The sequence below is a fragment of the Salvelinus namaycush genome, chromosome 20 (assembly GCF_016432855.1).
Source record: "Salvelinus namaycush isolate Seneca chromosome 20, SaNama_1.0, whole genome shotgun sequence".
Taxonomy (NCBI): Eukaryota; Metazoa; Chordata; class Actinopteri; order Salmoniformes; family Salmonidae; genus Salvelinus; species Salvelinus namaycush.
In genome coordinates this window covers 18,899,145-19,140,915 of record NC_052326.1, presented here as the reverse complement: position 1 = coordinate 19,140,915, position 241,771 = coordinate 18,899,145, and the positions used below count along the sequence as shown (strand labels likewise).

The window sequence follows — 241,771 nt, the reverse complement described above, 5'->3', positions numbered from 1 at the left end:
TGCAGAAAATGGAGAGTCATCTCAGAACAAGACAACTCTCATACCAGGACATCCTCACTTTGGAGGTAAGGGGATCTCTAATAAATAACAACCAATTAACAATACATTCTCTCTCTGCAGACTCCCCTGCCCTCCCTAATTGTCAATGGGAGCCAGTAGTGGTGTGTGGGTAAAATCCCTGGGGAAGCCAAGCCAGGAAAAAAAGCCATATTGTGATAATTGCTTTGTTTGGTCTATAACCTGTTAGTTCATATGCCTTGACACCGTTATATATAGGTAGAATGCCGAGACAATAAGAAGACACAGCAGCAGAATAAATTAAACCACACCATTGTTTCATCACAAAACCGGAGAGCAACAGCTGTCCGGTGAAGTCCACAAAGCATTTTGCATGTAACAAACAGTTACATGACCTACAGCATGGTCAAGCGTGACGTATGTTTGCTGTTGTTGAACGCTGTCGAACAACGAAACCTGAACTGAAGACCTAATTTTAAAAGCTAACAGTGTTTTTATATACTTTTATTTTTTGTTTTGAATCCTGCGGCTCTGTTGGGCTAAATTGCTATGAGCGCTGCTATCTGGCCCGGAATCCTGCCAGATTCCGTATAGAGGGAGAGACGCTAGCCTAGCTGGCTAGCTGGCTTGGCGGCCTCAAATGGAAGCCGCTATTGAACGTTTTCAGTGTTGCAGGAGCTGTGTTTACTTTGCTTTGTTCCAGGACAATGTGGACCGTGCTACCCAGGAGCATGAGTACAGGACATAACAAGGCTGCTTCCGACTGTTCTACTACAGATGCCGGGAGCTGACACTGTCGTAGTCCATGTGGGGCCATCAGGAGGGCTAGCTCGGAACATTTGAAAATGGATTTTAAAGAACTGATTTTAGCATTAAGACTTCAAAAAACGGCCAATAATTTCAGGGCCAGTACCATCGTTGGGCCGCGAGTGTGAAAAATTCAGCAGACTGCTGGCATTACACATCTGGCTAAAAGACTACTGTAGCTCTGCTGGAGTCACTTTTATTGATAACTTTGACACCTTCTGGAAACAGAAGATACTCTACAGGAATGACGGAGTCCATCCAAACATCTTGGCTCCTGGACTCTGTCCACACATTTCAAGGCTGCATTGAAACAATGACTGGTAAATGATCCAAGACCAGCTCAGTTAATCCCTACCATTGTGACAATGAGTCGTCATAATGCTGTATCAAATGTACATTATCTTAGGGGCATTGGCAAACACAATGTAAGTAATTTAATGTATGTACCCCTAATTGCACTGAATACATTTGTTTATCCTACAGCTATTGTAAGCAGTAATCATGAGCCTATAAACCAGAGTTACACTGTTAGCACTGAGGCGGTGTGCAATAGTAGGAAGACCACTTTATGCAGCTCACCCTGCACTATCAGCTCCAATATAAATAACATGAGTAAGTCTACCTCTGATAAGCTTCCCAGTAAAGCATTAAAAACAATCAAACAACTAAGAAAAGTGCTAAAAAATAGCCCATATTAACATATGTAGCCTAAGAAACAAGGTCCATTATGTCAATAATTTGCTTGTAACAGATGACATTCATATTCTGGCTATCTCGGAAACTCACTTCGATATTACCTTTGATGATACAGTGGTAGTATCCAAATCCATAGGATGTAGTGATCACAATATAATAGCCATATCTAGGAAAGCCAAAGTTCCAAAGGCTGGGCCTAATATAGTGTATAAGAGGTCATACAATATGTTTTGTAGTGATTCATATGTTGATGATGTAAATAATATTTGCTGATCTGTGGTGTGTAATGAGGAGCAACCAGACGCTGCACTTGATGCATTTATGAAACTACTTATTCCAGTTACTAATAAGCACGCACCCGTTAAGAAAATGACTGTAAAAACTGTTAAATCCCCTTGGATTGATTGAAATTGTATGGTTGAGCGGGATGAGGCAAAAGGTATGGCAATTAAGTCTGGCAGCCCAACTGATTGGCAAATGTACTGCAAATTAAGAAACCATGTGACTAAACTAAATATAAATTTAAATAAACTACACTATGAAACAAAGATAAATTATATAAAGAATTATAATAAAAAGCTTTGGGGCAGCTTAAATGACATTTTTGCAAAAATGACGTGCCAGCAACAAACGCTGACACTGCACATTTAAGTATATCTGACCAAATTATGAAAGACAAGTATTGTACTTTACTAATTCTGTAAAGTCAGTGTGGAAGAGGTGAATTTTTTTTTTTGTCTATCCACAATGACAACTATCTAGATGGAAAATTACTGAGGATAATAGCAGACGATATTGCCACTCCTATTTGCCACATCTTCAATTTAAGCCTACTAGAATGTGTGTGCCCTCAAGCCTGGAGGGAAGCTAAAGTCAATCCGCTACCCAAGAATAGTAAAGCCCCCTTTACTGGCTCAAATAGCCGACCAATCACCAACCCTTAGTAAACTTCTGGAAATAATTGTGTTTGACCAGATACAATGCTATTTCACAGTAATCAAATTGACAACAGAATTTCAGCATGCTAATAGGGAAGGACACTCAACAAGCACAGCATTTACACAAATGACTGATGATTGGCTGAGAGAAATTGATGATAAAATGATTGTGGGGGTTGTCTTGTTAGACTTCAGTGCAGCTTTTGACATTATCGATCACAGTCTGCTGCTGGAAAAAAGTATGTGTTATGGCTTTACACCCCCTGCTTTAATATGGATAAAGAGTTACTTGTCTAACAGAACACAGAGGGTGTTCTTTAATGGAAGCTTCTCAAATATAATCCAGTTAGAATCAGGAATTCCCCAGGGTAGCTGTTGAGGCCCCTTGCTTTTTAAATTTTTTATTAACGACATGTATTGTATTTGGAACAAAACACTCACTAACCCCTAAACCTCAACTAAATCTTGTAATAAATAATGTGGAAATTGAGCAAGTTGAGATGACTAAACTGCTTGGAGTAACCCTAGATTGGAAACTGTCATGGTCAAAACATATTGATGCAGTAGTAGCTAAGATGGAGAGAAGTCTGTCTATAATTAAGTGATGCTCTGCTTTCTTAACAACACTATCAACAAGGCAGGTCCTACAGGCCCTAGTTTTGTCGCACCTTGACTATGGTTCAGTCGTGTGGTCAGGTGCCACAAAAAAGGACTTAGGAAAAATTGCAATTGGCTCAGAACAGGGCAGCACAGCTAGCCCTTGGATGTACACAGAGAGCTAATATTAATAATATGCATGTCAATCTCTCCCGGCGGAAAATGGAGGAGAGATTGACTTCATCACTACTTTTATTTATGAGAGGTATTGACATGTTGAATGCACCGAGCTGTCTGTCTAAACTACTGGCACACAGCTTGGACACCCATGTATACCCCACAAGACATTCCACAAGAGGTCTCTTCACAGTCCCCAAATCCAGAACAGACAATGGGAGGCACACAGTACTACATAGAGCCATGACTACATGGAACTCTATTCCACATCAAGTAACTGATGCAAGCAGTAAAATTAGATTTAAAAAACAGCTAAAAAACACCTTATGGAACAGCAGGGACTGTGAAGCAACACAAACATTGGCACAGATACATGCATACACACACACACACACACGATAACATTTGCAATATACATATACGTACATGGATATGTGTTAGTGGTGGAGTAGGGGCCTGAGGGCACAAAGTGTGATGTGAAATCTGTGAATGTATGTAATGTTTTTAAAATTGTATAAATTGCCTTAATTTTGCTTTGGCAGCAGCTAATGGGGATCCCTAATAAATACAAATACAAATGTTTCGTACTACCAAATAGTCACATGAGTTGACGCTTCAGAGACGAAGCAGGTACGGGGAGTCAAACATTTAATATAGAACGGACATGGAACGAGACAGGAACAGCGTCAGCATACAAGAAAACAAAGACAAAAAACAATCAATGCAGCAGTGGGGAACAGAGCAAGGGAACTGACAAATATAGGGGAGGAAATAAACAGATGATGAGTGAGTCCAGGTGAGTCCAATATCGCTGATGCGCGTGACGAGGGAAGGCAGGTATGCGTAATGGATGGAAGGAGTGCATGATGCAGGGCAACCTGGCGCCCTCAAGCGCCAGTGGGGGAGAGCGGGAGCAGATGTGACAGTACCCCCCCCCCCCCACCTGGCGTCCCACCTGGGCGAACCGGCCAAGACATGGGTGCTGGGCAAGCCGGTTGCGGCATAGAAGCCCAACGAACCGGCAGGAGCGTGAAAGCCTGGTGAGCCGACTGAGGCATGGAAGCCAGTCAATCCAGCTGAGGCAAGACACCTGTCAATCCCGCTGCAGTGAGGGAGGCGTGATGCAGGGCAACCTAACACTATCGAGCGCCAGGGGGGGGAGAGCGGGAGCAGACGTGACAGTAAACCCCCCTCTTGGGGCACCACCCGGCGTCCCACCTGGGTGAACCGGCCGAGACATGGGCGCTGGGCAAGCCGGTGGGGCGTGGAAGCCCGACGAACCGACAAGAGTGTGGGAGCCTGGCGAGCCGGCTGAGGCATGGGAGCCTAACATCCGGCTGAGGCAAGACGCCTGTCGATCCCGATGCAGAGAGGGAGCCCAACAATCCAGCGGAGCGTGACGTGGGATGGAAACCTGCCGAGCCAACCGAGGCAACGAAACCTCTCAAGCCAGCCAGGGCGTGGACACCCGACGGGCTGGCCTAGGCACCCCCGGTTCCATCGGCGGCGACCCAGAGCCGATGTCACCATACCAACCGGAACGCCAGTACTCCCCGATGCTTCGTATGATGGCTGCTGCATTCTGTCACATGGGATGACGCTGGCGAGACTAAGCAGGTACGGGGAGTCAAACATTTAATATAGAACGGACATGGAACGAGACAGGAACAGCGTCAGCAAACAAAAATACAAAGACAAAAAACAATCAATGCAGCAGTGGGGAACAGAGCAAGGGAACTGACAAATATAGGGGAGGAAATAAACAGATGATGAGTGAGTCCAGGCGCCCTCAAGCGCCCGGGGGGGGGGGGGGGGGGGGGGGAGCGGGGGAAGACGTGACACTAAACAACCATTGATTTAGAACCACGGAGTTAACGCAAGTCAAAAAGAAAACAGGAGCTGCCTCCACTATTCCAGCACCATTTCAACTTCAACATTTCAACATCATCAAATCACCTATGCTTAGTTAAACCTCTTGGAAATAGGGGGTGCCCTTTTCACTTCTGGATAAAATTGTGCCCAATTTAAACGGCCTCGTACTCTGTCCTAGATCATATGATATGCATATTATTATTACTATTGGATAGAAAACACTCTGAAGTTTCTAAAACTGTTTGAATTATATCTGTAAGTAAAACAGAACTCATTTGTCAGGCAAACTTCCAAACAGGAAGTGAAAATTCTGAAATGGGTCTCTGTGAAAGGCATCGCCTATTCAATTGTCTTGAATTTATGGATCTGTATGCACTTCATATGCCTTCCACTAGATGTCAACAGGCAGTAGAACGTGGAATGAAGTGTCTAGCCTTCTGTGGGACCGGATGAGAGTCGTTGGATTGAGAGGTCAGCCATATTGGCAGTATTTGGCTACGCACTTTGGTTTGTCATATCTTTGTCTGCAATGCGTTAGGTAGACACGAAGAAATGCTCCGTCTGGGACGTTATTGGATATATATGAGAAAAACATCCTAAAGATGGATTCTCAACTGAGTTTGACCAGTTTATTCGACTTTTCTTATCACTTTTTTTATTTTTTGTTCATGCGTAAAAATCTTCATGGACACGTGAGCTACACATGCTAGCCAAAGTTGCTAATTCGACAGAAGAAATGGACATTCTAAAACAAAACAACGATTTATTGTGGAACTAGGATTCCTGGCACTGCATTCTGATGAAAGTTCATCAAAGGTAAGGGAATATTTATGATGTTATTTCGTATTTTTGTTGACTCTTTTGACTCCAACATGGCGGAGAATGGCTGAGCGCTGTCTCAGATTATTGCATGCTGTGCTTTTTACTAAAGTTATTTTTTTAAATCTAACACAGCGGTTGCATTAAGAACCAGTGTATCTTTAATTTTATGTACAACATGTATTTTTCAGCAAAGTTTATGATGAGTTTTTCTGTTAGATTACGTGGCTGTCTAAAATTTCTCCGGACATTTTGGTGCCATTTGTGACCATGGCGGCAATGTAAAACCACGATTTGTAGCTATAAATATGCACATTTTCGAACAAAACATAAATGTATTGTATAACATGATGTCATAAGACTGTCATCTGATGAAGTTGTTCAAAGGTTAGTGATTAATTTTATCTCTATTTGTGGGTTTTGTGAAAGCTATCGTTTCTGTGAAAAAATGGCGGTGTGTTTTTGGATATTGTGGTGAGCTAACATAAATATATGTTGTGTTTTCGCTGTAAAACATTTTAAAAATCGGACATGTTGGCTGGATTCACAAGATGTTTATCTTTCATTTGCTGTATTGAACTTGTGATTTCATGAAATTATATTATATGATATCCCTGTGGCGCTAGATATATTATATGATATCCCTGTGGCACTAGACTAGGCTATGCTAGTCAGCGTTTCTGATGAGAATGATCCCGGATCCGGGATGGGTGGTCCGTAGAATTAAGTACTGTGACAACTAAAAGATTCCAAAAACAATTTAGTCCAATCAACATCAGCTAAATATGATTTGGCTGTCCATGGTACTGATAGAGAGAGTGTGTGTGTGTGTGTGTGTGTGTGTGTGTGTGTGTGTGTGTGTGTGTGTGTGTGTGTGTGTGTGTGTGTGTGTGTGTGTGTGTGTGTGTGTGAGCGTGTGTGAGCGTGTGCGAGCGTGAGCATGCAAAAATAAAAAACTTGTTGACTCACCCTACTTGTTGCCGAAACGGTCAATGACTCTATGATACAGTAAACGCATTTAGTTTTTGTTCTTCTAGGCTACCTGGCTAAAATGCTTGCTAGCCTAACTTCCTTTCATGAGCAACATTGAGTCAGCTAGTTGACATTAGCCTTCTACATCTAGCTACATATTGAACTTCCATCCTCTCAGGCCAAGGACACAATGTATTAATTTATGGTTGGATCAGAATCGCCGTTATAATCATTGGCCAGTATTGAGAATTAATTAAAACCACAAGTCCAAATCCCTATCTCCATCTATGGCTAATTTAGGAAAGGGTTGATTTTAGCTAGCTAGCTAGCCACCAGAGTACAACAACACAAGAAGATGCAACAATTCAAGTTTTTTCTGTCAATGACGTTATGCTTTTGATGTGATGTGATTGGTGTGAAACCAAATCCAAACTGGCTTCCCTTGACACTTTCTTTTGGTGCGCAAGGACCATTCATGGTTGAACTTACTCAGTTTAGTTCAACGCTGATTGGCTATTATTTTATATATTGTTTTATCAAGGGAGGCCAAATGCTCGCTGGCTTCCCTTGCCTTCAATGCTAAGGGCAGAAACAATGGTACACTTTTTGGGACCAGACAGCATCAGATAGATGGGCTACACATACAGAGACGGAGGGGCGCTGTTTCGCTCACTCGGATGCTTTCTCAGGTGCAATTTCTGCCTCTTGCAAATTGAAGGAAAATGATGACTTACATAGAGACGAAAGATACATTATTTTTTTCATTTTTTCTTGGTACATTTTTTGGGAAGCCTGGCTTCCTTTGGCATCCATGAGTACACGCCACTGATGGGAGCTATTTTGAGTTGAGTTGTGAAGCATTCCTGACCCTACTGTACCCTGATAATCAAGTACAGTCAGGTGGTCACAGATTGTTGGTGACCCAGGCCGCTGTACTGTTATCTTGTTCCAGACTTGTTACTAGGCGTCAGTTGATGAGAAGATTCCAGAATGGGAGCGCTTCCCCCTGGGTAAAGGCCTACATCCTAGCAGTGACCCTAGCAGAACACCTAAACAAGGGAAACAAAAACCACACCCAGAGACCATGCCCCCACACAAGATAGAGCTCTGCCTACTCGTCCTGTACGGAAACATGTCAAATGACCCGAAGTGGATCATGTAGAACATTGCTTTGGCTTTTATCTTCATCTTATGTGATCAACAAGGAGCAAAGGAGAAACTAAAATCATTTGACAGTGACACTGTAGATTATAAGGTTATTGTGAGTGCCTGAGGTAAATGTTCTTTTGACATGTAGTGTCATATGGGATGTTTTCCTATTAGAATAACCATATTTTTAGCATTGACAGTGTTGCGTAGGCATCATGTTGTTTTCCATATGTTTACACTACGGCAACTTTTTATGCTCAGCCATTTTTACGGCTCAGGGTGAAGCTCAGATTTTGGACAACATCCAGGAGTTTTATTCTTTCCTATGACCTCTGTCTACATAAATACTGCTCTATATTGCAATGTTTACAAGTAATGCTCGCACGTTTAGTGTGATGATATTGTATGTAGCGCTTTATGGTAATCTCATTTCATCAGCATTTTATGACTTCCGGCACCAACAGAGATGGCCACCTCGCTTCGCGTTCCTAGGAAACTTTGCAGGATTTTGTTTTTTTATGTGTTATTTCTTACAATGTTACCCTAGAAAATCTTAGGTTTTATTACATACAGTCGGGAGGAACTATTGCATATAAGAGCAACGTCAACTCACCAACATTACGACCAGCAATACGACTTTCCCGAAGCGGATCCTCTGTTTGGCCTACCACCCAGGACAATGGATCGGATCCCAGCCGGCGACCCAAAACAACGGCGCCGCAGACGGAGCGGTCTTCTGGTCAGGCTCCGTAGACGGGCACATCGCGCAACGCTCCCGAGCATACTACTCGCCAATGTCCAGTCTCTTGACAACAAGGTAAACGAAATCCGAGCAAGGGTAGCATTCCAGAGAGACATCAGAGACTGTAACATTCTTTGTTTCACGGAAACATGGCTCACTCGAGACACGCTATCTGAGTCGGTACAGCCACCTGGTTTCTTCACGCATCGCGCCGACAAAAACAAGCATCTCTCTGGTAAGAAGAAGGGCGGGGGTGTATGCCTTATGATTAACGAGACGTGGTGTGATCATAACAACATACAGGAACTCAAGTCCTTTTGTTTACCTGACTTAGAATTCCTCACAATCAAATGCCGACCTCATTATCTACCAAGATAATTCTCTTCGATCATAATCACAGTCGTGTATATTCCCCCCCAAGCAGACACATCGACGTCCCTGAAAGAACGTAATTCGACTCTATGTAAACTGGAAACCACATATCCTGAGGGTGCATTTATTGTAGCTGGGGATTTTAACAGGGCTAATCTGAAAACAAGGCTCCCCAAATTCTATCAGCATATCGATTGTGCTACCAGGGCTGGCAAAATCCTAGATCAATTGTTATTCTAACTTCTGCGACTCCTCCCCCGCCCTCCTTTCAGAAAAGCTGACCACGACTCCATTTTGTTGCTCCCAGCCTATAGACAGAAACTAAAACAGGAAGCACCCGCGCTCAGGTCTGTTCAACGCTGGTCCGACCAATCGGATTCCACGCTTCAAGATTGCTTCGATCACATGAACTGGGATATGTTACGCATTGCGGCGAACAACAACATTGACGAATACGCTGATTCGGTGAGCGAGTTTATTAGCAAGTGCATCGGTGATGTTGTACCCACAGCGTCTATTAAAACATTCCCCAACCAGAAACCGTGGATTGATGGCAGCATTCGCACAAAACTGAAAGTGCGAACCACTGCTTTTAATCAGGGCAAGGTGACCGGAAACATGACCAAATACAAACAGTGTATCTATTCCCTCCGCAAGGCAATCAAACAAGCTAAGCGTCAGTATAGAGACAAAGTGGAGTCGCAATTCAATGGCTCAGACACGGTATGTGTTAGGGTCTACAGTCAATCACAGACTACAAAAGAAAAACCAGCCCCGTCGCGGACCACGATGCCTTGCTCCCAGACAGACTAAATAACTTTTTTGCTCGCTTTGAGGACAATACAGTGCCACTGACACGGCCGCTACCAAAACCTGCGGGCTCTCCTTCACTGTAGCCAACGTGAGTAAAACATTTAAACGTGTTAACCCTTGCAAGGCTGCAGGCCCAGACGGCATCCCCGGCCGCGTCCTCAGAGCAGACATATTCAATCAATCCTTATCCCAGTCTGCTGTTCCCACATGCTTCAAGAGGGCCACCATTGTTCCTGTTCCCAAGAAAGCTAAGGTTACTGAGCTAAATGACTACCACCCTGTAGCACTCACTTCCGTCATCATGAAGTGCTTTGAGAGACTAGTCAAGGACCATATCACCTCCACCCTACCTGACACCCTAGACCAACTCCAATTTGCTTACCGCCTCAATAGGTCCACAGACGACGCAATCGCCATCACACTGCACACTGCCCTAACCAATCTGGACAAGAGAATGTAAGAATGCTGTTCATCGATTACAGCTCAGCATTTAACACCATAGTACCCTCCAAACTCATCATTAAGCTCGAGACCCTGGGTCTCGACCCCGCCCTGTGCAACTGGGTCCTGGACTTCCTGGCGGGCCGCCCCCCAGGTGGTGAGGGTAGGTAACAACATCTCCACCCCACTGATCCTCAACACTGGGTCCCCACAAATCAAATCAAATCAAGTTTATTTTATATAGCCCTTCGTACATCAGCTAATATCTCGAAGTGCTGTACAGAAACCCAGCCTAAAACCCCAAACAGCAAGCAATGCAGGTGTAGAAGCACGGTGGCTAGGAAAAACTCCCTAGAAAGGCCAAAACCTAGGAAGAAACCTAGAGAGGAACCAGGCTATGAGGGATGGCCAGTCCTCTTCTGGCTGTGCCGGGTGGAGATTATAACAGAACATGGCCAAGATGTTCAAAATGTTCATAAGTGACAAGCATGGTCAAATAATAATCAGGAATAAATGTCAGTTGGCTTTTCATAGCCGATCATTAAGAGTTGAAACAGCAGGTCTGGGACAGGTAGGGGTTCCATAACCGCAGGCAGAACAGTTGAAACTGGAATAGCAGCAAGGCCAGGTGGACTGGGGACAGCAAGGAGTCATCATGCCCGGTAGTCCTGACGTATGGTCCTAGGGCTCAGGTCCTCTGAGAGAGAGAAAGAAAGAGAGAAGGAGTGAATTAGAGAGAGCCAAGATTTTCAAAATGTTCATAAATGACAAGCATGGTCAAATAATAATCAGGAATAAATGTCAGTTGGCTTTTCATAGCCGATCATTAAGAGTTGAAAGCAGCAGGTCTGGGACAGGTAGGGGTTCCATAACCGCAGGCAGAACAGTTGAAACTGGAACAGCAGCAAGGCCAGGTGGACTGGGGACAGCAAGGAGTCATCATGCCCGGTAGTCCTGACGTATGGTCCTAGGGCTCAGGTTCTCCGAGAGAGAGAAAGAAAGAGAGAAGGAGAGAATTAGAGAGAGCATACTTAAATTCACACAGGACACTGGATAAGACAGGAGAAGTACTCCAGATATAACCAACTGACCCTAGCCCCCCGACACATAAACTACTGCAGCATAAATACTGGAGGCTGAGACAGGAGGGGTCAGGAGACACTGTGGCCCCATCCGATGATACCCCCGGACAGGGCCAAACAGGAAGGATATAACCCCACCCACTTTGCCAAAGCACAGCCCCCGCACCACTAGAGGGATATCTTCAACCACCAACTTACAATCCTGAGACAAGGCCGAGTATAGCCCACAAAGATCTCCACCACAGCACAAACCAAGGGGGGGCGCCAACCCAGACAGGAAGATCACGTCAGTAACTCAACCCACTCAAGTGACGCACCCCTCCTAGGGACGGCATGAAAGAGCACCAGTAAGCCAGTGACTCAGCCCCTGTAATAGGGTTAGAGGCAGAGAATCCCAGTGGAGAGAGGGGAACCGGCCAGGCAGAGACAGCAAGGGCGGTTCGTTGCTCCAGAGCCTTTCCGTTCACCTTCACACTCCTGGGCCAGACTACACTCAATCATATGACCTACTGAAGAGATAAGTCTTCAGTAAAGACTTAAAGGTTGAGACCGAGTCTGCGTCTCTCACATGGGTAGGCAGACCATTCCATAAAAATGGAGATCTATAGGAGAAAGCCCTGCCTCCAGCTGTTTGCTTAGAAATTCTAGGGACAATTAGGAGGCCTGCGTCTTGTGACCGTAGCGTATGTGTAGGTATGTACGGCAGGACCAACTCGGAAAGATAGTTAGGAGCAAGCCCATGTAACACTTTATAGGTTAACAGTAAAACCTTGAAATCAGCCCTTGCCTTAACAGGAAGCCAGTGTAGGGAAGCTAGCACTGGAGTAATATGATCAAATTTCTTGGTTCTAGTCAGGATTCTAGCAGCCGTATTTAGCACTAACTGAAGTTTATTTAGTGCTTTATCCGGGTAGCCGGAAAGTAGAGCATTGCAGTAGTCTAACCTAGAAGTAACAAATGCATGGATAAATTATTCTGCATCATTTTTGGACAGAAAATTTCTGATTTTTGCAATGTTACGTAGATGGAAAAAAGCTGTCCTTGAAACAGTCTTGATATGTTCGTCAAAAGAGAGATCAGGGTCAAGAGTAACGCCGAGGTCCTTCACAGTTTTATTTGAGACGACTTTACAACCATCAAGATTAATTGTCAGATTTAACAGAAGATCTCTTTGTTTCTTGGGACCTAGAACAAGCATCTCTGTTTTGTCCGAGTTTAAAAGTAGAAAGTTTTCAGCCATCCACTTCCTTATGTCTGAAACACAGGCTTCTAGCGAGGGCAATTTTGGGGCTTCACCATGTTTCATTGAAATGTACAGCTGTGTGTCATCCGCATAGCAGTGAAAGTTAACATTATGTTTTCGAATAACATCCCCAAGAGGTAAAATATATAGTGAAAACAATAGTGGTCCTAAAACGGAATCTTGAGGAACACCGAAATGTACAGTTGATTTGTCAGAGGACAAACCATTCACAGAGACAAACTGATATCTTTCCGACAGATAAGATCTAAACCAGGCCAGAACTTGTCCGTGTAGACCAATTTGGGTTTCCAGTCTCTCCAAAAGAATGTGGTGATCGATGGTGTCAAAGGCAGCACTAAGGTCTAGTAGCACGAGGACAGATGCAGAGCCTCGGTCTGACGCCATTAAAAGGTAATTTACCACCTTCACAAGTGCAGTCTCAGTGCTATGATGGGGTCTAAAACCAGACTGAAGCATTTCGTATACATTGTTTGTCTTCAGGAAGGCAGTGAGTTGCTGCGCAACAGCTTTTTCAAAAAAATTTGAGAGGAATGGAAGATTCGATATAGGCCGATAGTTTTTTATATTTTCCGGGTCAAGGTTTGTTTTTTTCAAGAGAGGCTTTATTACTGCCACTTTTAGTGAGTTTGGTACACATCCGGTGGATAGAGAGCCGTTTATTATGTTCAACATAGGAGGGCCAAGCACATGAAGCAGCTCTTTCAGTAGTTTAGTTGGAATAGGATCCAGTATGCAGCTTGAAGGTTTAGAGGCCATGATTATTTTCATCATTGTGTGAAGAGATATAGTACTAAAACACTTAAGTGTCTCTCCCGATCCCAGGCCCTGGCAGAGCTGTGCAGATCCAGGACAGCTAAGCCCTGGAGGAATACGCAGATTTAAAGAGGAGTCCGTAATTTGCTTTCTAATGATCATGATCTTTTCCTCAAAGAAGTTCATGAATTTATTACTGCTGAAGTGAAAGCCATCCTCTCTTGGGGAATGCTGCTTTTTAGTTAGCTTTGCAACAGTATCAAAAAGAAATTTTGGATTGTTCTTATTTTCCTCAATTAAGTTGAGCAGTGCCCTTGGCAGTGAGGGCTCTTCGATACTGCACGGTACTGTCTTTCCAAGCTAGTCGGAAGACTTCCAGTTTGGTGTGGCGCCATTTCCGTTCCAATTTTCTGGAAGCTTGCTTCAGAGCTCGGGTATTTTCTGTATACCAGGGAGCTAGTTTCTTATGACAAATGTTTTTCGTTTTTAGGGGTGCAACTGCATCTAGGGTATTGCGCAAGGTTAAATTGAGTTCCTCAGTTAGGTGGTTAACTGATTTTTGTCCTCTGACGTCCTTGGGTAGGCAGAAGGAGTCTGGAAGGGCATCAAGGAATTTTTGTGTTGTCTGAGAATTTATAGCACGACTTTTGATGCTCCTTGGTTGGGGTCTGAGCAGATTATTTGTTGCGATTGCAAACTTAATAAAATGGTGGTCCGATAGTCCAGGATTATGAGGAAAAACATTAAGATCTACAACATTTATTCCATGGGACAAAACTAGGTCCAGAGTATGACTGTGGCAGTGAGTAGGTCCAGAGACATGTTGGACAAAACCCACTGAGTCGATGATGGCTCCGAAAGCCTTTTGGAGTGGGTCTGTGGACTTCTCCATATGAATATTAAAATCACCAAAAATTAGAATATGATCTGCTATGACTACAAGGTCCGATAGGAATTCAGGGAACTCAGAGAGGAACGCTGTATATGGCCCAGGAGGCCTGTAAACAGTAGCTATAAAAAGTGATTGAGTAGGCTGCATAGATTTCATGACTAGAAGCTCAAAAGACGAAAACGTCATTTTTTTTTTTGTAAATTGAAATTTGCTATCGTAAATGTTAGCAACACCTCCGCCTTTGCGGGATGCACGGGGGATGTGGTCACTAGTGTAACCAGGAGGTGAGGCCTCATTTAACACAGTAAATTCATCAGGCTTAAGCCATGTTTCAGTCAGGCCAATCACATCAAGATTATGATCAGTGATTAGTTCATTGACTATAACTGCCTTTGAAGTGAGGGATCTAACATTAAGTAACCCTATTTTGAGATGTGAGGTATCACGATCTCTTTCAATAATGGCAGGAATGGAGGAGGTCTTTATCCTAATGAGATTGCTAAGGCGAACACCGCCATGTTTAGTTTTGCCCAACCTAGGTCGAGGCACAGACACAGTCTCAATGGGGATGGCTGAGCTGACTACACTGACTATGCTAGTGGCAGACTCCACTAAGCTGGCAGGTTGGCTAACAGCCTGCTGCCTGGCCTGCACCCTATTTCATTGTGGAGCTAGAGGAGTTAGAGCCCTGTCTATGTTGGTAGATAAGATGAGAGCACCCCTCCAGCTAGGATGGAGTCCGTCACTCCTCAGCAGGTCAGGCTTGGTCCTGTTTGTGGGTGAGTCCCAGAAAGAGGGCCAATTATCTACAAATTCTATCTTTTGGGAGGGGCAGAAAACAGTTTTCAACCAGCGATTGAGTTGTGAGACTCTGCTGTAGAGCTCGTCACTCCCCCTAACTGGGAGGGGGCCAGAGACAATTACTCGATGCCGACACATCTTTCTAGCTGATTTACACGCTGAAGCTATGTTGCGCTTGGTGACCTCTGACTGTTTCATCCTAACATCGTTGGTGCCGACGTGGATAACAATATCTCTATACTCTCTACACTCGCCAGTTTTAGCTTTAGCCAGCACCATCTTCAGATTAGCCTTAACGTCGGTAGCCCTGCCCACTGGTAAACAGTGTATGATCGCTGGGTGATTCGTTTTAAGTCTAATACTGCGGGTAATGGAGTCGCCAATGACTAGGGTTTTCAATTTGTCAGAGCTAATGGTGGGAGCCTTCGGCGTCTCAGACCCCGTAACGGGAGGAGTAGAGACAAGAGAAGACTCGGCCTCAGACTCCGACTCGCTACTTAATGGGGAAAACCGGTTGAAAGTTTCTGTCGGCTGAATGAGCGACACCAGTTGAGCATTCCTACAGCATTTCCCTCCAGAAGCCATGAGAAAGTTGTCCGGCTGCGGGAACTGTGCGGGGGGATTTATACTAACGTTACTATCTGTACTTACTGGTGGCACAGACGCTGTTTCATCCTTTCCTACACTGAAATTACCCTTGCCTAACGATTGCGTCTGAAGCTGGGCTTGCAGCACAGCTATCCTCGCCATAAGGCGATCGTTCTCCTGTATATTATGAGTACAGCGACTGCAATTAGAAGACATCATGTTAATGTTACTACTTAGCTTCGGCTGTTGAAAGTGCTGACGAACCATGTCCAGATAAAGCGTCCGGAGTGAAAAAGTTGAATGAGGGAAAAAAGTTGTGATGGAAAAACTAAAAATATAAACGGTAATTAAAAAGAAAAAAAAAGAAAAACGTAAAGTTGTCAGCTAGCAAAGTAAGGTTGGCAACAAAACGCACAGCAACAAAACGCACAGCAACAAAACGCACAGCAACAAAACGCACAGCAACACGTCTGCAAATTCAAGAGGAAGTGACGACAAGGGTGCGTTCTCAGCCCTCTCCTGTTCTCCCTGTTCACCCATGACTGCGTGGCCATGCACGCCTCCAACTCAATCATCAAGTTTGCAGACGACACTACAGTGATAGGCTTGATTACCAACAACGATGAGACGGCCTACAGGGAGGAGGTGAGGGCCCTCGGAGTGTGGTGTCAGGAAAATAACCTCACACTCAATGTCAACAAAACAAAGGAGATGATCGTGGACTTCAGGAAACAGCAGAGGGAGCAGCCCCCTATCTACATTGACGGGACAGTAGTGGAGAGGGTGGAAAGTTTTAAGTTCCTCGGCGTACACATCACGGACAAACTGAAATGGTCCACCCACACAGACAGCGTGGTGAAGAAGGCGCAGCAGCGCCTCTTCAACCTCAGGAGGCTGAAGAAATTTGGCTTGTCACCAAAAACACTCACAAACTTTTACAGATGCACAATCGAGAGCATCCTGTCAGCTGCTCCACCCATAACCGTAAGGCTCGCCAGAGGGTAGTGAGGTCTGCACAACGCATCACCGGGTGCAAACTACCTGCCCTCCAGGACACCTACACCACCCGATGTCACAGGAAGGCCAAAAAGATAATCAAGGACAACAACCACCCGAGCCACTGCCTGTTCACCCCGCTATCATCCAGAAGGCGAGGTCAGTACTGGTGCATCAAAGCAGGGACCGAGAGACTGAAAAACAGCTTCTATCTCAAGGCCATCAGACTGTTAAACAGCCATCACTAACATTGAGTGGCTGCTGCCAACATACTGACTCAACTCTAGCCACTTTAATAATGGAAAAATGGATGTAATCAATTTATCACTAGCCACTTTATATAATGCTTACATACCCTACATTACTCATCTCATATGTATATACTGTACGCTATACCATCTACTGCATCTTGCCATCTTGATGTAATTAAATGTATCACTAGCCACTTTAAACAATGCCACTTTATATAATGTTTTCATACCCTACATTACTCATCTCATATGTATATACTGTACGCTATACCATCTACTGCATCTTGCCATCTTGATGTAATGTATCACTAGCCACTTTAAACAATGCCACTTTATATAATGTTTTCATACCCTACATTACTCATCTCATATGTATATACTGTATATACCATCTACTGCATCTTGATGTAATGTATCACTAGCCACTTTAAACAATGCCACTTAATATAATGTTTTCATACCCTACATTACTCATCTCATATGTCTATACTGTACTCTATACCATCTACTGCATCTTGCCTATGCCGTTCGGGCATCACTCATTCATATGTTTTTATGTACATATTTGTATTCATTCCTTTACACTTTTGTGTATAAGGTAGTTGTTGTGAAATTGTTAGATTACTTGTTAGATATTACTGCATGGTCGGAACTAGAAGCACAAGCATTTCGCTACACTCGCATTAACATCTGCTAACCATGTGTATGTGACAAATAAATTTGATTAGATTTGATTTGATCTGAAACAAAGAATGTGGTGTTTTTAATTCATGGCTCATATCTGTCCACTAGGGGGAGGTAGAACCATAGATTTGGATAACAAAGGCAAACTCTCCTTCAGTTAGTTAACCTCGGGTCATTCATCATCTGTCACAAAATAACTCAAATGTATTTTCATGTCTTACCCATGTTCTTTTCTAATGTATATAGTAATGCACAATTAAAAATAAAATAAAAAAATATTTATTATTACAATCAATACTAATATGAATATTATGGTAAACCCCAAATCATTCATACTTTAATTACTGTTCCCCTTCTTGTTTAAGTTCAAGCAATGTGCATATATATACCCAAAAAACAGTTTTTATTATTCACCTGATTCTTCATCTATGTATGCCATTCACTGCAAAGTAAAAAATGTACTAAGAAATCATTCTTTCATTTTACTCATTTTACTTTAGTTTATTAGTCCAGTAAAAATCAGGAGCTGACACACACCCCAAAATGTTTGTAGAGGTGCAGACTAAGAATCAACTGCACAAAAGCAAAAAAGAAAGTTGCACAATATGCTCCCAATGATGTAATATGTTTATCCATTAAATTGTTGGGAGCTTATCGAGTTTAGCTTATTAGCTCCTAATCATTATTTTTAGCACTTCATCACACAGTATATGCTGTGTATTAGGGGGTTAAATATATTCGCCTGAGCCATTGAGCTAGGTTCTCTGGAATGTCTAAATCATTATATAGTAATTGAAGAGTCCTCTTTACATCTGAGCTACAATGGGATTGTGCCGTCTTTATTACACAAAGCCTCCAGAAGGACCTTCTGTGTCTGCAATAATTGCTTTTTTATTGTCCCTTTATTCAAGGCTAGTCTGAGGTCAGCCAGTTACCATATGTTCATAATACTCCATAGAAATGTATGTAAAATGACCCTTTCATATCTGCAGGGCCATTAGGCTTGTGTAAACTCTGATGTGGGGGGGGGGGGGGGGGGGGCTCTGTTTGCTAGGTAATTAGTATAATTTTGATAAGAAAGCTTTATTGCTAGTACAGTTGGAATATTTGTGATTTATTTTGTTATTTTACTATTATACAGTAGCCCATATTCAGTGTAACAAATGGTCCCGTTTTTGGGGTTACAAATTGGTCATAACATGTTTCTGATTTTTTTCTCCCACCAATGTAATTGAGGCTTCTGTTGAGAGATTTGCAGCTAAGACACGGGCCGACGTGACAGTGCTAAAGAGCTGCCGTGTGGATAAGGAGAAGGTACACGGGACATAATGTGAGCTCTGATGAAGGCTGAAGTCTCGCCGTTAAACATGGACGCAAAGACGCAGTGAGCCTTTCCACCTGCTTTCTGACTTTCAAAGCAGCACACACCACCCCTCTGCTCTCCCTCCTCCATCTCCCTTCATTCGGCTTTCTCTCCCTCTTCCCCTTTCTGTGGCAGAGATGGCATCCCTGATCCAGCCTAATTGCGATGATCAAACCTACGCTGCGTTGACACAGAGTGGCGGCTTGACAAGCGTAATCATCCGGGAGGCCGTGGTTGAAGTGGCCATGGTTGGCAGCTGCCCTGCCTCCTCAGCTGGGACTTGCTCCTGCCCCCGAGGTCAGGCAGGCACCAGTCGCCATGGACGGGGGCTGATGGGGGGTGGTGGTGGTGATCGTGTACGTTGGAGGGGTGGGTGTGGGTGAAGGTTTGGGGGGGGCAGCGAGAGTGGGGGGGAACAGGCAGAGAATTATCTAAAAGTGTTTTGAAGAGCACGATCTGGAGCCCTTCCAATTGACTAGCTTTGCATTATGTATTCTAATGGTTAAGGCCCTGAGGTGGATTAGCTACGGACACCAAACTCCTGTCACGCCCCCGGTTGGGGAACCAAGCCTCTGTTGCCAGGCCCTGCCAACCCCAGTCCTGACAACCCTCCCTGGGTCCCCCGACCCCTATTACCCCACAGACACCTGGGTTAAAGCCAGCCTCTCCTCTCAAGTTCAGCAGCAGGATTAGCAGCTGACAGAGGAGGAGGTGACCCCCTCCATCTCTTAGCATATGCATTTGAAACCGTATGATTACATGATTTGGGGCGTCTATTGAGAGCATGCTGAGAGGCTCCTGAGTAAATTAAAAGCAGAAAAGCATAATAGCTGGGTAGCTGTCGACTTCAATTGATTGGATAATGGATAATTGTATGTTGTATTTTATTGAATAATGTGCTGCAAGTATAGTGAGTGCCGCACTAAAAACTAAGATTTTGGCATCATTTTGTTTTTCTATTGTTGTTTTTCTGTCCTTTTAGAACAGTTAATTCTAATGTGATTAATGTGACTATTACACTTAGTTTTTGGGACAGTTTTTGAAAACAAACCAATGTTAAAATGCTGTTTCTTGACATAACAGGGGGCTCCATACTGTACAATGTACTCCAATATTATTCCTTATCACTCCTTTGATCATGTCATGTCAACTCTGGTTAAGTGCATGCCCTGCCAGGCCTGTGCCTACTGTATCGGCTAAGAGAGGAGTTGACTGTGTTGTTCATGTTGTGGTGGATTAAAGACAAGTCTACATGTGGCCCACTAAAAGGAAGTAACACTGGCCTTAAGGGAGCCCCACAGTGTTCAGTATTGACTGGCCAAGCGTAAGTATAGTGTTTCCTCCTAAATGGACCTGAGTTCTTTTTTTGTGTCAACATAATCATATACCTCGCTGTACTTCACTGGCTCTCTGTACTCCTTACAAATATAGCTTTAGACACATACTTTTGCAATTGTAGAGCACTTAAACACAATTAGCTTTCGTTTACGGGAGCTTGCCTGGAAATGTTTTCCAAGCTTGACGCTATTATTCTGAGACACTCCTGCAGTGTTTTTGTCCTTTTCAAAGTATACTTAATTTAGTAAAATATTGATTGTGCTTCATTTGTTTCCATCTCTTTTTCCACAAGCCTACAGATGTGGTAAGTGAAGTTATAACATATAGTTTTATTTGGGTGTGTACGACTGCAAGGATATGTTTATGTTAGTGTGTGAGAGTGAATTTTGTTGCCATGTTGTTTTTGCCTTTTCAACATTGATACTACAGAGGAAAGAAGACATTCAATGTAAGTCCTGAACTACAGATTACTGTTTAATGGACATACAGGATTTTTTTTTAATCACATATGTATTTTTAACGGTTCTACCTATGAAAAAATTATTGCTTAGATCAATCTCCATTGTGTTATCGAAGTCACAAAAGAAAGTTAACTTGTTTATCGGTGTTCAGTCCTTCCGTCCTACCAACTGGTGAGAATGCTCATCTTAATGTGACACAACTTGTAGTATCTTATTATAAGGGACCTTATTTGTGGGAACGGCTGCTGTGCATAGATCTGGAGAAGTACATCATTAGCACTCGTGGGTAAGCACAGCAGTAGTGGACATTTCCCAGCAAGGCCAACCCAGGTCAAAGAGATTAGCACCGGACATCCCAGAATTAGTGATCCTAACCAACAATGAGAGCTCCTGATTTAATTCCACAAGAATAGAGCTCAGTCTCAGCAGGGTGCGATGGAAAACACTACTCATTTATTATTCATATATTTATGTATTTATAGCAATGGGTTAATATTCAGTTGTATGTTTGCCTATTAATTTGGTATTGTTTATCTATTTAAATATTTTTGACAGTGACCAACATTAGTATTCACTTATGACTCCTCATGGAAACGAATCTCATTGCTGTCAGTGCACGTCAGAGCGGTGAGAGGCTGAGGCTGGAAATGTGGAGCGGATTGTTTGGGGGTCAGGATTCTCTCCTTTCCTCCAAGAGATGGAGGTGAAGGGAGTGGGCAAGGGGACAGAGAGTCCCCTTCAGCTCCTTGGCCCTGGGCTCTGAGGGAGGGCGGGCGGGTGGACTGGTCCTGGGTGGAGGTCACTCTCTGGAGACTGACAGACAGTGATGTGATTCCAGCGGGGCAGAGCCCACACTTGGCTCCCACGAGCCCAGCACCCACAGACCTCTAAGCTACAAAGCACCTTCTCCCACTCATGCCCTTGATGAGGGGGGGGGGGGGGGGGGGGGGGGGTTGTGTGTGTGTGTGTGTGTGTGTGTGTGTGTGTGTGTGTGTGTGTGTGTGTGTGTGTGTGTGTGTGTGTGTGTGTGTGTGTGTGTGTGTGTGCGTGCGTGCATGTTCGTGTGTCGGTCATGTCCGTATTGATATCACATCATTGAGTAACATGTGTATAGAAGGATTTTAATTAGATTTAGTGGGGAAAATGCATGTTGACTAGTTTTGGTTTAGTTTTAATTCATGTATAACATGATTGCAGTGTATGCATGTACACTCCAATTTGCTGGTGTAATAGGCTAGGCTGCTGCACAAAAATAAAACAGTTGAAACCATATTTCGCTTATAACTTTATTTATTTGTTTTTTACAATAGCAACTCCTATAATATATTCAATTACTTTCTTGGTGTCATATGTAAGCTTATGTTACAATCCTATCATTTTTCAGTCGAGTAACGACTAGAACAACATTATTGCTGACTGCCCTTTTGAACATTATTTAGAAGTGTCCAGAACATCATGTAGTTGGCTGGCCGAGTCCATCTTTCCAATACCATTCTCCAGGAATAGATCCAAGGACTTTGTCTGATGCTCATTAACTTCCCCCTTGGCATTTTAGAATGCGTCTTGTGAGCTCTTTGTGACAAGAGCCAATGCTTCATATAACGAGGGGCGCAACCAGCCCGCACGCTCCTTCAGCAGCGAAATAAATTGCTTTCCAAAATGATGGCAAGGGACGGTTTAATTAGAATTTCATTTGGGTTAAATGGGGAAAACTGGTGTAGTTAACATTTGGTGGACTTAATTGGTCCTTTTCTCTCCTCTTAGTCCTTAAAAAACGCTGGAGCTACTTCCGTTAATCTTCAATTTACAATCAATTGAATTGGCCAAACAAAAGTCTGGCTCTTCTTTTCTTCCTGTCTCAGGCGAGCCTTTTGTGGCTTGTAAATGCCTCAATTTTGGGTGATCCTGGTCGTGTAGATGTACTCGATTGTTGACAGTTGATTAATGCGCTCTTGTGTCGGTAATCTCTCGTGCTGCGTTACATGTGCACACGGTAATGAGCTCCGTTGTCAATTAACATGTTTCTAGAACCGAAGCTGGTTGCTCAGATGTTTGAGAGGAAAGTGCAGAGAAAAGGGCAACCCGGCTGCCTTTAGGTTGTTTACTCTCCAGCACTCTTTTCTCCGGCTTTGGACAAGACCGACACTCTTGCGCATAGCCCTGACGCTTTTCTCGACACAAACATTTCTTTTCAGAAACTCGCCCATGCATATTTTCCCAGCTATAGACTATTCCTAACAAAGATGGATGAATGGAGACTGAAATTCAATGTGGCTGAGTTGTAAAAATATATATAAAAAAATTGCCTACAAAACACAAATCAAAGATGGTTTTCTCAGTGGCTTGTAAAAACAAGTTTAATTGGCAACACTTGACATACTGTGTTAACTGTTGATTATTCGGCCTGTCAAACTGGACCCAATAAGGTTGTAGGTGTGGAGTGTGTGGACATGTTCCAGAATGTCCGTGCAGGAGGGGGATGACAACTTGATAGCGTTGCCTAATTATTGTTTAATTGCGCATAACTGACCTCGTGATATCCTAGCTGGTAAGTTTGTGTTGGAATTTGATTAAGAACTTTTTCTGAAAAGGCCAACCACCTATCCGCAACTTATTGACTGTAGTCAAATAAAGTTTATTAATTGAGAGTGCTCTGGAATGTTTGTAGAAAAATGGCCTAGGCATACGTACAAATAAAAAAATGAGGGAAAATAACTAAAGTTGTTAGGCCTATACATTTGAGAAAGTTGTTATTCTTTTCATAGCACAATTAAAGCCTTTTAAAAACATTTATGATGCAATATGACGTGGCTTTCTTGAATTTACATTGAAAACTCCATAGCCTAACCTGGAATTACGCACAATGTCTGGAAATTACGCAGGCGTGTTCAAATTATGATCAACGCCAACAAATAAGGGTGTGAAATATCAAACAGATATGCCAATCAATCAATTAAATGTATTAATAAAGACCTTTTTACATCAGCAGATATCACAACGTGACTATACAGAAACACAGCCTAAAACCCCAAATGAGCAAGCTATGCAGATGTAGAAGCACGGTGGCTAGGGAAAACTCCCTGGAAAGGCAGGAATTTAGGAAGAAACCTATCGAGGAACCAGGCTCTGAGGGGTATCCAGTCCTCTTCTGGCTGTGCTAGGTGGAGATTATAAGAGTGAGTACATGACCATTAAGGCCAGACCGTTCTTCAAGATTTTCAAACGTTTGTAGATGACTAGCAGGGTCAAATAATAGTATAGGTGGTTATAGAGGGTGCAACAGGTCAGCACCTCAGGAGTACAATGTCAGTTGGCTTTTCATAGCTGAGCATTCACAGGTAGAGACAGTAGAGGGGGGGGGGGCTCGAAACAGCAGGTCCGGGACAAGGTCAGGGTTCCATAGCCGCAGTCAGAACATATAGAGCCTACATATTGAACAATAATGTGAACCTTTAGGCTATATAAAAGTCTTGGTCGATGAGATGTGACAAAACATGTGCATTTACAGTCCATTTAACTTAAAATATCGGGTTGACAATATAAAAATAAGGGTTTTGGAAAAAACACACTAGTTGTTATATTCTGGTCTTTGGAGCAGCTTGCGTGTGAATTACTGGGAACAGAAGGGACCAGAGGTGAACAAGCCATTCAACTGGTAATATTAGCCTTCTAACCGGTCCCTGGGCATGGCGCGTAATTACTAAACGTTCTAATTGGGAGCCCGAGATTTGGGAGCACGCGCCCATCTCTCATCAGAATTTATGTTAGCGCGCAAGGGTAATATTGTTCCAATAGCCGTGTGCAGAATACGTAATCCTTTATTAATGTTGGGCAGATGAGGACAGGGGTGGGTGATGTGGCCAAGTGCTTTATTATTCATATTCTGATGAACACGTCTTGCTCCGAAGCCTCCCCCCGAGGGCGTTTAGATGATTAATGTAATTCGCTTTCAAGAGTCCATGTTATATCTAATAATTTGTGCCATTACACGGAAGTCAAGTGTAGCACCACCAGAGTCTTGCCTCTTGTCTGACAAAAAATGTTTACACTGAACTCATTCAAGTAACAGAATCAATGTATTCTTACCAGTAGGCTAAGACTAGTCTACTTAATGGTGCTAGTAAAACAGTTGCGTGCAAAGCTTTTCTGTGTAGAAAGCAAACATCTTGATATTTGATGAAATGGCCTATATCAGATGTATCACTGTCTTCGCAATTTATTGGTTGGCAATGCAGCTTGATATGGAAGACGTCTGAAATGTTGGCCTATTGCAATATAATAGGAGGCAAGGGTTATCAAATGTCAATACAATGCATATATGTTATAGCCCTTTCCAAATAATTGGGGCATAGGGGCCGAAGCCTAACTCATATATACATTTAGAATATTTTTCCGCAAACGTTCTCCAAAACATTTGATTTCGGGATACAATTCTATTTCCTACTAATAAATGGCAACATTTGAGATGGTTAAAAATCCCATGTTACATTTACATTGCAATTTATACAAATGCGCCCACGGAAAACACTTTTAAATATTTTATTTTCCTTTTATTTACAATTCGATTTTCACACATTATGCAATGGGGAAATAAAAACGATATACTCCTGGGTTGAGCAAATAGTCATGATTTCAATTATACATGTTTAGAACATGAATCCATTCAGGGTCAGATTTACTGCAGTGCAACAGTACAACATTCACATCCTTATTATTATACTTTTTTTAATCGAATAATAAAAAACCTCAAACACAAAATGGTCTTTAATCAGTCTATCAACAGTCCCAATGTTTTTTATGCTTTATAGTTTTCCGTCTTTTAAAACATTTTGATAAATGAAAACTGTAGAGAGAAAAAATCATAGAAATGTGTACTGGTGCAGTCATAATAAACTGTCAATTTAAGTGTTGAAGGAGACTTTACAAATCCAATGGAAAATCTCAGCTTTCGGGTCCCCTGGAAGAATCGGTCGCTGCAGATATAGGCCTACATGAATTATTGTCATGTAACTTCCGTATGTGTTTTTTCAGGTCAAAGTTTCTGCAGAAGCCTTTCCCGCAGGTTCCGCACGTGAAGGGCTTTTTGTCGTTGTGCGTGTGCATGTGGAAGGTTAGGTTGTAGACCTGATGGAAGGCCTTGTTGCAGATGGAACACTTGTACTGTTTCTCTCCGCTGTGCGTCAGCTTGTGGTTCTTGTAATTTCCTGAAATTGAAAAATTCAATGACTAAAAATGAACATCGCGAATAAAATGAACAGCATACACGAAAGGGAACACATTGAGTTCCTTTTTTTCTCCTCGAGGTCAATAGTTCATCATTAAGTTACTCTCCACAAAGACGCTCCATTCTACAGCCTTCATTAATCAGCGCTTTGCATGTCGAAGTCAAGAAGTTGTCAAACTTTGTCAAAATCAAACGCAACAACAACTGGAACCTGTCGGATTATAAACCTGGGAAAGGTCTGTCTCTTGACCCATGGCAAATGTAAACGCATTGTAGGGAGAGTTAGTTAGTGTAAAGTGACATGTCCTATTTAGATTGATGCTTCAAGATCATCAGAGGGCTGCAATGGGAATCCATTTTTACCAACAGGTTTCTAAATAATAATTGTGTACCTTTGCTGTTACTTTTGGACCTAATCTTATATCATTTGGTTACAACTGCGATATAAAATCACAACCATCATCGCTATTGTCATACAATTACTTACTGTATGCTATTTAATGAATATGTGTCTGGGATATTAAGTTCATTCATAATACAGTCTGAAAATCATATGATCTGGAAAATGTTACTGTGATGTTCTGGTGTTATCTTAATCTCAAAACATAGCCATGTCAACACCCCCCCCCCCCCCCCCCCCCCATTATGCGTGTTTGTGTAAATATATGCGTAAGAGGACATATGATTTATATTTTGAAAAGGGTTTTAATAGTGAATAATTACCTTTCTGATGAAATCCTTTCCCACAGAATTCGCAGACGAATGGTTTGTACCCGGCATGGATCCGTATGTGAGTGTTCAGCGTCGAACTCCTGTTGAACGCCTTCCCACACTGGTTGCATTTATGAGGCTTTTCCTGGAAAATAATTAAGACAAATTCTTATTAGACTACTTTTTGTAAGCAATCATGATGTAGTTTATAATACAGTCATATATAATTAATAGAGTTATAAACGAGTGAAATATGATATGTCTCACCTGTGTGTGAATGATTTTGTGTCTGCACAATGTACTGGCCTGACGGAATCCTTTCCCGCAAACTTTACACACGAACGGCCTAGCGCCTGTGTGCACTGGCATGTGTCGTGTCAAATTATAATGAGCATTGAACACCTGCAGAAGAAAATAAACAATCTCGTTTTTACTTTTCTTGTTTTCATTTGTGAGGTGTTTTGATTATGTGAAATTAACAATTCAGCTTCAATTTAATGTCAAAATAAATAGGGAACGTCTATTCTTGCACACTTCTAAAAGAAGTTAAATAATGAGTAATTGTCTAGGCCTATATGTTTTTGTTTAGAGGAAATGTAAGTGATTTGCAAATCAAATAATAAACAAACTAAACGAAAAATAATAATTGCATCATTATTTTTTTACCATTCGTTTTACTGAATGAAATAATTTACCTTTCCACACACTTCGCAGGTGAAGTTTTTGGGTTTTCCGTCCATGGAGCTGTTGTTGAGCTTGCTGTGCGCTTTCACTCCATTTTTCTCCGAGCTCTGGTTATGGTTCTCCTTCACTATCTGGTCGAGCTGGCCAGGAAGATGCTCCTTGTGTGGGTACTGAGGTGTCGGAAACTTCTCGGCGGAAGCGCTGGCGAGTTTGGCGTTCTCCAGCAATAGCAGTTTCTGGTGCGCACTGAGAGAAGCCTGGGCTTGAGAGTTGGCCAGGGCCGAGGAGAACAAGTGTCCGGTTAGCAGCTCAGACTGGTGATAAGCAGAGTCCAGGTAGTTGAAATAGTAAAAAGAGCCGTTGGTGGGCATCGCCACCGTCTGATGGATGACCTGGGGTTTAATCACCCTGCTCCCCGGTAATAAAGACTGCTTCAACCCCGAGTCCGTTTTGCAACACATCCCGCAGTTGGCTTTGCACATCGCTGCAGAAGTGCATAGTGTTCCTCTGAAATTAGCTTTCCAAAATTCGGAGTAGTTCATCAGCGCCTTGGCTTGTAAGTCGTAGCTAAAAGGTTGCAGGGGGATCATGCACGGTATAGGTGAGCAGAGCCCGAGCATCTTCTTTCCCCCTGAAGACTCCACTCGCCGCTCATCCAAATTGCCTTTCGGTTCCGAGGTCTTGGACATGATCCGGTCAATCGAGAAGGCCAGCGGCTTTGGGGTGGCAGACGCTCCACTTCTACCGCTTTCGTGTCGTGGGCAAGACATCACCGTTCCAAAGGGGAGAGAACTTGCCATGTTGTGTACCGAACTTGTTGTGAGGAGCAGCCGACCAGCCGCCCTGTCCTCGCCTCCTGAATTCCAGAAAAGACAGGACACACATCAGTTTAATAAGCACCTTGGTATTACAATGTCACTCATTTGCATTCAAATGGCCATCCCTGGAACAATAGCGTCCAGGGGTACCAGATTAATGCTCATTAACTAGTACACACAAAATTAACAGGACATTACAGAGCTCGTTAGGGAAAAGAAAAAGACAAAAAACAGTGCGTTCATACCTATTCAGCACCTCTGAGAATCTGATAGTCAATGTTGAAGTTTACCTTTTAGTAAAGCGACAGCAGATGTAGCCTATTCGGAGATAGCAGCGTGACTGCTCTGCCACATCTTGGAAGCGGACTTCCTCATCAGCGCGAGATCACTGTCTTTTGCATTTAGCTGACGTCACATGAACTAGCTCGTATTAGGGTGACAAGGAAACGCCATCACCAGGCCTGTCCCTTCTCCCGCGGCCCACTTATATACTGCCATGGGTGGTATGCATGACAGTTATTACAGATTATTATTTATGTCTCCATCCTCAAATCCTCCACCTCTTACCACCAGCCATTCTCTAATCGAATAACTATGATGTATTCCTTTCTCGAAAATAAGAAAAAGATGAGCTCCATTTGATAATAATAATTTTAACAATGTGTTTGTTATTATTAGTTGGCTACATATTATTATTATTATTATTGATGGTATTATTATTATTTGTTTGTAGTTCTTGTTGTTGTTGTTCTTGCGTAACAACACTCAATTAGGCCTACTGTTTTTAGGAAATAGGCTGCTATTCCAATTTTATTCGATTTATTTCAGGCTACCATGTTTTGAATGGGAATATCTGCAACTATTAGGCTACACATTGAATTAGACCATACAACTCATTTCCAGATGTTATGCTTCTGAGTATGCTAAAATTCACAATTTAAGAGGACTGTTATTCAGACTCAGAGGTTGTTTAACTTGATTAACAATTTGGGTCCTCCGGTTTGACCAGTCTCAATTTTCATTGCGAGTTGCTAATCCTTGGAGATGGAATAGCTTTTTCATGCTGGTTTATAGGCTACTTACTATTTGTATAATTGAGAAGGTCCAATTTTCACCTGTTTAAGGAGCAGATTGCAAGAGCAGAACCTCCCTCCGATCCTATTAAACGTTTTTCCTCCTTCACTTATTCAGAAGAACCAATTTTCCAGAGCGATTCAGAGCTCAGCTCCGAAAAAAACTGCTCTTTCACTTTTAGCTACTAAAGCACTGCGTGGAACCTGGTTTTGTGTTTTTCTGAAATAAAGGGAAGGATTAAAGGGGGAAGAAAGGATTTAGCCTGGCCAGAGGTAGACCGAAAAATGAAAAGAGCTCTTTTTAAACCAGCACAAAAAGTTTGCTGGAATCCGGAGTTTTATGTGCTTGCTACAATGACCAGTCACCCTCGAGTCATTGTTCATAAGGACCAGCTTGAATTCATTTGTTTGCAGACGATTTCACCTGAGACTCACAACAAATTATTACAAAAAGAGATTCCAAAAGAACTTTGCAAGTTCACACACACAATAACTGCGTTTCTTTATTATTGGTTTGTAAACGCTTTATTGATGTTGCTTATTCAACCATTTCGACCATGCCATTCTCAAGTTCTCTCTTACCCTTTGGAATGTAATAATTCGAGTGTGGATAAGTTCATGTGGATGTCCTTGAGATAATAAGACTCAAGGAGATGTTAGTCTTTCTTGGGTGAATTAATGGAAAATGTGAACTGAGATCTACTGCTTTTATGTCGACTTTATTTCACAGTTTAAATTGAGGGACAAAAACGTGTTTAAATTAGGATACTGACCCGTTCATTTCTCTGCTCTTTTTGTTTGTGATTGTCATAACGAAAATTCACTAGGATAATAAGTGGGCCTGACATTACACATGTACAGTATATCGACAAAATATACCATAGGCCTACATTTTCACAACAGTCTGTTTTTACTGATGGCCAAAATATGTGTAGGCCTGCGTAGCCAAGACCTGAACATGTAGCCTAATTCAATATTAAATTCAGTTACACACCTGCAACTTTAGCGCGGAAAGGTTTAAATGAGTGCCAGTAGACCTAATTCCACTTATATGTAAATGGTGCAACTCTAATTTCAGTTTATTCAGCCACAATTACCGGCTCCTCCACACAATAAACATTGATCCTATTGCTGTAACCTCGACCCACTATTTCGGATTAACACGTTCAGCAATTAGCTCAGGCATCGATTTAAAGTCAAATCTAGCCTGCTATAATTCAATGTATGTAATGTATTTTTTATTCAATAACTGTAACGTTTATCAAGGATATACTCATATTCAAATTAGACAGACTATTAGTTCACAATTATAAGCATAATATTGAAAAGATAAGGTAGGCCAAATTATGAATATCTTTCAAACCTATTGGTTTCTTTTATAGTGTCTGCAGTTTAAACACACACAACCTTACTGACATTCTCTCTTCTTGGTATTAGCTTCAGTGACTGACAGTGGAGGGAAAGAGATGAGAACACCTTGGTCCTGCTGACTCTGCATGAAGAGAAGTTTCCGAGGTGACCTGTCACTGAGAGTTGGCCCTGATGCCACAAGTGTCCAGAGAGACCATGTCAGCATGGTTCAGTGTTGCATCACAGAATGTGTTATGTATGTTTGTGTGTGTGTGCGAGCATGTGTGTGTGTGTGTGTGTGAGCATGTGTGTGCATGCTCATGTGTATGTGTGTGTGTGTGCATGTGTGTGTGTGCATGTGTGTGTGTGCAATGTTTTACCAATTTAGGGTTAGGGTTGGGGTTGGATTGGTATTCCAATGTCCCTACAGCTGTAATACTAACCACATACTTAAAAATAACCATAGCCCTAACACTAACCTTAACCCTAATCTTATGGTGGACATCAGACATTATACAGACACCCACACGCACCCACCTACCCACGCAGGCACACAATTTATCAAACACACCTTTCCCAAGCATTTACCTAACCCAACCTTAACCTGGACATCAGATTTAGGAAGTTTTAAGAACTCAGACTGGTCTTAGCCAGCATCCTCGTACCATTAGGCCTATGCTAACCGATAAAATAAAAAGAATCATACAACTATAGGCAGTGTTAATGCAACACCACAACAAATTGAGTCTGTCATTGGCTCAACGTTTTAAGTCTCCCGGTACCCACCTGCTGACCGGCAGTGGTGACCACACTCTCCATTAGTGGTGACACAGAGGATGAAAACTTCCACCACGGTCTTAGTGTAAGGAAAGGGAACCACAGGGAAGTACCCATGAGCAGAACTTGTCAGTGAGCTTGTGCACCTTGCTTCATTAGGGCTATGTTTGGCGATGTGTTACATCAGAGAATCACATGACCAGCATGTCACCTAACAGCATGTACTGTGGTCACATGCGGTAATGACATGTTTAATCTCAAAGGACTATTTATATTTTCAGAATGAGACAGGGCCACGTCAAAGGGTCATAGACTGGGATGGGAAACATTCTTTTGAACCCCTGTCCAAGCTCATGCAAAGGGAAATGTAATCAGTATACCAGCCATCATTGTCTTGAGATGTCTTAGGTTAAGACACATAGTTGAGACGTCTACAGACATTTTAAGACACAGAGACTTGTTGAAGACATCTTAAATCATCAGGAGATATGTTTTCCCAGACTTAAGATGTCTCAAGATGTCTTCACAAATATGTCTTAAGACGTGCCAAACCATGGTGATGGCATGGTTTATATCTGCTTTGTTCTTTTATATAAAAGTGCTCAGAGGAAAACCAAGTGTCTTGGGAAAAGTTTGCAGAGGAAATGCCAACGAAGAGGAAAACATTGTCTGTCAAAGCGATGCAGCGTTCCTGTGCTATGGACTGGCTTTTTTAATGTATTCCTGAGTGAGTCTTTTTGTCAGTCAGTGTTTGTGTCCTGAAGGCCTCCTGAGTTCCTCTAGCCTGTCAGACCTCCTGCCCCTCACCTGCTCCTCAACACGACCACCATGTGGCCTGTCTGTTTGCCTCTCTTCATCTACAGAACACTCCAACATGCACGCGCACACACACACACACGCACAAACATTCTCTATTTGTCACACACATTCAGCGTGCCCTATTCAAAATACGTAAGGCAGCCTTTTAGCCCACATTTCTCTCCCCCCACCTTCGTTACTTCTTTTGTCACATTTGTCATTGGTGCCACTTTTACTCTGTGCCTTTTAAAGTCCCCCATCTCCCTCCCCCCATCCTTCTATTTTTCTGACCCCTTATCCAAGTGCAGGAGGTTCTCCATACTGTTAGTTCTGAATAGCCCATAGCTTTTCAAAGCACGGGGCAGCCTTGCCTTTGATGCTTAGAGCAGGGGAGTGAATGGCAGAGCAGGACAATGGTGAGGAGGCCTGAGAGAACAGAGCATGTATGGCCACCTGAGAGGCCGTGGTTTGCCCTGCTGGCTGCCGCCCACTCTGCACAGACCCCATGTGTCTGCCAAAATTAAAGTGATCGACAGCAGGTTGAAGGGAGCGTCCCCTCTGGGCCAGCTCTGAGTCCAGTAGAGCCATGCAAGGTCCAGGTCTACCCAAGCCTGACTCAGGCCAGCCGACACCTACCCAGGCCCATCACCAGCACTGAAGAGGACATCGGAGCAGCATTGCATGTTTGCTTATATGCATTAGCATTTTTGACTATAGGCTAGAGGACAGGTGCATTGGAATATTTTTTTATTTTTTTTATTTCACCTTTATTTAACCAGGTAGGCTAGTTGAGAACAAGTTCTCATTTGCAACTGCGACCTGGCCAAGATAAAGTAAAGCAGTTCGACACATACAACAACACAGAGTTACACATGGAATAAACAAACATACAATCAATAATACAGTAGGAAAATCTATATACAGCATGTGCAAAGGAGGTAGGATAAGAGAGGTAAGGCAATAAATAGGCCATGGTGTCAAAGAAATTACAATGTAGCAATTTAAACACTAGGATGGTAGGATGTGTAGAGGATGAATGTGCAAGTTGAGATTCTCGGGTGCAAAGGAGCAAGATAAATAAATAAATACAGTATGGGATGAGGTAGATTGGATGGGCTATTTACAGATGAGCTATGTACAGGTGCTCTGATAGCTGGTGCTTAAAGCTAGTGAGGGAGGTAAAAGCCTCCAGCTTCAGAGATTTTTGCCGTTCGTTCCAGTCATTGGCAGCAGAGAACTGGAAGGAAAGGCGGCCAAAGGAAGAATTGGCTTTGGGGGTGACCAGTGAGATATACCTGCTGGAGCGCGTGCTACGGGTGGGTGCTGCTATGGTGACTAGTGAGCTGAGATAAGGCAGGGCTTTACCTAGCAGAGACTTGTAGATGACCTGGAGCCAGTGGGTTTGGCGACGAGTATGTAGTGAGGGCCAGCCCACGAGAGCATACAGGTCGCAGTGGTGGGTAGTATATGGGGCTTTGGTGACAAAACGGATTTCACTGTGATAGACTGCATCCAATTAGTTGAGTAGAGTGTTGGAGGCTATTTTGTAAATGACATCGCCGAAGTCGAGGATCGGTAGGATGGTCAGTTTTACGAGGGTATGTTTGGCAGCATGAGTGAAGGATGCTTTGTTGCGAAATAGGAAGCCAATTCTAGATTTAATTTTGGATTGGAGATGTTTAATGTGAGTCTGGAAGGAGAGTTTACAGTCTAACCAGACACTTAGGTATTTGTAGTTGTTCACATATTCTAAGTCAGAACCGTCCAGAGTAGTGATGCTGGACGGGCGGGCATGTGCGGGCAGCGATCAGTTAAAGAGCATTCATTTAGTTTTACTTGCATTTAAGAGCAGTTGGAGGCCACGGAAGGAGAGTTGTATGGCATTGAAGCTCATCAGGAGGTTAGTTAACACAGTGTCCAACGAAGGGCCAGAGGTATACAGAATGGTATCGTCTGCGTAGAGGTGGATCAAAGAATCACCAGCAGCGAGAGCGACATCATTGATGTATACAGAGAAGAAAGTCGGCCCGAGAATTGAACCCTGTGGCACCCCCATAGAGACTGCCAGAGGTCCGGACAACAGGCCCTCCGATTTGACATACGGAACTCTATCGGAGATGTAGTTGGTGAACCAAGCGAGGCAATCATTTGAGAAACCAAGGCTGTTGAGTCTGCCAATAAGAATGTTGTGATTGACAGAGTCGAAAGCCTTAGCCAGGTCGATGAATACGGCTGCACAGTAATGTCTCTTATCGATGGCGGTTACGATTTCGTTTAGGATCTTGAGCGTGGCTGAGGTGCACCCATGACCAGCTCTGAAACCAGATTGCATAGAAGGTGCGGTGAGATTCGAAATGGTCGGTAATCTGTTTGTTAACTTGGCTTTCAAAGACCAAGAAAGGCAGGATAGAATGGATATAGGTCTGTAGGTCTGTAGCAGTTTGGGTCTAGAGTGTCTCCCCCTTTGAAGAGGGGGATGACCGTGGCAGCTTTCCAATCTATGGGAATCTCAGACGATACGAAAGAGAGGTTGAACAGGCTAGTAATAGGGGTTGCAACATTTTCGGCAGATAATTTTAGAAAGAGATGGTCCAGATTGTCTAGCCTGGCTGATTTGTAGGGGTCCAGATTTTGCAGCTCTTTCAGAATATCAGCTATCTGGATTTGGGTGAAGGAGAAGTGGGGAAGGTTTGGGCGCGTTGCTGTGGGGAGTGCAGGGCTGTTGACTGGGGTAGGGGTAGCCAGGTGGAAAGCATGGCCAGTCGTAGAAAAATGCTTATTGAAATTCTCAATTATTGTGGATTTATCGGTAGTGACAGTGTTTCCTAGCCTCAGTGCAGTGGGCAGCTGGGAGGAGGTGCTCTTATTCTCCATGGACTTTACAGTGTCACAGAACTTTTTTGAGTTTGTACTACAGGATGCAAATTTCTGTTTGAAAAAGCTAGCCTTAGCTTTCCTAACTGCCTGTGTATATTGGTTCCTAACTTCCCTGAAAAGTTGCATATCACGGGGGCTATTCGATGCTAATGCAGAATGCCACAGGATGTTTTTGTGCTGGTCAAGGGCAGATTGAACCAAGGGCTATATCTATTCCTTGTTCTACATTTTTGAATGGAGCATGCTTACTTAAGATGGTGAGGAAGGCACTTTTAAAGAATAACCAGGCATCCTCTACTGACGGAATGAGGTCAATATCCTTCCAGGATACCCCGGCCAGGTCGATTAAAAAGGCCTGTTCGCTGAAGTGTTTTAGGGATCGTTTAACCGCAAACCCATTACGGATGCAGGCAATGAGGCAGTGATCGCTGAGATCTTGGTTGAAAACAGCGGAGGTGTATTTGGAGGGCGAGTTAGTTAGGATGATATCTATGAGGGTGCCTGTGTTTACAGATTTGGGGTTGTACCTGGTAGGTTCATAGATAATTTGTGTGAGATTGAGGGCATCAAGCTTAGATTGTAGGATGGCCGAGGTGTTAAGCATGTCCCAGTTTAGGTCACCTAGCAGCACGGGCTCAGAAGATAGATGGGGGGCAATCAATTCACATATGGTGTCCAGGGCACAGCTGGGGGTAGAGGGTGGTCTATAGCAAGCGGCAACGGTGAGAGACTTGTTTCTGGAAAGGTGCATTTTTAGAAGTAGAAGCTCAAATTGTTTTGGTACAGACCTGGATAGTAAGATAGAACTCTGCAGGCTGTCTCTGCAGTAGATTGCAACACCGCCCCCTTGGCAGTTCTATCTTGGCGGAAAATGTTATAGTTAGGGATGGACATTTTTGGGTTTTTGGTGGTTTTCCTAAGCCAGGATTCAGACACGGCTAAAACATCCGGGTTGGCAGAATGTGTTAAAGCAGTGAATAAAGCAAACTTAGGGAGTAGGCTTCTAGTGTTAACATGCATGAAACCAAGGCTTTTACGGTTACAGAAGTCAACAAATGAGAGCACCTGGGGAGTAGGAGTGGAGCTAGGCACTGCAGGTCCTAGATTAACCTCTACATCACCAGAGGAACAGAGGAGAAGTAGGATAAGGGCACGGCTAAAGGCTATAAGAACTGGCCGTCTAGCACGTTCGGAACAGAGAGTAAAAGGAGCAGGTTTCTGGGCACGATAGCATAGATTCAAGGTATAGTTTTTCTAAACCATTTCTGACCATTGTAAGAACTTGGTGAAATGCTATGATATGTACAACATATTTGCTAAAATGACCTATGGAGGGCATCCGGAGTGGCGCAGTGGTCTAAGGCCCTGCATCGCAGTGCTAAACTGTGCCACTAGAGATCCTGGTTTGAGTCCAGGCTCTGTCGGAGCCGGCCGCTACTGGGAGACCCATGGGGCGGCGCACAACCAGCCCAGCGTCGTCCGGGTTAGGGAAGGGTTTGGCCGGCAGGGTTTTTCTTGTCCACTAGCGACTCCTGTGGTGGGTCGGGCACACTGACACGTTTGCCAGGTGCAAGGATTTTCCTCTGACACATGGGTGCAGCTGGCTTCTGGGTTAAGTAGGCATTGTGTCAAGAAGCAGTGCGGCTTGGTTGGGTTGTGTTTCGGAGGATGCACGGCTCTCAACCTTAGCCTCTCCCGAGTCCGTGCGGGAGTTGCGGTGATGGGACAAGACTGTAACTACCAATTGGATACCACGAAATTGGGGAGAAAAATATATAAAAAATTAAATGAGCTATGAAATATAAATGTGTCTATCAGGTGATTAAATTTTAACAACAGTGGGATTGGCAGCCCCAGTTCCTCACTGTGATCCTGTTGATCCCCATATGGGCTTACTGTATGATCAGACAGGAAGAACATCTCTCTGTAATACGCTGCGCTGATGTCTTGACTGAACATTGTGTTAGATTGCTTTAAACTGTAAGCTACTCTTTTCATGGAAAAAATATACAAAATTAATCAGTGGGGTTGTTTTCCCTTCTTAAGGCTCAGATAAGAAGGTTATGGAGAGGTAGTAAAACATAAGAGGCTTTGCTACAGCCTTTATTAAACGGATATGACATCTACCTGCTCTGTTAAATAACAGGCAATTTCAACACTTCTGGCACGCAAATTAACAAAAATACCTCCCCCAAAAAACAGAAGCTGTTCTGAACAAACGTTTGAATGCAGCAGCCCATTTTTTTTGTGTGGGTATATATAACAAATTGCTTGCTTAAAATAAAGTGCGAAGATCAATGGATTTGGTAGCCCAATTGTTTATATTATGGTCGTTAACTTTTTCCTCTTACAATGTTCTTGTTGTTGTTATTATCCTGCGATGTCATGTCTGAGGGAACCTGCTGGGTCGTATATGGGGGCCTCAACTGTCAGGACACCCCACTGCTTGTGCTCCAACCTGGTCTCAGAGCATTTCATATTATTTCGAACATAAATCTGAGACACTCTATTTAGTATGATATGTTACACTTCGTATGGTATGTATTAATTTGTCAATGTCCATCATCCATTTCGTATGATATGTTAGTAATTGCAATTTGTACAATATGTTACAAATTCAAATTTGTTATGGCTAACATTATCTAGGTGGCTAATGTGAACGTTAGCTAGCTGGCTAGTGTTAGCTAGGCTAGGAGTTAGGGTTAGGGGATAGGGTTAAACTTAAGGTTAGGAGTTAAGTTAAAGAGTTAAGGTTAGGGTTAGGGGAAGGTAGTAAGTAGTTGCAAAGTTGTTAATTAGCTCAAATGCTAAAGTTGTCTATGATGAGATTCATGGTTCGGGCTAGGTCCCTTAGTTCAAGTAAAAGGAAATCTTAACGCTACAGCATACAATGACATTGTACACAATTCCAACTTTGTGGCAACAGTGCTCTTGTGGCTGAATGGAAGCAAGTACCCGCAGCAATGTTCTAACATCTAGTGGAAAGCCTTCCCAGATGAGTGGAGGCTGTTATAGCAGCAAAGGGGGAACCAACTACATATTAATGTCCATGATTTTGAAATTAGATGTTCGATGAGCAGGTGTCCACATACTTTTGGTCATGTATTGTATTTAAACGCCAGCCCTTATAACCCCTCATCTCCCCCTCCTCCTGTCACAGTGGTGTCCTAAGAAAAGAGTCTGAGATTAGTGTGTTGGATTAAAGTTTTACTCATCTTGAGAGTTTATAATACAGTCCAGAAGGAGATTGGAAGAATGGCCAAAGATGATATACACTTTGGCAGATCTCTTCCACCAGATTAAAAAAAAAGAAAAATCAGGGACAAGATGACAGATATCAGGGGGATTAAATATAATAAAGTCACGAATTAAAAGAAGACCGCATATTTTTAATTATGTCATAGAAGAAGGGCAAACAACAAATCATTCTTAGAAGAATTGAGAAAAACAAGATTTATCCCCAGTATTGTGGGAATGGGGTGATCCAAAACAACAACAGAAACAATCTTGTGTCTCATTCGAGAACAAGGCTATGATTTGGTTGAAGGGTGACAACATAGTTTGTCATTTTGGAGAACTGACAGTAGGAATTCATTGTACTGTACATTCAATACTTACATTATAACAAGTATGAATAGCTGCTATAGGTATCACTTTTTGCTCATCCTTATTCTCTAATAGGCATGTGTAAGTTTTCAGTTCAGCCTTCCACATTCTGACATACACATTCTGGGATTCATCCAGAATGTGGATTAGAAATGATAAAGTCCTGGTGAATTTGGAATTTATGATAAGCAGGGGTGTTTTATGGCATTTTGCATTCTCCTAGTGCAATGATTGTCGTCTCTGATTACTTTTCATATCAAGTGCTAGGGGGAAATGTGAGGAATGAAGAGCTGTGCCATTGAGCAAATGAGACTTCTCATCCCTGCAGACATTGTGGTTAAACTCAAGACACTATTTCACCAGCTCATACTTGTGGTGGGCGTAGGGCACAGTCAGTCAAACGAGAGAGGCTCTAAGCGGTAATGTTCTCCCTGGGACTTAATTTCTGACCTAATTGTGGCTACGTTTCTATGGACGCCCATCTCGTTGCTACCTGATATAGGAATAATCGACAGCAAAGGCCAAAATGCTCTAGCTCAACATCCAATCGAGCATATGAGGGTCCTCTGGATATTATACATTTAATCAGCACATAAATCCAGGCGCGATGCAACAATTTTGTGAGGGAGAGGACAGCGAGATGGATTAATAGGCCTGGAGATTTACGCAGGCACGATCTGTGCTGCTTTGGTTTTTAAGCTTCAATCAGCTTTTAAAATGAGAATGATAATGGTATTCAAATAAAATTCTCAATTGACCATCACAGCAAGAACTGGCCCAAGTCTCAACACTGGAGCACGCAGCCTGGTCTCATAGACTAAACGTAACATAGTAAAGTAAATTCGGGACACTCAAATTAGTATTATATTTTACGTTTGGTATTGCTACATAAGACAGAAGGTTATTTAAGGCAAAAACGAAAGTTGGGTGGTTGATGGAGTGTGCGTATTACGCAAATGTTTAGTTTATTTATTAAATTCACTCCCTGTACTTGCTTCCCGTTTATTAGCTGTTAATTAACTGCCAATGTTTGTCTATGGAGATTGCATGGCGGTGTGCTCAATTTATACATCTGTCAGCAACGAATGTGGCTGAAATAGCCAAATCCACTAATTTAAAGGGGTGTCCACATACCTTTGTATATATAGTGTATGTATTGTGCTTTCAGCTTCAATTTGAGTTTGTTTTTCTTAAAAATGTATCACAACATAACACTAACTCTTTACACTAATTTCTATGGGCAGATTACTTCTAGGAAATGTAACTAAAATGAATATGACTTCCAGGGGGGTATACTACAAAGCAGGATCAAGGAGTTGGCTAACTAACTTTCCTAAATATTCAGAAATATTTTTTTTTCTTCCTGAAAGCTTGAAATGGGCATTGTCTAAATGACTCCCCAACCAAAAACACATACTGTATCTACGTTTAGATTTCTTAATTAAGCAACACATCTATAGTTATTTCTGGTAGTTTATCAATGTTAGCTGGCTAACTAATTGAACCTACTTTCTAGTATACCCTTCAGGACTGTACAACACAACAACAATAACAATTACATGAATAAAAAAGCAGTATGTTTGTACAGATACTTTTATTTTCACTTTGTGGGCCCCAGATCTATAAGCTCCCATAAGGCAGAAGCAAAATGACTCCACCAGTAACTTTACACTGAGAACAAACACACTTTTGGAGAGAAGAGGATAACTGGGACATGCAGTAACTGCACACAGGGCAATGTACAGTATGTGTATATACAAAACAACATCAGCGGCAGAGAAAATACTGGCAGACACAATAAAGATATAAAAGTGTGGAAACACGTAATCACCTGGAATGGCGGAAGTATAGGGGACACAGAAGAAAGTATCTTTTCCCTTTGTGATTGAATATTTTTGTGCTAATTGCTATTATAACTAAAATATAACATATTTTTAAAAAACATTATGTTTTAAAAAACATAAATTATCAATAAATACATCAACAAGATATAACAATGAAACAATTCAAATATTGCATTTCTAAAACAACTCATAATTAAAAAAAAAATGTGGCTAAATGTTTTGCCAGTGAGGGAAAATGTTGTAGTATTGAGTATTGAATTGAGTCAACAAAGTAAATTCTACATTGATGTTAAGAGAGGAGAGAGAATGGATAGCTACTTTTTATAATGTATTGTAATCTAGCTACAAACAGGTTGCCTGGCTGTCTGTAGTTTGGTTCCCTTTAGGCTGTAGACATACGCTCTGAGATGAATGAGAACAATAGGTGATCTTACTCTCCTCCTCACAATGATGTACCATTACTGTATTCACAGTACGTTAACAAAGCGCCTCAACAGGTTTGCATTCAACAGGTACACACCAAGCATTATCCCTAATCATGGTACTCAACATCGCATACATGGTTCTCCATATTGCTTAGGAACATTCAAGAGTGAATGCTAGGCAAATGCTAACTTTTTTTGTAAAACACCTATACTTTTTAGTTCAACACATAAATATATATATTTTATAATTATAATGACTAATATAATTATAATTTATGTATTCAGTTACTAATTTGTATTGTTGTTCCTTTGTGGGTATTTCTATCTATCTGACAGTGAAAAATAATAACCCTATAAGATTGGTCCAGTGGTTAACAAAGTTGATACATGCATTGATTTGCAGGCTCCCTCCGGTGATGTTGATCTAGTCATCATCGTCGTCTTCATCACTGTCCTTCATAGATATGCCCGACATCCCTCCTTCCCTCACCGACGCCGTGGCCTCCTCCAGGGTCAGTCTGTTCCGCACCGTGTCATACATCTTACTGTTTAGTGTGGAGTCCAGGACGCCCTGCAGCCGGAAGTCACGGTACTTTTTCTGGAACAAGAGAGTAGAGAGGGTCAAGGTTGGGACTAGCACACAGACAAAACATTCTCAGTCAGTTGCTAAGGCAAGAGATGACATGAAGCCAGGAATGCACTGCAATGTTTGGGTGAATCTCGACTGTTTAGAGTGGCCTCCTCTCCTTGTCTCCTTTCCTCTATCTTAATCATTAAATCATTTAATTAGTGACAACAATTTCCCAGGCATCACAATGCTTTCACCTAGCAAGTGTTTTTTAGATCAGGAAAAATGTAGGAGTGGACAAGAGGACACTTAAGAGGACACTTAATGGTTCACAATATTTGACACATTTAGCAAATTATCCACGTGTAGCATTTTCCTCAAAGAGACATCCCCACAAACAGGGGTTGTCTTAAGGACATTCAGCAACGTTCCCATTAGGTCCCTTAAAGGGGTTTTGGAGAGACGTTATCCACGGGACATTCAATGACGACAAGGAGACATTTCATGATGGTGAAGGGGAAGTCCCATGATGCTCCCAGGGGAACGTTCTCTGGGGGACCTTTGTGTAGTACCCTTTAAGTTCCCAGGACTTCAATGAGGACCATGTCAAGACCTATTTAGGCCATTCTCAGGACTTTCATTTGATGTAGATGGTCCAAAGGGAACGTTCTCTGAGGGACCTTTGTGTAGTTCCCTGTAAATTCCTAGGATGTCACTGAGAACCATGTCACAACCTTTTAAGGACAATCTCAGGACTATAATTTTACTAGTCCTTAGGACGTCGCATGACAGTCCCAAGGAAACGTTCTCTGAAGTACCTTTGTCTAGTTCCCTGGACGTCACTGAGGACCATGTCAGGACCATGTTAGAACCATTTTAGGACATTCTTGGGACGTTGTGTTTTTTTGTCACATGATGGTCCCAGGTCTCCGAAACCATTATAAGTAAAGTAATTAAATGGTATGGGGGTTTTAAGGTAAGTGGTACGCTGTTCAGCTAAAATAGTGTAAAAATCTTTAATTAACAACAATATGATTACATTTGACATGATCACTTATTCCTGACAAAATGACCCCACCTGGGATTTGAACTCAGAACCTCTAGATTTGGGGTATGCTGATAGTAACGTCAAATTATTATAATTATTAAACGTAACGACTGGGTCAAAACATGAGAAAATAACTAACGACCAGCCGCTTGGGTAGCAACTTCATAATGCAAAAACAAATTTACTTGTTTTTTACTTAACCTTTAATTAATTAGGCAAGTCAGTTAAGATCAATTTCTTATTTACAATGACGGCCTTCCCTGGCCAAACCCTAACGACGCTGGGCCAATTGTGCACCGCCCTATGGGACTCCTAATCACGGCCGGTTGTGATACAGCCTGGAATTGAACCAGGGTCAGTAGTGGATCCTCTAACACTGAGATGCAGTGCCTTAGACTGATGCGCCACTCGGTAGCTCCAGTAGCCATGACTCATTAAAATAATATTTAATATGCAGAAATGTCATTAATATTTTTATAAATATGTTGGCAACCGTTTTATTCGCCTTGGGCCTCAGAACAGCCCTTTGAGGGAGTTGTCACATGATAATTCCTGGGTAATCAGGCATTATTGCTTAAATAATGCACGCTCTAGAATGCCCTTCAAGCCAATCAGAAACGAGTATTCAACAATGCCATGGTATAATTACCTATAATATACAGTGGCAAGAAAAAGTATGTGAATCCTTTGGAATTACCTGGATTTCTGCATAAATTAGTCATACAATTTGATCTAAACTTCATCTTAGTCACAACAGTAGACAAACACAGTGTGATTAAACTAATAACACACAAATCATTTTATTTTTCTTGTCTATATTGTATACATCATTTAAACATTCACAGTGTAGGTTGGAAAAAGTATGTGAACCTCTAGGCTAATGACTTCTCCAAAAGCGAATTGGACTCAGGAGTCAGCTAACCTGGAATCCAAACCAATGAGATGAGATTGTAGATGTTGGTTAAAGCTGCCCTGTCCTATAAAAAACACTGTACGTTTTGTATTCACAAGAAGTATTGCCTGATGTGAACCATGCCTCGAACAAATGAGATCTCAGAAGACCTAAGATTAAGAATTGTTGACTTGCAAAAAGCTGGAAAGGGTTACAAAAGTATCTCTAAAAGCCGTGATGTTCATCAGTCCACAGTAGGACAAATTGTCTATAAATGGAGAAAGTTCAGCACTGTTGCTACTCTCCATAGGAGTGGCCGTCCTGCAAAGATGACTGCAAGAGCACAGCGCAGAATGCTCAATGAGGTTAATTAAGAAGAATCCTAGAGTGTCAGCTAAAGACTTACAGAAATCTCTGGAACATGCTAAAATCTCTGTCTATGATACGTAAAACACTAAACAAGAACGGTGTTCATGGGAGGACACCACGGAAGAAGCCACTGCTGTCCAAAAAAAACCTTGCTGCACGTCTGAAGTTCGCAAAAGACCACCTGGATTTTCCACAGCACTTCTGGCAAAATATTCCATGGACAGATTAAACTAAAGTTGAGTTGTTTGGAAGGAACACACAACACTATGTGTGGAGAAAAAAAAGGCACAGCACACCAACATCAAAACCTCATCCTAACTGTAAAGTATGGTGGAGGGAGCATCATGGTTTGGGGCTGCTTTGCTGCCTCAGGCAGTGTTGCCAACTCATTTTCAGAGGAAGTTGCTAGCGGCAGGTCGATTTGTTGCTAAAAGTTGCTAAATGAGGTTGTGATGTCATTGCGTGATGACGTCATTACGTAATAATGTAAAACTGCGTCATTACGTAGAATACACAATGACGTTACTCAAATTGACTGGCCATCTTGGCGAAAAATATGATTTGACATTTGTTAGTTTAGATTTGTTTGTTTATTATCACATATTTTTATTTGTAAAAGTAACTTAAATACAACACATTTTATATGATCAGATATTTTTATTTTTAAACACAACACATAGAATTTTTGAACAATTACACACTACACATTATTGAACAATTACATTTGATTTATTTTATTTTCAACTAGTAAACCTACACATTTTGAACAATTATAGTTTTAAGCAGTGTATTGGTAGTTAACATGCTACCTAACTGATCAACAATTATAGGTACAAGCTAATAACAAGGTATACAGTTGAAGTCGAAAGTTTACATACACTTAGGTTGGAGTCATTAAAACTCATTTTTCAACCACTCCACAAATTTCTTGTTAACAGACTATAGTTTTGGCAAGTCGGTTAGGACATCTACTTTGTGCATGACACAAGTAATTTTTCCAACCATTGTTTACAGACAGATTATTTCACTGTATCACAATTTCAGTGGGTCAGAAGTCTACATACACTAAGTTGACTGTGCCTGTAAACAGCTTGGAAAATTCCCGAAAATTATGTCATGGCTTTAGAAGCTTCTGAAAGGCTAATTGACATAATTTGAGTCAATTGGAGGTGTACCTGTGGATGTATTTCAAGGCCTACCTTCAAACTCAGTGCCTCTTTGCTTGACATCATGGGAAAATCAAAAGAAATCAGCCAAGACCTCAGAAAAAATTGTACACCTCCACAAGTCTGGTTCATCCTTGGGAGCAATTTCCAAATGCAATTTCCAAATGCCCACCTTCATCTGTACAAACAATAGTATGCAAGTATAAACACCATAGGACCACGCAGCCGTCATACCTCTCAGGAAGGAGACGCGTTCTGTCTCCTAGAGATGAACGTACTTTGGTGCGAAAAGTGCAAATCAATCCCAGAACAACAGCAAACAAAGGACCTTGTGAAGATGCTGGAGGAAACAGGTACAAAAGTATCTATATCCACAGTAAAATGAGTCCTATATCGGTATAATCTGAAAGGCTGCTCAGCAAGGAAGAAGCCACTGCCCCAAAACCGCCATAAAAAAGCCAGACTACAGTTTGTAACTGCAAATGGGGACAAAGATCGTACTTTTTGGAGAAATGTCCTCTGGTCTGATGAAACAAAAATAGAACTGTTTGGCCATAATGACCATCGTTACGTTTAGAGGAAAAAGGGGGACGCTTGCAAGCCAAAGAACACCATCCCAACCGTGAAGCACGGTGGTGGCAGCATCACATTGTGGGGGTGCTTTGCTGCAGGAGGGGCTGGTGCACTTCACAAAATAGATGGCATCATGAGGAATTGAAACTGTGTCTCCGCCAGTTCCAGAAAGTCCACTCCTTGCAAACGTACTGTAAATATGATGAATCATAGATTGGCAAGGAAATCCACTTCATCTTCACTGTCCAACTTCATTGTCACGGAGCTGGAACCAGCAGAAGAGGATGGAGTGGCCTTAAAGCTGTATGCCGCTATGGTGCCAAACTGCTGCAGAACTTCACCTGGGAGTTTATGCTGGTAACAGGTATCACCAGCCAGCTTCAGTCCATACAGCACCAGGAGTATGGAGCTGAGAGTGTGCAGTGACATTATATTTCTTAACTTTGACATGACCACACTCATTTGGCTGAATAGCCGTTCAACCTCCGCATTTGAGTGTGGCAAAGAGAGGGCAGCGAGTGCAGCTTTGCACAGTTCTTCAAATGGATTTGACCCGGAAGAGTACGTGTAATTATTCACTTCACTCCAAAATTCAAAAGTATTTTCAGTTGAGTCCCACCTAAACAGATGGATGTTTCTCCAATTTTATCAATTGTTTGGGGCTGGTATCCCAGTAGCTCAGCTCCTTTAATCATTTCAGTGGTGCCTTTATTGTGCTTTAGCGTTTCCTTAAAACTGAACAAGGCCATGTTTCGCAAGGCTTCTAGGTTGTCTGGGAGCCTTGCTTGCAGCTCCTTGCTTAAAGCAACAATATAGTTGATGCACCGTCTCCGAATTTCCTTTTTGTCCTCTTGCGCAAGACTGAGTTGGTACACCATGCTCTCAAAATGGTACCCAAGGAATAGTGATGGACTGAGATGTCCATCAATGGCATCCTTCAGGACATACATTTTTGCCATAGGGTTGACTACTCTGCTGCAAATTGATGTTAAGAGGTGTACCAGATTGTCCAAAAGCTTGATAGGATCTGTTTGCTCCTCCCTCAAATGACTTCACTGCAACTTGTACGTCGGACAGGATTAATTACAAGATTGTCAGGTCTTGTCCATGTACATGGCGTGGAGCACATCCACCATGTAGCAACGCTCACTGGCCTTGGTCAACTCAAAGTGGAGTTTCATTTCTTTCCACTGGCTCAATATACGAGTTACCGCAGGCTCAATTGATAACCAACGTGTGGCACACACTTTGGTGATCTGCAGGGGTTTCTGGCCACAATTAATGGTGGCACACACTGCTTTGTACGCCTCGCACCGTTTTGGGGAAATCGAAAACCAGTTATAGGTTTCCCTGATTAAGTACTCAACACTTCTAGGGATGGTTTCTTTGGATGCTGCACTGACAGCCAATTGCAAAGAATAGCACACACAGGGGATGAGTAGCAAATTGGGCAATGCACATTCTTCCTTTAAAATCTTGTGCACCCTGTTGTGCACCCCAGTCATCACGGACGCCAGTGCCAATCAGTGCCAATACCCTTAAGTTACACTTGTCAAGAAACTCAACTACCGCCTTTGCTATTGATCTGGCATCGCCCCTCCAATTCAACCAGCCCGAGAAATGTGGACATAACGGTTCTTTTTTTAGCACTGAAATACCGAATCACCACACCCAGGTATTTCGAGACACTGACATCAGTGGACGTCCAAAAGGAGACTGAACTTCTCATCCCCCACATCTGATGTTACCCTTTTGAGAAAATAAGGAGCCAGTACTCCCCTAATCATTTCTGTGCACTTGGTGCATTTGGAAGTTTGTTGCTGCCACAGAATCTGAAAAGGCAGCTTTGCAAGCCATACCTAAATGGTCGCATGCTAGCAGCAAACAATGCACCGCAAATGCCATAGTAGCTTCTGCGCTTTTGCAGTTATCCACTTTCTTAACCAACTGTGGTAATGTAGACTGCGTTGTGGGGTTGTACGGTTTTGATTTATTTATATGCTTTGCTGTAGCACAATGTTTTTGATGTCATACATTTTTGCAAGCATATCTGATTTGCAGTACGTACTGTATGCCCGACAATCATCCCCAATTACTGGCTTCAGCCACCCTTTAAATTCAGGTACAGACTCCCACTCTTTTCTGTACTTCTGGCTGTAAAATTTTGAATGAAACATGTTGAGTGATGTTGTAAGTTCTGTTCAAGATCAAACATTCGTGAGCAACTATATTCATTGGGTTTGGCTCGTCGAACCCGTACTACTGCTGCTGCAGTCAGCCAACAATGATTTGCAATTTGCTGAAATTGCAGCTGGCCTTCTGCTGCCTGTGCACGAGCTGAGCGCCTGCTGCTGACGTCACTCACAATGCACTTTTGCAGCCAGGCACGTGTGTTGTGACTGAGTGTGTGACAGAGAAAATCGTTTTCATTTAGAGGGGAAATGCGTGCATTTTAGCGTTTGAGTCACTTTTAAAAGTTGCTAAAAGTTCCAAATACATTTTTTAAAGTAGCTAAAGTTGTTGCTAGGTGCTGTTTGAAAAACAGTTGCCAGGGTAGTCTGAAAAGTTGCTAAATCTAGCAACAAAATTGCTATGTTGGCATCACTGTCCTCAGGGCCTGGACAGCTTGTGTTGCGTTATTGTATTAGGAGGTAGGTGAAGGAGTCAAGCGCAGGAGAGCAGAGATGTCCAAGATGCGTCTTTTAATAGGCAAGTCCACAACAAAATAGGGTCAGGTACAATACCAATAAAACGCCCATGACAAAAGAGAACACAGTTACTCACGGAAGGAGGAAAAAACAACGCTCCTTAAACCTATACACAATCGGTATATACGTGAAAATAACTCAGGCACAACCTCAACGAGCAACATGAAACGAATAATCCCGCACAAACCTAAGCAGGCAACAGGGGTAATTATACACAGAAATTAAAGCAAATGAAACCAGGTGTGAAAGAACCAAAGACAAAACAAACGGAAAAGGAAAAATGGATCGGTGATGGCTAGTAGGCCGGCGACGCCGACCGCCAAGCACCGCCCGAACAGGGAGAGGAAACACCTTCGGTGGAAGTTGTGACAGCTTGCTATCATCGACGGAAAAATGTATTCCCAAGTTTATCAAGACATTTTGCAGGAGAATATAAAGCTATCTGTCCGCCAATTGAAGCTCAACAGAAGTTGGTAGATGCAACAGGACAACGACCCAAAACACCAGAAGTAAATCAACAATAGAATGGCTTCAACAGAAGAAAATACGCCTTCTGGAGTGGCCCAGTCAGAGTCCTGACCTCAACCCGATTTAAAATGCTGTGGTATGACCTCGAGAGCGGTTCACACGAGACATTCTAAGAATATTGCTGAACTGAAACAGTTTTGTAAAGATGAATGGTCCAAAATTCCTCATGACCGTTGTGCAGGTCTGATCCGCAACTACAGAAAACATTTGGCTGAGTATTGCTGCCAAAGGAGGGTCAACCAGTTATTAAATCCAAGGGTTCACATACTTTTCCAACCCTGTACTGTGAATATTTACACGGTGTGTTCAATACAGACATGAAAACGTATAATTGTTTGTGTGTTATTAGCTTAAGCAGACTGTGTTTGTCTATTGTTGTGACTTAGATGAAGATCAGATAACATTTTATGACTAATTTATTCCAAAGGGTTCACATACTTTTTCTTGCCACTGTATATATGGACTTAGAAAATGAGTTCCATCTGCACTGTTATTTTAGTTATTAGTTAATCTGACTATTCTCACATCATTGATTTAATTAACTTATTTTAGCTATTTGAGTTAGTTTTTTCCCATATTGTTGTTTAATGTTAGTGGGGCATATTTTAATGTTACTCCGGAATCACTATAATAAATATAATAGTTGTTTTGTGTATTTTTAACAGAGCTGAGATTTACTTTGAAGTGAAAAGTGTAGGAATACAGTGTAGGAATACTGTAAAGTGTAGGAATAACTTGGTGTCGTAGCAGGAAGATCGGAATGCAATGTAATCATGTATGCCGAAGTGTATCCAATATGTACGTTGAAAACACTATGTTAAAAGTGTTTCTTTGCGCCCATCAGGAACACGCCGTGTACTAGACAAAAACCTCATGGGGACCATTACACAACGTCCTGACGACTTTAGGCTACAATTTCCTGACGTTCCGGGGACATCCTATTGACCCATTTTTGTACTAAATCATCTGGCACTGACACTATATGTCACATGTGAGGACAGATCCCTTGCATATACAGGCCTCATCAGTCACTACTGCATGTATAGGGAGACAGTCTCTCTGAGAGAACAGAAATAAATGTGTGACATGACGTTATGCTGGTAAGACTTGTTACTGTTCACACTGCACCAACATCACGCTGAAATATTAACACAGGACAGAGAAACAATGGTTGTCAGTACTAGGCTTCCTATCAAGCCATGAGAAGGTACAGTAGGTCACAACTCATTCAATATGGGTCACAGATTAAGAGAATATAAACATTTTATTTTTTAAATGAAATTATGTAATTCTACACTATTTGATTGTGAACCTTGATATATTACTTTGAATGAATGACCAATTGGTTTGGGATGCCCTGGAAGAGGCCTGTTGACTGAGCTTGACTTACCTTGACTACTCTGATGAGGATCTTGAGTTGGTAGACATGGAGCTGTAGGTCCATTCGGTCAGTCAGCCACATACCCAGGAGGTTCATGGTGCTGGTGTACCATTGCTGCAACACACAAACACAACGGTCTCCAGCAAAACAGACACACAAACACACACGTACACACACAGACAACCAGAATACAGAAAACACAGAGCAGAACCAGCATTTCATAGGAATTTACAATCTCACTCCTTCATGCCCTCTCTTTCTCCTGTCTTCATCCCCCTCTCATTCCCTCTCTGTATTTCTCTCCATCTCAACAACTCCCTCTCTCAGTCTCTTTCACTCACTCATTACCCTCTGACTAACTGACTCCCTCTTGCTGTCTCTCTCTCTCTCAGCTGAGGGGTGAGTGAACTGGAAGCACCTCTTCTATAACCGGAGTAGCTAGCTGAGAGACTCCAGATGTTTATCTGTGTGCTGAGTCCTGTTTGAAGTCTAATTGATTGGTAATGATCAGGGCAGGCTGATGCTAATCAGAGTGGACTAGCGCTCAACCGTCAGGCAGAGACAAGAAAGGAGGGGAACATATCTGGGATGACTCTTGAGTTTGTGTTGCTGGAACTTTCACACTGTCAATGAGAGGCCTTCTGCTGTGTCCTTTTTTTACACTCATGTGCAAAAAAGACTGTCATGAGATATGAGAACAATTTTTTCAGGCCACAAGGCTCCTTCTCTACCAGGGGGCTAGATAAAAAGTAGCTATCAGTATACAGTACTTCATGTTTCAAGTGAACATACCCCAGTAGTGACAACAGTACATACATCATCAGTTCCTTCTCTAGATGACAGTGTAGGGCAGGGATCATCAACTAGATTCAGCCGCGGGTCCATTTATTCTTGAGTGGATGGTCAGGGGGCCGGAACATAATTACAAATCATTTGTAGACTACAAACATTTGACTGAAACATTAACATTTTAAACCTTGCTTACATTTGTATACGATCACATACCTTGCTACTTTGTGTGGAATTTTTTTTATACAGATTTCCAAAATGAAAATCACTTGGAGCTGATTCCCTGACTTGGGGGGCCAAATACAATCCCCATCGGGCCAAAGTTGGCCTGTGGGCCGCCAGGTGGGGAACCCTGGTGTATAGCTTCTCCCTGGAGTTGTGCTGGGGTAAGTAAGGGTACAACGTAAAGGCCTTCTCTGCGGGATGAATCACTGTGGGAACCTGCTGCATGTGTACCACTGTGGCAGCTTCCTCTCTGCCGCTCTGTGCCTGTGAAGGAATCGCCATGGCAGCAGGGCTGTGATCTCGCCCCTAGCACGACCCCACGCCGAGAGGCCAGGCCTGGTGTGACTGCTCTCACTCTCCTCTTTTCACTCTGCCCTCCATCCATCTCTCCCTGTCAGCCTCTCTTTCTCTCACCTTCATAACCTCTAAATAGGATTATTGTTTCTTTTATTTTTTTTACTTTAATTCAAGTAAATGGCAAAAAGCACAGGCATACCCTTTGTTAGTTTAAGATTTTGAAGAAAATAAAGCGAATGCGATCATATAAAGTGATCTATAACAGCACTTTGGGCCGCAATGCTTTATGCTAGAAACAAGCTGTAAAATATCTGGGAAGAAGCGACACCGATGCATATGAGGATGTCATTGTTTAGTTTCTTTTACATTCAGAGGCTGAGCTACAACCTTCTATAGACAAGGAGACAAAAATTGCACTTTGCTTGGGAAGTAATCTAATTCTGTCACTATCAATTGATTAAACTATTCACTTTCTGTCCAATAGAAGATGTTTAAACCCAGACAGCTTTTAGGGAAGCACTTGTTACCTACACTTGTTGGGTTAAGCCACGGAAGAAGAGTAGCCAGCAGTTAAAGCTTACATTTTTCTGCGTCGGTCGGCCTACTCTGTCTGGGGTGGAAAGGTAGGCCTACTCTGTCTGGGGTGGAAAGGTAGGCATAACTTTTGAAAGTAACCTATCATGCTAAGATTCCTAATGATGTCTCAGATTGTATTATTTGCAAACAGGGACAGTTTCGTTGCAAACAATCACTGATTTGGCATTGGAGAAATATGATAAGATGAACACATAGGCCTATCTCTCAGTCTATTCTTAGCATGTAATTTCAGTATTTTGTGTGGTATTAAAAAAGATTCTGCTAATATGTAAAATAACGTAGAATTGCAAGACATTTTTATTAAATGCAATTTTTTCTCGGACCTTCAAATATGATGATAGATTCATGCAATGCTTTTAATATGAAGGAGATCTTTCCACCCCTATTCTTGTCCACGGTGGTCTGTGAACCCACAACCTTCTGGCCCGCAGCCTGTGCGCTATCAAAATTCCTGCGTTGCCATGTAATGCTTAAAGGACAATGAACAGTTTCTAAAACTGCATATCTAAGGCTGTGGTCTGTCCAAGAAGTGCGGGTAAATGGTATCATGTTCTCTACTATCACCTTTATATTCTAATTATTATTTTGGGTATACGGGAGGGTCATTTGTTTTTTTCAAACGTTCAGGGAGGGTTTAGGTCAAATATATTTAGCTGAAGGGAGGGCAATCCATTTTTGATTTCAGGTCCAATCTTTTGTTTTTTTGTGTGTGTGTGAGGTGTGGTGCTCAAGGGAATCTCAGAGAGAGACAGACTCTGATGCCAGGCTTGTGAAATGAACAGTGATGGCACTCTTGCTTTGTTCCACTCTGAACAGACTAACAAACCCTAACAAATCTCTTAGAACAGATGAACACACCCAGGCACTCACTCTTTTTAGGCTCGATTGGGATCAGCAGGAGGCTAGCAATAGCTGACAGCCAAAACACGTGTAATATGGCTCTGAATATATAATGTCATAACCCAACAGGGATCAAATCTGTGACACTGTGACATTCTATCAAGTTCCATCTGATATTAGGGATTGGATAATGAAGGTGGTTTTGGATGGTTGTGTGTCTTTGTGTGTGTGTGTGTGTGTGTGTGTGTGTGTGTGTGTGTGTGTGTGTGTGCGCCTATGGATAGGGGTTCCACTGCTTCATCACACACAAACAAACATCTGCAGGTCCCGAAGAGGGGTGAAGAGCTGGGAGGCAGTGCAACCTCCTGCCCCCTGCAACACCAACCCCCCCACGCCCCTCCACCACCACACACAACACCCCGCCTTGAACCTGGTGTTCACACTCATATATGACATGTTACAGGAAGCCATAACGCCTGGCAGGGGGGCAACCAACAGAATTCAGTGCAAATCTGCATACCCCTCCCCTCGTATCCCAATGCATACACACATAAACACATACACCAGTCCCACTACGCCTTTGCGAGACTAGGACAGAGGACTGGTAAGGGGTCGGCTTAGGCCTTTGTCCTGGACCCCCAAAAAACACAAAAAGCAGGAATGCTGGAGCAGAGGCGGGGGCCCTTCCATGGGGGGTATAGGGGGATTACAAGCAACCTGTGACTCTGCCTCTTTCCGCCCTTGCTGGTGGTGATGTGTGTGTGTGCCTTTGTGTGCGAAGGTCTGTGTGTGTGCATGTGATTGTGTATGTGTCAGTGCTACAGACCAGATTGGATCTGGCCTGATTGAGCTTGGATCTTGTAGTAGGTGTGGTGTGTGTGTGTGTGTGTTAGTGCTCCACAGATTGGCCCTGGTTGGTGCAAGGCTGGGGTGTGTAGTAGGTGTCCTGCTGGGACCCAGCTGTGTCTGCAATTAGCGGGAGGCATGGAATGATGATTGTTGCCGCGACGATGCTAATGCAAAGTGACAGGCTTACATTTAAAGGAGAGGGGAGGCCGCTGTGTATCACAGAGACATTACGCACCAATACTTTTCCTTTTTAACTCTCTCACACACACACGCACGCACGCACACACACACACACACACGCAAGCGTGTGCATTCACTCAAGAACACACACGGCCTCTGCTCTACAAGCTCCTTAAAATAAAAACAAAACAATCCTCAAAAATCCATTAAAGAGTGGTAGGGCCGATCAAAGGCACAACCTTTCTCCAACACTCCTGGCCAGGGTGTCTACAGGGCTTTGTTAGTGGTTAAAAAGAGCTGTCCACACTGGTCTCCTGGCCCAGAGAGAGCTGGCAGCCAGGGCAGCTAAATTAGGCCCCCCAGCGGGCGGCTGAGGGGAGGACCCGGGGGTTGAGAAGTCTTTAAATCTGACTACAAGACATTATGCACTTACGACAAAGGGGCAGAGTAATCCTACCTGCTTGCTTTTCAACGCTGCTGCTTGCCTGTTATTGTCTGCTTTATAGCTCCTGAGAGGAGGACCATTGATGACGGAACTCAATTACCATAGTAACTCACACCGGTGACCCCCAGGTCTCCCCCCACCCCCCAAAAGAGCTGATCCCATAGGTAGTCAGTCCTTTCACAGGAAGCTGACGGCCCTATACCGTGTCCCTCCACGCTGGCTGAGCACCACTGCTGCTGTGGCCCTCAGATCCTGCCAGCACCCTGCGCTCCGCTCACACCGCTCTCCTTTCTACTTCTCTAAACATAGGGGAGTGCAGCACTCTGAAAGGCGAAATTGAAATAAAGTTTCAGGCTCAGCAAGTTTATGGGCTTCAAACTGTTCTGATTGTGCCGCATCTACAAAGGAGAGGCCGGCCAACGATTCACACGCTTCAGCGCAACCTTAAGTGGAACAAAATTCCTCTGTGTGTGCCCAACCATTACTAAATCGCTAAGATAGTCAGCCTTTCCTTTTAAAGAAATGTGAAATAAGTAAGGCTAACAATAAATGTTCTGTGCATATGTAACACAAGACTGACATAAATGTCACCAGTCACCAGTCACATTACACTAGTTAGTGTCAGTTGAACAGATTACAGTGTCAAAATAAGAGTACTTTACAAAAACATGGTTAAAAAAAGAGAGAAAGAGCATGTTCTGAGGAACTAAACGGTTGGAATTGTGGACTACACCGCGCCATTGAGTAAACACACAATAAAGGACAGAAAAGCTCAGTGAATAAAACCGAGCAAAGGCCTGAGCAAAGTGAGCCATACTCCTTTCAAAAGGCTGCTTAGAGGTGGATTGAGGGGCTCAGAATGATGGGTAAAACACTTGTGGACTTCAGACTATTGGTGGGAACGAAATGGAATAAGCCAGCAAGCACTTGAGGATCCCGCCGAGCACCTGAATGGGAAGGAGGGACGGGGGGAAGAGAGGGGGTGCAGAAAGTGAATGGCCTGCCTTTTGGGACCAATTTGTTTCTTTTCACCCTTTCCCCCTGCCTCTCCGCTGACAGATGTACAAAGAGGGACCCGCGCTGAGCCTCTCATCCACATGCACCGGCAAGCAGCTGTCACTTTTGTCAGACAAGTTAATCAAACAAATGCCACCATACCTCCCTTTCGATAGAGAGCGAGAGACAGAGGAAAACAGAGAAAGAGAGAGAGAGGAGAGAGAAACAGAGAAAATGGTGTGTGTGTGTATATGTGTGATCAACCGATCCTATCACCCCCCTTCCCCCAACAGGAGGACTTGTCCCACTCAACATAAAAGACGGCTCCATTTAACTTCCATTTCCCTCGTCTTATGTTATTCATCCATTCCTTTCCTCATTCGGTGTTGACCACTGACATGGACCTCTGGGGTGGGTCAGGAGGGATTTATGCCAGAGTCCAAGATCACAGTGAGGGTAGATGGATGGATGGATGGATGGGGGGAAACAAAATGCTCCCTCAGTAATTATAAAGAGTCTAAGCTGCTTACAGACTTCATTAAAAGGAAGCGAAACCTTTTGACATGTTTTCAACAGTTGCAGTGAGTCTATATACTACCTGTTTGTTATCCTTAGTCTTATTTTATTCTGGCCTTCTATCATCCAGATTCTTCATTATCCATTCCAAAGCCTCTTTTCACCATTGGTTTATATCAACTTAAAGAGATTATTAACTTGGCATGAAAAACAATAAGCATTGCGTTCATAATGAGATGTATCATGGCTTTACATGGGAAAAACACATCTTACTCTTGCTATTGGATTCATACACAATATATCTAAGACTGGCATGCATTGTGTTAACACGTCCTCATCCTCCTAAAAACATTTCTTCAACCATATTTGTGACTATGTAGATTTTCCCAGATTCAATGACGCTTTTGTTTTAATAGTAAATATGTTTGCTTCTCTTTTTGTAGATGTAATTTGATATGAAGTTAATCCAATTGATAAAGGAAGATCAACAACACAAACCCCCCCTCATGAATATAGTATAGTCTTCAATAGGGCAAATACACTATTTCCTTCTACATTATGTCTTTTTTCACAGTAAAAGTGAAAAACTAAATCCCCAAAATGAAACCCTGACTGGTAAACAACAGAAACAACAACCAAAACATGTGCTTTCTTTTCACACCCTAGTTGAAATAGAAACACACACATGTCTGTCCCAAGAAATTATACTATATATTCATTGTATTATAAAAAAAGTGAAACAAATATATAGATTACAAAAACTAAAATAAGACAATGTATAGCTAACGTTAAAAGTTTATATTTGTATTTATTATGGATCCCCATTAGCTGCCAAAGCAGCAGCTGCTCTTCCACGTGATCCAGCAAAATGAAGGCAGTTTATACAATTTTAAAAACATTACAATAGATTCACAGATTTCACTACACACTGTGTGCCCTCAGGCCCCTACTCCACCACTACCACATATTTACAGTACTAAATCCATGTGTATGTATAGTGCGTATGTTATTGTGTGTGTGTGCCAATGTTTGTGTTGCTTCACAGTCCCCGCTGTTCCATAAGATATATTTTTTAATCTGTTTGTTAAATCTAATTTTACTGCTTGCGTCAGTTCAGTTACTTGATATGGAATAGAGTTCCATGTAGTCATGGCTCTATGTAGTACTGTGTGCCTCCCATAGTCTGATCTGGACTTGGGGACTGTGAAGAGACCTCTTGTGGCATGTCTTGTGGGGTGTCCGAGCTGTGTGCCAGTAGTTTAGACAGACAGCTCGGTGCATTCAACATGTTAATACCTCTCATAAATAAAAGTAGTGATGAAGTTAATCTCTCCTCCACTTTCAGCCAGGAGAGATTGACATGCATATTATTAATATTAGCTCTCTGTGTACATCCAAGGGCCAGCCATGCTGCCCTGTTCTAAGCCATTTTCGCAAGTCCTTTTTTGTGGCACCTGACCACACGACTGAACAGTAGTCAAGGTGCGACAAAACTAGGGCCTGTAGGACTTGCCTTGTTGATAGTGTTGTTAAGAACGCAGAGCATCGCTTTATTATAGACAGACTTCTCTCCATCTTAGCTACTACTGCATCAATATGTTTTGACCATGACAGTTTACAATCTAGGGCTACTCCAAGCAGTTTAGTCATCTCAACTTGCTCAATTTCCACATTATTTATTACAAGAATTAGTTGAGGTTTTGGGTTTAGTGAGTATTTTGTTCCAAATACTATGCTTTCAGTTTTAGAAGTATTTAGGGCTAACTTATTCCTTGCCACCCACTCTGAAACTAACTGCAGCTCTTTGTTGAGTGTTGCAGTCATTTCAGTCGCTGTAGTAGCTGACGTGTATAGTGTTGAGTCATCTACATACATAGACACCCTGGCTTTACTCAAAGTCAGTGGCATGTCGTTAGTAAAAATTGAAAAAAGCAAGGGGCCTAAACAGCTACCATGGGGAATTCCTGATTCTAACTGGATTATATTTGAGAGGCTTCCATTAAAGAACACCCTCTGTGTTCTGTTAGACAAGTAACTATTTTTCCATATTATAGCAGCTGGTGTAAAGCCATAACACACAAGTTTTTCGAGCAGCAGACTATGATCAATAATGTCAAAAGCTGCACTGAAGTCTAACAAGACAGCCCTCACAATCATTTTATCAACACATTTCTCTCAGCCCATCATCAGTCATTTGTGTAAGTGCTGTGCTTGTTGAGTGTCCTTCCCTATAAGCATGCTGACATTCTGCTGTCAATTTGTTTACTGCCTTTTATCTGGTGAAACACAATTTTCCCCAGATGTTTACTAAGGGTTGGTAACAGTCTGATTGGTCGGCTATTTGAGCCAGTAAAGGGGGCTTTACTATTCTTGGGTAGCGGATTGACTTTAGCTTCCCTCCAGGCTTGAGGGCACACGCTCTCTAGTAGGCTTAAATTGAAGATGTGGCAAATAGGAGTGGCAATATCGTCTGCTATTATCCTCAGTAATTTTACATCCAGGTTGTCAGACCCCGGTGGCTTGTTGTTGTTGATAGACAACAATATTTTTTTCACCTCTTCCACACTGACTTTACGGAATTCAAAAGTACAATTCTTGTTTTCATAATCTGGTCTGATATACTTGGATGTGTAGTGTCAGCGTTTGTTGCTGGCATGTCATCCCTAAGTTTGCTTATCTTGCCAATGAAAAAGTAATTAAAGTAGTTTGCAATATTAGAGGGCTTTGTGATGAATGAGCCATCTGATTCAATGAATGAAGGAGCCGAGTTGGCTTTTTAAACCCAAAATTTCATTTGAGGTGCATCAAAGCTTTTTACTGTCATTCTTTATATCATTTATCTTTGTTTCATAGTGTAGTTTATTTAAATGTTTATTTAGTTTAGTCACATGATTTCTTAATTTGCAGTATGTTTGCCAATCAGTTGGGCTGCCAGACTTAATTGCCATACCTTTTGCCTCATCCCTCTCAACCATACAATTTTTCAATTCCTCATCAATCCAAGGGGATTTAACAGTTTTTACAGTCATTTTCTTAATGGGTGCGTGCTTATTAGTAACTGGAATAAGTAGTTTCATAAATGTGTCAAGTGCAGCGTCTGGTTGCTCCTCATTACACACCACAGACCAGCAAATATTCTTTACATCATCAACAGATGAATCACTACAAAATGTATTGTATGACCTCTTATACACTATATTAGGCCCAGCCTTTGGAACTTTGGTTTTCCTAGATATGGCTATTATATTGTGATCACTACATCCTATGGATTTGGATACCGCTTTAAATCAAATATCTTCAGCATTAGTAAAGATGTGATCAATACATGTTGATGATTTAATTCCTGTGCTCTTTGTAACTACCCTGGTAGGTTGACTGTAATCTCCTCAACAAAGAAACAAAGCAGGGTCATCACTCTTGGTCTAACTAGAGCCTTCTTTCCTTCATTCTCTCGTTTCTGTCCTTTAGCTTGTTTATCTGGCTCTCCTCTCTGTCTGCCTGACCCACCCTGGCTCTCCTCTCTGTCTGCCTGACCCACCCTGGCTCTCCTCTACGTCTGCCTGACCCACCCTGGCTCTCCTCTACGTCTGCCTGACCCACCCTGGCTCTCCTCTACGTCTGCCTGACCCACCCTGGCTCTCCTCTCCGTCTGCCTGACCCACCCTGGCTCTCCTCTACGTCTGCCTGACCCACCCTGGCTCTCCTCTACATCTGCCTGACCCACCCTGGCTCTCCTCTCCATCTGCCTGACCCACCCTGGCTCTCCTCTACGTCTGCCTGACCCACCCTGGCTCTCCTCTACGTCTGCCTGACCCACCCTGGCTCTCCTCTCTGTCTGCCTGACCCACCCTGGCTCTCCTCTACGTCTGCCTGACCCACCCTGGCTCTCCTCTCCGTCTGCCTGACCCACCCTGGCTCTCCTCTCTCTCTGCCTGACCCACCCTGGCTCTCCTCTCTGTCTGCCTGACCCACCCTGGCTCTCCTCTCCGTCTGCCTGACCCACCCTGGCTCTCCTCTACGTCTGCCTGACCCACCCTGGCTCTCCTCTCTGTCTGCCTGACCCACCCTGGCTCTCCTCTCTGTCTGCCTGACCCACCCTGGCTCTCCTCTCCGTCTGCCTGACCCACCGTGGCTCTCCTCTAAGTCTGCCTGACCCACCCTGGCTCTCCTCTCTGTCTGCCTGACCCACCCTGGCTCTCCTCTACATCTGCCTGACCCACCCTGGCTCTCCTCTCTGTCTGCCTGACCCACCCTGGCTCTCCTCTCCGTCTGCCTGACCCACCCTGGCTCTCCTCTCTGTCTGCCTGACCCACCCTGGCTCTCCTCTCCGTCTGCCTGACCCACCCTGGCTCTCCTCTACGTCTGCCTGACCCACCCTGGCTCTCCTCTCTGTCTGCCTGACCCACCCTGGCTCTCCTCTCCGTCTGCCTGACCCGCCCTGGCACAGTTAATTTTGCGTGCTGCACAAGAAGCTCAAAATGATTAAACTGTTCACTTGGCTCTGCGCTTGGCGACAGGATCCTGAAAAAGTGGTAAAGTGTCTGGGACAGTGAAGTGGTATTGCAGTAGGTCTGTCAGTTATCCTCCTCCTCATCATCATCCCCACCACCACAAGCACAAGCCAGCAGCAACATCAACAGTAGCAGCAGCAGCGCAATCTCAATCGAACCTAACCCCTCCTGCTCTCCCCTCCATTGCCCTTGGCAGTCGTGAACCAGTTCCCTGCATGGCGATTAAAGCGTTTTAACTTCGTCATAAAGTGCAATCTTGCAGATCTGATAACTACCAAGGTCAACGGAAATACTTCAAATCAATCAATGAGCTGGGCCCTAATCCCCAGGAGGCAGATTAAGTCTATAATTGACCCGTGTAATCTGTGTATCTGTGGTTGGCCAGGGAACAACTGGACCCAGTGCCGGCCGGGCACCATGCCTCCCAAAATCTCTGTTCCCTGGCACTGGAGGCTGGAGGCCCACACCAGGCAGCTAGCATATCAGTGCAGTGCTGGATTTGGCCTTGGCTAAAGAGATGGCTGTTTTAATCAATGATCTCTGGGCCAGCCGCATTAAGTCGATGAGCCCTTACGTTAAGCACAGCTGTTTTAATCCTCTTCTCTTCAGCTGTTCTTTCAAGAAGGAGGAGGGGATATGGGGGGAAGAAAACAAATTATTTGTTCCTCTCCCCCACACACTCCCTCACTCCATCCAGCTCCCTCCCTTTCCCTGCCCCTGAACTTAACAAACTTAGCCATCTGACTGCGAGTTTCATCTCTTTAGCACTGTATACAATTTGGTGCCGCTTAGGCAGCTTGGAAAAAGAGAAATTGCTCCTCTGTAAAACCTATAGCACATCACGAAAGCCATCTGTACTTTGAGAACAGTCCTGTAAGATTAATCATTACTGTTGAATAATACCCGCATCACTCTCCCCAAACACAAAAACACACACATACAGACATACACACACACATACATAGACGCACAATCACACACATCCAGTACACCTGTCCGAGCCTCAATTTTCACAAACAAAAATGTATTATTAAAGAGATCATAGAATGATTGGATTCATGGTGAGGATCGTGGCATGTAACAATGGCCTGAATCAAATAGTACTTTTCTTCTCACTGATTGCAATAACAATTCAGAAAAAAATTGTTGTTTTACCCTCTTGACATTGGCATAGAGCTATAGAGCTGTTGTTACTGAGAGAGAAGAGGTGAAATAAATACTAAAATAATGTTATTGTTTACCAGCCCCCCCTGCCATCCAATCTGTCACAACATAGGCCTTATTCACTTTCTAATATGTCTCCAATCATAATGAATTTCTTGGGGCGTTGTTGTTTTCTTAACATATTAACTTATGCCCATATGGTCAGTCTGATGTCAAACGGCATCCCAGGCTAAAGTCAATCCTTCTGACATGTATTTAAATGAAGTGAACCATATCCTTATTGTGTCTGATATGACATCTACTGACGTCTTGAAGAAATCCATGTCTCCACCCTAATTAACCCTGAGGGGACATAAGGTATGCCTCCAGATCAACTGGCTCCAAAACACACACACACACGCACAATTACATTTAAACCCTTGACCAAATGTCATCAGGACCCAAGGGATTAGGGTAGGGGAAACAATTTAATACAGAAATTTTCCTTAGAGGAACGTCTTATGTTGTTACTCCTCAGAGCCATTGCTCAGGTCTACGGCTGAGGGTGGGTATTAGAATGGATTCTTAGGAAGGGCCCTAGCCACACCCATACCACTAAATCTGCCCTTAACCTTTATAGGTCTAAGACATTCCCTCCACGCATCTGATTGGTCTTTTGGCTCCTTCTAAATCATCTATTCTAACGGGCACCAATTGTACCAACTCAACGTGGGACGTAAATCATTGCAGGTCAAAAGGAGATCAAAAGACAGAAAAGAGAATTTTGAACTTTGGTTTTTGTCTAGATGTGTAAAATGTACATGAGGGATATTAATTTATAGAGGCATTGTGTGATTTGAAAAGTAATCCCCTCATGATCAGCAGTACAGAGAATAATAATGTTATTTTCAAGGTCAGCATCTCAATCTATTAATTTGTTTTATATTATGATAAAATAGAACAGGATTTAAATCTTGTCTTCTGATAATCTATTATGGGATGACATCAAAACACCTGAAATGCAAATCAATTTGTTTAAGTGGATATCATGGATGGGTAGCATTTTTGTTTTATTTCTTGAAAAGAAAAATATCCCAGTAAAAAAGTATTTATCCAAGATAAATATATTTTGATTACACTTAACTTTACTATTGGCTGTTCACCTGTTGTTTTGTCTTAGAAATAAAATGAAATGGTAATAACTTCATGAATACCTAATAATTATGTTATAATTTATCCCCCCAAAAAACACATGAAATCTTAAAGGTCCAGTTTAGTCAATATTCAGTGTTATTTGCTGATAGTTGCTGGTTGAAAATGCAATCTACACAGGACCTTCTAATCAGCAGGTTTGCACGGGAGGAAGATTACGCTTTCCATGGTGTAAATTGGTTAATAGACAAATAACAAATATTTTTCAGTTTTCCCCTCCCAGACAGTCTGGGCAAAATTCTTGCCTGAGAATTCGTTTTTTTGCAAATTTTTTTGCCCATTTTAACATAAATCTATTAGAGTAAAATACTTAATTGTTACCCAGAAATATCAAATTTATATTGATATTAAAACGGCTGTATTGGGCCTTTGATGTAAATAGCAGCTGAAGCCAGACTTTAATTTCAACCGTTACCAATGGTTATGTCTGACAGGATGCATATTTCGTTTACAGACAACAGCACGTGCTACTTTATAATTAGTTATAGAATAAATGATTATCCCTGGAAATAAAAGAACAAAACAAACAATCCCTATCCATATTTTTACAGAACAGATGCCCCCTCCCCCTCTCTGTTTAAAACTGGTATGATCCCCATGTTCTTTAGTCCTTTCTATAAAGTGTTATCGGGGGTGTCGGTGAAGGCAGACATTTATGTCTAAGAAGCAGTAAGGCTGAAGTTATCTGATCCTAGAATATCTCGTTTGGGGGAGCATCAACATTTAGGCACAATTTTGACAGCTTAACAATGTGGAGATGTTGCAAAAACCGACTAATACTCAAAGTATTAAACTATTTTAAGAGCTATGTAGAGTAATTCAAACGATAGTGTCTGTTTGGCAACATCCCTGCACTCTTGTGCTGTCAAAATGTGTCCCTGAGTGGCGCAGCGGTCAAAAGCACTACATCGCAGTGCTGAGGCGTCCCTACAGACTGGGGTTCGATCCCAGGCTGTGTCACAGCCGGCTGTGACCGGCAGCCCCATATGATGGTGTACAATGGGCCCAGTGCCTTCCGGGATAGGGGAGTGTTTAGCCAGGGGGCTTTCCATGGCTCACCACACTCTAGCGACTCCTTGTGGCAGGGCCGGTCGCATGCAAGCTGACTTGTTCGTCAGTCGAACTGTGTTTCCTCTGACACATTGGTGTGGCTGACTTCCGGGTTAAGTGAGCAGTGTAATAAGAAGTAGCACGGCCAGGCGGGTCATGTTTCGGAGGACGCATGACTCGACCTTTGCCTCTCTCGAGCCCATTTGGGAGTTGCAGTGATGAGCCAAGGAAATAATTTGGGGATAAAATGGGCAAAAGAAAATAGGCTTGTGACCAGACCACCCTGAACATGCCTGATCTTGTCTGATCTTGGTAGCTAAGCAGGGTCAGGCCTGGTTAGTACTTGGACGGGAGACCGCCTGGGAATACCAGGTGCTGTAAGCTAAAAAAATAACTAACAAAAATGTGTTCCTCAGTGTTGTACGAATGCCAAGGAGGTTGTTAAGGGAGGGATGCTGAGTGCATGTATGTATGTATGGGGTGAATCTCCAGGGAGATGGGCCTTGCTAGTAGATGTACACAGAAAGATTATTTGACTCTGAATCATGCCACTGGACATAATGTGTTAAAACAATCTGACATGAGAGATAAGTTCCATTTCAAAATATATAGCTAGGTGGGAAAGTGTTTGCAAAGTAAAGCTGAAAGAAATGTTGAAAGGCATTGTGGTTCAAGTGAGAAAAAGAAAGAGATGGAAGGAAAGGGAACGTACATAGAAAACCAAGGGCGTTGTTATGCTTTTTGATCCCTGAGCATGAACGCATAGAAACAACAGCATCACGCCTTGGTCATATTGAGCAGAGCGACAAGAAAAGGACAACATAGAGGAGTCCTACAGCGCAGCAAGACACCTTCATACGCCACAGTACTGCCAGAGGGAGAACAGATAGAGAGTGACATATATATAGAGAGAGAGGCCTCTGCTATAATCAGAAAAGAAATGCTCTTCTGAGAGAAGACGATACAAGCCAAACAGCAGGTCAAAGCAGCAAGAGAAACAAACATGGAGAAGAGACACTTTCACTCAGGGAAGACTGATTAGATAGAAGGCAAGTCATGCCAGCAGGCCTTAGGGGAAGCCACACACACACGCATATAACACACACCCACACACGCGCACAGGTGCAATCTGAGGTTCTCACCCCAAAAAGAGTAGTGGACAAATTGGTCAACATGCATCACAGAGGATTATTTAGATAACCAGGTTTCAGGCTATTCATTAAGACAGTGTTCTCTTTTCTCATTTCTCCCCCCACTTTATTCACTCTCAAATACAAACTCATTATATTTCTCTTTTTCCCTTTCTTCCGTTATTTCTTTCTTTCTCTCCATCCTTCTTAAGCCCTTATTACAATAAGCCCTGGGTCAGAGGCCCTCCTTTCTGTTTGTCGTTCCTAAGAGGAAGATTTCGTTGGAGGAAGCCCTCATTGTCAAAATGGGACAGTTCCAAGTGTCTTGTATATAGTCCAATGTGGGGAACGGGTCAGCAGTGTGGGGGAAACTGGTCAGCATAAGCCGACCTACTAACCCTAACCTTTTGATTTGATTATTAATTTTGCTACAGATCAATTAGTGGAAGAACACAATGTATTGTAATGGCTGAAGACAGAATTTAGACTGGGGAATTGTAAAGACGGTATTAAGTCATCTTATAGGAGGGCATTCTATTGTGTGGCCTTCAATTGATGAACCCCTGCTTGCTGACTCGCAGAGAGAGAACACTGCTTAAGATAATCCTCCTCAAGATTTTGCACTTCTCAAACAGAAATAAACAGAAGATGCAGAACACTTCAGTAGAGAAGACACAGGCTAGAGCATAGTGTATTCAGTATGGAGGGAAGAGTTAGAAGTAAAGCAAGGGAAAGAGAGAGACAGAGAGAAGGAGAGAGAGAGCTACTTGTACAGCTGCGAAAGAAAAGCCATAGAGCTGTTCAAAATGAGACTTATCCCTCTGAACCGACTGTTTTATCACATCTTGGAGAGCCTCCCCCTGTGAGGAGACGGCATTGGTTACTTACGGCAAATAACCTTTCTATGTACACCTCCTCATTGACCTTATCCCGCAGCATGTCCTGAGAATGGCGCACAAAGGTCACGTAACCGTCTGCAATGTCCATCCCAGGCTTCTGCAGAACACGAGAGAGAGAGAGAGAGAGAGAGAGAGAGAGAGAGAGAGAGAGAGAGAGAGAGAGAGAGATGAGAACAAGAGGGAAAGAGTAATTAGCCCCCAAAAAACAAATTCATTGTCTCACAAAGGCACCGAAACCTGTTTACCTCATAATAAACATGATGGAGACCAGCAAAGTGACATAAGTTATTATCAACTGTTATGTCATGTCAAGCTCTAAGACATGCATATGAAAAACTGACAGGTATTAAAATAAACATTCAACCCAAAGTGTTATCAAATTGTCATTTTCAACTCAGAAAAAAAAGTATTAAAATGTACAGTTGACATCTCTGGAGAGGTGTTTCATTTGCAGTGCATATAGACCCTGGGCTATGGCTGTCTTTTTCACTGAACTTCCTATTAGAGATCTGTACTTGGCCCAGAATCATCTGTCACAGTCTGGGCATGTGCAAAGTGAACAGAAGAACTAGGAACACGTGATCAGGCTGCTGAACAGACTGTTAGGAGGGCTGCCATTTCTCATGCCATCTCAAATATTCAAACAGGACAATGCGTTTGCAAATAAGACACTCAATTTGTGTGTGTGTGTGTGTGTGTGTGTGTGTGTGTGTGTGTGTGTGTGTGTGTGTGTGTGTGTGTGTGTGTATTTCCCCCTCGCGCCTCTTCTCCGGTATATGAAACACATCTTTTGTGCCAGCGGACGAGGTCATATGAATTTGTATTACCCGCTGTAAACTGAACTTAGTTAACACATCCCTGAGTGGTTCCAAAGGGTGCAAATTAGTATGTTTCTCCAGTGTAATTTTATTTTGTGCATTAAGCAAACAATTACCATGCAGAAACTAGGGCTCTGGCCCTGCGGACATAAGAGGCCCAATCACAGATCCACTGACAAGGCATACATTTAAAAAGTGCCGTGTTGAGCTTTTGTGGGGTTTTGTTACACAACACAACAGAGACACTCACAATGACATGTCTAGCTGGCTGTTTTTGCCCAGATCCATATCAGGGAAGATGGAATGACACACACAAACATGTACACACGCACACTTGGACTGGGACAAGAAAAACACAAGTACTGATAATAAAGCTATTCTCCCACTTACAGGTACATCCACATACTTTGATGCAGCTTTCACCTTGAAATGAAACAGAGAGTTTAGGTGAAAAGGAAAGATTTGAGATTCCAACTGTGCAACTTCTTTTCATTGTAAAAACTGTATACTGTGAGTGTAGCTTCAGTGTGTGACTGCAATATGCTTAAGTGAGTCATGCCAGGAAATGTAATAACACAGTTCACTCAAAGTGTTATCATGAGCAAATTGAGGGAGAGAGCTGTACATTCTCTGAACATATGTTTGCTAAAGGTACAATATTTGAACAAGACTAATCCTACCCTATGATGATTAAAATCATATCAAGATCAGGGTCCAGTTCTGTATGCAGTGTACGATGAGAAAGAGGGGAACGAGAGAAGCAGTGTGCTCTTACTGTGAAAGAGAGGAAGGAGGAGAAGAGAGTGCCCTCGTCGTATCTGGACAGTTTGGCTAGGACACTCTCTAGAATGACCACAAACTGACAGACAGGGAGTTATGTTACTGGCTAGTCTAACACATTAATAACAACATTCATGTAATATCACTTTCAGATGTGAGTAAGACAGCAACAGCACCTTTGCTACCAGTAAGGTGATCATCTCCTTCACAGTCTCCTCTATGAGAGCGTCAATTTGGGAATGGTACTGTCTCTGTGAGGAGAGAGACATGTTAGTCACAACGTCCAAATCCAGCGTCCCTCCCTTCCCTTATGTTTGTTGCTACCAGGTCTCACAGTAGGCCAATATGCTAATCAGTAGTATGACAGCATTCTTTTGTCTTCAAGTGAGCCATGTAAAAGACCTCAGACTAATTAATTCTGCGCTGATAATTGGTATCGGTCTCTAGATTGTGCAGAGATGAGAACTGTCAAATCTACCCCATGTATATTCAGTACCATCTACACACATGCTAATGAAATCAAAACATTTAAAGTGTTGGAAGACTGGGGAAAACTGCATTGATGGCTAATTATACATTTGGGAACTGGGAGTGAGATTTCAATTGAATTGTTAGCCACACTTACCCAATCTCTAACAAACTTTCACAAGATAGAGAAAAGAAATGAAAAGATGATAGTGAAAAAGGAAACGACTACAGCAAAAGCACATATTCAAGCAAAAGCTAAATCAGGAGACACAGCAATCACAGTAAGTGCCATTGAAACTAATTGTCAGTGAAAACCTTGACAGAAATACATATACAGAATGTACTACTATACAACATGTATTGTATAAGGATAGCATTACATAATATGAGCAAATAGAAAGAAATGTGTCAGGTTTTGGCCAGGACTGTTCAGGTTTTGGTCACTAGATGTCCCCATTGCACCTTTTTTGTACCTTTTGTTTTTCCTTGCTCTAATTATTGTTTGCACCTGTGTGTCGTTCCCTTGTTAGTATTTAAACCCTGTGTGTTCCTCAGTTCCTTGCACAGTGTTTGTATGTTAGCACCCAGCCCCAGCCCAAGCCCAAGCCTTGTTCTGAACATATGATTCTCTTATTGGATTTTCCAGAGGTTCTCTGGTTTAGTTCTTGTGTATTTTTGAGTAGTCTTTTGAGGTTTGTTTTTCCCTGCTGTTTTTACCACTTTGTGGAGTTTCTTTGTATTTTTGAGGATATCCATTTTGTGCTTCTTGGCTTTATGTTTGGACATTGTGGATTTAGATTCTTTGCCTGAAGATTTTGTTCTTTAATTAAACCACCATCTCTAGTACTGCTGTGTCTGCCTCATCTTCTGGGTTCTGACGATTATTAGTGACTGTTTCTCGCACCGGGTCCTGACAGAATCTGAACCAGAGAACCTCTGGAAAATCCAATTTTGACAGAACTAAACCAGAGAACCTCTGGAAAATCCAATAAGAGAATCATATGTTCAGAACAAGGCTTGGGCTGGGGCTGGGGCTGGGTGCTAACATACAAACACTGAGCAAGGAACTGAGGAACACACAGGGTTTAAATACTAACAAGGGAACGACACACAGGTGCAAACAATAATTAGAGCAAGGAAAAACAAAAGGTACAAAAAAGGTGCAATGGGGACATCTAGTGACCAAAACCTGAACAGTCCTGGCCAAAACCTGACAAAATGAAGCATAGAAATGCTGATTCTAATTGACCTAGAGCTCCTGAATCCATGCAATTTTAAGAGAATACACATCTAACACACAGCTGGTGAGCACAAAATGATTTCCCCAAAGTGCATTGGTACTGCTCCAGGGTGGATACTGGTCTGTATATCCAGTGCAGCATGCTCAGTGATATATCATATAAATCAGAGTGAAAGAGAAATCACTGAAATCACTATTAGACATCAATAGAATGATTTACGTTTTATTACATCTAGAATATAATAGGTGGAAACTGTGTTGGACTGAGGCTGTGCAGATGGAGGTGGACTGGTATCTGATGTCTGATCTAAGACTGGTATCTGATGTCTGATCTAAGACTGGTATCTGATGTCTGATCTAAGACTGGTATCTGATGTCTGATCTAAGACTGGTATCTGATGTCTGATCTAAGACTGGTATCTGATGTCTGATCTAAGACTGGTATCTGATGTCTGATCTAAGACTGGTATCTGATGTCTGATCAAAGACTGGTTAAAGACTATAAGGAGGAAGGAATCCTCTACCTCCTGTCCCAGCTCCATGGCACACAGCTTGGCTGACTGGGCCTTGGCATCCACCATCACGTTGAACATGGTGCAGATGCACTGAGGCACGCGGAGGTCTGTGGTCCGACTGCTCTTCTGGAGCTTGGCCTCAAAGGCCACCCTCGTTCTGGAGACAGGGACAGAGAAAGGAGAGAGGTTGTGGAGCACTATACACGGACCTACAATGTCTGTGTGTGTGGATGTATTAATGTATACTTGCTATTTCTAGGGGGTTTAAGGTTAGAATTAGGGTTAGAATTAGGTTTAGTGTTAGGGTTAGGAGCTAGGGTTAGGTTTAGGATTAAGGTTAGGTTTTTGGGTTAAGGTTAAGGGTTAGGGTTAAGGTTTGGGTAAGGGTTAGGGAAAATAGGATTTTGAATGGGATTGAATTGGGTGACCCCACAAGGTTAGTTGTACAAGACTGTGTATGTGTGTAATTGTGTGTAAGCAAGTGCAAGGGTCCCATTCAGGAGCGTTCTCTCACCGTTTGACGCAGGACTCAATCATGTCGCTGGACATGAGTTTGAGCCTGCTCTCCAGGTGTTTGCCAAACTCCTCCTCAGGCCAGTGCAGGTCTCTGATGAAGGTCTGCAGCGCATCCAGCTTCCAGAACAGGTCCTCGGATGTCCCCGAGCCATTACTGGGCAGGAAGAACGGGGCACAGGTCAGGGGTCACAGCTAAGAGGTTAAAGGTTAGAGCACTGTTACACAACAGGAGAACACATGGGGGGTAGAGGACTACATCAAGGATCAGAGAGGATGGGCAAATCTAGGTCTCAGGATTCCATTTGTTTGGGTTATTTTGACCATTTACCGATTGGTTCTAAAATATTTTGAATGGAAGATACTATATCTTTGATCTATTCCTGGCCAATGAGGTTCTATGAATTGTGTTCATCAAGGTCCCAATCAGTGTATGGTAAAAATAAACAGACATGAGTATGTCTTTGACCAATTAATAACCTCAGAGTTGAGTAGATATCAAAACCAGGGAAAAAGTAGGGGTCCATGCACACTGCAGGTTGGTCAGTTAGTTAGTGCACTCTGGGAAAACACACAAGGAAGGGTGGGGTTGCTTTCTGATGCGGTGGTGGAGACTGTATCCCACTCCCATTCCCTGTCCCCTTCCCCCAAACCCTGCAGAAAGAGAGAGCAGATCTCTCCAGCCACACAGGTCTCTCCAGACACACAGGGGCCTCCTCACAACTAGCGCCCACAGGTAAGAGCTCCAACACAGAGTAAACAGGGACTTATCCTCCCTAGCACATTGTGGCAGACTGGAGATCAGATACATGTGATGGAAAGACACAAATTCAATACTTTTAAACACTAGCTTGGGTAGGGCCTCATTTAATAATGATGTGTAATTTAGCATTTCCCATTCTTGCTGTTTTCCAATCAGCTTAAAAAGTAATTTGTGTCTTTCCACCTTTCAGTTCAAACACATGCAGTAGGAGGAAAATGAAAAGCCATTGATGGTTCCTCATTTTGAAACACTGCCTACTCTAACCCCACTCCCCATGCTAGGGCCTTGGCATGAACATGGCATCAGGTAGAACAATAAGAACACTGGGACAACTTGGATCCTGGAAAAAGAACATCAGATCACAGGCAGTGTTTTACTACATATTTTAGAATAGGCTGAGCCTGTTTTTTCCTAATTATCAACATTGTGGTTGTGTCAAGGCTGTGTTTGAGTTTTATTTTGTGGGGTGAGATTGGCTTAGTCTTTATGGCTTATTTACAAGATACCAAACCTGCTTTTAGTTCAGGCCTATCTTTGACAGAACAGTGCCTTTACATTTTGGCAGCGAATGTATTCATTTAATCTCGCTCTCTCCTTTCACACATTTTTAGTAGCTGGTGCTGAAGATGTTTCACTTTGGTAATGTGTCAGGTGTACCTCAAGGTGCAGAAGAAGTGCTTTTGATCAACATATCTAAACATAGCTTTGCAATTATCTTCACGCTGTGTCTCTCCTTGGTCCCCCGGGAGGGCTGCTAAGAGCTAACAGGTAGACATGGAGTTTTACAACTGGCAGAATCACTAATGAAATGGGACTTCATTTCATATTCCGTCAATATAAAAGTGGGATCATTATCATGGTGTGAAGAGTGAACATGATCTGTTTTAAAGTAGGCGTATCTGAGAGGCTCATGCCTCAGTAAAGACAAGCACCAGGAGCCCTAGGGCTGATCAAAGCTCTCCTACTTCTGCACGTTAGGCATGGTTGGTTTTACAAATGCACTACAGGCCCTACTACGGTATGAGTAAAATGTGTCAATATTTTATTGTAGCCTATTGTTGAGTAGCTGCCTTTAGCTAACTAAGTCAAATCAACAAGGTCAAACCTGACCCCATCTAAATTAGGATTGGTGGATATTGCCTGTACATCTCCAGAAATTGAGCCAGTACTTCAGAGGACATGTGACATGTTCATGCCAAAAACACACATGCATTTGTCATGTTTCAGGCTCCAGCAGAGACTCAATACACACTCCGAGTCACATGTAGCTGCCATCCAGTTGGGTGTAGAAAAGCTAGGCATTGTTAGAAGGCTAACTGGTGGTAGATTTGGTACTTTGGGCATTTGGAGCTTGACATTTGGTAGACTCAAATCAGGAAGATTACTTGTTAGGCTCCTGTGTAGAGGAAACAGACATCAAATCAAATCAAAATAAGATGTGCTATAACAGTGGTAATATGGATGTGTTTTAAAAGGGAAAGTGAAGCAATGCCCAGAAAAAGAAAAACAACTGGTGAGGCAGAGCAAATTTACAAGAAAAATAGTAGTCATTAAGTTGAAATAAGTAAGGGTATAGTTGCAGTGAATAGAAGAGACAAATCTAATGTTGAAAAATGATGTGTAAAGAGTGTCTTATCAACATTGAAGCGAACAATGACTAAATATAGTTAACAATTGATAACTCAACATATGGTGACAGCAAATAGCTTTGACATTAATACAAGGGATACCATATGAACACTAGGGAATACCAAACAGAGGAAAAATGTTTCCGACAGCATTTTCAGACATATGGTCTTAGCTGCAATAGGGAACATTTGAATTAAATAGATAGTAAATCATCTTGCTAGTACAAATTAATATATTTGGTAACGATTTACTTTGACTACATATCCACAACACATTTATTACACATATTTATGTATTTCATGAACGCTTTATAACAGGTCTCAACCACATTATTAAAGGTTAATGAAATATATTCATAGCATATCTATAGTTCATTCATGTCATGCTATGCAAGAGCTCATATTTAGGTATCTTAATAGATTCATCATTACAATGACAGCTTAATAGGTGCATCATTACAATGACAGCTTAGTGTCATCATTATGGCTGTTCTCAAAAGTATGCTTCTGCCATACCTGTGTTAGTGAATATGCCAAAAGGCCAAACCCCGTTTAGAAAACGATGCTGATATATAGCCTGTACCAGCCCCATTTCCCCCATCGGCCGGTATAGGCCCATGACTTACCTTCTTCTTCTTCTCACTGAGGTCAATGGTGCATAAAGATCCCCACGGGGTTGAATCCTCTGGGTACATTTTACGGATAACATTTTGTAGTTGATACTATAACTCTTCCGTAACTCATTAACAGCCCTTCTCCACATCACAATTAAGTTAGTCATACTAGTCTATTATGCACACCTGAAGGGTATGAATTCTATGCAGTCACATTAAAGTCAAATCTATTTTCCCATAAAGCATTTATAGCACTTCATGGTAATTACCTGTTCAGTTTGCCACTCTGATCTATAGCACCAACATTAAAGATCTATGTATGAATTTTATGCAGTTAATGTACTGTCATTTCTATTTTCTCATTCATAAAGCATTTATAAGGCATTTATAAACATGCCTCACTTATCAAAAAGAATACGAACACAACACAGAATGGTATTTTATTTCAATTTTCCATATGTAACTTTAGCTAGCTAGCACAGAAAACAATTGCCAAAGAATCCTACTATTGACATTGTTCACTTAGTTTTTCTTGAATAGATTTAACAAAGATTCATATTCAAAGCATTCAAATTCAGCTAGCAATAACTATTTTAGTGAGTAAAACGTAATAACACAAGGTGGTAAAGCTAGCTAGTGTTTCCCCCTTATTCAACATTTTGTTAACAATGTTAGCTATTTCACTGTTTACATTGTACTTTTGCACATTACAGACCTTTTAAAACAGGACAAATTAAGAGAGAACATGGAGATATATAAAGAACTCATCTTTGTATTTGTGCCATTCTAGCGTATGTGACAGCATAGGCAGTGACATGGAGGCTATCTCCATTTAGAAGTAGTCAATGTTCTTCTTCACAATTGACTGATCCCGCCTGATGACCCGGTTGGACATGACTCCAACAAGGTCATCAGGAGGGATCAGCCAACGAAGTTGGAAGTCCCACCCAGTTGACTACAATAAAATGGTGGAAGCCCTCAATGGCACTGCCCATGCTAATATGGCGCTGCTCATGCTAATACGGCCTTTTGGCAACTAGAAGCCTCTATCATTCTCTATGTTTTGACTGCAGATGAGAGGTAAGTCATGGTGGCATCGCTTCCGGGTGACAGCCTAGCATTCGTCTGGCTTTTAATAGCTATTTTTGTTATTTTAAATGTACAAATGTATACTTTCATTCATGAAAAAGGTTAACAAAATGTTTAATACATTTTTTAAATGATTTTTGTAGAAGCGAAAGTTCACCAGGAAGTGTCATTTCAATGACCACTCAACTCTCACACGCTTCTCCTGTGATAGTGCATCCAAAATGGAAAGAATGTGATGATGTTTGTCTCTTAATTCAAATAAAAGAAGAAAAAAATGGTCATATGCTTTGTAAAGAACAGGTGTAGACAAACAGTAAAATATTTACTCACGAGCCCTTCCCAACAATCAAAAAAAAATAATAATAACACGAGGAATAAATACACAATGAGTAACGATAACTTGGCTATATACACGGGGTACCAGTACCGAGTCAATGTGCAGGGGTACGAGGTATTTGAGGTAGATACAGTTGAAGTCGGAAGTTTACATACACTTAGGTTGGAGTCATTAAAACTCGTTTTTCAACCACTCCACACATTTCTTGTTAACAAACTATAGTTTTGGCAAGTCAGTTAGGACATCTACTTTGTGCATGACACAAGTAATTTTTCCAACAATTGTTTACAGACAGATTTTTTCACTTATAATTCAATGTATCACAATTCCAGTGGGTCAGAAGTTTACATACACTAAGTTGACTGTGCCTTTAAACAGCTTGGAAAATTCCCGAAAATTATGTCATGGCTTTAGAAGCTTCTGATAGGCTCATTGACATAATTTGAGTCAATTGGAGGTGTACCTGTGGATGTATTTCAAGGCCTACCTTCAAACTCAGTTCCTCTTCGCTTGACATCATGGGAAAATTAAAAGAAATCAGCCAAGATTTGAAAAAATCTACACAGAAAAAATATTGTAGATCTCCACAAGTCTGGTTCATCATTGGGAGCAATTTCCAAACGCCTGAAGGTACCACGGTCATCTGTACAAACAATAGTATGCAAGTATAAACACCATGGGACCACGCAGCCGCCATTTCTCAGGAAGAAGACGTGTTCTGTCTCATAGAGATGAACGTACTTTGGTGTGAAAAGTGCAAATCAATCCCAGAACAACAGCAAAGGACCTTGTGAAGATGCTGGAGGAAACAGGTACAAAAGTATCTATATCCACAGTAAAACGAGTCCTATATCGACATAACCTGAAAGGCCCCTCAGTAAGGAAGAAGCCACTGCTCCAAAACCGCCATAAAAAGTCAGACTACGGGTTGCAACTGCACATGGGGACAAAGATTGTACTTTTTGGAGAAATGTCCTATGGTCTGATGAAACAAAATTAGAACTGTTTGGTCATAATGACCATTGTTATGTTTGGAGGAAAAAGTGGGAGGCTTGCAAGCCGAAGAACACCATCCCAACCGTGAAGTACAGGGGTGGCAGCATCATGTTGTGGGGGTACTTTGCTGCAGGAGGGACTGGTGCACTTCACAAAATAGATGGCATCATGACGAAGGAAAATTAGGTGGATATATTGCAACATCTCAAGACATCAGTCAGGAAGGTAAAGCTTGGTCGCAAATGGGTCTTCCAAATGGACAATGACCCCAAGCATACTTCCAAAGTTGTGGCAAAATGGCTTAATGACAACAAAGTCAAGGTATTGCAGTGGCCATCACAAAGCCCTGACCTCAATCTTATAGCGTGTGCGAGCAAGGAGGCCTACAAACCTGACTCAGTTACACCAGCTCTGTCAGGAGGAATGGGCAAAAATTCACCCAACTTATTGTGGGAAGCTTGTGGAAGACTACCCGATACATTTGACCCAAGTTAAACAATTTAAAGGCAATGCTACCAAATACTAATTGAGTGTATGTAAACTTCTGACCCACTGGGAGTGTGATGAAATAAATAAAAGCTGAAATAAATCATTCTCTACTATTATTCTGACATTTCACATTCTTAAAATAAAGTGGTGATCCTAACTGACCTAAGACAGGGACTTTTTACTATAAATGTCAGGAATTGTGAAAAACTGAGTTTAAATGTATTTGGCTAAGGTGTATGTAAACTTCCGACTTCAACTGTATGTACATATACTAGGTAGGAATAAAGTGACTAGTGCCATGACTTGCTCTCCTGAATGGAGATCAAAGGTGCAGACGAATCAAAGGTTTCAAGACTCTCCTGGGGGAGATGGCCAGTTTTATGACGGTTGTAAATACCTTGCAGGAACTTTCTCTCCCTTGCCATGCAGTATTGAGGGGAAAGAACCATTTTGTTAACAAGAGATTCTTCCCGCCAAAACTCCCAACATCCAAAAGTGGATAATGAAACAATATTTCTAACACAAAGAATGTGGGAAATGGTCGGGAGGGACTTAAAGAACTATCATGTCAGATAATTAATTGTTTTGGGATATCATTTAAGACGTTATAACGGAAACATTGTAACTTTAAGGGATTCCACAATGTATATGTCAGAGTTACATCTACATGTTGTATAACTTATATGATTAAATATGAAACATGCTGACGTTATGGGAGAGGTGGTGTTGTTGAGTCGTGCGCGACCATGCAGTCATGGGTGAACAGGGAGTACAGGAGGAGACTAAGCACACAGCCCTGAGTGGCTCTCGTGTTGAGGGTCACCGTGGCGGATACATTGTTTCCTACCCTCATCACCTGGGGCCGTCCAGGATCCAGTTACAGAGGAAGGTGTTTAAACACAGGGTCGTTAACTTAGTGATGAGTTTGGAGGTGTTGAACACTGAGTTGTAGTCAATGAACAGCATTCTCACATAGGTTTTCCTTTTGTCCATGTGGGAAAGGGTAGAGTGGAGTGCAATAGAGATCGAGTCATCTGTGGATCTGTTGTGGCGGTATGTAAATTGGAGTGGGTCCAGGGTGTCTGGGATGATGATGTTGATGTGAGCCATGACCATCCTTTCAAAGCATTTCATGGTTGCATATGTGAGTGCTAAGGGGTGATAGTCACTTAGACAGGTTACCTTGGCATTCTTGGGCACAGGGACTATGGTGGTCTGCTTAAAACATGTAAGTATTACAGACTGTGTCAGGGAGAGTTTGAAAATGTCAGTGAAGACAGCTGCCAGCTGGTCAGCGCATGTTCTGAGTATGTGTCCTGGTAATCCTTCTTGCCCTGTGGCCTTGTGAACGTTAACCTGTTTAAAGTTCTTACTCACATCGGCTACGGAGAGCGTGATCACACAGTCATCCAGCACAGCTGGTGCTCTCATGCATGGTTCAGTGTTGCTAGCCTTGAAGCGAGCATAGAAGGAATATATCTCGTCTGGTAGGCTCGCGTCACTGGACAGCTCGAGACGGAGTTTTCCTTTGTAATTCATGATAGTTTTCAAGCCCTGCCACATCTGACGAGCATCAGAGCTGGTGTAATAGGATTCCATCTTGGTCTTGTATGAACGCTTTGCCTGTTTGATGGTTCGTCGGAGGGCACAGCGGGATTTCTTATAAGTGTCTGGATTAGTATCCCACTCATTGAAAGTGGCAGCTCTAGCCTTTAGCTCAATGTGGATGTTGGCTGTAATCCATGGCTTCTGGTTGGGATATGTACGTACGGCCACTGTGGGGATGACATCGTCAATGCACTTATTAATGAAGCTGTTGACTGATGTGGTAAACTCTTCAATGCCATCAGATGAATCGCGGAACATATTCAAGTTTGTGCTAGCGAAACTGCATCCACTTCATCGGACCACTTCCAAATTCAGTGCGTCACTGATACTTCCTGTTCGAGTTTTTTCTTGTAAGCAGGAATCAGGAGGATAGACTTATGGTCAGATTTGCCAAATGGAGTGTGAGGAAAAGCTTTGTATGTGTCACTGTGTGTGGAGTAAAGATGACATAGATATTTTTCACCTCATAATGTCCAAAAGTACAATGTATGTCTTAAAATATACAGATAGCTACCATTGTTAACTAAATGTCATGAGTTTTAAGATGAGTTTAACTTTTATTGACAAAGTTGGAAAATATGTTGACATTGCCAGGAGCTAAGCTAGCTAGCTAGCTACATTAGTTTTACATACTAAAATAGTTATTGCTAGCTATGAGTCTGAAATGAGGAATTGAATATGAATACAATAAATATCCATCTTTGTTAAATCTATTAAAGAAAAGTTGAACTGAAAAATGTGAATATTAAGATACTTCGGCAATGTCCTCAGCAATTGATTTATGTGCTAAATCTAGAAAATGTAAATAAAAAATGTCATATTTCCTTTCTGTGTTGTGTCTGTGTTCTTTTTGATAATTGTGGCACGTTTATAAATGCTTTATGAATGGGAAAATATAAATTATATTACATTGACTGCATAGAATTCATACATAGAACGTTAATGTCGGTGTTATAGATCAGTGGCAAACTGTACAGGTAATTACCATGAAGTGCATAGCTATAAATGCTTTATGAATGTGAAAACAGATTTGACTTTAATTTGACTGCATAGAATACATACATAGACCTTTCATGTGTGGGTTATAGACCAGTATGACCTACTTAATTGTGATGTGAACGAGAGTTGCTAATGAGATATGAAAGAGTTATGATATGACCCTCAACTACACAATTTGATCTGTAAAATGTACCCAGAGGATTCAACCCCGTGGGGATCTTTATGCACCATTGACCTCAGTGAGAAGAAGACGGTAAGTCATGGGCCTATACCGGCCGGTGGGGGAAATGGGGCTGGTACAGGCTATATATCAGCATCGTTTTCTAAACGTGGTTTGGCCTTTTGGCATATTCACTAACACAGGTATGGCAGAAGCATACTTTTGACAACAGCCATAATGATGACACTAAGCTGTCATTGTAATGATGCACCTATTAAGATACCTAAATATGTACTCTTGCATAGCATGACATGAATATGCTATAGATATGCTATGGATATATTTAGTGAACCTTTAATAATGCGGTTGAGACCTGTTATAACATGTTCATGAAATGCTTATGAGTAATAAATGTGTTATGGATATGTAGTCAAAGTAAATAGTTACCATATATTTTTACACAATTGCCCACAAATATATACTGAACAAAAATATAATTTACAGTTCATATAAGGAAATCAGTCAATTGAAATAAATAAATTAGGCCCTGATCTATGGATTTCACATGACTGGACAGGGGCACAACCATGGGTGGGCCTGGGAGGGCATAGTCACACCCACTTGGGAGCCAGGCCCAACCAATCAGAATTAGTTTTTAAGTCAAAATAGGGCTTTATTACAGACAGAAACACTCCTCAGTTTCATCAGCTGTCTGGATGGCTGGTCTCAGATGATCCCAAAGGTGAAGAAGCTCGGATGTGGAGGTCCTGGGCTTGCATGGCTACACGTGGTCTGAGGTTGTGAGGCCGGTTGGAAGTACTGCCAAATTCTCTAAAACGACGTTGGAGGTGGCTTATGCTAGAGAAATGGACATTACATTCTCTGGCAACAGCTCTGGTGGACATTCCTGCAGTCAGCATGGCAATTGCACGCTCCCTCAAAACTTGAGACATCGTTGGCATTGTGTGTGTGACATAACTGCACATTTTAGAGTGGCTTTTTAATGTCCCCAGCACAAGCTGCAGCTGTGTAATGATCATGCTGTTTAATCAGCTTCTTGATATGCCATAACTGTCAGGTGGATGGATTATCTTGGCAAAGGAAAAATGCTCAATAACAGGGATGTAAACAAATTTGTGCACAAAATTTGAGAGAAATAAGCTTTTTGTGAGTATGGAACATTTCTGGGATCTTTTATTGTTGCTCATGATACATGGGACCTACACTTTACATGTTGTGTTTATATTTTGTTCAGTATACATCATTTATGTGGATATCAACCTATTTAATGTACAAATACATGGTACAAATGATCACCCCAAAAATATCTGAATATTTATTTTAACATGAACAGGAAAGCCTAAAATCATTGACAGTAATTCATGTTTGAAAAGATATTAACATCTACCTATATTGTATGTTGGGTAGTACCCAACATCCTTTATTGATTAATTGGCCTACATGAAGAAAGGTATGCTTAGGCTACTGCAGTATGACTATTCTGGGTGCCAGTCAGTTTCTGCTATAGCCAACTTGAATGCAGAAACTGTGTAGCACCCAGGATATCGAATCATTACAATAGGGTGTTGATTCTAGATGATGAGGTGCCCTTACTTGACAGGCTCCCAGGACTCTCTCTCGAAGCCCCTGTGGATGGACTGGGCGATAGATGACTCCATGAGGTCCACATATCGCACCACAAGGGGGGCGTACAGGTCCTGCAGGTGTCTGTGGAACTGCCCGTTGCACAGGTTATCTGAGACAGGAAAGAGCATATATTAAGTAATTCATTAAATTGTAACACCAAAGGAACAATCATCAATATAACAGCCAAGGGAGAATGACTTCTCCTTCCTGTCTTCCTTGAAGTGATCGCTGTCTTGAAAGGACTGGTCTTATGAAAGCTATGCTGTGGAACCCTTGCTTTAAGCTTTTGAGTCTATCAGAAGGAAGCTAATAGTAGTCTCGCTCCTCGCTATCAGCTACCGTACTAGACTATTCTCTGTGTTGGATATCTGTTGCTATTAGTATTTTCAGACAAGGCATGATTCCTCTACATTCAACTGGTAAAAAGGCAACGCTAACACAGACCACGGGAGATAAAATGGAGGCCAGTGTGTGCTAATGCGATGGCTCACGGCTCCACACAGTGGGTCCGTATTTTATCCCTTTGAGCGCTCGCTCTCCCTCTCTCTGTGTGTGTGTGTGTGATTGTGTGTGTAGGCTATATGTGTGTGCTGCGTGTATAGAAGTCAAGGTCGATGATACACAGTAGGTGTGATGTTTATTTTGTTCCTTGATTGCCGCTCTCCAATTAGCCACTTGAGTGGCTGCTGTACACTTTGATGTATTTGTCCAGAAGTGATGATGCAGGGCTCGCCCCTCTCCCAGCCACTTCTGTTTTAGACCTCATTAACTGCTTCAATGGCGTCTGACTTTTGGCGCCTGTCTGGTGCTAGGGCTATTTCCTGCCATATAAGCTAGCTGCTGTGGGGAGACAAAACAAATGACCTTCTGTGTAAAATGCCCCTGTGATATGGAATGGTAGTTATGGGGATGTTGCACTGTGTGTGTAGTGTAGATTTTGACATTGTATACTCTGTCAGTGTGCTCCTGTAAACCACTGGAGGACCCTGAGGGACACGGATAGATGGATGCTATTTTGGTGACCATATCACTCATCACCGTGTGAGGTTTGCATGTTGAGTTATGCTGTCAAAGTCATGGGAATTACAATTACTAGTATTACATGGAATTAGTCCATGTGTGCTACATCAATTATACTGTATGTAAAGAGTGCACTATGAAATCCAACACATCATGTGTTGACATGCAGTGATCACTGGAGCCTTTTGGTATTATAAAAGTCAATTGGGGAAGAATACCATTAATTTCGCCCTTCTGTTTGGCTTGTATCCAGATGGTCTAGTAACTATGATCATTGCAATGTGAATAACCAATCGGCTATTTAAAAAAAAAATGCCACTGTGAATGTGGCCAATTGTGCAGCAGTAGCAAGTGAGCATAACAAGCTGTTCCAGTCTAAGTCCATTAAGCCACTGCAGGTGAACAACAGACTGCATTACATCCTTCCAGACTTCTGGCTGACAAGCTAAAAGGAGACATTCCCCAGGGACAATTAGCCCAGTGTAGGTTCACTTCACAAAGGCAGTGGTAAGTGTTTCTTTCTGGCTCACGCTTTCAGCACCCTGGACAGTGCTCCTACGGCAACTGCAGTTCATTAGGGAGATGACAGGGCCCACAGCAACCATTTCACTGTTAGTCTCTCAGCTCTTAGTGCGAGGCTCCCATAGCGCCCTATTGTCCTCTCAGTTACCTTCATCCCTTTCATTATACTGAAGTCAAATGCAGAAACGATCATGCTGTGGGAAAGTAACATTAGATCTCTAGGTTTTAGTTTCTCCAGTTTGCCAAGACCAACCACAATGAATATTCAATAAAAACCCAGTCCTATGTGACATGAATGTTCCACTCATGTTAAGTGTGTGCTGTATGGTTCTGGAGTGCTAAACGCTCTGCGTGTCTGTTCATAATGTAGCCCTGGTTCAGGGCCTGGATCGGGGTTGGAGGCACTCACAGTCGGTCCTCAGGAAGTCGTTGAGGAGCTGGAAGAGAGGGAAGCTGTCCCAGCTGTCAGGGGGCTGCACCTCTAGAGCAGCGTCCATGTCCACCGCATACAGAGACAGGAAGGTCTCCGCGTGCTCCACCATCAGGTCAGACCACCACGCAAACGCCTAGAGACAGAGAGAGACAGAGCGAGAGAGAGAGTGTGAGTGATTGAGTGAGTGAGTGAGTGAGTGAGAGGGAGAAAGAGAGAGAGAGAGAGAGAGAGAGAGAGAGAGAGAGAGAGAGAGAGAGAGAGAGAGAGAGAGAGAGAGAGAGAGAGAGAGAGAGGAAAGAGAGATAGATTGAGTGAAGAATGAAAGAAAGAGGAGAGAGGAATACATAGACAAAGAGAACGGGATAGAAGGGGGAATGAACGAAAGAGGTAGAGGATAGAGAGAAGAAGAGGAATGGGAAGATAAAGGAAGTTTGAGAAAAACAAATAGAGGGTGAAAGAGGGGAAAAGGGAGGCAGGTAGAGAAATATACAAAGAGAGAGAGACAGAAACACAAATTGAGGATAAGATTATGCAAATATAATACAAGCACATCTCTAACTACAAGCCTCACAGCACTGTCATTCTCTAGAGGAAAAGGGAGAGAATGCTACTCCACCGATCTATATAAGGGCTCTTTTCTTCTCTCGTTTTCACAATAAGAGTCAAGTTGTCACCTCTGAGGCATCACACAGAGATCTCTGGGGTACACTTCACAGCTTTGAGCGCAGTGTTTCAGTTCTGCGCTTGAGCACGGCTAAACGTGCGCTGTTCTGTTGGACCACAGAGAGAGACACAGAGAACTGCGTAGACACGGCTCCTTGACTAAGTCATTCACACAGAGCTGCTCTGAGCCTCCCCATAGGATAGATAGAATCAGTGGAGTGACAGAGTCTGGAACAGGCTGGTCTCATGCAGGTCAACACTCAGCTTCCCATGCTCCCCCTATCTCTTCCCATTGGAGGCCTTGGCCATCAGCCATTCACATCGTCACACCTCTGTGATGTGAATGTTCCGATGCACTCTGGCATGGGACGGTTGGCATGACAGCGCCAGCAGCAACCAGCAACAGGATCTCTGGGTCAAAATGGTGAGGCTCATAACCATAAATAAAAAATTCATTACAGGCCTCGAGGAGGATTCATCTACTAATGCTCCACATTGGATGCTGAATTGAGTAACAGTTAGGGTCAGTTTAATTTCTATTCTATTCAATTAATGGTCTTTATTGGACATGGCATACACTATACACAAACATTGTATTAGATTCGCCAATTGAGTTGAATAAAAATGGAATTGACTCAAACTGAATGAATGAGGTGACTGAGGGTCCTGAGTTGGGGAGTGGAAGATGTGTCTATTGCTGCTTCTGCTGGTCTACTGACAGTGTTAGTGTACATTTCTAATGGGGAAATTCACACAACAATGCACTTGAGAAATGCAAGAGGGGATAGAGTGGGTCACGTTGACCCTGACAAATGGCATGCTTTTTCCATTGAGAGTACTCAAGTCTACAATGGAGGAGGACCAGCTTGTTGGGTGGAGGTGACTGGATCACCTCTCTTACCTGTCACACAGCTTTCCTCAAACACACAGCACTAGAGAGCAGGTCTTTCCCTGACAGGATGGGACCAGAGTTGGCTGTGGCAGTTGGGTTGGACAGAGAAAACTGCACCAGACCAGACGGTGAGGGGGCGATGTGGTGGTGGGGGAGGCTACTATTTCAGTAGGAGGGGTCTAAGTATGATAGACAGGGACACTGCCACAGTGCTTGTTGGGGTATGCCTTATCACCAAATGCAACCCTTTGGGTTGCACAAGCACTTGCACAACTCTCTGGGACGGGCTGACAGCAACTATAAGGGAAGAAGTTGGGGTACAAGGCTATTACTAGACAAGGAAGATGGGAACAGTTAAGATCATCCCTGGGTATTGGGCATCTTCAGGACATGCACATAATATGGGAGGTGGGTGTGGCAGGGGTTAGGGGTCATGTTATCAGGATCTATCACATACCTCTTTGCCCTGTTCGGACATTCCCCGCAAACAAAACAAACAATGAGAGAACAGGAAGGGGTTAAGTCAGGTACACTTCTTCAAAGTTGGAGTCCCCGTGTTGACTTTTTCCTTCTAATGGTTATTTGGCAGAAAATGTGCGATGATGACAGTGAAAGAAAGAAATGATTCAAAACAACAGAGACATTTTTTGTTGTTGTTTCAAAACATACTCAAGAGGTCAAGGTCTGTTAAAAAATATGCCAACATTCTATTTTGTGAATAAACATGATATACACGAGGAAAACCATGCACTTGGACTAGCCACATAATCAATAGACACATTTGGTGTTTAAAAATGGGTCACTGAGGTCTGTAAATTCTCTTCACGTTTCTGGAAAGAGTACAAATACAGTCATGTGCCACTAAAAAGTATGTGATACAACAACAGGATGATCGTGTCTGTGAATCATCATCCCACCCAACCTCCACTACACTACACACTGTACTACACTGCTCTACCAGACCCATGCAACTTCTGTGGGGGACACACTTGTTCACAGGAAAAGCAACTGTGACATCACAGGGAAAAACTTCCTAGCTAGCGCCTAGGGTAGAATATGAGGTAATAGGGTTAATTAAAGCCCCGCTGGCTTTCACCTCCAGGTGGGCATGTATAGCAAACAAAGTAACCCAATCAGAAGTCCCCCAGTCAAAGAAAACAGAGATAGGAATACTGTACCGACTGATTTCCAGTACTTGTGACTGTAGCCTGTTAAACACAGAGTCAGACACAGAATAAATGCCCCGTGGTTCTCTGTAGTTATTAATTCTCTGCTCTGGTAATAACTGACTTTGGATTTTCCCTGGTCACGTTGCACAGTGTTTGATAGGAATATATTAGACATAATGTGTGTGTGTGTGTGTGTGTGTGTGTGTGTGTGTGTGTGTGTGTGTGTGTGTGTGTGTGTGTGTGTGTGTGTGTGTGTGTGTGTGTGTGGGGGAGAGAGCGAGAGAGAGTGACAGACAGACAGACAGACAGACAGACAGACAGACAGACAGACAGACAGACAGACAGACAGACAGACAGAGACAGACAGATAGACAGAGATAGAGGAGAGAGTGTGTGTAATGTACTCACCTCTGCATGGTGCTCCTCATTCTGTTGGAGGACCTCGATGACCAATTCGGCCAGGCGGATGGTGTCCTCCAGCTTTTTGGCTGGGGTGACTAAGCGCCCTACATTCTCTGAAGCACAAAGGTCACAGGTCAATATGGAGGGAGATACATGGCTGTAAAACCTCCCCACAACGTCTGATCAACGTTATGGTAATGGTGTGCTATTGTGTAAGCCTCAGAGGGCAACACTGTAATAACACCATCAAGAACAACGCAGGTACAATGAGTCAAATGAAAACAGGGAAAACAACATATGTTCCACAGTTACCATGCAGAACGTCGTGCAGCACTCATGTTCTTTTCTTCATGTTTAACATGTGACATGCAAAACTACTCTCACTGTAGTCTGGTACTTTCCCCAGCTGAGTAGGATTGCTGTGACAACCAGGATAAATATAACCACTAAGAAGTGTAGAGTGCAAGTATTTGCATTATTACAATAATTGTTTTCACATCAAATCCATCTTGAAGAACAAAAAAACACAATTAAAGTCTGGTGTTCACATACTACTACTACTAATGGATACCAACTCCGTCTACAGCAATCATGTAACAAAACACAACCAACGGACGAAACCCAACCAGCTCAACTGACCAATGAGGTTGTGATGATACTACACATAAATGTCAGGCTTTTGAAATAAATAAAAGAATAAGTAATATGGTGAGGAGAAGGTATATGTGTGAGAGAGAGTCAGCAGAGGTAACTGGAAGACTGGGTAGTAGCCTATACAGTACCATACATATTTGGTTCCTCGTTCAGACTTCAGGGCATCTCAGGCAGGGTCAAAGATATTTCGATATGGCTGACTTACCCATTTCTTAACGAATCAGTCAGACAGACTCTCAAAACAACACCGACTTACTTGACTCATTTCCCATTTCTCAGTCTGTTTACAGTCCCAGTAAAATGGAGAGATTAATGTGACAATGTGGACTTTTACACTGGCAGAAGTCCTCTCCTCACTGCTTCTGCTCTTTGTCCGGCATACACATCTGTCATTGTGCTAGTCAGTATTCTGTAGTAGCAGGGGTTTAATTAGCAGTGTACAGAGGTACAGTTCTGTGACGCACACACACTGGCATAGCACTTTAAGCCCAGTGGTGTCCGTGGACTGAACTGTGGACAGAGGATTGCCTCTTTGACTGAGTTTTGAAATGACGGCCTAGTCACCAGTATGGATGGAGGGTTTAAAAGAATGCCCTCAAACAAAAAGGCAACTTCTTCCCTTAGTCAATGAAGGGGCAGGGGGGCTGGAGTGATACAGGTGAGGTGAGGGACAAGGGCACAAATCTAGATCTTCTATAACAGAAACTCAGTATTGCCACATTCTACAGTATAAGGGATGTCTGCTGTTTTAGACCTGGGAAACCAGGTGTGAGCTCTGTCTATTCAGTGGAATTGAAACAATGTGTCACCCAGAGTGAGACCACACTCTTAGAAAAAAGGGTTCTAAAAGGGTTATTCCGCTGTCTCCATAGGAGAACAGTTTTTGGTTCCAGGAAGAACCCTCTGTGGAAAGGATTTTACATGGAACCCAAAAAGGTTCTACCAGGAACCAAAAAGGGATCTTCAAAGGCTTCATCTATGGGGACAGCCGAAGAACCCTTTAAGGTTCTAGATAGCACCTTTTCTTCTAAGAGTGCAGCAGGATCGCAACCCTGAAACAGTCTGAAGTGACATTAATACTTATGATGACTACAGTATGTGCTATTATCATCTATGATCTCATCTTAGTTCACGTATTTATTTCCAATGTATCAACATTTCCATTGATATAAAAACATGGTCATCAATGAACAATAGCAGTCAGAATATCCAAACCGTCTCATCACTTATGGGCAAATTTTGCAACCATCAATACCAAACCATGACAGGTTTGTATTCAAAACTATTGCATTTTAGTACATTGGAGATATTTATAGTTCATGCACTTTCTGCAGAGGAAGTAATACTTCAATTGTACAACAGCATACATTCCAAAGCATGTAATAACTGCTTTAACTTACATGTACTTGCAATAAAGCAGTGCTAACTCTGCAGGTTTCAATCACACAAGTGTGATACTCAATGGCAATGGTCTGAATGGTCTTAAAATTGCTCCCTCCATTTTCCCTCTTCCTCCCTTCCTCACTTCTTTTTCTTCCTGGAAGTAATCTAGTGCAGTAAGGCCACATTATAGGAAAGAGGAAGAATTTTAAAAGAATTCAGAGGATGTCCATTGGTGGAGCCACCACAGATGAGCGGTCTTAACAGGAGGGTTAGAGAGAGGACTTGACAGTTAAGGTTACCACAATCACCCACTGGGGAGGGCTGCATCTCCATCACTGGAATGCAGTGCAGGTACAGGGGAAACTACAGGGCAGGGGTGTGGTGACATAACGCTGTCACAACGTTCCTGTAACATTCCCAGGCCGTGCCTCAGGAAGGCTGTGAGATGTTATGTTGCTATGGCTCTAGCCGGGTTAGGATATGCTCATATATATGATGTCACCTGGATCCTGATCCTGATGATCTTTCTTATCTTTCTGAGTTTTCTCCGCTAAGTGAGAGTAGGAGTGAGGGGGAGCAGAGAATGAAAGAGAAGGAGAGACAAAGGACGGTGGGAGGGAGAGAAAGAGAGAGAGAAAGAAGAGAGGATAGTCAGTACTGAAAGCATAAGAGCAGGATAGAGTGGAAGTCTGGAAAACAGGTGGTTGAGCAACATCTTTCACCCACCCTGAGTAACCAGTACTCAGACATGGACACACACATATCTTTATACAGTAAAACATATACAGACGGAGGTCCAAACAAAACCCAAACCCCCAAAAAGAAAACACACCCTTCAGGACATACAGTAAAAAGCTGTAATAATAAAGAAAACACACCCTTCAGGACATACAGTAAAAAGCTGTAATAATAAAGAAAACACACCCTTCAGGACATACAGTAAAAAGCTGTAATAATAAAGAAAACACACCCTTCAGGACATACAGCAAAAAACTGTAATAATAAAGAAAACACACCCTTCAGGACATACAGTAAAAAGCTGTAATAATAAAGAAAACACACCCTTCAGGACATACAGTAAAAAGCTGTAATAATAAAGAAAACACACCCTTCAGGACATACAGCAAAAAACTGTAATAATAAAGAAAACACGCCCTTCAGTACATACAGTAAAAAGCTGTAATAATAAAGAAAAGACATGGCAATATATAAATGTTTCTAATGGAAAACGTGTAGAGATGTGTCGACATATGTCCTCCTTACGTTGCCACTTCCTGTTCCTGTTGTCTTACCCCTCTGGTCCCAAGTGTGAACTGATACAAAGGGAAAGTCATGATAATGTTCTCTATGGTACTGTAGCTGTATGGTGTTCAACAGGACTGAGGGGGTTTACACAGAAGCAAAGTAAAAATGCATTCAAGTCACAGACAGGCATGGGAACAGAAAGAGGAGCTGCCAGATACAGTAGATAAGATATCTCATGGTCTTCACAGATAGATGGAGCCTTGGTCCTGCTCTGCTAGGAACTAACAGACAGATAGGCTGACAGACAGAGACCCTGGGTCTGGATCCCTCACAGGTAGCTTTCACAGACAGAAGCAACAGATCAAAAAGCCAAAGGACTTGAGAGAAGCAAGAGAGAGAGAAAGAGTGAGAGAGAGAGAGAAAGAGAGAGATTGGTTCAGGGGCGGCAGGGAATGGTAGTAGTGGAGGGGTGGGTGACGTGCAAAAGAGGAGATGTTGAAAACTGAAAAACATGGTAGAGGAGAGGGGAGGAGAAGTAAGGGGTGGAGGAGGGTGTGGCAGGATGAGGAAGGTACTCACGAATGGTTAAATCCATCACTTGAGACGCCAAGCAGAAGACAGGATGCTCATACATTTCTCTCTTTTTCCCTACAAGAGAGGATCGGGGCATGCAAAAGGCTGGGGTCAAAGAAGGAGAGGTCAGAGTTCAGAGGGTAGCTGCATGTGGAGGTTAGGGGTCCCCACAGCGTCCTCTGTGGATGTGGTGGTGGTGGTGGTTGAGGAGGCTTGTGATGGGCCCGTGGAGACAGAAAGAGAGGCATCGATTTGACAGAAGTGTCGAATGTGGAGGAGACTGGGTGTGTGGACAAAAGGAGTGGGGGCTGGGGGTCGCCTTTGTACACACTTTTATTTAACCATTCTTCATGCCAAATGGTATTAAGGAGTGAGACTTTTCTATCAAGTTGGAGATCTTCCCAGTCAAGGCAACGAACAAGCAAATGTTTATGAGGAGCAGAATTAAGGATTTTTGTGCAGTTTTTCCACTCCAAGATACTGAGGGTATCTTCGTCACCCTCAGCTTTTTTTAATAGTCACTAGGTCTGTTACGGTGACCGTATTACCGCCACAATGGCAGTCAGGAGTCATGACCGCAGTCATGTCGTTTAGTCGCAGTAACTAGGCTTCTCCAAGCTCTGACGCTGCTGATGGTCATTAGAAGCCTACCAAACTTGCTAACTGCCTGGTACTCAGCACTCTATTGTCCCTGTAATCACTCTGACATCTGACATTCAAAAATCAAATAAAGAAACTTAATGAGAGCCCATGAGCTCATGTTGCGCAACATTTTTTGATGGCCTCTTAAAAAGAGGAGGATCCCATCAGCTTTCTATAGCCTACTATATTTACTTCTCAACTTTTCTAATATTAAGCACATTGCTTCACTTTTCAACAGGAGAATAGCCTACCTGGCTGGCATGAAAATGAACCACGGGAAAAGCGTCCTCCATTAGCTATTTAAGCGCATAGATGACATGTATTTTTTCCCCTGCCCCTGACAATGGTCCATTCTAAACCAAAACTAATTTCACACATATATTATGTAGTATATGTAAAGACAAGATTAAAGACAAGATTAAATAAAAAAATTGTCTGATGGGAGACAATATTAGCCTTTCACTTGTGAATTATATATTATCACTTGTGAATGATGCCCCCGTGTGCAATAAGGCAAGAAACAGCGCATGCCTTTTATTTTCGACTTTTTCAAATCATAGTCTCATGTAGCCTAGCTCACACGTCTATATGTTGATAAGGTTTATATCACAACTAAAGTGGCCAAGTAACTTCTTAAAATTAAGCACATTAATCAGCTTTACAGCCGGTGTAGAGCCTAACTGGCATACATAAGCAGCGAGTGAGTTTCTAGTTTGGGGAAGATCATTTTCACCATAAAAATACACCTTTATAATAAAGCATTACAAGCATAATTGCCTTTGTGGTCACTTTTGATAATGACCTTTTCCCGCTAATTGATAGCATTTTGTAACATTCGCGCATATAGCCTACTGCCTTGTGCACTTTGCTGCGTTTATAATGTGAAGAAATAGCCTAATAGTATATCTACATCTTAAGCTAAATGTTGTATCTGTTGTATCAGCCTCATTGCTTTTAAACTTTTTTTTGATACGAGTTGTTGTATTAATTTGGGATCTATCTTGTCCCAGAGTATATTTGGAATATTTATTTCTCGCACAGAAGGACAAGTTGACCAATAGAATAGGTCGACTTTTGTACTACGGGGATAGTAGATTGACATAGGCTAGTGCTTTTGCTGTTCGTTAGGCCTACTCATCTTGTTGGCTGACGAAAAGTAAATCTAACATCTTTAATGTACACTTTGGAATTCGATAAGAAGGATGCACTCATTTGCGTCCTAGATGTGTCTGTCTTCACTTGTAGCCTACTTCGAAGCTGAGATGCCTGTGAGAAGGACCCGATCACATGACAGGCATTGGCTGATAATAATTTAGATATCTGAGAGAGCTATGTGAGTGAGAGGTGCTTCGGAGCACGGCGATTGGCAGACGGGAAAAGGAAATATAAAATTATCATAGGCATGGATTTTGTTAGGTGGCATTACAGTCACACAAGGGGGATGCCGTCGGGAAATTTGTGTCCTGGTGAGATTATTATCAGGTGCTTGTCAAATTGTGAACCAGAGACTGATGAAGTGAGTGCAGCCTGCTTAAGAAACAAAGCAGAGCGACTGTTTTCAAATCAACATTGGAGTTGCATCATGCAGCCTTAGAATGTTTTAAAAATCAAAACATATAGTCCAACGTTTGTATCACAACTAAAGTTGCATAAATAATTCTAAATTAGTCATATAGGAGGATCTATTTCTTTATCAACACAGAATAGCTAGCTGCATGTGTGGACTCCTTCAGAAATCATTTGGATAAAATATCCTTTCTATTTTATTCAGCTATGTTCAATTGTATTCTTCATACTATAAAATAATATAAAATAATGCTACAAAATTCTAAGTAAATCCTGTCTGCTAAATGGACTATGTAGCCCACAGCCATATGGAATAGCCAGATCAGGACCTACATGTAACATAAGGACAACTCAGAGGATGCCATTTTGTTCTTCTGAAATAGACTACATTTTCTTCATCTCATGTTTCTTTAGACCTGTCTAAAATAAATAATGAATTTATTGTGATGTGTAGGCTATATTAAATGGATTTATTAGACTTTTTAAAATGCAGATGTTCCAAAGGTCTGCATCAGTGGCTTGTAGGTGTGTTTATGCTAATTAACGGTCAATTACCATGAGACCGGCAGTTGTTTGCTTGACAATCACCGGCTGACAAAATGTCATGACAGCCACAGCCCTAATAGTCACTGACTGGAATAGAGAATAGCTTAATTTGAGAATGGAGGATTCGATAGTAAAACAGTATAGTTGAGTGTAGTCCAAGCTACACATACCTATACACAGATTTGTTTTGTAAACGTGTCCGTGGAACATGTTGCCAGTTCTGGATGCCTAGTAAAGAAAACTTGGGACATGCAACAGACAGATACTGGGTAGCTGCAGAGGGCAATCCCAGCATGCCTTGTGCATTAGCCTTCCTGACTTGTGTTCATACTACAAGGAGCTTGGAGAGAAGCAGCAAAGCCAATAAACAAGGAGGAGGAAAGCAGAGAGGGGGAGGAGGCGGTGAATAGAAGATGATGATTATTTCAAAACAAAGGAGAGGATAGGAAAGGGGTAGGAGAGAAAACAAGGACAATTGTTGCTTCAGAGCATCACCCCACCTTGAAGCCACGGCGGTGTGAGAAAGGAGAGGGACAGTGGGTTGACTGGGCCAGAGAGAAGCTGAGGCACACAGGAGTCAGAATAAAGATGGCAGATTCACAGGGAGTTGAATGCATTTTTACTTACTGTACACATCTCTAACATGCACATTTATTTAGGGATCTACATCAATATAAAGGACACCTGTAAATGAAAAGAGGGTTTCAACTTTATTAGCACATCTTAATGTAACAGCAGCCACAGGACCGGAAGCCGAGGTATTTTCACTGCAGCTGGGGACAGAACAGTTATATTAATACCATATGAAGACAAAATCTTTGCTTTGAGTCCACTTATTTCCATTCATTGATTGTATTTGAATGTTTGACTTTGTTTTCTTCTTAAATGCTGCTGTTATCTCCATATCAAATCCTTTCTGGGTAACAATTAAGTTCCTTACTGACATAGTTTTCCATTAAAATTGTTAAAAAGAAACACAAATAGCTTTTTCAGCAAAAAAACAATTTCTCAAGGATGAATTTTGCTATCACTGTCTAGGAGTGGTCTGAGTGGGGAGGGGGAAACTGAAAACTAGCTGTTATTGGCAGAGAGGTTTGGAACTCTGTTATTGGTACAGTATATTAATTAATTTACTGCCTGGCCGAAACTCTACCACGCAAAACCTGCTGATTAGAAGGTCCCGTGTAGATTGTATTTTCAACCAGCAACTATCAGGAAATAACACTGATCACATTTATGTCACACTTTTACAGTGTTAGTTTCATCAGCTAACCCCACAACTGTAGTTTGTTAGCACCCATTGACCTGCAGGGGGCAATGTGGTAAAGCACCAGAGGGCATGATGTCTGTAGCATGTATATCACTGTGTAACAATAATGTGTGATAATCCCTGTAGATAGCAATACTATTGTGCTAGAGGGGAGACATAAATGACGACAGAACATTGTACAGTACAGTAAAGTACTGTGTGTGAAATAATACTCTATGGGTATAGCTAGTATGCTGTGTGATGCTGCATTGTGTAATTGAACTGTGTGTGTGTGTGTGCGTTTGTGTGCGCATCTGTCAGTGTTTATTTGAGGTGGTCATCTACCTTCTACTTTGGCGTATTCTGAGAGGCGCTGGTAGTTGATCAAGGCTGCCTGCTCCAGACATTTACGGATGACTGTCTTCACCTCCTCCTGGGGCACAGGAGTCACAATATCCTTCATCAGCACCTGGAACAGAACAGGAGTGTCACGACTCCCACCGAAGGTGGCTCCCCTGCCTGTTCGGGGGGTGCTCGGCGGTCGTCGTCGCCGGTCTACTAGCCGCCACCGATCCCTTTTTCCTTTTCTGTTAGTTTAGTCTTATTAGTTGCACCTGTTCCTTTTTGTTTCTAGATTTTTTGGTCTATTTAAGCCTGTTAGGCCCGCTTAGGTTTGTGCGGGATTATTTGTGTTCTCTGTCGGTTGTGGATGTGTTTTTTCATTGTTCTCCGGATCGTTTGCCCTGTGTTTGGGCTGGTCAGTGTTTATGCGCCCTGTATTTGGCGTGACCATTTTGTGCCGGAGAAATAAATCTACAAATCACTGAACCCTCTGCTCTCTGTGCCTGACTCCTACCCACCACTCCTAGTATCCGTGACAGAATCCCGCACCTTTTTTATGGAGTCAGCAGGAGCAGCCGCACCTCCTCTCCCATCGATGGAGGAGAGGGTCCTTCATCATACAACCATTCTCCACCGGATTGGGTCGGCTATGGACCAGATGATGGAGAGGATGGACCGATGGGAGAGGAGTGGCCTCCCTACCTCACCTCCAGCGCCTCTTCCACCAGCACCACCTACCCCTCCTTCAGCGTCCGGATCCGGTGCCCTGCGTCTGGCGCTCCCCAGGGAGTACGATGGGACGACGGCTGGGTGCCAGGGGTTCCTACTACAGCTGGAGCTGTACCTGGCTACCGTTCGTCCGACTCCCTCGGGGGAGGAGAGCGTGAGCGTCCTCGTCTCCTGTCTGACGGGTCGAGCCCTGGAGTGGGCCAACGCAGTGTGGAATGGCCCAGACTCGGCGAGGGATCACAACCCCGAGTTCAGCCGGGTGAACGGCTGTTCCACCTGCGACAGGAGACGAGGAGCGCGCAGGACTTTGCACTGGAGTTCCGGACCTTGGCCGCAGGGGCGGGGTGGAACGACAGGGCCTTGATGGACCACTATCATTGTAGCCTTCGGGAGGACGTCCGCAGGGAGCTAGCGTGTCGGGACACCACCCTCTCCCTCGACGAACTGATCGACATGTCCATTCGACTGGACAACCTGCTGGCTGCCCGCGGGCGTCCAGAACGGGCCCTGTCGATTCCACCTCCAGGCCCTCCTGCTCCAATCCCCATGAAGTTAGGGGGGGCCGCATCGAGGGGGACCGGGGGAGGAGGCTCCTCCTGCACCGGGTGTGGTCGGAGAGGACACACTGCCGATCGGTGCTGGAGTAGCTCGTCTGGGAGTCGGGATGGCAGGCAGAGCACTCCTCGTTCACCCCAGGTGAGTCAGCACCAGACTCACCCAGAGCTTCCTGTCGGCCATATGTTTTTGCACATTTTTGGGGGGGGGTTTCTCCCTCTCTACAGCATAAGGCGCTAGTCGATTCAGGCGCAGCTGGGAACTTTATGGATCGTGGGATCGCGTTAAGGCAAGGGATTCCCCTGGTGTCGTTAGACCAACCTTTCCCCGTGCATGCCTTAGATAGCCGACCATTAGGGTCAGGTCTGGTCAGGGAGGCCACGGTTCCACTGGACATGGTAACGCAGGGGAATCATAAGGAGCGGATTAGTCTCTTCCTTATTGATTCACCTGCGTTTCCAGTGGTGCTGGGAATTCCCTGGCTGGCTCATCACAATCCGGTAATTTCATGGAGACAGGGGGCTCTTCGAGGGTGGTCAGAGGAGTGTTCAGGCAGGTGCATAGGAGTTTCCATCGGTGCGACAACGGTGGAGAGTCCAGACCAGGTTTCCACTGTGCGCATTCCCTCTGAATATGCCGATTTGGCTATCGCCTTCTGTAAGAAGAAGGCGACCCAATTACCACCCCATCGACGAGGGGACTGCGCGATAAACCTCCTGGAGAACGCTGCACTTCCAAGGAGTCACGTGTACCCGTTGTCCCAGGAGGAGACAGTGGCTATGGAGACATACGTCACTGAATCTCTGGGACAGGGTTACATTCGGCCCTCCACGTCACCCGTCTCCTCAAGCTTCTTTTTTGTGAAGAAGAAGGAGGGAGGTCTGCGTCCGTGCATTGATTATAGAGATCTAAATTCCATTACAGTGGGGTTTAGTTACCCACTACCTCTCATCGCCACGGCGGTGGAATCATTTCACGGGCCATTATGAGTACCTCGTCATGCAGTATGGGTTGAAGAATGCTCCAGCCGTTTTCCAATCTTTCGTAGACGAGATTCTCAGAGACCTGCACGGGCAGGGGGTGGTAGTGTACATCGATGACATACTGATCTATTCTGCCACACGCGCCGCGCACGTGTCTCTGGTGCGTAAGGTACTTGGGCGACTGCTGGAGTATGACCTGTACGTCAAGGCTGAGAAATGTGTGTTCTCCAAAGAAGCCGTTTCCTTCCCGGGTTATCGCATTTCCACCTCTGGGGTGGTGATGGAGTGTGACCGCGTTACAGCCGTGCGTAATTGGCCGACTCCGACCATGGTAAAGGAGGTGCAGCAGTTTTTAGGGTTTGCCAATTACTACCGGAGGTTTATCCGGGGTTTTGGTCAGGTGGCTGCTCCCATTACCTCACTGCTGAAGGGACTTGCGCTGGTCAGCAGAGGCGGGCAGAGCCTTCAGTCGTCTGAAGGAGCTGTTCACCGACGCACCCGTGCTGGCGCATCCAGACCCCTCTTTGGCGTTCATAGTGGAGGTGGACGCGTCCGAGGCTGGGGTGGGAGCCGTGCTATCACAGCGCTCGGGCACGCCACCAAAGCTCCGCCCCTGCGCTTTTTTTCCCGAAGAAGCTCGGTCCGGCGGAGCGGAACTATGACGTGGGGGACCGGGAGTTGTTAGCTGTAGTCAAGGCTCTGAAGTTGTGGAGACATTGGCTTGAGTGTGCTAAGCACCCTTTCCTCATCTGGACTGACCATCGTAATCTCGAGTATATCCGGGCAGCGAGGAGATTGAATCCGCGTCAGGCTAGGTGGGCCATGTTCTTTACCCGTTTCCATTTCACGATTTCATATCGGCCAGGCTCCCAAAATACGAAAGCCGACGCACTGTCCCGCCTCTATGATATCGAGGAGCGGTCCATCGAGCCGACTCCCATCCTCCCAGCTTCATGTCTGATGGCACCTGTGGTATGGGAGGTGGACGCGGAGATCGAGCGGGCGTCACGGTTGGAACCTGCAGCCCCTCAGTGTCCAGCAGGGGTTCAGTACGTGCCGCTTGGTGTCCGTGATAAGTTGATTCGATGGGCCCATACACTACCCTCCTCGGGTCATCCTGGCATCGAGAGGACAGTGCAGAGTCTTAGGGGGAGGTACTGGTGGCCCACGTTGGCTAAGGACGTGAGGTTTTATGTCTCCTCCTGCTCGGTGTGCGCTCAGAGCAAGGCTCCTCGACACCTGCCTAGAGGGAAGTTACAGCTCCTCCCCGTTCCACAACGGCCGTGGTCGCACTTGTCAGTGGACTTTCTCACCGACCTTCCCCCGTCTCAGGGAAGTACCACGATCCTGGTCGTTGTGGATCGGTTTTCTAAGTCCTGCCGTCTCATCCCGTTGCCCGGTCTCCCTACGGCCCTGCAGACTGCTGAGGCTCTGTTTACCCATGTCTTCCGGCACTACGGGGTGCCTGAGGACATCGTTTCTGATCGGGGTCCCTAGTTCACGTCCAGAGTTTGGAGGGTGTACATGGAACGGCTGGGGGTCTCGGTCAGCCTGACCTCGGGTTTCCACCACGAGAGTAATGGGCAGGTGGAGAGAGTAAACCAGGACTCCTAGTATCCGTGACAAGGAGACATTAGAGAAAAAATACTATCCTTTTTGGGGCGGTACCACAAAAAAGAAAAGCATGGGAGTGTGCATGTTGACCCTTCACTTGTAGAGAACAGGAGACAAACATCTGTTTACCACACTCAGGTAGCCTATATTATATACAACATATAGAAACCAAATACACATCGATCCATAAGACCTGGTCAATTAAAATGTGGATGGAACATTTAAAATATTTTGTATATTTAGTTTAGGAAGGTGTGTGTCCATAGTTAATCGAACATAAGGTAAGGTTAGAAGAGGATGCATAATAACCTACCCTCTCAAGCAGGGACAGAGTGGCTTTCAGGGCCCCCTCCGGTCGACCAAATGGAAAACAGTACCTGTGAAAGAAATCCAGTTTCATTTCTGTAGGGTTTATTATGAATGTTTTCCTTCATCATAAGACCATTCTTCATCCTCAAGGATTTCTACAATTTATAAATGACTACCCACTGTGCACAGACGTCTATTCAAGGTCTATTCCGCGTTGGTTTAACGCAATTTAATTGAAATGACGTGGAAATAATGTTGATTCAACCAGTTTGTGCCCAGCGGGCAGCTAGTTCTTGAGATCAGAATGTAAGTACAATTTTGCAGAGCACAGTGATTGATACATGATTGACATCTGTCACAATCTATAATCTGTGGTCTGATAAGTCCCATAGCCGTGTCTGTGCCAGGGTCAGTTATAGATTTAGATATAGTATTACAGTACACACCTGAAGTGTGTGATCTGGTTCTCCAGCAGAACACGCAGCCTCTCTTTGATATCCTCAAAGCGCTCCTTCTCCTCCACAGTGACTGTTCCTATCCCGTCAGGCCTGAGGGATATACAGTACCATAGAGTTTATATGGTTGGAGCATGGGGCAGGAAACACCAAGGTTGTGGGTTTCATTCCCACATGGTCCACATAAAGTACAATGAATATACAGTATGTGTTAACTGGGATATCTCTTAGGACATATTATATTAGTATCATCGTAATATCCCAATTCAGAGTAGACAGTATGGCCACCACTGGCACAGTGATCACAGGGGTCACACAAGGGTCAACATGGTCACTGGAGTTATAACTGCGAATTTCAGCTAACATAGTACACGTGTAGTGGCTAGCTATATGTCCACAGCAGAGCCTACAGTACGAAGAGTTTCTGTGGTGTATTCCACAGGTAAGAGCCAGCCATCTGTCTGGAACAGTGGGGCCACCAATATCTGAGGATGGTTACAGACGGGGGGTTATAACTGCACCCCCCCCCCCCCCCCAAGCTGTTGCCATCTTGTCTGACAGGAGTATCCCTCACCCCCCCCCCCCCAAGCTGTTGTCATCTTGTCTGACAGGAGTATCCCTCACCCCCCCCCCCCCCCCCCAAGCTGTTGCCATCTTGTCTGACAGGAGTATCCCTCACCCCCCCCCCCCCAAGCTGTTGCCATCTTGTCTGACAGGAGTATCCCTCACCCCCCCCCCCCCCCAAGCTGTTGCCATCTTGTCTGACAGGAGTATCCCTCACCCCCCCCCCCCCCCCCCCCCCAAGCTGTTGCCATCTTGTCTGACAGGAGTATCCCTCACCCCCCCCCCCCCCCCAAGCTGTTGCCATCTTGTCTGACAGGAGTATCCCTCACCCCCCCCCCCCCCAAGCTGTTGCCATCTTGTCTGACAGGAGTATCCCCCCCCCCCCCCAAGCTGTTGCCATCTTGTCTGACAGGAGTATCCCTCACCCCCCCCCCAAGCTGTTGCCATCTTGTCTGACAGGAGTATCCCTCACCCCCCCCCCCCCCCAAGCTGTTGCCATCTTGTCTGACAGGAGTATCCCTCACCCCCCCCCCCCCCAAGCTGTTGACATCTTGTCTGACAGGAGTATCCCTCACCCCTCCCCCCAAGCTGTTGCCATCTTGTCTGACAGGAGTATCCCTCACCCACCCCCCCCCCCCCCCCCCAAGCTGTTGCCATCTTGTCTGACAGGAGTATCCCTCACCCCTCCCCTCCTTTCTCAGTGTCCTTCACTGAGATGACATCCTGGGCCTGGTGACGTGGAGCATGTCACGTCTCCTGCTCCTCAAGCCGCTGTCACGGCGACCAGCGCCTCCTCTGTCACATGCACTCTGCTCAATTTCCCCCGTCCTCAGCCACGTCACTAACTATAAGGAGCCAGGCCCCTCAACCACACTCTCTTCCCTCTGTGTGTGTGTGTGTGTGTGTGTGTGTGTGTGTGTGTGTGTGTGTGTGTGTGTGTGTGTGTGTGTGTGTGTGTGTGTGTGTGTGTGTGTGTGTGTGTGTGTGTGTGTGTGTGTGTGCGCGCGCGTGTGTGTGTATGTTTCAGGCTATGATTGTCAGTGTTTGTGTTTTTGTGTTCATCTGAGGCATGTCGATAAAAAGCCTTTAATAAGATGTGGTGTGTGTATAATCTCTGCATCTGACGGTCCGTCAAACAGAAATCAACTATTTGATCATTTCACACTAATTATGCCTAGCCTCATTTTCTGCTCCTCCACAGCTTTCATAATGTTTTCATAACCTCACGCCCCTGTCCTCTATTATAATGGCTACATGGAAATGAGAAGTCATTTGTAACGATCAGCGATCAGAGAAACTAATAACAGAACACCGGAAGCATGCCATATCAGAGGTCTGTGCTTCCTCTAGTTCAAGAAGCTACAGTACGTGACTGGAGTTGAATTACAGCCAATTCACAAATTGACTAGTACATCACATTTTAAAAGACAAATACCATATTTAACCTGTATTTAACATTCAAACACCACATTTCCAAATCATTACCTAAACTTACTGGAGGTGGAATGAAATCCACTCCAACCTTTAAACAGACAATTTATTCTCAATTTACTCTCAGGCTACTGTACTCTCTATAATAATCAGTTCATGCCCTGTGGCCATCAGGCTATTACGTTGTGGGTGGATGAGGGGAGTGAGGTTTTTTTTGGCCAAAGATGGGTTTCTCTCATGGGCTGTCATGGTCATGGGGACTGTAGGCGGGCTGGCTGTAGCTGTGGCCTGAGCTCGGACAGTGGCAGGAGACACTCGCCCGTCACCCATGACAACCTGTCATCCTGTCATTCCTGACCTCCAGGCACACCGGCCGGCTGGAGAGCCCACTACAGTACACTACACCTCCCTCCCTCCCTTTATTTTCTGTCTCCATATTTCTCTCTCTCTCCCTCTATTCCTGACCCTCTCTCTTTACGTCCTCTCCCCCACTCTCTTTTTCTCCCATTTTCCTTTTTTCTCTCTCCACCCCCCACTCCTTTCCTCCCGTCTTCCTGTCCAGCCTGATCATAACAGGACTCAAACAGACAGCCCACCTCAGCTTCATCACTGTCTGTCATAGGATGAGGGTAGAGGGAGGGGTGGAAATCAAATCAAGTCAAATCAAGCATTATTTATGCAGCAAATATCCGACATAGAATGCAAGTGCTTCACAGGAAAAAAAACGAATAAAAAAGCGGAACTATTTACTACACAACAAACATCAAATTAAAAACGAAAGAATGCCAAAAACTGAACGACTATAAAGTACCCCAAGGAAAAGCAAAGCTAAAAAGATGCGGAGGGGTAGATGGGGTAGGAGGATTGTCAGACTGGGGGAGACTGGCAGACAGCCGCCGTGACCTTTGCCCCTCACACTGTAGTGACACTCGCTTGTTTATATTGACTAGAGATCCAGCCATGATTACGACAGATTCGGTCTCCATACAGAAGTGTGAGCACATGTACACAAACACCCTATGTACACAAACACCCTTTGTACATAGGTACAAACGTACGTACGTATGCACGTACAGTACACACAAACACACATTTTATTATGCAAAAAAAATACATGTAAATACCCAATAAGTATTTCAATATTTCAACTCCAGTATTCATAGGTACAAACGTACGTACATATGCACGTACAGTACACACAAACACACATTTTATTATGCAAAAAAAATACATGTAAATACCCAATAAGTATTTCAATATTTCAACTCCAGTATTCACTCTTGTTAAAATCAAAAAGTCAAGTGACTGAGGTCGGGTGGGAGGGAGAGAGTCACAGTGGATCTATCAGGGAGGAAGCACCACAGACTCTTACCTTCTGGGCCAAGAGACAGCCTGGGACTTGGAGTCCTTTTTTTTCCTAAACTCCTTGATTTTGAGTTCCCTCTTAGAGGGTGTGGGGGGCTCTGGGGTGGGGGGGTAAAGGTAACTCTGAAGCTCTGCCTCGGTTACAGGCCAGTTTAGCAACTCAGACAGTCTCTGACTACAGGTTGCATGAGAAAGAGGCAGGGGTGATGTTAAGAGATCAAGCATCAGAAAAAAAGAAAGAAGAACATTAATAAAGCAAACCTAAATCATAACAGACTATGAAAATCAATGAATTGAGAACAGACAACAAAGAAAGAAGAAAAATAAAATAATAAACACAAATCCCAACTGGACATGAGAAACTTAAAAGCATAAGTGACTGAAACAAGTGATTGGAAAAATAATATTAGAGAAAGCTTTGACTGAGGCAAAAAAACAACAAGCACAGTATGAGGTGGCTTGGTGAAGTATACCAGTACAGACAATTGTATGCAGATCTAGGGTGGAATATACATTCTGTTACTGTCTTCTCCGAATGAGATTGATTTGATGAAGAAGGTTGGTGGTGGAGTGGGTTCTCTGAGTGGGGAGGATTGGGTTTACTTTCATATGCATAACAGAGAGAGTGAGAGAGACAGAGACAGACAGACAGACACAGAGAGAGACAGAGAGACAGAAAGAGAGAGAGAGAGAGAGATGGGGGGTGGCGTAGAAGGGGGGCTGTAAGTCAGTACTCTGTACCTGTTGCCATGGACGTGTGAGGCACAGAAGGCAAAGCTGTAGTGCAGCAGGGTGGGGTCGATCATAGCCCCGTTCTCTGCCCTCTCCAGCAGGTCACCCAGGTAACACAGGTGTCTGTGACACCCCCGCACACCATTACGAGCACAGTACTCATCCATGACAAACACCTGGCCTGGACTGAACCAACCCTACAAAATAGACATACGAGGGAAGTTAGAATAGATCAAAATTGATAGAATGTAGGATCACAATGTAAAAGAATGAGGGAACCACTGGACTGGTAACCCTTTTCTCACCAAACAGGAGTAGGAGTCATTGAGTCTGTGGTCCAGGGTGAGGCGCTGCACCATCTCAAACAGAGAGGAGTGGTCAAAGCTGCAGGGGTTGGCTGAGATGAACTCATCCATGCCATGTTTCTGTGCCCGGTCCGCGTCTGTGTCCGTCCACCCCGGAGAGAGAAAGAGAGCCAGCACACACGAAGGGAGAGACAGGATCCACAGGAGTTAGACACAGCAGAGGATGGGAATGGCTATCGGAGTGAGAGGGTAAGAGAGCGTCACTCGCACAGTGTGAGGGCCCTATTCTATCAAAACTGCTAAGAAGGTTTACGGGTATACATTTTTCTTGCACTGGAAGATTGTGGGTTGGGGCTCATCTAATGAGTAATCAATGGCGTATGGGTGAAACTATACGGACACCCTCTCACCGGGCAGGAACATTTTTCAATTTGTTCTGAGCCTGCACACCAGGTTAACGGTTTACATTGAATAGGGCTCTCGTACAGTATGCTTCATCTGGGGGTGGGTGGTCTGGTCAATGGAGAGGATCAGTGTGGGGTTCATAGTCAACTAGCAGGTGGAAAGGGCTCTGGGCCAGAGGGAGGGTCAGGAGGATTGGATGTGAGTTGCAGCATAACCAATGCAGAAGGGTCATTCCTGTGGTCATGCATGACTGATTCTGTTCTGTCTGTCTGTCTCATTATTACAATGTTGGTCCAGTTCTCTCTTGATACGTATCAAAGTTACTTTATGTGGGGTCTTTCTCCCTACACAACAGTGTATGACTGTTGAAATCCCAGGTCCCCCCACATGTGATCCATCGGCCTGAGCATATACACCGAACAAAAATATAAACTCAACATGCAGTTGGGCCCATGTTTCATTAGCTGAAATCAAAAGTTCCCTGAAATTTTACATATGCACAAAAAGCTTATTTCTCGAAAATGTTGGGCACAAATTTGTTTACATCCCTGTTAGTGAGCATTTATACTTTGCCAAGTAATCCATCCGCCTGACAGGTGTGGCATATGAAGAAGCTGATTAAACAGCATGAACATTACACAGGTACACCTTGTGCTGGAGACAATAAAAGGCCACTCTAAAATGTGCAGTTTTGTCACACAACACAATCCCACAGATGTCTCAAGTTTTGAGGGAGTGTGCAATTGGCATGCTGACTGCAGGAATGTCCACCAGAGCTGTTGCCAGAGAATTTAATGTTAATTTATCTACCATAAGCCACCTCCAATGTATTTTTAGAAAATTTGGCAGTACTTCCAACCGGCCTCACAACCGCAGACCACATGTATGGTGTTGTGTGGGCGAGCAGTTTGCTGATGACAACGATGTGAACAGAGTGCCCCATGATGGCGGTGGAGTTATGGTATGGGCAGGCATAAGCTACGGACAACGAACAAAATTGCATTTTATCACGTGGTCCCGTGTGGCTCAGTTGGTAGAGCATGGCGCTTGCAACGCCAGGGTTGTGGGTTCAATTCCCACGGGGGGACCAGGGTTCAATTCCCACGGGGGGACCAGGATGAATATGTATGAACTTTCCAATTTGTAAGTCGCTCTGGATAAGAGCGTCTGCTAAATGACTTAAATGTAAATCAATGGCAATTTTAATACTCAGTGATACCGTGACGAGATCCTCAGGCCCATTGACGTGCCATTCATCCACCATCACCACAGCATGATAATGCACGGCCCCATGTCACAGTTCTTCCATGGCCTGCATACTCACCCGACATGTCTCCCATTGAGCATGTTTGGGATGCTCTGGATTGACATGCACAACAGCATGTTCCAGTTCCCGCCAATATCCAGCAACTTCCCACAGCCATTGAAGAGGCGTGGGACAACATTCAACAGCCTGATCAACTCTATGCGAAGGAGATGTGTTGCGCTGCATGAGGCAAATAGTGGTCACACCAGATACTGACTGGTTTTCTGATCCACACCCCCACCTTTTTTTTAAGGTATCTGTGACCAACATATGGTATCTGTATTCCCAGCCATGTTAAATCCATAGATTAGGGCCTAATGGATTTATTTCAATTGAATGATTTCCTTATATGAACTGTAACTCAGTAAAATCTTTTAAATGTACATTTTTGATCAGTATATATAGTCTAAAGTCTCTGATAGCAGCCTTTCTGATTGCATCCTCACATGATCGAATGCAACCTCTGAGGTGCACTAGCTAGACCCATCTTCTTTCCCCTCCCACCCTTCCCCTTTACTTCCACTCCCTCCCCTCCACTGCTCAGCCCGTCAGCACATCCCCCCTAGGGTCACCCTAATTAACCCCCCCCCCCTTTTGTCCAGAGAGGGGGCTAAATAAATTTGACAACACATTTTCACTTTCCTTCCCAGTGAGTGGGCTTAGGCATTACATCAGGGTCTGTCTGGAATGGGAAGGCTGACCGATAATCCATGCGCTGTCCATCTCCCTCTAGTTGTATTCTAATGGACTGCTTTAGCCAGGGCTCAGGGACTGCTCTGAATGCCTCAGATCCGCAGGTCACAGCTATTCTAAGCAGCGGTCTGGATAAATAGCTTATGCAGCTGCCCCTCCCGAGACGAGGCTTTACATGTAAATAAAGAGACAACACCACTTATGGAGCATTAACAACAGTTGCGATATAGATACAAATGAGTTTTCGCTGCAATGTGGATATACACACACAATGTCATAGTAAAATGTGTCCAGACACACCGATATAAAAAAGTGTCAAATGTTTTGGATTTTTTTCATAAATTCCAAATCACACAAAAGCTGAAAGTGACACACAAATATAAAATCATGAACAATAAATGACTTTGACTATAGAATAAAAATAAATAAATACCAAACTACCATCAAAGCTGAGAGAATATAATAATAAAAAATCACTTTTATTTTCTCCCATTGACCTCGACTTCACTGTTGAGTGAAACCCAATGTGGCGCCAAGCCAGCTGTCAACCACCCAGGGAACAAAGCCTGTGCTGCTATGATGCTTATGATCCCCAACTCCCAAATCCAAAAAGGTGACTATGTGTCCCTCTCCTCTGTGACTGGTGGCCTGTCATGTCTATTTGACATTCCAGCGGTGGAGTGGACATGGGGGCTCTGGACAGTAACAGACAATGACACTAGTCACCCCCGTCTGTCTAGGCAGGGGAAGGACTGACATCACAATGATTGATGGATGCTACTCATTTATAGATCCCTACACTAAACATTTGGGCTATTTAGCGCATAGTAAAAAAAGAAAAGAATTGACCACCAGCACCACCTCCCTGCTCATTCCCTCTCTCCCCAGAACACCCACAGCCCAGACTCTCTGACGGCAGAGTGAGGGGTACATGATGATAGCTGGGTCTGATTTAGTGGTAACGTGGAGCTAAAGACATGAGCTGACACTGTGGTTCTCACCTTCTCGATCAGTCTCTCTATCCTAAACATTTGAATTCATTGAACAGCAATTGTGGAAGATCTTATTATGCTCATTTAGATTTTGTATACAGGTTCATGTTTTTAACACATTTGTACATTTGCAAGTTGACAATACTTTATATCCCCGTGCACTGTATGATTCATAGAGCACTGAGAGCATACCAATATTAGTGTGTTAAAGGAGAGGATAAATGAATTCCTGAGGCAAATCTCTATATACCCAACAATACCAGGATCTGTCTCAGTCTTTCAACAAGAGGGAACAGAAAACAGACTCAGTTTTAAGCATAAATGGTGAGAACATCACCCTGGTAAATGTTCTTGTCAGGCATCCAAAGAAAGAAAAGGTAAACGGATATGTACATTGTAAAAGTGGCAGAAGTGTTAATTTCAGGTCCGTCTCTAAGGAGTGGAGAAGACTGCAGCAGCATATGGTAAAAGGAATGGCATGACATTATCACTTGCTACATGTTAGCATTCAGAATACTCCAGGTACATATTTGCCAGCTCTCATTTAGCAGCAAGAAGAATAAAGAGGAAAAGGCAGGAATTGAGCAATCTTCAGTAAAACATGGATATTCCACTGGAAATAACAATTGATTAAATATATAATAAATATATACAGTGCCTTCAGAAAGTATTCATACTCTTAAATATTTTTTACAAATCTCACCAATCCACACACAATACCCCATAATGAAAAAGTGACAACATATTTGTAGAAATGTGGGCAATTGTTTTGAAAATGTAATATTGCATTTATTTAAGTATTCACACCCCTGAGTCAATATTTTGTAGAAGCACCTTTGGCAGTGATTACAGCTGTGAGTCTTTCTGGGTAAGTCTCTAAAAGCTTTCCACACCTGGATTGGGCAACATTTGCCCATTATTCTTCACAAAATTCTTCAAGCTCTGTCAAATTTGTTGTTGATCATTGCTAGACACCTATTTTCAGGTCTTGCCATATATTTTTAAGTAGTGTTAAGTCAAAACTGTAACTCGGCCACTCAGGAACACTCACTGTCTTCTTGGTAAGCAACTTTCCTTTAGGATTTTGCCTGTGCTTTGCTACATTCCATTTTTTTTTATCCTGAAAAACTCCCCAGTCGTTAATACCCATAACATGATGCAGCCACCACTATGCTTGAAAATATGGAGAGTGGTACTCAGTAATGTGTTGTATTGGATTTGCCCAAAAATTACACTTTGTATTCAGGACAAAAAGTTTATTGCTTTGACACATTCTTTTAAGTATTACTTTAGTACCTTGTTGCAAACAGGATGCATGTTTTGGAATTTTTTATTTTTACTCTGTCAATTAGGTTAGTATTGTGGAATAAATACAATGTAGTTAATCCATCCTCAGTTTTCTCCTATCACTGCCATTAAACTCTGTAACTGTTTTAAAGTTACCATTGGCCACAAGGTGAAATCTCTGAGCGGTTTCTTTGCTCTTCGGCAACTGAGTTAGGAAGGACACCTGTATCTTTGTAGTGACTGGGTGTATTGATACACCATCCAAAGTGTAATTAATAACAATTGAATGTCTGCTATTTGTTTTACCCATCTACCAATAGGTGCCCTTCTTTGTGAGGCATTGGACAACCTCTCTGGTCTTTGTTGTTGAATCTGTGTTTGAATTTCACTGCTCGACTGAGGGACCTTACAGATAATTGTATGTGTGGAGTACAGAGGCAATGATAAAAAAAACATGTTAAAACCCTATTATTGCACACAGAGTGAGTGCATGCACCTTTTTATGTGACTTGTTAAGCACATTTTTTTTTACCCCTGAATTTACTTAGGTTTGCCATAACAAAGGGGTTGAACACTTATTGACTAATGGCATTTTCGATTTTCAATTTAATTTATTTGTAAAAAGTTTGAAAAACTTAAATCTCAATTTAACCAATTTAAAATGTAGGCTAACAGAACAACATTTGGAAAAAGGGGTGTGAATACTTTCTGAAGGCACTGTATATAAATATCATCTAGCAGACATTTAGTAGACTTACATGCATGCATACATTGGATTTGGACTTTTCCGCAATTTGGAAGAAGCACATCAAACTATATAATGTGTATGAAGTGTGTAGCCAAATTGCATTGGTCTGGAATAAAAAGACACGATTATTTATCTACCTATAATATTTTTTTATGATCTTATTTTAAACCCCCAAAACATATAGTAAGTGTTTTTTTTACATTGTTTTTCTCCAAAGTGAAGACATTTGTAAAGTTGCAAGTGTGAACTAGCACGTAGTTATTTAGCAACATTTCCCTGATTGCTTCCTGGAATAATTGTGCAGAGACCACACTGTTTAATTCATGTCATGGCACTTTTAACATGGTAGTAATCAGCTGCTGAGAGACAAAGGCCTCCAGTAGTTGTCAAAAACAACCATTTCACCGAATTAACATACGCCCTCAGTTCTACTGCAATGTATGGAACATGACAATCAACAAATCATTGTAGTTTTATGTTGTGGGTTTTAGCCCTGTCTCCGCCTTAACCCTTTATTACTATTATGGTAATTAAAACTGTTTCTGCCTTTTTTAAATCAATTATTTTTAAGAGATACCATATTGGTATATTATAAGTCCTGGTGTTTAGAAATAGGTCTGTTTTGCTAAGAAGGGATTTCATGTTCAATTATGTTGCTGAGAGCGAGAGAAGGCAAATATGCAGTTTAACCAAAGCAAAGCAAACAAAATCAGAGTGACATGCATCTTAGTCTTGGAGGATGGAAGTGAGTATATAAGTTTTCTAAAGTGGTCTAAGACAGAGATAATATAAAGATTTGAATAGAGGGAGAGAATGAACAACAGAAGAGGAAGAGGGAGGAGAGCACATTGCTTTGGTCAGATAATCAGTGTGGATTATCTGAGCTGTGCCAGCAACAGGGAAGCACTTACCCTTAAATCCAGCTACGAGATAGATAGCGGGGTAAGAAGGAACAAACCAGAGACACATAAAGACAGAGAGCAGACACAGAGACCTGACCTACAGCAGCTGGGATAGACCAGGGACACACACAAAGCATGAGTGTGAGAGTGAGAGTGAGAGAAAGTGGGGAAAAGAGCTCATAAACTGTTAAACAACTGGTATAATAGGACACAGGGGAAGAGCTAAACTAAAGAGATGAATATTGACATAAGGTGAAATGAATAGATACAGGTAGAGAGTGAGAGATAATGTGATATGGAATAGGAGAGAGAGACACAGCGTTGATGAAAAAAATGACATATTTAGTGATGATAGTAGAGAGATTAATGAAACAGATTGAAAGGAGAGGTGAGGAGAGGCGTTCTTTCTTCTCCAGATGGATGTAGACACTTCGCTGTAGTTGCTTGGGGTTACATAATATACACTGTTACACACACATTCCTATAGAATAAATATATACCATAACAGTGCGTATTGCCCATTTTAAAATACACACTTGTGTGGAGAGAAATAAATACAACAAAAGAGGTTACCTCAAAAAGGAGTCCAATAAAATCCGTATCTTGATAGATATTGAATTTGATTAGACATAACAGCATTGAACATTGGGCGGTCGTTTCCTGGGTACTGTAGCTGAAACAGTGAGAGCTACTCTGAGTGTTGTGGGCCTCGTGGGCACAACATGGGTGGCACTTACAGAACTGGGAGATGGGTGCGTCTAGCTGAGGTGCAGAGCCTGCTCTGTTGTTGAGTTTCTGGACCTGGGTGGGGGGGATGGGCTTGTGGGACTGGCCCGTGGCCCGGTACATAGCCTGGACCCACAGGATGCGGTCCTGCTCGTCATCACTGGCAAAGATCACAGTGTCACCTTCCTTTACTGCGTTGAAGAAGGTCCTCCCACCGTCAAGACCTAAGGAATTATTACGGTTAGCAGTGTTTGTAGGGCTAGTGCTACAGGTAGATACCAGCACATATATACAAAAGTATGTGGACACCCCGTAAAATTAGTGGATCCGGCTATTTCAGCCACACCCGTTGCTGACAGGTGTATAGATCGAGCACACAGCCATGCAATCTCCATAGACAAACAATGGCCTTACTGAAGAGCTCAGTGACTTTCAACGTGGCACCGTTGTCAGTTCAAGTCAGTTCGTAAAATGTTTGCCCTGCTAGAGCTGCCCCGGTCAACTGTAAGTGCTGATTTTGTGAAGTGGAAACATCTAGGAGCAACAACGCCTCAGCCATGAAGTGGTAAGCCACACAAGCTTGCAACACTCACTACCGAGTTCCAAACTGCCTCTGGAAGCAACGTCAACACAATAACTGTTAGTCGGGAACTTCAGGAAATGGGTTTCCATAGCCAAGTAGCTGCACACAAGCCTAAGATTACCATGCGCAATGCGAAGGTGGAAACGCATTCCCTGGAGTGATGAATTACGCTTCACCATCTGGCAGTACGATGGACGAATCTCGGTTTGGCAGATGCTAGGAGAACGCCACCTTCCCCAACGCATAATGGCAACTGTGAAGTTTGGTGGAGGAATAATGGTCTATGGCTGTTTTTCCTGCTTCGGGCTAGGCCCCTTAGTTCCAGTGAAGGGACATTTTTACGCGATAGCATTCCATGACATTCTAGAGACGATCCTGTGCTTCTAACTTTGTGGCAACAGTTTGGGGAAGGCCCTTTCCTGTTTCAGCATGACAATGCCTCCGTTCACAAAGCAAGATCCATTCAGAAATGGTTTGTTGAGATCGGTGTGGAAGAACTTGACTGGCCTGCACAGAGCCCTGACCTCCACCCCATCAAATACCTTTGGGATGAATTGGAAAGCCGACAGCGAGCAAGGCCTAATCACCCAACATCAGTGCCCGACCTCACTAATGCTTGTGGCTGAATGGAAGCAAGTCCCCGCAGCAATGTTCCAACATCTAGTGGAAAGCCTTCCCAGAAGAGTGGCGGCTGTTAGAGCAGCAAAGGGAGGAAAAACTCCATATTAATGCCCATGATTTTGGAATGAGATGTTCGACAAGCAGTTGTCCACATACTTTTGGTCATGTAGTGTATTTAGGCCCTGGTACTAATGCAACTAGTTGAGAGTCGTGGAAATTATCTCAAGGAAAGGAATTGGATAGCCATTTGCACAGGCTAAATTGCCAAGAGAACAAATTACCCGTCTTGGTTATTAATGTACAATGGCAGAGCCATGACTGGTGTGTGGTGTATTACTGTACCTGGCTGAGGGTCGGTGTGTGTGTGTGTGGTGTATTACTGTACCTGGCTGAGGGTCAGTGCGTGTGTGTGGTGTATTACTGTACCTGCCTGAGGGTTGGTGTGCGTGTGTGGTGTGTTAGGCTGGGTTTCTGTACAGCACTTTGAGATATCAGCTGATGTAAGAAGGGCTATATAAATAAATTTGATTTGATGTTACTGCACCTGGCGGAGGGTCGGTGTACGTGTGTGGTGTATTACTGTACCTGGCTGAGGGCTGGTGTGTGTGTGTGGTGTGTTACTGTACCTGGCGGAGGGTTGGTGTACGTGTGTGGTGTATTACTGTACCTGGCTGAGGGTTGGTGTGCGTGTGTGGTGTGTTACTGTACCTGTCTGAGGGTGTGTGTGTGTGTGTGTTTGGTGTGTTACTGTACCTGGCTGAGGGCCGGTGTGTGTGTGTGTGTGTGTGTGTGTGGTGTGATACTGTACCTGGCTGAGCGTCGGTGTGTGTGTGTGTGTGTGTGTGTGGTGTATTACTGTACATGGCTGAGGGTCAGTGTGTGTGTGTGTGTGGTGTGTTACTGTACCTGGCTGAGGGTCGGTGTGTGGTGTGTTACTGTACCTGGCTGCGGGTCGGTGTGTGTGTGTGTGTGTGTGATGTGTTACAGTACCTGGCTGAGGGTGTGTGTGTATGTGTGTGTGGTGTATTACTGTACCTGGCTGAGGGTCGGTGTGTGTGTGGTGTGTTACTGTACCTGGCTGAGGGACGGTGTGTGTGTGTGGTGCGTTACTGTACCTGGCTGATGGTCGGTGTGTGTGTGTGGTGTAATACTGTACCTGGCTGAGGGTCGGTGTGTGTGTGTGTGGTGTATTACTGTACCTGGCTGAGGGTCAGTGTGTTTGTGTGGTGTATTACTGTACCTGACTGAGGGTCAATATGTGTGTGTGACCGTACCTGGCTGAAGGTCGGTGTGTGTACGTGGTGTGTGTACGTACACAAGGTCGGTGTGTGTACGTGGTGTATTACTGTACCTGGCTGAGGGTCGGTGTGTGTGTGTGGTGTGTGTTACTGTACTAGGATGAGGGTCGGTGTGTGTGTGGTGTATTACAGTACCTGGCTGAGGGTCGGTGTGTGTGTGGTGTATTACTGTACCTGGCTGAAGGTCGGTGTGTGTGCGTGTGTGTGTGTGAGTGTGTGTGGTCTTTTACTATACCTGGCTGAGGGTCGATGTGTGTGTGTGTGGTGTGTTACTGTACCAGGGTGAGGGTCGGTGTGTGTGGTGTGTTACTGTACCTGGCTGAGGGCCGGTGTGTGTGTGGTGTGTGTTACTGTACCTGGCTGAGGGTCGGTGTGTGTGTGTAGTGTATTACTGTACCTGACTGAGGGTCGGTGTGTGTGTGTAGTGTATTACTGTACCTGGCTGAGGGTCGCTGTGTGTGTGTGGTGTACTAGTGTACCTGGCTGAGGGTCGGTGTGTGTGGTGTGTTACTGTACCTGGCTGAGGGTTGGTGTGTGTGTGTGTGTGTGGTGTATTACTGTATCTGGTTGAGGGTGTGTGTGTGTGTGTGTGTGTGTGTGTGTGTGTGTGTGTGTGTGTGTGTGGTGTGTACCTGTACCTGGCTGAGGGTCGGTGTATGTGTGGTGTATTACTGTACCAGGATGAGGGTCTGTGTGTGTGTGGTGTATTACTGTATCTGGCTGAGGATCGGTGTGTGTGTGTGTGTGTGTTGTGTGATACTGTACCTGGCTGAAGGTTGGTGTGTGTGTGGTGTGTTACTGTACCTGGCTGAGGGTCGGTGTGTGTGTGTGCTGTGTTACTGTACCTGGCTGGGGGTCGGTGTGTGTGTGTGTGTGTGTGTGTGGTGTGTTACTGTACCTGGCTGAGGGTTGGTGTGTGTGTGTGGTGTGTTACTGTACCTGGTTGAGGGTTGCTGTGTGTGTGTGGTGTATCAGTGTACCTGGCTGAGGGTCGGTGTGTGTGTGTGTGGTGTGTTACTGTACCTGGCTGAGGGTCGGTGTGTGTGTGTGGTGTGTTACTGTACCTGGCTGAGTGTCAGTGTGTGTGTGTGGTTTATTACTGTACCTTGCTGAGGGTTGGTGTTTGTGTGTGGTGTATTACTGTACCTGGCTGAGGGTCAGTGTGTGTGTGGTGTATTGCTGTACCTGGCTGAGGGTCGGTGTGTGTGTGTTGTGTGTTACTGTACATGGCTGAGGGCCGGTGTGTGTTTGTGGTGTGTTACTGTACCTGGCTGAGGGTCGGTGTGTGTGTGTGTGGTGTATTACTGTACCTGGCTGAGGGTCAGTGCGTGTGTGTGGTGTATTACTGTACCTGACTGAGGGTTGGTGTGCGTGTGTGGTGTGTTAGGCTGGGTTTCTGTACAGCACTTTGAGATATCAGCTGATGTAAGAAGGGCTATATAAATAAATTTGATTTGATGTTACTGCACCTGGCGGAGGGTCGGTGTACGTGTGTGGTGTATTACTGTACCTGGCTGAGGGTTGGTGTGTGTGTGTGGTGTGTTACTGTACCTGGCGGAGGGTTGGTGTACGTGTGTGGTGTATTACTGTACCTGGCTGAGGGTTGGTGTGCGTGTGTGGTGTGTTACTGTACCTGTCTGAGGGTGTGTGTGTGTGTGTGTTTGGTGTGTTACTGTACCTGGCTGAGGGTCGGTGTGTGTGTGTGTGTGTGTGTGTGTGTGTGTGTGGTGTGATACTGTACCTGGCTGAGCGTCGGTGTGTGTGTGTGTGTGTGTGGTGTATTACTGTACATGGCTGAGGGTCAGTGTGTGTGTGTGTGTGGTGTGTTACTGTACCTGGCTGAGGGTCGGTGTGTGGTGTGTTACTGTACCTGGCTGCGGGTCGGTGTGTGTGTGTGTGTGTGATGTGTTACAGTACCTGGCTGAGGGTGTGTGTGTATGTGTGTGTGGTGTATTACTGTACCTGGCTGAGGGTCGGTGTGTGTGTGGTGTGTTACTGTACCTGGCTGAGGGCCGGTGTGTGTGTGTGGTGCTTTACTGTACCTGGCTGATGGTCGGTGTGTGTGTGTGGTGTAATACTGTACCTGGCTGAGGGTCGGTGTGTGTGTGTGTGGTGTATTACTGTACCTGGCTGAGGGTCAGTGTGTTTGTGTGGTGTATTACTGTACCTGACTGAGGGTCAATATGTGTGTGTGACCGTACCTGGCTGAAGGTCGGTGTGTGTACGTGGTGTGTGTACGTACACAAGGTCGGTGTGTGTGTGTGGTGTGTGTTACTGTACTAGGATGAGGGTCGGTGTGTGTGTGGTGTATTACAGTACCTGGCTGAGGGTCGGTGTGTGTGTGGTGTATTACTGTACCTGGCTGAAGGTCGGTGTGTGTGCGTGTGTGTGTGTGAGAGTGTGTGTGGTCTTTTACTATACCTGGCTGAGGGTCGATGTGTGTGTGTGTGGTGTGTTACTGTACATGGCTGAGGGTCGGTGTGTGCGTGTGGGGTGTGTTACTGTACCTGGCTTAGGGTCAGTGTGTGTGTGTGTGTGGTGTGTTACTGTACCAGGGTGAGGGTCGGTGTGTGTGGTGTGTTACTGTACCTGGCTGAGGGCCGGTGTGTGTGTGGTGTGTGTTACTGTACCTGGCTGAGGGTCGGTGTGTGTGTGTAGTGTATTACTGTACCTGACTGAGGGTCGGTGTGTGTGTGTGTAGTGTATTACTGTACCTGGCTAAGGGTCGGTGTGTGTGTGGTGTATAACTGTACCTGGCTGAGGGTCGCTGTGCGTGTGTGGTGTACTAGTGTACCTGGCTGAGGGTCGGTGTGTGTGGTGTGTTACTGTACCTGGCTGAGGGTTGGTGTGTGTGTGTGTGTGGTGTATTACTGTATCTGGTTGAGGGTCGGTGTGTGTGTGTGTGTGTGTGTGTGTGTGTGTGTGTGTGTGTGTGTGTGTGTGTGTGTGTGTGTGTGTGTGTGTGTGTGTGTGTGTGTGTGTGGTGTGTACCTGTACCTGGCTGAGGGTCGGTGTGTGTGTGGTGTATTACTGTACCAGGATGAGGGTCTGTGTGTGTGTGGTGTATTACTGTATCTGGCTGAGGATCGGTGTGTGTGTGTGTGTGTGTGTTGTGTGATACTGTACCTGGCTGAAGGTTGGTGTGTGTGTGGTGTGTTACTGTACCTGGCTGAGGGTCGGTGTGTGTGTGTGCTGTATTACTGTACCTGGCTGGGGGTCGGTGTGTGTGTGTGTGTGTGTGTGTGTGGTGTGTTACTGTACCTGGCTGAGGGTTGGTGTGTGTGTGTGGTGTGTTACTGTACCTGGTTGAGGGTTGCTGTGTGTGTGTGGTGTATCAGTGTACCTGGCTGAGGGTCGGTGTGTGTGTGTGTGTGGTGTGTTACTGTACCTGGCTGAGGGTCGGTGTGTGTGTGTGGTGTGTTACTGTACCTGGCTGAGTGTCAGTGTGTGTGTGTGGTTTATTACTGTACCTTGCTGAGGGTTGGTGTTTGTGTGTGGTGTATTACTGTACCTGGCTGAGGGTCAGTGTGTGTGTGGTGTATTGCTGTACCTGGCTGAGGGTCGGTGTGTGTGTGTTGTGTGTTACTGTACATGGCTGAGGGCCGGTGTGTGTTTGTGGTGTGTTACTGTACCTGGCTGAGGGTCAGTGTGTGTGTGGTGTATTACTGTACCTGGCTGAGGGTCGGTGTGTGTGTGTGTGGTGTGATACTGTACCTGGCTGAGGGTCGGTGTGTGTGTGGTGTGTTACTGTACCTAGCTGAGGGTCAGTGTGTGTGTGGTGTGTTACTGTACCTGGCTGAGGGTCGGTGTGTGTGTGTGGTGTGTTACTGTACCTGGCTGAGGGTCGGTGTGTGTGTGTGGTGTGTTACTGTTCCTGGCTGAGGGTCGGTCTGTGTGTGTGTGTGTGGTGTGATACTGTACCTAGCTGAGGGTCGGTGTGCGTGTGTGGTGTATTACTGTACCTGGCTGAGGGTCGGTGTGTGTGTGGTGTATTACTGTACCTGGCTGAGGGTCGGTGTGTGTGTGAGTGTGTGTGGTGTGATACTGTACCTGGCTGAGCGTCGGTGTGTGTGTATCTGTGTGTGGTGTATTACTGTAGCTGGCTGAGGGTCGGTGTGTGTGTGGTGTGTTACTGTACCTGGCTGAGGGCCGGTGTGTGTGTGTGGTGCGTTACTGTACCTGGCTGATGGTCGGTGTGTGTGTGGTGTAATACTGTACCTGGCTGAGGGTCGGTGTGTGTGTGAGTGTGGTGTATTACTGTACCTGGCTGAGGGTCAGTGTGTTTGTGTGGTGTATTACTGTACCTGACTGAGGGTCAATATGTGTGTGTGACCGTACCTGGCTGAAGGTCGGTGTGTGTACGTGGTGTATTACTGTACCTGGCTGAGGGTCGGTGTGTGTGTGTGGTGTGTGTTACTGTACTAGGATGAGGGTGGGTGTGTGTGTGGTGTATTACAGTACCTGGCTGAGGGTCGGTGTGTGTGTGGTGTATTACTGTACCTGGCTGAAGGTCGGTGTGTGTGCGTGTGTGTGTGTGAGTGTGTGTGGTCTTTTACTATACCTGGCTGAGGGTCGATGTGTGTGTGTGTGGTGTGTTACTGTACATGGCTGAGGGTTGGTGTGTGCGTGTGGGGTGTGTTACTGTACCTGGCTTAGGGTAAGTGTGTGTGTGTGTGTGGTGTGTTACTGTACCAGGGTGAGGGTCGGTGTGTGTGGTGTGTTACTGTACCTGGCTGAGGGCCGGTGTGTGTGTGGTGTGTGTTACTGTACCTGGCTGAGGGTCGGTGTGTGTGTGCAGTGTATTACTGTACCTGGCTGAGGGTCGGTGTGTGTGTGTAGTGTATTAATGTACCTGGCTGAGGGTCGGTGTGTGTGGTGTGTTACTGTACCTGGCTGAGGGTTGGTGTGTGTGTGTGTGGTGTATTACTGTATCTGGTTGAGGGTCGGTGTGTGTGTGTGTGTGTGTGTGTGTGTGTGTGTGTGTGTGTGTGTGTGTGTGTGTGTGTGTGTGTGTGTTTGTGTCTGTGTGTGTGTGTGTGGTGTGATACTGTACCTAGCTGAGGGTCGGTGTGCGTGTGTGGTGTATTACTGTACCTGGCTGAGGGTCGGTGTGTGTGTGGTGTATTACTGTACCTGGCTGAGGGTTGGTGTGTGTGTGAGTGTGTGTGGTTTGATACTGTACCTGGCTGAGCGTCGGTGTGTGTGTGTGTGTGTGTGGTGTATTACTGTACATGGCTGAGGGTCAGTGTGTGTGTGTGGTGTGTTACTGTACCTGGCTGCGGGTCGGTGTGTGTGTGTGCTACAGTACCTGGCTGAGGGTGTGTGTGTATCTGTGTGTGGTGTATTACTGTACCTGGCTGAGGGTCGGTGTGTGTGTGGTGTGTTACTGTACCTGGCTGAGGGCCGGTGTGTGTGTGTGGTGCGTTACTGTACCTGGCTGATGGTCGGTGTGTGTGTGGTGTAATACTGTACCTGGCTGAGGGTCGGTGTGTGTGTGTGTGTGGTGTATTACTGTATCTGGCTGAGGGTCAGTGTGTTTGTGTGTTGTATTACTGTACCTGACTGAGGGTCAATATGTGTGTGTGACCGTACCTGGCTGAAGGTCGGTGTGTGTACGTGGTGTATTACTGTACCTGGCTGAGGGTCGGTGTGTGTGTGTGGTGTGTGTTACTGTACTAGGATGAGGGTCGGTGTGTGTGTGGTGTATTACAGTACCTGGCTGAGGGTCGGTGTGTGTGTGGTGTATTACTGTACCTGGCTGAAGGTCGGTGTGTGTGCGTGTGTGTGTGTGAGTGTGTGTGGTCTTTTACTATACCTGGCTGAGGGTCGATGTGTGTGTGTGTGGTGTGTTACTGTACATGGCTGAGGGTTGGTGTGTGCGTGTGGGGTGTGTTACTGTACCTGGCTTAGGGTCAGTGTGTGTGTGTGTGTGTGGTGTGTTACTGTACCAGGGTGAGGGTCGGTGTCTGTGGTGTGTTACTGTACCTGGCTGAGGGCCGGTGTGTGTGTGGTGTGTGTTACTGTACCTGGCTGAGGGTCGGTGTGTGTGTGTAGTGTATTACTGTACCTGGCTGAGGGTCGGTGTGTGTGTGTAGTGTATTACTGTACCTGGCTGAGGGTCGGTGTGTGTGGTGTGTTACTGTACCTGGCTGAGGGTTGGTGTGTGTGTGTGTGGTGTATTACTGTATCTGGTTGAGGGTCGGTATGTGTGTGTGTGTGTGTGTGTGTGTGTGTGTGTGTGTGTGTGTGTGTGTGTGTGTGTGTGTGTGTGTGTGTGTGTGTGTGTGTGTGTGTGTGTGTGTGTGTGTGTGTGTGTACCTGTACCTGGCTGAGGGTCGGTGTGTGTGTGTGTGTGTGTGTGTGTGTGTGTGTGTGTGTGTGTTGTGTGTTACTGTACCTGGCTGAGGGTCGGTGTGTGTGTGGTGTGTGTTACTGTACCTGGCTGAGGGTCGGTGTGTGTGTGGTGTATTACAGTACCTGGCTGAGGGTCGGTGTGTGTGTGTGTGTGTGTGTGGTGTGATACTGTACCAGGATGAGGGTCTGTGTGTGTGTGGTGTATTACTGTACCTGGCTGAGGATCGGTGTGTGTGTGTGTGTGTGTGTGTGTGTGTTGTGTGTTACTGTACCTGGCTGAGGGTCGGTGTGTGTGTGTGCTGTGTTACTGTACCTGGCTGGGGGTCGGTGTGTGTATGTGTGTGTGTGTGTGTGGTGTGTTACTGTACCTGGCTGAGGGTTGGTGTGTGTGTGTGTGGTGTGTTACTGTACCTGGTTGAGGGTTGCTGTGTGTGTGTGTGGTGTATCAGTGTACCTGGCTGAGGGTCGGTGTGTGTGTGTGTGGTGTGTTAGTGTACCTGGCTGAGGGTCGGTGTGTGTGTGTGGTGTGTTACTGTACCTGGCTGAGGGTCAGTGTGTGTGTGGTGTGTTACTGTACCTGGCTGAGGGTCGGTGTGTGTGTGTTGTGTGTTACTGTACATGGCTGAGGGCCGGTGTGTGTTTGTGGTGTGTTACTGTACCTGGCTGAGGGTCGGTGTGTGTGTGGTGTATTACTGTACCTGGCTGAGGGTCGGTGTGTGTGTGTGTGGTGTGATACTGTACCTGGCGGAGGGTCAGTCTGTGTGTGATGTATTACTGTACCTGGCTGAGGGTTAGTGTGTGTGTGGTGTGTTACTGTACCTGGCTGAGTGTCGGTGTGTGTGTGTGGTGTGTTACTGTACCTGGCTGAGGGTCGGTGTGTGTGTGGTGTGTTACTGTACCTGGCTGAGGGTCAGTGTGTGTGTGGTGTGTTACTGTACCTGGCTGAGGGTCGGTGTGTGTGTGTGTGGTGTGTTACTGTACCTGGCTGAGGGTTGGTGTGTGTGTGTGGTGTGTTACTGTTCCTGGCTGAGGGTCGGTCTGTGTGTGTGTGTGTGGTGTGATACTGTACCTAGCTGAGGGTCGGTGTGCGTGTGTGGTGTATTACTGTACCTGGCTGAGGGTCGGTGTGTGTGTGGTGTATTACTGTACCTGGCTGAGGGTCGGTGTGTGTGTGAGTGTGGTGTGATACTGTACCTGGCTGAGGGTCAGTGTGTGTGTGGTGTATTACTGTACCTGGCTGAGGGTTGGTGTGTATGTGTGGTGTGTTACTGTACCTGGCTGAGTGTCGGTGTGTGTGTGTGGTGTGTTACTGTACCTGGCTGAGGGTCGGTGTGTGTGTGGTGTGTTACTGTACCTGGCTGAGGGTCGGTGAGTGTCTGTGTATGGTGTGTTACTGTACCTGGCTGAGGGTCGGTGTGTGTGTGGTATGTTACTGTACCTGGCTGAGGGTCGGTGTGTGTGACTGTGTGGTGTATTACTGTACCTGGCTGAGGGTCGGTTTGTGTGTGGTATGTTACTGTATCTGGCTGAGGGTCGGTGTGTGTGTGGTGTATTACTGTACCTGGCTGAGGGTCGGTGTTTCTGTGTGGTGTGTTACTGTTCCTGGCTGAGGGTCGGTCTGTGTGTGTGTGTGTGGTGTGATACTGTACCTAGCTGAGGGTCGGTGTGCGTGTGTGGTGTATTACTGTACCTGGCTGAGGGTCGGTGTGTGTGTGGTGTATTACTGTACCTGGCTGAGGGTCGGTGTGTGTGTGAGTGTGGTGTGATACTGTACCTGGCGGAGGGTCAGTGTGTGTGTGGTGTATTACTGTACCTGGCTGAGGGTTAGTGTGTGTGTGTGGTGTGTTACTGTACCTGGCTGAGTGTCGGTGTGTGTGTGTGGTGTGTTACTGTACCTGGCTGAGGGTCGGTGTGTGTGTGGTGTGTTACTGTACCTGGCTGAGGGTCGGTGAGTGTCTGTGTATGGTGTGTTACTGTACCTGGCTGAGGGTTGGTGTGTGTGTGGTGTGTTACTGTACCTGGCTGAGGGTCGGTGTGTGTGACTGTGTGGTGTATTACTGTACCTGGCTGAGGGTCGGTGTGTGTGTGGTATGTTACTGTATCTGGCTGAGGGTCGGTGTGTGTGTTGTGTATTACTGTACCTGGCTGAGGGTGAGTGTGTGTGTGGTGTGTTACTGTACCTGGCTGAGGGTCGGTGTGTGTGTGATATGTTACTGTATCTGGCTGAGGGTCGGTGTGTGTGTGGTGTATTACTGTACCTGGCTGAGGGTTGGTGTGTGTGTGGTGTGTTACTGTACCTGGCTGAGGGTCGGTGTGTGTATGTGTGTGCTGTGTTACTGTACCTGGCTGGGGGTCGGTGTGTGTGTGTGTGTGTGTGTGGTGTGTTACTGTACCTGGCTGAGGGTTGGTGTGTGTGTGTGGTGTATTACTGTACGTTGATGAGGGTCGGTGTGTGTGTGTGGTGTATTACTGTACCTGGCTGAGGGTCGGTGTGTGTGTGTGGTGTGTTACTGTACCTGGCTGAGGGTCGGTGTGTGTGTGTGGTGTGTTACTGTACCTTGCTGAGGGTTGGTGTTTGTGTGTGGTGTATTACTGTACCTGGCTGAGGGTCAGTGTGTGTGTGGTGTATTACTGTACCTGGCTTAGGGTCGGTGTCTGTGTGTTGTGTGTTACTGTACATGGCTGAGGGTCGGTGTGTGTGTGGTGTGTGTTACTGTACCTGGCTGAGGGTCGGTGTGTGTGTGGTGTATTACAGTACCTGGCTGAGGGTCGGTGTGTGTGTGTGTGTGTGGTGTGATACTGTACCTGGCTGAGGGTCGGTGTGTGTGTGGTGTGTTACTGTACCTGGCTGAGGGTCAGTGTGTGTGTGGTGTGTTACTGTTCCTGGCTGAGGGTCGGTGTGTGTGTGTGTGTGTGTGTGTGTGTGTGTGTGTGTGTGTGTGTGTGTGTGTGTGTGTGTGTGTGTGTGTGTGTGTGTGTGGTGTGATACTGTACCTAGCTGAGGGTCGGTGTGTGTGTGGTGTATTACTGTACCTAGCTGAGGGTCGGTGTGTGTGTGTGTGTGTGTGTGGTGTGATACTGTACCTGGCTGAGGGTCAGTGTGTGTGTGGTGTATTACTGTACCTGGCTGAGGGTTGGTGTGTGTGTGTGGTGTGTTACTGTACCTGGCTGAATTTCGGTGTGTGTGTGTGGTGTGTTACTGTACCTGGCTGAGGGTCGGTGTGTGTGTGGTGTGTTACTGTACCTGGCTGAGGGTCGGTGTGTGTGTGTGGTGTGTTACTGTACCTGGCTGAGGGTCGGTGTGTGTGACTGTGTGGTGTATTACTGTACCTGGCTGAGGGTCGGTGTGTGTGTGGTATGTTACTGTATCTGGCTGAGGGTCGGTGTGTGTGTGGTGTATTACTGTACCTGGCTGAGGGTCGGTGTGTGTGTGGTGTGTTACTGTACCTGGCTGAGGGTCGGTGTGTGTGTGGTATGTTACTGTATCTGGCTGAGGGTCGGTGTGTGTGTGGTGTGTTACTGTACCTTGCTGAGGGTCGGTGTGTGTGTGGTGTATTACTGTACCTGGCTGAGGGTCGGTGTGTGTGTGGTATGTTACTGTATCTGGCTGAGGGTCGGTGTGTGTGTGGTGTATTACTGTACCTGGCTGAGGGTCGGTGTGTGTGTGGTGTATTACTGTACCTGGCTGAGGGTCGGTGTAGTCTACAGTGTAGCCGTCCAGTTGGAGCAGCTCCACAGGCTCTGCTTTCTTCTCTCTGTAGCTGCACATGGCAAAGGTGTACTGGCTCACCTGCATCACAGGGGAAGGAACAGAGGGCTACTAATTATATACTGTTATCTCATGGTGCTATTCCAGCTGCTATTTACCTGGTATTTCTCAAGGTAACGCATATTAATACGGGTACTAGGACTTACAGACCAAAATGACATAACATTGTTAAAGTGCCTAGTAATTACTATGTAACTACCATTTTAGTATACCAGGTAAATAACAGACTGAAAGAAAGCTCTTTTACCACTGTAAAGCTCTTTTACCATCAGTTCTACTTACCACTGTAACCTTGATCTCAAATATAACGTCATGTTCCCTAACCCAGGCCTTGGACACCTTGTTTGTGATAACCAACCGGGAGAGATGGTCACACAAGGGTTAATGAGCCAATCACCAGGCATAAATGGTGACCAGATGCTGGCATATGGGAAAACAATCTGTGTGTGTGTGTGTGTGTGTGTGTGTGTGTGTGTGTGTGTGTGTGTGTGTGTGTGTGTGTGTGTGTGTGTGTGCAATAGTGAGAGAATGGAAATGACAGCTGTGTTGCCCACTCTTGAACATCTAGTCAGTAATGTGTGTGTGAGTGTGTGTGAGTATACTGGGATAATCACATTATAATTAGATGAATGAAGTGGCCGATCCAGGGGAGAGGGGGAGCTGGTAAAAGTAACTTATGTTGATGAGAGAGAGTATGTGTGTGCTTGAGTGTGAGTGTGTATCTATCCAGCACTGATACAGTGATAAGCAGGCTTATTCTGCTACTGACAAGGACAGACACACAGAGAGAGAGATTGAGAGAGATAGAGAGAGAGAGAGAGGTGGGAGAGAATCAGAGAGCGAGGGTGGGCAGGCAGGGTGCTGTTGCCGGCGCCGTTGCCAGGGCGGGGTTGTGGCCCTGACTCTGTCACTCAGTGAGGACAGACGAGTGTGGTAGTGACACCCTGTCACAAGAGATAGGAGCCCGACTGCTAGGTGCCAGTCATGTCAAGGCAACCCAAGGATCTCAGCCAGTACCACGCTATTGTCACCTCTGCTGCAAGTGGCAGCTCTCACTGGCTGCAGCCTGCCTCTGTGTGACAACAGAGATTCACTGTCAGGGCTCTGATGAGGCCCCGGGTGGAACTTGCTGGGCCGCCGGTGCCACTACCCAGCTCCACGGTGCCCCCTTGCCTTCGGGACGTCCCTGGGGCACATCAGAACTCCCCATCTCCTTCCCACTCCCTCGCCTGCCTCTCTCTCAACCCACTTCAGCCTCACATTCCTCTGCCTGCTAAAGTTTGGACCTGTCAGGGCCAGGCGAGACAAACACACAGACAGAGACAGAGCAAGACTCTATGGGCCTTAAGGCTGGCTGACCTGCTGTCAAACTGATGGTTAAAGGATTCTAAATGACTTCGCTCCCTGATTACCCTACATGCTTTGCTCTTTTAAATAACCTTGTTATTGTTGAGAGCAGTGGTGTAAAGTACTTAAGTAAAAATACATTCAAGTACTACTTGAGTCGTTTTTTGGGGTATCTGTACATTACTTTACTATTTATATTTTTGACAACTTTTACTTCAGTACATTCCTAAAGAAAATGATGTACTTTTTACTCCATACATTTTCCCTGGCAACCAAAAGCACATTTTGAATGCTTAGCAGGACAGGAATATGGTCTAATTCACACCCTTATCAAGATAACATCCCTGGTTATCCCTACTGCCTCTGATCTGGCGGACTCACTAAACACATGCTTTGTTTGTAAATTATGCCTGAGTGTTGGAGCGTGTCCCTGGTTATCCGTAAAAAAACTAAACATGGTTGGCTTAATAATGAATTTGAAATTATTTATACTTTCACTTTTGCTACTTAAGTATATTTTAGCAATTACATTTACTTTTGATAATGATGTATATTTATAACCAAATACTTTTAGACTTTTACTCAAGTAGGATTTTACTGAGTGACGTTCACTTTTACTGATTTATTTTCTATTAATTAAGGTATCTTTATTTTTACTCAAGTATGACAATTGGGTACTTTTTACACCACTGGTTGAGTCTATAAATTGGATTGTGTGATGGGGGTGGGGTGGGGCTGGAGAACAGGCCAGCGATCAATGTGGTTGTTTGCCAGTATGTCACTGAGGAAACTCTTGAACATGATAGCCCCCCCAGTTGTCATACGGAAATGCTTAACACTTCACTCCAAAGCCAGCACATATCATCAGAGAGAGAGAGAACAAAGTGAGTGAGTGAACAGAGAAGAAAATAGAAAGGAGTGAGTGAGAGAAGGGGGAGAGAAAAAGAAGGATAGTGTGGTAGGGTGCAGAATGAGAGAGTGGCTGCTTCTGTCTGTCTTCGAGGACAGCCTCCAGACTGCTGAATAATTACACTTCACTTTGCATCATAAACATGTGGTTTATGGCTCCAATCTGTTCTGTTGAGCAGTGACCTGTCAGGGCATTCAACTAGCCAGATACCACTACAGGCAGGATGAACTCTATCTGAGCGGGGTGGGGGTAGGAGGGGTCTGGCGAGAGCTTGGTTTGGGGAGCAAGCCGCTTAATTGTGATCCCTCGACTCAATTAAGACAAAACACAGTTTCACAGGTTTAGAGTGGCATTTTCGCCTCTCGTGATGGGACTCGCTCGGTTCAGCTGAGGTTGATGCCTTTGATACTGACGCTTTCCACTTTCACTGGGTATGAACAGAGAAAGGGGACTTACTTTATCACACAGGAATAGTGAGAGGGTTACATGGCATGAGCCGTCACGATAGCCATCTCATGGGATGTTCAACCCCTGACTCGTTCTTTTTTTCTCTGGCACACGTAACGTGTTTACAGGGTGTGTAATGACAGCTTTACACCTGTAGAATTCTGTTTACGTGTACCTGACGTGTTGTTGGTGTGTCGCTGCCATGGGTGGTGCCAGCGTCCATCACCTAGCACTGTAAATGATCTACTCACTCCATGTAATTAACAACTCATGAATAATTCAACAGGAAACGAATCTTCTGACACTGAAATAAATACCCCCCAGTGTAAACTGTGCTATTTATGAGTATCATGACAAATGTCAGTCAAATTAAATTCAGAAAGTTTGTGTGTGTGTGTGTGTGTGTGTGTGTGTGTGTGTGTGTGTGTGTGTGTGTGTGTGTGTGTGTGTGTGTGTGTGTGTGTGTGTGTGTGTGTGTGTGTGTGTGTGTGTGTGTGTGTGTGCCACATTCGGCAGACAGCGCATGTGAGTTTGCGTTTTGTTATTTCAGAGAAGGAGGGTTGAACATCACAGAGTGCTGTTGGTGAATCACATCCACAGTAGTTAACACAGCTAACTCACAACAAACTCAGAAATAAATTCTAACATTTCTATTGGACATATCTCCTCAACCAGCTGAAGTTGCACACTGTTGTCTTTTCATAGACTATGAATCAACACGTACAGTTTTGTACTACTTCACTGCTGAATTTTGTATTTTCAGGCAACACCAAGAAACAAAGGGGACATACTATATTGATGGTAAAGCGAACTAAACGTATTTGCCCTTCACTTTGAAAATATAATAATTTTGCCAATTCTGAAGAACAATACATTTGAGTCCATCATAACACCAATAGAGTATTGAATGTCTTGAATACTTACACGCGACTTAACATAACCAAAACAGAAGAGACAAGAAAAAGTAAAAGATTTACAAATGAAATTATACACAAACATAAAAGCTATCGGTCTCTCTGAGAAACAGACTTGCACATGACACACACACACACACACACACACACACACACACACACACACACACACACACACACACACACACACACACACACACACACACACACACACACACACACACACACACACTGTATGTACAGCTGGGAGCGAGCGAGACGAGCATTCCGTGGGTCTTGTAGCTGCGAGTGCTAGGCCAGCCAGCGTACACTCTGGTTTGTCAATCGCCTGTCAACTCCTCGCTCTGAGACATATCCTCCCAAACACAGAGGAGAAAGTGTGCTTCTCCAAATGAGGCCAGACAGAAAATGGCTGCTACAGCTACAAAAGCTCCTGACAAGAACTGGCTTAAACCTTCAGCACCCCAGTCAACTAGAGGAAGGCACGTACCAAAGCATGACAGATCAAAAACATAACATCTTACTTATTGGATTAGTGCTGACCATGGTTTCTTTCGTGGTCTTTTGTTCTTACCTGCACCAAGACAAAGAATCTCTTCTTCCATCTCTTCCACACATTTTTACCAATAGCCCATAGGTACCTAAGTAAACAAAGCAATGGTTTAGTAACAAGTTGTGTAGTCTATGGTGGATGGCCTTTCTACAGAGGCTGCTTTACAATATTAAACCTTGCGTTGCATCATTATTTCATAGAGAGGTGGCATGCTGAAAAAGCATATACATTTTTCCTTTTACATTATAATGAGCAATATATACAACACCTTGAGTGAATGGCAATTGGCGAACAATAGCAGAGATATATGTGTTACAGTACAAGGTCTCTGCTGACCTCTTATGGTAAAAAGTTGTTACTGCTACCTTTTACTGTGAAAAGGGTTTAGAGCTAGAATGACCAATTTTCTGTTTGTGAAAGGTTAGGTTTGTGAAAGTGGAAAATTAACTGTTTTCTGATTTTAACTTAATTCAGTGCAGAACATGGTTCAGGGATGGGAGTGACATCCAGAACTCCAGCTCCAGTATGAGCCAGTGGACGTCCCTACATGTGGGTATGATGACTGTACTCTGGTTTGTTGAGTGCTATCATTAGATTTACATTGTAGTCATTTAGCAGGCATTCTTATCCAGAGTGACTTACAGAAAGTAGTATGTGCATACATTTGAGTTTTTTAAAACTTCTATCAGTCTTGAGTCTGTGGGAGTGCAGAATGAGTGTTGTGTTGCTGTGTATCTTGTTGTGTTGTGAAGAGATCAGAGCATGAAGAAGAAATGAACATCTGAGGGTGAGGACCCCAGCTCTGACTGCCTCTGTCCGCTCCTCCCCCTGGCTGGGCTAGGGGTACCCTGGCTTGCCTGCCTCTGTCGGTGTATCCCCCTGGCCGGGCGAGGGGTACCCTGGCTTGCCTGCCTCTGTCTGTGTATCCCCCTGGTTAGTTTAGGGACATCAGGGCTTCTCTCTCTGAATAAACTAGTGCCAAAGGAGCAGCGGGAAAGGGGGCTGAGGCTGGTACAGGCAGAGGCAGGTACAGGAAGCATAAGACCCAAACACAGGCTACTGCAGGGCCACCCCAGCATCACATCAGACCTCACAGGCCCTGTACAGGAAGCATATGGAGGAGAGTGAACGAGGGGGACAGGCGGCGCTCCTTAAAGCCCAGACACTGGGCTTCCCCCATAGAGCAGGACACACACACACAGTGGAGGAGATCGGAGGAGGGAGGAAGTTTGACGTTAACGTTTCCTTATGTCTCTGAGTTGGTGCTGTCACATCACTTACATCAATAGCCATTATTAAAAAATATATATTTAACTAGGCAAGTCAGTTAAGAACAAATTCTTATTTACAATGACGGCCTAGGAACAGTGGGTTAACTGCCTTGTTCAGGAGCAGAACGACAGATTTTTACCTTGTCTGCTCGAGGATTTGATCCAGCAACCTTTCAGTTACTGGCCCCACACTCTAACCACTAGGCTACCTGTCACCCCACTGGCTTAATCACAATCATTATTTGCTATTTGATCTGGGGTGAGGAGAATGTCAATACCTTTTACTTGATATCCATTCATGACAGTCAGAATTCTTACTCTTATTCAATGTGCTCTTTAACATGGTCATGTCTTACATATTAGTGTGAGGCTATGTGCACTTTGTTAATGACTGATCCCAGGCAATGGCACCAACAAAGCGGTGAAATACTCAAGAAGAAGACTTCCTTTTGTTATTTAGCAAACATTATGTAAGCTTGATAAATGCAGTACAACAATATTTGAGAACATTTAAAAATGTCAGATGTCACAGTGCCAATTACATAGTAATGTTCAATGTATGTTGAAGATAATAGATTTAATGTTTAAGGTTAAAGATAAAGATAAAGGTTGCCTGCTTTGGTAACAGTCGATCGGCCGTCTGGAAGTGTGTGTTATGCACTAATGGTCGGCCCACTAGATGGCAGCATATCACTGCATCTGAGAAAGATATGATTTGATCTAGAGTTTCAGCGCAATGTAGCTTACCCACAGTGCTTCATGTTTTGTGGCTTGTCCATGCGGATGGCCAGTTTGATCTTCAGGTCACTGTCAGGGCAGCCTTTGGACACGGACATCTTGTGTAGTTCTGACTGTTTGGGACTGTTAGGGGTCGGATGGAGTACCACCTGGAAGCACAAAGACACATATCTATTATAGTCAAGTCATACATAAAACACACAGCCACGTAAGGTTGTATCAATGTATATGTATTTGTATAATGTATGTAATAGATCGTAACAATGTATACTCCCTATTCACATCAATGGCAACCATTTTGAAATCTGAAAAGCAAGTTCGTTGCTAACTGTGTCTATGTCTGGCTCCAGTTCTGTAGGCTCTTACCCTGCCAAGCTCTTTGTCCTCCAGGGCCAGGACTCCTGTGCTCTCAGTGAACAACTTCACCTTGACAGCAGGCAGGGGGTGTGTGGTGGTGAAGTCCCCCTGGGTCCCCCAGCTGAAACACACAGAAGACCATAGGGTGAGACGGGTTAAAGAGTGACATGACATTGTTTCACATCAAATGTGACCCATTTTAGGAAACTAGGCGCATGTCGAAGGTCACTACTTCACAAGAGAGCTGTTTGAATGTAAACTTTAAAAAAAAATCAAAATGCGTTTTTTGGCATGAAATGCCTTCTCGAACATGTGAACTTTCATGTGCCTTAATAACAAACTTGTATGCCATCTGTAAATACTAATAAAATTGCTAAAATACGAACCTAGTTGATTTAGATACAGAAAAAGTGAGCAACCTTCCTGTTAGCCATGATTGGCTGAGATAATGAGTGGGCTGGACATGCCGAAAGATGAGTTTGGATTGGTCTGCCATATAGTACGCTTCTGTCTATTTGAGCTGGTCAGTATGTGTAGGTAATCCTGTCTAACGCGGCTTTAAAAAAAATATGTATTGCGTTGTAAAACTACAAGTGTTGCTCTCCACTTTCTGGAGGACCGAGTTTTGAAATCAGTGGAATACATGTATATATCTAAGGAGATGGAGAAAACACATCTCTGGATTACATCTTCAAACTAAGGGCAACCATGGCATTCATGACAGGAGAAGCGTCCATCCATGATAGTCTAGCTACAGAAAGTGGTTTCATTTCAAGTTAAAGTGTACTGTTAGCTAGCTAACGTTAGCTGGCTGGCTCACTAGCTAACGTTACGTGTATGATCTTTTTATTCGTATCTCAGAGCCATTTGCTTGGCTAGATATAGCTTAATGTTAGCTAGCTAACATTGGACTTGGTTGGTTAGCTACCTGCAGATTCATGCAGGGTTGTAACATCATGAGTTGGGATTATGGTCCATTGTTTAGCTAGTTACCTAGCGAACATTCAAAGGCCATTTTCTCAAAAGTGAGGTAACAAGTTTATCAACTTTCAAAGCAGAATTACTTTCCAATTGTTCCTCAAATGCAGTGTATGATATGGCATTTTGTAGCTCTGTTTCTCTGCTTTTATCCAATGTAAAAAACACTATTTCAAATTTTGCTACATAAGACCGAATCAAGGCGGTCGGTCACAAATATTATTGGTTGTGTACACATATATTTTGCATTTGTTATTGTGGGTGTAGGAAAATGCTTATGATAGTGTGTATAGACTAAATATGAATAGAAAAGTTGTACAGCAGTAGTTATATAGGATGAGCCTTGACTAGAATACAGTATATACATATAAAGTGGGTAAAACAGTATGTAAACATTATTAAAGTGACCAGTGTTCAATTACTTTCTACAGTACATCTCTAAGGTGCAGGGTCGACTAACCAGGTGGTAGCCGGCTAGAAACAGTGACTAAAGTTCAGGGCAGGGTACTGGGCGGAGCAAGGCTGTAGGTGACTATTTAACAGTCTGATGGCCTGGAGATAAAAACTGTTTTTCAGTCTCTCGGTCCCAGCTTTGATGCACCTGTACTGGCTCCGCCTTCTAGTGGGGTGAACAGGTCGTGGCTTGGGTGGCGGAGGTCCTTGCTGATCTTCTTGGTCGTCTTGTGACACTGGGTGCTGTAGATATCCTGGAGGGCAGGCAGTATGCCCCCATTGATGCGTTGGGCTGACTGCACCACCCTCTGGAGATTCCTGTAGTTGCGGACGGTGCAGGAATCACTGCTGTACCAGGCGGTGATACAGCCCATCAGGATGCTCTCAATTGTGCATCTGTAGAAGTTTGTGAGGGTCTTATGTGCACACTGCCCCCAGAATGAGGTGGAAACTGAGCTGCACTTCCTAACCTCCTGCCAAATGTATGACCATTTGGAGACATATATTTCCCTTAGATTACACAGACCCCAAAATAATTTGAAAACAAATCCAATTTTGATAAACTTCCATATCTATTGGGTGACATACCACAGTGTGCAATCATAGCAGCAAGATGTGTGACCTGTTGCCACAAGAAAATGGCAGCCAATTAAGAACAAACACCATTGTAAATACAGCCTATATTTACGTTTATTTATTTTCCCTTTTGTACTTTAACTATTTGCACATCATTACAACACTGTATATATACACAATATGACATTTGATATGTCTTTATTATTTTGTGTCACGTTCGTCGTATGAATCGGACCAAGACGCAGCGTTGTATGCGTACATTCTATATTTATTAAAGAATGAAAAGATAGAAAAAAAAATAATAATAAAAGATTATTTTATTAAAGAATGAACACTGAACAAACTAACAAAACAACAAAACGAACCGTGAAGCTAATATGAATAATGCAGACAGGCAACTAAACATAGAACAAGAACCCACGAACACAAAAGGGAAAATGGCTACCTAAATATGATCCCCAATCAGAGACAACGATAAACAGCTGCCTCTGATTGGGAACCATATCAGGCCACCATAGACATACAAATACCTAGACCTACAAAACCCCTAGACATACAAAAACCCTAGACAATACAAAAACTAGCATACCCACCCTCGTCACACCCTGACCTAACCAAAATATAAAGAAAACAGAGATATCTAAGGTCAGAGCGTGACATTTTGGAACTTTGTGAGTGTAATATTGGTGCGTGTGTGTGTGTGTGTGTGCATGTATGACAAACCCAGTGTATTCAGAATACATTCACTCTGTGATGGAGAGATAGCACAGGGGAAACCATGACATCTTGACACCACAACCGCAATTTCATCATTCCAATATCATTCAGTATGCTTTTGGGATGCACCACAACCTACTGTGGACTATCTCTGAGCTGTTAGGTGTTTCCCCTGTGTGTGTCACTTCTCACTGATGTGCTGCATCACATTTCTATGTGGTCTCTTATCTGTGAAAAATATTATAAGTTTTGCACTTAAGTATTGTACACTGTCGTGGAATTATTGCAATCAAAAGGAGATACTTTTACATTTCTTCAAAACAATCCAACTTTATTATTTAATTACTGCAGTAATGGAGCTTGTCAATGAACCCCCCCCCCCTAGTTGATTCGTTGAGAGCTCAACGACAAAATATACCATGGCCTTTAATAGCAAAGATACACCCCCTTCAGTCTTCATGACAAACAACAGATGTATGGAATGGGTCACAAGGTTAAGATTTGTATGAAAGGTACTTATAATTCACAGCAAACAGTATCTGCTGTAAAAACTGTTCTCATTGTGTAGAGACCAGGGTCTGGTCCCAGAGTCATCTCTCCCTGGTACCTTATAGAACGGAAACATTAACTCATGCTATGGAATGCGGTCTCTTTAGGTTTATCACCCAAAGACATCGTAAATCTTCTGTCAGTGTTAAATCTCCCAGAGGCCCATCCTCAGTAGAACACACACAGATGAGTGTTCTAACAACCCTTATTCTGTTGCATAAAACAACAATTTGATGCAAATACAGTATAACATAATCTTGCAATTTTGCTCTCACAACACACAGCGGCTACCATCCATGAAGCATTTCCCAGATGTGACAGCTCCACAGAGTGAGTATTCATTTGTAAGGTTTAACTACTATACAATAATATATATACACTACAGTTCTCTCTGCCTGCGGTGGGGGAGCACTGATACGGCAGAATGAAGACTAGTCTGTCCATCTCACTCTTTCACCCTCTCCATCGACCTCTCTCCGCACTTAAACTGTACGTATTTCAATCATTTTGCATGGTATAAAATGACCTGCTCTAAATGAAACACAGTATCCATGACAGATCCCACCAACGCCCTGAAAGCAGCCCCATTATGACCCATTAACAACAACCTATCAGGCTTGATGTCCAGCATCTGTTGAATTGCTGCTTTCCATCAACATGACCCACATCCCTCCAGCCCAGTAGCCACTGCCTTGGCAGGGAACACTTTGTCACACAGTGTTACAATGCTTCTGAATCATGAGCCCTGTGAGTCATGTGTAATAATACATTGGGCTCTGCCACTATAGAGTAGTGTGTGGAGTAGTGTGTAAGGGCTCACCAGTTGACTCACCACAGAACGGCCTGTCACACATGCACACGTTCCAAGTCAACAACAACAACACTCTAGTGGTACTAGCCTATGTATGAGTCATGGAGAAAATACTGCAATCTATTTCCCTGGGGTTTTTCCTCTGTTTGTCTTGTCAGAGCAGATTGCACTGGCAGAGTGCCGACTCTGCAATATTGACACCAATTGAGAGGGAAAAGATAATTTAATATAATAAATTACAGAGAAGCGTAATATTGCATGGATTTAAACAGAACAAATTGAATATTCTCCAGATGGTTTTAATTGTGTAGTATTTAACAGCATACATTTACATACAATTAAATGTCTGTAAATATGTGTTTTAAGCAAAGTAGCTGTCCAAAGCCTGGTAATTCTGTTTTTACATACCACCTGTAGATGGCAGTCTAAGAGCTTGCAGAAATATGTAGGTACTTTCACTCAAACCATGAAAAGGAAAAACCAAGGAGGCCAACATCATTTCATCCATGCTCGAAAGAATAAGAAAAGATGTTAGTGCAAAGTGATAAAAAAGTGATAAACAAATGCCTTCATCAATGCTGTACAAATTCATTAGGAGAAGACACACCTGTTGTTCGTAAGAGGTGCAAGCAACTGGTTAAATAGATACCGGCGAATAGGGAAACAAAGGTCTCTTCTCAATGATATCTGTCCATTTGTTTTTATTCTTCTACATATTTCCTGTATACAGTATATGCCCTGGGCCCAGTTTTTCAAAAGTTGTCTTATTGGATTTCGGCAATCGGATAGGATTAAATGATAGCACTGGGTTTTTCAAAACTGAAAACAGATTCTGATCCTCCGAATAGGGATAAGGATTTAGTAATCCAATCAGACCTTTAATCAGGATTGTATTGAGCTTTTTCTTGATGCCAGTGGAAGGGTGGATTCAGGGTGGATTTAGAAAGGTGAAAGGCATTACAACCACAACATTTAAATGTAACTAAGGTGAGAAAGTAAAAAAAAACTTTGTTAGATCTGAAAATCAAAGGTTAAATATGTTAAATTGACTGCAGTAGGTATGTGGTAAGTTGTTCTATTGAGAAGTGTCAAACAAATGCATCTACTTAATGCTTGTAACGTCTGCTTCCAACTCACACTCTCAAACACGTAGATCCCCTGAACGCAGCTCACTTTCCAGCCCACTTTCCAGCCCACACTCTCAAACACATAGATCCCCTGAACGCAGCTCACTCTCCAGATCCCAATCACCTGAACTCTGATCACCTGTTCAGACACATGTATGTCATTATCACACACTATTTAGTTTAGTTCTTTGCACCCCATCATTGTGAGGTATTGTTTGTTTTGTGACACACTTCTATTCAGAGTGCTGTTTTTCTGGTAATTTAATCCTCCCGTGTATGATAGTGAGGCAGGCAAAAACTAATGCCTTTTGCCTATTCCCTGCTCCCTGCCTGTACTTTAGCCTATCGGATTTCCTGTTATCAACCTATTGCCTGATCTCCCGAATGACTTTACTAGCCTTTTCCCTGCCTGTACTGTTGTCATTTTGAATCCCCTGTGTATGACCTTCTGGCTGCCCCTGGACCCAGCTACCTGCCTCCTCCTGTGGTCTTTTAATAATAAACACCTGCTGCGTCCTGCGCTTGAAACCAGCTCTATGTCTCCCATCGTGTTCATTACAATTCTAAGTGATATGCAAGCTATATTATTTTTTATCAAGTTACCTTTATTCAAGTAGTTTACTTTATGTGTTTGCCTATGAGTGTGTAGAAGTAGTACCACAATCTGTCTAGTAGATGGCAAGGTGTAGGCCTGTTCAAAGCAAAAAATCCAGATTCTGTGATCTTGATATTGTGGTATCTGGATCAGAATGATCCTATCTGATTATTTTCTGAAAAACCATCTCAAAAATAGCCAGATTGATTTGATCCTGGTTAGCAACAAAGAGGATTACAGAATCCGGATCATTCTGATCCAGATACAAATGTGAACATTTTGGCTGTCATTTTGGCTAAACAAAATGCTAACATAACTCACCAAGTACAGTGGATGGCAATATAGATACTTATCCAAACCACTGAAAATCTGGATTCAGTGATCTTGATATTGTGGTATCTGGATCAGAATGATCCTATCTGATTATTTTGGAAAAAACCGTCTCAAAAACAGCCAGATCTATCTGATCCTGGATAACAAAAATTGTAGAATTAGAGAATCATTCTGATCCACCCCCCCCTCCCCCTCAAAAAAGTTTAGAAAAACCGGCACCTGATGATTCCCAATTCGGCAGTAACTAACTAACCCGTTCAGTACAAAAAAACGGTGTGCAATGTTCAATTAAACAGAAACAATGCTGTTTTGAATGACCTTTTCAAAAACTGGGAGGGGTTTAGTTGTGGGTTGAGGAACGCTTCAGCGTAGCCGTTGCCCTTTAGAGCGCAACTGAAGGCAATAGAGTACCACAGTATGAGTCGTAATACCCATAAAACCTAGAGGTCAAACAGGGAAAGGGTTCCAATCATTTTTCCCATTGGGGATTTTAGAAACACTTAATAAGGTATGTGTTTCATGTAGGCTTACCCTGGCGTAACGTTTGATAACCATGTAAATCTCTCTTGTTATGACTGGTTATTCATTAAAAGTGCTTTCCTCACCATCTTAAATAGGCTTGCCCCATTCAAAAAATGTAGAACCAGGAAGAGATAAGCACTTGGTTCACTCCAGACCTGACTGCCCTTGACCAGTACAAACACATCCTGTGGCGTACTGCTTTAGCATCGAATAGCCCCCGCGATATGCAACTTTTCAGGGAAGTTAGGAACCAATATACACATGCAGTTAGGAAAGCAAAGGCTAGCTTTTTCAAACAGAAATTTGTATCCTGAAGCACAAACTCCAAAAAGTTCTGGGACACTGTAAAGTCCATGGAGAATAAGAGCACCTCCTCCCAGCTGCCCACTTCACTGAGGCTAGGAAACACTGTCACCACCGATAAATCAACGATAATTGACAATTTCAATAAGCATTGCTCTATGGCTGGACATGCTTTCCACCTGGCTACCCCTACCCCGGTCAACAGCCCTGCACCCCCCACAGCAACTTATCCAAGCATCCCACATTTCTCCTTCACCCAAATCCAGATAGCTGATGTTCTGAAAGAGCTTCAAAATCTGGACCCATACAAATCAGCCGGGCTAGACAATCTGGACCATCTCTTTCTAACATTATCCGCCGAAATTGTTGCAACCCCTATCACTAGCCTCTTCTCTTTCGTATCGTCTGAGAACCCCAAAGATTGCAAAGCTGCCACGGTCATCCCCCTCTTCAAAGGGGGAGACACTCTAGACCCAAACTGCTACAGACCTATATCTATCTTACCCTCCCTTTCTAAGGTCTTCGAAAGCCAAGTTAACAAACAGATCACCGACCATTTCGAATCCCACCGTACCTTCTCCGCTATGCAATCTGGTTTCAGAGCTGGTCATGGGTGTACCTCAGGCACGCTCAAGGTCCTAAATGATATCATAACCGCCATCGATAAGAGACAATACTGTGCAGCTGTATTCATCGACCTGGCCAAGGCTTCGACTCTGTCAATCACCACATTTTTATCGGCAGACTCAACAGCCTTGGTTTGTCAAATGACAGCCTCGCCTGGTTCAACAACTACTTCTCAGACAGAGTTCAGTGTGTCAAATCAGAGGGCCTGATGTCCGCACCTCTGGCAGTCTCTATGGGGGTGCCACAGGGTTCAATTCTGAGGCCGACTCTCTTCTCTGTATATATCAATGATGTCGCTCTTGCTGCTGGTGATTCTCTGATCCACCTCTACGCAGACGACACCATTCTGTATACTTCTGGCCCTTCTATGGACACTGTGTTAACTAACCTCCAGACGAGCTTCAATACCATACAACTCTACTTCCGTGGCCTCCAACTGCTCTTAAATGCAAGTAAAACTAAATGCATGCTCTTCAACCGATCGCTGCCCGCACCTGCCCGCCCGTCCAGCATCACTACTCTGGACGGTTCTGACTTAGAATATGTTGACAACTACAAATACCTAGGTGTCTGGTTAGACTGTAAACTCTCCTTCCAGACTCACATTAAGCATCTCCAATCCAAAATTAAATCTAGAAACGGCTCCGTATTTCACAACAAAGCATCCTTCACTCATGCTGCCAAACATACCCTCGTAAAACAGACTATCCTACCGATCCTTGACTTCGGCGATGTCATTTACAAAATAGCCTCCAACACTCTACTCAGCAAATCGGATGCAGTCTATCACAGTGCCATCCGTTTTGTCACCAAAGCCCCATACACTACCCACCACTGCGACCTGTATGCTCTCGTTGGCTGGCCCTCGCTTCAAATTCGTCACCAAACCCACTGGCTCCAGGTCACCTATAAGTCTTTGCTAGGTAAAGCCCCGCCTTATCTCAGCTCACTGGTCACCATAGCAGCACCCACCCGTAGCACACGCTCCAGCAGGTATATTTCACTGGTCACCCCCAAAGCCAATTCCTCCTTTGGCCGCCTTTCCTTCCAGTTCTCTGCTGCCAATGACTGGAATGAATTGCAAAAATCACTGAAGCCGGAGACTCATATCTTCCTCACTAACTTTAAGCACCAGCTGTCAGAGCAGCTCACTGCACCTGTACATAGCCCATCCAACTATTTCATCCCCATACTGTTATTTATTTATTTTGCTCCTTTGTACCCCAGTAACCCTCTACTTGCACATTCATCTTCTGCACATCTATCACTCCAGTTTTTAATTGCAATATTGTAATTATTTCGCCACTATGGCCTATTTATTGCCTTACTTCCTTATCCTACTTCATTTGCACACACTGTATATAGACTTTTTCTATTGTATTATTGACTATGTTTGTTTATTCACATGTGTAACTCTGTGTTGTTGTTTGTGTCTCACTGCTTTGCTTTATCTTGGTCAGGGCACAGTTGTAAATGAGAACTTGTTCTCAATTAGCCCACCTGGTTAAATAAAGGTGAAATTAAATAAAAATAAAATAAAAGTATGGTCACTGTGGGGACGTCGTTGTCGATGCACTTATTGATGAAACCGGTGACGGAGGTGCTATTCTCCTCAATGCCAATTGCATGAATAAAACAGTTGAGTTATCTTAAGTTAAGTTATCTTAGATTATTGTAGATTCATTATGACTATTTTGAAGAAGTGATTACTGGCTTAGTTCCTATGGTGTCTCATGGGCGACAAACATCTAACTGCCACATCAAACCACACCAGTGGAGGCTCCTCAGAAGCGGAAGGGGAGGAACTTCCTCCTCAGTGAATTTCACAAAAATGTAATTTGTGAAAAACATTTTAAAAAGTGATCCTTTTTAGATTTATTTAGTATAGTTTTATTCACGTCACCAAATAATTAATTAAAACACACTGTTTTGCAATGAAGATCTACAGTAGCCTCAACAGCACTCTGTAGGGTAGCAACATGGTGTAGCCAGAGGACAGCTAGTGTAACGGTTTTCTTCCAGGGGTGAAGGAGAGGACCAAAGTGCAGCGCGGCTAGTGTTAAACATGTTTAATAAAGAACAAGTAAAACACTACAAACAACAATACAAAATAACAAATGTGCAAAAACCGACACAGACCTATCTGGTGCAGACAATCACAGAGACAGGAAACAAACACCCACAAAATCCCAACACAAAACAAGCCTCCTATATATGATTCTCAATCAGGGACAACGATTACCATCTGCCTCTGATTGAGAACCATATTAGGCTGGACATAGAAACAGACAAACTAGACACACAACATAGAATTCCCACCCAGCTCACGTCCTGACCAACTAAACACATACAAAACAACAGAAAACAGGTCAGGAACGTGACAGCTAGCTTCCGTCCTCCTCTTGATACATTGACTTCAATACAAAACCTAGGAGGCTCATGGTTCTCACCCCCTTCCATAGACTTACACAGTAATTATGACAACTTCCGGAGGACATCCTCCAACCTATCAGAGCTCTTGCAGCATGAACTGACATGTTGTCCACCCAATCAAAGGATCAGAGAATGAATTTAGTACTGAACACATAAGCTACAGCTAGCTTGCACTGCTGATCATAAAATGTGGTGAGTAGTTGACTCAAAGAAAGAGAAAGACAATAGTTGAACAGTTTTCAACAAATGAATTTCATTAAAAAATAAAAGGAGAAGCAAGAGACAGAGTTTTTATTTTTTCAATTTCAGTTTCACTTACTTAGCTAGCAAATGCAGCTGGCTAGTTTAGCCTACTAAAACACCCGGCTCAAACAGAGGGATGCTATGTTAGCTAGTTGGCAATGACTATCCAATACAACACTGGAACTCATCCAAGTCAAGGCTAAACTGCTTACTGACTATACACTAACTTTACTGCATGATTGTAGCAGGTTTACTAATGTATTAGTTCTATTAGCTATGTTGACTAGGACGTTACTTTAGCTAATATGGGGACAATGATGTAGGCTGTGTGTAGCGGTTATGACATGGTTTAGCTTGTGCATTGAAGCCCACAAACAAAGGGAAAAGGTGAGGAGGAGGAGACTGCATAGAGGCGAGAAGGAATACAATGTGGTTGCTATGAAAGTGAACCGTGTTTACGCGTGATCAGGGGTGTATTCATTCCACCGATTCTGTTGAAAAGCGTTTAAACGGAAGCAAATGAAACAAGGATAAAAATACCTGAATTTGTCCTATGGAAACTCTTGTTTGCAACTGTTGAACTAATGATTACTCCGTAGATAAGCTAGATGCAGGCAAGATTGTGCAAGGAGGATGTGAATGTGTCACTGTCTGCCCATGTGTCACTGTCTGTCACCTCATATTTTTCTCTCGACCTGTGTGTATCTAAATTGTAAACTTTCATTCATAGGCTAGGTTGTAGCAACCTATTGATTCAAGTATCAAGCCGGAAATCCCATTTTTATTAATAAGCAGAGAAACACATGCGGAATCTATGCATTCAGTCACTCACATCACCCATTGCTTCATGCCAGACCCCGCCACACAAACCAAACGGAGCAAACTTTCAAGAACGGTTTGGGGAAACGTGTCATTCAATACAACCGCCACGCAACATAGCAAACGTTTAATCGAACTGAACACATCCCAGGTGTGTCGCAGCCTAGCAGGCGGAGTAGTGGTGTCGATGTACCCTTGAGCAAGGCACTTAACCCTAATTTGCTCCAGGGGCACTGTATTACCATGGCTAACCCTGTAAAACAACACATTTCACTGCACCTAGGGAAAGGGTATACCTAGTCAGTTGCACATCTGAATGCGTTCAACCGAAACGTGTCTTCTACCCCAACCCCTCTGAATCAAGAGGTGCGGGTGGCTGCTTTAATTGACGTCATTGGCCCCCGGGGAGCAGTTGTTGTTGGGGGTTAACTGCCTTGCTCTATGCCGCCCCCTATCCCGTGTATGTGACAATAAAACATCTTTAAGTATGTGTCTCCTAATTAATTTGTACAGCACTGATGAAGGCATATAAGCCGAAACGTATAATGTGGTAATTGCTGTTTCATTGTAACCTTGAGAGTGGACCAATTATTTATTTATACACTAGATGACTAACGGGGTACTGTTTTGAAGCCACCGCACCTCCATCTTGGCACTTCCCCACCATAGTAAAAAATATTTTGGAAGCTATGGAAATGCATTTGTTATTGTCTACATTTGTTTTTGCACGATTATTCTATTACAGACACCTTAAAGGGATACCTCGGGATTTTGGCCATGAGGCCCTTTATCTAGTTCCCCAGAGTCAGATGAACTCGTGGATTCCATTTGCATGTCTCTGTGTCCAGTATGAAGGAAGTTAGAGGTAGTTTCATGAGCCAATGCTAACTAGCGTTAGCACAATGACTGGAAGTCTATAGTATCTGCTGCTAGCAGATACCATAGATGTCCAGTCATTGCGTTAACTCTAGTTAGCAATTTCTCTAGTGTTAGTTTGGTACCGCTTGCCATGCTTACTTACAAGCCCTTAAACAACAATGCAGTTAAGAAAAAAAAGTGTTAAGTATTTACTAAAATAAACTGAAGAAATAAGTAAATAAATATATATTTTTTTAATTAAAAATTAAAATTAGAAAAATAACAAATAATTAAGGAGCAACAATAAAATAACAGTAGCGAGGCTATATACTGTCCTCACATCAACAAAATACTGAAATACAGGTAATTTTGACCTTGAAACATTTAATTGAAATACTGTAGAATTCCATTTATTCCTATGGAGTGCCAAAATAGTTGGCTTCAAAGCCTTTCATTGGTCATTACATAGCATCAGCAATACAGGGTTAATATACATCATTGGCACAGACCCTCACACTGGCTTTCTAGCTTGCATCACTAAAGTCTGGATTACATATCATAAAATAACATTACATAATGTATGTTGCTTTCAGAAAATGACAGATATAAATTGATGTCAGGATCACAGTATGTATTCCTCATTATAATGTGCCTGAGATGAGCACACTAACAGCAGCGTATGTGACGAGTCAAAAAAGTTAGTGCAAAAAGGATCAATGCAGATACACTGAACAAAAATATCAACACAACATGTAATGAGCTGAAAAAGATCACAGAAATGTCCCATATGTACAAAAATATTATTTCTCTAAAATGTTGTGCACACATTTGTTTACATCCCTGATAGTGAGCATTTCTCCTTTGCAAAGATAATCCATCCAACCGACAGGTGTGGCTGATTAAACATCATGATCATTACACAAGTGCACCTTGTGCTGGGGACGATAGCAAACTGTGCAGTTTTGTCACACAACACAATGCCACAGATGTCTCATGTTTTGAAGGAGCGTGCAGTTGGCATGCTGACTGCAGGAATGTCTACCAGAGCGGTTGCCAGAGAAATGGATGTTAAGTTCTCTACCATAAGCCACCTCCAACATCATTTTAGAGAATTTGGCAGTACATCCAACCGGCCTCACAACCCCAGACCACGTGTTTGGTGTTTTCTGGGTGAGCAGTTTTTTCTGATGTCAACGTTGTTAACCGAGTGCCCCATGGTGGTGTTGGTGTTACGGTATGGGCAGGCATAAGCTACGGACAATGAAAACCATTGCATTTTATCAATGGCAATTTTAATGCACAGAGATACCGTGACAAGATCCTGAGGCCCATTGTCGTGCCATTTATCCACCGCTATCACCTCATGTTTCAACATGATAATGCACGGCCCCATGTCGCAAGGATCTGTTCACAGTTCCTGGAAGCTGAAAATGTCCCAGTTCTTCCATGGCCTGCATACTCACCAGACATGTCACCCATTGAGCATGTTTGGGATGCTCTGGATCGACATGTACGACAGAGTGTTCCAGTTCCCGCCAACATTCCACAGGCCACAATCAACAGCCTGAGCAACTCTATGCGAAGGAGATTTGTCGTGCTGCATGAGGCAAATGGTGGTCACACCAGATACTGACTGGTTTTCTGATCCACGCCCTACCTTTCTTTCAAGGTATCTGTGACCAACAGATGCATATCTGTATTCCAAGGCATGTGAATTCCATAGATTAGGGCCTAATGTATTTATTGCAAGTGATTGATTTCCTTATATGAACTGTAACTCAGTAAAATCTTTGACTTTGTTGCATATTGCGTTTTATATTTTTGTTCAGTATAGTTAAATAGTTAACCAAATAGCTACCTAGACTTCTTATTTAGCAGTCTTATGGCTTGGGGGTACAGTAGAAGCTGTTCAGGGTCCTGTTGCTTCCAGACTTGGTGCATTGGTACTGCTTGCCATGCGGTAGCAGAGAGAACAGTCTATGACTTGGGTGGCTGGAGTCTTTGAAAATGTTTAGGGCTTTCCTCTGACACCGCCTGGTATATCTAGGGATGAGTGTATGTCTAAGCCTGGCTCGTGGCTCAGATGTGAGGCCTGGTGTTGGTTTGAGTCATGTTTGAGCCTCAGTAGCCATGAGCACAGGCCTGGGGCATTCCTATGGGACTTAGTAGTGATGTAAATCTCAGCTCAGCCACACGTGCGGAGCAGCACAACATAGTACAGCACAGAGCTGGAGCCACAAACATACACACCTACTAATGATGTGCGGGTTGACTCATAACCCAAAGATTTTTCTTTCATTATTTTAGGCTATCTGGTATTAGTGCATAAGCCTAAGCTTTGGGGCTTAACTGTACATGCACCAAATAGACTACACAGCCAATTGCCAAACAATGCTTTTGGGAATGGGCAGAAAAAGTTCATGTCAATCCACAGAGGAAAAAAGGCCATTGTCAAAGTTCAATTCAGTAAGACAAAAGCTGCGATATGAGATTTGAAAATAAAGAGAAGGGAGAAAGAAAAGCAATATTTGGAAAATATGCTATAAAAGGATGATAGCAGTGCCGGCTATGTTATGTGTGATGATTGTGAGGCGCTATACAAATTCGACAGTCACAAGACAGGACTTCAAATAGGCCGATGGCATGTCAAGGGAACTGTAGTTTAGATGGGTTAAACAGAAACTTAAATCTGGAAACTGACTCTAGGTCTATAACTCACATTGCATGAATAAGAACTCCTGCAGAATTAACATTTCTTGCAGATATCTCATCAGAAACACGTTGGGTCACTTTCACAGCTTTCTTTTTCCTTACAACCGGTCAAACTCATGTAATTTTGACATTTTGCACAGAAAATCTTTCCTGTTTTTTTTTGTTGCTTTATAGTATTTTTTCCCCAGTCCCGAAACGTCTTTGCTCAGCTAATGATGACAATGAAAACTTTACCAATGCCAACTAGATTGATGCATTCACTCTATCAATCTATTGCATTATTCTGTTGAGAAAGGGTTTATTTAGTCTTCTAGGGCCGACTCTCTTCTTTGTATATATCAATGAAGTTGCTCTTGCTGTTGGGGATTCTCCGATCCACCTCTACGCAGACTACACCATTCTGTATACATCTGGCATTTCTTTGGACACCGTGTTAAACCTCCAAACGAGCTTCAATGCCATACAACACTCCTTCCGTGGCCTCCAACTGCTATTAAATGCTAGTAAAACTAAATGCATGCTCTTCAACCTGTTGTTGCCCGCACCCACCTGCCTGACTAGCATCACTACTCTGGACGGTTCTGACTTAGAATATGTGGACAACTACAAATGCCTAGGTGTCTGGTTAGACTGTAAACTCTCCTTCCAGACTCACATTAAGCATCTCCAATCTAAAATTAAATCTAGAAACGGCTTCCTATTTCGCAATAAAGCCTCCTTCACTCATGCTGCCAAACATACCCTCGTAAAACAGACTATCCTACCGATCCTTGACTTCGGCGATGTCATTTACTGTAACGGCTGTCTAATGCCTCCTCCTCGGATGAGGAGGAGGAGTAAGGGTCGGACCAAAACGCAGCGTTGTAGGCAGACATAATGGATATTTATTAAAGACAAGACGAACCACGAAAACTCTTACACAAACTACAAAACAATAAACGACGTAGACAGACCTGAACTTGAGAACTTACATATACACGAAGAACGCACGAACAGGTACAGACTACACAAACGAACGAAAACACGAAACAGTCCCGTGTGGTGCATACAGACACAGACACAGGAACAATCACCCACAAACAAACAGTGAGAACAGCCTACCTTAATATGGTTCTCAATCAGAGGGAACGTCAAACACCGGCCTCTAATTGAGAACCATATCAGGCAACACATGTAACCCAACATAGAAACACATAACATAGAATGCCCACCCCAACTCACGCCCTGACCAACTAAACACATACAAAAACAAGGAAAACAGGTCAGGAACGTGACATTTACAAAATAGCCTCCAACACTCTACTCAGCAAACTGGATGTAGTCTATCACAGTGCCGTCTATCACAAAGCCCTATATACTACCCACCACTGCGACCTGTATGCTCTCGTTGGCTGACCCTCACTACATATTAGTCGCCAAACTCACTGGCTCCAGGTCATCTATAAGTCTTTGCTCGGTAAAGCCCCGCCTTATCTCAGCTCACTGGTCACCATAGCAACACCCACCCGTAGCACGCGCTCCAGCAAGTATATTTCACTGGTCATCCCCAAAGCCAACACTTCCTTTGGCCACCTTTCCTTCCAGGTCTCTGCTGCCAATGATTGGAACAAATTGCAAAAATCCCTGAAGCTGGAGTCTTATATCTCCCTCACTAACTTTAAGCATCAGCTGTCAGAGCAGCTTACCGATTACTGTACCTGTACACAGCCAATCTGTAAATAGCACACCCAACTACCTCAACCCCATATTGTTATTTATCCTCTTGCTCTTTTGCACCCCAGTATCTCTACTTGAACATCATCATCTGCACATCTATCACTCCAGTGTTAATGTTAAATTGTAATTATTTCGCCTCTATGGCCTATTTATTTTTCTTACCTCCCTACATTTACACACACTGTACATAGATTTTTCTATTGTATTATTGACTGTACGTTTGTTTATGTGTAACTCTGTTTTTGTCGCACTGCTTTGCTTTATCTTGGCCAGGCCGCAGTTGTAAATGAGAACTTGTTCTCAACTGGCCTACCTGGTTAAACAAATGTGAAATAAATAAAAAAGAGAAAGAGAAGCTACATTGTCACGCCCTAATCTTAGAGAACCTTTTTATGTCTCTATTTTGGTTTGGTCAGGGCGTGAGTTGGGGTGGGTATTCTATGTTCTATGTTGTGTATTTCTTTGTGTTTGGCCGGGTGTGGTTCTCAATCAGAGGCAGCTGTCTATCGTTGTCACTGATTGAGAACCATACTTAGGTAGCCCTTTTTTCCACCTGTCTTTGTGGGAAGTTGACTTTGTTTAGGGCACATAGCCTTCAGCTTCACGGTTTGTTTTTGTAGTATTATTTTTTTTTTTTGGCGTAATTTTTATAAATAAAGGAAAATGTACGCTTACGACGCTGCACCTTGGTCCTCTTCTGTTAACGGCCGTGACATACATGTATCTAATTATCGACAAGTTGACTAACAAATAGCCTACCAAAATGTTGGAAATTATAAGCAGAAACATATCTAAATCAGACAAAAAAAATCCTGCACCCCCTGTCAAAAAGGCATAATGGGACCCATGTCATCCAAAAAGTGGCCTCAAGTTTGCCAAAAAGAACCTGGAAGCACCTGGATGATCATCAAGACTCTTGGAAGAATGTTCTATGGACAGATGATTAAAAAGTATAACTTTTTGGACGACATTATGCCTGGCGAAAACCAAACACTGCATTCCACAGTAAGAACCTCATACCAACGGTCAAGCATGGTGGTGGTAGTGTGGTAGTTTGGGGATGCTTTGCTGCCTCAGGATCTGGATGACTTTCCTTATTAGAAGGAACAATGAATTCTGCTCTATATCAGATAATTCTACAGGAGAATGTCAGGCCATCTGTCTGAGCTGAAGCTGAAGCACAGCTGGGTCTTGCAGCAAGATCCAAAACGCACAATCAAGTCTACATGAAAATGGCTAAAAAGCAACAAATTTGAAGTTTGGGAATGGCATAGTCAAAGTCCAGACATAATCCCAATTGAGTTGTGGCAGGACTTGAAACAAGCAGTTCATGCTTGAAAACCCACAAATGTTGTTGAATTACAGCAGTTAAGCATGGAAGAGTGGGCCAAAATTCCTCCACAGCAATGTGAGAGACTGATCAACAACTACAGAACGTGTTTGGTTGGAGTCATTGCAGTTAAAGGTGGCACAACCAGTTCATTGCCGATTTCTGAGGGGGCGGCAGGAAGCCTAGTAGCCTAGTGGTTGGGCCAGTAACCGATAGGTCGAATCCCAGAGCTGACAAGGTAAAAATCTGTTGTTCTGCCCCTGAAGAAGGCAGTTAACCCACTGTTCCCCGGTAGGCCGTCATTGAAATAAGAATTTGTTCTTAACTGACTTGCCTAGTTAAATGAAGGTTACATTTAAAAAATGTACTTATCTTCTGCAACAGGGGTAACTCTGGGTCTTTCGTTCCTGTGGTGGTCCTCATGAGAGCCAATTTCATCATAGCACTTGATGGTTTTTGCGACTGCACTTGAAGAAACTTTCAAAGTTCTAGAAATTGACTGACCTTCATGTCTTAAAGTAATGACGGACTGTCATTTCTCTTCGCTTATTTGAGCTGTTGTCTTTTACCAAATAGGGGTATCTTCTGTATACCACCCCTACCTTGTCACAACACAAATGATTGGCTCAAACACATCAAGAAGGATAGAAATTCAACAAATTAACTTTTAACAAGGCACACCTGTTGATTGAAATCCATTCCAGGTGACTGCCTCACGAAGCTGGTTGAGAGAATGCCAAGAGTGTGCAAAGCTGTCACCAAGGCTACTTTGAAGAATCTCAAATATAAAATATATTTTGATAAATACTTTTTTGGTTACTACATGATTCTATAAGTGTTACTTCATAGTTTTGATGTCTTCACTGTTATTCTACAATGTAGAACAGTAAAAACAAAAAGAAAAACACTTGAATGAGTAGGTGTCCAAAGTTTGACTGGCACTGTGTATATATACACACTACCGTTCAAAAATTTGGGGTCACTTAGACATTTCCTTGTTTTTGAAAGAAAAGCACATTTTTGGTCCATTAAAATAACATCAAATTAATGAGAAATACAGTGTAGACATTGTTAATGTTGTAAATGACTATTGTAGCTGGAAACAGCTGATTTTAATGGGATATCTACATAGGTGTACAGAGGCCCATTATCAGCAACCATCACTCCTGTGTTCCAATGGCACGTTGTGTTAGCTAATCCAAGTTTATAATTTTAAAAGGCTAATTGATCATTAGAAAACCCTTTTGCAATTATGTTAGCACAGCTGAAAACTGTTGTGCTGATAAAGAAGCAATAAAACTGTCTTTCTTTAGACTAGTTGAGTAGCTGGAGCATCAGCATTTGTGGGTTTGATTATAGGCTCAAGATGGCCGGAAACAAATAACTTTCTTCTGAAACTTGTCAGTCTATTCCTGTTCTGAGAAATGAAGGCTATTCCATGTGAGAAATTGCCAAGAAACTGAAGATCTCGTACAACGCTGTGTACTACTCCCTTCACAGTACAGCGCAAACTGACTCTAACCAGAATAGAAAGAGGAGTGGGAGGCCCCGGTGCAGAACTGAGCAAGAGGACAAGTACATTAGAGTATCTAGTTTGAGAAACAGACGCCTCAAAAGTCCTCAACTGGCAGCTTCATTAAATAGTACCTGCAAAACACCAGTCTCAAAGTCAACAGTGAAGAGGCGACTCCGGGATGCTGGCCTTCTAGGCAGAGTTACAAAGAAAAAGCCATATCTCAGACTTGCCAATTAAAAGAAAAGATTAAGATGGGCAAAAGAGCACAGACACTGGACAGAGGAACTCTGCCTAGAAGGCCAGCATCCCGGAGTCGCCTCTTCACTGTTGACGTATGTCGGCTTTGATGGCAGGTTTGAAACCTGTGATCAAAATGGAAATTGCGGGAGTATTGGACCAGCATTCTCACTGGGATGAAATAGTACAAGCAGCATGGAGAGAGGAAGCTAATTCCGTTTACTCCGCAGATGTACGAGTGGTTAATGCAGCCACAGTGAACGTCATTAACAGTGGTTTCAATGGCCCAAGTAAGACAAGGGAAAAGGGAGGAAAGAGAAAATCAACCTATGTCCTCTTTTAGGTGTGGGGCTGTTGGTCATTGAAATAGGGAGTGTAAGGTGGGAATGGAGTCCGCTGCATTCGGGAGGGATGCTGCGATGCAAGCATTTGCATTTTTTTCAAAAGGGTTGCAAAAAATCCTCTTGAAAGCAGCGGGAGAGGAAAATGTTAGATAGCAGTGTATGGCCTCGGTTCGATCGATAGTAGTTCATACAGATCACGTTTTTCATGTGGAGGGAGATGTAGGAGACCACATCTCAAACAACGTTTTCATAGATGTCAGGGATCAAATATTGTGTATTCCTTATGATGAGAAATTGGCAAAATTTGTCAAAGTAAAAAGTATTTTGGGTTGAAAAATCTAGGCAAAATGCCAAGGGGATGGATTCTGAAGAGGTAACACATTAAAATTATCTGGCCAAACACTCCTTGCAAACTCAGAAAACCTTAGAGGGATTTTTTTATCTCGTGAGACATTTTATGTAGTTTCATTATAAAATAGATTTACATTTTATGTCGTCTTATTCTGGAATAGATTTTTAGAATGGACGAAAGGGAGGAGTCATGAGAAATTAGCAGTGGGGTTACCAAACCTAAAATGAACTTTTAAAATGTTTTGTTTTAGTTCATGAACATTGTGGTGCGGTGGTTATGGAGAATCATGGCGAAAAGACACCAGTGAATCGTTAGACTCAGTGGCGAGATAATGTCGCCATGTCTAAGGGTAGTACATGCTAAATAAAGGATACATAAACGATGGGGTGGATTAAAACAAATGTTTAATCATGGGAGTATGGACAGTGGATTTACCATTATCATGTTTGGTTTATAATTAATACTTTTGAATTGCTGATTAAGATGTAACATAGTGAATGCTAACAACAACGTACACTTTCTTTTCCAGAAGAGGGGGTTTCATTATTTCTCGTTGGAATGTTCCCTGAGATTGTGGTCTTGGGGAGAGCAGTTAGTGATATTCGGCAGTTTTAAGTATAAAAGTATCTGGATTAGGCCATGAACGGAGTTCCCAGATAAGTAAGGCCTGTTCACGTGTGTGTTTTTGACCTACGGTTTACCAGACACACCAGCGGGCACATACAACTTACCGGATACCATTGGAATTATTAGGTGGGGTCTTTTCAATTTGGTTTTAAATTGGCTATGCAGAAGGATGGACATGTTTGACATTTTTTAAATGGTTTCTGAAGGACAGAGAAAGGAAAAGGTAAAGTAAATATTTAATGGTATCGAATGCCCTGTATCCTGATCAATCTCACTAGAAATGATCGAAACAGGTGGGATTTAATTATAAAATGAATGAAAAACACCAGTCTCTAGTCTATTTCACCATTACTTTATGGGATACCATTATTTCCTTATGGATATAATTATTTCCTTATGGAGATCAAGAGTTGTAATTCTAAGTTGATTGGTCATTCAAATTTGTTTATTTTTTTTCAAATTTGCGAAAAATATATGTTAATAAGGGTTGACAGTTACTCCAAATGGATTGTGATATGTGTATTGCTGATTTCATTTTTGTCTTTCTTTCGATACAAATTTCACCAGATTGGGTCTGCTGGATTGTTGGGATTCCCCATGGGTTAGGGTGCTAACTCCCTGATCTGGTAACTATTCCGAGAGGTCGCCAGTAAAATAAGGGAGTAACTAATTTTGAAAATGGTTTCAACAGTAACAGTATGTTGTTATGCTCTTTGACATTTGTCTTAGATATAAAGGTATTAAGAATATTGGAAATGTAATAATTTGTCATATAGTCAATGCTTGTAACTAAACTGATGTTCTGATCTGTCTTCTCTTGAGGTTATCATGGAAGTTGACGTCAGATGGGGTCTTAATGCATGGTTGGAATAATTTGACCATGAACAGTGTATGTGAACCTCAAAACCCTCCCTAACCGGCTGAAGAAAGAGCGACAAAGACGTTCAATGCGACAGTGACTTTTAACACTCCGGTCTGCGTCCGAGCCATTAACCTGGTTACGGGCGGCAGGAGCGCGCCATGAGTCCTGAGATCGCGCATGTGGAGTGAGCTTGGCGAGAGATCACATTCAAACTTCTCTCATGCTCCTGGTGTACTGGTGGGAGAAATGGACCAGACATAATGGTGGTAGAGGCTCAGGTGAGAGACTTGTGTACGTAGAAAAAATGGATTACTCTATATTGAAATCGGACATTATCAAGGGCCATCAAATGTGAAAGGCTAGACTTACATATGTGCCGTTGGGAAGATGAACTGTAACGCTATAAAGAAGTGCCGGGAAAAGGGGGGGGGGGGGGGGTGATATTGAGGAAGGTCTACACACTGCAAACAATTTGGACTAAGAATGCATTGAGATACCGATCTTTCATTACCATGCCACTCGAGACAGGAGAACAGGGACAAATGGGGGTGGTAATGAGAAGAGTTATTACCGGTAATATCTGGTCCCGTTTATAAATGTACATTCTAACCGTGATGATGTGTGCCAGGTTGAGAAACTTGAAGTTGAGTGATAGACTCAAAGTAAAGCACTAAGGACTGTCATTCTAAATGTGGGTTGGATAGTTTATCAAATGTTTTAATTATGATTCGGATAAAGCGAGAGAGAGCTCTACTCTCAAACTGTGAGGTGTGGGTGCACTGCTAGAATTTATTGGGCCTAGGGAGGGTTTTTCCACTGAAACCATATCTTTAAGTGTCTTCCGAGAGGGAGGTTGTTAGAGAACTCACTGGATGATAGCTTGGGTCAACCATGAAGGTTTATTTGTTTTACCATGTCATCAGAATTGTAATGTTAAATTGCATCAATACATATAGATTGCTGGATGATACGGTACAATTAATTGCATACAAGGCTCATAGCCTGTGTCTTGCAATAACACCCAAGGATGAAAATGAAGGAGACGGCATGGAGACCAGCATCACATGGGGATAGAACGGAGCGGATGGACGGTTCTTTCCCCAGTCTGTCACATCAAGGGTGGTGTGAATTATTAAACATGTACCTTTTCTCTTTCCCTTTCAAGTCAATATGTTTTTATGTGTTGTGGAACATAAGAGTGATCATTGTTCTAGAGGAGGGATTGGTGAATATTGACTAATTGATTTGAGAATGTTTTATTATGTTTATAACTTTAGAAGTGCATTAGGAGTAGTGACTATTGTGTTATGGGTTAGATGGAATGATATATGTGAAAATGTATCTGTAGCAGGAGGCGAGGTACACATGAGGTCTGTGCTTGAGACAATGTTTACATAAGGCTGTTAAGTGGGATGGAATGTGACTGGGATGGAGATCTGTGGGGGCTCATAAATTGAGGTCGGGGTGATAGTCTCTGGGGATGATACCACTCTATGTATATTGCTACAGGAGATAGCTCGTAGGAGAGGGAGGACAGCTAACTGTGCACAATATAGGGACTATTGCACATACCCAGATCATGGTGAAAGTAGCAGAGATAGTGTTGGCATTTCAGACACTATTGTAAACTTTCAGGAAACCTATGACTCAGAGTTTTGTTAGGATGGATATTCTTCCAACATCATTAATCTCTTCCGCATTTATAACAACCAGCAAACACTTGACAGATTCCATGCAGTGATTATTCTCACGGCAGTCGCTGTAGGGACAGTAACTGAAGGTGGCTATATAGTAGCAGCATGGAATTGGACTACGGCGCAAATGAGGGATTTGGAGGTATGCGTCATGGGCAGTGTCAGTAGTAGCAGGGGTTACTCTAGTAGCTTTGTTGGGAGAGTCTATGTTGTCCTGTTGTCAGGAAATGACCCATGCGTTGCAGTGTGTATATTCCCAGGTGAAAGCGGCACATGAGGAGCAGGAGATAACCGGGAGCACTGACTGAATTCTGGAGATTGAGTGTACATAAAGATACACCAGGCGGGGGTGTTGGGACAGCATTGGTCTGGTCCACACACAGTATTCCTTGCAGCACCTGCAGCGGTAAAGATCGTCATGTCACAACATTCTGAAGACATTGATTAGGGATACGCACTTGCCTATCAGGTGACGTGCCGATCAGGTGGCAATGGAGGAAGAAGGAGAACAAAGTGAAAATGACATGGCTTGGGAACACCTTTTGGAGCCTGTGGCCGGAAAGGGGAAGACTGGGTGAAAGCATGAGGAAGTTCTCTAGGGCCTTCATTTTTGTGGAATCCAGTATCCTGGAGGCATAGAGTATCCTGGAGGCATAGAGACAGGTGAAGAGAGAGTGGGAATTGTCATGTTATCAGACTTTGGGTTTAATATAATATATAATTATGCATAGCTTACCACCTTATTAATGCTGATATGTCTTGTGTTACATTTTTTGTTAATGTTGTATTATCATTGTTTGTCCATTTATAAGAAATGTCCAAGTTTATATAGTGATGAACAGTATGGGGTTAATGTTCAACAGAGGGGACTGTTGGGTTCTGAGAATATGAAATATACTTATTCATGTCACTGAGGGAGAGAGGGTAATGTATAATGTTTACATTATGTCAGAATATGTTATTGTTAGCCATCAGGGATCCTATGGGAGGGATCCTCTGGGAGGAGAAGAGACACAGTCTGGTACCAGTCACCATGACAGCCGTGTGTTGGGGAGGAGTGAGCACTTTGGGACAGAGGTCAGGTCAGATGAAGTGAGGAAGAACAGATATCACTAAGGTTCTCTGTCAAGCAACAGAGATGCATTGGCTGTTCAGATGTGCAGGAGGAGACTCAGCAGAGGAGAAATAGTTTAATATCAGTGCTTGTGTGAATATGTCTTGGTCGGTTCAGCTGTTCGATCCTTTGGGAGGAATAAACTTGGTTTAAGCTTTCATAATGTCCGTCGAGTTCTAACTCAGATATTTAGAACCTAACATTCCTATGCAAAGTTGAACAAGAGACTGGCCATCTGTGCATCATGGAAGAGAAGGAATGAATCCCTTTTTTAAATGTACTCAGTGTTCCGTTATCCATGGCTGTCTGACCGAGATACTGTATCTAGCACAAATAAACTCTCCTCTGTTTAAGGAACAATTGAGGTTGAACTAAAGTTTACACTCACAGATCCCATCTGAGCCTTCCACTGTGAGGAAGCAGGGCCTAAAATAGCCCCTTCTCTTTCTCACACACACACACACATACACTTGTTTTACTATGCTTGTGGGGACTAAAAATGTATTCCCATTTAAAATCCTAAATCCTTAACCTAGCCCTAACCCTAACCTTTTTATTTGTTTTATTTTTTAATTTTACCCGCAATTTTGATCTTGTTTCATCACTGCAACTCCCCAACAGGCTTGGGACGCGAAGGTCGAGCCATGCCTCCTCCAAAACATGACCCGCAAAACCGCGCTTCTTAACACCCGCCCGCTTAACCCGGAAGCCAGCCGCACTAATGTGTCAGAGGAAAAACCGTTCAACTGACGACTGAGGTCAGCCTGCAGGAGTCACTAGAGCGTGAAGAGCCAAGTAAAGCCCCCCGGCCAAACCCTCCCCTAACCCGGACGACGGCAGGAAAATTGTGCACCGCCCTGTGGGACTCCCGATCACGGCCAGTTGTGACACAGCACGGGATCGAACCCAGATCTGTAGTGACGCCTCTAGCACTGCGATGCAGTGCCTTAGACCGCTGCGCCACTTGGGAGGCCTCAAACCTTAATTCTAACCCTAACCCATAAGCTTGGACACAGAGTTTGATGTCAATGATGGGCACAGCTGCATCCCTTGCCAAAGTCTAGACTGTAAACAATATCTGCTCTCTATCTCTGTGCACTCAGGGCATAGAGACTGATAAAACTCTGACAGTAACAGATGACAAAGACCCACTGGGCCACATATATCACACTAGGGTGTGTTACAGTAACAGCGTGACCCTAAAACTACAATCAACCAGCAACATCTGTTCACTCAGAACAAGGCCCTCTTCAAGATGAACACTTCTGAATGAGTATTGATGGCTTCGGTACAGGGTTACTGTTACAAACTGTTTTAGCTACTATAGCTCTAGCAGGGGGTCTAGGACATACCATCCTGCTGTTCAAATCAGAGGGAAGGGAAGAGAGGAAATAGACTAAAAACAGAAAGTATGTCGGAAAGATAATGGAGCAAATATATTTTTTAAATAATATAATCTTTGAGCTCTAATAATCACCAAAAATAAAGCTAGACAGTCAGGGAGAATATACAATACCAAAAACAATTCATTCATTTTGAGTGTCAATTTTATTATGTTTGAGCAAAATAATACAGCATAAGCCATGGCAAAATGTGCAGAATTATGGGAAATCAGCTTCAAAACAGCAAAAATGTCTCTCAGCTCCATGGAGAAATTTGTAGAATGAAACATTTTTGCTGCGCTCTCATTGCCACTCCCCCTGCCACACCCACTACCTAAGCCCCTTTTTGATCCCAAAAAACCCTGGAGAGGATGGCAGAGAGAAGAGGGGAGGAGGAGAAGGACGGCAGAGAGAAGAAGGAAGGAGGAAAAGGACGGCAGAGAGAAGAGGGGAGGAGGAGAAGGACGGCAGAGAGAAGAGGGGAGGAGGAGAAGGACGGCAGAGAGAAGAGGGGAGGAGGAGAAGGAAGGCAGAGAGAAGAGGGGAGGAGGAGAAGGACGGCAGAGAGAAGAGGGGAGGAGGAGAAGGACGGCAGAGAGAAGAGGGGAGGAGGAGAAGGACGGCGGAGAGAAGAGGGGAGGAGGAGAAGGACGGCAGAGAGAAGAGGGGAGGAGGAGAAGGACGGCAGAGAGAAGAGGGGAGGAGAAGGACGGAAGAGTGGTGATGAGCCCTGCATTATATATGAGGAAATAATTCCCTCCACTGACAATGATGAATTCATCATCTATATCAGGAAGAGATATGGATTACTTACTCATCTCTGATACTCTACATACATCTGAGTATCCTTTAATTAAAGCAAAGCAAATGTCTCAACACATCCACACGTCCCACCTCAGTCACCTGCTAGAGTACACAAGCAGTGTCGCAAGGTGCATGTTGGGTAATCAGTACGGCTCAGCGTCTACAACCTTGTTATCTGTGCCCTGATCACACTCGCACAGGCAATATCATTACCACATCGTGCTGTGCAGCTATGGCCAGAACATGAGGCCACCGAACGAGGACTCAAGACTTAGTGCTCATATTAACACAATCTGTATCAGGTGCTGATAAATCTAAATGCAGTTATGTAGTTCCTAACCTGATTAGCTAACATGACTTTGTTTAGATAAAAAAACTATTAGAATGCACTGAACTTATTACCCAGTTACTAGGTATTTATTTATAAATAACACTGTAATGTCATGTATGTGCACAGCATATGTGCATGTGTGTGTGTGTGTGTCACACTCACGTTGGTTTGGAGGCCTCGGCCTGGTCAGTCTGGAGCTTATGCCCCCCCTCCACCTCCATGGTGCAGTAGACGATCCGATTGGGCGCCAGCGACTTTAACCCCTGAACCTCCACAATCACCACCTGAGAGAAAACACACCACCACGCCGATCAAACACACACACACACACACACATATACATGTATATATACTTATTTCCAACACACATCTGCTCCTACAAACTAGTTTCAGACAAACACAAAATTACATTTTACAGTTAGAGCACTGTTAAATACACTGATACTACTATAAAGAAACATCTTCCTTGGTTTTTCACAGACATGGGCTGCCCAGATCAGCTCAGCCTCTCTGATCTACAGCCATGTCCCCTGAGACCAGCAGAATAGGGAGTGTAAAACATTACGACTGCTGCAACAAAACCTTCTGAGGTATACGAGAGAGGAGGGACTATGTCCCATAGGACATTACTCATCAGAGCCTACAGTGCCTTCAGAAAGTATTCATACCACTTGACTTATAGTAGTCCACATTTTATTGTGTTACAGCCTGAATTCAAAATGGATTAAATTGATAATTTCTCACCCATCTACACACAATAACCTATAATGACAAAGTGCTTAGCTCTATTAGGTTTATTTTTATCCTCAAAAACTCCCTAGTCCTTGCTGATGACAAGCATACCCAAAACATGATGCAGCCACCACCGTCCTTGAATATTGAAGAGTGGTACTCAGTGATGTGTTGTGTTCAATTTGGTCCAAACATAACACTTTGTATTCAGGACATAATGTCAATTTCTTTGCAACATTCTTTGCAGTTTTACTTTAGTGCTTTTATTGCAAACAGGATGCATGTTTAGGAATATTTTTGTTCTGTACAGGCTTCCTTCATTTCATGCTGTCATTTAGTATGGTAGAGTATCTGCAGTACAATGTTGATCCTCAGTTTTCTCCTGTCACAGCCATTAAACTCTGTAACTGTTTCAAAGTCACCATTGGCCTCATGGTGAAATCCCTGAGCGGTTTCCTTCCTGAGTTAGGAAGGACACCTGTATCTTTGTAGTGACTGGGTGTATTGATACACCACCCAAAGTGTAATTAATAACTTCACTATGCTCAAAGGAAAATTCAATGTCTGTCTACATTTTTTTTACCCATCTACCAATAGGTGCCTTTCTTTGCGAGGCATTGGAAAACCTCCCTGGTCTTTGTGGTCTGTGAATCTGAGTTTGAAATTCACTGCTCGATTGAGGGACCTTACAGATATTTATGTGTGTCATTCAAAAATCCTGTTAAACACAATTATTGTACAGAGTCCATGCAACTTATTATGTGACGTGTTAAACACATTTTTACTCCTGAACTTATTTATGCTTGACATAACAAACGGGTTGAACATTTATTGACTCAAGACATTTCTGTGTCTCAGGCAGGCTGTGTGAGCTGCAGTGTTAACCAACCATACCTCCAGAGTGAAGGAGAGCACCACATCAGACTTGGACAGTGTGTTCTCGTCCTCCTGGCCCATGTCTATGATGGAGGTGTTGTGCCCTCGTTTGAGCTTCTGCAGTTTGAACTCTCCTCCCTTGGACACCGGCATGCTCTCCAGGTTAGCCATCAGCAGGTTCACTGAGGATCTCAGCTCCTCTATGAACATGGCCTCCATCTCTTTGGACACAAACTTGGGAAACTTGCCGCCCTGTTAGACAGACGCACGCAGGCATACACACAGGGTCGTACACACGCAGGCACACGATCACACACACGTCCATAGTGAAGTCTACAACCATAAAGGGTACCGTTTTTTTTTAAAGAGAATGTTTATTCATGCGTACTCCTGCCCTGAGTCTACCTCTGCTTTTACATTATTCAGGCTGTTTTGCTCATGTGAGGGCCTACGGTTCAAAACACACACATACTGTAGTACCTCTACTACTTAGTGTATAGGCCTTAGGCCTACTGCCTTCTACAGTATCTGTTACAGCTCTGGTGAGGTGATTTAAGAGGGGTGGGTTGGTGTCTAATTCTCTACTTTACTTTCAGGTAGTGGTGTCTTACCCTGGCGATCTGATCAGCCATCTGCAGTCGTCCATCCAGTTCTCTCCTGATCTGTGCAGCCTGCTCGTCTGGGTTATCAAGCTGGAAACAAACACAATGAGAGAAGATTTCCTCATGACATAAGCCTGACATACAGTGTTTACTATCGCCTTAGAGGGGACAAAAGCCTGACATATAGCCTTTAAACACAACCTCCATTACTAGCCTTAGTGATGCCAATGACCATAGACTAATGGTGATGACATAGTATTACCTTTAGTTCTTACAGTATATTATAATCGTCATCCTTGGGAATGATTTTCAAAAGGATCATTGTCTGTAGTAATGTATGAATGTATCAACATGCAAAGACTTGCACCGTACTTGTAAACCCCACTAAAGTGATGAGCTGGAATCAATATCATTTCCATTTGAATTCCATCACTTCCCCTCCGTTGGGAAAGATGATCGATATTCAATCACTGTCAAATGATTGTGTTCCTATATTAAAGGGGGAATCAGCAGTTGAAACAATAAAGCGTACTCCAATGTTTCGGTAAAAAACTGAGGAATGGGGCTGGAGAAATACAACCACTTTCAAGTTCAAAAACAGAGCTATGGATGCAAGGACTGACCATCCATGCTATCAAAATGATAGTTTAACATTTTTTGAAGCCATATCGTGTTTGTTTAGTCCCGTGTGGCTCAGTTGGTAAAGCATGTCGCTTCTAACGCCAAGGTTATGGGGAACCAGTATGAAAATGTATGCACTCATAACTGTAAGTCACTCTTGTCTGCTAAATGACTCAAATGTAATGTCAAATGTTTACATTTACTTTGTTTACAAACATTGGAGTAAAACAAGTTATATTTTGGGTTCTGATGGGGTATGACAGTTGAACTCAGCTGATGCATTTATAAGTTATCTTCAAGAAACAATGGTTACATATCATTAATATAGTCCAAAAATGGATGTAGCAACTGCAGATTGCCCCTTTAATGATGCTTGTTTACAGCCCTGGTTCAGTTCTATGAATTCGTTCATCTACTATACACTGAGTGTACAGAACATTAGGAACAACTGCTCTTTCCATGACATAGAATAACCAGGTGAATCCAGGTAAAATGGGCAAGACAAAACATTTAAGTGCCTTTGAACGAGGTATGGTAGTAGATGCTAGGCGCACCGGTTTGAGTGTGTCAAGAACTGCAACACTGCTGGGTTTTTCAAGCTCAACCATTTCCCGTGTGTATCAAGAATGGTCCACCACCCAAAGGACATCAAGCCAACTTGACACAACTGTGGGAAGCATTGGAGTGAACATGGGCTAGCATCCCTGTGGAACGCTTGACACCTTTGAGCGCAAAAAGGGGTGCAACGCAATATTAGGAAGGTGTTCCTAATGTTTTGTACATTCAGTGTACATCTGAGTAGATTTCATCAGATGTATGTGGGCAGTATAGACTCTTTCCCCAGATTGAAGAGCAGAGGTGTGTCTGAGCTGGTGAGAAAGGGATAGTCATCGGTGGTCAGGGAGCCTGCAGTATAATAGCAGACAAACACATCTGTCACAGCCACTCCTTCAGCGCCTGAGGATGGAGGAGCAAATTACTGCAGAGATGGTTTCTAGCATTGTGTGTACTGGCAGGACCACAAATACTGAGGTACATGTAAGAGATAGACGCTCTGTACATTATCTTGGAAATAATGGAGGACATGTCATAACAGTCACGTCAAACAGTGCCGCCAGAATAACAGTAAAGTAGCTGCATGTGTTTGTTTAAGCTGTCTGTTAGTGACATTGATTTGGATACATCCATAAGAAGGAGCTGATGATGCGTGATTTCATTTGGCATAAAAAAAGTTGCTGTCTGGTTAGGACACTGTTCATTACCGTAGAGGAGGTTGCATTGTATATCAAACACTAGGCTAGAAGCTAGCTAAATAGTTTGTTGCAAGCAAATCTGTCAATATGACAACTGAGGTCAACAATACCAGTTGCTGAAAACAGCTGGTCAAATGAGAACATGTGAGAGGATGACAGCATAGCACCATTTGCGTCATGACTGCAACGTTGACAGACCGGAGACATTCATGCTCATTACTCACCACATTCCCACTCTAGAATGCGCTTCTAGCCAATCAGAAATTAGCATGGAACAATGCCGTGGTATAAGACATATACCACAACACATACGTGTGCATCACCACACACACACACAGATATGCAACAAGATCTCTATAGCGTATGCTAATATAATCCCCCAGTCTGTTCAGAGGCATTGTTGGGGCTCTTCAAGTGGGATGGGCAGAACACACACACACACACACACACACACACACACACACACACACACACACACACACACACACACACACACACACACACACACAATGTACAGTACTAGTAACAGTGTGTGTGTTGGCCAGTAAGCCATCTGCACAGGAGCAGGCCTGGAATGTCTCCCTTCTTGTCTCCAGCTGGTGTCTACAGAACTGTCGTACACACCAACCATTTCTTCTACACTCCCTGTAGATAATACACGCACAAACACACACAGTCCAACGAACGAGCACACACAGAATAGCAGAAAGCTAATTTCAACACCCAAAAGGCCAGACACACCCAAATTCCCAGGGTTGGCATTCCCCTCTGGCAGAGAGTTGTATGCCTGTGCCAAGCAGGTGCCCTGTCCACTAGAGTATCTCTGCCCACGCTACATACGCCCTCTCCACCCTCTGACAGGGCACTGAGGCATTCTTCACAGCAACACTCAGAGAGGGATGAGAAACAAGGGAGAAGGTGGATGAGAATAAGACTACAGAGTTGTCATAACACACACACACAGACACTCAGACAGAGATACTTTTCTGCATTACACCAGAACAGTAATGAGAAAGAGATATCCCTGTCATAATAGAATCAGATCTGATGTAAGCAAGGACAACCATAATTAGATTAATTAAATCTGCTTAATCTCCACTGGCCAAAAACTGTGTGCCTGATTGCCACACCATATGTACTGTATCTGACAGTGTTTATCAGTGTGTGTTTGAGAGTATTGTGTTAGTATGATTGTGTCTGGAATAAATGCACGCTCTCCCATGCCCATCCGTCTCGACAGTCTCCCTGTCTAGAATACAACTCTTCAACATGACTTCTCCTTATCCCCTCCCTCTGTAGCCTCCAGGAAGACCGGGAACCCAGCTTAGTTTAATGATACAGATGTCAGGATGAAGATTAGGAGATTTGCCACCATGCATTGTGTGTGTGTGTCTGTGTGTGTAGGGGGGTATTGGTGAATCAAAAGGTGATGTCTCTCTCCATTCTCTCAATTTCTATTTTTCATTCTCTGAATTATAGCACAAAATGTCCCTGTTCTCTCCCTCTCTCCAAAAGACTACCTATACAATATATATATATATATATATATATATATATATATATTTCTCTCTGTGTCTTCTACCTTCCCTCTCCCTGTCTCTGTGTTACCCTCTCAGCCCTCTCTTGCCATTGATTTTTCTTACTGCTGCATTAATATGTTGCTGAACACCCACCCCTGCTGCTACCACCAACTCAAATCAAAGTTTATTTGTCACGTGCGCCGAATACAACAGGTGTAGACCTTACAGTGAAATGCTTACTTACAGACCCTAACCAACAGTGCGATTTTTAAGTAAAAAAATAAGTATTAGGTGAACAATAGATACGTAAAGAAATAATACAACAGTAAAAAGACAGTGAAAAATAACAGTAGCAAGTCTATATACAGGCCCCGGTTAGTCGGGCCAATTGAGGTAGTATGTACATGTAGATATGGTCAAAGTGACTATGCATATATGATAAACAGAGAGTAGCAGCAGCGTAAAAGAGGGGTTGGGGGGACAATGCAAATAGTCTGGGTAGCCATTTGATTACTTGTTCAGGAGTCTTATGGCTTGGGGGTAAAACTGTTAAGAAGCCTTTTGGTCCTAGACTTGGTGCTCCGGTACCGCTTGCCATGCGGTAGGAGAGAGAACATTCTATGACTGAGGTGTGTGGGGTCTTTGACAATTTTTAGGGCCTTCCTCTGACGGGATCCTGGACGGCAGGCAGCTTAGCCCCAGTGATGTACTGGGCCGTACACACTACCCTCTGTAGTGCCTTGCGGTCGGAGGCCGAGCAGTTGCCATACCAGGCAGTGATGCAACCAGTAAGGATGCTCTTGATGTTGCAGCTGTAGAACCTTTTGAAGATCTGAGGACCCATGCCAAATCTTTTTAGTTTCCTGATGAGGGATAGGTTGTTATTCTGGCACCACCCGGCCAGGTCTCTGACCTCCTCCCTATAGGCTATCTCGTCGTTGTCGGTGATCAGGCCTACCACAAGCTTACATTCCTGTAGTGTTTGAGAGAGAACACACACACACACGGCTTGGCTTTGACAGCCGACAGACACACAGTCAAGTATGTATGGGATGTGTGTGGGGTCAAAATGGGGCCAATCTGTCCTCTTTACATTATTGGATGAGATTCCAAAGTAATTAATCCAATCGCATCGCTAAATTCTCAATCCCGGCCAGCGATCAAAGCCCTAAAGCCCAAAGCTCTACCTCAAACGTAAGTGTCCCCTACAGAGTGGCAAGACGAGTCATTGTGACACCCTGACCTGAGATATCTCTGTTTTCTTTATATTTTGGTTAGGTCAGGGTGTGACTAGGGTGGATACGCTAGTTTTTGTATTGTCTAGGGGTTTTGTATTTTCTAGGGGTTTTGTATGTCTAGGGGTTTTGTAGGTCTAGGTATTTGTATGTTTATGGTGGCCTAATATGGTTCCCAATCAGAGGTAGCTGTTTATCGTTGTCTCTGACTGGGGATCATATTTAGGTAGCCATTTCCCTTTGGTGTTTGTGGGTTCTGTCTATGTGTAGTTGCCTGTCAGCACTCGTTTTGTATAGCTTCACGGTTCGTTTTGTTATTTTGGTTAGTTTGTTCAGTGTTCATTCTTATTATAATAAAGAATGTACGTATACCACGCTGCGCCTTGGTCCGATTCATACGATGAACGTGACATAAGAACCCACCATAAATGGACCAAGCAGTGTGTTCAGGAGGAATGGACCTGAGAGGAGATTTTGGATGGAGCAGGACCCTGGATGCAGGCTGGGGAGTATCGCCTTCCGAAGGAGGAAATAGAGGCAGCAAAAGTGTAACGGCGATATTACGAGGAGTTATACCAACGAGGTAGGCCACAGAAACCAAGAACATGGAGCAGTCGGCACATAGAGCAGTCGGCGGAGCCGAGGTGCGAACCAGAGCCAGTCAGGGAGTCAAATGAGGAGTTCGACGCAAGATTCCGGAGAGAGGTGCTAGCATTGAGAGCGCTGCAGAGCGGGCGTGCTGAGGTGCGTGTCATTAGCCCGATGTCACCTGTACCGGTCCCACGCATCAGGTCTCCAGTGCGCATTCATAGCACAGTGTCCTGTGCTAGCTTCCCGCACTTGCCGGGCTCAAGTGAGCATCCAGCCAGGACGCATTGTGCCAGCTCTACGCTCCAGATCTCCAGTGCGCCTCCACAGTCCAGTACGTCCTGTTCCTGCTCTCCGCACTCGCCCTGAGGTGCATGTCCTCAGCCCGGTACCACCAGTTCCCGGCACCACGCATCAGGCTTCCAGTGCGCTTTCAGAGTCCGGAGCTTCCGGCGACAGTTCCCAGTCCGGAGCTTCCGGCGACAGTACCCAGTCCGGAGCTTCCGGCGACAGTACCCAGTCCGGAGCTTCTGGCGACAGTTCCCAGTCCGGAGCTTCCGGCGATGGGCCACAGTACGGAACATCCACCGACGGTCCACAGTCCGGAGCCTCCGGCGATGATCCCCAGTCCGGTTCTACAAAGGCGGAGGGATCAGCGTAAAGAGGGGGGGGGGGGGGGGGGGGGGGGGGGGGGGGGCGGCGTCCAGAACCAGAGCCGCCACCAAGGGTAGATGCCCACCCAGACCCTCCCCTATAGGTTCAGGTTTGCGGCCGGGAGTCCGCACCTTTGGGGGGTGGGGGGGGGGTACTGTCACGCCCTGACCTGAGATATCTCTGTTTTCTTTATATTTTTGTTAGGTCAGGGTGTGACTAGGGTGGAAACGCTAGTTTTTGTATTGTCTAGGGGTTTTGTATTGTTTAGGGGTTTTGTATTGTTTAGGGGTTTTGTATTGTCTAGGGGTTTTGTATGTCTAGGGGTTTTGTATGTCTAGGGGTTTTGTATGTCTAGGGGTTTTGTATGTCTAGGGGTTTTGTATGTCTAGTGGTTTTGTATGTCTAGGGTTTTGTATGTTTATGGTGGCCTGATATGGTTCCCAATCAGAGGCAGCTGTTTATTGTTGTCTCTGATTGGGGATCATATTTAGGTAGCCATTTCCCTTTGGTGTTTGTGGGTTCTGTCTATGTGTAGTTGCCTGTCAGCACTCGTTTTGTATAGCTTCACGTGTCGTTTTGTTATTTTGGTTAGTTTGTTCAGTGTTCCTTCTTTTTATAATAAAGAATGTAGGTATTCCACGCTGCGCCTTGGTCCGATTCATACGACGAATGTGAGTCATCTCATTTGACACACTGCCTAACAGTATATTGTGTTACATGCCCGCTTAATTTAGTAGATCCCACATCCCCACTGGGTGAGGCACTGATGATCCCTGTCTGTGTGTGCCTGCCTGTCAGTCAGTCAGTGGCCGTGTCTGAATACCCATACTTGCGTCCCAAATAGTAGGCCTTTCGAGTATGTGAAAATCGAGTCAACTTTAAATGCCCAGATGTCATACTATTTTTGGCTTTAACAAGAGCTGATCAATTAGATTTGGGGATGCGCTACAGAAATCAACAAACAACGGGTGTCACGCCCTGGCCTTAGTTATCTTTGTTTTCTGTAATATTTTGGTTAGGTCAGGGTGTGACAGGGGGGATGTTTGTCTGTATTTGTCTCGTCTTGGGTGGTTGTATGGTATAGGGGGTTTTGGTAGAGTATATGGGTTTGTGTTTGAGTGTAGGTGTCTAGGTATGTCTATGGTTGCCTGAATGGTTCTCAATCAGAGACAGCTGTCATTCATTGTCTCTGATTGGGAGCCATATTTAAGGCAGCCATAGGCATTAGGCTATTGTGGGTAATTGTCTATGTGTAGTGTTTAGTGTCAGCACTATTTGTTTGTATAGCTTCACGATCGTCAGTTTGTTGTTTTTGTTCGTCTTCATAATAAAAGATGTATTTCTCTCACGCTGCGCCTTGGTCCACTCTTCCTCAAAGTTACGACGATCGTGACAACGGGAAACGCAATCTCGCATGATGCATTCTCAGTATGCGAAAATCGAGTATGGTTTAAATGCCAGAATGTTATACTCATTTCGGCTCTTCATCTAGTAGAATTGGATGCACACTTTTCCACAATGCAAAAGATGGGAAAGGTGATGGAAAGATGGAAAAGGTGGGTTGCAAGTGATACACCCTTGTTCTCTTCAAGTAGCCAAACAACAAAACGAGGCTACTTAATTGGGAAGATACCGAATAGCGAAGCTTCTGCGGTGGTGTTCAAATGTAGGCTAAGTCATTTTTGTTCTCATTAAAATGATCACATCTTTGAAAACAGAAGTCTTTTTTTTTGTTACAGCACTTTGGTTTCACTAATAAATATGTTGAAATTGAACCAAACATGTTTCTGTCTTCAGTCCTTTTTAAATAGGATAGATGGGCTGTATGGGCTTCTGTAACGACGACGCTGGGAGACAGGAAGCAAGTGCAGGTAGTGAGTATAATAATAAACGTAACAGAGCACACCGCAAGACACAAGTGTAACGTATGGACATGGAACAACATTAATACTGCCTGGGGAATAGACCTAAGGGAGTGGCAGATATAGGGGAGGTAATGAGAGAGGAAATGGAGTCCAGGTGAGCCTAATCATGAGGAGTAGACTGCGTAATAATTGATGCCAGGTGCGCGTAATGATGGTTGCCAGGACCGGTGGTTAGTAAACCGGCGATGTCGAACACCGGAGAGGAGAAGCGGGAGTAGACTTAACAGCTACAGTATAGGTCCAATGTGATAGTCTGCCTATAACCATTCCTATTCTATTCAAAGTTTAGAGTAATTAATCAAATTGGAACTGAGCTATTATCAGGTTGGTTAATGCGATGCATTTCTGTTGAATTTGGAAAAATCCACCTGCACTCGGCCTCGCCTTCCCTACTCAGCCAGTCAGGAGCTGTGGCATACTGCATACTTTTTACTAAACGGTACATGCTAAATAGTATGCGACGATGCGTACATCGTATGCAGTTTAAGTATGTAGTATGCTAGTATGGATATTCAGACACAGCCAGCCAGCCAGTCAGTCTGTGTCTGTGATCTGTAGTATCAATCTTCATCATGTTGTTGTAACTGTAGTAGCCACGCTGTTGTTGTGCTGAGTGGCAATCGATAGTGTATTCTGTCCACTGAGTAGCATGATGAACTATCTATCTTTTTCAATCACTCACTAGAGCGTGGAGCCTGAGTCTGAGGCACCGGTCACTCCATCATTAAGCACTCCAGGCGGCAGATAACTCATCCTTAAGTGAAAACATTCATGGGGGTGAACAGCTATAGCATAACCACAGGCAGAGTGAGGCAGGGCTGGGAGGGTTGAGGATAAGGGTCAGGGAGACATTCCCTCTGAAACTCACTTGTCCACCACCACGCTCCGTAAAATGAATATTTTGGCCACATATCAGGATCGTAGGGTTGATTGAGTTTAGATCCCAGTTCAGTACCACTGGCTTGATTGAGTTTAGGGTCAAGTATGGTACTGTCTGATACCGTTGTCAAGGCTACAGTCCTCCTAATCTGCTTGTTCCCTTCTGTTTCCACTTTTTAAAGAAAAACACAAGCATACACACACACATTTGTTTTAATATCATTGTGGGGACCAAACAATTGATTCCCATTCAAAATCCTATTGTCCCTAACCCTTAACCTAACCCTAACCTCAACCCTAACCCCAAACCCTAAACCTTATTGTAATGCTAACCCCTAAGCCTAAAATAGCCTTTTTCTTTGTGAGGACCGATGAATGTCCCCACACCCACTTATCCAAATTGTCCTTGTTTTACTATCCTTGTGAGGAATTCTGGTCCCCACAAGGATAGTAAAACCAAACACACAAAAACACACACACACAGCTCTGCCAAGGTAAATTTTTCAGAGTGCATAAGTGTCTGATCAATGTTTAATCCTATGTACAGAGAACTCCGGGCACACTTCCACTTTGATACTACAGTGCTTTCCTGTGTAACGAGATACAGTGCACGAGGCTTCAGGCTCTTTTGTAGATCAACTCTCTACAGAGGAGATGAACTGTCATAACACACAGGTGTTCAGCTACTGGGGGTTTTGGCCAGAGGTAACGGACTAAAGGATGGGTTTGCAGGATTTTGTGATTCACTACATACTATCTCCTCTACCTATTCCAAACAGGCTCCTCTCGTCTCCTCTCCTTTGCTCTCCTCTCCTCAGTCTTTTAATTGTTTAAATAAATTGCAATCCCCTCCAATTGATAGATTCAAAGTCAAACTCTGATATGTGATTATGGGAAAACCTTTCCGGTCTGTCTGGTTTAATATATACAGGATGACAACAGCTGACAGTGGAGGAGGGGGAGAGGGGAAAGAAAGGTAGCCATGTTTACTGTCACCATGGTAGCACAAATGAGCAGACAAAGGGCATGGTGTGTGTGTGTGTGACTGACGGCAGAAAGGTTCCACAAACAAATAAACACACACACACACACACACACACAGTGAGCATAGCAACACACCATACAGACTACACCAAAACAAAAGTCCAGCATTGAGATCTACTTCAAAGCTTTCAGACAGACATCTGTTTGCAGTACAATAGCAGCAAGGTCTTTGATGAAAATTGAGGATATATTACTTCCCCATTCTGTAATAGCAGCAAATGTATGCATAGAACGGAGGGCTTTCAAATCGTTGTGTTGATGGCCTTGTTTATGATACAAAAAATATAGGAGTCTTTTCTTTGGGTTTGATCTCTCTCATCCATATTCAATGAGGTGTACAGTAAGTGACTTGACAGAGTAAATGGTTTTATACATCTAACACAGAGAACAAAAGACTCATTGATGACGGCTGTTGTTTTTCTGTTCTACCTGAACTGGAAAATATATGATAAAAGGGACTTCTGACAGACTTCTAAAACATTGTGTGCTCAAGTAGGCAATTTTTTCGGGAAAAAATACGACTGTTTGCATTGACGCTTTTATGTTGTTTAATACTTAAAGACATGATCCGGAACTTTGGCAACTAGTAAGTATTTTTGAAACCTCCCGCTTCGGGCTGGATGTGTCTGTCACGCTCGTCGTAATGTGGAAGAGAGGAGGACCAAGGCGCAGCGTGAAGTGAATACATTCTTCTATTTATTTAAGAAGAAACACTAACCAAACTAATACCAAAACGAACGTGACGCTATAGATAACAGTGCAGACTCAGGCAACTAACACATAGACAATCACCCACCCCCACAATGACAAAACAGGCTACCTAAATATGGTTCCCAATCAGAGACAAACGACTAACACCTGCCTCTGATTGAGAACCATATCAGGCCAAACACAGAAACAGACAAACTAGACATACAACATAGAATGCCCACTCAGATCACACCCTGACCAAACAAAACATATAAACATACAAAGCAAACTATGATCAGGGCGTGACAGTGTCAATCTGTAGTTCATACATGTCTATGATCAGAATTACAGCCTTATTTTAATTAGCCACGAAATCCATAGTTTGAAAGTGACTGTTTACAGGAAGCTGCGCAGCGCCATTTTCCCTACATTTTCCCCCCACGTGGGTCAGCCCCCTAGCAATTCAAGTTTCAGCCAATGAATGTTAGCCCCTCGCCATTTGAGTGACAACTAGCAAGATGCACACACAGCAAATCGAGAGAGGGAACCACTTTTGGCTTGTGAGCTCTACTTTCAGAACTAATAAAGATTACAAAAGTACCGGAGAATCTCTTTAACTGATTCTACAAGATTAACGGAGAGTGTTTATATAGGGCATATGTATCCTTGAAGTTAGAGAGGTAGACCAATGGTCAGAATGTTAACAGACAATGGCAAGAGGGAGATGAACTGGCAACCAGAAGGTGTGTGTTTGTGTTGTGGGATTGTGTTCTGGGAGCAGAGATCAAGGCAAATTATCCGCCTCACTAGAGCTGGATTCTCCAGAGCTTTTGTATTGATAGATTGTAAATTACTGTTTTATATTCTTACTGTTTTATATCATTATATCCTCTTAGTATGAATAGATTTTTTATATAGCCTTAGAAATCAAAATTAGTGTAAGGTTCAAGCTCTTTGTATGAGAAGTGTAATTATTTAGTGGACTGCAGTGGACTGTGAGAATGAGTACTCCCAATAACTCAAGACCTCACCTGACTGATAAGATGTCCTGTGATACGCACGGAGGAACATGGAGAAACCTTTTTCCAACTGTGTGATGGAAAAGTACTGAACTACATCTTTGTGGAACGTTCCCTCGATTTGCGTTCTTAGGAAACTATGCAGTATTTTGTTTTTTTATGTATTATTTCTTACATTGTTAACCCAGGAAATCTTAAGTCTTATTACATACAGCCAGGAAGAACTATTGGATATAAGCACCACGTCTACTTACCAACATTACGACCAGGAATACGACTTTCCTGAAGCGGATCATCTGTTCGGACCACCACCCAGGACAATGGATCTGATGCCAGTAAGCGACCCAAAACAACGGCGCTGCAGAAGCGGTCTTCTGGTTAGGCTCCGTAGACAGGCACATTGCTCACCGCTCCCGAGTATACTACTCGCCAATGTCCAGTCTCTAGACAGCAAGGTAGATGAAATTCGAGCAAGGGGTGCCTTCCAGAGAGACATCAGAGATAGTAACATTCTCTGTTTCACGGAAACATGGCTCACTCGGGATATGTTATCAGAGTCGGTACAGAAACAAACATCTCTCTGGTAAGAAGAAGGTCAAGGGAGTATGCCTTATGATTAACGAGTCGTGGTGTAATCATAACAACATACAGGAACTCAAGTCCTTTTGTTCACCTGACATAGAATTCCTTACAATCAAATGCCGACCGCATTATCTACCAAGAGAATTCTCTTCGATTATAATCACAGCTGTGTATATCCCCCCCAAGCAGACACCGTTGACTGCCCTGAAAGAACTTCACTGGACTCTATGTAAACTGGAAACCATATATCCTGAGGCTGCATTTAATGTAGCTGGGGATTTTGACAAAGCCAATCTGAAAACAAGTCTCGGGCTGGCAGCATTCTGGATTATTGCTACTCTAACTTCCGCGATGCATACAAATCCCTCCCCCGCCCTCCTTCAGACAAATCTGACCACGACTCCATTTTGTTGCTCCCAGCCTATAGACAGAAACTACAATAGGAAACGCCCGTGCTCAGGTCTGTTCAACGCTGGTCCGACCAATCGGATTCCATGCTTCAAGGTTGCTTCGAACACATGAACTGGGATATGTTCCGGATAGCCTCAGACAACAACATTGATGTATACGCGGACTCGGTGAGCGAGTTTATTAGCAAGTGCATCGGTGATGTTGTACCCACTGTCACGTTCCTGACCTGTTTTCTGTTGTTTTGTATGTGTTTAGTTGGTCAGGACGTGAGCTGGGTGGGAATTCTATGTTGTGTGTCTAGTTTGTCTGTTTCTATGTCCAGCCTAATATGGTTCTCAATCAGAGGCAGATGGTAATCGTTGTCCCTGATTGAGAATCATATATAGGAGGCTTGTTTTGTGTTGGGATTTTGTGGGTGTTTGTTTCCTGTCTCTGTGATTGTCTGCACCAGATAGGTCTGTGTCGGTTTTTGCACATTTGTTATTTTGTATTGTTGTTTGTAGTGTTTCACTTGTTCTTTATTAAACATGTTTAACACTAGCCGCGCTGCACTTTGGTCCTCTCCTTCACCCCTGGAAGAAAACCGTTACACCCACGGTAACTATTAAAACCTTCCCCAACCAGAAACCGTGGATTGATGGCAGCATTCGCGCAAAACTAAAAGCGCGAACCACTGCTTTTAATCATGGCAAGGCGACCGGAAACCTGAACGAATACAGACAGTGTAACTACTCAACAGCTCAGACACGAGACGTATGTGGCAGGGTCTACAGTCAATCACGGATTACAAAAAGAAAACCAGCCCCGTCGCGGACACGGGGAAACTTCATTGCTCGCTTTGAAGACAATACATTTTGATGATCTAATTTTGTGTTTCTATATGAGTCCCTGGGAAGCCAGCAGTGTAGTCACTTCAGCCATGTTGTGCTGTTGCTTGTCCATTCTGACCAATTATAGGCTGATCGTGCTTTCATTAAAACAGCGGCAGGCGGTCAGCAGGACCACATCCATAAGACCACATCCATAAGACCCATGCTGTCCACCCACACCTAGGTCAAGTCACGCATCTGCCAAACAGGGCTGAAATTCTATTTATTCCTTAACTCAAATCATCATTACAGGCTAAAACATATTCATCAGAAGACAATATATATATCTCATTTTAATTTAGACAGTCACTGAGGTTGTTTCTTCACAGAAATGTTTACATAGTCATGATTTAGTCTTCAGTTTGCAGAGGTCCACCCCCCCACACACACAACATAAAATGCACCCTATTACCCAGATTATCAACTGGAAATCCACCAGCCCTCTTTGCACCATTCTTACACTGCAATCCCCAGAATACAACCACTCATCTAATGAGTGCAACAACAGCTTGCTACAAAATGTGATAGGAGGGAACCATCTGTATCTCAATCTCCTTCAAAAGCATCTAACTCACAACCCTAAAGTACATGATGACAGGTACCCGAGTAGGGACACGGATTACAGCTGTTCTGTTCTTCAAACACTCAATCTGACACTCAAATAAAATAACATCTTATCTGTTACTTGCTTCGTAAACAACAGGTGTAGACTAACAGTGAAATGCTTACTTAAGGGCCCTTCCCAACAATGCAGAGAGAAAAAGGGAAAGTAATTGACAAATAGAACAATTATAACACTAGGAATAAATACGCAATGAGTAATGATAACTTGGCTATATACACGGGGTACCAGAACCGAGTCGACGTGCAGGGCTATGAGGTAATTGAGGTAGATATGTACAGTGCCCTCCACTTATATTGGCATCGTTGGTAAACATGAGCAAGACAGTCTGTAAAAAAATATATATTTGCTGTTTATCCTCTTGGTGTTTCATTCAAAATACTCAAAATTCAAAATACAAAATAAGTTTAAAAAAAAATTAAATGTGAAGTAAATTAAATAAATATTTTTCTCCAAAACACCCCTAGAAATTCTTATGAGTAAAATCTAACTGAAGTATATTCCCATGCATATTTTACGTTTTAAATTCACCTGAGAGATTAGAAATACTTAAGTGTTAAACCATGACTTCCTGTTTCACTGGGGTATAAATATGAGGTGACATACAGGCCAAGTTCCCATAGTCAACCATCACTATAGGAAAGACCCAAGAATACAGTACTAATGTGCGACAAAAGGTTGTTGAGCTGCACAAATCAGGAAATGGCTATGAGAAAATAGCTCAACGGTTGAAAATGCCCATTTCCACTATCAGGGCAATAATTAAGAGGTTTAAAGCAACTGGAGATGTTAACAGTCGGCCTGGAAGAGGACGTGTGTCTATATTGACCCCACGCACAGTGAGGAGGATGGTAACAGTGGCAAAAAAAAATTCTGGGATCACAGCTGGAGAATTGCAGACGTTAGTTGGATCTTGGGATCAGAAAGACTCCAGAACTACGATCAGACGCCACCTACGTAACCACAAGTTGTTTGGGAGGGTTGCCATAAAAACGCCTTTGCTGTCATCAAACAACAAACACAAGCGCCTACAGTTTGCCAAACATTACTGGAACTTTCAATGGGAACGGGTTCTATGGTCAGATGAGACCAAAATATAGCTTTTGGAAACACACAGAGGTGGATTTGGCGTAGACAGAAAGTTAGCCATGCAGAAAAGTACCTCATCCCACTGTGAAGTATGGTGGTGGATCTTTAATGTTGTGGGACTGTCTTTCTTCCAAAGGCCCTGGACAACTTGTTAGGATACATAGTATCATGGACTCCATCAAGTACCAGCAGATATTACATCCAAACCTGACTGCCTCTTCTAAGAAGCTTAAACTGTGCCTTGGTTGGATCTTCCAGCAGGACAATGAACCAAAGCACACCTCAAAATCAACACAAAAATGCTTCTCTGACCACAGAATCAAGGTTTTGCCATGGCCAACCCAGTCCCCTGGCCTAAACCCCATAGAAAACCTGTGGGATGAGCTGAAGAGGACAGTCCACAAGCATAGAGAGAATCTGTATTGAGGAATGGTCTCAGATCCCTTGCCATGTGTTCTCAAACCTCATTACGCATTATAGGAGATGACTCAGAGCTTTTATCTTGGCAAAGGGAAGTTGCACACAGTATTGAATGAAGGGGTGACAATAATAAACACATATTTTAGAAAAATATTTATTTTATGTGAAGAATATATTTTTTCTTTCAATTATTTTACTTTTAATTAAAGTTAGATTTTTGTGAATATTTTCAAAGAAAGACCAAGAAGATAAACAATAAAGATTTTTTTTTACATCCTGTTTTGCTCATACAGTTGAAGTCGGAAGTTTACATACACCTTATCCAAATACATTTAAACTCAGTTTTTCACAATTCATTGTCCATTTGGAAGACCCATTTGCAACCAAGCTTTAACTTCCTGACTGATGTCTTGAGATGTTGCTTCAATATATCCACATAATTTTCAATTCCTCATGATGCCATCTATTTTGTGAAGTGCACCAGTCCCTCCTGCAGCAAAGCACCCCCACAACATGATTCTGCCACCCCCGTGCTTCACGGTTGGTATGGTGTTCTTCGGCTTGCAAGCCTACCCCTTTTTCCTCTCCTTCCTGAGCGGTATGACGGCTGCGTGGTCCCATGGTGTTTATACTTGCGTACTATTGTTTGTACAGATGAAGGTGGTACCTTCAGGCGTTTAGAAATTGCTCCCAAGGATGAACCAGACTTGTGGAGGTCTACCATTTTTTTCTGAGGTCTTGGCTGATTTCTTTAGATTTTCCCATGATGTCAAGCAAAGACGCACTGAGTTTGAAGGTAGGCCTTGAAATATATCCACAGGTACACACCTCAAATTGACTCAAATTATGTCAATCAGCCTATCAGAAGCTTCTAAAGCCATGACATCGTTTTCTGGAATTTTCCAAGCTGTTTAAAGGCAGTCAACTTAGTGTATGTAAACTTCTGACCAACTGGAATTGTGATACTGTGAATTATAAGTGAAAGAATCTGTCTGTAAACAATTGTTGGAACATTTACTTGTGTCATGCACAAAGTATATGTCCTAACTGACTTGCCAAAACTATAGTTTGTTTACAAGAAATGTGGGGAGTGATTGGAAAACGAGTTTTAATGACTCCAACCTAAGTGTATGTAAACTTCCGACTTCAACTGTATTTACCAAGGGTGCCAATATTAGTGGTGGGCACTGTACATATAGGTAGGGATAAAGTGACTAGGAAACAGGATAGGTAATAAACAGTAGCAGCAGCACATGTGATGAGTCAAAAGACTTAGTGCAAAAAGGGTCAATGCAAATAGTTAAATACTTAACCAATAGCTACCTGGACTAACTATTTAGCAGTCTTATGGCTTGGGGGTAAAAGCTGTTCAGGGTCCTGTTGGTTCCAGACCTGGTGCATCGGTACCACTTGCCGTCTGGTAGCAGAGAGAACAGTCTATGACTTGGGTGTCTGGAGTCATTGACAATTTTCAGGGCCTTCCTCTGACACTGCCTGGTATACAGGTCCTGGATGGCAGGGAGCTCGGCCCCAGGGATTTGCTGGGCCGTACGCACTACCGTCTGTAGCACCTTGCGATGATGCAGCCAGTCAAGATGCTCTCAATGGTGCAGCTGTATAACTTTTTGAGGATCTGAGGGCCCATACTGAATCTTTTCAGCCTCCTGAGAGGGAAGATGCGTTTATCGCGACTGTCTTGGTGTGTGTGGCCCATGATTGGGGTGTGTAGACCATTCCTTAATGATGTGGACCCCGAGGAACTTGAAGCTCTCGACCTGCTCCACTACAGCTCCGTCGATGTGGACATGCGCGACCCTTCATTTCCTGTAGTCCACGAACAACTCCTTTGTCTTGCTAACATTGAGGGAGAGGTTGTTGTCCTGGCACCACATTGCCAGGTCTCTGACCTCCTCCCTGTAGGCTGGCTCATCGTCATCGGTGATCAGGCGTACCACCATCGAGTCATCTGCAAACTTAATGATGGTAATGGAGTCGTGCGTGGCCACATAGTCGTGGGTGAACAGGGAGTAAAGGAGTGGACTAAGCACACACCGCTGAGGGGCACCTGTGTTGAGGGTCAGCACGGCAGATGTGGTGTTGCCTACCCTCAACACCTGGGTGTGGCCCGTCAGGAAGTCCAGGATCCAGTTGCAGAGGGAGGTGGTTAGTTCCAGGTTCCTTAGCTTAGTGATGAGCTAGGAGGGCACTATGGTGTTAAATGCTGAGCAATAGCCAATGAACAGCATTATCACGTAGGTGTTTCTTTTGTCCAGGTGGTAAAGGGCAGTGTGGAGTGCAATAGAGATTGCATCATCTGTGGATCTGTTGGGGCGGTATGCGAATTAGAGCGGGTCCAGGTTGTCTGGGATGCAGTGGCAGTCGGTGCCATTTAAGATGAGGGAGGATTAACATGGCCTTATTTCTATTGCAGCATATTGGATGACTGTCATTCATACTCCTTTCACCCAGTTCAATGTAACAGCGATAGGCTTAGGTTACTACATGATACTCTAATTTTCTCTGTACCCATCATGAGGTTGCTACAACCTAGTCTAGGAAGCAAAGTTTACAACGTAGGTTGACAGATCAAGATCATTTTGAGTAATCAAGGTGACAGTGACACATTCAATACTGTCTTGCACACTCTTGCCTGCATCTAGCTGATCTAGGGTATAATCTTAAATCTAACAATAGTTTCTATCGCACAAATTCAGGTATATTTATCCCCACTTCCGTTTGAGAAACGTTTTTCAACAGTATCAGTGCAATGAATACACCCCTGATCATGCCCACACAGTTCACTTTCATAACAGCCACATACAAACAGTTTGTTATATATATATAATTCCTTCTCACATCTATCTACGCGCTCTCCTCCTCTCAACTTTTTCCTTCGCTTGTGGACTTGTGCACAACATATCAGCTGTCTGTGACCAGGTGAAAAAACCTTTCCAAGCCAAACCGTCATATCATGACCACGAACCACTACAACACAGCCTACATTGTTGTCACATCGTAGTCAACATAGCTAATAGAACTAACACATTAGTAAACCCGCTACAATCATGTAGTACAGTGTATAGTCAGCAGCAAGCAGATTAGGTGTTACACCGGCGGGCCCGGGTGAAAATACATTTATAAAACAAAAAGCTTACCTTGACTTGGAAGAGTTCCAGGGTTGGATAGCCATAGCTATCTAGCTAACATAGCATCCCTTTCTGTTTGAGCCGGGTGTTTGAGTATGCTAAAATAGCTAGCTGCATTCGATGCTAGCTAAGTAAGTGAAAGTTAAAAAAAATATACTATGAAATATAGAGCTCTCTCTATATCTTGCTTATTAATTTTGGAAGAAATTCATTTATTGCCTTTCTCTCTTTTTGAGTCAACTACTCACCACATTTTATTCACTGCAGTGCTAGCTAGCTGTAGCTTATGCTTCCAGTACTAGAGTCATTCTCTGCTCCTTTGATTTGGATGACAACATGTCAGTTCATGCTACAAGAGCTCTGATAGGTTGGAGGATGTCCCCAGGAAGTTGTCACAATTACTGTATAAGTCTATGGAAAAGGGTGAGAACCATGAGCCTCCTAGGTTTTGTATTAAAGTCAATGTACCCAGAGGAGGACATAAGCTAGCTTTCTTCCGGCTACACCATGTTGCTACCCTACAGAGTACTGCTGAGGCTACTGTAAAACTTCATTGCAAAACAGTGTGCTTTTAATACATTTTTGGTGACGTGAATATATTTAGTATAGTTTTATCTAAAAAGGATCACTTTTAATGTTTCACAATTTTACTTTTATAAAATTCACTGAGGAGGAAGTTCCTCCCCTTCCTGCTATGAGGAGCCTCCACTGCGGGATGATGGTGTTAATGTGAGCCATGACCAGCCTTTCAAAGCTTTTTATGGCCACAGATGTGAGTGCTACAGGGCGGTAGTCATTTAGGCAGGTTACCTATTTTTAATTTTTTACACCTTTATTTAACTAGGCAAGTCAGTTAAGAACACATTCTTATTTTCAATGACGGCCTAGGAACGGTGTGTTAACTGCCTTGTTCAGGGGCAGAACGACAGATTTTTACCTTGTCAGCTCAGGGATTCAATCTTGCAACCTTACGGTTAACTAGTCCAACGCTCTAACCACCTGCCTCACGAGGAGCCTGCCTGTTACGCGAATGCAGTAAGAAGCTAAGGTAAGTTGCTAGCTAGCATTAAACTTATCTTATAAAAAACAATCAATCAATCATAATCACTAGTTATAACTACACATGGTTGATGATATTACTAGTTTATCTAGCGTGTCCTGCGTTGAATAGGACTGTCGTTGCTCCAACGTGTACCTAACCATAAACATCGATGCCTTTCTTAAAATCAATACACAGAAGTATATATTTTTAAACCTGCATATTTAGCTAAAAGAAATCCATGTTGGCAGGCAATATTAACCAGGTGAAATTGTGTCACTTCTCTTGCGTTTATTGCACGCAGAGTCAGGGTATATGCAACAGTTTGGGCCGCCTGGCTCATTGCGAACTGATTTGCCAGAATTTTACGTAATTATGACATAACATTGAAGGTTGTGCAATGTAACAGGAATATTTAGACTTAGGGATGCCACCCGTTAGATAAAATACGTAACGGTTCCGTATTTCACTGAAAGAATAAACGTTTTGTTTTCGAGATGATAGTTTCCGGATTCGACCATATTAATGACCTAAGGCTCGTATTTCTATGTGTTATTATGTTATAATTAAGTCTATGATTTGATAGAGCAGTCAGACTGAGCGATGGTAAGCACCAGCAGGCTCGTAAGCATTCATTCAAACAACACTTTCGTGCGTTTTGCCAGCAGCTCTTCGCAATGCTTCAAGCATTGCGCTGTTTATGACTTCAAGCCTATCAATTCCCGAGATTAGGCTGGTGAAACCGATGTGAAATGGCAAGCTAGTTAGCGGGGTGCGCGCTAATAGCGTTTCAAACGTCACTCGCTCTGAGACTTGGAGTAGTTGTTCCCCTTGGTCTGCATGGGTAACGCTGCTACGAGGGTGGCTGTTGTCGATGTGTTTCTGGTTCGAGCCCAGGTAGTGGCGAGGAGAGGGATGGAAGCTATACTGTTACACTGGCAATACTAAAGTGCCTATAAGAACATCCAATAGTCAAAGGTATATGAAATACAAATCGTATAGAGAGAAATAGTCCTATAATTCCTACAATAACTACAACCTTAAACTTCTTACCTGGGAATATTGAAGACTCATGTTAAAAGAACCACCAGCTTTCATATGTTCTCATGTTCTGAGCAAGGAACTTAAACGTTAGCTTTCTAACATGGCACATATTGCACTTTTACTTTCTTCTCCAACACTTTGTTTTTGCATTATTTAAACCAAATTTAACATATTTCATTATTTATTTGAGGCTAAATTGATTTTATTGATGTATTATATTAAGTTAAAATAAGTGTTCATTCAGTATTGTTGTAATTGTCATTATTACAAATAAATAAATAAAAATCGGCCGATTAATCGGTATCGGCTTTTTTTGGTCCTCCAATAAATCGGTATCGGCGTTGAAAAATCATAATCGGTCGACCTCTAGTCCAAACACACCAAGACAGTCCTGAAGAGGGCACGACAACAACTTTTCCCCCTCAGGACACTGAAAGGATTTGGCATGGGTCCCCAGATCCTCTTTTTTTTTTTTTACAGCAGCACCATCAAAAGCATCCTGACTGGTTGCATCACTGCCTGGTATAGCAACTGCTCAGCATTCGACCGTAAGGCGCTACAGAGGGTAGTGCGTACGGCCCAGTACATCAACGGGGCCAAGCTCCTGCCATCCATGACCTATATACTAGGCGGTGACAGAAAAAGGTCCAAGTGTCCAGTCACCCAAGTCATGGACTGTTCTCTCTGCTACCGCACGGCAAGCGGTACCGTAGCACCAGGTCTAGGTCCAAAAGGCCCCAAGCCATAAGACTGCTGAACAATTAATAAAATGGCCACCCGGACTATTTACTTTATCTATGCATAGTCACTTTACCCCTACCTACATGTACAAATTACCTCGACAAACCTGTACCTCCGCACATTGACTCCGTACCTGTACCCCCTGTATAGCCTAGTTATTGTTATTTATCGTGTTACTTTTTATTTTATTTTTTACTTTAGTTTATTTAGTAAATATTTTCTTAACTATTTCTTGAACTGCATTGTAGGCTTGTAAGTAAACATTTCACGGTAAGGTCTACTACACCTGTTGTATTCGGCGCATGTGACAAATACAAATTGATTTGATTTGATTAACAGGAGCACTTAGGGTTAAGTGCATTGCTCAATGACACATCTACAGATTTGTCACCTAGTAGGCTTGGGGATTCAAACCAGCAACCTTTTGGTTAATGTCCCAATGCTCTTAACTGCAAGACTACCTGCCGTCCTTGGCCAGCGTCCTGTGTGTGTGGCAACTGAATGGTTAATCCTGGACAGACAAAAGCCTGGATGATGACTTAAGACATCCTGAAGGGCTCACTACACCTTCCATTGAACCCAGTATGACTGACATGTGAACCCCCTCTTTAAAGGCCACCATCGTCCTATTATTCTGGCTGCCTATTTCTCAGCCCACCCTCTCCATTCAACAATGATCAATATGTCATGTTTTGTCATTGAGTATCATGTCTTGTCCCTGTGCTTCCCTTCTATTCGTTTCCCTCTGCTGGTCTTATTAGGTTCTTTCCCTCTTTCTATCCCTCTCTCTCCCCCTCCCTCTCTCCCTCTCTCGCTCTCTCTCTCTATCGTTCCGTTCCTGCTCCCAGCTGTTCCTCATTCTCCTAACTACCTCATTTACTCTTTCACACCTGTCCCCTATTTTGCCCTCTGATTAGAGTCCCTATTTCTCCCTCTGTTTTCCGCTTCTGTCCTTGTCGGATCCTTGTTTGATGTTTGCTGTTCTGTGTCCTTGTTCCGCCCTGTCGTGTTTTTGCCTTCTTCAGATGCTGCGTGTGAGCAGGTGTCTATGTCAGCTACGGCCTGTGCCTTCCCGAAGCGACCTGCAGTCTGTGGTCGCGTCTCCAGTCGTTCCTCTCTACTGACGAGAGGATTTCAGTTTTCCTGTTTTGGATTTACCTAAGATAAGATCCAGGAGTATCGTTTTTGTTTAAGACTGGAATAAAGTTTCTGTTTCTATTAAGTCGCTTTTGGGTCCTCATTCACCAGCATAACAGAAGGATCCGACCAAGAATGGACCCAGCGACTACGGATTCTCGCAACACTGCCGTCGAGTTCCAGGGAGCAATGCTCGGCAGACACGAGCAGGAATTGTCTGCTGCTCGTCATGCCGTTGAGACTCTGGCCGCTCAGGTCTCCGACCTCTCAGGACAGTTTCAGAGTTTTCGTTTCGTGCCACCAGCTACTTCCTGGTCTTCCGAGTCTCCGGAACCTAGGGTTAATAACCCACCATGTTACTCTGGGCAGCCCACTGAGTGTCGCTCCTTTCTCACCCAGTGTGATATTGTGTTCTCTCTCCAGCCCAACACATACTCAAGAGAGAGAGCTCGGATCGCTTACGTCATATCACTCCTTACTGGTCGGGCTCGGGAGTGGGGCACAGCTATCTGGGAGGCAAGGGCTGAGTGTTCTAACGATTATCAGAACTTTAAAGAGGAGATGATACGGGTTTTTGATCGTTCAGTTTTTGGGAAGGAGGCTTCCAGGGCCCTGGCTTCCCTATGTCAAGGTGATCGATCCATAACGGATTACTCTATAGAGTTTCGCACTCTTGCTGCCTCCAGTGACTGGAACGAGCCGGCGTTGCTCGCTCGTTTTCTGGAGGGACTCCACGCTGAGGTTAAGGATCAGATTCTCTCCCGGGAGGTTCCTTCCAGCGTGGACTCTTTGATTGCACTCGCCATCCGCATAGAACGACGGGTAGATCTTCGTCACCGAGCTCGTGGAAGAGAGCTCGCGTTAACGGTGTTCCCCCTCTCCGCATCTCAACCACCTCCTCCCACCGGCTCAGAGACTGAGCCCATGCAGCTGGGAGGTATTCGCATCTCGACTAAGGAGAGGGAACGGAGAATCACCAACCGCCTTTGCCTCTATTGCGGTTCTGCTGGACATTTTGTCATGTCATGTCCAGTAAAAGCCAGAGCTCATCAGTAAGCGGAGGGCTACTGGTGAGCGCTACTACTCAGGTCTCTCCATCAAGATCCTGTACTACCTTGTCGGTCCATCTACGCTGGACCGGTTCGGCTGCTTCCTGCAGTGCCTTGATAGACTCTGGGGCTGAGGGTTGTTTTATGGACGAAGCATGGGCTCGGAAACATGACATTCCTCTCAGACAGTTAGGGAAGCCCACGCCCATGTTCGCCTTAGATGGTAGTCTTCTCCCCAGTATCAGATGTGAGACACTACCTTTAACCCTCACAGTATCTGGTAACCACAGTGAGACCATTTCCTTTTTGATTTTTCGTTCACCTTTTACACCTGTTGTTTTGGGTCATCCCTGGCTAGTATGTCATAATCCTTCTATTAATTGGTCTAGTAATTCTATCCTATCCTGGAACGTTTCTTGTCATGTGAAGTGTTTAATGTCTGCTATCCCTCCTGTTTCTTCTGTCCCCTCTTCTCAGGAGGAACCTGGTGATTTGACAGGAGTGCCGGAGGAATATCATGATCTGCGCACGGTCTTCAGTCGGTCCAGAGCCAACTCTCTTCCTCCTCACCGGTCGTATGATTGTTGTATTGATCTCCTTCCGGGGACCACTCCCCCTCGGGGTAGACTATACTCTCTGTCGGCTCCCGAACGTAAGGCTCTCGAGGATTATCTGTCTGTTTCTCTCGACGCCGGTACCGTGGTGCCTTCTTCCTCTCCCGCCGGAGCGGGGTTTTTTTTTGTTAAGAAGAAGGACGGTACTCTGCGCCCCTGCGTGGATTATCGAGGGCTGAATGACATAACGGTTAAGAATCGTTATCCGCTTCCCCTTATGTCGTCAGCCTTCGAGATTCTGCAGGGAGCCAGGTTCTTTACTAAGTTGGACCTTCGTAACGCTTACCATCTCGTGCGCATCAGAGAGGGGGACGAGTGGAAAACGGCGTTTAACACTCCGTTAGGGCATTTTGAATACCGGGTTCTGCCGTTCGGTCTCGCTAATGCTCCAGCTGTCTTTCAGGCATTAGTTAATGATGTACTGAGAGACATGCTGAACATCTTTGTTTTCGTTTACCTTGACGATATCCTGATTTTTTCACCGTCACTCGAGATTCATGTTCAGCACGTTCGACGTGTACTCCAGCGCCTTTTAGAGAATTGTCTCTACGTGAAGGCTGAGAAGTGCGCCTTTCATGTCTCCTCTGTCACATTTCTCGGTTCTGTTATTTCCGCTGAAGGCATTCAGATGGATCCCGCTAAGGTCCAGGCTGTCAGCGATTGGCCCGTTCCTAAGTCACGTGTCGAGTTGCAGCGCTTTCTCGGTTTCGCTAATTTCTATCGGCGTTTCATTCGTAATTTCGGTCAAGTGGCTGCCCCTCTCACAGCTCTGACTTCTGTCAAGACGTGCTTTAAGTGGTCCGGTTCCGCCCAGGGAGCTTTTGATCTCCTCAAGAAGCGTTTTACATCCGCTCCTATCCTTGTTACTCCTGACGTCACTAAACAATTCATTGTCGAGGTTGACGCTTCAGAGGTGGGCGTGGGAGCCATTCTGTCCCAGCGCTTCCATTCTGACGATAAGGTCCATCCTTGCGCTTATTTTTCTCATCGCCTGTCGCCATCGGAACGCAACTATGATGTGGGTAACCGCGAACTGCTCGCCATCCGCTTAGCCATAGGCGAATGGCGACAGTGGTTGGAGGGGGCGACCGTCCCTTTTGTCGTTTGGACTGACCATAAGAACCTTGAGTACATCCGTTCTGCCAAACGACTTAATGCACGTCAAGCTCGTTGGGCGTTGTTTTTCGCTCGTTTCGAGTTCGTGATTTCTTATCGCCCGGGAAATAAGAACACCAAGCCTGATGCCTTATCCCGTCTCTTTAGTTCTTCTGTGGCTTCTACCGACCCCGAGGGGATTCTCCCTGAAGGGCGTGTTGTCGGGTTGACTGTCTGGGGAATTGAGAGACAGGTAAAGCAAGCACTCACTCACACTGCGTCGCCGCGCGCTTGTCCTAGTAACCTTCTGTTCGTTCCTGTCTCTACTCGTCTGGCTGTTCTTCAGTGGGCTCACTCTGCCAAGTTAGCTGGCCACCCCGGCGTTCGGGGTACGCTTGCTTCTATTCGCCAGCGGTTTTGGTGGCCTACTCAGGAGCGTGACACGCGCCGTTTCGTGGCTGCTTGTTCGGACTGCGCGCAGACTAAGTCAGGTAACTCTCCTCCTGCCGGTCGTCTCAGACCGCTTCCCATTCCTTCTCGACCATGGTCTCACATCGCCTTAGACTTTATTACCGGTCTGCCTTCGTCTGCGGGGAAGACTGTGATTCTTACGGTTGTCGATAGGTTCTCTAAGGCGGCACATTTCATTCCCCTCGCTAAGCTTCCTTCCGCTAAGGAGACGGCACAAATCATCATTGAGAATGTGTTCAGAATTCATGGCCTCCCGTTAGACGCCGTTTCAGACAGAGGCCCGCAATTCACGTCACAGTTTGAGGGAGTTCTGTCGTTTGATTGGTGCTTCCGTCAGTCTCTCTTCCGGGTTTCATCCCCAGTCTAACGGTCAAGCAGAAAGGGCCAATCAGTCGATTGGTCGCATATTACGCAGCCTTTCTTTTCGAAACCCTGCGTCTTGGGCAGAACAGCTCCCCTGGGCAGAATACGCTCACAACTCGCTTCCTTCGTCTGCTACCGGGCTATCTCCGTTTCAGAGTAGTCTTGGGTACCAGCCTCCTCTGTTCTCGTCCCAGCTCGCCGAGTCCAGCGTTCCCTCCGCTCAGGCTTTTGTCCAACGTTGTGAGCGCACCTGGAGGAGGGTCAGGTCTGCACTTTGCCGTTACAGGGCGCAGACTGTGAGAGCCGCCAATAAACGTAGGATTAAGAGTCCTAGGTATTGTCGCGGTCAGAGAGTGTGGCTTTCCACTCGTAACCTTCCCCTTACGACAGCTTCTCGCAAGTTGACTCCGCGGTTCATTGGTCCGTTCCGTGTCTCTCAGGTCGTCAATCCTGTCGCTGTGCGACTGCTGCTTCCGCGACATCTTCGTCGCGTCCACCCTGTCTTCCATGTCTCCTGTGTCAAGCCTTTTCTTCGCGCCCCCGTTCGTCTTCCCTCCCCCCCCCCCGTCCTTGTCGAGGGCGCACCTATTTACAAGGTACGGAAGATCATGGACATGCGTTCTCGGGGACGTGGTCACCAGTACTTAGTGGACTGGGAGGGTTACGGTCCTGAGGAGAGGAGTTGGGTTCCATCTCGGGACGTGCTGGACCGTTCGTTGATTGATGATTTCCTCCGTTGCCGCCAGGGTTCCTCCTCGAGTGCGCCAGGAGGCGCTCGGTGAGTGGGGGGGTACTGTCATGTTTTGTCATTGAGTATCATGTCTTGTCCCTGTGCTTCCCTTCTATTCGTTTCCCTCTGCTGGTCTTATTAGGTTCTTTCCCTCTTTCTATCCCTCTCTCTCCCCCTCCCTCTCTCCCTCTCTCGCTCTCTCTCTCTATCGTTCCGTTCCTGCTCCCAGCTGTTCCTCATTCTCCTAACTACCTCATTTACTCTTTCACACCTGTCCCCTATTTTGCCCTCTGATTAGAGTCCCTATTTCTCCCTCTGTTTTCCGCTTCTGTCCTTGTCGGATCCTTGTTTGATGTTTGCTGTTCTGTGTCCTTGTTCCGCCCTGTCGTGTTTTTGCCTTCTTCAGATGCTGCGTGTGAGCAGGTGTCTATGTCAGCTACGGCCTGTGCCTTCCCGAAGCGACCTGCAGTCTGTGGTCGCGTCTCCAGTCGTTCCTCTCTACTGACGAGAGGATTTCAGTTTTCCTGTTTTGGATTTACCTAAGATAAGATCCAGGAGTATCGTTTTTGTTTAAGACTGGAATAAAGTTTCTGTTTCTATTAAGTCGCTTTTGGGTCCTCATTCACCAGCATAACACAATAGCTATCCATTCCATTCTCTATGATACAATATGATTGCCGTTAGCACAGTACCTTGGTAGTCACACTCATCTATTGTTCTGCCTCCATAGTGCCCTTCACACCACCCACACTATTTCTCCATCTCACAATGGTCATATTTTTTTGCAGTATTCATTCCAGTCCTCTTTCCTGCTTGGATTAAAGAGTATTCAATCCCACACTAAACTGTGATTTTCTGTGACAGGTGCCTATTCATCTAATAACCCTGGAAAGTGGATGGATTTTCCAGGGGTTTAAAGTAAGGCTGATTTCACAGCACACTTTTACCATTTCAACCCATTAGAATTTAATGGGAAGCAAGCCTCAAATCAAAGCATCAAAAAGGTGTTAAAAGTTGACACTGTACCTCAAGTCACCTCTCAGACCTAGAGAAAGGAGTGAAACTGAGAAATCTCCATCAGTGAAAGTGTTAGTGTTAAGACAAATGTCTGGTAAAGGACATGAGATGAAGCTCTTATCTCACCTGGCAGGCATTGTAGAGGAGCTGGTGCTCAAACTTCTTGATGCCCAGGATGGACTGGAACATCTCGTAGAGCTGGTCCTTACTGAGGATGAGCTCTGAGGCTGCACTGGCCGTCATCCGCTGCTGGTGCTTCCTGGGGTCATCCTCTCCGCGGTAGATTGTGTCAAACTTGGCCATCCAGGAGCTGAGCACTGTCTCCTTACTTAGGCCGTCGATCTCCGGCAGGCTACGGACACGCTTCTCAATGTGCTTCTTGAAAACCTCCCGCGAGTCACTGGCCGAGCAGCCTCCGCTCTGGACCATCCGGGACACACGGTCACTCTTCAGGAATATCTGTGGTCACAGTTAAGAGCAGAGATGGGGGATTAAGCACGTGGTTTAAGTATTAAAAAGGCAGGAGGAACATACAGTTTGGTTGTGAGGTTGGGATGAATTTTATTTCAACTCAATTTCTGAATTGGAAATTGCCCATTATTTTCTGTGAGACATTCTCCCCTGCATCTGCGTAAAGAAGCCCTGGTGGCAGCCTGACATGTCTTTGCTTCTGGAGGGAAGTGAAATGTCTAAAGTACTGCTTCTCTTTGAGGATTTGCTGCAGCTTGGTCTTTCTGTCTTCATGATGAAGGTGCAGAGGAAAATAAATGATTGTAGTTTCAATTAAATCTGGCATTGTTGTGCTTATCTGTTCAATCCCAAACTGCACATTTATTTTCCCACAATTCTCACAAAGCAATTTTCCATGCCAAGGGGTGTGGATTAGGGAAAGAGAAAGAGAGAGGGACCCATATGTCTGGCTGACTCAGATGTTGGCCCTCTCTCTACCATGCAGCCTCCTTATGGTTCACGGTGACAGGCTCCCTGTTCCCAATCAGTGCCTAACGCAGGGTGAAGACTGAGGGCCATCGCCTCTGAGGCTGGATGGACATACAGATACACAGACATGTATCATCCTCGGGCACTTGCAACTTTTTTGAAACAGCAGCAGTGCTCTCAGTGGGCCAAAAAGAAGGGAACATTGCACAAATGGGAGTGTTGAAGATAGAACTGCTGATATAAACAATAAAATTGAAATGTTGGCTAGAATTTTTTTTTTTTTATGTAGCTTAATCCTAAATTCTGCCAAGGAAGAGCACCCAGGTCTCCTCTAGGCTCTAGGGCAGGTGGGGATGTGGGGAGTGTGTAAGCATCCAGAACACAGTCAGTAAGAGCATTGGGCTTTAATTGAATTGGAAAACCAGCTTTAGCTGGGTGTTGAGTAATGAAGCATTTCAATTCACAAATTTAGGCTGATTGAAGTGTTATATCAATTAATTCTGCAGGCAGAGCAAATCTCATTTACTTTTGTCTCATTTTCTGTAACTGTTTGGAAGCTTTGAGATAGTGTTTCGAACATCGTTCTTCTGTGATTTCAGAGTTGTCAAGGCAGACATATTGAAAGGGATGGATAGTCATATTCTTGTATTTATTTTTTGGGTACTTTTCACCCCTTTTTCTCCCCAATTTCATGTTATCCAATTGGTAGTTACAGTTATGGCCCATCGCTGCAACTCCTGTACGGAGAGGTGAAGGTCGAGAGCCATGCATCCTCCGAAACACAAACCGGCTAAGCCGCAGTGCTTCTTGACACACTGCTCGCTTAACCCGGAAGCCAGCCGCACCAATGTGTCAGAGGAAACACTGTACAACTGGCGACCGAAGCCAGAGTGCATGCAACCGGCCCACCACAAGGAGTCGCTAGAGTGCGTTGGGACAAGGACATCCCGGCCGGCCAAACCTCCTACCTAACCCAGACGACGCTGGGCCAATTGTGCACCACCTCATGGGTTTCCCGGTCGCAGTCAGCTGCAACACAGCCTGGGATCTAGCCCAGGTCTGTAGAGACGCTTCTAGCACTGCGATGCCTTAGACCGCTGCGCCACTCGGTAGGCCCCGGATAGGCATACTCAAAGCTACTTTTCTGGAGCACAAGATGTCCAAGGATTCAGCTTAGCACCTCACATAGCCTCTGTCTGAACTATTAATATTTTAGAGGCCTATTTTGGGGAGTCCAATTCATTTGAATCTGTCAGATGCAGGGGGAAAACATTAATAAGACTGCCTGAGGGAAGCAGCTGTCTGTGTGTTCCACATCATTTACCAGACCAAAGGTGAGTCATCTCCTCAAACATCCAGACGATTTGGTTCGTCCGCAGAGGACTATTTAAAACTGCAGAATAATCATTGGTGAATACAAATCAACAGATAACACAATCCAAACAATACAGACCCCCCCCCCACACACACACACACACACACAGCGAGGGAGAGAGTAGGGCCTCACATCATAGTAGCTCTGGACTGCATTGATGAAGGCCTCGTCTGCCACTATCTGGGTGTCACCACTGAGGAAAGCCTGGAAACGCTCCTTCACTGTCTGTAACTGCTGCTTACTGATCTGAGAGAGGACAGAGACAGACAGACAGAGACAGACAGACAGAGAGACAGACAGAGAGACAGACAGACAGAGAGACAGACAGAGACAGACAGACAGAGAGACAGACAGACAGACAGAGACAGACAGACAGACAGACAGACAGACAGACAGACAGACAGACAGACAGACAGACAGACAGACAGACAGACAGACAGACAGACAGACAGACAGACAGACAGACAGACAGACAGACAGACAGACAGACAGACAGACAGACAGACAGACAGACAGACAGACAGACAGACAGACAGACAGACAGACAGACAATATAGAGGGAAACAACAGAGTATTAGGAATCATGGTAACATTAAGTTAGCTCATAGGTTTCATATTACTTCACGTCAAACATTTATTGTCACAGTCCCCTTATAAAATGAATAAGTTCATATCAATGTTGAATATACAGTAAAAAAATGTTGTCTTTCTTCACTTAACACAACTCCTCTTTTTGGATCCTCTTTGCATGCATAGATCTTTCTTCTTCAGTGCTAAATTGAAACATGGCCTCCCGTTTAAACCGTGTTTTCCTCTAACATCCTCAACACACAAATAATTTAACTGCTCTGCGCAGCCCCGGTCCCAGCACTCATATCTCAGTCCTCCCGTTACCAATTACACATTTCCTGGTTCCATCTCATGCCGTTTTTAACATCCGTGTCGTTCCACCAATTCGGTGCCTTTTAAGATGTGTAACTTTGTAAGAAAAAAAATTCAGATTTTACCAAATGGTTACATTCTGTCATAAAGGGCACATTGGCAACTTAATAAAAAACACATTTTCCATCACAAGAAGTTAAATAAATAAAAAACATACCATAGTAAATGCCTGTTAAGTGCCAAATAAAGTAGCAGGGTTGACAATTGCATCTTAAATCAAACAAAAATCCCCTTGTGACAGTGGAAATGGAAGCACATTTCTAGTCAACCTAGCTGTAGGTAACATGGTTGACATGTTATGCTCGACCCGCTTAGGTTTCTACCACAAAACACCAGAATATTGCCAAAAAGAGTAGAACCAGCTCACCTGCTTTAACACTATGATTTGACTATTAGATGTTTATTTTCAAAAATGTTTTAAAGGAATAGTTTCACCACATTAAAACAAGATTTCAGTTCACTTAACATTGTTGAACTTAAAATAAGGGACAGGTTTTTTTTAACCTTAAAAGGAATCACTAATGACATAAATAAGTGGTGGAAAAAGTACCCAATTGTTATACTTGGGTAAATGTAAAGATTCACTTTTGCTTGAGTCATTTTCTATTAGTGTAAGTCACCCAGTAAAATACTACTTGAGTAAGAGTCTAAAATGATTTTGTTTTAAATATACGTATGTATAGAAAGTAATTTGTAATTGCTAAAATATACTTAAGTATCAAAAGTAAAAGTATAAATCATTTCATATTCCTGATATTAAGCAAACAAGATGTGGCCATTTTATTTTTATTTACAAATAGCCAGGGGGACACTCAGACATCATTTACAAAACGAAGCGTGTCTTTAGTGAGTCCGCCAGATCAGAGGCAGTAGGGAAGACCAGGGATGTTCACTTGATAAGTGCATGAATTTGACCATTTTCCTGTCCTGCTAAGCATTCAAAATGTAAATAGTACTTTTGGGTGTCAGGGAAAATGTATGGAGTAAATAGTACATTATTTTCTTTAGGAATGTATTGAAGTAAAAGTTGTAAAAAATATAAATAGTCAAGTAAAGTACAGATACCCCCCAAAAATACTTAAGTAGTACTTTAAGTATTTTTTGTTATGTACTTTACACCACTGCATTAAATAAATAATAATCTTCAGAAATGTCTTTGTCAAAGCAACAAAATAACTAGGGCTTTACAATCATCGTGAAAACTTTTTTTGCCACATTTTTGCCACATTAGCAAGTGTTTATTCATATTAAAAAAATAGGATTTATTGAATTCTCCATGTGGTCTATATTGAAGGGCACTTAATTGAACAGGCTTTTAAAATGCAATATTGCTGCACAATTTCTACTTGAAATATCAAAGGGATGCAAAGGTTACTCATTTCATGGAACGACCCATCCACATCTTTATTTGTAAACTTCAGTGCTTTTATGACAAAAAAAATGCCACCTTAATTCTGGATTACAGCCCTCGCCAACATTTTAAAAACTGGGGTCTCTTAACTGACAGTAACAATGAGGAGGTTTATTGCATATTGCATAGGACTGATATATAGGCTATAAATAAATGATTGGGTATTAAAGATGTTCAAATATAGATAGGAAATGAGTTTGGACTGATGTTGCCACAGTAATACTGTACAAGTCACTTGTGCAAATGTACACTCAGTTTATTAGTTATACCACCCCGTTCATGAAAATGGTTCATTCCTACAGACAGACAGTGAGTCATGTGAACCTGGCTTGCTATATAAAGTAGGCAGACAGGCATAGAGGCATACAGTTACTGTTAGATTGAACATTAGAATGGGCAAAATGAGTGACCTAAGCGACTATGAGCGTGGTATGATCGTTGGTGCCAGGCACGCCAGTTCCAGTATCAGAAACGGCTGGCCTCCTGAGCTTATCACACACGACAGTGTCTAGGGTTTACCGAGAATGGTGCGACAAACAAAAAACATCCAGTCAGCAGCAGTCCTTTGGGCAAAAACAGCTCGTTGATGAGAGGTCCAAGGACCGTTCATGGCAAGAATCTTGCAAGCTAACAGACAGGCCACAAACAAGCAAATAACAGTGCAGTACAACAGGGAGTGCATAACGGCATTGGGGAACGCACAACTCGTCAGTCAGTCCGTGTCTCGGATGGGCTACTGAAGCAGACGACCACACTGGGTTCCACTCCTATTAGCTAAAAACAAGAACAAGTGGCTCCAGTGGGAACGCGATCACCAACACTGGACAACTGAGGAGTGGAAAAACATCACCTGGTCTGATGAATCCCGGTTCCTGTTGCGTCATGCTGATGGTAGTCAGGATTTGGCGTAAGCAGCATGAGTCCATGGCACCATCCTGCCTGGTGTAAACGGTACAGGCCGGTGGCGGTGGTGTAATGGTGTGGGGAGCATTTTCCTGGCACACGTTAGGTCCTTTGATACCAATTGAGCAACGTTTCCATACCCAAAATAATTCAGGCTGTTCTGGAGTCAAATGGGGGTCCGACCCAGTACTAGATGGGTGTACCTAATAAACTGCCCAGCCTCTCTCCATCCCAAGCTAAACACACAGGCTGGTAGGAGCAGAGATAGACAAGAGAGCAGGTCTAACTGGGAGGATAGAGAAAGTGATGCAGCATAGACGAAGTGACACAAGGCAGTACAGCCATAATGAAACTTTTAGGTCCTATCTAGGAATGTGATGTTGACTGAGGATAATCACCCAAACGACGTCCATCATTTATCAAAGTCTTTACCACACACTTGCAACATGTTAAGAGGAAGAGAGGGGAGGGTAGCCAACCGTTCTGTCATCATTTTGGCAAGGAACAAGATACTGTAATTCATTCAAATGTATTATCAATGCTCCCCTCATGTGGTCTCTCTCCTTTGTCCTCTACACAAGACAAACAAGCAGGCAATAAGTAGAGCAGATTGGCCCCGCCCCGATCAGAAACACTGCTCCCTCATTTTGTCTCGGTTTCTCTTCTGTCTATGACACTAATGTCTAAAGCCACGCCCACCAACCCACCCCTGGACCTCCTCCCCCATCTGTCCCCTCCCACAGCTGTCCCAAGTTACTTTTACCGTGGTCACCATGTCACAGGCAACTCCAGGAAGCCATGTAGTGATTACCCTTAATGGGGTCAAGGTTCAGAGTTTAACATGACCTTTCCACTACTAGCCTCTCTGCCGAGGGCTATACTAAAACCCTGAAATGAGGGTAATGATTATAGCACAGATTATAGTTATGGAAGTGACAAACATTCAATTGAATCTGTACAGTAGCCATCCTCATTTATCCACCATCCAACATGTAGAGAATCTCAATGCTTTTCTGAGATCTGGTGAGCTCTACTCACACACTCCAAATAAAACCTAGTATCAATGAGTTCAGTTTTAGATACGCTACCAAAGAAAGGGTTAAAGTTAACTCATATAAATGTATGTAGCCTCAGAAACAAAGTTAATGAGATTAGTAATTTGCTAATCTTAGATAATATTAATATATTAGCAATTTCTGAGACAGGAATGTCTGCAGGGGAGGTGTTACTGTATATATTCAGAGGCATATTCCTGTAAAGGTCAGAGAGGATCTCATGACAAATGAAGTGGATGTCGTCTACCATAACGCCCTTCACTTTATCACAGGTGACAGTTTTAATACTCACCACTGTATCCTCTATTAAAAGGTTGGCTGGTACTCAATAAAGTCCTGTAGATCCCTTCATTACCCCTTTATGTTTACAAAGCTCTACTACACAAGCTACCAACTTACATACTTTTTTTGCTGAAGTATAAAAGAATGAGCTACCAAACCCGCTCGCAAGGTTGGTTAACTCTTGAGGTCCCTCTGGTCTTGACCAATTTAGGTAAATCCTCCTTTTGTCACACCCTGATCTGTTTCAGCTGTCTTTGTGCTTGTCTCCACCCTCTACAGATGTCACCCATCTTCCTAATTTCCCCCAGTGTATTTATACCTGTGTTCTCTGTTTGTCTGTTGCCAGTTTGTTTTGTTTCGTCAAGCCTACCAGTGTTTTTCTCCGCGCTCCTTTCTGTCTCTAGTTTCGGTTTTCCAGCTTTTCCAGTTTTTTACCATTCTGCCTGCCCTGACCCTGAGCCTGCCTGCCGTTCTGTACCTTGTCACACCACCCTGGATTTCTGACCTCTGCCTGCCCTGACCCTGAGCCTGCCTGCCGTTCTGTACCTTGTCACACCACCCTGGATTTCTGACCTATGCCTGCCCTGACCCTGAGCCTGCCTGCCGTTCTGTACCTTGTCACACCACCCTGGATTTCTGACCTCTGCCTGCCCTGACCCTGAGCCTGCTTGCCGTTCTGTACCTTTCGGACTCTGCTCTGGACTACTGACGTCTGCATGCCCTTGACATGTCGTTTGCCTGCCCCCCTGTTTTTGTAGTAAACTTTTGTTACTTCGAAAGTGTCTGGGTCTTCTCCAGAGCCTTGACACCTTGAGTTTTATTGCTCCCCATTGCTGGATTAACCTGCAAAATACCTTGCGTCTTGATTCTCTGGTGCCACTAGGGCCATTCAGGACTCTGGTGATAAATTAATTAATTTAGGATTGTACTTATTTTGATTAATTGTAATTGGTTTAATTGTTGAAATTGTAATATTGTAAACCTAGTAGTTTATTTGTATCTTTATTCTTCTTATTTTATTTGGAATGTTAATTTTCTTTGATTGTGATTATGTGTGCACTCAGGGCACCATTGCGAATGAGACCCTGGTCTCAAATTGGGCTTCCCTAAATAAAAGTTTAAAAAATAAGTGCTGTGGTTGAAGGTTCACATGCCTCATCGGAAGCCTCTTCTTTTAAGGTAATGCTATAGGCCACCAAGTGCAAACTGTCAGTATCTGGAGTATATGTGTCTGATGTTAGACACTAATAGAGAATACATTTTCTTGGTGACCTGAACATTGACTGGTTATCATCATTCTCCTCTCAAGAGGAAGCTTCTAACTGTGACTAATGCCTGTAACCCAGGTTATAACTCAACCAACTACAGTGTATAACAATAGTGTTGGATCTGTGACATCCATTTGTGATTGATCATATCTTCACTAATGGACATTTTATTGTTCAAAGAAATTATGCAAAAAGTGTCAAACAAGTCAGGCTGCTCAGCTGATTGGTTGACTTACTGTCAATTGAGACATTTTGTAGGTGTCGGGGGGAGGGGCAGATGTGCATTCGGGTTTTGGAGTTGACGTGAAATAGTTGCTGCAGTATGTCCAAACACACTTTAATAAATTCCGATCCTTGACTCCTGACTCCAAACCCCACAGATATTAGAGGACTGAATTTGGAAGAATCTGAGGGCAAGTAATTTTCTCCATATCACCTTCACCTATGTAGTGCTTTCAGATCCGGGTTGTGGTAATTGTGGGTGTAATTGTGGGTGTATTTGGAACATATGTAATTGTGACCCTCCTGGTTCAAGTGTACACTACAAAGATAGCATGTCATTGTTTCCTCTTAGAGAAATCTCACTCACTCACAAGGGTGGGTGAGAATAGGCGCTATAATGGTCTGTGTGTCTACAGTTTCCATACTGTATGGTCCGTCTCAAGAGTGAATTCCCGCAGGAATCACATGTGCTTAATGAAGCATTTAATTGTATTGGTTTACATTAGAATCCATCAACCATGGGCCTAGATTTACTAAACGCTTGCACCCGTGCAATGTTCACTACCTCCATTTCAGAGTGGAGTAAAAGACAAAACGAAGCTGAGCATTGAGCAGACTTTATTTCTTTATTTAAGTCAGTGTCCTCTAATTAAATTAACTGAGAAGTCAGTACAAGAAATCAGGCACATGCATGTGTGTAAATATTTTTAATATTTTTAAGATTGACACATAGTACAATCTTAGGATTGATTGGTTTGTACATCCCGGATGCGAAAGAAAAGATACTCAGAGATATTGTGCATACATAAATAGATGGGTGTGTCTATGTAATATTCTCTTCCTCCTAAGACAGTGAGGAAAAACCCTTAGGGTTCTCTATAGATGCCTGTCAGACTGAGAGGCCGGCCAGCCATGGCAGCAGTCCAGAAACTACACACACCAACACACTAATACCAGGGAATTACTAAGGAAAATATCAGTGTTCTGACTGGAGTTTGGCACACTGTGTCAGTTTTAACACATGCCTCTTCTGCCAGCCTTTTATTGATGAACAGACACAGAGCAAACAGGCACACTCCAAACATTAGATGACCAGGAAGAGAACACTCCATATTCCAAACCCTTGGGTACAGCATATACACTATATATGTGCATGAGATCATGTTGACATTTGACATTTGATGCTGTGTTCTCCCATTAGATTAATAGCAAAGTCATAGTTCCCTAAATCTTTTACATAATACGATAAAGAAATGTAGTCATCTACCTTCCCACAGTGTATAAGCAACTCAGAGAGTTTAGACTGTTCAACTTACAAATAAACACCAACAAGGTAACTTAGTCTCTTCTCATTAACTAAAGTCCTCTCCCATGTTTTACTGTCCACTACAATCCATTCATGAAGCAGCACCATTGGCCCTAAGCCCCCAAGCCAGCTAACATCAGGCTGAGGGTTTATGTAATGCACCACATTAATGGCATGAATCTAATCATCTCTGGCACAGGATGGAATATTCCCTTGAATGATTGTTTTACTGAGCCAGCTGGCCACAACCAGCACTGACTCCTGAAAAGGCATGCTCTTTACAGGTTCACGGCACAAATATGACAATATGTATGTGTATAGTACAACTCTCATCAATGTAATGTAGGATGTATTATGAATGTCTTGTACAAACATGAACTGTATATTATACATACTTAAATGCGGATTAAGTCATGTTTTGTCAGTGTGTGTGTGTGTGTGTGTGTGTGTGTGTGTGTGTGTGTGTGTGTGTGTGTGTGTGTGTGTGTGTGTGTGTGTGTGTGTGTGTGTGTTCATAAGAGTTTAAGCATGGTCTGTATGTCTGTGCCTGGCACGTGCCTTGTATCGCTTAAGTGAGCATGTCCTGTGTATGCATTATTGTTCATCTAACGTTACAGTACATTTCCTCCCATCATTAGCACCCCGAGCGTGGCCAGAAGACAATGCTCACAGACCCAGAAGCCCACTGGGCCTGCATGTGCGTGGGTTGTGACTGACGGACCCCCACTGAAACAGAGTCCCCATTAGTCGTATGTGCGTATGTGCGCATACAGTGGGGAGAAGAAGTATTTGATACACTGCCGATTTTGCAGGTTTGCCTACTTACAAAGCATGTAGAGGTCTGTAATTTTATCATAGGTACACTTCAACTGTGAGAGACTGAATCCAAAAATTCAGAAAATCACATTGTATGATTTTTAAGTAATTAATTTGCATTTTATTGCGTGACATAAGTATTTGATACATCAGAAAAGCAGAACTTAATATTTGGTACAGAAACCTGTTTGCAATTACAGAGATCATACGTTTCCTGTAGTTCTTGACCAGGTTTGCACACACTGCAGCAGGGATTTTGGCCCACTCCTCCATACAGACCTTCTCCAGATCCTTCAGGTTTCGGGGCTGTCGCTGGGCAATACGGACTTTCAGCTCCCTCCAAAGATTTTCTATTGGGTTCAGGTCTGGAGACTGGCTAGGCCACTCCAGGACCTTGAGATGCTTCTTATTCCTTAGTTGCCCTGGCTGTGTGTTTCGGGTCATTGTCATGCTGGAAGACCCAGCCACGACCCATCTTCAATGCTCTTACTGAGGGAAGGAGGTTGTTGGCCAAGATCTCGCGATACATGGCCCCATCCATCCTCCCCTCAATACGGTGCAGTCGTCCTGTCCCCTTTGCAGAAAAGCATCCCCAAAGAATGATGTTTCCACCTCCATGCTTCACGGTTGGGATGGTGTTCTTGGGCTTGTACTCATCCTTCTTCTTCCTCCAAACATGGCGAGTGGAGTTTAGACCAAAAAGCTCTATTTTTGTCTCATCAGACCACATGACCTTCTCCCATTCCTCCTCTGGATCATCCAGATGGTCATTGGCAAACTTCAGACGGGCCTGGACATGCGCTGGCTTGAGCAGGGGGACCTTGCGTGCACTGCAGGATTTTAATCCATGGCGGCATAGTGTTTTACTAATGGTTTTCTTTGAGACTGTGGTCCCAGCTCTCTTGAGGTCATTGACCAGGTCCTGCCGTGTAGTTCTGGGCTGATCCCTCACCTTCCTCATGATCATTGATGCCCCAAGAGGTGAGATCTTGCATGGAGCCCCAGACCGAGGGTGATTGACCGTCATCTTGAACTTCTTCCATTTTCTAACAATTGCGCCAACAGTTGTTGCCTTCTCACCAAGCTGCTTGCCTATTGTCCTGTAGCCCATCCCAGCCTTGTGCAGGTCTACAATTTTAGCCCTGATGTCCTTACACAGTTCTCTGGTCTTGGCCATTGTGGAGAGGTTGGAGTCTGTTTGATTGAGTGTGTGGACAGGTGTCTTTTATACAGGTAACGAGTTCAAACAGGTGCAGTTAATACAGGTAATGAGTGGAGAACAGGAGGGCTTCTTAAAGAAAAACTAACAGGTCTGTGAGAGCCGGAATTCTTACTGGTTGGTAGGTGATCAAATACTTATGTCATGCAATAAAATGCTAATTAATTACTTAAAAATCATACAATGTGATTTTCTGGATTTTAGATTCCGTCTCTCACAGTTGAAGTGTACCTATGATAAAATTACAGACCTCTACATGCTTTGTAAGTAGGAAAACCTGCAAAATCGGCAGTGTTTCAAATACTTGTTCTCCCCATTGTATGTATGTGTGTGTGTGTGTGTGTGTGTGTGTGTGCATGCATACAAGCATAGTGTGTGTGTGTGTGTGTGTGTGTGTGTGTGTGTGTGTGTGTGTGTGTGTGTGTGTGTGTGTGTGTGTGTGTGTGTGTGTGTGTGTGTGTGTGTGTGTGTGTGTGTGTGTGTGTCTGAGGTACAATCCTCTTTTCATGTCTCCGGGAGCCGGGCTGTGTTTACTCCCACACAGAGGGCTCTGTATGGGGGTGGACACATGACAAAGAGTCCTGGTCCTTTAGGAAACTGGACCAATGCTGATAATTCCCTAGGCTGTCATTTAAGAAGTTAGACTCTATTTCTCTCCCTATCACAGCTTTTCAGAGCTCTATTACCCTGGGCCCGGTTTCCCAAAAGTATCTTAAGGTTAAGTTCATCGTTAGAATAAGATCCTATGGTTCTAAGATTAATTTAGCCTTAAGATGCCTTTTGGGAAACAGGACCCTGGTCTCTCTGATGATCATTGCCACATCTTAATGTCTCTGTTGCCTACAGAACTACATTTGGTACCCAAACAGGCTCCAGCTTACAATATTTTAAATGCATGCATTTTCACATTATCTCACAAACAAGAATATACACTACAGGGTGCAATTCCTTATAATACAGCTGAAGTCGGAAGTTTACATACACTTAGGTTGGAGTCATTAAAACTAGTTTTTCAACCACTCCACAAATTTCTTGTAAACAAACAATGGTTTTGGCAAGTCGGTTAGAAAATCTACTTTGTGCATGACACAAGTTATTTTTCCAACAATTGTTAACAGACATATTATTTCACTTATAATTCACAGTATCACAATTCCAGTGGGTCAGAAGTTTACATACACTAAGTTGACTGTGCCTTCAAACAGCTTGGAAAATGCCAGAAAATTAAGTCATGGCTTTAGAAGCTTCTGGTAGGCTAATTGACATAATTTGAGTCAATTGGAGGTGTACCTGTGGATGTATTTCAAGGCCTACCTTCAAACTCAGTGCCTCTTTGCTTGACATCATGGGAAAATCAAAAGAAATTAGCCAAGACCTTGGGAGCAATTTCCAAATGCCTGAAGGTACCACGTTCATATGTACAAACAATAGTACGCAAGTATAAACACTATGAGACCACGCAGCCGTCATTCCGCTCAGGAAGGAGACGCGTTCTGTCTCCAAGAGATGGACGGAAAAGTGCAAACCAATCCCAGAACAACAGCAAAGGACCTTGTGAAGATGCTGGAGGAAACAGGTACAAAACATAACCTGAAAGGCCGCTCAGTAGGGAAGAAGCCACTATTCCAAAACCGCCATAAAAAAGCCAGACTACAGTTTCCAAATGCACATGGGGACAAAGATCGTACTTTTTGGAGAAATGTCCTCCGGTCTGATGAAACAAAAATAGAACTGTTTGGCCATAATGACCATCGTTATGTTTGGAGGAAAAAGGTGGAGGCTTGCAAGCCGAAGAACACCATTGCAACCGTGAAGCACGGGAGTGGCAGCATCCGGTTGTGGGGGTTATTTGCTGCAGGAGGGAACTGGTGCACATCACAAAATAGATGGCTTCATGAGGAAGGAAAATTATGTGGATATATTGAAGCCACATCTCAAGACATCAGTCAGGAAGTTAAAGCTTGGTCGCAAATGGGTCTTCCAAATGGGCAATGACCCCTACAAACCTGACTCGGTTACATCAGCTCTGTCAGGAGGAATGGTCCAAAATTCACCCAACTTATTGTGGGAAGCTTGTGGAATGCTACCCGAAACATTTGACAGAAGTTAAACAATTTAAAGGCAATGCTACCAAATACTAATTGAGTGTATGTAAACTTCTGACCCACTGGGAATGTGATGAACGAAATAAAAGCGGAAATAAATAATTCTCTACTTTTATTCTGACATTTCACATTCTTAACTTACCTAAGACAGGGAATTTGTACTAGGATTAAATGTCAGGAATTGTGAAAAACTGAGTTTAAATGTATTTGGCTAAGGTGTATGTAAACTTCCGACTTCAACTGTACCAAGTAATGTAGCAACCTCTTCAAGAAATCTTCCTCTCTCTTACTGATCGTCAATGTATTACAGTTAGTGTTAACAGTGGTGCCAGGCGGTCGACTAAGGCAGCCCCCCGCACTTCTCTGATTCAGAGGGGTTAGGTTAATTGCAGAAGACACATTTCAGTTGAAGGCATTCAGTTGTACAACTGACTAGGTAACCCCCCCCCCCCCCCCCCCCACTTTCTGTATGGAATGGCATCTGTGGTAATGAAACTTGGTTTGGCGCTGACACCCTGAGTTAACTAGATGTGTGAGCGAATGAGAGTGAGAGAGAGAGGAGGTACAGAGTCCGAGAAAGGAAGAGTGTGAAAGAGGAAGAGAGCCAGTGGCGTGTATTCATGGATGCCAAGGGAAGCCAGACCTCCCCAAAAACTTGAACAAGAAAAAAATACAAAAAATCTATAAAATTATTTATCTTTTGTCTCTGTTTCATAATTTTCCTTCAATTCGTAAGAGGTTTAATGTATCTCATCGGAGAAAGCATCTCAGCGAATAAAACAGCATCCCTCTGTCTCTGTATGTGTAGGCCATCTGTCTGATGCTGTATGGTCATAAAGAGTATGACATTGTTGCAGCCCGTAGCATTGAAGGCAAGGGAAGCCAGCGAGCATTTGGCCTCCCTTGATAAAAAAATTATAAAATAATAGCCAATTAGCATTTAGCTAAACTGAGTGAGCTTAACTGTGAATGGTCCTCGTGCACCAAAAAAAAAAGTGTCAAGGGAAATCCAGTTTGGATTTGGCTTCACTCCAATCACATCACATCACGAGCAATACATCATTGACAAAAACAACTTTAATTGTTGCATCCCATTGTGTTGTTGTCCTCTGGTGGCTAGCTAGCTATCTAAAATTAGAGAATGTAGAAGGCTAATGTTAACTAGCTGACATTGCCCATGAAAGGAAGTTAGGCTAGTGAGCAAGCACTTAATCCAGGTAGCCTAGGACAACAAAAAATAAAAGCGTGTACTGTATGACAGAGACAAAGACTGTTTTGTCAACATGAAAGAGAGGAGGATAGCATTGGCGTAGGTGATTTGATGATGTTGAAATGTTCAAGTTGAAATGGTGCTGGAATAGTGGAGGCAGCTCCTGTTTACTTTGCGACTTGCAGTAACTCTCTGTGGTTCCAAATAAATAGCTGCTTAGTAGTCCGAAATGTCGGAAACATTAACTTGCTTGACCATGCTGTAGGTCATATAACTGTTTGTTACATGCAATATGCTTTGTGGTCTTCACCAGACAGAGGTTGCTCTCCGGTTTTATGATAAAACAAAGGTGTGGTTGAATATATTCTGCCACTGTGATATCTTATTGTCTCTGCCTTAGGCCTATATATCACGGTGTCAAGGCATATGAACTAACAGGTTATAGAGCAAACAAAGCAATTATCACAAAACATAGGTTGTAATATGGATGTTTTAACTGGCTTGGCTGCACCAGTGATTTTACCCACACACCACTACTGGAGAGAGGAGAAAGCAGTGGACATGTCAACTTAGGGCCTGGTGTTAGTGGAGGCCATCTCTATGCCTGCCATCTGTGAGCTACAAAAACATACCTCAGTCACAAGTGTTCACGCTGCAACATACTTCACCTATCATATATGACGCTGTTTCTGCAGCCACTATGCAACTGGGACATGGAAAGGAGGGAGATGATGGATGAGGGCTGCACAACCCTCTTCCTGGAGATCTACTGTCCTGTAGGTTTTCAGTCCAACCCTAATTTAGCATATCTGATTCAGCTAGTTAAGGTCTTGTTGAACAGCTAATTAGTAGAATCAGGTGTGTTAAATTAGGGTTGGACTGAAAACCCACAGGACGGTAGATCTCCAGGAAGAGGGTTGGGCAGCCCTGATGTAGCCACTGTGTTTCTGTGTTCTGCTCTTCTGTCATACAGCAGATACCAGCAGATCTCTCTCTGTCTCTCTGTCTCTCTGTCTCTCTGTCTCTCTCTCTCTCTCTCTCTCTCTCTCTCTCTCTCTCTCTCTCTCTCTCTCTCTCTCTCTCTCTCTCTCTCTCTCTCTCTCTCTCTCTCTCTCTCTCTCTCTCTCTCTCTCTCTCTCTCTCTCTCTCTCTCTCTCTCTCTCTCTCTCTCTCTCTCTCTCTCTCTCTCTCTCTCTCTCTCTCTCTCGGCAACGTTAATTAGTGTTTTTCGGCAGTTGGTGAGGTCTGAAATAGCTCTGAATCATTCAAAGGGGGTCGGCCATTGCAAATCAAGGAACATATCTCCCTAATCACCATCAGGGGAAAAGCCATCACCATTCAGCTTCCAATGGAGTGTCTTTAATGTGTGACTACTGAACATATGGTCAGGAAAACAGTCTCAGAGAAGAGAGAGGGCACCAGGAGGGCAACCATATCTCTCTCTCTTTCGTCGTCCACACATCACTCTCTCTCCTCTCCTCTTATATAGAGGGCAGGGCACAAAGACAGGCTCTCCCCGGCAGTTACATAATGTCCGTAAAACATCAAATGGATGTGTAATCCCAGATTACTGACAACCAACAAAGGAGAGCAAGTGCTCATCTGTGCACGTGCACACCCACCCACACAGGCCTGCACATAAAAACAGAGGTACGTGAATGCTCAGCAGCAACATCGTGTTGCTTTATTAAGGGACATGCACTTACACAAGCACAAAAGAAGGGAAGAAACAAACACAGACATGTCTAATCCCCCATTCTCTCTCCTATTTTCTTTTACTTTTGCCTTTTTGAAAGGAAGCTGCCATTTTAAAATGAATATTTCCCACAAAGAAACGAAATAATAGAGCTTCCAGTCACGTGCCAGTGCCGCTCCTCTAGAGTAATCCCACTGGATACACCACATAGTATCAACCTGGATAATTGGGTAATATTTGGTTGAGACGTTGATCAATGATCACCAACTCAAAAATACCGCCAAAAGTTAGTTGAGTTTCCAATGTGCTATCACTATGCTTTCAACCATTTAAAACCACAGCAAAGTTCAAATGGGAATACAATGTCAGATGTGTTTTATTTATACAACCGTTTAATGTGTTATCACTGTGCTTCATCTAATAGCAGAAGCAAATGACCTGGATTGCAGTTGAGATAATATTTAAAGTACATGGTGCAAGTGATCAATTCCGTTTGAGATGCAGTGCATATTATTACAGCAATTGTGAAGATCTCCACAGACCTGCGACAACCTGTGCAGGCGATCTAGAACATGCCCGTTTTATATGATTACATAAGATGAAATGTATAGGCCTTGTTACAGTAACCTCAAAATATGGCCATGGATGTGTTACTCATTTTAAGGTTGAATGTTACAATAGTTTGTAAGATAGCCTTAACTTTAGGTATTTACTGTACTGTATGGCAAAAGTTGACAATGCAACCAAATATCAACGTTTAAAGGAGATGTATCTTCAGCTTGGATAGTTCCATCTGAGTCACTGGCATTAATCCCATTCTCTACTTTTATTTTGTTTGCGCTGGAGACGTCAATCCAACATACTGTTTCATTTGTAAACCTGTCGACAAGTTAACAGGCTATTTATTGTATTTCAAAAGTGATATTGAATTGTGTTTGGTTGTCAACTCAACCAAATATCAAAATTGTAAAGGCTGTCATTGTAAATAAGAATGTGTTCTTAACTAGTTAAATAAAGGTTAAATAAACATAAAAAATTAAAAAAACATTTGAAGGAGATTTATCTTCTGTTTTAACAGTTCCATCTGCTTACTTACATTACTTAGTCTGGCTTTTGTTCCAGTTTGACTACAAATTCATTATTTATATAGTGGATCCACTTCTCCATCTAAACCAACATTTTATCTCAACCAAAGTTAAAGAATAGGACTAAATCAATTTACACTTTAAATACACTTTAAATAACAATACTTTAAACAAAAAAATAACACTTTAAACAACAAAGATTTTTGGTTGAGATGGAGATGTGAATCCAACCTATAAATAATTTGTAGTCAAACTGGAATTAAAGCCAGACTAAGTCAGTGGCACAGATGGAACTATCCGTGCATAGGATACATCTCCTTCAAATGTTGATATTTGGTTGTGTTGATCAACCAAACATAATACCATTCCATTTGAAATCATCCAGAGCTTGAAACCCTTGACCTATTGAATTGTGAATCAGTGAATCTATTTAGTTTTTAAGTGGAGATCTCTCAACAATCATTCTCACGATAGCACATTGGTAATAGTCACCGACAAATATCATACTGTGGCTAAGCAGGGCTTGGTTAAAACCCTGGATGGGAGACTAAAGGGAAGATGTAGATAGATAAATTCTCCAGTAGGAGGTGCTGCCCAGCCTATAGTTTTTTTCTGATAGTGGACATAATGTTGAAGGTCTGACGTTGTTTTTTTGAAAATCTATGGCAAGACCTGAAAATGGTTTTCCAGTAACAATTAACAACCAATTTGACAGAGCTTGAAGAGTTTTGAAAAGAATAATGGGCAAATGTCGCACAATCCAATTGAGGAAAAATCTTAGACACTTACCCAGAAAGACTCACAGCTGTAATCTTTGCCAAAGGTGCTTCGACAAAGTATTGACTCAGGGGTGTGAATACTTATGTAAATTAAATATTTATGTATTGCATTTTCAATAAATTTGCAAACATTTTTAAAAACATTGTGTGCAGATGGGTGAAAAAATAAATATATTTAATCCATTCAGAATTCAGGCTGTAACCCAACAAAATGTGGAAAAGTCAAGGGGTAGGAATACTTTCTGAAGACAATGTACACGATTAAATTTGTCTGTTTTCAACAAATCAACTGTTTTAGACTATTGTATTTTAACCAAGCAAGAGAAATAAACAAAAAATTGTTTTTTAACAAACGCTTCAAGAAATCGGTGTTTTGAGAACAGGGTTTGTAGTGTAATGGCTGGAGGTGGGTTCGCCTCCCAGAGGATTATTTAGTTTATAGTTTTGACAGACCCCTACCGACACACACACACACGCACACGCACACTTATTTACATTTGTTAGGTGGCTCTTAAGAGCCTTTGGGTTCATGAAGTGGCAGGCAAGTGGCAGTGAGTGTGGTGGTGTACTACTGCGTGGGTCGTTGCACTCATCTGTGAGATGCACGCCAACCCTAAGGTACTACCTGGGAACACAGTGCTTTATGGCAGAGTGGCGGATTCTGGGAATGCACCTCTCACAGAGAAATGCAAGCTGGCCCATGTGGAACTGACAAACGACTTATACCAATACAAATGCACGCAGTAAACATGGTACTTCGCACACTATCGATACTTAAAATGTATGTTCTGATGCAAATCTGTGAGTTCTCTCACCGGTTTTAATATTTATACAACCATTTATAAATGAGGACATGTGTGCTCTTTTACTGGAGTTGGACAGCAGTGTACTTAAGACATTTGTAGCTGAAGTTTAGTATTCAAGGGTTTAGAGCACCTATCCAATTTCAGATTTGTAAATATGTCTATCATTTCTCTTAAGAGTTTTGTACTTGTCTAATGACTTTGTATTTTGCAGGTGTTTCTCAACTGTTTTTCATTCGTTACAGTGTTACGTCTAGGAGCAACAACGGCTCAGTCACAAGCTCACAGAACAGGACAGCCGAGTGCTGAAGAGCGTAGTGTAGCGAGTAAAAATCATCTGTCCTCGGTTGCAACACTCACTACTGAGTTCCAAACTGCCTCTGGAAGCAACGTCAGCACAAGAACTGTTCGTCGGGAGCTTCATGAAATGGTTTTCCATGGCCCAGGATCACCATGCGCAATGCAAAGCATTGGCTGGGGTAGTGTCAAGCTCGAAACCATTGGACTCTGGAGCAGTGGAAAAGCGTTCTCTAGAGTGATGAATCAACCTTTACTATCTCGCAGTCCAACGAACAAATCTGGGTTTAGCGCATGCCAGGAGAACGCTATCTGCCCCAATACCTAGTGCTCGCTGTAAAGTTTGGTGGAGGAGGGATAATGGTCTGAGGCTGTTTTTCATGGTTTGGGCTAGGCCCCTTAGTTCCAGTGAAGGGAAATCTTAACGCTACAGCATAGAATGACATTCTAGAAGAGTCTGTGCTTCCAACTTTGTAGCAACAGTTTGGGGAAGGCTCTTTCCTGTTTCAGCATGACAATGCCCCCGTGCACAACGCGAGGTTCATACATTAATGGGTTGTCGAGATTGGTGTGGAAGAACTTGACTGGCCTGCACAGAGCCCTGACCTCAACCCCATAGAATATCTTTGGGATGAATTGGAACGCCAACTGCGAGCCAGGCCTAATCGCCCAACATCAGTGCTTGACCTCCCGAATGCTCATGGCTGACTGGAAGCAAGTCCTGCAGCAATGTTCCAACATCTACTGTAGCGGAATGCAATCCCAGAAGAGTGGAGGCTGTTAAAGCAGCAACGGGGGAACCAACTCCATATTAATGCTCATGATTTTGGAATGATGTAACGGAGACGCTGAGAGTCGAGAAGCAGGTGTAGGTGAAACTTTTAATAAAACAACAAACATGGAACGAGACAAGAGTATCGTCTACGCATAAACACAGGAACAATACTGACTGGGGAAAGAACCTAAGGGAGTGCCAGATATAGGGGAGGTAATAAGTGAGGTAATGGAGTCCAGGTGTGCCTCACGACGACGTGCAGGTGCGCGTAATGATTGATGCCAGGTGTGCGTAATGATGGATCCCAGGACCGGTGGTTAGTATACTGGCGATGTCGAACACTGGAGGGGAGGGGAGGGGCGGGAGTAGACGTGACAAATGAGATGTTCAATGAGCAGTTGACCACATACTTTGTCCATGTAGTGTATATATATATAAATAATGGGGCTGTAAACATATTGTAAACGTGTATTATTGTTGTGTCGCCATCCTTTACTGCAAAAATCATTTGAAGTACATACATAACTTTAAGTGACATATTTTGACAGCAGTAATGAATGAACTGTCCATTGATCAGCAAAGCAATTGATAAAACAGGACCATGTTTGAAACACAAGTGGTTCTGAGCTTATGTCAATATTACACAGGGAGGCTAACAGTTACAGAAATCAGGAATGTAGACAGGCTCTATCTATCTGAGCTACTGTGTCCAACAAACCACCACCTGTTGTTATGTTGGGCACCTACTGACCAATGATGAAAATAAAAATGACCAATGCTAAAACATTTTTTTTTACATGTATTTGTAACGAATCTCGCCTGGTGCAGGAGAAGAGGACCAAAATGCAGAAAATACAAAATAACAACGTGAAAGACAGAAACGAAAACGAAATAGTTCTGTCTTTCACGTTGTTATTTTGTATTTTCAGTGTTCAGTTGATTCATTAAATATTGACATGGACACATACCACGCTGGATTTTGGTCCTCTTCTCCTGCACCAGACGAGATTCGTTACAGAATCACCCACCAACCAAGGACCAAGCAGCGTGGTATCGGGCAGCAGCGGGTTCTGGACTCCTGGACATGGGAGGAGATTTTGGACGGTAAAGGACCCTGGGCACAGGCTGGGGAATATCGCCGCCCCAAGGCAGAGCTGGAGGCAGCGAAAGCTGAGAGGCGGCGATATGAGGAGGCAGCACGGCAGCGCGACAGGTACGAGAGGCACACGGGGAGTGTGGCAGAGTCAGGTTGGAGACCTGAGCCTACTCCTCATGCTTATTGTAAGCAGCGCGTTACTGGTCAGGCACCGTGTTATGCGGTTAAGCGCACGGTGTCGCCAGTACGCGCCCATAGCCCAGTACGCTATAGGACAGCCCCCCGAAAGTGTCATGCGAGTGTGGGCATCCAGCCAGGGCGTATTGTGCCTGCTCAGCGTGTCTGGTCTCCGGTACGCCATTTCGGTCCAGGGTATCCTGCGCCGGCTCTGCGTGCTGTGTCTCCGGGGCGCTGGGAGGGTGCAGTGCATCCTATGCCTGCGCTCCGCTCGTGCCGGGCAAATGTGGGAATTGAGCCTAAGAGGGAGGTGCGCGTAGTATGCACCAGATCTCCAGTGCTCACCCACAGCCCGGTTCAACCTGTGCCTGCACTCTGGAGGGTCCGGGCTAGAGTAGTCATCCAGCCTGGGGGAGTGGTGCCAAGGCTGCGCACCAGAGCTCCAGTGCTCCCCCATAGCCCGGTCCTTCCGGTGCCTCCTCCAAGCACCAGGCCTCCTGTAGGTCTCTCCAGCCTGGTGGGTCCTGTGGCAGCCCCATGCACCAGGCTGTCTCTCCGTCTCCTCCCTACAACTGCTCCCGTCTGTCTTGAGCTGCCAGAGCCGCCCGTCTGTCCTGAGCCGCTTGAGCCGCCCGTCTGTCCTGATCCGCCTGAGCCGCCCGTCTGTCCTGAGCCGCCCGTCTGTCCTGAGTTGCCTGAGCCGCCCTTCAGTCAGGAGCCGCCTGAGCCGCCCTTCAGTCAGGAGCCGCCCTTCAGTCAAGAGCAGCCCGAGCCGCCCGTCAGTCCAGAGGCGCCCGTCAGTCCAGAGGCGCCCGTCAGTCCAGAGGCGTCCCTCAGTCCAGTGGTGCCCTTTACTAGGGTCTCCAATCCAGGGTCGGTGACGAGGGTCGCCGCTCCTAAGGTGTCACAGAAGTGGGCCGAGACTATGGTGGAGTGGGGTCCTCGTCCCGCTCCAGAGCCGCCACCGCGGTAAATGCCCACCCAGACCCTCCCCTATAGGTTCAGGTTTTGCGGCCGGAGTCCTCACCTTTGGGGGTGGGTACTGTCACTGCATTCTATGTTGTTTTTATATGTTTTGTTCTGTTGTTATATTTCTATTTGTTTGGCCTAGTATGGTTCTCAATCAGAGGCAGGTGTCAGTTGTTGTCTCTGATTGGGAGCCATATTTTAGTAGCCTGTTTTCTATTGTGTTTTGTGGGTGGTTGTTTCCTGTTTCAGTGTTTGCAACATACGGGACTGTTTCGGTTGTTTGTTCGTGTTTTGTTATTTTTGTTCTGTGTTCATTTTGATTTATTAAAAATCTATTATGGACACTTAGCACGCTGCACATTGGTCCGATCCTTGGTACTCCTCTTCAGACGAAGAGGAAATCCGGTACAGTATTGCTAAAATAAAGGTTTAAGGAAATATAGTACATGCATACACCACATTACTACAAGACAAAACAACTCAATCAAGGCTGATGGTCTTGTAAGTATAATAGTAAAGCTTGCCTTCATTTAATAAAATAAGCATGAAAAGGTAGTGTAATGGGATAATACTGTGGTGTGTGAAGAATCGAATACTTTATCTTGTATGCAGTACACATCACATTATTGTGGAAGCACCTCCTCTATGAGCATGAATTAGGCTATTTGAGAAGGTTTTAATCGTAAGCAATCTGCATACACATATTTTGAAGTACAATACCAAAATAGCTACTGTAGTAGGTCAAAGCTGTGTGCTGGAAACCTTGGTAGAGCCTGGGTAGAATAGGCCTTGTGGTGCTCGTGAATTTCCTTTATTTTTTGGCTTCAGATTATGCCTATTCTCACTTAAAACATATTATTTTAAGACATTTAAATTCCAGAAACTCTCATGTATTATACACCACTCACTCGTGATGTCTAAGAAAGGCATAAAACCTGTATCCAATGGACAGAAAAAGATACATACTGTATCTCATTGCCAATTTTGAAGCAGGACTACTGAATCTACTACTGAATCTCTTTCTCTCCATCAGTACAGGGAGCAGCCAAGCATATTTGCATCACACAGCTGGCTGTGCTAATGCTAAATGAAAAAGACCCATTCGCAGCGCTTGTCTCTGGAGTTTTATTGGTCTAGCTTTGGATGGCAGAGAGATAATAGAAAGCATACTGCTGTTCAACATCATTCTTTGTTTCTCGCGCACCACGTTCCTCTGAGACAAATACAGCTGAGCAGAGAAGCAGACTTTCTCTCCACCAAGGCAGTATCCCACGGTAATTAACGAGAGAGAGGAGGGGAGGTCGTAACTCTGTCCCGTTACCTGTCTCATACGTCCCAGAGTAGGCTGAGCGGAGACTAAGCCAGGCTGGACCAAAACTCTCAGAGGCGTTACATCCTTTCCTCCCTTTCATCCGTTGCTTTATATCCTTTCCTTATGTTTACCTCTGATATGCTGAAATTACTATACTGGTTAAACTCCTAAGAGTAAGGCCCTAAACATGTTGCTTGTTAAAGCAGGGAGGGTAAGTAGCCATGGACAAAGGTGTCGGCTGAACAAAGAGATGAAAATATCAAAAGGGAGCCCTTGTTGGCTGGAGCCCTGTGTATCTGTTGATCCGACAGCTTTGTACTCAAGGCCCTGCCACTGGAGGCTCCTAAAGAGAGATGGAGAAAAGGATTTGGGAAAAGGAGCAACAGAGAGATGGAAGAGGAAAGTGGATGAGAGAAGCAGGGGAGAGGAGCAGGGAAGATAAGCAGAGGAGAGGTGGGGGAGATATGCAGAAGACAAGGAGCAGGGTAGAGGAGGGCAGAGAGAAGCAGAGGAGAAAAGCAAGGATAAAAGTAGGGGAATGGTAGAGGAAAGGCAGAGAGGAGTGGAGAAGAACAGGAAAAGGAGCAAGGGAATGGTCGAGGAGAGGCGGAGAGGTGCAGAGGAGAGGAGGAGAGGAGAGAAAAGCGGGGGTGAGGTGTGACGGTGGTGGACTGGTTTCATCCAGGCCTATTGTGGTGAAAAAAAGGACAGATGGCCTGATTGTGCTACTGTACCGCATCAGCCTCACCTGTGTGTACTAATCCCCCAGGCCTGATTGGAAGGCTTGGGAGAGAATGGGGAATAAATAAAAGACAAAAGGGAGCGGGAGGTTGTTACCATACTGCAGTGCCTTCTGCATTTAACTATCGCTCCATGTTTTCAGTAATTGGTATGGCATGCAATATTTTTGAGAAGTGGTTGAAACAACAGAGCTAGTTAGCATATTTCATTTTAGATCAAGGGCCTTGCAGAGCTTATGCCTAATTAGAAAACATGTTTTGAGGAAACAAGTTTCAAATAATCTATCACAGCAAAAATTCACTTTAGCTTGATGCCTAAAAAGACAAAGACTTGTTTTTCCCAAGCATTATGGCCCTATTAACACAACAGATGCTAGTTTTCTCTTTTTAATAAGTCCACATTTTCACTGTGGTATTTGAGGGATAGCGAGCAAGTGAGAAAGCATCCAGCCGAAACATTGAGTAAATGACTTGATGACTATTACAATCACTTTCATATAGAGGCCTTCGAGGTATATCGACTGCTGGGAGCAAATGAGCTCCAATTCCAGGCTGAAAGCTCGCTGAAAGACAGAGTGAGAGAGTGATCTTGAGTGAGAGAAAGCGATAGAAGGAGACAGAGGCAGTGAGAGATGGAAGAAGACAGGGGAGGGAGGGAGAGGGGGGGGGGCTGAGAAAGAGACTGAGAACAAGGGGGAGGAAGACAGTCAGAGAAAGAAGAGAAGATCATATGAAAGGGGAGATAGAGACCTACATCAATGTGAGATTTTGAAGACATTGTAATGATAAAGATACACTTTCTCAGTCAGCTATCCACTGGGGTTCAAGTGAGAGTAAAGGCTCAGTCTGAACAGGGAGGGATTCGACTCTACAGGTGCAATACCATCCACTTATCATCCTGCTAGTGAGTGTGTGTGACCTTAACAGAGGGACAAATCGAACTCACACATACTGTTTAAGACTGAGAACCACAGCAAGTGTCACATTCACAGACTACCTCAAGCTAGGTGCCCTGTGAACCCTAAAAGAGAGAAGGCAATCAACTGCCTTGTTTCTAAAGCAGATTCCATTCAATCTGCTCAGGGCTGAACTTGAGAGCAGACACATGCAATCACACATACTGATATGTGACATAACTGGAAGTGTACACAATAACAGTACAAGATGATCATCAAACAGGCAAAGCGTCAATACAGGACTAAGATTGAATCCTACTACACCGGCTCTGACTCGTTGGATATGGCAGGGCTTGCAAAGCATACAAAGGGGTACCCAGCCGCGAGCTGCCCAGTAACGCTAGCATACCAGACGAGCATACCAGATGCTCGCTTCGACGCAAGCCACACTGAAGCATGCATGAGAGCACCAGCTGTTCCGGACGAGTCTGTAATCACGCTCTCAGTAGCCGATGTGGGCAAGACCTTTAAACAGGTCAACGTTCACAAGGCCGCGGGGTCAGACGGATACCAGGGAGTGTACTCAGAGCATGCGCGGACCAACTGGCAAGTGTCTTCACTGATATTTTCAATGTCACCCTGACCGAGTCTGTAATACCTACATGTTTCAAGCAGACAACCATAGTCCCTGTGCCCAAGAATGCGAAGGTAACCTGCCTAAATGACTTCCGCCCCATAGTACTCACGTCAGTAGCCATGAAGTGCTTTGAAAAGGCTGGTAATTTGCTCACATCAACACCATAATGCCGGAAACCCTAGACCCAATTCGCATACTGCTCCAAAAGATCCACAGATGACGCAATCTCAATCGCACTCCACACTGCCCTTTCCCACCTGGACAAAAGGAACACCTATGTGAGAATGCTGTTCATTGACTACAGCTCAGCATTCAAAACCATAGTGCCCACAAAACGTATCACTAAGCTAAGGATCCTGGGACTAAACACCTCCCTATGCAACTGGACCATGGCCGCTCCCAGGATCCAGTTGTGTAGGCAACAACACATCTGCCACGCTGATCCTCAATAACGGGGCCCCTCAGGGGTGCGTACTTAGTCCCCTCCTGTACTCCCTGTTCACCCATGAATCATTAAGTTTGCTGATGACACAACAGCGGTAGGCCTGATCACCGACAACGTGGAGACAGCCTATAGGGAGGAGGTCAGAGACCTGGCAGTGTGGTGCCAGGACAACAACCTCTCCTTCAATGTGAGCAAGACAAAGGAGATGATTGTGGACTACAGGAAAATGAGGGAACAGGCCCCCATTAACATCGATGGGGCTGTAGTGGAGCTGGTCGAGAGTTTCAAGTTCCTTGGTGTCCACATCACCAACAAATTATCATGGTCCAAACACACCAAGACTGTTGTAAAGAGGGCACAACAACACCCTTTACTCCTCAGGAGAATGAAAAGATTTAGCATGAGTCCCCATGAGTCCCTCTCCTCAAAAAGTTCTACAGCTGCACCATCAAGAGCATCCTGACCGGTTGCATCACCGCCTGGTATGGCAACTGCTTGGCATCCGAACGCAAGGTGCTACAGAGGGTAGTGCGTACGGCCCAATACATCACTGGGGCCAAGGTTCATGCCATCAGGACCTATGTACTAGGCGGTGTCAGAGGAAGGCCCAAAAATGTGTCAAAGACTCCAGTCACCCAAGTCATAGACTGTTCTCTCTGCTACCGCACGGCAAGCGGTTCCGGAGCGCCAAGTCTAGGTTCAAAAGGCTCCTTAACAGCTTCTACCCCTAAGCCATAAGACTGCTGAACAATTAATAAATTGGCCACCCGGAGTATTTACATTGACCCCCCCCCCACACACACTTTGTTTTTACAGTGCTGCTACTCGCTGTTTATTAACTATGCATAGTCACTTTACCCCTACCCACATGTACAAATGACTAACCTGTACCCCTGCACATTGACTCGCTACTGGTACCCCCTGTATATAGCCTCGTTATTGTTATGTAATTTTGTGTGTTACTTTTTACTTTAGTTTATTTAGTAAATATTTTCTTAACTATTTCCTGAACTGCATTGTTGGTTAAGGGCTTGTAAGTAAGCATTTCACGGTAAGGTCTACACTTGTTGTATTCGGCGCATGTGACAAATAAAATTGGATTTGATTTGAGATGAGGTAATGTCCCAAAGGTAATGGTGAGAGACAGCTGAGCCTCCAGCCCTGCATATTGGTCTAATGGAGCCATCCACAATGACTTCATGAGAAAAAAAAATGTTAAAGCGATCCAATTTGTTCCTGGGAGAAATTACATGTTTTCCTGAAACTGAACCAACAAAGAGTTTAGTGATCGGGAACACAAGATAGGATATTTTGAGATTGATGTTAAGAGATCAGATCAGAGTGAGTTCATTGAGTCGGGTCAGGTCAGACCAGGGTCACACCCGTTACTGTGACTTCATTGATTCGGGTAAGGTCAGACCAGGGTCACAACCCAGTTACTGTATAGTCGCCAGCTCATTCAAGGATCAACAGCAGTAATTAACTGCCCTTTATCTTACGGTGGACCATTGTTTGACATGGACCACCATGTGTCCATATACTCATTACAGTAATGTGGTGAAGATACTTTAAGTGTCCAAATAGACTAATAAGTATGACAACTTATTCCAGGAGAGCTATCCCTCACCACTCATCTCCAGAAAATGTCTGCAAAGAAGAGGCTATAAAAATAAATAGAGTCACATACTATATAAAAGCTCCCAGTAATTTATTGGGTAAACCACCGGCGCTTTGGCATCACTTTGCCTTCTTCAAGGTAATGTAATGAATGTTTGAACCAGAACCACCCATCAGACTGCAGGGTGTCCTTTATGAGAGTCACTAGTCTAGAGAATGCCAAATTGTCTAGTGTATTTCATCATACAAGAAAAGGATCATAACATGTTATCACCAGGAGAAATCAGCACCTGCAAAGCCTTGCTTTGGGAATTCCCATTGGAGGTTCTCTTTCAAATACTAGTTTCAATGTATCAAATATGGGGATTCACTGGAGGCGGATCACTATGACGATCCAATCACACAACGTCTGTCGGAGACAGACAGGTCAAGTGGCGAATGTGGTGAGTAAGAGCGCCACTCACCCGTCCTCTGGTAATTCTCGCATTTCTTCCTTGTGGAAGAATCGCTACGGCTCCTGAAGCTCTCCTGAGCATGACTAGAATCCTGTCTTCCTACTTAACTGTTCTCATGCGAACCGCGAGGTTAACGCTGCCGAACAAAGGACCTTACCTCCTGGCTATACTGTTGAGTACTGACTGAAAGGAAAGATTTTGCTTTAAGAGAATTTATTTTCTACTTCTCAGTCTTCGGTGTTAGCTAGCATTACATGGCTAGCTATCGAAACTTGATTAGCCCACGCTGCAATGCTTAAGCTAACTTGGCTAGCTCGCTGGAAAGCAAGCAAACCACATTCCTACTTGCACATACGTTAGTTAGTATTAGCTCCCTTTTCTCGTCTAGTCTAATCTACGTTCATTTGGTTGTGTTAACTTGACCGACCGACTTAGCCTCACGGCTCCACGGTCGTGGGAGAACACCTACCTGAAGCAGAACTCTGCCACCACACAGTTCCCTTCAGCTAGCACTGTGCTGGCTACAGCACACCTTAGCCACAAGGTAGCTGCTAGCTAGCCAACCCACACAAGCATCCCTACCTGCACACATGGTAGCATTGCTAGCTCTCTTTTCTCATCTAGTTAACCTACGTCCACTCGTTGGGTTAGTTAGATCGACTGGTTTAGCCTCACGGCTTCTCCTTTGAGATACTTTACCAACCCGAAGTCGAACTTTGCCCCACGCAGTCCCCTTCGGGTAGCACTGTGCTAGCTACAGCACACCTTAGCCACAGGGTAGCTGCTAGCTAGTTAATGCCTTACAAGCCTCGTGGCTATAGCGTTCACTTTGTGCTCAAGCTAGCTAGTTATTAGCCTTGTGGCTTTTTTCCTAACTTGCTTAAGCCTATTCAGAGCCTTCCACGTAATACGTTGTTTTTTACAACATGCGTCTCTATATTAGCAAGCCTTGTTCCATATAATGGCCACTGCTACCCCATCCAAGGGTGAGCCATGCCCAGCACTCGAATCCCCGGCTTGCGGCTCCATGATTGTGAGGAAGGATTTTCACCTACATCAACTGCTTGGGAAGGGAGCATTCTCAGGCAGCACTCGACAACCCTGAGTCCTACGAGCATTGCAAAATGCTGACTAGGGCGGGTTTTGAGGCTCAAAGAAAAGGAAGGCTTTCTCCTGTTAAAAAAATCATTGGGATCCCCAGAGTCCCTTCTACACACCCAGTGTACGGTAACAGGTGGTGCGTTTTTGAGAAGTGGTGTTACCAAGTACAGATCATTCCTTACCTATGTATCGAAGGTTTTATGCTTTCTGCAGGCCCTTTTTGAACAGGGGGAAGGTTTTTTCTCCACTGTTTAGCCTCTATCTCGGCCTGCTATAGGTTTCGACAATAACACAGCAGGAACTTCCTCTGTTATGTCATTTCATGAAGGGAGCATGTTGTTTCCGCTCAGTATCCAAGCCCAAGCCCTCCAAGCATCTTCGGACCGGCCAATTGTGCTTGAGGCTATTTCACTGCAGCATTTTTTGATATGAAAAGCATGGAGATAATATCTTTCCCGAGTGGCACAGCGGTCTAAGGCACTGCACCGCAGTGCTATATGTGTCACTACAGACCCTGGTTCGATCCCAGGCTGTATCACAACTGGCTGTGATCGGGCAGCGCACAATTGGCCCAGTGTCGTCTGGGTTAGGGGAGGGTTTGGCTGGGGTAGGCTGTCATTGTAAATAAGAAGTTGTTCTTAACTAATTTGCCTAGTTAAATAAAGGATTGAAAAAAAAATCTCTCCTTCTTACTGTCTTACTAATGGCCCTTACGTCTGCATAGCGAGTGAATGAGCTGCACGTAGTGTTCACCATTCATGCCTACAACAGCCCCAGGGTTATCCAAGGTGACCTTGTTACATAACACTGCCTTCATGCCTAAGGTCAATAAATATTTAATGTCTCACCTTAGAGATTGTGGCTTTCTACCCGCCGTCCTTCACCTCTACAGAAGAAGAGCGTCTCCATCGTTTATGTCCAGTACGCATTTACTTGGATATGAGAGTTTTACACAAGGGCGACCAACTCTTCGTTTCTTGGGCACCTACTGTACCTCCCTGCAAGGGAAGGCCCCTCTCTCGTCAACGGATAGCGGAAACTATTATATGTACTTATAATAGCAAAGGTTTACAGCCCCCGGAGAGCCTGAGAGCTCATTCCATCATAGGTATGGCTACCTCTTGGGCACTGTTTACAGGCATCTCTTTACATGAGATTTGCGATGCGACATGTCGGGCCGCTCCTCATTCGTTTATGAGCTTTTACCGACTGGAAGTCACTGCACCTCTGTTGGCGCATACTGTCCTCAGTGTCGGAGCCTCTGAGGGGTAATGCTGTTGGGACTATCATGGCTTCGGAGAGCATGTCGGAGACACGGGAGTTGGCCATATTCCCATAAGTATTTGCAAGAGAACTTAATGTTACTTTCATCACCCTGGTTCTCTGATAATATGAGTGAGATGTATCATTGCATGCCCCTGCTCCCTAGCAAATCCCCATATGTGATACATTTCACTCATATTATCAAAGATCCGGGGTTACGAAAGTAACCTAGAGTTTACTCCTCCTGAGACCCAGAAATACATTTTTGTCCACTCTAATGGACATTAGAGGCCATACATGCCAGTGTGTTAAGTCATGTTGTACCATTAAGAGGACATTCTGGGCTTTTCAATAATATCACGTGTGGGGGTGTGATCTGGATAACTTTGTTGTTTATATATTTAAATATATGGTGTAGAAATACATTTTGTCAGCATCCTGTGGTAGCTCGTAAAATATATTCCAAAATGTATTTCATAAATATGGTCACATCTGAAACACAAAATATAATGTAATTACCTCTGTGAAAATAATGAATTTGAAAATCAAATCGATACATACAATGCAGAATCCTTCACCTCCAGGGTCAATTTTAAGACTCACAAGTTGACAGTTACCTTAGTTAGGTTCTAAATAAACGGAGTAAAAACTCACAGACAACTAGTAAAGCTCAAACCAAGTGTATTCACCCACTGGGTCACACAGCTGCATAAGACAAAGACATATTCACACAAGCACTGGTATATAAACCTTCCTCCTATGCTGAGACTCCTCCTTACACATCTGAACAGCCAATACATCTCTGTTGCTAGACAGGACTTTAGTGATGTCTGTTCTTTCTCACTTCATCTGACCTGACCTCAGCCCAAATTCCTCACTTCTCACCAACTCACGGCTGTCCTGTTGACTTGTACCAGACTGTTGCCCTTCTCCGTTCCATAGGATACTGGATGTCTAACAATAACATATTCTGACTAAATGTAAATGAGTCAATGAAAACTTTCCTTGCAAGAAGATGAATTAGAGTTGAATGTTTATGAACATACTTAAAATTGATACTTAAAATTCAGATTCCTTCACACTCAGTGTTAATTTTCAGACTTACAAGTTGACAGTCCCTGTGGATAATGCAGAGACAGAGAGTCAGTGAAATTATTCACACAAGATGAAAAATAAATAAATAAGGGGTTAATGTTCGTGAACAGATTTGAACTTAATTGGGAACTAGCTAGCTAAATTATACAAAAGACTACTTATATTGGATGGGTCTGTCCATAGGCAGCTGAGGCTCAAGACCAGAAGGATCCACTGCAGGAGGGGAAAATAGGAATATATTTTGCTAAAAATAATCTAGCTAGCTAGCCAGTTCTAACAGACAACCGACCCTTACTAAAGCTAACTAAGTTAGCTAGCTAGCTAGCTAGCTTGCAACACATTGCTTGGCTAACCAAGACCATTTAACAATTATTTTGTATTTTGTTACATTAAAATAATTCTACTGAACTCTACTCAATTTTCATTTTCAAAAACAAATCTTACCTTGGTCAGCTAGCTGTATTAGCAATCTCAATGAAAACTCTTGCTTGCAGTTGATGAAATTATCTTCTTCCTCTGTCACTCACCGGGTTAAAAACATATTAATTTAAATCAATGTTTTGAATGTATAATCAAATACATCCCGGTTTACATCCCTGTTAGTGAGCAATTATCCTTTACCAATATAACCCATCCACATGACAGGTGTGGCTAATAAAGAAGCTGATTAATCAGCATGATTATTACACGGGTGCACCTTCTGCTGGGGACAATAAAAGACCACTAAAATGTGCAGCTTTGTCACACAACACAATGCCACAGATGTCTCAAGTTTTGAGGAAGTGTGTAATTGGAATGCTGACTGCAGGAATGTCCACCAGAGCTGTTGCCAGAGAATTGAATGTTCATTTCTCTACCATAAGCCACCTCCAACGTTGTTTTAGAGAATTTGGCAATACATCAAACCGGCCTCACAACCGCAGACCACATGTAACCACGCCAGCCCAGGACCTCCACATCCGGCTTCTTCACCTGCAGGACTGTCTGAGGAGGGGGGGGGGGGGGGGTGCTGAGGATTATTTATGTCTGTATTTCTGTCTTTTTCCACATTTGTGGGGGAACTTGTGCTGGGCCTGGCTCCCCAGTGGGTGAACCTGGCTCCAAACTGGGAGGCGTATGCCCTCCCAGGCCCACCCCTGCCCAGTCATGTGAAATACATAGATTAGGGCCTAATGAATTTGTTTCAATTGATTGATTTCCTTCTATGAAGTGTAACTCAGTAAAATCTTTGAAATTGTTGCATGTTGTGCTTATATTTTTGTTGGACACGTTTGCTCACCACCAACAGAGAACAACTTCCATTACACAATATTATCAATTTAAATGCGTCGCTACTTAAATGCATCGCCTTCTCCAATATTCTCTGGCAAAAGCTCTGGTGGACATTCCTGCAGTCAGCATGCCAATTGCACTCTACCTCAAAACTTGAGACATCTGTGGCATTGTGTTGTGTGGCAAAACTGCACATTTTCAAATGGGCTTTTATTGCCCCCAGCACAAGGTGCACAAGTGTAATGATCATGCTGTTTAATCAGCTTCTTGATATGCCGCACGTGTCAGGTGGACGGATTATCTTGGCAAATGAGAAAGGCACACTAACAGGGTTATAAACAAAATTCTGCACAAAATTTGAGAGAAATAAGCTTTTTGTGCGTATGGTAAATTTATGGGATTTTCAAATCAGCTAATGGAACCAAATTGTACATGTTGCATTTATACTGATATCCCCTATATATATATACATACAGTACCAGTACCATACATACAGTACCAGTACCAGTGGACACACCTACTCATTCAAGGGTTTTTCTTTATTTTTACTGTTTTCTACATTGTAGAATAATAGTGAAGACATCAAAACTATGAAATAACACATATGGAGTCATGTAGTAACCAAAAATTGTTAAACAAATCAAAATATATTTTATATTTGAGATTCTTCAAATTAGCCACTCTTTGCCTTTGACAGCTTTGCACACTCTTGGCATTCTCTCCACCAGCTTCCCATGGAATGCTTTTCCAACAGTCTTGAAGGAGTTCCCACATATGCTAAGCACTTGTAGGCTGCTTTTCCTTCACTCTGCAGTCCAACTCATCCCAAACCATCTCAATTGGGTTGAGGTTGGGTGATTGTGGAGGCCAGGTCATCTGATGCATTACTACATCCCTCTCCTTCTTGGTCAAATAGGCCTTCCACAGCCTGGAGGTGTGTTGGGTCATTGTCCTGTTGAAAAACAAATGATAGTCCCACTAAGCGCAAACCAGATGTCGCCATCACATCTGGTTTGCGCCAATAAAAAGAAAAGATTAAGATGGGCAAAAGAACACAGACACTGGACAGAGGAACTCTGCCTAGAAGGCCAGCATCCCAGAGTCGCCTCTTCACTGTTGACGTTGAGACTGGTGTTTTGCGGGTACTATTTAATGAAGCTGCCAGTTGAGGACTTGTGAGGCGTCTGTTTCTCAAACCAAACACTCTAATGTACTTGTCCTCTTGCTCAGTTGTGCACCGGGGCCTCCCACTCCTATTTCTATTCTGGTTAGAGCCAGTTTGTACTGTTCTGTGAAGGGAGTAGTACACAGCGTTGTACGAGATCTTCAGTTTCTTGGCAATTTCTCGCATGGAATAGCCTTCATTTCTCAGAACAAGAATACACTGACAAGTTTTAGAAGAAAGTCCTTTGTTTCTGGCCATTTTCAGCCTGTACTCGAACCCAGAAATTCTGATGCTCCAGATACTCAACTAGTCTAAAGAAGGCCAGTTTTATTGCTTCTTTAATCAGTACAACAGTTTTCAGCTGTGCTAACTTAATTGCAAAAAGGTTTTCTAATGATCAATTAGCCTTTTAAATTATAAACTTGGATTAGCTAACACAACGTGCCATTGAAACACAGGAGTGTGTTCGAGTGTCGCCCGATCGTAGCGGGTGAAGTATGGTTTCAACATGTTGACATGACAAAGCTGGGTTTTTATCCTACTCTCCGGTGTGGCGATGATGTAATCATCAGGAGGCAGTTACTCGGGCTTTGTAGATGAACACATACAAATGTAGCTTTCTGCGCATATAAAGTGAGGTCCAACCTACCATTTGGTACAAGGTGCAATGGTGGGTGAGTGACTTGGCATTTGTAATAAAGCACAAGGATGCATGATAAACAGAGTCCAGTCTCTGTAAGACGGAGGAGGCTGCATGCATATACAACAAGTCACCATAATCAATTACAGAGGGAAAAGTAGCATGAACAAGCTTCTTTTTAGCCATAAGCGGGAAGCAAGCCTTATTACGAAAATAAAAACCCAATTTCAATTTAAGCTTCCTCACAAGATTTTCCATATGAACTTTAAAAGACAACTTGTCATCCAACCATATACCTAGGTATTTGTAGGATGACACTTTTTCAATGGATAAGCCACCAGATGTGACAATGCTAACCTTCTCTGGCTGAGTGCAAGCTCTGGTAAAGGTCATGAATTTAGTTTTTTTGTACATACAAGACTAGTTTGAGACCATAAAGGGAGGCCTGCAGTGACTGAAAAGTAGTCTGGAGCTCTTCAACAGCCTGAACCAGAGAAGGAGCACATGAATATATGACTCTATCATCTGCATATAGATGCAACTTTGCCGGTTGCATCCCATTTCCCGAAACATTAATAAAAATTGAGAACAACACAGGAGCTAAAACGGAACACTGGGGCACACCTCTATTAATCTCAAGAAAGCTAGACTTGTGATTGTCAGTATATACACATTGTGTTCTGTCAGACAGATCGTTCCTCAACCAATTTACTGCCCCTTCACTGAGACCAATGTTACTGAGTCTAGCTAGCAACAATTCATGGTCAACTGAATCAAACGCCTTTGATAAATCAACAAACAGAGCAGCACAATGTTGCTTTTATCAAGTGCCACTGCCATAGCTGCAGTTGTGGTGCTGTGCCCCGATCTAAAGCAAGACTGAACCCCGCTGAGTATGTTCTTTTCAATTAAGAAGGTTTTTAACTGTGAACTCACTAGGGATTCATAGACTTTGGCCAGGACAGGGAGTTTGGAGATAGGATGATAGTTATTAGCATCTGAGGGATCTCCATTCTTTAGCAGTGGGAGGTCATAAGCTGATTTCCAAATGCTGGGTATGGAATTGTTCAACAGACAAATGTGATCCACAGGTTCAGTAATAATAGCAGCTGCTACCTTTAAGAGGTAGGGATCCAGGTTATCTGGACCTGCAAACTTTTTAGTGTCTATTGCCTTTAGTGCTTTAAAGACCTCAGCATCAGAAACAGGCTCATGTCACGTTCTGACCAATGTTCTTGTGTGTTTTGCTTGTTTTAGTGTTGGTCAGGACGTGAGCTGGGTGGGCATTCTATGTTGTGTGTCTAGTTTGTCTGTTTCTGTGTTCGGCCTAATATGGTTCTCAATCAGCGGCAGCTGTCAATCGTTGTCCCTGATTGGGAATCATATATAGGTGGCTTGTTTTGTGTTGGGGATTTGTGGGTGGTTGTTTCCTGTCTCTGTGTTTTCTCTGCACCAGATAGGGCTGTATCGGTAAGCCACATTTGTTATTTTGTATTTGTTTAGTGTTCAGTATTTTCGTAATTAAAATCATGTTGAACACGAGCTACGCTGCGTCTTGGTCCGATCCCTGCTACACCTCCTCTTCTCATGAAGAGAGGGAAGGCTGCCGTTACAGAACCACCCACCAAACTCGGACCAAGCAGCGTAGCAACGGGCAGCAGCGACAGCAGCAGCGGTACCAGGAGGAATGGACATGGGAGGAAATTCTGGACGGTAAAGGACCCTGGGCAGAGCCAGAGGAGTGTCGCCGCCCCAAAGCGGAGCTGGAGGCAGCAAAAGCGGAGAGGCGGCATTATGAGGCGCTAGCAAGGCAGAGCGGCTGGAAGCCCGAGAGGCTCACCCAAAAATGTCTTGGGGGGGTGCTAAAGGGGAGTGTGGCGAAGTCAGGTAGGAGACCTGCGCCAACTTCCCGGGCTTACCGTGGAGAGCGAGAGTACGGGCAGACACCGTGTTGTGCGGAAGAGTGCACGGAGTCTCCTGTACGTGTGCTTAGCCCGGTGCGGTACATTTCAGCTCCACGTATCGGCCGGGCTAGAGTGGGCATCGAGCTAGGTGCCATGAAGCCGGCTCAACACATCTGGTCTCCAGTGCGTCTCCTCGGGCCGGTGTACATGGTACCAGCCTTACGTATGGTGTCCCCGGTTCGCCAGCACAGCCCAGTGCGGGCTATTCCACCTCGCCGCAATGGCCTGGCTACGGGGAGCATTAAACCAGGTAAGGTTGGGCAGGCTCGGTGCTTAAGAGATCCTGTACGCCTTCACGGTCCGGTATATCCGGCGCCACCTTCCCGCCCCAGCCCAGTACCACCAGTGCCTACACCACGCACCAGGCTTCCTGTGCGTCTCCAGAACTCTGTTCCTCCTCCACGCACTCTCCCTATGGTGCGTGTCTCCAGCCCAGTACCTCCAGTGCCGGTACCACGCACCAGGCCTACTGTGCGCCTCAGCAGGTCAGAGTCGGCCGTCTGTCCAGCGCCGTCTGCACTGCCCGCCTGCCCAGCGCCGTCTGAGCTGCCTGCCTGCCCAGCGCCGTCTGAGCTGCCTGCCTGCCCAGTGCCGTCTGAGCTGCCTGCCTGCCCAGCGCCGTCTGAGCTGCCTGCCTGCCCAGCGCCGTCTGAGCTGCCTGCCTGCCTAGCGCCATCTGAGCCGTCCGTCTGCCCAGCCCCATCTGAGCCATCCGTCTGCCCAGCGCCGTCTGAGCCGCCCGTCTGTCCCGAGCCGCTAGAGCCGCCCGTCTGTCCCGAGCCGCTAGAGCCGCCCGTCTGTCCCGAGCCGCTAGAGCCGTCCGTCAGTCAGGAGCCGCCAGAGCCGCCAGCCAGTCAGGAGCCGCCAGAGCCGCCAGCCAGTCAGGAGCCGCCAGAGCCGCCAGCCAGTCAAGAGCCGCCAGAGCCGCCAGCCAGTCAGGAGCCGCCAGAGCCGCCCGCCAGTCAGGAGCCTCCAGAGCCGCCCCCAGTCAGGAGCCGCCAGAGCCGCCCGCCAGTCAGGAGCCGCCAGAGCCGTCCGCCAGTCAGGAGCTGCCAGATCCGCCCGCCAGTCAGGAGCTGCCAGAGCCGCCTGCCAGTCATGAGCTGCCCTCCAGTCATGAGCTGCCCTCCAGTCATGAGCTGCCCTCCAGTCATGAGCTGCCCTCCAGTCCGGAGCTGCCCTTCAGTCCGGAGCTGCCCTTCAGTCCGGAGCTGCCCTTCAGTCCGGAGCTGCCTCTCTGTCCGGAGCTGCCCCTCTGTCCTGAGCTACCTCTCTGTCCTGAGCTACCTCTCTGTCCTGAGCTACCTCTCTGTCCTGAGCTGTCTCCTCAATCTAGTGGGGACCTTGGTGAAGATTCCTAGGCCAAGGTCGGGGGCGAGGGTCGCCACTCAAAGGACGCTAAGGAGGGAGACAAAGACAATGGTGGAGTGGTGGCCTCGTCCTGCGCCGGAGCCGCCACCGCGGACAGATGCCCACCCAGACCCTCCCCTTGAGTTTTAGGGGGTGCGTTCGGAGTCCGCACCTCAGGAGGGGGGTACTGTCACGTTCTGACCAATGTTCTTGTGTGTTTTGCTTGTTTTAGTGTTGGTCAGGACGTGAGCTGGGTGGGCATTCTATGTTGTGTGTCTAGTTTGTCTGTTTCTGTGTTCGGCCTAATATGGTTCTCAATCAGAGGCAGCTGTCAATCGTTGTCCCTGATTGGGAATCATATATAGGTGGCTTGTTTTGTGTTGGGGATTTGTGGGTGGTTGTTTCCTGTCTCTGTGTTTTCTCTGCACCAGATAGGGCTGTATCGGTAAGCCACATTTGTTATTTTGTATTTGTTTAGTGTTCAGTATTTTCGTAATTAAAATTATGTTGAACACGAGCTACGCTGCGTCTTGGTCCGATCCCTGCTACACCTCCTCTTCTCATGAAGAGAGGGAAGGCTGCCGTTACAGCTCAAAGTTAAAATGGTTCTCTTGGGGTATGTCTCTATAAGCTTGGCATATCTAGGTACTGGAATTTTTGCCCATTCTTCAAGGCAAAACTGCTCCAGTTCCTTCAAGTTGGATGGGTTCAGCTGGTGTACAGCAATCTTTAAGTCATACCACAGTTTCTCAATTGGATTGACGTCTGGGCTTTGACTAGGCCATTCCAAGACATTTAAATGTTTCCCCTTCAACCACTCGAGTGTTGCTTTAGCAGTATGCTCAGGATCATTCTCCTGCTGGAAGGTGGACAAATCCTCAAATCTCTGGAAGATTGAAACAGGTTTCCCTCAAGAATCTCCCTGTATTTAGCGCCATCCAACATTCCTTCAATTCTGACCAGTTTCCCAGTCTCTGCAGATGAAAAACATCCCCACAGCATGATGCTGCCACCACCATGCTTCACTGTGGGGATGCTGTTCTCGGGGTGATGAGAGGTGTTGGGTTTGCGCCAGACATAGCATTTTCCTTGATGGCCAAAAAGCTCAATTTTAGTCTCATCTGACCAGAGTACCTTCTTCCATATGTTTGGGGATTCTCCCACATGCCTTTTGGCGAATACCAAACGTGTTTGCTTATTTTTTTATTTAAGCAAAGCCTTTTTTCTAGCCACTCTTCCATAAAGCCCAGCTCTGTGGAGTGTACAGCTTAAAGTGGTCCTATGGACAGATACTCCAATCTCCGCTGTGGAGCTTTGCAGCTCCAAGCCGCTTGCTTGGTGGTGCCCCTTGCTTAGTGGTGTTGCAGACTCTGGGGCCTTTCAGAACAGGTGTATATATAATGAGATCATGTGACAGATCATGTGACAGTTAGTTAAATAAAGTCCACCTGTGTGCAATCTAATTATGTGACTTCTGAAGGTAATTGGTTGCACCAGATTTTATTTAGTGGCTTCATAGCAAAGGGGGTGAATACACATGCACACACCACTTTTCAGTTTTTTATTTCTTTTTCTTTTTTGAAACAAGTTATTTTTTTCATTTCACTTCACCAATTTGGACTATTTTATGTACGTCGATTACATGAAATTCAAATAAAAATCTATTTAAACCCTTGTTGTAATGCAACAAAATAGGAAAAACGCCAAGGGGGATGAATACTTTTGCAAGGCACTGTAACTAGCTAGATTTGACAAACATTTAACGCCATAATAACCAGCTAGCTGGATGTGAATGGTATTCATCTAGCTAGCCACCTAGTTGAATATGCAAACAACGTCCTTAACTAATTGTGTAACTTTAATCAAAACTAGCTAGCTAGCCAAATTTAGCTAATAAAATCCAGTTTGTACAACTGACTCATGTGATTTGATTAGCATTAGAACCACAGTGAATATTTTTGGCAGGGAACAGACAAAAATGTACAATAATGACAAAGATGATTATCTAAGCTTATATAACGCATGTGCAATCAACGTTAACCTACAGCTGCCGGTCAGCTAGCTAGCTAGCTAACCAATATGCAGTTGGCTATCTAGCTAACAATATAGCTAGCAAAGCAAATTACGTCATACAGGTGGAACATAAAATGTATGCACTTGTAGCTAGCCACTGTACCATAACGTTAGTCTCTTACCTGTGTATGGATGAATGATTAATGGTAGAAGACTGAAAGTGAAACATTCTCACTCAGCATGAACTTTTTTCAGACTTTCTTGACTGAGTGCTGTGTCGTCGATGAACCAGGTGAATTCAGGGCAACACATTATTGAAAGACGTTGTTTAATTTTGCATGTTGTCCATGATGAAAATATGAGTAATCCAAAGATCTGTCATTATTCAAATAGCCACACTATAACGTGTAGCTAGCTAGCTATTAGCCTAGGGCAGGACATGTTTTTTACAGAAGAAGCCACTCTCTCGTTCTAGCGTAGGAGGGTACGTATGCAAATACAATATGGATATTCAAATACAACATAAATGATCTTTTGTCCATTAAAATCAGATCGCCATGTGACATGCAGCGGACAAAAACTCCATCCCACCCAAACAGGCTAAAATTCCAGGCGATTTTTTCACGAAAATCTCGTTTTGACTGCACTGGGCCTTTAAGGAAAACAGCCCTAATGTTGGAAACAAACATCATTATGTTGCTGTCCAGAGTCACATGTATTTATTTTCCAAGCTATAGACATCGTTGCAGTTGTTGGTTAGCTCGCTAGCAGATTTGAGCCATATTAGCATAGACGTGACATCAGTCAAAACAAGACATGGTATCAAGAACAAGATAAAACTAGCTGAAACGAGTCACCTACCATTCCCCACATGGCAGCTTCTTGTCATTGTTGATTGCTATCTGGCCATCCAGAATCACAACACACGGACATCTGCCCCATTGAAGCACGCGCATCATTTTCGTGATGTTGTCAGCTAACCAGTCTATAGCACAGAATATTTTACATACCGCAGGTTTTTAAAGGACCAAAGAGTTTGGTCTACTTTGTGTTTTCATTTTTGCCATGGAAAATCGAGTATCACAATATCTCGATACTGGTATTGTCACAAACCTGTCCAGTACACTATTAACGGAAAACTGTAAATTATATGGTGTTTTTTTGTATTATAATCAGTACAAAACTTTTTACTGCAGCATACTGTAAATGATGGAGCATTGTGAGAAAAGGTTGTAGGCGGGGAAATAATTGTTGTATTTTGAATGATACTGTAATTCCATACCACAGAATATTATACCAGGCAAGTCAGTTAAGAACAAATTTTGATTTTCAATGAAGGCCTAGGAACAGTGGGTAAACTGCCTTGTTCAGGGGCAGAATGACAGATTTTTACCTTGTCAGCTTGGGGATTTGATCTTGCAACCTTTCAGTTACTAGTCCAATGCTCTAACCACTAGGCTACCTGCCGGCCCAGAATACAGTACTGTACTGTATTTTTGTAGCGAAAAAAATATTTTGACTACTAGTGAGGGCATGATATTGTTGTTTCTGTCTCATTAACATACTTTGAGGAGTGCCTTGTAAGAGCTATATTTGTTGCACCCGTGATTGAGAATGCTGTACCAATTTAACTCCTATGTGGCTATAATGCCCCACCAATTAAAAATGGTTAGGGGAAAGATTGGAGTAGCAGCAAGTCCTGAACGTTAAATGGTTGAGCATTTTTCTATGTCCTTTTGGTCTGTTTTGCTGTGTAGTCGCTGCCAGTTTGGAAGCCTTTAAGGCCTTTAGAAGTGCAAGTGATATAAATCACAAAATATTCATTAATATGCTCTAATGTTTCTAAACACTTTACTTACCAGCCAACCTGCTTGCACCAATCCCTTGTAGTTACAGTAAAATACTGTGAAATACAAACCCCTCCCCTCAACAAATGTAATTAATTCATCCATTCATTCATTCAATAATTAATTCATTCCGATTACGGTGGCATTTACTTTTTTACAGTATAATAAAGTACGTTTTATGGCTTTGTACTGTGTCATTACACAGTACTTACTTTAATACGCTATTTATATTGGGCTCCCAACTGGTGCAGCGGTCTAAGGCACTGCATCTCAGTCGAAGAGGTATCACTACAGTCCCTGGTTCGAATCCAGGCGATATCACATCTGGCCGTGATTGGGAGTCCCATAGGGCGGTGCACAATTGGCCCAGCTTCGTCTGGGGAAGGCCGTCATTGTAAATAAGAAATTGTTCTTAACTGGCTTGCCTGGTTAAAAAATATATTAAAGTTGGTGTGCTGTAATATGAATTACAGAATTTTACTTGCCACCGAGCTGCCTGTAAGCTACTGTCAAAGTCACGATAACCGTTTTACAGTGTATGTACATTAGTCTTGTTAATGGTGTGACTGTAATGTCTCTTGGAGCTGGGCACAGAAACAACAACAAAGCAGCCACAACAGCTAAGGGATGGGGCTGGAGAAATGTAACCACTCTCAAATTCAAAAACAGAACTATGGATGAAAGGACTGACCAACCATTAGATCAAAGGTATAGTTTTAACCATGTTTTGAGGATATACAGTGTTTGTTTACATTTACAGTGTTAACAAAGATAGGAGTAAAACAAGCTTATATTTTGGATTCTGATGGGGTTAGACAGCTAAAGTAATTTCTAAGTTATATTCTTCAAGAATCAATGGGTATGCCTATATATCATACATTTAAAAGTATGGAGCAATCACAGATTGTCATTTGAGGAAACGATGTGACAGTGCAACTGGTCACTGACTAGTTTTGCTGTATTGAAATATGCCTTTCCTGGATCTACTGTCTTTCCAACACCAGCAGTAGCAGATGAGCGTTCGAATTGTGCATGTGTGGTTGGCTCTGTTCTAATAATGACTTATGTACCATTCCAAAGCAAGAGGACAAGCAACTAGTTTCATAAGATACTATACATACATATATATATATATATATATATATATATATGAGATGCTTTTTAAAAGTCATTCAAATTAATTTGTCACTGTTGTGAGTTTATTATTTACAGTACCTTCTGTTGTCGTCTGGCCATGTCGGTGGGTTGCTTGGCATTAAAAGGGTAGGCAATGCAGCGCATCACAAAGACATAGAGCTGGAGCCTCTTCTTTCGCTCTTCCTCCTCCCTCTGCATCTTTTCCAGATCATCTTTCTCCTTCTCGCTGGCCGCCGAGGGGCTGGGGCTGGACGGACAAGCGCTGCTTCCCCGGCTCGAGGGCTGGAGCCCACCAGAACTCTCGGTGGTCCGGCTGGGTGACACCCGTGCTCCCCCGGTCTTTGGTGCCATCACCTCTTTGCCTTCTTCTTCCACTATCTCATCCGCTTCCTCCTCACTGGAAGATGGGTCCAACATGTTGTCGGTCTTGGGTGGAGACTATCTAGACAGGGGAGAAAGCGTAGACCGATGTGTCTCAGTGACACAGGAGGTTTTTTCGAATAACGACTGCGTTCAGAGACTGGCTATCTGTGTTGCGTTGGCAACGCCAGTGGGGGAAAAAGTCGAAAAAATCCAGATAAACTATATTTAAAACAGGAAATTTGAGTTGAGGAGAGGAATTACGAAAGCGCGCGACTGATGTTGAACGAGAGTAGCTAGTCAAACTGTTCGCACAAAAAGCGATTGAATTCGAACGAAAGAAAATTGTAGTTGCTTAGGCTACGCGTTTTCAGCGTTTTAACTCTCCAGTCAGCTTCGGGGATTTGCTAGGATGCTATCTATGAGAACGGGAAGGAGTCGGATGAAAGATAGAAAGAACGGACAACCATCGACTTTCACTTATTTTCCTGATACGATTTGTCAATAGAAAACTATCGATGGCCGCTTCCTGCTAAGCATCGCGCGGATTGGGAAGATACAACTGGAAGGTATCGGGAATTGACCGTCGTTCTGAATCAGAAAGCAAATTATAGCGGGGGGTGGGGGTGCAGTTGACGCTGTTGCTGCGACAACCGATTCACTCCATCCACCTGATGATCTGAGACTCGGAGATGCATCTCCAAGGGAGATTTCACCAAATAAGCCTATTTCAACATCATTATTTCTTTATTCATCCTATTCATATTTCAATCCACCAATATCATTTATCCACGTTATCAATTTATCCCTAACACGTGCAATAGTCAGGCTAGAAGTGCATGATTTCATTGACTATTAATTAAATGTTTTTGTTTATTGTAGTGCCAATGTTGTATGGTAGCCCAAGCCTTATATGGCCTAGACTTGTCCCTTATTAATAATTAATTATGTAGCCTAGGTAATAGGTTATGCATCAGAATTATTATTATTTTTTTAAATTATGCCTCAGAATTAATGCATCAATCATCAATACTGACAGCATAATATCTGTCCTGGAGCCTCTTTCCATGACTGGTCCTGGGATAATTCCAATCCAACACAGGATAGCTATAATTTCTGTTTAGAGAGGGTGTGGGCCTATATAGCCTACTTAATAAAAAAACAATAAAGTGCAGCCTTATGGCCGCGTCCCATCCCTCCAAAGACAGTGCCAACAATTTACCCTTATGGCCAAGGCTTCTGTGGCTTTTTACCGTAAATCACAGACAGTGTCACCAGCAAAGCACCCCCACACCATCACACCACCCTCCTCTATGCTTCAAGGTGGGAACCACACATGCTGAGATCTTCCGTTCACCTACTCTGCGTCTCACAAAGACACGGTGTTTGGAACCAAAAATCTCAAATTTGGACTCATCAGACCAAAGGACAGATTTCTACCAGTCTAATATCTATTGCTCATGTTTCTTGGCCCAAGCAAGTCTCTTCTTCTCATTGGTGTCATTTAGTAGTGGTTTCTTTGCAGCAATTCGACCATGAAGGCCTGATTCACGCAGTCTCCTCTGAACAGTTGATGTTGAGATGTGTCTTTTACTTGAACTCTGTGAAGCATTTATTAGGGCTGCAATTTCTGAGGCTGGTAACTCTAACACAGAACCCAAACCGGCTGCGCGCGTGCGCCATTGTGCATACATTTATTTTGTCTCCCCACACCAAACGCGATCACGACACGCAGGATAAAATATCAAAACAAACTCTGAACCAATTACATTAATTTGGGGACAGGTCGAAAAGCATTAAACATGTATGGCAATTTAGCTAGCTGGCTTGCACATGCTAGCTAATTTGTCCTTTTTAGCTAGGTTGCACATGCTAGCTAATTTGTCCTGGGATATAAACATTGAGTTGTTATTTTACCTGAAATGCACAAGGTCCTCTACTCCGACAATTAATCCACACATAAAACGGTCAACCGAATCGTTTCTAGTCATCTCTCCTCCTTCCAGGTTTTTGAAATGCAACATTAACCTATTAAAAACAGTACTGTAGCAATGAGGTTTGTGCAGTAAACTATAGGCCCAATACATTATCACAGGATATTTGCTTTGCTTGAATTGCCCTGCCACTGAATGCATTGTTGTTCGGTTTGAGGTACTGTAGGCTATATGATCACACCGGTAAAGATCTGTTGTTGTATTACTTGTGACACACAACTGAGTGAGCATACATTTTAATAATTTTCTTGCCTGATAGTGCCTGCATCTGATGGTCAGTCTCTGACCATCAGATGCAGGCACTATCAGGTGCATTACCACCACAACCTGGACTTGAGTGTGGACCTCAAATTATCGTTCAATCACCCACGTGGGTGTATGCTCCTAAAGACCAATGAGGAGATGGGAGGGGCGGAACTTGAAGTGCTTTAAACGTCACAAATAGAACCAAGTTCTATTTTAGCGCCTGACTACGCAGAAGCGCACGAGCAGTTTGGATGCAATGACTGAATAACATGTACAGTTGAAGTCAGAAGTTTACATACACCTCAGCCAAATACATTTAAATGCAGTTTTTCACAATTCCTGACATTTAATCCTCGTTAAAATTCCTTGTCTTAGGTCAGTTAGGATCACCACTTTATTTTAAGAATGTGAAATGTCAGAATAATAGTGGAGAGAATGATTTATTTCAGCTTTTATTTCTTTCATCACATTCCCAGTGGGTCAGAAGTTTACATACACTCAATTAGTATTTGGTAGCATTGCCTTTAAATTGTTTAACTTGGGTCAAACATTTCGGGTAGCCTTCCACAAGCTTCCCACAATAAGTTGGGGGAATTTTGGCCCATTCCTCCTGACAGAGCTGGTGTAACTGAGTCAGGTTTGTAGGCCTCCTTACTCGCACACACTTTTTCAGTTCTGCCCACACATTTTCTATAGGATTGAGGTCAGGGCTTTGTGATGGCCACTCTAATACCTTGACCTTGTTGTCCTTAAGCCATTTTGCCACAGCTTTGGAAGTATGCTTGGGGTCATTGTCCATTTGGAAGACCCATTTGCAACCAAGCTTCAACTTCCTGACTGATGTATTGAGATGTTGATTCAATATATCCACATAATTTCCCTCCCTCATCATGCCATCTATATTGTGAAGTGCACCAGTCCCTCCTGCAGCAAAGCACCCCCACAACATGATGCTGCCACCCCCGTGTTTCACGGTTGGGATGGTGTTCTTCGGCTTGCAAGCATTCCCTTTTTCCTCCTAACATAACGATGGTCATTATGGCCAAACAGTTCTATTTCTGTTTCATCCCACCAGAGGACATTTCTCCAACAAGTACGATCTTTGTCCCCATGTGCAGTTGCAAACCATAGTCTGGCTTTTTTATGGCGGTTTTGGAGCAGTGGCTTCTTCCTTTCTGAGCGGCCTTTCAGGTTATGTCGATATAGGACTCGTTTTACTGTGGATATAGATACTTTTGTACCTGTTTCCTCCAGCATCTTCACAAGGTCCTTTGCTGTAGTTCTGGGATTAATTTCCACATTTTGCACCAAAGTACATTCATCTCTAGCAGACAGAAGGTATCTCCTTCCTGAGCGGTATGACGGCTGCGTGGTCCCATGGTGTTTATACTTGCGTACTATTGTTTGTACAGATGAAGGTGGTACCTTCAGGCGTTTGGAAATTGCTCCCAAGGATGAATCAGACTTGTGGAGGTCAACAACAACAAAAATTCTGAGGTCTTGGCTGATTTCTTTTGATTTCCCCATGATGTTAAGCAAAGAGGCACTGAGTTTGAAGGTAGGCCTTGAAATACATCCACAGGTACACCTCCAATTGACTCAAATTATGTCAATTAGCTTATCAGAAGCTTCTAAAGCCATGACATCGTTTTCTGGCATTTTCCAAGCTGTTTAAAGGCACAGTCAACTTAGTGTATGTAAACTTCTGACCCACTGGAATTGAGATACAGTGAATTATAAGTGAAATAATCTGTCTGTAAACAATTGTTGGAAAAATTACTTGTGTCATGCACAAAGTAGATGTCCTAACCGACTTGCCAAAACTATAGTTTGTTAATAAGAAATTTGTGGAGTGGTTGAAAAATGAGTTTTAATGACTCCAACCTAAGTGTATGTAAATTTCCGACTTCAACTGTATGCGTTCATTTATTTTGCAACATGTTTATGAAGTTTATGAACATTTTCAATCCCACCTGTGCTAGAGTGGTGATCAGGAACTCTTGACTGGGTTAGCCACTAGGCCTACAATCCAAAACGTACAGCAGCACCATCATTTCCCTTCAGTCAATGCTTTCTAAGAAAGTGAAACTTTACACCAAGTGATAATCAGTACAGTGCTGAAATGAAACTTGTACAACTGAGCATAAGAGGGTGGTGGCGCCTTAATTGGGGAGACGGGCTCGTGGTAATGGTTCGAGCGTAGTTAGTGGAATGGCATCAAATACATCAAACAAATGGTTTCCATGTGGTTGATGCCATTCAATTTGCTCCGTTCCGGCCATTATTATAAGCCGTCCTCACCTTTGCAGCCTCCTGTGTAACTGAGTGACTACGCCTTTTCAGTGGCAGCGAATCAAGCGGATCACTTTTGCAATATGGTTTTGCAAAAAACGTCTGACTTGCAACCACTACCGGGTTTTAAACAACTGGGAACTGGGAAATCTCTGACTTCCAACTTCAGTGCATTCAAGACATCTAGGAACACTGAAAAAAAAAATGTTTATTTCGAGATTTATACAGAATAACGTTTAGAAACAATAGTAGGTAGAACACATTGCCATACTGATCTGAGCCTTGCTGTTGGAAAACCACTACAGTGTTGGACTTTCGGCTATATAGCAGATGCACCTCCCCCGACTTTGGTTGCGTAACCCCTCGAACACACCCATTCACTACATGCTTTCTGACATGCATGTTTTCAAACTCGCCCTCTTTGAACACCTCTGAAACCTCTGAAACAAAGATGATGGGTAAATGAAGATAGTTCAGTCAGGCCGTTAACCATTGAAAAAAAATGTGTCAGTTCCAGTCTACTTAACGGGTGGTTTTCCCATAGACACCAATGCAATAGCAGCTGGCTCTGGTCCACATAGTTCAAATCATGTATATAAACTCTGGATTGCTGATGCTATGTATTGACCATTGAGAGGCTTTGAATCCACCGGTCGGCCATATAGTTGCAATCCCCAGTAGGAGCAGTTCTCCATAAGAATTAATGGAATTCTACAGTATTTCAATTAAATGTTTCTAGGACAAAATTACATGTATTTAAAGTATTTTTTCAAGTAGTAGGGACAGTATCATTAGTAATCTCTAAAATGTATACTTTAAGCAAAATGATATATTTTAAAATGTTTAATCATAATGTTTATCTCACATAATGTAATTAAGAAGTATGTATAAATTCATCAAAAACTAAAATATATTTTTTACACCGGTGGGGGAGTGCCAAGATGGAAGCACGGTGGCTTAAACACATCACCCTCAATTAGTCATCTAGTGTTTATATAGATCATTGCTTTGTTCATTGACTTTCATTGAATCAGGAAAAAAAACAGGGAGTGGCCAGAAGAAAATAAACAGGGAGTGGGTTGTCTCGCTTCCTCTTCCATCTCCGCTCTGAAATCTCCATCTCTGTGTGGTCACATTCTGTGGCAGTGTAAAGCTGCATTCATAAACAAGTGGGAAGCTGGTATTTATCACATATGACTGGAAGAAAATCCACTTGAATGCCCCTCCAACTGGGGCATTAGAGAACCAGTGAGTATATGGTTCTCTCAGCTTGTATGTTCAATCTCTTGCATTCGCACGTAATGCACACTACCTAAACAATACCCGAATGTTACCATGAAAATACACCCTGGAAATACAAAAACCTACAGATCATTATATTGACCAGCGTTCTGGAAGTCGGTTTAATCACAATTTCCTGTGGATATTTAGTCTCATATTTTAACAAAATCAGTGGACAGCAGATAGAGTAAGTTCAAATTAAATGTATTCAACATTCTATTAATAATTTTTTGAACACTATAAATCGTTTACAAGCATGATAGCTGCACTTTTAGTTTGTGGTTGACACAGCTTGTTGGCCATTAATCAATCAGCATTCTCAACGAGTTCAAAGCACGAGAATGTGTCCAACTGGTATGTACAACTTCAACTGGTAATTACCACCATCCCACTTGATTATGAACACAGCATTACACTACTAGAAATACGGTGTAGCTGCTATCTCCCTCCTAGGTGTCGCAAGGCACTACAGAGGCCAGGTAGTCCTGATGCATGGTCCCAGGGCTCAGGTCCTCCGGGAGGGAGAGGGAGGGAGAGAGTGTACTTATGAGCCCAGATATTCCTATATTCAATCCTGTGTGAAAAGAGTTTTGATGGTTGCCACTAAAAAGAGGAGGATCTATTCGCTGTTCGGGTGAATACGGATGCCGTGTCTTTTTCCCCCTGCCCCTGTTCCTGCCCATTTGATGATGGGCCATTCTAAACCGAAACTAACTGTACATATTAGTAAAGACAAGATTCAATTGAGAATAGTCTGATGGGTGAAAATATGATCACTTGATGAGAGAACAGTGTGTGTGCAGCCTGAAACAAGGAACAGAGTGCAAGCTTTTTTTGTGACTTTTTCAAATCATCAATGGCCTATAGTTGCATCATATGTTTTGATTTCTAAGACATTCTCAGGATTTGTATCAGCACAACTAAAGTTGCCAAATAAATCTAAATCTAGCATATAGGACCTGTTTCAACTGATCACTTTTACACTCAACATAGCCACTTCATAGGCGCACTCGCTCCAGAATAAAGTCTTTGTCAATCAAATGTTTTCATGCACATTTGTTTTCATTGAGAAATACTGCACCAAACATCTTAGTTAGATGTAAAATTGCGCGACTAAGATCTCTCCTATTTTAAGTAAGTGTATACTGGCTACAGCGTCTCAAAATAGACCCAGTAAGGGAGAGCGAGGTATGTTACCACACTTTTCACGCTATCTAACATTTACTGGGCACAATACATCACAATGGTATAAATGTCATACCAAATGAAAGAAGGAAGTCTTGGGCACATATTTTGTATTCATTACATCTTCATATCTTATTTCAGTACGGAATTGTAGACAGTTAAATAGAGAGTGTGCACTTGTGACAATTTTCCCCATCAGCGGGTAAATTGTCACAGTACGTCGAGTAAGTTGTCACATTGGATTATCAACAAATAAGAACACAACTAATTCATTGTGAATATTGATTTTAATTTCAAATTCAAAACCAAATTCAACTTCATTAAAGAAGTCAAAATAAAAACAATCATGCCTAGAGAATCTAGCAAATCATACCTTTCAATCAAAACAATAATGCTGACAGAGCACACATGAATGAAGTGGCACAACCACTTTACTTTGAACTGAAAATAGAATGTTCTCTGGCGTGTACATAGATCCACGGTAATTGTTGGAATCGGAATGAAATGTAATGCTGCAGATAACTTGCTTAGATGTTAAACAAAACAGACGTGGTGTTTAAACACGCTAATGCACTAATGCACAGTTTTGTAACAGCCTATACGACGTACATCCGTATCTGATTAATCAGACTCATCTTCAGAGTCACAGTTCGGGCACACATAAATGTCCTGGCCTGAGGTACAAGCATGGGCCCATTTGTTTCATCTCACACACTTCACCCAAGTCTCCTTTGGAAAGCAAATGGCTCCACACAGACGAGGCAGAAGCACTCCTCTTCATCTGTTGATGACTCTTCAATGATTTTTATTTTTTTAGCTGCCTTCTTGTTCTTTGCAGATCCAGATTTTGACTCCCCCTTGGTTCAATTTCTTCGGAACCAGTCTTTTGCTAGATTGTGCCTTATTCTTTTCCATTTCTGGTGCCTGCTTCACTGGTGTGTCAGTTAGAATTGCTGTCTTGCACGCCTCCTGGGTGGTGCAGTGGTCTAAAGCACTGCATTGCAGTGCTAGCTGTGCCACCAGAGATTCTGGGTTTGAGCCCAGGCTCTGTCGCAGCCGGCCGTGACCGGGAGGCCCATGGGGCGTGCACAATTGGCCCAGCGTCGTCCGGGTGAGGGAGGGTTTGGCCGGCAGGGATATCCTCGTCTCATTGCGCACTAGCGACTCCTGTGTCGGGCCGGGTGCAGTGCACTCTGACCAGGTCGCCAGGAGTACGGTGTTTCCTCCGACACATTGGTGCGGCTGGCTTCCGGGTTGGATGTGCATTGTGTCAAGAAGCAGTGCGGCTTGGTTGGGTTGTGTTTTGGCTCTCGACCTTCGCCTCTCCCGAGTCCGTACGGGAGTTGCAGCAATGAGACAAGACTGTAACTACTACTAATTGGATACCATGAAATTGGGGAGAAAAGAGGGGTAAAATAATAATAAAATAAAAAAAATTAAGAATTGCTGTCTTGCGCCGTTTTCTTCCTTTACAAGCTGGTTTTCGGGGGCCAGCTTATGGATATGGCCGGATGTCCTCTGGAGTTGGTAGTCCGCTGTCAGAAATGGCATTGCTGGGCAAGGGTGAGCTGGTGCTAGCATAATAACTGGGCAGGTCTGTGTCAGCTCGTGCTAGGCAGGGCTGGAATGGTGCTGGGGCCTGGCAGGTTGGTGCTGGGGCCTGGCAGGGCTGGAATGTTGCTGGGGCCTGGCAGGGCTGGAATGTTGCTGGGGCCTGGCAGGGCAAGGTTGGTGCTGGGGCCTGGCAGGGCTGGAATGTTGCTGGGGCCTGGCAGGGCAGGGTTGGTGCTGGGGCCTGGCAGGGCAGGGTTGGTGCTGGGGCCTGGCAGGGCTGGAATGTTGCTGGGGCCTGGCAGGGCTGGAATGTTGCTGGGGCCTGGCAGCGCAGGGTTGGTGCTGGGGCCTGGCAGGTCAAGGTTGGTGCTGGGCCCTGGCAGGTCAAGGTTGGTGCTGGGGCCTGGCAGGGCAAGGTTGGTGCTGGGGCCTGGCAGGGCAAGGTTGGTGCTGGGGCCTGGCAGGGCAGGGTTGGTGCTGGGGCCTGGCAGGGCTGGAATGTTGCTGGGGCCTGGCAGGGCTGGAATGTTGCTGGGGCCTGGCAGCGCAGGGTTGGTGCTGGGACCTGGCAGGTCAAGGTTGGTGCTGGGGCCTGGCAGGGCAAGGTTGGTGCTGGGGCCTGGCAGGGCAAGGTTGGTGCTGGGGCCTGGCAGGGCAAGGTTGGTGCTGGGTCCTGGCAGAGCAAGGTTGGTGCTGGGGCCTGGTAGAGTTGGGTTCTGAATGGGGTGATCTGTATCGTAGGATGGCGCAAACTCGGTTTCCAGATATACATCGCTGTTGTAAGGTTGTACCCCAGCCACCCTAAAGCCAGCCTGAATGTTCAAGGGGATTGCAGCCAGAGGAAAGGCGATTGCCACAATCCCAGGAATGTCATAAATTGACATTGTCTTCACGGGATTGTTCCTCATCCAGGTATCACACGCAGTGTTGATGTGCCTCTTTAGTAGCCCGTAGACAGACCTGTCTAAGGGTTGAAGCCGATGAAAGCAAAGGGGTGGAAATGACAGCATAAGTATGCCATTTTCTTTGGCATAATTGAGTCCATCAATTGACAGATGAGACTGGTTTTGTCCAAAAGGAGTAAACAGGGCTTCTGCTTTGAGCACTTTGTATGCTCGACAAAATGTTTCAAGAAGTCAACAAAGTGCACATCTTTCATCCACCCAGAGGGATTTGCCCCTCCTTTGTTGCCAGGTTGCTCGTTGATCAGGAAATTATTGTGGAAGTTGACACGGGGGGATATAAAATATGGAGGTATACTATTCCCTGTGGCTGAGACAGCACAGGCCTGTGTGACCCCACTTTGTCAGGTTTATGTACAGTGGTCACCCCAGTTTCATCAACATTCCATATGTCTCCTGGTCTAAACTGATATCCCCCCACTCTGTCAGGTTTATGTACAGTGGTCACCCCAGTTTCATCAACATTCCATATGTCTCCTGGTCCAAACTGATATCCCCCCACTCTGTCAGGTTTATGTACAGTGGTCAACCCAGTTTCATCAACATTCCATATGTCTCCTGGTCTAAACTGATATCCCCCCACTCTGTCAGGTTTATGTACAGTGGTCACCCCAGTTTCATCAACATTCCATATGTCTCCTGGTCCAAACTGATATCCCCCCACTCTGTCAGGTTTATGTACAGTGGTCAACCCAGTTTCATCAACATTCCATATGTCTCCTGGTCTAAACTGATATCCCCCCACTCTGTCAGGTTTATGTACAGTGGTCACCCCAGTTTCATCAACATTCCATATGTCTCCTGGTCCAAACTGATATCTCTGTAGCACTTCTGCTACATTGTTGAAGGAAGCACTAACATTTTCTCTGTTGAAGCTACTTGCTCTGACAAGGCTAGTTGCCTCTGGCTTTCTCAGTGACTGTGTTGGTTGCCGCTTTAAGAAGCCTGTAAACCACTCCGAGCTGGCCTTTTCTTTTTCTGCCCACATTGGCGCGAACTTCAGCTGGTGTGCCATAGCAAACTGGTAGGCAAGTCTTCTGACCTCACTTGGCGACAGACCAAAATAAATGTCAGCTGACCTAGTAGTACACTGAACAAGCTGCATCTCCAAATCAGGTGAAAAAACCTGCCGTGGCTTTGTATGACCAACCACTGTTGTTGGCATGGCTGTCTGACTTCTTCTCTGGTAACCTTTTGACAATACCGAGTCAGAGTACGTTAATTTGTCAAAATCCTTTGCTGTACTCCTGATTGATTTGTTCTGCAACTTCACCTGCCTCACTGCCTTTAACATTATGCCAGGTGGTGTGCTGCCATTCTGTCTTTCTTTTACAATTTCTAACCATCTTTATTTCCTTCCCCTCTTTCTTTCCGTCCTTCCTTTCTTCTTTCCTTCAAAATCACATTTCCTCATTGCAATTACATATTCATTACAGGCTTATTACGCCCACCTCCCTGTCTACTATCCTTGCTGTCACAATACAATTCATAACACCACAATAAATTCATGACACTGTATGAAGTAGTGTGTGTGTGTGGATATGCTGTCTCATACAGTAGGCATGTAGTGTGTTAGTAGACACACACACACACACACACACGCACGCCAGAGCCTGTCTGGTGTAGTCCAGGGATATGTCTGCTACTCTAAACTATACGTATATATAATAATCAATTTACAGTAACAGTTAATACTATTATCAGAGCTGATTACACAATATCACAATGTTTTTTGAGCATGTTCTATGTATACTGGGGCAAGTTGTCACATGTGAAGACTTGCCCCAAGGTCATTGAGACAATTTGCCCCAAACTACCATGTGTGCTAATGTTGGCTAAATCTCAAGGTTAGCTCAACCTAGCACTGCAGTTAAAGTATCAAAATACACTTTATTGTCTCCTCTACTCAGTGCAAAATTATGATTTTGAACATTCATACCTAACAAAGTTGTATTGCATAAAA

The 241,771-nt window shown here is 43.8% G+C and overlaps 2 protein-coding genes and 1 pseudogene across 7 annotated transcripts; 1 reads left to right on the top strand and 2 right to left on the bottom strand.

The window, feature by feature from the left end:
* Positions 1-25,827: 25,827 nt before the first annotated feature.
* LOC120064921 (fez family zinc finger protein 2-like) lies at positions 25,828-28,326 on the bottom strand. The gene is made up of 4 exons (XM_039015510.1): positions 27,517-28,326; positions 27,089-27,223; positions 26,834-26,966; positions 25,828-26,090 (listed from the first exon to the last, which is right to left on the bottom strand). The coding sequence occupies exons 1-4, from the start codon at positions 28,303-28,305 to the stop codon at positions 25,828-25,830; spliced, it is 1,320 nt and encodes a 439-aa protein (XP_038871438.1). The 5' UTR covers positions 28,306-28,326.
* A 13,171-nt stretch (positions 28,327-41,497) lies between these two features.
* LOC120065712 (calcium-dependent secretion activator 1) lies at positions 41,498-230,351 on the bottom strand. Of its 6 annotated transcripts, XM_039016791.1 has the most exons (30): positions 230,013-230,351; positions 188,702-188,815; positions 186,382-186,714; positions 158,398-158,478; positions 157,805-158,038; positions 156,341-156,462; positions 129,223-129,334; positions 128,866-129,005; positions 126,869-126,935; positions 122,589-122,697; positions 110,063-110,275; positions 102,993-103,129; positions 102,697-102,884; positions 98,587-98,688; positions 98,145-98,208; positions 93,954-94,077; positions 88,290-88,310; positions 85,757-85,863; positions 84,637-84,645; positions 82,601-82,757; positions 80,617-80,758; positions 72,335-72,478; positions 70,321-70,476; positions 69,816-69,963; positions 67,760-67,834; positions 67,579-67,662; positions 67,194-67,226; positions 65,975-66,082; positions 50,316-50,420; positions 41,498-41,671 (listed from the first exon to the last, which is right to left on the bottom strand). In XM_039016791.1, exons 1-30 carry the CDS (start codon positions 230,349-230,351, stop codon positions 41,498-41,500), a joined length of 3,942 nt encoding a protein of 1,313 aa, XP_038872719.1. The 6 variants fall into 6 exon arrangements, with proteins under 6 accessions (XP_038872719.1, XP_038872721.1, XP_038872722.1 ...); XM_039016793.1 differs by lacking the exon at positions 88,290-88,310 and having other exon boundaries at positions 72,335-72,466; XM_039016794.1 differs by lacking the exons at positions 72,335-72,478; positions 84,637-84,645; positions 88,290-88,310 and adding an exon at positions 89,612-89,680.
* LOC120065743 lies at positions 64,222-64,340 on the top strand (annotated as a pseudogene).
* Positions 230,352-241,771: the final 11,420 nt, after the last annotated feature.

Bases quoted from the DNA above. Each gene is read 5' to 3' on its own strand.
- LOC120064921 (XM_039015510.1), bottom strand. From the start codon at position 28,305: ATGGCAAGTTCTCTCCCCTTTGGAACGGTGATGTCTTGCCCACGACAC. The intron at 27,224-27,516 runs GTAAATTATTTC...TTTCTTCTGCAG, and splicing joins CCTGCGAAGTGTGTGGAAAG to GTGTTCAATGCTCATTATAA. The intron at 26,091-26,833 runs GTAATTATTCAC...TTTCAATTTCAG, and splicing joins GAAAGGATTTCATCAGAAAG to GAAATTACAAGAACCACAAG.
- LOC120065712 (XM_039016791.1), bottom strand. From the start codon at position 230,351: ATGTTGGACCCATCTTCCAGTGAGGAGGAAGCGGATGAGATAGTGGAA. The intron at 156,463-157,804 runs GTATGGTTGGTT...GTTTTCTCTCAG, and splicing joins TGCTCTCCTTCACTCTGGAG to GTGGTGATTGTGGAGGTTCA. The intron at 110,276-122,588 runs GTACAGTAATAC...ATAATTCCTTAG, and splicing joins CTACACCGACCCTCAGCCAG to GTCTTGACGGTGGGAGGACC.